The sequence below is a fragment of the Mastigoproctus giganteus genome, chromosome 8 (genome assembly GCF_048544385.1).
Source record: "Mastigoproctus giganteus isolate SK-2022 chromosome 8, ASM4854438v1, whole genome shotgun sequence".
Classification (NCBI taxonomy): Eukaryota; Metazoa; Arthropoda; class Arachnida; order Uropygi; family Thelyphonidae; genus Mastigoproctus; species Mastigoproctus giganteus.
Window position 1 is genome coordinate 119,676,231 of NC_143582.1, and position 288,358 is coordinate 119,964,588.

Sequence of the window (288,358 nt, forward strand, 5' to 3'; positions counted from 1 at the left end):
CGTTTGAAGCGAATGAATGGGTGAAATGGATAGGGAATTTTTTTTTTTTTTTTTTTTCGGCTGATGCTGTATAAGTTTGCTTTCTTGCATCATATGCCTCTACTAATGCTAATAGTTGCAGGAGATGTATGGAAGTTCGCTTTCATCGAGAGAAGAGTCGATTGTTCGAACAAACTTCTATCCGTTGTTTGGAAGTAGGTAGTTTGAGAAAATTTAAAGAACTGGATAAATTATTACTATGGTTGAACAGGTGAACCGGAAGTATGCTGTATAAGCTTGCTTTCTTGCATCATTTGTCACCACTACACTGCTCATTAAAAAAAAAAAAAAAAAAAAAAAAAAACAGAACACGTATAAAACCTGGTGTAACTCGGCCAGATTTCGAAGAAGCCTGACAAAATTTGGTATGGTGATGGTGGTTCTGTACCGCAGAATAATGATGAAATTAGGAGACAGCGAGAAACTCCGGAGAGGTATAAGGGACATACATAGAGGCTTTAAAAGAATTGGCAAACTAGGTCACATTACAGAAGTCGATGAAAGATGTTCGAAAATATGCTCACATTAGCATTAAGAGAGGCATATGATACAAGAAAGCAAGCTTATACAGCATTAGTAAAAAAAAACAATGTTTCCAAAAAAAATCCAAATGTTTGTTTTTCATTCATTCCAAATGTTTGTCTAGTTCTGCCTTGAATTTATTTATGTTGTCAACTTCCACAACGACAGATGGAAGTTTGTTCCAGCAATCAACCACTAGCTGGCTAAAGGCAAATTTACGCACATCTGTTCTACAATTGTCTTTTGTCAATTTGAATTTATATCCCATCAGGCGATTAATCTCCGCAAAAAGAATAATTCCATTAGCATTGAGCTTGCTCAAACCATTCAAAGCCTTATACACCTCAATCAGATGCCCTCGCAGGTGCCTTTGATACGTTACTCTGGGGTTACTACTGTCCATATGCAGTACTTTACATTTGTCAATGTTAAACTTATTGCAACTTCTCAGCCCATCTGCTCAACTTTTCTAGATCCTGTTGAAGTAGCTTAGTATCATTAACAACCGTGCCAACCTTAGTATATTCTGAAAATTTGGACATTATGCGACATTATGCCTTATATACCTTCACAATATCATTAATAAATACAGAAAACGACAATGGGCCCAACACCGAACCCTGGGCGACTCTACTAATAACATTAGTCCACGAAGAGCAGTGTCCATTGATTACCACTGTCTGTCGTCTCCCACCAACCATCCCTTTATCCATAGCAGCAATTTGCCCTTAATGCCATACTACTCCAATTTGCACAGTAGTCGTCCATGTACAACAGTAGCTAAAGCTTTCCTAAAATCCAAGTTTATGATATCAAAATTACTTTTTCCACCCAGTTTCTATATGACCAAATCATACTATCCGATAAAAGTTTTGAGGCAACACTTCCCCTTAACAAACCCATGCTGTGTCTGAACTATAACGGAAGTCTTCTCTAGATGATCCTGCAGTGCTTCTTTAGCAAGTCCCCTCCATTAATTTCCGAGGAACAAAAGCTAAACTAACAAGTCTGTAATTACTCCTATCATCCTTTGATCCCCTTTGTGAAGTGGGATCACATTTGCAAATCTCCAGTCCATGGGAACCTCCCCTGAGTCCAAAGAGGCTCTAATTATTGGCTAAGGATTTCCTTACTTCCTCTGCTGCCTCCTTTAATATAACTGGATAGATCACATCTATCCTACGTGCCTTTCTTAGGTATAACTTCAACAAATTCTCCTCCAGTTTGCTCTCAGTTATTACAAAATCATTCAGCTCCCTTCCAGAATTTGATAAACTCCAGGCATTCTCCTCTCTGAAGAACTCCTTATTTGTGAATATAGATGCAAAATACTCAATCAATTTGTAAGCTACCTGAGCAGGATCATCAACAGTCGAACCATCGATATCAAGTGGGCAAATCTAATTCATCTAAAGAAGGAGCGTTTGCTATTCCTCTTTGCATCTTTTGCCAAAGATTCTCGTAATCTACTTTGGCCGGCTTAACTTCCTTTGTGACTTGATTACAGAGCAGCTTATATCTAGCATACTTCTTGGTCACATGATAAACTATATGTAACCCGCGCATTTTTCTTTTCTACCATGAGTCTTATTAGTTTATCTGACATCTATTTTGGCCTAAACCTTGAAGAATATTTCTTAGTTGGTATGAAAAGGGTAGCAGCTTCCAAGATAAATTCTTTGAATGCTTCCCATTTTGAATTTGCTGATGGCAAGATCATCAGTTGGTCCACTGTATAGAATTTAAAAACTGTCTCAGACCACCGTAGTCACCTTTACAAAAACCTTTTCCTTTACCCATGATGTTAGTTACATCTTTGATGTAAATCCTACATCAGCACACTGTGATCACTGCCACCTAGTGGTTCCTTAATCTGCAGATTCTTAATGCATGAAGAATCACTGCTGATAATATGAGATTCAGAGTATTACTCCCTCTAGTTGCCTCTCTAACATGCTGCTGTAGTAAACGGTCATCCAATAAATCTACAAAAGCCTTGCTAGTGTGCGAGTAACAAACTCACAAGTTTCATTCAATATTTTGGGAAGTTAAAATCCTCTATTATGACACAATCTGATTTACTGACCCACTATTTCTCTGTACAGTTCTTCATTATACTCCTCAGAGTCAAATAACTATAACACACTCATACTTTAAATTTCGCTTTCCGAGTGCTTATGTCACACCAAACCGACTGAACCTTGCACTGTCTACCCATGTCAACGGGATATGCTTCCTTAGATTTTATGTGTTCCTTAACTAACAGCATAACCCTTCCCCCTTCCCATCCTGTCTGTTCTTCCTGTACACACTTTACTCTCTAAATTCAAATTCCTTATATCTGTGTGACACCACGTCACTGATATCCCAACAATATCTGCCTTTGATATCTCGACCTGCACCTCAAATTCGTTTTATTTACTATGCTCCTAGCATTGGTGTACATGCGAGTATACATGCACCTGTTCTTACCCTTAGTAACCCTAACACAGCCCTTATATTTAATTTGTTCCACGATGACTTTTAGGAGTTCTTAAAATCCCCAGCACCTTGTTACCATGCTGCTGCTCATTCCAATAGAAGCAGTGCAAGAATCACTTTCACCTCTGCCACGGGCTACCATTAATCGAGTAGTCCGTGTACCACCCTCCTCAAAGATAGCTGTTTTCAGGCCCACCTCACTGCCTTGATAGCATCAGACAAATATTCTTGCACTCCTTCTATTTAAGTGTATCCCTTCCCTGTAGAAGCAGTCTCTCTTATTAAAAAGCACAGACTACAATGAGAAAAATTCTAGCCCATGAGCCTTGCACAATCTCTCCAGGACCGAATTGATTGACAAGGCTCTTATTTTATACTCTATCCTATGGTATCTGTTTATAATTTAAGTGCAACCATAACTAGCAGCTTTTTTTTTTTTTTTTTTTTTTTTCAACATTGAACTGTAATTGTTAAGTAATTTAGCAGTTCTTCTACTCTTGATGTCATTAGTGCCAACGTGTACAACAATATTGCCTTTTGTGTCCTTAAAAGATGATATCTGCTCTACAACGTCATCAGCTTCTGTCCCTGGCACACATACTCTGGTCCTATTCCACCTATCCTTCTTGCACAATATATTCCCCATTTGACTGACAATATAATCGCCAATAACAACTATTTCCTGTGGGAACAGCGCATTTGCCTTGGGAAGTGCTGATGTGTTGCCTGGTGATTCAGTGCAAACTCTGACGTTGATGTGGGCAGCTGAGAGCTTGATGTGCCTCAAATTTAAGTCCTTCAAGGGTATCTACCCTGTTCTTCAAGCTCTCAGAAAGGACCATAACAACACTAAGTTGGCGCCTAACTTCCTCACCCTCCTTACATCAAGCACACACAAAGTCATCTCCCTTAACAATATCATGTCCCATTCCCGATTGCTCCACAAATATCAAACAAACAGTACCTCTTGTGATTCAGACTACAACAATCCGCCTCAGTTCTCTCTCCTGAGGCAAAGCACAGTGTCAAAAGGCTCAAGGTGACCCTGAGTCTTTTGACACCATGATATCAGTACGGCGTATAATCCTCTCCAATGGCTAAACCGGCCTGACAGTGGTGAACGGTGTGCGATATCAGGGTGTCTATAAGATTCTGTGGCAACAAATGGCATTATTCCACCAGTGCAGACCTTACTTCATTAAGTGACCGAATAGTTGGCTGTCAGCGTGCAATGCGAAGCCCAACAGCGTACCGCACATGTTCAATCGGAAATCGTACTGGCCACGGCAGTTGTGGGATACCTTCAGTTTGAAAATATTTCTCCACCACTTAAGGTCTATGTGCAGTGGCATTGCCATGCATGAAAAGAAATCTGTGCTAAATACACCCCTAAAATTAACAGTGTTCGAGGATCTGTTCTTGATATCTCTGCGCAGTTACGGCACTTCTATCAAAAACAAGAAGAGGGGTGCAGCCGCTGATCATCATTCTGCCCCACGCGAGCACACCTCTACAGTGTGTCCGTTTCTCTGATGTTGCAGGGATGGTTCCGCATTCTTCATTGTCTCCAGATGAAATAGCATCTAGAATCTGTTTATAGAATAAAATGAGACTCAAAAGAACAACTGTCACCCATTATTCAGGGCTCCAATGTACATATTCATGGCACCTGTTTCAACGAGCTCTGCAGTGCTTTGCAGTTAATGGCACACAAACCACTGGCTTTCTTGCATAGAGTTCACTTAAATTGAGCGTATTTAACACAGTCCGTTGGAAATGTTTTAACCTGTGGCCGTAGCAACCTCAAGAGAAAGTTGATAACAAGACATCGTAGGGTTCCGTTTTGCTTTTAGAGCCAGATCTGTTCTGGCTGACGTTGGGCGACTTTGGACAACTCTTCTTGTAACGGTTCCTGTCTCCAGAAACTGCTTCCATAGTTGTAGTAGAGTTTTAGGAGCATCAGCGACTAAGAGCATATTGCTCCGTATATATTGTCTTTAAATTGCGTATGTTCTGTGGTCGATTTTCTGTTTGCTGGACGAAAAACCGAGTTCCCGGGAGAAAAAAACCATGCTATCTTCGCATGAGACCGACTAACTGAGCTACGTTGTGAAACAGATCGATAAAATGTCTTCGCGTTATCGAAGAGACTCGAACTGAAGTCTTTTCCATCCCGTATGGGGAGCACGGCGATCCTACCAACTGTGCTACCCACAAGAGCAACTGCTACCGTTGTGCCGAGAAGACACTGCATGACACATTAAGCCAACATGCTACCTGCATCGGCCCGGCTTCAAGTCGTCCAACGGCCTGCCATCTCAAAGAATCATTCTAAACGATACGACTTGCCATCCTGAGCACTGAAGATGTGGTTATACCACTGAACAAGCCAAAAAATGGGAATGAAGTGATGTGATCGCAACCCTTGTTTTTATAGGCATGAAAAATTTGCATAATGTGCGTCTTTCTAAAGTGGTAAAGTAGATCGATTTCTATTAGATACTCGGAATGCCAAGAAGCCTAAAATATCAAATATTCGTCTTAGGCGACACTGTTCACAATAATCTATTCATGAAAAACATTTTGTTCTGCGAATTTTTTCGCATAGTGTAATACTAATATTAATACTAAAATGTATTATAAAAACTATTTGAGCTCCTCTCGCCAACTGACCCTCATTGTACCACCCCACCCCCGTGAGGCCTGGGATAAGACCATGTACAAACTTAAGACCTAAGTAATCTCTTATTTTAAAGGAACTGCGAAACTTAAAATTAGACTATTGGAAAGACCTAACTGGAAGAGTTATGTAGAAAAATTAAAGCGTAGATCAATTTATAGAGAACGCGCTGCATGCCTCTAAAATAAAACTGAGCTGGTGCAATCCCCCCACGAATAAAACTAATGATCTCACTCGAGGTTTGACAAGATATAAATTATCAGTTATTCAATTATTAAATTTTTAGCTATACAGTGAAACTTCTCCTAACGGACACCTCTCTTTAACGGACATCTCTCTACAACGGCCATTTTCAAATTCCCCAACTCACCTCCATTGGTTTTAACGTGTTTGCAGCTTCTGTCTAGCGGACATTCTCTGTAACGGACGCGGACAGGCAATCTGCACTGTTTCGTTTAGATTAGCACGTAATTTGATTTAGATTAGCACTTAATTTGATCTCCCCATAACGGACTGCGGGAGAGCTCACGGCCCGTTTTTCTAGGAACTTTTCTTCCACGTATTGCCTCAATCGTGTGTTTATTTTCTATTTCCGATTCTGAATTTTATCAAGGTTTACGTCGCGGTTCTAAACCCTTTTTCAAGAATTTTAAGGCACGTGTAAAACTTCTGATGAATTCGGTGTGTGCAGGGGGGGGGGGTAGAATATGGTCGGCCTTTCGTCTTTTCAGTTTCAGTTTTGTTCAGTGTCGTGTGAAGTGCACAATGTCTTCTCGTAAACATTTAACCTTAAAAGATAAAGTCGAACTCATTAATGCGTATGATCGGCAAAAAAATAGTGTTCGCAGTCTCGCCGCAAAATTCAAAATCGGGAAGACGCAGGTAAGCGACATCCTAAAAAAAAAAAAAAAAAAATGAACTGCTCAAACAATTTTGGCAACACGTAAATGATCAGGTTAAAAAATCATTCCCGAAAACTGTTGGACTTCAAATTGACAATGTTACGTATGAGTGGTTTTGTCGCGCACGCGCTAAAAAAATTCCCATTAATGGGCCTATTATTAGGGAAAAGGCTTTAGAGGTTGCGAAATCTATGGGAGTAAATGAGTTCAAAGCTTCTGTGGGATGGCTAGACAAGTTCAAAACTCGGCATAAAATTTCTTGGAAAACCGTAAGTGGTGAAGGTGGATCTGTTGATACTGGGGTTGTAACAGAGTGGACCGTTAAATTTGAAGATTTGTCATGATTTTGAAGCTAAGGATATTTACAACTGCGACGAAACAGGGTTATTTTTTAAAGCTCTTCCTGAAAAAACAATGAGTCTAAAAAACGAAAAGTGCCAGGGCGGAAAAATTTCTAAGGAACGCTTGACTGTACTATTGTGTACAAATATGCTGGGAGACTTTGAACAACCTCTTGTTATATGAAAACCACAATCCTCGTTGTTTCAAGGGCATAATGTTGACTGGAAGTCTAATAAAAAAGCGTGGAAGACACGAGATATCATGAGCGAATGGATAAGTCACTTTAACCGAAACATGATTCGTCAAAACAGAAAAATTATTCTTTTCATGGATAATGCTGCATCTCACCCGCACATTGAATTGCCCAAAATTCAAATCGTTTTCTGCCACCAAACACATCTGCAGAGTGTCAGCCCTTGGATCAAGGGATAATAAAAAATTTTAAACTTCACTACAGAAAACGTGTTTTAAGACATCTCATTGCAAACATGAACGATGTAACATGTGCGAGTGACCTTGCAAAGAAAATCAGCATCCTAGATGCGATTCAATGGATTTCTTCTTCAGTAAACGCAATTAGAAAACAAACTGTGGTGAACTGTTTTGTAAAGTCGGGCTTCTCAAACGCAAAAATTGAAGTTGTGAACAGCAATGTGGAGCACCAAGAAGAACAAGAACTTCAACATCTATTGATAGTGTACGATATTTCCGCTACAAGTGACCCTGGCTACAAAGATATAGACTCGAACCTCACTACAGAAGATGGTGCTCTAGATATCAACGACATTATCATCGATATTTTTCAAGAAGTTCCTCATGAGGATGAAGAAATAGGAGGTCATTCTGTCGAAGAACATATTAACGACGAACCACCGATGAAAATAGAAGAAGCGCTCATACGAATCAATCGTTTAAAAATGTTTTTTGCCGCTGAAGAAGATACTGAAGGACTTTCGATGGTTTCTTCACTCCAAACAAATGTTGAAAACAAAATTATCAACCGGAAGAAGGTGCAGAAGAAAATAAGTGATTACTGTATGCATTTTTCTTAAGATAAAGTCATAATATGCATAGCACAATTGTATGTATATTATTTACAAAAATATTGTGCAAAATCTGTATATAATTTAATTTAATTTTACATTAAACGTTTAACGATTTTTCTTTCTTTCTTTTTTTTTCTCCCTCAAACTTCTTGTTAGTGGACACTTCTCTCTAACGGACACATTTTCGTTCCCCATTGCTGTCCGTTAAAGGGAAGTTTCACTGTATATCAGATAACAATGTTAGCTTTACAAAATAACGCCATTTCAATGGGGGGGGGGGGGGGACACAGTCACAATTCACATCTGAAGCATAATTTTAAAATAATTTGTGACACAAAGTTGGAGAGCTCCTACCCCAACCCCTAGATTTTCAATCTGAGTTCCATGAAAGTTTAAGTTTCCGTAAGGTTTTTAGTGTGACAAAGGGAGAAGGACGTGGGGGAGAGAGAGAGATTATTTTAAAATTTGATTTTGTTTCATTAATGAAAGAGAAAGCAGATGGCATATAAAATAAGTCTTGGACGAGTTTCTGAGATATAGCAACATTATTAATATGAAGTAATATATCATGGTTTTTCAATTTTACTTTATAATTACCATTTTAAAAGATTCAGTTTTGCGAAAAGGTTTCCGGCTGAAAAAAAAAAAAAAAAAAAAAAAGTTTGAAAAGTCCTACCTTCGTTTCTTATCCGAGTTACTCTAGTTTAGGAAGGATGTCCTTTTCCTTAATGCCTTCCTCTGCACCGATGTGAACTACAGTAAAAAGAACCACTCTTAATTCATCGTATGTATCGATTAATTGAGTATTGTTTATCCTATTCAGCTTAGTTTAATCTTGCGAGTTTTAAATTTCGTACTGGATAGCTGCTGCTTGGTACAATATTTTACAAACTGCTGGTTAAAACAACTAATGCTGACTTAACAGGGTTAACAGAAACGTAGTGCCACCAGGAAATTAGGGATGACGAGTTCTACTATGATACGTATAATGGAAAGGAAAGACAGAAATAGTGGTGGGGTCATGCTTCTTATCAAAAGCAGCTTGAGAAGGAAAATAGCTTTTGCTGCGTCAGAAGTTAGGTTTGCCAGTATAGTATCCATGTGGTGTAAGTTAGTTGGAAGCAGGGCCACCCCCAAAATTTGCGGCGACCTGTTCAAGAATTATTTGCGGGTCTCTGAGGCCCTGTGCAAAAGTTATACGGGATGTTTTTGTAATAGTGATTTTTTATTTTTCAAATTTTACAGTAACTAAGGAATAATTAAATTTAAAAATAATTAATTTATAAGCTAATAAAGTGAAAATAAAATATTTTTATATATAAATTATGAAGTCTATGTTTACGTTATTATTAAAAGATATTTATATAATGAAAATTATTTTTTTTTAATCTTTATAAATATTAATTTCTTAAATTATCGGTGTACATACTAGCATAAGAACAGTCGATTGTGGTAAGGAATAAAAAAGTATTTTAAAAAAATTACACATTAGTATTTATAATATCACTTTAGTAAATGATACGATACAATAATAATTACTTGTTATTTTTCTGACGATTTTAATATTTTACAAAACCAAGGCTGCTGCGACCCGTGTGCTTGTCAATAAGGGAAATTAAATTTCGCCGCCCCAAAATATTTGGATTAAAAAAATAAAATAAGGCGTAAATAATTATTATTTATCGAAAAATAAGAATTACACAACACATCTCATATAATATAATGAAACATACAAAAATAACATCATTCTGAAAATAAAAAAAAATTTAAATTCTAAATCACAGTAAAGAGAGCAAAAGGGAAAAAGAAATTAAAACTGGAAAAAAAAAAAAAAAAAAAAAAAAAACTTTATTTCCATTTTAATTTCTTCATCATATTTTAACCATACGGAGGAGGTAGGTTTCGTGATATTTATAAACAATACTAAAAAATTTGAAAATCATATAGAGAATCTCAAGCTATAAACATATGTTAACAAATAAGTTTCACATATGATGTTCCTCCTAATGATATTTATTCAGCCAATGGGAAAAGAGGGATGCGGTTACGTGTAATGCGTAACAAATAAAAAAATACGTAGCAGATGCTTGTTTTACTGTGGTAAAACAAGCTTCTCTTTAAGCGTGGTCACGCGCCATGTTTATCTAACACGACCACGTGGTACCATTCTTGATTTCCATATGTAACGTATTTATTTAAATAAACTAAATGCAACAAGGCATAATATTTTAAGATTCTATATAATATCGGTACAGATACACCACAGACAACTCTTAAAAGAAAAACTACGATCGTAGTGTAAAAGGCACCCACCGATGAAAAGCCAACTAGCTTTGAAACGGTGCTGTCTGTGTGGTGGCGCCCACAGAGAATAAATAACAATGGTCTCTATTAGTGAAGCGTTACTTATTCGAGATAGTGCAATACATGGTAACTCGTTGTGAAGAGTGAGCACAATATGAGATACAGATGAAATGCCTTTCACATTACGATCGTAGTTTTTCTTTAAGAGTTGTCTATGGTGTATCTACACCGATATTATATAGATATCGTAACGTATTTATAGCTGAGGAAGAGACACACACAGTGTCGAAAGCTTCTGTAAGTATTTTATCAAAAACAATGAGCAGGGGGCGAAGCCCCCTAGTTTTTCATTATAAAAATTACTTTCCTTGAAAAAAAAAATTGAAATATATGGCATAAACAATATTTTGTAACTTCGAAATATAAATATGAAACACAGATCCAAATAATAAGAAAATTAAAGTAAGTCTGCAATTTCATGCAATTTCAAATGAATTATTTGCCTGCCGTGTTGAATACTAGTAAATGTTAACAAATCAGATGACCACCGGGACGGGCGTTTGGATAAATAAATAAATTTTCTGTTTATACTCCAGGACGACCAAACGGTCAGAAGAGTTCACGAGATAGACCGTATACAAGAAACAGCACAGTATTTAGCAGTCATGGGTATGAACTCCGGTCACTCAAGGCAACGTGTACTTATGCACCCACGCCCCTGACCACTCGGCTACGGCGGTCTCCAATACAGTACCCTAAGTTGCAGAATGGTAATCCCTTTGATTAGTAATTCATGCTTAGCAGCAGCAGCACTAATTGCCTCAAGGCAAAAGTAATTTTAAAGTCGACTCGCGCAAGGGCTCTTGGAGTGACGATAATGTGGGTAACTAGACATTTAGACGGCGGTAGGCTCGATGACAGAAATGCGGAAAAGACGCAGATGATATTATTATTTAGACCATTTGTGCGGGGCCCTGTTCGACAGAACCAGTTGAACATGCTTGTGGCCAGCGCTGGGTGAAAGCAAAAGAATAATGAGAATAGGAGTAATCTACAGACCAGAAGATTGTGAAGAGTATGAGGAAAGTCTCTACATGAAGGTGACATACCCAATCAAGCGTCTTATGGGCGACTTCAATCTTCCCCTAATTGATCGGAATAAGTGGGAGAGAAACTCACCAAACGGAACAAAATATTAAAATAAACTAGAGATTATTATTTGTATCAGCATGTTAGAGAAATTAAGGGGCTTAGAGGGGAACAGGTATACTGTGGGTTATCAGACACTCAGTCTAAAACAATGATGGATCCAATATCTTTCTATTATAGAAGATTTAGGAGAAGTCCTGTTGGCCTGCCTCCTTAAAATCCACTCATGCACACCTTCTCGATAGTAAGCCCTGTTACGTCACTTAGGTGGCAACGAACGTGAACAGTGCGTCCCTTCAAGACGCCCGGTCAGCGTGAAAAGACCAAACCCTCCAGCACCTGACAACACGACGAAACAAATGGCCCTCAGTCCCAGCGGCTTTCACTCCCCCTCTTACGGCAGCGAGAGGATCAGAGTGGACTGAGAATCTCTGGGTACGACCAGGCTGCCATGCACGGAAACTGAACTTGGCCTGTTACAACCTAAGATCGCTCATCGGTGAAAACAGGATATTAGAGCTGGGAAAGGAATTAGAAAATTTAAATTGGAATATCATCGGTTTAGCTGAAACAAGAAGAAGAAATGAATCACTTATAGGTTTATCAAGTGGAAATCTGCTGTACACCAATGGAAACAGTTAAAGGAGTGAAGGTGGAGCTGGCTTTATGGTCCATAAAGATATAAAAAACAACATTTTGGAATTTAAAAGTACATCACCAAGAGTGTCAAGACTAATACTCAAGATTTCTATAAGGTACAAGCTAAAGGTTATAATGATTTATGCACCAACATCGAGCCATGATAATGAAGAGGTTGAAGAAATGTACACCGAAATTGAGTCTTCTAGATGAGCAAGAAAACCCACTACACTATTATTATGGAGGACTTCAATGCTAAGGCTGGAAAAAGACAAAACAGCGCAGAAAGGGGAACTATAGGAAATTTTGGAATTGGTGAAGGACTTGTGGAATCTCAAGGATTGTCAGTAATAAATACTTTTTTCAAGAAAAGGATGAACAGAAAGTGGATATGGAAGAGTCGAAATGGATTAACAACTAATGAAATCGACTTCATCCTCACTAACAGAGAATATATGTCGTGAATGATGCTACCGTCCTGAACAAGTTAAATGTTGGAAGTGACCACAGAATGGTAAGATGCACACTTGATATAGATGTAGGAAAAGAAAGGAAAAAACTGACTCGAGTAAATAATACAAAAGGTCTTTGAGATAACAGAAGAGGAGAAAAAGCAGTATGTACTGAACTTAAGAACAAGTTTGAGCTTCTGCAGACTGTTCAGGACCAAGATATCGACGAGGAATATTACAACTTTCTGAAAGTGATAAAGCCCAAGAAACCTATAGGGAAAAAGAAATCCAAAGAAGAAAAAAATAGTCAAGAAACACTTGTTATGATGAACCGAAGGAGACAAATGAAGAGCAAGATAAACACTGACAAGGAGAAAATTGAATATACTGAGTTAGGCAAAGCCATTAGAAAGAGACTCAGAGAGGACATAAGAAGATTTAACAAAAGAAAAGTAGAACAAAAATTAAGGGAAAACAAAGGACTTAAATCAGCAGCCATGAGCAGTAACACAGAAAGACAAATGATACTGAAACTGAAGAATAGCGATGGTGAACTTATAAATAGCAGAGAAGACATAATTCAAATAGCAGAAGACTACTATAGAGAATTATACAAGGAGCGAGGGAATGATGCCAGCAATGGGGAAGATGGATCGCAAATTAGTAACACATACGACATACCTGATATTCTTCCTGATGAGGTAGAACATGCGTTGAAGAAAATGAAGAATCAGAAAGCGCCGGAGAAGATGAAGTTACTGTAGAGTTGTTAAAATTGGGAGGAAGAGACATAACACAAAAACTGGCAAAATTCTTCACAAAATGCATTAGAAAAGGTGTGGCGTCTAAGGAGTGGAATAATGCAATCATAGTTTTGCTGCATAAGAAAGGAGATAAATCAGAAATTGGAAATTATAGACCAATTAGCTTGTTATCTCACATCTACAAGTTGTTCACGAAGGTTATTACTAACAGAGTAGAAAGAATACTTGATGAGAATCAACCGAAAGAGCAAGCTGGCTTTAGGACAGGATTCTCAACTATGGATCACCTTCGCGTAATATCACAGCTAATGGAGAAAGCAAATGAATATAAAACACCATTATGTCTGGCATTTGTGGATTATGAAAAGGCATTTGACTCCATACAGCATAAGGCAATGTTCAGGCACTGGAAAGACAAGGCATAGATACCCCATATATTATGATTTTGAAGAAAATATATGAGAACGGTACCTCTTTATTAGACTAGACAAAGACCGTAGCAAATTTAAAATTGAGAAAGGAGTTAGACAAGGCAAGGAGACACAATATCTCCGAAGCTGCTTACTGCTGCCCTTGAAGAAGCTTTCAGAAGATTGGACTGGTCCAGAAAGGAGTCAATGTGAATGGAGAGTACCTAAACCATTTACGATTTGCAGATGACACTGTGGTCATAAGCCACGATCCCAAAGAATTAGAGGAAAATCTTAATCAGTTATGCACAGATAGTAAGGATTTTGGACTAAAGATGAATATGGCTAAAACAAAAGTAATGAAGAACAAGTATGCCACAGAAAGGGAAATAATGATTGAAGGAGCAGTAATTGAAAAGGTGGAGTCATATACTTATCTTGGACAAGTTATTAGCTGTAATAATGATAAATGGCTGGAAAGAAAGAGAAAAATAAATTTTGGATGGATAGCATTCAGGAAATATAGTCACATACTGAAGAGCAATATCCCAATTTGTCTGAAACGTAAAATAATGAACCAATGTATACTCCCCACCATGACTTATGGAAGTGAAACTTGGGCACTCACCAAAAGAATGGAAGAGAAGCTAAGAATTACACAGCGAAGAATGGAACGAATTATATTGGGAATCAGACTGTTAGATAAGAAGAAAAACACATGGATTAGGCAGCAAACTCAAGTAAAGGACATTCTTATCAAAACTAAAGAACTAAAATGGTCTTGGGCAGGACACATAGCTCGAAGACATGATGACCGATGGACTAAGAAAATAACAGAATGGTATTCAAGAGGAACTAGAAGAAAACCTGGAAAACAACGGCGGAGATGAACAGATGAAATTCATGAGATTGTGGGTAGTAAATGGATGGCCATTGCACAAAACAGAAGGAACTGGAAAGTTGCTGGAGAGGCCTTCATCCTGCAGTGGATTGAAAATGGCTAATGATGATGATGATGATGTTAGAGAAATTACTAGGAGTGAGAATGTTCTTGGCATCATTATTACTCACGAATCATATGATAACGGGGCTTAAAATACAGAAACCATTGGTATGTAGTGATCACGCAATCGTTAGTAGGAAGATGAAAAAAGATGTTGCAGTAGTTAAAAGTAAAGGCACCAGTCTCAATTTCAGAAGAGTGGACTATGACAGTATTAGTTGGGCGGATTGCAGAGAGAGGGCGAATAATGATGGAATACCTTTAAAGCAAAAAATTACAGAAGACACGAATGCATGCATACCATTAAGAAAAATACTGCACGAGGAGGATTCGGAAATGGATGAATACGGAGCTGGCCGGTCCAATGGAGCACAAAAAGATAGCATGGGAAGGATACAGAGCGATGAAGAATACTGAAGTCTAAATGCCTTATAATGGGCGACTTCAATCTGCCCCTAATTGATTGCTATATGTGGGAGGGAAACTCACTATATAAATAAAATAATGGCATTCTGAAAGGCACATGGCATGGTTCTTTTAAGTGAAAATCATGTTTAACTAATCTAGTAAGCTAATTTGACTCAGTTAGTGATTATCTGTACGTAGAGAATAATTTCAACATAGTTTATTTGAAATTAGCAAAGAATTTTACTCCGTCGCTCATGAGAGATTACTGTATAAGCCGGAACATGCTGGAATTACTGGAAACTTCTAAGATGGACTGCAGGACAAAAACAAGAGGGTTGTAATCTATAGGTATTCTTCAGATTGGTGTATTGTCAGAAGTGGTCTCCCGAGGATCGGTTCTTGGAACAATGTTGTTTCTGATTTTGATAAACGACATCGACGAAGGGATAAAGGACATGATGTCAAAATGCAGCCGACAAAGATTGGGAGAGTCGTTAGTGACCAGTGCCAAGCAGCGCTCCTTCAGGATGACTTGAATAGACTTCAGAAATGGTCAGTAAAGTGGCAGCTATGTTTTAATTAAGCAAAAGGTTACACTTGGTTATGCACTTGGTGGGGTTAAATTAAAAACAGTAGAGGAAGAAAAGGATCTGGAAGTTACAATAAAGACAGATATGAAGTTTTCTCAGCAGTGTAAACATGTGGCCAGGAAAAAATATGGTGTCCTATTGATGATTAATCGAACAATATTCTGTAGAGATGGAGAGATCATAATCCCACTGTTTAAGGCAATTTAGAGAAAGTGAAGAGCGCTACATAACACTTAATGATTTTTTTTTTAAACTCCGTCTTTTTATCTATCAGCGTGTCTAGGTATGGTCAGACTTCATCTGAAAAAAAATAAGGAGACACTGAGCTTCTTGAAAGAGTCCAAAGATTGGCAACCGTACGAGGAAAAAGCCTTCGATTATTGTGGGCTGCAGAGCTTGGCAACCAGCACCTATGAGGGGCCCTAACTGAGGTTTATAAGGCTCCGAGAAGGGCAAGTAAATTGAATGAAGGCGTGATTTTTACAGCTATAAAGAACACCAGATAAAGGGCAATAAATTCAAATTACAAAGGAAGAGGTTTAGCCTATATTGTAAGAAGTTTCAACCAGCGATTTATTGACTACCGGAACAAGTTACCTCCGCAGGTAGTTGAGGCTGCCAGTTTGAAGAAATGCAAAGGTCAATTGAATAGTTTCCTACATAAAGAGGGAAGTGCATAATTTATATATTTTTTATCTACTTTTTTTTTTTTTTTTGGCCCTTGCAGCAAAAGCCTGTGGCTTCCTTGCTCTATATGACTATACTAAATCTTTTTATTTTCACTCTTTGTGTTTAAGTTTAATTATATCTTTCCAGGTGCCGTCTGACACGAACATACCTCATATCTTTCCACCACCTACGGAACCTCAAACTGCGATTGCTTGGCCAGCGATGGATATTTAGGCCTAACACAGAGTGGTCAGAGCGAGACTGTAGTAGCACACTCACTCTCTTTGAGTGGACCGTGGTTCAAAGTTCGTATGACCGCTAAATACGATTATATTCACGACTTATTGTAAACTCCTTTGACCTGCTGGTCGTGTCTGAGTATAAACAAGCATAATATTGATTTTTTTTCTTTTTTCACCCCCTCTTCTTACCCTGTGTGGTCTCGCTATAAATAGAAAAATGCAGCAGAGATATAAGTGCGCTAATGCTAGTAACTCGTGTATTACATGCTATACCAGTGATTTAAACGACAATGAAAATAATAAAAAAAAGACACTTTAATTATATTGAAAAAAAATGGGATGTTAATGAAATGGATGAAAGAACGAATTGTTACACTACTGAACATAAAATATTGCCTAAAAGTGACGAGCAGCTTTATTCTACTGATAATTTCAATCATTGGTTATTCTTCCCACTTTCCCCCCCCGTAATTCTGAATAATAGCAATAATAATTTTTTTTTTTTTTTGTGTTGGGGGTGGAATTATTGAACTCCGTTGTTTGTGAAGATTATGCGACATGATCTAAAATAGAAAATGAAATATCCATTGGTAACGTGGATAAAAAGAAACCCTATCGATGAAATTTGCTCTCGTACGGACTTCTGTGAACTCTATTTGGTTACCAGTGTTTGGGTCGCATCACATGACCACACTAACAGACAACTAATGCTGTTAGAGACTGCGTCAGAGACAGCTAGAACTTGGTGAGGTTGCTATGGTAACAGACATGCGCCTGGGTGGTCCTCTGTGGAGCAGGTTGAGGTAGTAGGGTGCTTAACAGTGTGTCTATATAGTTCTCCCGAATTAGTTATTTTTGTTTCACCTGTTCAGTGCACAGTCAATACCTATGTGTATTCCCCCTCCATCAAACACCTATTCTATTTCCTGATTTTGGTGCTCTTCATATAAGCGTACATATTCGTTGGAGATGACAATCGCCACCCGCTCACAAACTACCATAAGTGACAAACATGACGGAGAAATCCGCATTTCTAGGATCTATCACCCTGCTGGTATTTGCACACTACTTGACCGAATCTGGTTGGCGAAGGACTAAACCATTATAGATGGAAGTCTTTCTCTTCCCGCCGTAAGTTTTCGGCGCAACTAAGCCGGGCTTACCTCGGAAACGGAATGAGAAGATGCCAGGCGGAAGACGGGGTCTCGTTGCTCCTCAAAATACTTTTTTAGAGAATATAATCCGACGTTACAACTCATTGCGTGAGTACTGAAACATTATGATTTGCTTTACTCTTTTATACATATGTGTAACATTTAAAAAAAATTATAGAACACTGACACAATTCTGTGAAACTATTTCTGTACAGGAAATAAAGTTTGCTGTACGTTACAAATGAAAAAGGGGTATGATGAAAGCAATTTGTGTGTGTGTGTGTGTGTGTGTCAGAGAGTGAGCAGCGCTACATAACACTAAAGAAATTATGGTTTTTTTAACCTCTATCTATCTGCGTGACTTGCCCTATATCATTATTATCATAACATAAAGAAAATTACCAAAATCCATTTTATGTGCTACTAACAGATCATAATAGAGGTGATTTCAACTAGCTATAAAAATATATATATATATATATACACAATCATTAATAATAAAATTCCTACAATTGAGCATTATATGGGAGATATAAACGTCATTACTTATACCTGTTGCTCTGTGTTTTTGTTGTTGTGATTGCTGTAAAACAGCAAAGATTTTGTTATAAAACTGCAATGAATGGATATTGTGCGAAAGACGCGTGAGAAAGAAATATATTATTAAACAGATAAATGAAATACACTAATTCAATTACTTTTTGAGCTAATTAGTTAGATTTATTCAACTTTATAGTGAAATAAATTACACCTGGTCAAAGCCCAAATACGCATAGTTACGCAAATACTCTTGCGTGTGTGCAAAATAACTTTTGGCGTCCCTTTCCTTGACTTTTTTAAACCTACTAATGAAACACATTCAAAACTCTAGTGTACTTGATATATACTTAAAGAAGCAAATATACATTATATTACAATTGTGATCAATAATTATTGAAACAGTTATTACACAAAAGTGTATTTTAATATACAGTGTGTACTATATGATGTATAACACGGTACAATATATTTTAATATTTAACGCACTTTAATATATAAAAAATAACAATAATGAATTAGGAAACAACGACGAATATTTATTAATTATAATAAACAAAATATTTTGATATAAAAATACAAGCAAGGCAAATTTATAAGGTAACAAGATTTTAACTAATTTTAAAAAAAGTAGTTTTTCTGACTTTGAATTGTTTGTTCTGAGACACTGTAGATCAAAAATGGTTGGTTTGTTTGTTTGTTTTTTTTTTTATATCTACAGTGATAATAAGGAAAGGGCAAAGTTAATTAAATGTGTAGTAAAAATATATGATATAAATTTAAAAACAAATTTTTTTGAACATCCGAGTTAATCATACAAAGTACAGGAATCAGCTAAAGCAGAGAGTGAATAGCATTATAAACTGAACTCAAATGCTGTTCCATGAAATGAAATATAATATAATTGAAAGTAAATTATATAATCAGAAAATTAAATTAAAAAAAAAATGAACAGGTACTTACAGAAGCTGGTAACACTAAGGCATACTGATAGATAAAGGCCACTAAGGAGTCCATACATACTACAGTACCACCGTCACGAGAATGAACTGAACACCGCCATACACACACTATTTAAGAAGCAGACGGGGTTAGTGAATACGGATATTAAATGTTTATTATCGACAAAGATTGAAATAGAAACACAATTGATTCTAGACATTATTCGTTTTACATTTATACCTTTGTCTAAAATTATAATTAATCTAAAAACCACAGTACCATAATCACCCCCTTTATTCCTAAAGTAGAAGAGTGGTGGTGACCCTTGAGGTAATTCTCGTGGCGGTATGATTATAGGGATAAATCGATCCTATTGGCAGAAAAACTGAGTCGAGATTAAGAAAGTCGAAAAGACAGAGTAATTGTAAGTAGTCAAGATTAAAAGGCTAGTCTGAGAAGACAGAGAGATACCTAAGGTACATAGAGGACGAAGGGTTAATCGCTAATCAATAAGAGGTGGTTAATTATTATTAATTTTGTGCTTAATCCATAGAGCTTTCAGAGGGTGAAATTCGAAAATTAAAATAATCTGTGATTATTAATCAGAAATTAATCGAGCCAAACCTGTTCCAGAAAGTACAAAAACTGTTATACTGGGGACTCCAAAGAACTAGCTTATATGGCCATGTCTATTATGTCCATAAATTGTTTTCTCTGGGCGATTTGTCTGTTTTCTGGATAAAAAAAAAAAAAAAAAAAAAAAAAAACACGTCAGCCTAACTCAGCCACGGATTAAAAAATCCCATAAGAGTTCCTCGCGTCACAGACATGATTCGAACCCAGGCCTTTTCCAGCCGCTCTGGGGATGATGGTGATTATAACCATTGTGCGAGTTTCTAAAAGAAACAGCTACCTATAAAGCACCGAGAAACCACAACGAAGTTAAGTTTAAGAAATTACCTTGAGAACCAAAACCAAGCAAATTAAATTACGCAAATATAATAAACAAATTAGGTAACACACGCGATGTGTTACATTTTAGGCGCATTCATTTAACAAATAACGTACCGCAGTGATTAAAACTTCTGTACACAGGACTAACCACATTCAATGCAGAACTCCTGACATTCGTTTGAAAGAGTGGAACCACATTGGGTTGGCTTGGCATTACCCCTTGGTGTAGGAATGGACAGGTCTATGACACTTGTGAAGGCTCAAAGTCAGGAGCATATGATCTCGAATTTCGGGATCTTGCGTACCCAATATAAGAACGTAGTTCGCACATGTGGCGATCAGTTTTTGAGTGTACGCGAGGAAGAATGGGTCAGCTTCGAGATCTTTCCGATTTCCTCGTGAATGAATGGGGGGGAGGGAGAGACAGGACATGCAGGTGCCAGCATCTCCACAACAGGCAACACGGTCAAATGCTCTGGTTCTGTAGTGTTACAAGTCTACTGTGTCTAGTTCGTGAGTAGTCAAACAACCAGTTAAAGGTCACACGTGGCTATCCCACGTGTGGTCAATGCCTGTGCTAAGTATCGTTAGTCTCGTCGCGTAACACAGCACAGTGGCCCGGCTAACCACCCAGTACAACGCAAGGATAGAGAGGCTAATATCCACGTGGACTATGCGTCGAAGTTTAATTCGTATAGACTATGGCAGTTGACGGCTGTCACGGGTATCCATGCTCACTTCGAAAAACAAGAAACCGCACCTTACAGGGGCACGTCAGCACCAATAATGGCCCATCGACTTCTGGAAATCTGTCGTCTTGTCTGATGAATCCCGTTTCAAACTCTATCATGTTGATGGGCGTATCCACATTTGGAGAAAGAAACGTGAGGCCATCGCACCTGAATGCACTGTTGGTGTTCGGCAGGCTGAAGGCAGTCGTGTAATGGCTTGGGAACTGTTTTCGTGGAATTCTGGGTCTTGTGATCACCATTAATCAACAAACTGATAGGAACGCCTACCTATGATGTGGTTACAAAGGAAGTGGATGCAAAAAATAGTTTTCATATAATATATTTGGATTTCAGGAAAGCTTTTGACATTGTTGCGCATGGAAGACTACTGTACAAATTGGAGCAGAATGGTATTAAGGGTAAGTTGCTACAATGGATAAAAGGATGGTTGAGTGGGAGAAGACAGAGAGTGGTAATTAATGGGTGCTGCTCTTCGTGGACTAATGTTATTAGTGGAGTCCCGCATGGTTCGCTGTTGGGTCCTCTGTTGTTTTGTATATTTATCAATGATATTGATGAAGGTATATCAGGCTTAGTGTCGAAGTTTGCAGATGATACAAAGGTTGGCAGGGTTGTTAATGACAGTAATGGCAGTGTGCTAGTGCAACAGGATCTAGATACTTTAGGCAGATGGGCTAAGAAGTGGCAACTGAAGTTTAACCTTGACAAATGCAAAGTACTGCATGTGGGTAGAAGTAACCCCAGAGAAACGTACCAACTCTTTGGTACTACACTTAAGGTGGTAGAAAATGAAAAAGACCTGGGATTAATTGTGCAGTCAGATATGAAGTTTTCTGAGCAATGCAGACAGACTGCCAGGGCAGGTCATGGGGTTTTGTCGATGATATATAGGAATTTTGCTAGCAGGGAAAAGGTGATTGTCCCTCTGTATAAAGGTCAGGCCACGCCTTGAGTACTGCGTACAGGTCTGGAGGCCTCATTTTTAGGAAGGATGTAGATTTTCTTGAGCGTGTACAGAGAAGGGCAACAAGATTGGTGAGGGGAATGAAGGGATCCTCTTACCAAGAGAGGCTTAAGTTCTGCAAATTGCAGTAGCTGGAGACTAGGTACCTGCGCGGTGATCTGATTGAGGTGCATAAGGCCTTGAATGGGTTGAGCACGCTGAATTCTGGTGGGATCCTTCCACTTGTTCAGATTACGAACCTAAGGGGGCATAAATTGAAATTAAGAAAAGACAGATGTAGAATAGATGTGCGGAAATTTGCCTTTAGCCAGCGGGTGGTTAATTGCTGGAACAAACTTCCACCTGTCGTTGTGGAAGTTGATAGGTTAAATAAATTTAAGGAGGAACTGGACAATCATTTGGAGGGAATGGTGTGATTTTTTTTTTTTTTTTTTTGGCTGATGCTGCATAATCTCATACACTTGCTTTCTTGCATCACATGCCACTACTACTACTTTCTATCGTCGCAGATCAAGCACACCCGTCCATGATGGCAGTGTATCCAGATAACTCCAGCATCTATCACCAGGACAGCGCGCCAAGCTACAAGGCAGCGAAAGTTGCTAACTGGTTTCAAGAACATGACAATGAATTATCCTTCCTCCAGTGTCCGATCAACTTGCCGGATGTCAACCCAACTGATCTTGTTTGGGACCTATTGGAAAAGGACATTCGATGCTATGGTAATCCACCAGACAATTTGCGAGTATTACTGGATATTTTGTGGAACGCATGGGCAGAACTACCACCGGATACCCTGCAACACCTTGTGGGGTCCATGCCAGGACGTGTACGAGTTGTATTAAGGATGAAAGGTGACCCTAGAAGGTATTAGATAGATCCCAGCCGTAAGACTTCCACATACGGTAAATACGTCACTTACGCACGTTGTTATATTACTACAGAATCCTTGTGCTGTTCTTTTTATTTGATTTGTCTCTATGAAGAAATTGGTAATGGCACGATCTAGAAGAGTGATGTCTTTTCACAGACAATCAAATAAAAGTTTGAAAATTGTGCTTCTTCACAATGGGAATATACACCCCTGAATTCCTGTTGCACAATCTCTTCATATTAAAGAAGACTATGAAAATGTGAAGCATACGCTTTAGAGAAGGTCAAGTATGACCAGTAATAAAAGGGATGACTGCATTGACTTCAAGATGCTAGGGTTCTTTCTTAGTTTGCAAGGTGGTTTCGCTAAGTTTCCTTGCTTTCTCTAGCTCTGGGATATCAGGGCAGTTAGATGAGCTGTTGTTGTTGTAATAGGTTTTTTTTAGGAGCATCAGCCACTAAGGCCATATTGCTCTGTGTATACTGGCTCTAAATTGTGTGTGTGTGTTCTGAGGTAGATGTTCTGTTTTCTGGACGAAAATCCCGAGCTCCCGGAAAAAAAAATCATGCTACCCTCGCCTAAGACCAACTAATTCAGCCACGTTGCGAAAAGGCCTATAAAAATTCCTCACGTCATCGATGGGGTACGGAGGATGGCAATTAGACCAACTGTATATTACCAACTCCGTCGAGGTACTTTGTGATATTTAGTCACAAGGAAGACGATCACCTGGAAAGCCTGCCCAGTCCGTCTACACCATGGGGAGATGAGATACAACAAAGTGCAACCAGGTAGGACAATTTTTTTTATAGTGTGATGTCCTATTGTAGGGCGGAATCCCGCACCCACTGGAAGGAGGCAATAAGAGAATAAGAGTGGGTGCCAGCAAATCTCCTATTCTTGGGGATATCCAATCCAATAGCACCACCAAAAAAATCACGCATCCACTAGAAGCGGTGCAATATCAGTGGATGCCAAGCAAAAATCTCCTATCCAGGCTATCCAAACCTGGGTATCGGGAGAGAAACCTAAGAGAAACTAATTCATATGCGGAAAGCACACTCTGAAGGGGACAGTTATGGAGAAAAAGTTGTTCCTGAAGTCACCATCGCAGGCATTCGGCTAATAACTTGAATAGGACAACAGTGGGAGTGGCAAATGTACCAAGTTAAGAAAATAGTTATTTGGTTATTGTCCTTCACCTCATACACCGACCTAGGTGGGACATAGACCTGCCTCACTGATCATCTGGGGTCGGTCGCCTTCCTTATCGTCCCCATACTTCTGTCTTTTCCCCCATCCCAGCTTTCAGTCTCCTCCCCACTCTACCTAGCATGTAACTGCACACTCTACAAATTGTAAATTCTAATGTCTAAATTTAATCAAGCTCACAATAACATCATTTGGCCTTTCAGCTTCAATGCGTAACCACACTGAATTTTTTTTTTTTTCAGACCCTGACCACTGAAATCTCAGGAAACTAGGTGGCAGGATCTGCCAAAGTAAATTTCAAACCACTGGGTACCTGGTCTGCTTCCACGGGGCTAAGTGCGGGCAACGTTAGGCCTCAGCAGGGGTTCTGCGGCTAAATAGTCATAAGAACAATGATACACAACATTACACATATACATTATCCACACGCTTTTAAATCTGTGGTCTTCCCAGTGAACTGGTACCCACAAAAAATGCTACTCGGAGATGGGGGAAATCCCTGGTGCCGTCTGACAACAATATAATTTACACTTTACACCGACTTAGGAGTGACACGAGACGACAGTTTCACCTTTCAAAGGCACTTTCAGCACACCAGACGAAAAACACTAGATGCCATATGGACTGTAATACAGGAGATAACTGGGATTTGAAACTAACAACTAGGCCTAATACATCCAAAGATTTATCGTGTTCCTGTTTCCCTATATGCTTCAATTATATGGTCCTCTGCCCCAAATACCTATATTAGGAAGTTTCTCAGCCTGGAATACTGGGTGCTCTGATGGTTGAATAGGATTGCCGGGAAGCCTTTTCCAATATCAAAAGCCATTCTATATGCAAACTTGAATGTAGCTCCGTGGATTCAGATGGTTACCATACGTAACATCTGCACTCCAGCACAACTTCTAACTGGGAGTCTAGATGCACCTCAAATTGAAAATCTTGTAGTCAGGTCCCACTCTGGAGCTCGGCTCCGCTACCGTCATTGTCTCCGACGTGCTTGATCTACATCACATGCACAGATTAAGGCGCCTGTTTCCTGCTAATACTCTGGAGCTGTTTAGGGTCTTCAAAATCGACCTAGACAGGTTATGCCATGACAAACGCTTACAGGAAGCTCACTGCAGCAGAAATGTAAACTAGACTACTACAAATTTGAGGAAGAATGTAATTCAGGAAAGAAGAGATTTCATAGAAAAAGACATTAAGCGCCTTTGAACTCTTAGAAATCCGAATGAATGCTTTTAGTGTCTTCAAAAGACTCTTATTGGACTGAGGAAACACCACTCAACAGAATTGCTGAGATTCACTTCATAGTGTAAATGACTGTATCTATGCTATGAGTCCTCTTTATTTATTTATTTTATGTATTTGCTGATATTTTTTTCTATGTTACTATATAATAAGTTTTATTGGATGTATGTATGAAACACCCTCCTAGAAAATTTCTGTACAGGAGTGTTTGTTGTATAAATTGATGATAATAATAACTAGGGGGCTCCGCCCCTGCTCGCTTTGCTCGCCAACTCACGCCACATGATCTGCATCCCTCTTCTTCCATTGTCTACCCCACCACGCGGCATTCTCAAGGTCGAATAAATCACTATGTTATTATTTACTTGCGTTTACATAGGTCAGGAAAAGGCCTTTTGCTTCGAGTTCCATAATGCATGAGAAATATTATTGCATCCTAAAGAGCAGGACTAAAATATTTACAAACTATACAAATATTTAAAATATTTACAAACTATACAAATATTTAAAATATTTGCAAAATACTAAACCATTTACAAATGCAAAAATCTATATTGGTTCCCTTCATTATGGAGTCAGTTGTCTTACAATGCGTCCCACGTATGCGCTCTACATTGTCAACAAGTGTCTGATTCTGCCCAGTAACCCATTTGTGTTCCCTCTATTTAACAGTCCCCAATCTCGTGCACGTGCTTCACTGTCTAATACATGACCACGCCCGACATCTTTTGATGTCCTATTCTAACGATTTTTTGTATATTAATTTCGGCTGATGAAGGTACCCATCGTCCCGATATAGTAGAGGTATGATTGTAAATAGTTTAGTTTTTTGTAAATATTTGTATAGTGGATTAGCCACTTGTCACTCGTTTTGAGAGGTCTGGATTCCAATCCCTTCTGGACTGGATAATATTTAAAAGCCTCCTCAGTTGGATAGATGTAGTTTGCCGATCTCAGCAGAAAGAAGTAAGAATTCTCTTACATGCATTATTTGAGGTTTTCAGCGAACACAACATGCTGGTCACTCTGTAAGCACACACTTTTATATATACTCATAATACACAGTAAACACCTCATGATGTGGCATAACAAAAGAACTGGCGCTCTAAGTCAATTGCATGCGATCCCAGTAATAGTGGCTTCTGGGACCACATTATACATACAGGGTTTTCTTGTAATCGACGTCGAGTTACTGACGATTTACATAACAATTCACATAACATTTTGTGAGACAATCATATTTGCATACCCCATTTTGCGATGTTCGCAAAACACTAGAAGCGAAATTGGCCACTAATGTGTTTAATGTTCTAACCCAAAACCCTTTGCTCCAACTTCGAACTCAGTGTAGACTTTTCTTCACAGTAGCACGATTCTGAATGTAAGATGCTGCGATCGACAGAGTTAACAGGGTACCACTAGGGCTTACAATACCGAAATTCCGGGATCCCGGTCATTTTTTTTTTTTTTCGGTATTCATACAAAAATACCGGTTTTTCAGTACTAATTTAGAAAATAATTATCCATGATTTATTCACATAACGGTTATAAAATCGACAACAATAAATCATTAATATTGCTGAATTTGCAAATGAGGGATTGTTATACACAGTACAAATGCAACGGAAACCTGAAAACGTCGTGAAACTAAGACAAAATCTTACAAATATATTTCTATTAGTAAGTATAGTGTGTGTGGAAGTAAAACACTTAAGGAATAACGAAAACATCATTACAGAAATATTTCCATCAGTGGCAGTAGGCCTGGAAGGGCAATTAAGGAATATGGTGAACAAAGATATGGCAGGTGCGGAAGGGTTAAAATTAAAATCTTCTGAACAATAGTTTAATCCCTCTATTACTGGAGGATGCGACACTTAGTGCATTTTGGGAAAGGGTGTCGGGGTATGGAGCAGTTCAAAGGTATTGTGAACAGGTGATCTTGAGGTAAAAGATGAAAGCGTTTCGTTGTTTGGGAAAAATATTCTGTTTTTCCGACCAAAGGAAGAAGGGCGAGTTTAAAGAATAACACCAATTGGGTCAGATTTAAATTAGATAGGGGGAGATATGTAAATGCGTGCAAACCCTTCTGGGGTTTGCACATAAGCTTGCGTATAAAAAAGTAGTACAAGGGGCGATTGTAACTTGCAATCAATTCAATAAATAAATAAATGAGAAGGAAATAAATAAGCTCGCACCGAAAAGGGGGCTTGTGGTTGTTAAGTCCTCTGAACTGTGTTGTTTGGGAAATGGTACTTAGATAAAGTGGGAGATTAATTTATAGTAAGTTTGAAGTCGAAGAAACACGAGAAATAAGGAAAGGTTTAGTATTCAGTTGGTTTATTGGTTGAAGTTGCAAAGAAAATTGATATTACTAAATTAAGAGAGATTACGTGGAATTGTTAGCATTGAGTTAGCGATTTATGGATTGCTGTTGTGAAGAGAGAATTGATATTGATGATTAAGAGAAATATGAGGAAGTGATTAAGATTGAATTAGTTTAGTGTTTCAAGCTGTAGAGATAGTCGAGATTGTTAATCGAGAGATATTTTATGGAAATGATAGCATGTATTAACAGATTAAATGAGAAAAATTAATAGATTACATGCAAATGAACACCAGTTATGTATTGTAAGTAGATTAGTATGATAAATAACTTTTGTTTTATATTTGTGTCATTGCTCTTGAGAAACTGACAGCTCACATAAAATATATATACGATATATAATATATATACTCGTGTGTGGGGGGGGGGGAAATATCCCTCAGCTCCTGGAAATTCTCATTTTTTAATGCAGTCAGGTAGCTTGTGGAGGCTTAGTGCTTGAGGGGAGTTGCTGTACGAAAATCATAACAATGGCCACTGACGGCAATACTAAGGTAGAGAGAGGGAAATGAAAATTAATAAATAAATAAATAACCCCCCCTACAACTTAGATTTGGTTTCCTCACCAAGCTTAGCCGTCAGTCCCTTTCTTTCGTGCAACGGCTTGAGTTTCTTAAGAACTCACTTTATTCGTACAGGTAGAAGAAGAAGAAAATCTTTATTGTACAGTAAAGATACAATAATGTGCCCGCCACAGCCAGGAGGCCAGGGGCTTGACAATGATATAGGGTAATATAAAAATATGTACAGTATAAAAATTTGTGCAGTATAAAAGATTACATAACAATTAAAAACGTAGCATTAACCATTCAATAGATATGAGTATGTACATAGATGTGAAGCAGACAGTACACCAAGGTATGTACACGTTCATATGTACAAAGCACATATTTAAGCATATTCACACAAGTCAGAATATTTCACAGTGCCAAATTATTGTTCGGTATTGCATTTTCTTGTGAAGACAGTTCGTCGATTTGCCTGCGACGTGCCGTTATGCGCCTCATAGGAGATAGCAGGTGGAGATATCAGTATGAGTCGACATCAGGGGCCAAACAAAAGGGGAACAAGTTCGGCCAACGAGCGCCTGTAATTGCGATCGGAAGCGAATTTCTGCAGGTCAACTCCGATCATTAGCAGGGCTTGTACTATCGGAAGTACTTGTCCAGGTAGGAATCTGTCACTGATCTTCAGCCTGTTCCGTTGTAGCTGAAGAAGAGGGGTGGCTCGTAAGGACGGAAGTGGAACATGCCACTGGCATATATCCCAGAAGTCAGGGGAATTGATTTTTCCAACCAGCATTTTGACTGTGGTCGCAGTTCTCCTCATGCTGATTATTTGAGGCAGCCGCGGGATTTGGAGTTGGTCGGCCATGCTGGTGGTCCTCTGCTGAGGGGGGAGTCGATGCTTGTGGGTTGCCCACTTCAATATCCAGTATTCACTGGCGAAGATGGGCTTCATGAGAGAAGGTACTGCAGATGCCCATATTTCAGAGGCATACAGAAAGGTAGGATACACAATGGTTTCCAGATATCTGATTGTGGTTCTAGCGTCTGTGTTATGAAGAAGATGTTGACGGGCAATCCAGCGCATTCGGTTGATCTTGCGTAGAACACATTCGATGTGACAGTTGAACCTAAGGTTTGGGTCGAAGGTTACACCGAGATCTTTGTGTTTAGTAACACTTGGAATAACTGCGCCCTGCAGTGAGGGTTGTATGGATGTGGGGCACTTCTTCAGAGAAAAAACCATAATAACGGATTTTTGGGGGTTCAGTTTGAGACCGAAATGGTTGAGATGGCTAGAGAAAGCTGTGATTTTATTACAGATTTCCGATGTGATCACTCCCCTGTCAGCTGATGGTGGTATTTGCGTTAGGAACTTTATATCGTCGGCGTAGGTAATGACATCATCTCTGTTACATACAAACGGAATAAGGAGGGCGGTAAAAAGTAACCCCGATAAAACGCCACCTTGCGGCACACCAGCATTGATGGATCGGGTATAGCAGAGGTTACGATGAGTGAGGTACACTGTTCTGTTCCGGAGGAGCGAGTGCAGAAAAGCGAAAACGTCACCTTTGATCCGAAAGAAATTGGTTAGGAGATTCAGAAGGGCTGAGATGTTGAGGCTATCAAAAGCAGCTTCAATATCGGCATAAACAACCGCCATTTCTGATTTGGCCTCAAATGCATTTAAAATCTCCGTTTGGACTGCCAGAAGGTTGGAGACAGTTGATCTATTAGGGAGAACATAATGGAGTTGTTTTGATGATTGTGGAAGAAGATGGCGTGTTATATGCGGAAGAAGGACTTTTTCCAGTAGCTTTAGGAGCGTGGATGCAGTGGAAATCGGTCTGTAGTGCTTCGGCTGGCTTGGTAGTTGAACTTTAGGTAGTGGGGCAAGACTGTATTTGCTCCAGGATGCAGGAAACACTCTATGAGAGAGGATGGAGTTGAACAAGTAGAGCAGAGGATCAAGGATGTATGGACTGAGGCACTTTACGATGAAATGTGGGACATTATCGATGCCAGCGGTGCATGACGGACGCAGCGAGTTGATGGCTTGACGAAGCTGCTGTCGATCGATTTGAATGGAAAACAGCTCATCATCTGGACTTGAAATGGGGTCTGGTTGGTAATCATATGGTTGTGTGATGTTGTCTTGGAATCTGGCTACATAGTTGATCCATTCAACTGGATTGAAATTGGAATCTGGTTCAGAGTTACGGGTATATGGCACTTTGCCTTTGGATAAGGTCTTGTCAGTGTATTCTTTAATGGCTTGCGATTTCAGTCTGTTAAACAGTGCTCTAGCTTTGGAGTACTGAGTTCGGTCATATGCTGTACCAGACTGTTTCCATTGTTTATGGAGGGACTGTTTGCACTTGAAACTGTAATTTAGCTCCGAAGACCACCAAGCATTAGTTCTAGCGGAGATACTGACCTGTTTAGCTGCTGAGAACATAGTAACAGTGTGCAACCATCTAGTTAATATGTCTAGAGCCAGTTCCGGATCTCCTGATTCGAGAACTTCCCAGGGAATTAATCTTGTTGCATAAAGGCATCTGTTCGGTTGTAGGAAGGTGGGAGAGGTGATGATCTTCCTTTTGACGTAGTGGGAGACATTAAAGTTGGGTGTTGGGAGCTGCAATAGGACTACGATGGGTTCATGATCTGATTCAAAGTGAGTTTCGGGTTTAATGTCGACGCTACATGAACCAGACGATAATATGAGATCCAGGCGATGAAGACCTCTAGTTGGGCCTTCGTTTATGATCCTGAGGCCACTAGGTGCAATCTTAGCCATAAGTGACTCATGAAGATGTTGGAGATTTGGTGGTAAGTTGAAATCTCCACAGATGAGGTGGATAGCAGATGTGTGAAGCGTATTTATTAGCCAGGATGCAATATCATTGATTGTCTGAGCATCGGGGGTTGGGGGTGTATATATTGCACCGAGATCTAATAAGCAAGAGTTGATCTTGACCGTTACTATCACTGCTTCGAATAGATTGGATTTGCTGGAGACTACATGTACGAACTCAAGTCTACTGGCATTTATGATAACAGCAACGCCCCCACCGCAGGTATGAGAGCGGGAGGTGAAGAAAGATTTGTAACCAGCAGCTTGGGCGGAGGCAATTGATTCTTGTTGTGGTTCCAGCCAGGTTTCAGACATGCAGATGACGTCAGCCATTTGGGACAGAAGCATCTGCTCAAGTGTCTCGAGCTTATTCCGAATACTACGAACATTTTGATAAAAAATCTTGAGTGTAAGGTGACACGAGACCTTCACGAGTGCTGATTCGAGGACATTATTTATTTTCTTTGTTGGCTTTTTAGCACGGTTGGTTATAATAGTTGGTATGAGCTGAGGGTGGATTTCATTGCAGCTGTGGTATTGCAGAGATTGATCAGAGGTTTTGTCATTGGGGTATGTATAGGGCTCATCATCATGTGACCCTGATTCCTGGTTTTGGGGCTTCTGAGAATAGGAATGCCTATCAAACCGTCACGCTTGGGAGCAGTCTTGGTGGGATAGCGCATTAGCCATGACTAGGCGTGGGGTGATATTGGATTTAGGTTCATAGTATGGCCTGAGTAGTGATCCAGACGGCCAGAGAGCAGTCGCTGATATGGAGCTGAAATTCTGTGCATCGCACTCAACTTTGAACGATGTATGCAGGGGTGTTTTCTTAAGAAGTGTGACGGACACAGTAAAGTGCAGCTCATGCATTATGTATGACTCGATATCATCGGGAGTTGTATTTGGGGCCAGTCGGGAAACGAATAGACTTCGTCGAAGACGGACAGTTGGTGGATTCATCGCCTGCAGCCTGGAGGTGGCCGAGGTGCCCATTTTAAATGATCGCCTTCTCTTTAGTACATTTGGGGTTCCCATTTGACCCTCTTCAGGGTGGCGAGGCTTACTGTAGTAACTCTGGGCCACAAGTGTACGAGGAGGTGCAGCTACAACTTCCGCCCGGGATGGTTGTAATGTTAGCAGTGGGGGGCCGCAATTGTGGATTTCGGGTTTCTTCGGCATTGTAGGTTGATACACTCGGCTTGAGTACGAGTAAGGCTCGACGATAGTTTCAGGATTGGGTTTCCATTGCAATGTAGTAGATGGCTTCTGTGATTTGTGGAGTGGGACACTAAGTGGTTTATCTGGATTAGCTGATTCTTCCGTAGGATTGGCAGGGTTTCTGGTCTGGTTTTCCTGGCAAGGAAGTTCTTTGGCTATCTGGATCTCGGGGCAATTTAGTGTTTGGCCTGAATTCAGTGCATTAGTGCTGTAGGATAAGTTATTGTGATCCTGATTAGTAGCGCAGGTCTGAGTCGTAGCGCATTTAATAGCTGGACCACCTTCATTACATGTACACAAACTTGGATCTTGAGAAAAGTTATCAGCTATGGCGGATACGTAGTTATTAGTAGTGCAGAGCATACGGTGTTTGATATCTTCAAGTATTGATGTTATAATAATTTCAAGTGATTTACGGTTCTTGAAGAGGCACGTGGAGTGGCTAGGAAACAAAGATTCAGCAAGCGAAAAATCAGTTTGTGTAGACACATTAGTAAACATGATAGAAGGTGGGGAGTTCCTTCTTTGGGGATCTGCATGCATTGTTGGCTGTGCATGCGGGATATTGGCGAAGTCTTCTGTTTGAGTTGCTACAGTGGCGACACTGCGATGGTGGGACTTATCCTTTGCATCTGTTATGTTAGAGAAGCTAGAGTCTTTATCATCAGGGTCAACCGAACAGGTTGCGGCGTTAGTGATATCACACTGGGAAATAAGCCGTTCCACGGATCCGGCCCTTATATCTGGGAAGCAGTCAGTTGGATGAGATGTATCAGCAGCTGAGGTGCTGGAAGTTGGTGATGTATCATTATCATCTGCTAATGGAACTGCGATCGCTTCACCAACTTGATTATCTGTGCAACTGGTAAACTGCTCGCAGGACCTAAATTTTTTCGGCTGGTTGTTCTTGCAAGGAACGCACGTGAAATTCTTGCGACGCGGGGCATTTAATTTATGTAGGGATTTTAGGCCCGAACATGATTCGCAAAGCAAGGCGAAACATAATTTACACGAGACCACTTCACTGACTTCTTTGTTGCAGCGGCTGCAAACGACAGTAGTCGTCTTTAGTTGATTTTTGGTGTTCCTGGTCGGCATTGCAGAATGACGGAAAGCAACAGTAATGATTTTAGTAGTTACCCTACCAGGGCGGAAAAACGAAGGCGAAGCAGAACACTTTTGACAATTGCTCTAAAGGGATTAGGCGGTGTTTGTGGTAGCACAACTCCCTAGTTTATTTCAGGCGAAGTCTTTAAAACAGCCGGAGGCAATGACCTAGATACCAAGAGGTGGGAGCACTCACAGTCGTCGAACACTGGTTGTCAATAGCCAACTGCTTTTGTTCTACAGTTGGACAATGGAAGTACTGTATCGTATTGATACAGTCAGTCAAGAAAATATATTAAAAAAACATTACCTGAGGAAGATGTAGGCGATTTGGCATCATTACCGGACAGATCATCACCAGAGGAATTCTTTAGAACATCTTTCTCGAAAATCAAAACAGTATAACCGCACAAATTACTAACTTTAATCGGAGCTTATTCGCATGCTGCCACACACTATACGCGCACGAGTGCCTGATGAGTGTGGATGCTTATTTTTTTGTTTTTAGAATAACTGTATGTTTCATAATTTTTGCTAGAATATTTATTATTGTAATAAAAGTTTGATTTAAAACGTGAATTCACGTAATTACTTGTGTTTTCCTTACTTTATTGCACCTAATTGTCATCAAAATTTATTGCGAAAAATGTTTTTTTTTTTTGGAATACCGGTATCATAAATTAAAAATACCGAAATACCGAAATACCGATATTAAGATTTTGATCGGTATTGTGAGCCCTAGGTACCACATAAACAATCGATCTGTGCGTGGCATTTCAGTTGCACCGAAGATGTGACTTGCAAACGATAGGGGACTGGTGCTGAAGCTGTCACGAAACGGCCAGGAAGCTGATGGAACGTGACAGGAGAACCCTTCAAAAGAATCGTCCGCTCAGAACGCAGGCCGACGTTGCTTACAAAACATACAAACCCCCAGTGAAACGATTGGAACAAATGGTCGCACAGCCATCCACAAGCCACTGATCACTCCGACTAATGCCAGACACCGTCTAGAATGGTGTAAGGATTGCCGTTCTGGGACCGCAGACTAATGGAAAGCTGTGATGTGAAGTGATGACTCGCGGTACATTGTCTGTCAGCCTGACGTGGTACCTCGGTGTGACAAATGATCTGAGAAAGCTATCTGCTGGGGCTGTATTGTCCTATTAATTAAGTTTGCGGAGGCAGCGTGATGATCTGAGGATGTTTTTCGTGGCTTAGCCCGGGGTCATTAGTTGTTTTGGAAAAATACTGTACATGAATGCTGAGCTCTATCTACACGTCTTGGACAATAATGCGTTACGTACGTTGCGGAAGGCGCATACCTGTATCAGCAGGAAAACGCTCCACGTCATACTGCTCGCGTTGTGACAAACTGGTTTGCGGACGTGAACTTCGAAAAAGTCGGACTGGTCAGCCGTCTGCGCGAGTAGCGCAGTTGGTATCGCCACCGTCCTCCCCACACCGGGTGGAAAAGGCCCGGGTTCGAATCCCATCGTTGACGGGAGGAACGTTAATGGGCTTTTTTCGCTCCGTGGCTGAGTTAGTCGGTCTCAGGCGTAGATAGCAAGGTTTCTTCCCCAGAAACTGGGGTGTTTCGTCCAGCAAAACAGACAAATAGACCATAAAACATACGCAATTAACAGACATAAGACACACAGCACAGCATATGATTTTAAATATTCGGGTGGCCTAATATAACAGTTTAGTTTTTTTTTTTTTTTTTGGACTGGCCAGCCCAGAGCACTGATTTCAATCCTATATGGAACCTCTGGGATGAACTGGATTATCGGGTACGTGTGGGGAGATAGTTGGTTTACTGGTTGTTGTAGGATTTTAGTCGCATCAGCAATTTAGGTCATATTGCGCCTAAAGTATATTCTGTAAATTTTCGTGTGATCTGTGTTCGATTTACCGTTTGCTGGACGAAAAACCATGCTACGCTCAACTGAGACCGACTAATTCAGCTACGTTGTAAAAAAGACCCATCAAAAGTGTGAGGAGAGATTGCTAAAAAAATTGAGCTCAACTGGTCGTAGCTTTGAAGCCCAAAGGATGAAAAATAGCGGAGATTTACAAAATAAAAACAAAATAAAAAAACTGGTGGAGGGTGTTTCACGGAGACTAAAGGCAGTCAGAAAAGCTAACGGTTTCAGCACACTATTAGTTTTTCTGTAAATATTTGTACATATGCAGCTGTCCGGATAGCAGGGCAGTGTGTGTGTGTGTGTGTGTGTGCGTGCGTGTAAGTGTGCGTGCGTGCGCGCGCACGCCCTCATGGGTAGCACATTCGGTAGAATACACCGGGTGGAAAGGACACGAGTTCGAGTCCCGTCGATGACGTGAACAACTTTTATGAACCTTTTTCACAACGTGGCTGAGTTAGTCGGTCTCGGAGAGCGTAGCATGGTTTTTCTCCTGGAAACATGGGTTTTCAAAATGTAAATCGACCACAGAAAACACAACAGACACTGAGCAATATGGCTTTAGTTGCTGATGCTTCTAAAACCCTACAACAACAACAACAACAGCAGCATACGTTGTGAAAAAAACTCATAGAAATTCTTCGAGTCATTGATTGAATTCGAACCGAATTTTCCTCCAGGTTTGGAGAGGATGGTGATTATATCCACTGGGCTATCTGTAAGGGCATTTGTATGCATATGTAGACATGTAATACAGAAACACACAATGTATATACACTGCTGGACAAAATTGACAGAACAGATAAAAAACGTGGTATAACTCGTGCAACTTGCGCTGAATCGGAACAAAGTTTAGTATGGTGGTGTACCATACAATAACGATGAAATGAGGAGACAGCAAGAAACTCCGGACAGGTATAAAGGACATTTATGGAGGTTGTATAAGAATTACTAAAAAGTTCACATTACAGAAATTGATGCTAGATGTTCGAAAATATAGTCACATGACATCAGTATGCCGTATGATCCTCTCCAACGCCTAAACAGACCTGACAGTGGTGGACCATGCTGATATAAATGTGTCTATAAGATTCTGTGGCAACAAATCGCGTTCTTCCACCAGCACAAACGTTAGCTAACCGACCGAGGAGTTGGTTGTCGACGTGCGATGCTACACTTAAGGGCGTCCCACACATGTTCCGTCGGATTTAAGTCGTCTGATCGTGCTGGCCACGGCAGTCTCTGGATATCTTCAGTTTCAAGATATTCATCCACCACTTGAGATCTATGGGCAGCGGCGTTGTCGTGCACGAAAAGAAAATCTGAGCCAACCGCATCCCTAAAAAGTCGCAAATTGGATTCAAGGATCTGTTCTCGGTACCTCTGCGCAGTTACGGCACCCCTATCAAAAACATAAAGAGGGGTGAGGCCGTTGATCATTATTCCATCCCACGGCAGAATACCACCTTCACCGTAAGTGTCCCTTTTTCTGATGTTGGACGGATGGTACCGCATTGCTCGTTGTCTCCAGATGAAATGATATCTAGAATTTGTGTGTAAGCTGTTTGGGACTTACAGAACAGAACTGTGCCCAATTTGCTAGCGCTCCAAGTCACATGTTCATGGTACCAGTTTCGACGAGCTCTGCGGTGGTTTAGGGTTAGTGAGATACAAACCACCGGCTTCCTTGCGTATAGTCCACTTAAATTGAATCTTCTTAACACAGCCCGATTGTTAAAGTTTTCACCTATGACCGTAACAACCTCAAGAGACATTTGATGACAGGACATCGTAGATAGCGGTCTGTTCTGGCTGACGTAGCCCTGTGAGACCTTGACCAGCTCTGTTTGTAATGGTTCCTGTCTCCTGAAACTGCTTCCATAGAGCGAGACGACACTGAGTGATATATTAAGCCAACGTGCCACCTTCGCCTACAAATGCCATCCAACAGCCCGCCATCTCAAAGAATCATCTAAACGACGACTTGCTATCCTGAACCCTAGAGATGTTGCTATCCCACTGAGCAAGCCAAAAAAAACGGGAATGAAATGATGTGGTCGCAACCCGTTTTTTTATAGGCATGAATAATTTCCATAATGTGCGGCTCTGTAATGTGGTAGATTAGATCGATTTCTATTAGATACTTGGAATTTGCATGCCAGGATGCCTATAATATAAAATATTCGCCTTCAGTGACGCCGGTATATTTTATTTTATGAATGTTTTTCATGAATATTTTATTGCGAACAGGGATACTGTTCACAATAAAATATTAATGAAAAACATTGTTCTGTTAATTTTGTTGAGCAGTGCAAAAATGCTCTGGTGGGCTGCCAGTAGATATAGTCACCATCCTCCCCACATCGGGTAGAAAGTGCCCTTTTGCGAATCTTTTCAATGATGTGAGGAATTTCTATACTTTTTTGAAACGTGTCTTAGTTTGTCAGTCTCAGGCGAGGGTTGCATGGTTTTTTTCTCTGAAAAATCGGGATTTTCGGAGAAAAAAAACCATGCTACTTAAACCAATCCAAAGAAATCTGAAGTACAAATATTGTCGAAAGTAACCGGAAACTTGCGTGTTTCAGAGTACATTCTGTAACAATAATTAATAACATGGAGGCCCACCTTTGACGTTAATTACATGCTATGATCTCATCGTTAGACCGAACTTTGGTGATAATAGAGGACGCTACGTTGGTCCATCACCACAGCAGTGATTTCAGCTGTTGATTGCAGGCCTGGCTAGTCACCTTATGTGAGAAATATTTACATTTTGGTAGATCAGGAATAATTTTATTATTTATTAATTTTAATCAAATGAAAATTTACAAACTCAAATTCGTTCCTGGTATAGCACAAAATGTTAGAAGTAAAGAAACTGCACTATTCAAGTCCTTGCTGGCATTGTAGTTATTTATACATTAACTGTCCTCCAGTTAAAATGCATTAACTACATTTTTCCACCTCCAAAACCTCGAGTTTTTGGGCTAGCAAACAGCAAACCAACCAAAGAAAATACACAGTTACAAGCACAATATATTGATGCTTCATAGCCTTGGTTGCTTTGACCATTAAAAACGCACACGCGCACGCACGCAACTTTAACCAAAATCAGTAGCCTAGTGGTCAGGCGCGCGGGTGCATAAGTACACGTGCCTTCAGTGACCGGGGTTCAAGCCCGTGACTGCTGAATACGGTGCTGTTTCTTATAATTGTGAACTCCTCTGACCGTTTGGTCGTACCGGAGTATAAACAGAAAATTTATTTTTATGTTTTTTTAATGATTATGAAAACTTAATAATTAAAATACCATAAGGTAGTAAAATCATGATAAATGATGAGCACGGAACATACTTTTAAGTCTATTTACAATTGCAGTAGAGTAAAAATTCTTTGAATATATTAATGGTGGAGCATTTGTCGTAATGATCACAACCCGTAGGCTCGAAAAGTGATAAAGCGCTAGTGTAGATCCAGTAGTCTGGGCTGATTAAATTTTTGAAGATATACTATAGTCTATACTATTATCACCAATTCAACATCTCTCATATTTTGGAGTTACACTCTATAACTGGGTTGTCACTTATTGTAATGCTAGTGTATCTACCGGCACACCGATGAACGGCCAATAAGCCTCGAAACGGTGCCTTCTGGGGAAGGGATGCTGCCCGAGTTACCGAGAATAGGTAACAACAATATTCCCTAATGGGGAAGCGTTGCCTTTTGAGGGATTTATGAGTGATCTAGTTGAGTGAGTGTGAGGAGTAACTGCCCCTTTCCTCTTTCGACGGCATTTCTTCTTCTTCCTCTCCTACTATCACTCTCCTCTACCTTTTTGCTTTCCTAAGTCTAATAGTGACGGATGTACATAACAGAGTTTTTATCCTCATACTCTTTTGCAAACGTTGCTATCTAGGTGGTGGTGTCCGCCGGGAATCAGACTGTTAGATAAGAAGAGAAACACATGGATTAGGCAGCAAACTCAAATAAATAACATTTTTGTCAAAACTAAAGGACTAAAATGGTCTTGGGCAGGACACTTAGCTCGAAGACATGACTACAGATGGACTAAGAAAATAACAGAATGGTACCCAAGAGGAGCTAAGAGAAAACCTGGAAGACAACAGCGGAGATGGACAGATGAAATTCATGAGTTTGTGGGTAGTAAATGGATGGCCATTGCACAAAACAGAAGGAACTGGAAAGTTGCTGGGGAGGCCTTCATTCTGCAGTGGATTGAAAATGGCTGATGATGATCCGTCGAGAATATGTAATATTAGTCTTCTCCATTGGGGAAGAGTTACTTATTCACGGTAGTTCAACATCATGGCTACTTGTTGTGAAGGTTTTCACAATATGTGATTAACTACTTCGGGGTCAATATGTGCAAAAATGATGCATTTGCACTAACTAACTCGTTCGTTCATTTTTGAAGATATGACCGTGGTGCTGATGCCCGGATAACTTAGGAGTATAGGCTAACTCGATAAACACAAAAGGTAGGTTTATCCAGTCTCAATCTCGTTCTTACTATTTTGGCACTTATCCGACTGTGTATTTTGTAGTCATGCCTCTATCATAAAATTAGAGGACATTCCCATTCAACTAAGTGTCGTTGTCATAATCGAAACAGTTCCATTATATGTTTCTTCGAAATTTCAAAGAGATAAAACGCAGATAGGGCAAGGTTGAATTGGCTTGATGGATGGACAAGTACCTCATTTGTAATAAAGCTGTAACCATAACAGAGGTTAGTTACAGCGTTGTACTGGTTTGACTTGTGACTTTGGATAACAATTTTTGTCTATGTTTCCCTGAAGATTTATATGGTACACAAAGCATGAAATGGATTAGGTTTATAAAGAAACAAAGTTTCGGAATGTTCTCAGTAAGCTTAAATAAAATGTATTGCTTTTATGAGTAACGTTATCTTGGTATCTGCAAGCATGAACAAAACCAAATACTCACAAACACGATAGAGACTCGCACTTCACGATGTTAGTTTCCACGACGTATATTCTAAACCAACCAGTAGTTTTTAAACTTTAGTGACATACAGATTCCCCTTTTAGCTTGAAAAGTTTTTCGGGTTCCCAAGCTTCAATAAAAAACTGTTTCTGTGCTGGAAATTCAGTTTTCAAAATTTAGTCAATTTCGACATTATCCGTGGCCCACAGTCTGAGAAACATTATTATGAACAGCTTACCCCAGTTGTCCTGAGTAATCCTGGACCAACCCTCTGTCGCAGCTTAGGCGGCACGATACAACCCTGTCTGCCAATCGTTCAGAAAGGTCTGGGTGCGATTCCTGTCGATGACTGGAGGAATTTCTAAAGGTCTCTTCAATCGAGGCTTTACTCCACCGATCTCGGGCGGAGGGTTCCCCATATGAATTATTTCGGCCTTTTCAGCCAACACAAAATACAAATCGGCCCGCGAACGCATACGTCTACAGATATAACACACTTATATCTGTAGTGGGAGCTCTTAATACCAATATACATTATAAGCAGAAGAGACAGTGTGCATGTGAAGACAACAACTAAGAATTAAATAAGACAGTCTGATAACGTTATACAAAAATTATTGTAGTTACAATATCAAGCATGAATAAGTGAATTACATAAAAAAATCACTGCCTCTTAAAACGTTTTTACATGAGGGAGGATGGTTGCTGGATAAATGTGTGGAAATTTGCCTTCGTACAGGGGATAGTTGAAACAAACTTCACGTGTTATAGAAGTAAATAGTGTGAATTATTTATTTATTTATTTTGCTGATGCTATATAAGCTTTCTTAAAACATTTGCCGTTGCTAATGCTACATATGGCGACTTCTTACTTTATTCTCCCCTTCCGGTTATAGGCTGCAGAGGATAGGATAGTCTAGCCGTGAATTCAACTGATAATTTCAATGGATGGTACAGGTAAATTAATTAAGTTGGGATAGATATTGATTTATACGTGCACACATATCACGGTTACAAATTGAAACCATGATAAACTGTGTACCATAACGAAAAAATGTGGTTTGAAACGCGTTAGACAAGAAATGATTCTGCATAGATATCTGTTTTCTACTTCCAAAAGAGTCTTTATTGACCATAGAAGATATGCTAACCAGGTTTATCTTTAAGCAACACCGCAAGAATCTCACTAATGAACATCTATGATGACTAAAATTTTATTCCTTTTAACTTGCTGCGTGTGCACGCTTTGCTACCTTAAGTTTCTCGAAAGTCTATTTTATATGCTGCTCTACTTCTTAGACAGGTTCTCACTTTGTTCATTAAAAGTTCAAGAATACTTCTAATAAATTTTCCACGCAACATTGCCTTATTCAGCGGGCTCTTTGTATTGATTACTTTGATCCTTATCCACTCTTTTGATTGGAATGCCGCAACCCTTCTGTACGATCCTTCCTTTCTACATGTACGTGAAATGTCAAACATTCAAGGTCGGAAATTTTCAAAATGCTGGATACATTTTGAAAATCGGGTAGTCAACCTTTCTCCAAGAATTAACATTTCCATTGTCCTTAATGTCAAACTGCATGCAAAAAATGTCATTTTGTCTTCAATTCAGGCACCAAGAAAGATAAACGTTCTAACTATAGTAGGAATTTAGTAATTCTGGCAATGAAAAAAGCAATAATGTATTTTTCAAAGCAAGAACACGAAGAAAAGTATTTTCACATTTCTGCTTTTTAATTTGTTTCAGATTAACAGTAAAGCTGTTGCGATCGGGATATTTTCCCTCACAACATAACGCTGTTTCCTCTTTCTCCAAATCAATTGAGAGGGAGAGTTTTAACGGTACAGTAAACTCTTTAAAATCCGGCACTGTCGGGTATTAAGAAGTACCAAATTTTAAAATTTGCCGTATTTTAGATGTATAATTAGTTGTTTTTTAGTTTCAGAGAAGCATATTTCAATAAATATTAAATACAAACTGAACTTATTTAATTCTGTAAACAATTATAATGACCATCTTGTCTTTTCATCTATTTTTGCGTGCAGTAGGATATAAACTACATGGTTAATGCAATGCCTTTGTAATGAGCTCCCTAATACCGAACTAGAGAGCGTTAGCTATATTACAACTTTGAAAATTTATTTCGCATATTGCATAGCAACTCAGATCGAATCACTTCCTTCTTTACAACTACCGTATTTTACAGACAGGAAAATGTTGCCTGAAATTCCCCCTGCGTCTTAATAGTCCTAAGGTATACTCAATGCCTGCAGTGATATCTGTCTTTAGCCATGACTAGAGACGGTGCAATGAAAATATCCAGGTGACCTTCTAAAAAAAAGCTAGCTCTTTTATTGTATAGCCATTTCAAATCACACATAACAGAGGCATTAAAAAGGACGATTACTGAAATGAATACGGAGTTACCTGTAATCCCAAGGAGGCCCTAGTCAATTGCAGCCACTTAACGTTTTAAAGTTATTGAGATTTAAAGTTAATTAAAATAGAGCACATTCATCCTGTTGACGTCAGCGAACCTAACATAAACACAACTTTTTCGTTGATGCGAATGAGTGCAAAATTAATCAGAGACAGTTATCACGTATTTCAAGAAATGTGGAATCAGCAATGCTCTTGTGGCCCTGAAGGTGACGCAATTTTTAAAAAAGGTGAACGTTCAGACATCAGTAATGACAAGTTTAACAGCGACACTGACATTTTCTTTAATATACAGTATACTTGTGAATTCCGTTTCAAGTATTCGTATGTGCAATAAAATATTTTTTTCCCAAAATGTTCCTTCAAAATTGTGGATTCGTCTTATGGTTCAGTGCGCCTTATCATCCAGAAAATAGGGTATTTTATCTGCATGTTGCCACTAATAGCCACAGGCTATCTGTAGGGACCAGTTAGTCCTGAAACAGCTATTACACCAATCTCATCTTTTAAACAAATGGCCAATTAACGTACTGGCGAGCTATCTGTTCAAAAGTAGTACAATACTAAGGCAGTCGTTGAAATGAAAGTTTGTTACGCTTTGAGGTTTAAGACCACTGCATTATCTATGCAGTTTAAATCTGGCTGGTCGCAAAAACAGATGATTAAAAGCAAAACAGTTCCGCAAACATCTTTAAAGAAGAATACAGTGGACGCCGCATATTGGTGATCATTTTGGGACTCAGCTAAACTGATACAAAAACCGATGGAACAAGAAAGCAGCTGTTTAGTGTGTTATTGGTACAGAGCGGAAATGTATACATAAAAATGAAGTGGACATGCCATGTAAATAAAACTCATCTTTTACTGGGGCCTCTTGGGCCGACGCCCATATGCCCCTAAAGCCTAAATCAGAAAAATTTTGAATACCTTTAAGATTAGTTCTTTTGTTATTGAAAAGAATTTTAACTCATAATATAACAACAAATTAGTTTCATAAACATGAAAATATAATTAGTATAAGGACATTTAAATTGGCTAAGCATTTAGCTTAGAGGCCCTGAGACAGCACGTTGTACTGTCCAGGGCGTCCAGTTACCGCCCATACCTCGGGGAGGTATGCCTCTACTATCTTAGTAGCCATGCCCTTCTCTTAAACACACAATTAACATAATGGCAAAAAGCCCTATAATAAACTCTGTTTGAAAAAAGTGACTGAAATGTATCAGGACCCAGCGGTATAGCTTCCGCCTCGAGCGAAGTTCCCAAATCGGGTAAGATTACACTCTAGAGTGACATAGTGGCCAGTCTCCGTGGCTCCACATGGACACAAGCTGCTCGCAGCAAGGCCGAGCTCACTCAATCTGGACTTCAAACCATGTCCAATCAGCAGGAAACAGGCTTCTGAACCAAACTGCAGCCATAGCTTCTTTTGTTGTCAATAATATTGACTTCTTGAGTAAATATAAAAACTCTCCCTGCCTTTGTCCCTGCCTATCTGCCTTGCCATATGGAAATAAACTCATTTATTCTGTGCTTTTCATAACTATACTGCAGCGGCTCTTCAGCCACCCTACCAACCGGGCAAGATTGGACACCCAAAATTTCTGTAGAAATGCCTCGCTTCAATCAATACATCAGTCCTGCTCGGACCACCAACAAATCTGCTGGTAACTTTCCAGAGGTCACCTGTAAAGCGTCTGTGGACACTGTGCGGCGCAACCCGGGTCACACCCAGCAGAGTGAACCTCTATGCCAACAGAAGGTGCTTCCTGACCAGTACATTGAATGCTGTGCCAAACCAAGCTCCGGAGGCATAGGTCAGAATAGGGACGAAGACAGGCCCATAAAGTAAATTAAAGGCATGTCCTCTAATCCCCCAACTAACTCAAACTACTCGACGAAGCTTTGCATATAGAAGTTTGACCTTCTGTTTCAAACGTTTCGCATGCTCTATTAGGTTCAGGCGCTCCGCCAGTTGCACCCCCCAGACACCTGACACACCTCTCATACCTTAGCGAGACATCTTCACAGCAAGCAACAGGCAATCTTGTTTTAAGCAGTATTGTTACAGTTTTCTGCCATGAAATTTGCAGTTTGTGGACGCCACTCCACATAATCAACTTCTGCAAGGCATAAGAAGCCTTTTCTTCTGTACTCTTCCTAGAGTCTCCCGATACTATCTATCAATACGAGATCGTCGGCATAGGCCACAACATGTTGCTCTCAAGAAACTCGTCGAGGACAAAGTTCCACATAAAAGGACCGAGTATTAACCCCTGGAGGCAACCATGCTCCACATTGAGACTCTCCTCCATCAAACTGGACTGCGCCATCACACTCCGGCCCGAGAAATAATCCCGCACTATGTCATGTTTCCAGGACAGAGAGACGCTTTAGCCCTGCAGAGGATGCTACCCCACTACAGAGTGTCGAACGCCCCTCTAAAGTCCACGAACAAGGCCAAGAACATACCGCCCACTGCTGTTTCTAGCATAATCCATAACCTCTTTAATTCCGTCTTCTGTTGAACGACCCTTTGTAAAGCCGAACTGCTTCATAAAATGAAGTTTCTGGTCTTGATAATGTTTTTGCAGTCGTAACAGAATAAGACGCTCAAGGACTTTGCCAAATATTGGTAAAAGGGCAATGGGGCGTACGAAGTCGGCTCGCTCAAGGATTTCTTTGGGCTTTTCAGAATCACCCTCAGGACCGTCTTTATCAAAACTCGAGGAAGTACTCCCTCAGTTACAGTCCCAGCAACACTCCGGAGAATCCCGAGTGGAAGCGCTTTATGACCTCCGGTTCCAGCAAGTCAACACCCGGTGCCTTGCCATTTTTCACATTTGCGATGGCCCAATTTAGGTCCTCTAGCTGAAAATCTTCCTTTAAAACAGAAAAAGTATACATTGCATTTTCAGCCGTGATACATTTCTGCATCTCGCTGTCTTGGTCGGCATTGTCCTTTATACAAAATTCAATTAAAAAATTGAGTAGATTAACCTGGTATCAAAGATTCATACCTCCTCTCGTCTACAGTGCTGTACATAATGTTATCAAATCTTATCTTCTCAGTCACTATTTTATATATCGAACCACAGGGATCGGCATTTCCACTTTGCCTCACATAGTTCTGCCAGGCCAACTCTTTTGCCCTACAGATTTCACTGGTATATCTTCTCTTTAATTGTTTGAACTGTTCCCTGAGAGGCACTTCCTGATCAGATTCTCTGAATCTCTGATAGCGCTTTCGAGCTCATCGAACCAAAGGAAATGGACAGAAGGAAAACATGAAAAGCAAGCAATATAAAATAGAGTGCAACCTCGATAAAACACGAGTGTCAGGCCACAACTTTAAAACCCGCGTTATAAGCGAAGCGCTTTATAGCCGGAAACATTTATCAATTTTTGCCCAGTTTTTTTAAACATAAATCTTCTTCTTCTTCAGGTTCCGTGTTCAATTTTAACGTTGGAGACCAACATTTTCCAGCCAACACTGTCTATTGCTTTGTAAAATAGTTCTTGTGTCGTAAGACCCCCTATCCATACTTTGATGTTACCAGATAGGTGGGAGGAAGACAGACAGGGTTGAACGGTTAACCCTCCCCAACAAGACTGCATCTATGAACACATGCAAACATTATTTGCAGGCAATACAAGAGATCAGTGTCAAATCTACTTCCCTAAATTGTAGTAAGGTATACGTATTAGGGGTAGCACAAACTTTGTATGTGTAGAAACTGTGGAGTGATGCGAAATTTTAGGAATTATTGTCGAAATGTACTTACAAAAATTGACTGCACCAAGAGTGCTCAACCTCAGGATACAAAACAAGATGAATCTTCCTTCTTTTTGCAGCATATTTAGATTTGGCAAGTTCAAGAAAAATTTGAGCTCTGTTTTTGATTATTGTTGATAAGGCATTGGTGAAAATCCATATTATTTTGCCAAGCTATGCTTCTTTCGCAATTATTACATTTTTCGCAATAATTGTATTTCTTCCAAACTTAAAACTTTGCAATACAGTTGGTATAATAGTGTCATTTATTATTATTATATACAGTATATAAAATTTACCGTATTAAAACTTTACGATTTAGAGACATGTTTAATACATTTGAAAGATTTTAAGAAATTTTAATGAAAAGTTCCTTTAAACTTCTCTACCCATAGATGCTATTCCGTGTAATTCGTTAAAGGTATTCAGTTAAACATGAATTACTCTAAATCAAGTTGAATTGAAACTTTCCAATATCACCTCGCAGGTACCTATATTTGGGAGAAAACAAGCCCGTGTGGACAATTTCTTGCACGTAATCATTGTAATTTTCTAAAGAAAATAAGTAATTTATCTTAATCATCAGAATGCCAATATTGTATTAAAATTCATTAATGTAACTTCATAATGCAATCGTGTTGTAAACTACAATTGACAATTTGATTTCTTCCATTTTTTTTTAATGAAAATCCCAAACACGAGAGATATTACAACGTATAGTACTTATTACCGTGCATAGGTTGGAAGTTGAAAAGACGAAAGAAGATTTGTTGACATTAGACTTGAACTTCTGTAGACTGTATTAACAGAAAACTCCTGTCATTCATTCAACAGTCTGTATTAGCAGGCAGTTGAATGAATAAACGAGGAAGTTGAAAAAGTTGGTGCTGTGAGTTTGAATTTGAAAAGTAAATGGATGTTGGCTGGTGGCGGCACGTGTCCGACTCTTCTGAAAGAGAGAGTGGGAATTATAGAAGCCAATCCAGAAGAACAGTGCCATGGAAGTATCTGTAGAAAAGGCATGCAACAGAAACAGAACTTCTATGAGACAGAGTGGAGAGACTCTGTTAGAGAGGAGTCATTAATTAACCTAACTGCCCTCTTCCAAATGGAATCTAGAAGCCTGAGAAAGGTTTTGGGGACACCGCCCCAGATCTGAGAACAATGTTCCATGGTAGCGCGGATTTGCGATTTATACAGAGTGAACAGCTGTTTGGAAGAAAAGTAACGCCCAAAGCGATAAAGAAAACTAAGTTTTTTAGATGCAGAGGAAGCAATATTTGTAATGTGTTTGTGCCAAGAGAGATTAGAAGTGAGGGTAATCCCCAAAAGAGATATGATATCATTTTGCCTAGAAATCAGAGTGTCACCAAAGATAAGCATAGGAGCAGAAGAATCCTTTTTTGCGAAGTATAAGATAAGACTGAGTTTTAGAAGAATTGAAATGAATTAAGTTGTCTTTGCCCCACTGGATAATTACCTGGAGATCGGCATTTAAGGAACTGGTAGCGGATCTTCGAGAAGTTGAAGCTGATTGAGCAGGGCAAGGTTTCTCAAACTGGAAAGTGGAATGCAATGTGCTATCAACAGCAAAACTATTGATATTATTATACAATGGAAGAAGGTCATTAATATACAAGAGGGAAATAGTAGGGGAAAGAACTGAACCTTGAGCGACACCAGCATTAGTGGAAAAGTTAGAAGACAGGGAGCCATCTACCATCACCGTCAGTGAGCGATCAGAGAGAAAACTGGATAACCAATTACAAAAACAGTTGGCAAACCATAAGATGGAAGCTTGTTTAGAAGACATTTATGCCAAACACGATCGAAAGCCTTTGAGATGTCAAGAGCAACTGCTTGTGTTTCATCGAACTTTTCCATTGAATTAGTTCATAAATGGGTAACATAAGCCAGAATATCACCAGTGGATCGACACTGACGGAATCCATACTGGCGACCGTTGATCAGACGGAAGGTTTCTAGATACCTGTTTAAGAGTTGGCGGTTAATTGATTTCTCCATAACTTCCATGGTAACTTCTCTTATAGCATAATGTCAGTTGAACCTTGAAAAGTCGGCAAAATATTAAGTGTAAATTGATGCGATTCACCTCAATAAATAAACATTTAAAAACTCTGTCACGTTGTGTAACAGTGTTTTTAATTTCTTTTAAATAATAGCTACTGGATTGAGTTTTCTACTATATATTTTTCATCTTATTATTGTTTTCAGGGTTTGATTTAAAACACTTCATTATAATTCTTTGGTTTTTGAAAAATACTTTTAATTTCAAAACAAATCAAAAAAAGCCCCCTTGTCAGTGATTACCAAATGACGGCGAATTCCATAATTTTCATTACTTGGGATTATTTTTCTTTCTCTTTTTCTGAATACTCTTCTGTTTTAGGATTTTTTGCTTTTTAAAAATTACCCAAATTCTTTTTACAAGTTACCCGCCTTGTTCCTTTTATGGACAACGCAGTTTGCTGCACGTTGAAACATGCGCTGGAAGAGACTTTTTCTGCGTCTGTTTCAGTCGCTTATATCAGTTGTATTTCATTGTGCATTTACCTTTTTCCTGTGTCTGAAATTTCTCTTATACCCTTAGATGAAAGCCTGTATGTGTGCTTATCGATTGCCTTCTGTCGCTCTATCTTTCTTTGAGTTTAACATCTATCGAAAACGTTTCCATTCAAATCGTTACTCGGCTGCCTGAGTCACTATGTGCCCTGTCTACTTTGGCTGCATCTATTGATCTGCCCTTGTAATCATTTGACCTAGACCTCTCATCTGCGATTATGTTTCAGCAACTCCTCTACGGCTCTTCATCCGCCTAGACGTCTCATTCTCGATTATATTTTAACGAATTTCTGCAGATTTTTTAATTGCATTACACAGTGCATCTGCTTCCTTACCTTTAGAGTAATGTATAGAGTTTATTTATTTTGATTACGAAATAATATCAAGAAAATTCATCATGGTGTAATCAATATTCGATTTAAGTAAGATAACGGACAATATTTTATTTAGTTTTATGAAGATAATTTAGCTTTGTATAAACCAGTCGGCTGAAATCACATTCCCGATGAATAGTATAACTTGGCAGTAACAAGAAAAAAAGATTATAGAAAAAAAAAAAAAAAAAAAATTCGAAATTATAATGGAGGGCGATTTAAAATTCGCGCATGCCAAAATAGAAGAGATAATTTCTCTCATTTTGGTAATGATACGCAATTATACTGGTATACCTGTGAATGTAGAACAGTGATTTAAAAGGGTACACTTATACAAACTCATTCATACCAGTGTGTTTGTGATGAAGCCCTCGTGACATATTTTACGATTCTGATCTTTTTTTTTTTTTTTTTTTTTCAAAATCGTATGTGAACGCCAAAATTAAATTTCACCAGTACCAAAAAATTCAATAATTATGATTAAAAATAGCAACTGGTTTTCGTGAAATGGACAACATTCCTGAAAAAAAAAAAAAAAAAAAAAAGAAAGAAAGAAAGAACAAGGCATTTCGTTAGTAAGCGAAAACTTATAGAACTTGACATATAAAGTTTAATTTTATACGTATAAGTTTATATTGCCGAAGCTCTTTATAGTGACCCTCTTAACGTCCCAGTACCTCATAACAACCATGTAGGCCCCAGCCGATTTCCTACAAATCTAAATGATATTTTACATCCATTATAACAACCATGAAAAACAAGCGTACTCTCTGTGGCGCCCCAAAAATATCCAGCACTCGATCTTGTTTTTCCTCCTTAGTGTTCAGTTGCGAGTGAGCAGTATCGTTCCTTTTTTATTATTATTACAATATTCGTATATCAAAATGGAAGAATACTAATTTATTGAAGCCAATGACTTGAAGGCTGACCGTGAGAATGCGCTCGTTGGGATGATAAAATTAACCTTCACTAGAAGTGCATAAAATGTGTTTAACGATATAACTCCTATGAAGTGGTAGCTCTGTCAATCGCAGAAAAAAAAATATTAATTTTTTATAAGCTTTAGACCTACGTGCGTTGTAATACTAACGTCGCTAAACAGTTCGGCATTTCTAAGGATACATCGCTCACCTTTTCTAAAAGATCGAAAAAAGATTGAAAGCTTAGAGAAATCGGATAGGAGCAGAGCACGAAAAGCGAAGTACCTGGATCTTGAAATTGTACTCTAGGAATGGCTAATGATGCAAAAACATTCCTGTACGCAGAAATAATTTAAAAACTATGGCTGAATCGTTTGCGCAATCGGATGAATACTGCAGACACGTATAATATTTATGTAGGGCGGCTCCAGAACTCCGCCGTGATATACTTACTGTGATGGTACAGAACTGCGAAAGGCCACACAATTGTGTAATATTGTGTTTGCGCGGTGTTTTTTAGTTGTTTTTGGCCACTTAGTCACCGGGAAGGCAATCACCTGGAAAGTCGGCCCAATGTCCGTCCGTCTTCACCGCAGGGAGATGCGCCACAACTGAGTATGTACCGTAAAAAAAAAAAAAAAAAAAGTACCCGTAGCCCACCTTAACCAACTCGTCAACTAGGCCGGTTCTGAAACGGACAATATAAATTCTTTATTCGTAGAAATGTAGGACACGATTCCCGCTACAGGCAACCAGAGGAATCTTACAATTAACTGTACACATTACATTCAGTACATAAAAAACTACGTGGGTATACAGCAAATACATAGAATACATACAGTGCAATATACATAGCTAATATTGCAATAAATAGATTTTATAGTTATTATAATAGATTGATTATACAGAGCTTATATAGCATTATAGTACAGAGATTTTATAGATAGATAGAGAGAGAGAGAGAGAGAGAGAGAGAAAATCTTTATTGTACACTAAAGATACAATAATGTGCCCGCCACAGCCAGGGGCTTGACAAAGATACAGGGTAATATAAAAATATGTACAGTATAACAAAAAGATAACATAACATTAAATTAACTTAAAAAACGTAGCATTAACCATTCAATAGTTATGAGTATAAAGCAGACATACACAAAGTATGTACACGTTCATATTTACAAAGCACGTATTTCAGAATATTCACACAAGTCAGAATATTTCACAGTGCCAAATTGATGTTCGGTATAGCATTTTCTTGTGAAACAGTTCGTCGATGTGCCTGCGACGTGCCGTTCTGCGCCTCATAGGAGATATCAATAACAGTCGACATCAGGGGCCAAACAAAACGGGAACAAGTTCGGCCAACGAGCGACTGTAATTGCGATCAGAAGCGAATTTCTGGAGGTCAACTCCGATCGTTAGCAGGGCTTGTATTGTAGGAAGTACTTGGCCAGGTAGGAATCTGTCACTGACCTTCAGCCTGTTCCGTTGTAGCTGAAGAAGAGGGGCGGCTCGTAAGGAAGGAAGTGGAACATGCCACTGACATATATCCCAGAAGTCAGGGGAGTTGATTTTGCCAACCAGCATTTTGACTGCGGTCAGTTCTCCTCATGCCGATTATTTGAGGCAGCCGCAGGATTTGAAGTTGGTCGGCCATGCTGGTGGTGCTCTGTTGGAGGGGAGTCGATGTTTGCGGGTTGCCCACTTGAGTATCCAGTATTCACTGGCGAGGATGGGCTTCATGAGAGAAGGTACTGCGGAGGCCCATATTTAGAGGCATACAGAAAGGTAGGATACACAACGGTTTGCAGATATCTGATAGTAGTTCTTGCGTCTGTGTTATGAAGAAGATGTTGACAGGCAATCCAGCGCACATTCGATGTGACAGTTGAACCTAAGGTTTGGGTCAAAGGTTACACCGTGATCTTTGTGTTTAGTTACACTTGGAATAACTGCACCCTCTAGTGAGGGTTGTATAAATGTGGGACACTTCTTGAGAGAAAAAACCATAATAACGGATTTTTGAGGGTTAAGTTTAAGACCGAAATGGTTGAGATGGCTACAGAAAGCTGTGATCTTATTACAGATTTCCGATGTGATCACTCCTCTGTCAGCTGATAGTGGTATTTCTGTTAGGAACTTTATATCGTCGGCGTAGATAATAACATCATCTCTGTTACACACAAACGGAATAAGGAGGGCGGTAAAAAGTAACCCCGATAAAACTCCACCTCGTGGCACACCTGCATTGATGGATCGGGTATAGGAGAGGTTGCGATGAGTGAGGTACACTGTTCTATTCCAGAGGAGCGAGTGCAGAAGAGCGAAAACGTCACCTGTGAACCAAAAGAAATTGGTTAGGAGATTCAGAAGGGCTGAGATGTTATAGTTATTACATCCAAGGTGCAACACATTGAGACAGTCCGAAAACTTTCACTGGGAGTTGACTAGTTGCACTGATAATTGCAGGAATGCTGAATACACTTGACTATGGATTTGCGCTTTTCTTCTCTGTAGGCAGAATCTCTGAACCACACATCCAAATCAATGTTTGCAGAGTTCAGCGCGCCGATGATGCTGTTCGGAAAGTGTCGCTTGAAGGTCGAGAGCTTCTGCAGGTTAGAACAGAGCACTGGACGGTTTCTGAGGGCTCTTCCAGCCTACGATTTCCCAGATATTAAAGAAGTCGAGAGCAGCGGAGCACAGATTAAGCGCCATTGTGAGCTTCCTCACATATGCCAGGTGCTGGGTCAGGGTGTATCTCAGATTTATGCAGAGCTGTGATTTTGATGTTGTATAGGGTAGATGAGCCCAATTGTTGGCCCACTTTAGGACCCATAATTCCAGACCCCCAGAGTATCTTCAGACTGGACATAGGAGCAGCCGACCAAACTTCAATACCATAACTGATGACAGAACTAAAGTAGTAGAGGAGAAATTTTCTGTTTCCTTGTTGTGCGCTCTACAAAGATCAAGTTTCATACCCAAGAAAGCGTGTAATAATGCTCTTGAACGCAATTGCTGGATTTATTCCTTATACGTTAGGTTTCGTATATTACCACTCCTAGAAATTTTACTGAATGAGTGGCGACGAGAACATGCCCTGCAATGGAGGGCTGCTAGATGGAGGTCTGCTTGTGCTCTAGGTGAGATGACACATTTGGACTTTTCAGGTTTATTTTAAGCCCAAAATAAGTAGCGTATTCATAGAAAGAGGACAGATATTTGTTTAGGATGATAGTATTCGATAATTCCTCTGCCTGGTCAGGTGAGGTGTTAGCCGGGCTTGAGTATATCCCAAGGTGGATCGTTGTTGGCGTAGGCCATAAACGCAGATATTTCATTCATTAATGGAATAAATATTGCTGAAAAAAGCAGTGCCACCTTGGGGTATACCGACTTCCACCCGTTTTGTGATGCAGTTATTCCCATGCTGGAAGGTAAGGCACCTCTTGGTCAGCAAATTTCTGAGTAGCTTCGAGCATTACCCGTGAAACCATAGTAGTTCTCCAGGAGGCACATAAGTGGCTTAACTTGCACTGAGTCGAAGCCCGCTTTCAGATCCAGAAAAACAGCATGCATAACATAGCCTTGCTCCCAGGCTTGAAGGGTTTTCAAATTCAGAGCCTGTATGCATGTTATCGGTGATCTTTGTGAGAGCGCATAATGTGTATGCTGAGGTCTCTGGGAAAGGATTTGATTGGCAACCACTTTAAACAAGCACTTCTCCAGGCATTTGAGAAAAAGGGAGGAGATTGAAATAGGCCTATAGTCAGCAGTAGAGGTCGGATTTTGCACCTTTGGAATTGGGATGACTCTATAATTTAGCCAAGCGTTTGGGACGACATCCTGTTGTAAAATTCTATTAAACAACTTTGTCAGCTCGTTGCTGATGAAGTAGGAGGCAACTTTAAGGCAAAAGGTTGGAATAGGGTCACTTCCCATTGATCTTTTATTTGACAGGGCGTTGATGGCTTTGATTAGCTCCTCTTCGCCAATCGTCATGTTAGTGAGATTGGTGATGTCGTAGTGTGCACTGTTCCAGGGGAGTCCGCAGCTGCACTGTCTGTTTTGACGAACCGGGTTACATGATCGCACCATTCGGCCAGGTCTAACGATCCTACTGACCGGATGTGATTGGCCGACCAGGATCGCTGGCCACCCGCTATCCCCCTCTCCATGAACGAGTTTATAGCCTGCTTCTTGGATTTCTGGAAACTATATCTGGCTATTGAGTATGCTGAGTATGATCTTTCTGTGGGTGATCTTGAATTGGGCATGTAGCCGTTGTTTTTCTTTAAACTGGTGTATAAGGGTACTGGACCACCACAGCTTCGAGTGTGGGCAGATGACGCAAATTCTTGACATTGCCACTCTAGCAATGAAAGACAACCATTTCTGAAATCAAAACGCAGCTTCCTCTGTATCTATTTCACTGAGAGTTCGCCAGGGGTAGAGCCTAAAGAGATTCATTGCTGTTTCAATTTGTAGGTATTTTGGATCATATACAGTTTTCCTGATCTTTTCTATCTAGGTCGATTGGTTTGGTTGGTTATAGCATTCTTTCAACAGGATGAGAGAAGCTTCAATTGGCCTGTGGTCGGAGGGAAATGCCGAATTAGAACTGATTGCAGCATCAACACTCCCATGGCTGGAAAAGATTCTTTGTAATGTGGCTTCTCCTCGAGAGGGGAGAACACAGATGCAATGGATGTTGAGACTCGACAGATCCGAAATTAACTGATCGAGGAGCTTTGATACAGCAGGCATGGGCAGGTTGAAGTCTCCGAGAATTATTACTTTCTGGTTGCACTTGATAGAGGTCAGGAGCCAAGCAGAAAAATTAGTAATGCATTGGTCTGCAATGGGTGGGGGTAAGTAAACTGCACATACTAGCAACTGTAGTCCATCGACTAGATAGCAGCCCAGTGCAGCCTCAAAATCGTTACCAGGATATGCACAAGCCTTGATCAGAGGGAACTGTTGCCTTTGGCAGATTAAGACTCCGCCTCCTTTCCTATTCGCCAGAACAGACTGATAACCGATGTTGATGGTTAAAGGTGATATGTCCACGTCATCACGAAGTCAGGCTTCAATAAGGATAACAAAGTCGTAACCCGCACTTAGAAGTATGTCAATCAGGGCATTGAGCTTTGTTCTTCAGGCTCCTGATGTTCTGCGTGAAGCATTTCACATGTTTATCGTTGACAGGCTTGATTTGGATTAAGTTTCTATGGTTCCTTTCCCTGAGGATGGTGGCTGATTGGAGGCAGATTCCTCTTAAGGAGGGCATGGCACTAGGACCCACCCTACTAGTAATGTGCACTTGTATCTGATTATCAGACTTCACAAGATGATTGCAGGATTTAGTCAGCACAGTGGACCTGCAGGCCAGATATCTGTGTTTAGATACCTTTCTATATTAGAATTTTTGATCCTGATCCAGCAAGAGGCATAGCTTGGATGCTTGGTGGGAACAATGATGGGGGTACCAGGTATGTCTAGCTGCTTCAGAAGGGGTTTCAATTTGTTCCACCATTGTTTCTGGGGATAGTCGACTTATAAATATGGTGGATGGTTTAGACCTCCTTCCTCTACGTTGCACGATTTTAATACCTAGTGGGTTAGGGTTAGAGTCAATAACAGCTTCACAATTCTGATCTGCTTGGCTTACAAAGGTTTCTCTACTAAGACTGGCCTTGCCTTGCTTGGGAGGCACATTACTTCTGCTTGTTGCTGATTTCTTCCCCCATGCTTTCGCAAATTCCGGGGCAGGGGATGAAGGTGAAAGGTTTACAGGTAGCAGCTCTGTTGGGGCCGCACGATGCGGGAGTCAGAAACCATTTGTTTTTCGAGTGTTGAACAATTTGCATAGGTAAGGAGTTTGTATCCTGGATGGGTTTACTGATGGATTCCAGCAGCAAGGACACAGAATGGTGCGTAGAATGTTGTAGGTCTTCCAGCCTATGTATTGACTCTCTTAGAGTTGTATTCTCTATGCAGAGCTTTCTCAGAATATTTTCAAGATAAACTTCTCTCTCATTTTACTACAATTCTGACACATGAGGTCCTCATGCTGCTCTAGGACATGATCAGTTTGCATCTGAGCATCTCGGCGTAGGAGAACTGTGGCAGAGTCGGACATTCTTGCATTAGGTGACCTGCAATCAACTTCGCCGGAGTAGCCCGCTGGCGACGGAGGTGGGGAGGGGGGAGACGCTGTCCCTTGCCTTTGATTCTGTGGCGTCACTTTGTGCCCACGGCATGTAGCACATTGCCATTGTGATCGCCTGTGGGCTGAGGCGCGAGCTAAGTTTTTTAAAAGACAACAGGTCTCACAAAAAAACAAGCCTACAGGAACCACTGCACTTGATCCAGCAATTTATAGATTGTGAGCATTTTCTGCACGTTTCAGATTGCTTCTGCGCCATGTCGCCACGGGTATAGCAAGGCTTAACTTCGTGGGAAGAATAAAAGTTTAGAAAACAGTACTTACTTTATGACGTATGCTGAAAGACACTTCACCCTACGGGGAGATTATCACCCCTTCCTGACCTTGACAGTGGTCGCAGACGGTAAAGACGGCAATGAGTAAGCAAATTTTTCCAAGCTGTAGGAATGGCGAGCTTCTGCAGCGATTTAACTAACAGGATTGTTGGAAGCGTTAGAAGGTACAGAATATGAAGATTTTGACCTCGGGACACTTGGCCGTTGCCCTAGTACATGTGTAAAACTCTACTCATTAACTTATATTTAAAATACACAACCGATTATTAGGAGCACTTAAAACAACGACTATGCCGAGTTCGCGCCCATTATATCAAGGCATTGCAGTAATCAGGTTTACACAAGTTATATTCAGAGAACTGAGATTTAAGGTCCGTGTCAGAGTAGTCAGGTCAAGTGATTATAAAGTATCAACTCAGTAGGCTACAATGACAGAATTACACAAATCTCAAAATTTTAGTTGGAATAGTTTAAAAGTGTATTTTACAAGTCACAAAAATCGTTCAAAACATTGCATAAGTCCTTTTAGTCAAAGCTACAATTGCACTTAAGTTTAAGAAGATTGTAGGTTATTTGTCAGTAGTAGTGTATTTCGTAATGAGAATACCTCAAGAGCAAAGTCTTGCAATACTTGAAAGTTACTTTTAGAAGTCACGAATATATTTTCTTAATCAGGTAAGACAGGACCAATGATAGTAAATAGTCCTTGTTTAGAGGATTCGTATGTTGGACAGTGGAATAATATATGGGGATCGTCCTCAGGAGTACCACAAAAGCAAAACTGTGTTGTGAAATTGTTGAAATTCCAAAAGCTGGTTGGTATTAAGCCATGGCCTGAAAGGAAATAACAAGTGAGTGAACCACTGAAATGTAGCCTTGCTGAAAACGGAGACAGATGGAAAAAAAACTTGAGCAGTTCGACATTTGGATGAGGAAGACCAACGCTCTTACCAACAAGAAATTAAAATTTGAAAACACCGAAATTTTTCTTATTTAGGAGATGCTTCAGGGTCAATTGAAATGTCATCAAATTCATAAGAACGACCTTGTCGGATATAATAAGCAAGCCCTCTGTATACTAAGAAGAAATCAAGGGGAAAGGTACCAGCAAGAATTTTAATGGAGACCGTGCCATAAGTATGAACAAGGACAGGAAGGAAAGTACACTGAACAGAATTAAGCGTTGATTGAACAGCAAGCAGCCTGGCATCGCATGAATATTCAAGATGAAGTCTTTCGGTGGATTGTTCCAGAAATTTAAGATTCGTCATGTGATGTCTTTCAAAAACGTTTGCAGAAAAAGTGCAGCTGTATACACTGAGTGGACAGTAATCATGGGATACCTACCTAGTAACCGGTAGGCCCATCTTTCGCCCGGAAAGGTGGGCCTACCCGTTACCCGAGTCCACTAGTTCATGAAAGCGTTCTACAGGTATTTCCATCCATGCTTGCTGCACCGCTGTCCATAATTCCGTCGCATTCCTGGATGAAGGATCCAAAGCTCGAACGGACCTTTCTACAGCATCACAAAGATGCTCCACAGGGTTCATACCCAGTGAATGGGGTGGCCATTCCATGGTGGTAAAATCTGAGGAATGCTCTTCGAACCATGTTCAAGACACCACTGCTCTGTGGGGAGGCGCATTGTCCTGCTGGAAGAGTCCATTGCCCTTTGTGGGTGCACGATGACCATGAAGGGATGCAGATGGTCTGCAAGGATGAACACGTAACCTGGACCGTCCAGAGATGCGTCAAGAGGTACCAGAGGTCCCAACGTGTGACTGTTGAATATGCTCCAGACCATTAAAGACCATCCACCTGCCTGAACAGTTCCTTACTGACATGACAGCTGCATAGCTTTGTCCGGTTTCTGTCAGATACGCACCCTCCCGTCCACTTTCTCCAACAGCTTTAAATGACTTTGTGAGCAGGTTATTGGTCGATATTGGCTGATTGTGTTGGCTGTTTGAGATTTCCCGAGGGACTTTACTGCATATAGTACAGAGGGGGTGGAAAGGAGTAAACTTCATTAAATAGTATGGTAAAGGTATCGGAAAAATAAGGGCCAACGTATTTTAACATAAACTGAAAATCTTGTCCTCTCCGTTTGTAGTAGTTGGGGTAGGGAATTAATTGCAGTGATTAATTATAGCTGATTAGGAGTCTCTGGCTGGTCGAAGCTATGTAGTATATCCACTGGTCAAGAACAAGCATAATGTATACTGTTCAAATTATAGATAGGTTTGTCTTTCTTGAAGATTATTCTTCTAAATATATTCCTTGATGTTACTAAATATTTCATTTCAGGTCGATGAGAGTATGTAATTAATGAGCCAGTTGATCAGCTTGTCTGTCACTACTTGATTTGAAACAGGTGGAACAGAGATGGAAGCGACGCTAATTACAGCAGTGTTTTCCATGCTGTGATCCGGAGGACTAGAAAATAAAACAGATTTTAGCAGTGCGCAACAGTTCCATTAAGGGTGATGGGACATAACGAGTGCCTATAAGGACTGAACATATACAGTATACATACGGGATGTGGCAATAAAGTTCCAGGATTGGTGATGTTGCGTCATGTTCGATGCATTTGAAAATAAATAGAAGTGGTATGTTGTAGTTCAAACTTCCTCCAACAGATGGTGGTACAAAGATTGTCCAGCAGGCTGACAGGTTGCAAGTAACATCGTTAGTAGCGTTAACGTACCGTGTCACTATTTTGCAATAGAGCAACTAACGAACATAAAATTTTACATTTAAACTCGGAAAATCTGCAACAGAAACATATGAAATGTTAAAACCCGTTTATGGTAATGAAACTAACTCTTACCAGTTTATTTGAATGGCATAAGCGGTTCAAAGCCAGATGTGAGGATTTTCTCGATGACCGAAGAAGTGGGCGTCCGTTAACCTCCCGAAATGAGGATAGTTACAACAGTTCGAGAAATTGTAACAACAGATCGTCGTTTGACCCTCAGAATGATGGCTGATGAGTTGAATATGAACAAGGAGACGATTCGTAAAGTTCTGTATGATTTAAAGAAAAAGGTCTGTGCAAAATTTGTGCCGCATAGTCTCACGGATGAGCAGAAGCAACGAAGACTGTCATCATGCGAAGCCTTCATCCGGACGATCCTAATTTCCTCGACTGTATCATCACTGGCAATGAGCATTGGATGTTTCAGTACGACCCACAGACAAAGGGTCTGAGCATGCAGTGGATTTCAAAATCATCATCACTAAGGCCCAAAAAGTCTCTTTCATATAAGTCCAGGATCAAGACTATGCTGATCATCTTTTTCGACAATCAAGGTGTGACTTTCAAGAAATTTGTACCTGAACTGGAGTTGTTGTTGTTTTTGGTTTTTAGGAGCATTAGCAACTAAGGCCATATTGCTCCAGGATATGCGGTGGTCATTCCTTAACCTTTCCGCATCCTACGTATTTGGTGGTGACGGGCTCGAACCCCGGTCTAATCAAGAAGCGTGTGCTACGCACTGCTGCTCCTTCCCACCTGGCTACGGAGGCGCCCCTGAACTGGAGAGAGTCAATGCTGAGTTCTATAGGTGCTTCAAAGACTACCGAAGCGCATTTTCCGCTGAGGCCGCAATTTCCAGAGAAAGGCAGTTGGTTCATTTTGCATGACAATGCCCCCACCCATTCTGCACTTGTTGTGAAGACATTTCTGACGAAACATGGTATTGTACAGATCAACCATTCATCTTGCTCTTCTGCTCTAGCACCAGAGGACCTCTACTCTAAGGCAAAAACTGTTATGAAAGGAAATATTTCAGGATGTTGAGGATATCAAAAAAAAAAAAACAACCGTCGAACTGAACCTAATCTCTTTGGACGCCTTCGTTGACTCTTTTCAGAAACTTTTAAAACGATATACGAAGTGCATTCAGTCAGGTAATGATTAAGTTGAAACAAAATCAAACCATTTTTGAGCCTCCTTCACTTTGTGTTCTCTTTATTGTACTAATACGGGAACTTCATTACCATACATCGTAAGTTAAGTAAAACATATCACTGCATTTCGAAATTAGTTAATATATCTGTCTGTGTATTTTAATATTTTTTGGTGGTGATCTCTACCTTAAATAAAAAAGTGGTCGGTATCTGAAACAGATTAGGTAAAGTACGCAGAGCGTTACACTTCAGGTGAATTAGACGAGGTTTTTTTTATAATTTTTTTCTGTGATTAATAGAAGTGAAAAGGAAATATAGTCATCTCCTTATCAATTAATTACTAAGATTAATAAGAACTTTATAGAACATTACTAAAACTCTATATTTTAACATTCTCTAAACTTAACCGTTCAGTTTAATTACAACTGTATAATATTTATTACTCTTCTCCCCACATAAAGTACTTTTTTTTTTATCTATAGACAGATCTCTTCACGATCGACACCATGTTCTTATTATAAAGTTCTTATTAATCTTAGTAATTAATTGATAAGGAGATGACTATATTTCCTTTTCACTTCTATTAATCACAGAAAAAAAAATTATAAAAAAAAAACCTCGTCTAATTCACCTGAAATGTAACGCTCTTACATAACAATACATGGGAAGCGTGCACGGATTGCTTAAAACTAACAAAATTGCATTAAAATTACATTTAATCTATGAATTACTTTTTTGCATACAAATGTATGAAAGAAAATAATAATTTCCGTACTTCAATTTGTACAACAATAATGAAATTTTGAATGGCTCGACAAATCTTTCTATAAGAAAGAAATGTTAAAATTTCACGAAAATCCGTCCACTGGGAGTCGAACAGTTACGTGCGGGATGACAGACCTACTGATGAACGTGGTGAAGACAAAAGGCGCTTATGCATATACATATGCGAACGCGCCTAAAACGGTTGGGAAATACTGTAGTAAGGAAACCATGATGGTTTGGTGTAACAAGTACTGCATCGAACTGTTGTGTGCCACTTTCAGCAGAGCAGACAAAGGAGCAATATTCAGGGTGAGGATGACGGCGTTACTTCATTTGCGATCGATTCTGGAGGAAGAGCACAGCTGTAAAGGAGGGCCTCTTAATCGTTCTCTATGTCTCCGTGTTTGCGCAGGTAGCATAGTAGTTATAACTCCGTACCGGGTGCAAAAGGCAGCAGTTCGAATCCCGTCAATGACGCGACGGACTTTATGGGCTTTTTTTCACTTCGTGGCTGAGTTAGTCGGGTTTCAGGCGTGGATAACAAGGTTTTTCTTGCCGGAAACTTGGCCAATCGACCATAAAACCCACGCAATTTATGGACATAAGTTCGGAGTTGGGTAACCCTAATAAGAAATTTAAAAAATATTTTTTTATTTAAATTTTTTTTTTTTGTCTCTGTAATGTATATCATCTCTAGGGTGTTCGAAAACACCAGCTGTTGAGTTGAGTGCAGTTTATTCTGGATCGACCTGGCATTCTGAAAGAACCTGTAAACTGGTTCGTTCTCACTGTTCCCGCCGTTGGCGCTTGGTTCAATCTGAATAGTTCGTCCACAATGAGACAAGAATGGTATTTTTTGATGTACGGTATATTCGTAGCGTGTATAATTTGATTGTACTGCCATGGGGCCATGTGAGGAGCTATGTAATTGAATGCAAATCAGTATTACTCAGATGGTTAAGGAATGGAGTGAGCATTCTAGTCGAATAAGATAAATTTCTATTATTGCCATAACGGGAAAGTAGTTCAGTTGTCATCGGCATTAACGGGTTACTTGTTGCAGTTGGTGGTGTGAAGATTTTTCAGAATGGTTACAGGATTGTAGAATGGGAGAATATTCATATCCACCACCGGTCTGCTGGGTGTACTAACGTCCCACGGTCTCAGGAATCCACTTCAGTTCTAAATACAAAGTAGGTTCCGTTACGAATGAGAATCTGTTCGATGGCAGCCAATTAGGTTTGCTTCTTTTGGCTTGTCTCTTTGCGAATTGCACGGTAATTATAATCATCGTCTTACCAACACCGGGGGGGGGGATTCGAATCCCGTCGATGATGTGAGAAATTTTTATAGGCTTTTTTCATTCTGTGGATGAGTTACTTCGCTTTAGGGGAGGATAACAAGGATTTTTCTCCTGGAAACTTGGGTTTTTCGTCCAGCAAAACAAAACCAGCTTGAGTTTGGATCCCACACGGGAAACGAAAATGCTAAAAGCCATATTTCTTAATAGTCCAATGGCATGATGATGTCTTGATGTTGAAGTATGTGTTACGGCTCTGCGCTGACTTCTAAGACTGGACTGAAAACTATAGCTCAGTGTGTGTATATATGTGTTAAACACCAAAGAAAATAAGGATATGAATATCACGTCTGTAAATTACGTGTAGTCTCTGCTAGATTTGTATGTTTACTGGAAGAAAAACCCGAGCTTCCGGAAGATAAAACTATGCAACCGATTAACTCAGTCAAATTGTGAGAAAAAGCCCATAAAAAAGGGTTTTATTCATGTCACCGATGCCATTCCAACTGAGGCTTTTCCCATCCAGTGTGGAGAGGACGGTTATTTTATCCACTGTGCTACCAGCGAGGGCCTCGGATTAGGTGGAATAGAGTTATCACCCTTTAGTAAACGGGGAATGGGGAGGAAGAGGGACAATATTTGTGCATTGGGTATTCCTAGAAGCCGCATATTGTTAGCTTGCTGGCAGGTAATGATATATAGGAATGCTAGCCGAATGGAATACAGTATACAGCTGCTGTTTTCCCATCTGCTGGTAGGCGCGCTGTCCTTTAAGCAATGCAATTGCCTGGCATCATCATTCCTAAGGTAGCGGTCACTATCAAGCGCTGCATTTGCGCTTAAAGAAGATACACGCCTTTCGTTGCTTGTCTCTAGTTATTGAAGTGGCCGTCGAATGTACAGTTGTGTGTTGCCTAAAGTATGTGGAACACGCGATACCAAATGATAGATATAATTGACTATGTTTTTTGTGTTGCAAAACTAAATCTGATTTAACAGTGTTCTGTAAGACTCCAAAGAAATAAGATGTAGTGTTTAAGAAGACATATTGATTCAATAGGTAGTAAAATTTATTTAAGAATAAATTGCATTTACATGTTATTGCCAATCCTTTATTGAATTCGCTGATTGATTCTATTTGTGATAGACATTATCAGATTGTTTTCCGTTAATTCTAATTACTTCTCATATTTTGCATGTGAACATGGGTCGCCTTTAAAATCCATTATTTCAAATATACGTAAATGATAACTAAATTAGATATTCCTAATGACATTAGATTATTATTAGCATTAGAATTAAAATAGCAAAATGAAGCAACCATGTGCATTATTCTACATCTGCAGGAAAAACAAAAACAGAAAAACTCTCACATTATTCCCATCGTCAAAAGTGCCTATCCAATTCTTACTGAAGTCTGTGCGGTAGCATAGTGGTTATAATCAGTATCCTCCTCCCAGTGGATGGAAAAGACCCGGCTGTTATGGGCTTTCTCCCCCCCCCCCCCATCACTCCGTGGCTGAGGCAGTCTGTTTCAGGTGTAGATAGCAAGGTTTCCTTTCACCAGAAACTCGAGTTTTCGGTCCGGCAAAACAAGGCAAATCGACCAGACAACACATGGAATTTATGAACATAAGCACATCGGAATATAAATTAGTTCTTTGGTGTGGCCCTAATATGATCGTTTTTATCCAATCCAATCTATTTGTTTCTTGAATTTTGCTCCTTGAGTTATAAGGGTGACCATCTCGATGATGGTCACCCTTATAACTCAATATTCCATTAAAACTGCCGAAGGTAAACTTTTATAGTTGTCCTCGCTGCTTCATGTACTCACCAATGCAAATATTCCTTCCTCATTAATTTTACTAATCCCCCAAGGGACTTATATACTTCATTCAATTTGCCTTCCAAAGTGTTTAATTGCTAGGCTCTGTAGACAATATCTTCAAAGTGATAATACCTGTAAGACAATATCTTCAAAGACAATATCTCACAGTGATAATACTTCAATCCAGCAATCCTTCTTTGCAACTTCTCCAAAAGTTCCGTATCTTTCTTTGGATGCAGCCCCTGGATACAATATTCCAAGTTTCGTCATAAAGCGAGGGATAATGATCTCTCTCTCTTCCTCTACTTGAAAAATTCCTATAAAACATAGACAGAACACCATCTGCTTACACTGCTGCGTGTTGAACTTCATGTCCTTCTCATCCATTCCCTGTAGTTCCTGTTCTCCTAACCTACCTTCTGTGTTTCAGTTCCCAAATGCAGTACCTTCCATTTGGTAGCATTAAACTGTCATTTTTCAGATCATATTTGCAGTTGGTCCAAATCATTTCGAAGCAGAATTGTCTGGTTAATATCGTTAACCACTCTCCCCACCTTTACGTCATCAGCAAACTTCGATAGCCTCCTTTATCTTCTGTAATTAGTATCATTTAGGAAGATAAGAAATAAGTGGTCAAGCACTGATCCCCGAGCGGACAGCGGATCCCAAATGCTACTTCAGCCTACTCTGAAGAACCTCCATTTATGACCACCTCTTTCTCCTATCATTCAACAAACTTCTAATTCACTGATAGATTACGGATTGATTGAAATTATCCCTGTAATGCAGACTTGTTTTAATTTATATGCTAACCTCTCGTGAGGAACTGTATCAAAAGTTTAAATAAATCCGATTATATAATACCAAAATTGTTTCTCGCATCCATCTGCTTCATACCGTTATAATAATTTAGAAATAAGCAGGGGAGGTCTCCCCTTCACAAAATCACATTGAAATACATTCTTATCGAGATGGTCCTGTACTGCTTCTTCAATCAAAGTTTCCATAATCTTATGAACTACAGAAGTCACACTTAATGGTCGATAACTGGTCATCACTCCTTTGTTTACCCTCTTATACACTGGACAAACATTAGCACTTCTCCAGTCCAAAGGAATGTTCCCTACATTTAAAGATGACCTCATTGACATTAGTAATGGGTTGGTTGAAATTACTAACGCCTTTTTCAGCATAAATAGATGGACCCATCATCCGCCCCTGTAGCTTTACACTATCCCACCCACAATAGCTTCTCTAATATTATGCCACTTATTACTTATTTTACAACAGCTGAACTCTGCTTCGCTGTTCCCGTTCGGCATTAAAGTCGCTAAATTCTATGTAACAGTGTTTCTATAATAAATGGAGTCGCAAAATACCTGTTCAACTCAGCCGGATTGTTGATTATACCAAAAACTGATCTTGCAAGAGGCCTATCAATTTTTTTTTCTGATTATTTGCATTCGTATGGGAATATAACTCCTTTTCCCCGTTCTTGGCTCTTTGCGAAGGAATTTTCATACTAATCCTTTGCAAGTCTTACAACGTCTGTGGTTTTATTACATATAAATTCCCAAATAAAGTTTGGAATCACAGCGTATGACAACAGATTTCATTAATTTTTTTTGAAATTATATGTGAAATTTAAGGTTTATATAAAAAACAACACACTAAAAAATACTTTAAGATTTTTTTTATTAAGCATTAAAAAATTTAGAGCGAAAAAAAAACCAAAAAAAAAAAAACCGAAATGATTAATATTAACAACTATATTGATTTTTCATCAAAATATTATCCTCCACGAAATTTTATCAAAGATATGGCATTCTGACGATTACAATTGTGTCCTCACTATCCTTATTCCAAGGTTTCCCATCAATTTTGTGAAGATGGGCAGACTTCACGGACTTGACGGTCTAGAATAGATGATCCCATAAAAGCTCTATTGTTTAAGTCAGGATATTGTGATGGCCAGACCATAATTTGCAATATCTCCTCCTGTTTCTAGTAACTAGAAAGTCCCTGCACAGCTTAGAGCTGCGTTAGGGTTATTGTCTTGTTGTAATATAAAATTACTATCACAAAGTCGAAGTTCCAGAGGATAACTGCCTTTTGTTCAAGAATGTTTTTATAACATTTTCTTAAAATTCCTTCTAATGGTATGATGTCACCCACTCAGAAAAAGAGAACCAACTCCCGATCATGATGGAACTACCACCATGCTTGACTGTAGGCACTAAACAACGTGACACCAATTTTCCTTCAGTTGATGAACTCATATACACTAAGCTTGGATCCAAAAATTTCAAATTCGATTTCATCCCTCCACAGTACCTTTTTCCACTATTCAATTGTCCAATGTTGATGGTTGTTAGCCCAAGTCAACTGTTTCTTTCGATTTTAATAACGCTTTTCGGACCGCTACACGACCATGAAGTTCTGCTTGTTTAGGACGAAGTTTTAAAGTGGATCTAGACATGAGTCTGAGTCTCTCTCTCTCTCATTTCAGGGACAGTAAGTCGTCGACGGCTTTTAGAAATCAGTGTTATGTCTTATCCTGTGCTTCCGTTGTTACGCTCGGTTTTCCTGATCGTGGTTTGTCCTTTAAATTGCCAGTCTTCTTGAATATTCGAATGGTAGTTGGCACTCTTTTAAATGAAACACATTGTTTTTTTTTTTTTACAACATTTCTCATGGAATAACTTTCTTTACACAGAGTTATAATAGCACTTATTTTTTCAATACTCAGTTTCTTATTTTTTGCCACGTTAATCACGAAACACACAAACGTTACACCAAACACTCTTTCTGAATGACGGGTGTTCGATTTTATGAGTTTTTACAGCTTTTACGCCTCAATTTATATTATTGCAAAACCCTTTACATTCATCTATAATCTTCTACTGAAACAATATTGAAATCTATTGAAACAATACCCCCACTTTCTAGAATCATCTACAAAGTTTGGAAGTCATCTGGAAGTCTTTTACACCCTTCTAGAATGTTTGAGAATATTCTAGAAATTTCTTAATTATTTCAGTTTTTTGATTTTTATACAAAATAGAAAATATTTTGATAAAAATTGGTAAACAAATTTGTCCAATTTTAATAAAAATTTTAAGGATTTAGAAAAATGAAACGTCATTTCAAACTTTTATGTGGGAGTTGTTGTTGTCATTGGGTTTTAGGATCATCGGCGACTAAGGCCATGTTGCTCCATGTATATATTGTCTGTAAATTGCGTGTGTTCCGAGGTCAATTTTCTGTTTACTGAACGAGAAATCTGAGGTTCCGGGAGAAAAAACCATGCTACCCTCTCCTGAGACCGACTAACTCAGCCGCATTGTGAAAAAGACCCATAAAAATTCCTCCCGTCATCGATGGAATTCAAACTCATGTCTTTTTTGCCCGGTGTGGAAGTGTATGTTTATAATATATCGTATGAACACTTCCATCCTATAGTTATTTTTATGCATAGCCTTCCTGGGTGTAGTTGGAGATGGTTATAGATCTTGATAGCGTTGGACGAAAAAAAATCGCTGCATACTTCCCAACTGAGTAAGCACGCTACTAAGTGGAGGCGATGACGTTCCATTCATCCACCTTTGCGTCATGGGGAGCCGAGCCAGGAAGTATTTAGCTTTCGGCGAGTCGAGTCGAGTCTACCGGTCAGCACTTTTGTGAGTGTGAGAATGTTCTGTGTGATAATTATGTGAGTCCACGGTGTGACATCCAAGTGCGTATAAAATAGCCCTTGAGATTATTAATGGCTGTGAAGTGACCCTGTTTAACCATCTCAGGACAGGGTACTCTAAAATAGGAAAGTTTTGGTCAGAGAGGCAGAGGACCAAATTTGAGATGCGTAGAGAGGGATAGGTATGACGCATCTTAAAATGTATTTCTTAATAAATTCGGGGTTCCTGATGCACATCAGCTCCTGTTTGGAGGTCCCTAGTGCTGCATACGTTTTCTTCTTTACATTCCCGAAATGTGGTGTGAAGTTCAGGTTTTCGTTCCATTTCAGACAAAGATCCACATGTGTCTGAACTTTTATGACTTCGTTTCCATTCACGCTTATTGATATGTGGTTCTTAATTACCTTGTTGGTGAAAACCATTTGTGCCATCTTGTATTAATTTAATCGGAGCCCAATGCAATTGAGGTATTCTTCTAACTCGGCGATTTTGGAATTTGCTTCGTTGCAAGGCGCTTAATTGAATATCGTTCGAGGTGATAAAAAATTTCAAGTCATCTGCATAAACGACAAAATTGTTTTTGATTCTGGGCCAGGAAAGGATGTAGTGTTGCCGCAAAGAGCGTAGTGTAGAAGACGGCACCTTGCAGGATTCTCCTGTTGACTTGGTAGGTCGCTTTGGAAGTTCCGTTTAATGGTAGTGATCTCTCTCTCTCTCTCTCCACCATAGTCCCCTCCCCTTCTGTTATTAAAGGTTTAATGAACGTATGCTACAGATTTTATAACATGATGATCACTCCTCTTTTTCGGTTTTTGAACCATATAATGAAGGAAAGAGGAGCTAAAAGTGGATCAAGGCGAAAAAGTGTTAGGTGTTGACGATTCAATCTGACATGAACTTTTTGTGTAGTGTAAACAAGTGGCTACAAAGCACATGGTGTGTGATCCATGATATGCTGATGATTAAGATCCTTTCTTCCTGTTACAATTCAGAAGAATTGTAAAATCTTCAAAAAGTTTTGCTCTATTTTAGTAGCTTTGCTGAGACAAACAGTTTTAAATTCAACACAAATAAACAGCATGTAATAATATTTACTGATCCTAGGAAATCAGTTTAATTATAAAATCAATCATACACAATTAAACAGATTAACATAAATATAAGATTTAGGTGTTACTTTCACATATAATAGTTCCTTTCATAAACATATTAGCAAACTTACTGGACAAGCTTACAGAAAATTGGAATATTCTTTTCCAGCCTGGCTAATTAAGGCTATTTCAAGATCATCAGCAGAAAACGCCTAAATGATACAATGTTATCAGAAATAAACTTTTCTGTCTGATGCTGCTGAACACGCAACATAAGCTTATTCAAATTTAGAACAGAGTGCGAAGTTGTCTCCATTAAACTATAGGACAGGCTTAAATAATCAACATAAGCTTGAAGCACTTGGCACTTTAACAAAAATTTTTTTTAATTTAAAGACAATTTTTTTAAAAAATTTATAAAACTTAATACTGCCACAAGTGTAATTGATATCATTTCTACTGTGTAATTTCTATTACACCGAAAGATTATATTGCATTAATCACTTTACTTTTTTAGTACGGCTAAACTAATATATAAGACCTTATTTCCATCGTTGTTAAAACGAATATATGAATCATTGTAATAAATGAACAAATGCATCTTTCTAAGTTAAAATAAATCTTTGTATGCAAAAAATAAATGTGTCTTTGTAATAATCGTCATATAAGCGCTAATTAGTTAACGATAGCAGATTGTTCATTAATTAATTTTATAACCAATTAGTAGTTGTCTTTATTGATATTCTAAACAATTAAAAAGGATTTTATTTCAAACTGCATTGTATTTTGTAATTAAAAACTAATATTAGCTGGGTATTTTTTCTGCAGTTTTTATAGACTTAATACACTGTAATGTGTGATTAGTATAAATAAATAGACATGCAAGATTTTCGATGTACTGTGAAACTTGAAAAAAATACCACCTTTGCATTGTACGTTGATGTAATTAAAAAAAAAGTTCTTGTTTATACTCTGCCACGACCACCAGGTCAGTAGAGTTCACAAAATATCATCAATACAAACATTTTAGTTTCAAGCGGCAGGGAATGCGATGTACAGACAAATTTAAAAACAAATAAGTATAAGAACAATGTGCAGTGCCTAAAAAGAAATATGCAAATAGATGTCACATTTCAAAAGAGAAGTTCATTGTGTCTAGTATGATACGTGCTGAATGCTTAGTTCTCTCTTGTTTAAGAAAGAAGTTAGTTAGCGTACGCAGTGCGTTACATTTCAGGGAAAGTAAAACGAGTTAGCAAATAGTAATAATTCATGATTTATAACAAAATCATTCAACCCATCGACGTGAAAATTTGTTAAAAGAATCCTAAAATATTCTAAATAAGCATTTATATTTTGAAATGGATCAGAGTTCGTGTACCAAATTTTTATTAATATTTAAGTAGGGAAACTCGGGAGGGGAGGAAATGCTATGTAATCTAAATTGAACTTTTCTAGGGCCAACAGAATAGATGTTGAATATTTGGTAGTATTCGGCATTTTGTAGGGGGAGGAGAAGGAACGAGAGCTGAGAAATCGTAACTGGACCAGAAATTTTTCCAGGGGATAGCAAAACATGGGTTGAAAATTTGGCCCTGCGTTCTAGAATAATACTTTCATTTATATGAAAGTATTATTGATTGAACGGATCTATGATTGAACGTATAAAGTTTTCAGGGACCAACGAAACATACGCTGAAAATGTAATATCAGTTGAACTTTTTCTTATTAAGTAATGTGAATATTAACATTAAATTAATGTTATCATCCGATAACATACTTTTAATACGAGTTAAGAAATGATATTATACGCAGTGCGTTACATTTCATACGCATTCTGATTTTTTCTTAAAATTATTGATTTTTTTTTTTTTTTTTTCATTTTCTGTGATTTTAAGTGAAAAGTAAATATAATTACGTTCTTATCAATCAGTTACTAAGATTACAAATTTATAGAACACATAAAAGTTCTGTAGTTTTACGTTCTCTAAAAACTTAACTGTTTAGTTTAATTACAATTGAATAATATTTATTTCTTTTTTCCCGTAAACTCTTTTAAGTTTCTTTTCTCTATAAATATCCCTTCCCACGCTATACCACATTCACGAGTCTTACATAACAATACACGTGAAGCGTGTACGGTTTTCTATAGTTAACAATCTAGGAATTTATTTTTTCCAAACATTGTATGAAAAAAAAAATAAACAAATAAATAAATAATATTTGTGGGACTTCTATTTTTCCGATTTTAATGAAATTTGGGATGGCTAGACATCTCATCTTTTCATAAAAGTTCGTCTAATGGAAGTCGAGTTGTTAAATGCGGCGGACGGACGGAGAGACGTGAAATGTGAGCATCCAACACCTAAGCAACTGCTGCCTGATGCTAGTCCCAAGGCACGTGGATCCGGACATATTCAACTATCTGCGTTAAAATCCCGCATCCACTGGAAGTAGTGCAATACCAGTGGATGCCAGCAATCCCGTACTCAGGATGCCCAGTCCTGAGTATCAGCAGGGGGGAAAAATAATAATAAATAAAATATATCAATTAATAATAATAAATAAATAAATATTAAAAAAAAACAAAAAACACACCAGTGGTTGACATCTCTGAACAACCTCAGAGATTAAAAGAATAAGTCCAGGATGACTGGTAGGTGACACAGGGAACAGCTCAGAAGGAGTTTGTTGAATTATCCAGTGTGGTGAAGCATCTGCATTCTTCTGCTGAAGACATCGCTGGTGAAGATTTGAATTGCTTGAAAGTTAGTCTCATTTTCAATTAAGGTTTTAAGATTTACTTCTGAGATGTTCTGGATCTTATTTTTAAGTGTTGTCCGTCTTTCTTCGTGGTTGGGACAGGACAATAGGATGTGGTTCCAGAATTCCTCTTCCCCACAGGAGCAATGAGGATTTGCCGCCATCCGAATTGGAACAGTTTCGCTTTAAGAGCGCCATGTCCTGTTAGGATGTAGGATGTGCTCATGGATGGGTAAAACCAATTACAATGTGGCTTATTCATGGCAAAGGTGATATCCGGGATAAAAAAAGTCTGGTGACCGCTCCGGTGGGACTTTCATCCCATCTAACCTGCCAAAGGGAGAGGAGTTTATTCTATAGGTTTATTTTTTCCTGTTTGATATTTGTAGCAGGATTGCAGTCTATTCCAAGGAGTGAGGTTGGTAGGTCTTTGTGTTTGTAGATGAAACCTCTATAAGCTATATACAGGTCCAGGGGAAGGGCCCCAGATAGAACTTGCAGTGCATTAGTTGATGTTGTTCTTGTTACTCGGTGTGTTGCAAGCAGCATAGTTCTTTGCATGGAAAGGAGTTTGGCCCGGATTTTACTGTTAGTGACCCTATGGAACCAGACCCCAGCCGCATAGAAGGCAATTGGCAAGAACACAGCTTTATAGTAGAGAGATAGGATTCTTTTGGCGAGTCCCCAGTCCGAACGGGAGATTCTGATGAAGGCTGCAGTGAAGGCTTTGGTTTTGTTTGCTAAACTGTTCACGTGTGGTTGGAAACTGAGCTTGTCGTCCAAAATTATGCCAAGGTGTTTTAGTTTGTGCAACATATGGAATTTGCTTCCCGTGAATAATCACTTTAGAAGGTCTGTGGTAATCCAACCTGTTTTTCAAGATCATTAGCTTTGTTTTTGCGTTTGATATTTTTAATTTATTTGTGAGTGTCCAGTTTATTAGGTCATCCAGGACAATCTTTGCACTGTCCTCAAAGGTTCTCCTGGATCTTCCTGCAATGCAAATAATCAAGTCATCTGCATAGGCGAAATTGACGCAGTTGTCAAAGCTTCTTGTGAAGCACTGGTCAAGTACGGAGTTCCAAAGGAGTGGTCCTAGCGCTGAACTTGCGGGCAACCTCTGTTTATAAATTTTGAATTTGAAAGGTGTTGGGCAGTGACCTGAATTGATCTGTTACTGAAGTAGGATCTTATGACTTTGTAAAGATATTGATTGCAGTTTGCCAGTCTAAGGGAACTCTCCTACCAAAGGATATCAGAGGCACCCTCAAATCCACAAAGATGGCCATCTCATAGACTGCTGTGGAATGTGTACAGTGTTTTACAAGGGCTGCTATAGCATCTTTCGCGGAGGATCCTTTCTTGAAACCAATCATTCTTTCAAACAGCTTTTCCAGGTTGGCTAACAGAGAGATTGGGCGGTATGCTCTTGGGTCGGTATTAGGTTTCCCGGCTTTTGAATAATTTTAAGCAGTGCCTGCTTCCATAAATTGGGAAATATGCCTTCCAAGAGGCACTTGTAGAGATTTAACAAAATATTAGGGTAGAACTCATGAAATCTGGTGATGATTGCATTTTCTACCAGATCAAGACCTGGACACTTTTTGGGATTCAATTTGGCCACCGCAGCACCAAGTTCAACAGCAGTGAAAAGATCACCATCCAGGGTACCTTCGTAAGTTGCATTGTCTGCTCGAATCTGAATTTGGTGCATATTGTCAAGATTGGGATCATCTTCGGGAAAGATGTGTTCAATGATTTTCTCAACTGTTGAGATCCAGTCATATGTTTCACTGGTTTGATATTGCACTGTGTTGTATACATTTAGGCAGATAATTTTGTTCCTACAGATCTTGTACATGAGCCCCCAAGGGTTTGTTTGTTTGTTTGTTATCTGGTTTTTAGGAGCATTAGCAACTAAGGCCATATTGCTCCGGGATACGCGGTGGTCATTCCCTGACCTTTCCGCATCCTGCGTATTTGGTGGTGACGGGCTCGAACCCCGGTCAATCAAGAAGCGTGTGCTACGCACTGCTGCTGCTCCTTCCCACCTGGCTACGGAGGCGCGCCCCCAAGGGTCAGTGTTCCCTATTTAGGAAACCAATTGTCTCCAAGACCTTAATTTGTTCTCTGCGATGGCTTTATGGTAGATTTTTCGCTTCTCCTTGTACTCTTGCTTGAGAGCATTAACTTCAGGATCAGGCCAGTGCCTGCGTCGTTGAAAGGCTCTCCGTGTCACTTGCGTTTGTTTTCTGAGATCGGTAAGTTCCTGTGTCCACCAAGGAGTATGCTCTTTCTTTCGCTTGGCAGCATATTCAGTGGCTCTGAAGAGGGATGACTGTAAATAAAAAGCATATTCAGCTGCAGAGAAGTTGTTAAGCTTTAGAGCTGTCGCTTTAAAGTCAAGGTTCAGAGATGCTCTAAATTTAGCCCAATTAATGTTTCGCATTGAGAATCTGCTAGAATCCGAGAGGTCGATGTTGGAATCCCCATGCACGTTGGAGAAAGTGTAGGGTTTACCACCTTCATTGTATATTGTCCAGTTGTGGGCCAGAATGAAGTCCTCAAGGAGGGCGCCACGAGAATGAGTTTGGTTACCGTGCCAAAGATGGGATTTGGCATTAGAATCTGTTGTTAAGACAAGGTTGGCATCTCCCATTCTGCTGTGAAAGTCCTCAAGTAGGCTTCTTGAATATCAACTATTGGTGGGCACTAGAGGGAAACAAGGTAGAAGGATAGTTCTTGGGTAGCAACATGAATACAGGAGAAGTTCTGGGTACACAGGTTGGATATCGATGTGGTAACAATCTGATTGTTCAGGACGATAATAGCGGCCTTTGGATAAACTGCCATAGTGTAGAACATCCTGGATGCAAAAGGATATCCCGTGATTTTGAAAGAGTTTCCACCAGCTTCGGAGGTGCAATATGGCTCCTGCAGACAGATAATATCGTATTTCCTCTCCAGGGCAGCAATCCTGATCTCATCCGCCACCATCCTTGAACGATGTCCATTCACCTGAAGGATTTTGATTCTGAGCCCTTGGTTGTAGTTTCTCTGGTTTGTGCTGCAATTTGTGTTATTCATGGAGGATTTGCGTACTGGCTAATTCAACTGCACGGAGATACTCGGGGGATTTGGAGTCTCGGACAGAGTGGTTGTGATCCTTATTTCTGCGCTTGCAATTTACACATTTGGGGGAGTCCGTTTGTTTGGACAGCTGCAAAAACGTGCTCGCCTTCTGCACAATGTCTGCAAGACAACCTTGTGTGTGCAGTATTGAAATGAGTGACCAAAGTTTATTGTGAAGTAAACCGTGAGCCTAGAATCATGTATTATCCACAAATCATTAGAAAAAAAAAAAAAAAAAAAAAAAAAAAAAATGGCGACTCCGCAACAAAAGTCGATCTACGTCCTGCAGTTTGCAAAGGCAAACTGTAAACTGACAGTCTTGCAACGAACGATCCGCACATGTTTCGGAATTGATCCGCCAACTACGAGCAACATTTATCGTTCATATCAGCAATTTGAAAACTATTGTATCTGCAAAAGGAAAAGCACTGGTCGTTTCGTATATCGAAGAGAAATATGGACCGAATTCGAAAAGCCTTCCGGCTAAGTACACGGAAATCGACGTACCAAGGTAGTTGAGAGTTACAGCTGCCCCAGATTACCATACGGCGTGTTCTACGCAAACGATTATCCACGAAAGGTTATATTTTGCAGTAGATACAATCCCGAAAACCTAATGACGAAGTTAAACGATACTATTTCTACGTACAGATGCAAGCTGCCATGGAAAACGATGAATTTGCAATGCACCCGCCTTTCAGTGATGAAGCGACATTTCATTTAAGAGATAAAGTAAACAGCCATAATATGTGCACCTGGGGCACAAAAATCCCCATCACATCGTAGTGCATGAACCGGATTCTCTGCAAGTGAACAATCTTTTGTGCCATTTTACAACTAAAGATATACAGCCCGTTTTTTTTTTTTTCCCCATGGAAAACACAATCACCGGAAGATTATATATTAAGAATATATAATCTTCCGAATACATAATTATGAATTGACTTTTACCCTCAGTTAAAGGAAAAAGCTCGGACGACTACATTTCCCAGCAGAATGGTGCTCTGCCTCATTTTCATTGCGAAGTCCACAGTTACCTCAATGAAACTTTTCCACAATGCCGGATTGGCCTGTTACCGATACTTCCGCAATTGGCCTCCCAGGTTTTCTCACCTAGTGTGATTTCTTTCTCTAAGGATATGTGAAGTACACCGTCTATAGACCAATCTTGCCACATGAACTTCAGGAATTAAAACCATTAAAACGGTAGCAGCCATACTCAAGGATATGATGGAGAAAGTATGGCAGAATTCGATTAACGACTTGATGTGTGCCGTGTGACACGGGATGTGTCCACATTAATGGATATATGGTAGCAAATGATGCAAGAAAGCCAGCTTATGTAGCATCAGCCAAAAAAAAAAAAAAAACACATTTCACACATCTATTCCCTCTAGACGTTTGTCCAGTTCCTTCTTGAATTTATTTAAGCTATCAACTGCCACAACGACAGATGGCAGTTTATTCCAATCAACTACCCACTGGCTAAAAGAAAATTTCCGCACATCTATTCTATAACTGTCTTTCCTCAGTTCGAATTTATGCCCCTCAGGTTTGTAATCTGAGCAAGAGGAAGAATCCCATCAGAATTCAAACTGCGCAACCCATTCGAGGCCTTATACACCTCAATCAGTTCACCTCGCAGGCGCTACAATTTGCAGAATATAAGCCTTTGTTGGTAAGACCATCCCTTCGTTCCACTCAACAATCTTGTTGCCCTTCTTTGTACTCGCTCAAGCAACTCTACATTCTTCTTAAAATGAGGCCTCCAGACCTGCACGGAGTACTCAAGGCGTAGCCTGACCATTGCCTTATACAAAGGAATAATCACCTCCATTTCCCTACTAGCAAAACTCCTGTATATCATTGGCAATACCCCATGACCTGCTGTAGCAGCCGGCCTGCACAGCTCAGAAAACTTCATATTTGACTACACAATTATTCTCAGGTCTTTTTCATTTTCTATCACCCTAAGTGTAGTACCAACCAGTTGATATGTTACTCTCGAGTTACTTCTACCCATATGCAATACATTACTTTGCATTTGTTAATATTAAACTTCAGTTGCCACTTCTCAGGCCATCTGCCCAGCTTATCTAGATCGTATTGCAGTAGCACATTGCTATTAACAACCCTGCCAGGCTTTGTATCATCTGCAAACTTCAACATTAAGCCTGATATACCCTCACTCATCAATATCATTGATAAATATACAAAACAACAGTGGGCCCAACATGAAACCCTGAGGGACTCCACTAATAACATTAGTCCACGAAGAACAGCGTCGATTGATTACCACTCTCTGTCTTCTCCCACTCAACCACCCTTTTATCCATTGTAGCAACTTGCAGTTAATATCATACTGCTCCAATTTGTACAGTAGTCTTCCATGGGCAACATTGTCAAAAGCTTTCCTGAAATCCAAGTAGATGATATCAAAATTATTTTTTTTATCCAGTTCGTTTGTAACCACATCATAGTATCCAATCAGATTTGTCAGAAAAGACTATTCCTTAACAAATCCATGCTGTGTCTGAATTATTGCTGCAGTCTTGTCTAGATGATCCTGCAATACATCTTTAACCAGTGACTCCATTATTTTTCTCGGAACAGAAGTTAAACTAACACGTCTGTAATTACTTGTGCCACCCTTAGATCCCCCTTTGGCGATACATTTGCACATCTTCAGTCCGTGGGGACATCCCCTGAGTCTAATGATGCTGTCATAATTAAGGGTAAGGGTTTGCTTACTACCTTTGCCGCCTCCTTTAATATAACTGGATAGCTCCCATCCACCTCGGGTGCCTTGCTTTTGTTTAACTTCAACAAATTTCTCCTCCACTTTACTATCAGTTATTAGTAAACCATTAAGCACTCTGTTACAGTTTGATAAACTTCTGACATTCTCTTCCCTTAATAACTCATGTCTGAATGTAGATGCAAAATACTCATTCCGAGTGTCAGCTATCTGAGCAGGATCATCAACACTCGAACCATCGAGAACAAGTGGACCAATCTGATTCATCCCCTTCCTTCTAGATTTTGTATAACTAAACAAGTTATTGCTGTTTTTCTTAGCATTGTTTGCCAAAGATTTCTCGTAATCTGCCCTCGATTGCCTAACCTCCTTTGTGACTTGATTACAGATTAGCTTATATGTACCATAGGCTTCTATTTCGCCTGATATATGCATCCCATCAATTTTTCTTCTCTGCTACAAGTCTCATTAGTTCATCTGACATCCATTTAGGCCTAAACCTTGACCAGTATTTCTTAATCGGTATGAAAAGCCTAGTAGCTTCCAAGATTAATTCTTTGAATGCTTCCCATTTAGAATTTGCTGTTGGTAACATCATCAGTTGGTCCTACTGTACAGAATTTAAAAACTATGAGACTACTTTAGTCACCTCTACGAAAGCAAAAACCCTTCCCTTTACTCCTAATGGTAGTTACATCTTTAAGTAAATCTAACGTCAGCACACTGTGATCACTACCACCTAGTGGTTCCTTTATCTGCAAATTCTTAATGTATGAATAATCACTGGTGATAACCAGATCAAGAGTATTACTCTCTCTGGTTGCCTCTCTAACGTGTTGCTGTAGAAAACAATCATCCAGTAAATCCACAAAAGTTTTGCTGGTGTCCGCGTGACCAACCCACAAATTCCAGTCAATATCTGGGAAGTTAACATTCGCCATTGTTAGACAATCTGATTTACTGGCCCACTATTTCTCTGTACAGTTTTCGTTGTGCTCAGAGTAATTAGGCTTATAACACATTCCTACTCTCATTTTTGCTTTCACAGTCCTTATATCACACCATACTGACTGAACATTACGTTGACCATCTATGTCAACTGGATGGACTTCCTTAGGTTTTATGTGTTTCTTAACAAACAGCATAATCCCTCCTTCCTGTACACATTGTACTCCCCAAATTCCAATTCTTCACTACTTATATCTTTGTGACAACACGTCTCTGATATCCCAACAACGTCTGCCTTTGATGTCTTCACCAGCACTTCAAATTTATTTACTCTTCTCCTAGCATTGGTGTAGATGCAATTATTCTCAATCTTAGTTACCCTAATACAGCCCATGTATTTAATTGTTCTGTGATGATCCCCACCATTCCCTGAAAACCCCAGCACCCCACCCTCCATTCTAATAGAAGAAGTGCAAGAATCAATTTCACCTCTGCCTGTTCACCTCTGCCTGCAGTAGTCTGTGAATCCCTCCAAGCTAGCAGTTTTCCCACGCACCCTCGATAGCATCAGCAAATAACAGTCCCTGTAGAAGCGGTTTCTGCTGTTAACAAGCACAGACCACGCTGAGAAAAATTCTACCCTATGAGCCTTGCCCAGTCTCTCCAGGGCCAAATTAAAAAAAAGAAAAACTTCTCACACCACTTGTCCATCCCCTTCAAAAATTTGAATTTATTCAAACTACCCACCTCCATAATGACAGATGAAAATTTGCTTCAACAAACAATCACAATCCCAAATGTGAACTATGCTCGCTCAATACATTCAAAGCCATAAACACATCAGTCATATCACCTCAGAGGTGCCTATTCTCAAGAAGCTGAAATTTGAAGAACTGAAGCCTTTCTTGGTAAGACCACTCTTCTGTTCCTTCACTAATCTTGTTGCCTTCTCAGACCAGCAGATCAAAAACCTTCGTGAAATGAGGAAGTTCTGTATATCATTGACAAATCACCATGAGATATCGTCGCAGCAGCCTGTTAGTACTGCTAAGAAAACTTCATACCTGATTGCACAATTACCCCAGGTCTTTTTCACAGAGTGTAGTACTATACAGCTGATACGCTAATCTGTGATTATTCCTACCCATATGCAGTACTTTCCATTTGTCAAACTTCAACTACCATTTCTCAGTCCATCTGCCTAATTTTTCTACCTTTTGTTACAGTAGCTTACCGTCATTACTGTCATTAACCACTCTGCCCATCCTGTATCATTTTCAAACTTCGACATTAAGCCTGATTTGCCTTCATCAGTATCATTAATAAAAATACAAAACAAAAATGGGCTCAGCAGTGAATCCTAGGGAACTCCACTAATAATATTAGTTCATGAACAGCAGTGTCCATTTATAGCCACGCTGCTTCTTCCATTCAACCATCCCTTTATCCAGAGTAGCAACTTGCCTGTAAGGACCCGTCCTTACATTAATTAATAAAAATGGTTAAATATTATGAGAATTTAACTGTAATACGAATAGTGGTTTTCTGGTAAAAACAACATGGATTAAGAAACACTGGAATTCAAAAATACCTTCCAGTCACTCTCTGTTTAGTAGTAGCTTGTTTGTATAGAAGTTCTTTGACGAGTCAGTGAAAGTAATATACCATGACAAATCCCCATTAAGACAGAGGCAGATGCACCATAGTAAGGGCCAAGGGTGCTTAAGCTGGCCCTTTTAAAAATTTCACGGTGAAACGCTATTAGAGGTGGGCGACGTCACCAGGTGTGCTCGCGTGAGGAGCTGTGACGCTTCTCAGTTGATCGGAACTTCCGCCTCTCTTTCTGGATTGTTCTCGTATGTTCGAGGTCCACGGAAGTTGGGACACAAAGAGTAAAGAAGACCCGCCCACGGAAGAGGAGAGGAGACAAATGAGAACACAGGAAAAAGGATGTGCAGATCTCCTATTGGCCAGGAAGAAAGTAGAGGGAATTTTGAGAGGGAGATTCTGGAGAAGTTTGGGGCATTCGGGAAAAGTTTTCGTGAGATTCAGAAGAAGTTTTCAGAGGAGTCTGAAGAAGTTCACGGAACGGTCTGGAGAATGAATTGAAGGAGTTGGAGAACGATACTAAGCAGAGCAGTAGTCTAATTTGGGTGATAGCTGCAGACCTGAGATAGATGGAAGCAGTGATAGAAATTCTGCATATCCCGACAGCCCGTAGGAATGTTCACCTGTAAACATGGAAGCCGTAGTGAGGAAGAAGGAAGAATCACACCCTGAGAATTATATAGGCAAAGCCAGTCGAATGAGTGGTCGAACCATTGACCTACTCGAAAACCCCTCTATCCACGGAAGAAGAAATGCTGACCTGTAAAGAGTAGGCTACACTGATTGATTCCAGCCGTGCAGTACCCGGTAGGGAAACACCATGATCACCGAGAGCCCCAAGTGAGCGCCCCCGCATTCCAGTACCTGAATGACCGATATGAAAGGAAGCCGAGCAGAGAGGAAAGTTCCAGGCCAAACACGTAAGTGCTAGAGAGTTTACCGACATAGGTGTACTTAATTTATTAAGGAGAGGACTTTAGGAGAAAAATGTGTATATTTAAGTAATGAATATATGTATAAAAGTGTAGTGTATTTAAGACGGACGTAGCCCATAATTTGAAGTGAAGCTCCTCATATAAATGCTTGCTGGAAGGAGAGGGTATAATAGATAACTGAGAATTGTTTAAAGTTGGGAAAGGTTTTTATAATATGTATGAAATTGAAGGTTGAAATTTCAATTTATTATGAGTTGATTTGTGGAGAGTATTTCTGATTTGAGTAGGGGCTAATTAATAAGTTATATATAAAGGTATAGAGGATTAACTGTTCTGAAGGGTAATGTTAAATTGAATTGATTAATATCTCCTGTTGACCTGATTGCAGAAAGGGTGTCTGATTGAATAAATGCAATTTTCTTACAAATTGAGACACGAACTCTGAAGGTTTTTGTGAGCCAGTTCATTGGCAGGTAGTTGTTGGTTTATTATACAGACTGTTCAGGAGAAGAGTGGGAAGAATCTATGTAAAGTGTATGACACGACCTATTGAAGTCCCTGTAAAGAACATGAAGAGACACCATGTCATAATGAATAATAATGTGTATTAGAATAGGATATCAGATGATGAAACAATTGAGTTTGAACAAGATATTTACACATATAAAGGTTAATGAATTAACAAGTCACCAGCCAAATATAGTTTGACCAAATACTATTGCTAATTTCTGTATGATATGTTAATAAACATTGTTTTATTTTACATTCATGTGTTAGAGTCTGTCATTCCGAAACTCACCTCAGCCAATCCGGTAGAAAAATACCTAAAATAATTGGGGTCCCCTTTGGGTCTGGTAATCTTCTGAGAACAAACAAGTCAGATGCTAAGTGGGAGGATTGGACTACGGGGATATACATATAAAAAAGGGGATAAATTACAATAATTAAAATATAAAGAAAATTAGGGCAATCAAGAAAAACAATAATACCCCCAGCCCCACAATTGGCGAGAACCGACCCCCACATGCCCTTTATGCTAGGCTGCTCCAATCTGTACAGCAGTATTTTATGTGCAACAGTATCAAAAGCTTTCTTGAAATCCAAGTATATGCATCCAGTTCCTGTGTTACTGCGTCGTAGTATCCAATGAGATTGGTCAGACAAGACCGCTCCTTTACATGCTGTGACTACAATATAATTGCCTTCCTATTTAGATGGTCCTCCATTGCTTCTTTAACCAGCGACTCCATTACTTTCCCTGAAACAGACATTAAGCTAACAGGTCTGTAATTACTCGTCGTCTGGGAATGAATCTCCAATGTGAATTGGAGATACATTCCCAGAACTCCAGTCGACAGAGACCGCCCCTTAAACCAAATATGCGCACATAATTATACTTAAGGGTTTGCTTACTTCCTTTGCTACCTCCTTTAATATAATTAAATATATTCCATCCATCCCATGCACCGTTTTCTATGTTAAGTTTTAACAATTTGTCTTGCAGTTTCCTCTCAGTTATCGGACTATTGGAGTTTGATGAACTGGCGTTCCTCTCCGTAAAAAACTCCTCATGCGTAAATGTAGTGCAAAATACCTATTCCATTTGTCAACAACCTGAACAGGATTATGAACTGTTAAATTAATGACAACAAGTGGATTAATATGATTCAAACCCTTCCTTCTACTGCTAATATAAGTAAATAAGTCTTTGCTGCTTTTGTTTTCATTATTTGCAGACTTCTCCTAATCCACCTTAGCTTGCCTAACCTCCTTTGCGAGTTGATTACATAGCAGTTCATATATCAGGCTTCTGTATCAGCTGATAATTTTTATGCATCCCATGTTTTATTCTCTATTACAGGTCTCCTTATTTCATATCTATTTAGTTCTAAGCCTGGAAAAGTATTTCTTAGTTGGTATGACACGTATAGTAACTTCTACGATTACAACCCTGAATGGTTCCCATTTAGAATTGTTATTGGGTTTTAGGAGCATCGGCAACTAAGGCCATGTTGCTCCGTGTATATTGTCTTCGTATACGTGTTCAGAGGTCGATTTTCTGTTTTCTGGATGAAAAACCCGAGTTTCCAGGAGAAAAACCCATTTAGAATATGCTGTTGGTAACATAATCAGATTGTCCCACTGTCTGAGACACCTATAGTCACCATTACGAAAGCAAAAGCGCTTACCTTTACTCTTGACAGTAGTTATGTCTAATAAATCCCACATCAGTACACTATGTTCTGTCACCCAGTGGGTCTTTTACCAGTAGATTCTAATGCAAAGAATCGCTACTGATAATCAGATCAAGAGTACTGCTTCCTGTTGTTGCAAATCTAACATGCTGCTTTAGAAAACAGTCATCCAATAAATCCACAAAAGCCAGCCAATATCTGGAAAGTTATAATACCCCACTATAAGACATTTTCATTTCTGGCCTGCTCTATATCTCAGTATAGTTGTTGGTTATACCCATCACATTCATTAAGACTGTAACGCACTCCTATTCTCATTTTCCTAGTGATTATGTCAACCAAACTGACTGAACACTGCATTGGCAACTCTGGATGCACTCATAAGGCAGTGCATCCGTGGCCAAGAATGTCAGTCGGTCTTGGGTGTGAAGGGTAGGGGTCACACGGCTTCTTTCTCCCAGTGTAAACTCGAGTTTTTCGCTGATAAAAGGCAAACCAACCAAACAATATGCAGTGCACTTTTGGAAGACTGCACGTTGGGCCAAATGTGACCCGAGTATCGGGTCTCATTCCTCGAAGATCGATCCAAAGTCTGTCGTTTGAATTGTTCTTAAATGCTTAAAACGTTGGCGTCATTCCGAGATATCTCATATTATACATTTTGATTTAGTTTCCTATTTTCTGTTTAGCGGTGTAAACCATTCCAGATGTCGTCTAAAACACCTCCATATGATTATTTTGTGTTATTTCAAAAGCAAGCGGAATTACTTGCATGCTTTTTCCCTCATCATGTCCTGTTCCTGTCTGCTTGAATATTTTTGTATGCACGTTTAGTTGTAGATAGATATTCTTGTGAATATGCAGTGAATAATGAAATTACCAGGACCTTCCTCCTAACAACGGGTTGACCTTCCTTTGCAGGAAATAGCTGCCTTCATTCGGCATCCTATGAACAAGGTGGTGATTATATCTGACTGAATTTTAATTCATTCTTAATCATCGTATCTTATGGCTGGAATAATTGGATAATGACTTTTCAAACCCGAAAATGTCACTCGAAACCATTTCCTAGATTTGACTGGACTGTGCTAGCCAGGTAAGGTGACGATGATCAATTTCATGGGCTTCACTCAGTCGCAGGCAAAACAAAGGTTGAGGGTAATCGGTTTAATGCTATCGAAAATAATTGCTATCTATATTGTTCGAAGGAATACAATTCGAGCGGAATTTCCCATCCTCGCTAGGAAAGCAGGCGTTAATAACGAATACCCATGTTAAACGTCAACATTAAAACAAGAGTAATAATAAAAATAAATTTTAAAAAAAAACTGAATTTTTAATATTAGAATAACTAATAAATGTCATGGGACACGTTACTTTATGTCATAACTTCAGTAGGTGATTCCCGAGGACATTTCAACTGATAAAACTGTCCTAAACACATCGGTCCGTTCCTCGATAGCTACGGAACCACAGGTATTATTGTATTTGAAATACACAATCCATGCACATGCGCACAGCAGGCATGGACTTTTATACAAGCCAACGCAACAGCAGCGTGTCAAGTAGCAAAAGTCCCGCTATATCGCGACCGAAGCAACTGCGAAAAATGTTGTTTACGTCTTACAACGAATAATAATGCAGATATGGGATGTTCTGATTTTAATGCCAATGCCATACTGCCTTTAAGGAATATCGGCAACGATTCCCACAAAGAAGAATCCAAAATTGACGAGTGTTCGCGAAGTGTCGCGAGCAAGTGGCTCATTACAGACTGTGTGTCACTGACTGCTGAACATCAGGTACGACTGGATGCGGGTAAGGAAGATTTTGGCATTTCCCAACACTAAACGACTTCGAGTCATACTACATTTTAAACGCCCATAGCTCTGTAAAAGTTGGGAACAATTAGTTGATAAACCCATGGTAAAGTAGCATTTTTCTCTCAGGATTACTTTAGGAATCGCCTCCTGAAGTTATGAAGTAGGAGGACGCCTTTAAAATTAAAAAACAGCAAAAAATAAAACAAGTGAACGAAAATCCTAACAAAAATGTGAGGAATTTTTATTCTCTCTCGACATGGCTGAGTTGATCTGTCTCAAGCAAGAGTCGCATTCTTTTTTTTTTTTTCGGGAAACTGAAGATTTTGTGCCTTCAGCAAACTGGAAACTGCCGCAGAATATACACACTGTCACAGAACAAATACAGTGGGCACCGCTTACTGCGATCACTTCCATACTCAGCTAAAACTGACACAACATTAACCGATTTATAATAATAATCTAAGAAACAAATGTAGCTGCTCGGCGTTGTTCATTGATGCAGTGAGAAATGTGTACATATAAAAGGGGAAGGACAGAAAGTGTCATTAAAACAAAGCAATATAAAATACAAATAAGTTCAATAATTCCTCGAGAAAGTCATTAATAAAAGTGTAAGTGCCATAATGTGTCTGGAAACCCATACAAAGCGTTGAAAACAAATAAAAAATATATTAAAAGAAAGTATAAAAGGGTTATGCTCTGCTGTAAAACAGTGACAACTGTAGGAATACACATACAGTGCTTTCTGTCACGAAGTAAAAGATACCGACAACCATACGAACTATACAAAGCAACAGCAGTAACTAGACACGCAACGTGTCTGAGTTCAAGAACGAATCGGGATGTAAAGTAATCACTTCTACTGCACATAAGTAAACCGTGATACGGCACAAAAGTAATAACAATACCGAATGCCAATCCTTCAAATCCTTTTGAAGCAACATAGCCTGGTTCTGATCGTTAACCAACCTCCCAAACTTTAAGTAGTCAGCAAACTTTCACAGCTTTCCCTGTGTTCCTTCAAGCAGATAAGAAACAAGAGAAACGTTAGCGCTGATTTCTTAGAAACCCCACTTTAATCCACTCTGAAGAATACCCATTTATGACCACCCTAGTCCACTGATGGATCATACCTGTTATCCCAACCTGCTCCAATTCGTATTATAAACTCATGAGGAACCGTATCAAAAGCTTTACTAAAATCCAGATAGAGTATATAATGTCAAAGTTTTTTTTTTTTTTTTTTTCATTATTTAATTCAGATAAAGTAAAAGTTAGATTCACCCCTAGACAGCAATCAAATGATAGGAGGGGTAAACAAAACTATAACACAACAAATACAAAATCTATATTGAGTAATATAAAATAGATAAAGATACAAGGCGAAGACAGATTTTTTGTTTCTTGCTGTTGTTATTTGGTTTTTAGGAGCATTAGCAACTAAGACCATATTGCTCCGGGATATGCGGTGGTCATTCCCTAACCTTTCCGCATCCTCCGTATTTGGTGGTGACGGGCTCGAACCCCGGTCTAATCATTTGTTTCTTGCATTCAACTACGTTATTACCTCGTGGTTCCCATATACCTGTATTTGTCACTCAAGATCTCCATTTCATGAAACCATGCTGAGACCCATTTAAAACTCCATTCTCATCGAGATGGTCCTGCAACCGCGCTTTAACCTTTCTATAATTTCAATCACAAAAGCCAAACTCACTAGCAAGCAGTGTACTACACTGTTCGTCAGTGAAACTGACCCATCTAAAAGAAGTGCACCCTTTCAGCTCACAATGAGTGGAATGAGTTGTACCCAGATGGACATGAGTTGTGTCTTATGTAAGGCGGCCCCTAAACGCTAGTTTAGGGGCCGCCTTACATAAGACACAACTCTCCGCCATGATTCTCTGTGATGATATACAAAACTGTACAATGGCCAGAAATGAGGTAGTGCTATGTTTGCGTAGTGTGTGAATTGTTGTGCTGTGTTGTTTCGGGACGCTTACCTATCAGGAAGACTGCTTCCCAGTACTCGTCCACGCCACGAGGAGGCGGGCCCAACTATACACGTACAAAACTAAATGTAATGTTTCCAGAATCCATAGGAAGAAGCGCAAGTCCTATGGGTACAGCAGTCTCCTATAATCACGTATGGTGGGGAATACAGCAAAGAATCCGGCATCCACTGGAGAAAGTGTAATAGCAGTGAATGCCAGCAGTTCCCGTACCCAGAAAGCCCAAATCTGAGTAAAAGCAGGTGAAAATACCGTCTGTAATAAACTGGAGACAAGCGAATCGTGCCCCTCTAAGGGGCTAGCATAGAAAAAAAAAAAAAAAAAAACTGTGCCCAAAGGGAGTAGCATAATTAACAATTTTAAAATTAAAAAAATATTTGTTTCAAAAAGAAAAAAAAAAGTAACGATAAATTTAATTCGATAAAATTCTAAAATAATAATTATTATTAAAGAAAAAGAAATAAAATAATTAAGGGGGGAAAAAGGAGAGAAAGAGAGAGAGATAGATAAAGGTTAACACTATTCTAGGGAAATAATGACGCTGAACTTCAACACAGGAGGGTCATAAAAGTAATTTTGTTCAGTACAGAAGTGAGCTCAGTAATCTGCGTCGTCTGTTAAAAACCTGTAGCGCTGAGAAACCATTCTGATTCGCAATAAGATATCTTTCATTTCCAGGAGAAAAGTTATGTACTGTACTAGATAATGTTTGTCTTAAATCTTGGTAAACTGGACAAAAGAATAAGACATGACTCCAGTCTTCAGACGCACCGCAGAAACAGGTATCTGACGTAGCTAGATTGAACTGAAGAAGACGAGTACCAAGAATCCTAGCCAGTTAAAATGTATGAACTAACAAGGCTTGGGCAGAACCAAAACTGATTACTTTTTGAGGTTGTGAATTTAATATCAGGTATAAAACATCTGGTCACTGCTCCTTTGGTCGAGGAATTCCATCTCACTTGCCATCTTTTATGTCGCTCAGCGCAACATTTCGCTTTTTCATTCTTTGGATCGGCAGTGGGATCATAGGTCAAATTGGAAAATGTTAGAGGATATCCTTTACGAGGATATCCTCTACGAACATAGTAAGCAAAGCCTTTGTACTTAAGATACAGATGTAATAAGCCTGCGATGGCTTGCAAAGTTGCAGTTGAAAATGTTCTACAAGTTCTCAGGATAACTAGCAAAAAGGTCCGTTGGACACCGTCTTAGTTTGGTTGGAACTGTAATAAGATTCGTTCTGTGAAACGGAATGCGGGCTGCATATGTAACGATTGGAATAAACACTGTAGTACAGAATTCCGAGGGCTCCCTTTTTTAACCCCACTCCTGCCGAGAGATTTTGAATAACATGGCCGTGGAATGACATATCATTTTTGGCAAGAAATGATATTTGTTCATTTCACAAGCAAAATCTGGTGAATCGGTTGACCAGTTTTTACTTATGAAAATGCGCTGCACATCAGTATGAAGTACATGCCCTCATGCACAGCGATACATGTAGCCAAATGTTGCTGTAGGGAGTCGAGAAGGCAGCGAAGGCAATCTTGGTGAAGACTGAGCCATTCTTGCAATTGTATTGACAGCTGGGCAACCGTGGTAGGGCTCAGAAGCAGCGATCAGGAAACGTCCCAACATATTCAAATGTGTTTGGATGGGCGACAGAGCTATTGAACATGCAAGCCAAGGAAGCATGTCAGTCTACATCATGTAGGGATATGAGAGCCATATGTGGGCAGACACTGTCCTGCTGTAAAATTGCGTTTAGGATGGAGCGTAAGTAAAGGCAGAAGCACTGGTCTCTTACACAGAATGGTTTCGACATGTATTGCTGTCAAATTGCCAACAGTAATGATCAAATGTAAACAGTAACTGTCTTCCCATACCACGACCCCAATACTGGTCCAATATACAGCTCCATGATGCAGGATAGATTACCGCTGCGCCCAGCATGTCTCCAGATGTGCATAAAGTTGTCAGTAGATACCAGACAGAAACGTGATTCATCATTAAAGATGAAACGATTTTATTCCTTTTTACAAACGGCACCATTGCAGACGTCGACAACGATGAAATGGTGTCAGAGGCAAATGATGTAGAGAATTATGCTCCCGACACAGGCATAGGCACGTATGGCGTTTCGATGTTGGAAATCTAACGGACTGTGACAGACTTTTCATATTGGTAGTAGGCGGATTCGTCGATCCTCCCGTACTGACATTATTTTGATGCTAGAAAAGTATATGACAACCACCGATTGGGCTGAACCAAGTGACTTCTCTGCACTACAAACTCAGTGATCTTACAAATTTCTCCACGTAGATGGGACAGGGTAAAAACTTATGGTTCTGATGTGAAATATCCACTCTGCATTATTTTAAAAGAGCTATTTCAGCAAATGACCAACTCGAAAACTAAACTCACCAATTTTCTAGTGGTTTGCGGATTCGCCCAGTTTCCCTCACAATAGCAGGAAATTACATACCATGAGAACATTCCCCTCTCGCAATTTGTATAGGGATGACACATGGCGAATCCAGGAAGCTGTCACTGTATTCTGACTGTCGTCTCAACAAAAGAGTGCAAATGGCATTTGCTATGTTTTCCACTTTTGGCTGAAACTAGTGACTTCAGCCAATAAGCTCACATAGTGGTCATACAGAACCATAGCTTTCGGAGTTTATGGCTAAATATCAGTTTATTTCGGGTAAGATTGAAAATAATATGAAATTTTTCGTGAAAGGTCGGCGATTCATAGTTCTGTGATCGCCTGTTAATATTCCCCTTTTTCTTCCAGTTTCTTTCCCCTCCCCTCCGTGGCCCTGATTAGAAAGAAGATTTGGACGTAATAATAGTAGGTGTTTTTTTTTTTTTTTTTTTAGGAAATTTAAAACGCCTTTTGGATTTTCATATCCTTGAAAGTTCCTACGAATTACTGAAAACAATGCCAGTATGAAATCCAGAGATCTGACTTAATTTTATGTTATAATATTCTGACGTATTGTGATAACGAATAAATCACCGTAATACTGAAAATTACACAAAACTCTAGTTGTGAACTATTTTATTTTATTTTATTTTTTTTTTGTCGAATTTTGATCTTTGATTTCCACAGAATGGAATATATATTTTTTTCATTATACGTGAATTAAAAATTTCGTGGAATGCTTACAGAATCCCAGACAAGACGCACTCTGACAACCGGAAACTACGTTTGAATTCAGAAAATGAAACCACACACATTATATGAACTTGTCTAGAGGAAATATATCGATATCGATTTTCTGATGACTAAAGACTAAATACACCTGTCTGACTGACAATGTTCTCATATGACCGTCGATTCGTCATACTCGCTGACATTCTCAACTAAGCGGAAAGGGAAAAAAAAAGTTTTTTGGTTACTTACAGGTGATTGCATTACTCGTACAATAATAATATACTTGGAAAAGTCTAAAAATGTCCTTGGTTCGTCCAACAGATGTCTTCTTGGTTTACAGAAAAATCAGCTCTTAGTTTTCAAGTAAAATCTGAAAATTTTTAGTTTCCAAGTGATTAAAGTATCTCGTAGAAAGCAATAATATTCCAAATTTCGTATATCAATACGAAGTAACGCATTAAATCCGCGGTATTACAATAATCTGATTATGATATTTAATAGTTCCATACTACATCGGGAACTATTAAACAGGGGCTGTTAATGATCTAATAATTTACTCAAGACGATAAATTATAATTGTCCTGGATATTCTCTCTAGTAATACAGGGTTCGCAAATCGGCGGACTTCAGTCCTCACTTGGATGTCCAACAACGATTTTTCATAGACCGTGAGTGATTTATACTTAAGTCAATAATTTGTACATAAAATAATTAATTTAATTAGGTAATTTTGTGGGCTTCCTTCGTTTTATGTGTGACATTTAAAAAAACCTTTAGTACAAAGACATAGATCGTTATATCTCAGAGACTACAACAGAAAAATAACAGTATTCATACTAGGAATTAATGGAAGAGGCAGGGTTATATTTCTTACTTGAATACCAGACTTTAACAATATAACTCTAACAAATTAAAAATAAAATGGCACTCACCTCCTAGCCTTACGAAAGCATGGTCCCCGCTCAAAGGCGATGTAACCTATCACCCTCAGAATCAAGTCTCAGATCTGCAATAAATGAAACGAAGATAGGAAACCTATAAATGTCACTTCTTGGGGAAACCTTAGCATTCCTCTCGTAAATTCGAAAAGGACAGTAATTCATTTGTTGACTGTTAACCAGTAAGACATCAAAGGATATCCATATACAACCCAGACACAAAATAGAAAGTATTAAACAACTAAACTCAAAAATAACGCATTCCATGGCTGTCATCTTGAATAGTTTAAATTAGCAAAACGAAATGTATATGTCGAATACCCCAAGCGACAGGTGTAACCAAATGCAAATATGCAAGTGGACCTTTAAAATCAAAACATAGTAAGAATTAATATAAATCAATAAATTATAATAAAGTTCATACGAAAATTTTAAGATATGATAAACTTACACCAATGGCAAAATAACTTAAAATACAATGAAAGAAAAGAGGGACCGAACTTAAAGAGAGAACAGAAGAAACGTACAAATCAAAGAAGTAGGGGAGGGAGGGCAGTTAGAACAAAAAATACAACGGAGCGTATTATGTCCGTATCAAAAGTAATTTTACCACAAATTCAATTGCAGTTATATCTGTCATTTGTAGAAAAAGAACATTAATTATACCACGAAATTAATGCAACAATTAGGGTTTTGCTTGGCAATGTGTTTCTTGATAATGAATATCAAGACACCCTAACAATCAAATTAAAATAAAATCATAAAAATGAAATATAATAATAATAAATTAAACATAAGAATAAATTATTATTATTAAATAATTCTTTATTAATATTAATTGTAATGCAATACAATACAGTATAATATTGATTTTCAATAATAAATTTTTGCACCTCCAAGAACTTAAGGAGCAGTTAGCTCTTTATCAACGAGTTATAATTAGTAGTAACAAATGATGCAAGAAAACAAACTTATACAGCATCAGCCAAAAAAAAAAAAAAAAAAAAAAAAATACAATCCATTCCCTCCAACAGTTTGTCTAGTTCTTCCTTGAATTTATTCAAGCTGTCAACTTCCACATCACATGGAAGGTTTTTCTAGCAATCAACGGCTGGCTAATGGCAAACTGCCGCACACCCATTCTGCAACCGTCTTTCCTCAATTTGAATTCGTGCCCCTCATATGAGTAGTCTGAACAAGAGGAAGAATCCCATCAGCATTGAGCTTTCTCAATCCATTTAAAGCCTTAAACACCTCAATGAGATTACCTTGCAGGTGCCTAGTCTCCAGACGCTACAATTTACAGAACAGAAGAGAACTCCTTTGTTCCACGCACCAATCTCGTTGCCCTTCTCTGTATTTGTTCTAACAGCTCTACATCCAAAAACGAGGCCTCCAGACTTGTACGAAGTACTCAAGATGCGGTCTGCCCATTGCCTTATACAATGGGACAATCCCTTCCTTATCCCTGATAGCAAAATTGCTGTATATCACTGAAAAATTCCCATGAGCTGTCTTGGCAGCCTGTCTGCAATATTCAGAGAACTTCTTATCTGACTGCACAATTACTCCCAGGTCTTTTTCACTCTACCCGGAGTTCAGTACTACCAGTCACAGTTGGTAGTTTAATTATTGTAGTGGATTAATTAATATAAACACCTTATACAATATAATTTTATCTTCCATAAAGGGGCGGGGGAGGGAATAACCATCTTGATTCTATCTTAAATACAGTAAAGTCTGTAAAATCCGACACTTTACAATTCAAAATACTTTAAAAGCGGGCACATTTTACAAAAGAAAGTCAAGATTTTACAATCCGGAAATATTAAGAAAACAATTGGACACTAGTATCACCGATCGTATTTGTTTTTAAGAATCTATGCGAAAACTGCTTACATTCTATTTCAATTGACAAACAGTTAAATGGCAGCCTCTTTCACAGATGATAACTTATTGATAGAAACATCAAGTGTAAATATAGCGGTAGGCGACCTTTCAAAACTTGTAGTGCTTCAGTAGACACAGTTCGACAGGCCATACACCTCTTCAATAAAATAGATCGTTGAATTGAAAGATCTTTCACACATTGAATTTCTGCAAAGTGGATCTCAACCAGACATGTGATGCATATCCCAAAATTGGCAGGAAATTGCAGTCATAAAATAAGGCCGATGCCCCATTCTTTCCTTGTAATTCGAGCAATCATGCCCATTAACTTTCGAATTTTGTCTGCAATGTGTGATGTGGGTTACGAAGCTCATCTGCTTGTCAATCATCACACCCAGATATTTTAGAGTTTTAACTGATTAAAGAGTGGCTTCCCACAGTACAACCTTTGGATTCCTTGTCACTGAAAGGGCCCTTGAGTAATAAGGTTTTACTCTTTGTTTTTGAAACTTGAAGTCTGTGCAAATCACACCAATTTTGCAGCTCTGATAAAACAAAATTAGAATGCTCTTCCAATTGTGATCGAGCGTCACCCTGTACTAGCATAACCATGTCGTTAGCTTGTGCTATCATATTTACATTGATGTAGTTGCGTATCAGCTAGTCATTTAAGACTAGGTTCCACATCATAGGCCCAAATACAGATCCTTGGTTCCACAAATTCCACAGACTAGGTTCCACATCATAAGCCCAAATATGGTTCATAGGAGATGCCCTTGCGGACATCTCCTATCAACAATTCTGGTAACTTACCCAGCAGAAGACTTAATAGTGACGTTGTTGAAGTAATCCTTGATTACAGAATAAATCTGAGGGGAACATTTAGCCTCATGAAACTCCATTGACACTTTGCCAGTTTATTTTATCAAACGCTTCCGCAAAATCAATGAAGATTCATAGACAGTATTGCGCCTGCGCTTGCTGCACTATAGTCACTAACTGCGTAAGCACATCATCCATCATCCTTGGGTGAAACCATAAAGTGTAAAGTGTTTTCGTGTCTAACGGCACCAGGGGTTCCCCCCTCTCCGCGTTTTATACATTGTTGTGTGTCACAGTTCACTATTAAGGACAGAGATTTAAAAGTGTATGAGCTATGTATATGTGTAGTGTTATGTACCATTGTTCTTCTGTCCATTTAGCCGTTGGGCCCCTATTGGGATCCATCATTGCCCACACTTGGCCTCGTGGAGATAGAGCAGGTACCCAGTAGCTCTATAATTTACTCTGGCAGGCCCTGCCACCTAGTTTCCTGAGATTTCAGTGACTAGGGCCTATTTAAAAAAATCGTCCGGGTGAGCGCTAGGTTTGGAAAAGCCAAAAGGATTATAAACGACGTAATTTGGACGTAATTAAACATTGGAACTTGTGTGGGACATATACTAGAGTATAGGTAGAGTAGGCGAGGGAAACCGAAGACGTTTGGGAGAGAGGTAGAAATATGGGGACGATAGAGAAGGCGACCCCAATATGGTCAGTGAGGCTGGCCCAGGCCTCACCAGGAGGAAAGAAGGGGCAGCAGGGGACAGAGAACCGTCTTCTCCCCTGCTAGGGAACAGGAATAAAGGCACCACGGAAGGGAGCGTGGAGCAGATCGCCCATGTGGCATGCCAGGGGTAAACTGCCTCATGTCATCGTCAGTTGGTTAACATTTGGTCCTGGTAGGTGTCCAGGTCTGTGATGAGGTCAATGTCACGTTAGTTCGAGTCCGTCAGCGTAAGGCATGGACAGCACAGGATAACAAACGATATCAAATCGTTTGTGACCTTGAGCACCCATTAGTGTCAGCCCAGGTGGATGTCAACTCCGGTAGTATTGTCATACCTAGGGCTTATGTCCATTATCAGTGACGTTCCACGACAGTAAGTGTCGTCCGCCTCGTGAAGAGCTCCTGGGCGAAGTCGGAGAATGCCAAATATTCCTCCCTTGTCTCTAGCAGATGGTAAGTAGGTCAGTTTTGTTATCAGGATGATGCGGAGGTCGTCATAGAGCTGGCAGTTATACATGAGTGAAACCATAATGCATAGTGTGTTCGTGTTTAACGGCACCAGGGGTGTCCCCCATCTCCGTGTTGCTTTCATTGTAGGTGTACCAGTTCACTGGGAAGGCCAGAGATTTAAAATTGTATGAATTTTATAAATGTAGTGTTGTGTATTGTTGTTCTTCTGGCCATTTAGCTGCTATACCCCTGCTGGGACACAACGTTGTCCACACTATGCCTCGTGGAGCAGACCAGGTACACCAGTATTTATATATTTACTCTGGCAGGTGCTGCCACCTAATTTCTTGAGATTTCAGTGGCTAGGACCTAATAAAAAAATAATAAATAATAATTCTCGCTCGGTGGCGGTTAAGAAAATTGAGTAGAAAAGCCAAATGAGGTTAGTGTGAATGCAATTAAATTTTGCAACTTATGTGGTGTATACGCTAGCGTATTACGCAGAGTGGGGAAGGAGACGGAAGGCTGGGAGGAAAAGACAGAAATATGGGGACGATAGAGAAGGCGACCCAAGATATTCAGTGGGGTAGGTCCATGCCCCAGCAGGCGAAGAGAGGAGATGAGAGGTGGGGAAGGGAGGGGACAGAAAATACCTTCCCCTCCCCCACCGTAAGAGAGGAGAAAAGATAGGACCAAGCGATTAATGGAGTGAGACGCTACAAGATTAGAGACCAAGAAGGGATGATGCACAATTTTGAACATTTAGATTTTGTTGTGTGGGGCATTTGCTGTGAGGTTCAGTCAGAGTGGGGGGGGTTGAAGGCTGGGGGAGTCAGAAATATGGGGCCAAAAGGGAAGGCAGCCCCAGGAGATCAATGGGGCATGCCCAAGCCCCACCAGGAGAAGAGAAGAGGAGGAGTGGCCGGGAGTGGATGGGACAGGGATCTGGCGCCTTCACCCCCACCGAGGACAAGGAGAAAGAGTGGGCCGGGAAAGGGTGCCCCGCCCAGATCGCCAAAGGGCAATAGGCAGTGAATTCTGCTAAGTCCAATCCGGTGTTCACTCATATGTGACTCTTATCCTGACTATGGTGATCAGAGTCATGCCCAGTGAGAATTCCAAGTTCCTTTTCTGTCGGAGTCATTTCTGTGTTTCGGTTCTGTTGTTACTCCAAGTTCTTGGCACATGTTATGTCTGTTTGGTGTCTGTTCCTTAGGCATTGTCTCCGTGGTACTGCTTTCCATCATTTCCTCTGTGCTGTCGCTTTATTTCTATTTTTTTATTTGCTGCACCTATTCAAGCATTGTGGATTGCAATTTCTGTTCGTCTTCTGTTAAAGGCGTCTAGTGCAAAGCGAGTGGCTGAGGGCTTTGTATTCATCTTCTGAATCCAGGAGATGGTGCTCTTGGTTTTTTGGCAGGTATTTGATCTCGGTTATAAGTCTGCATCTGTGATCATCATAGTTTTCGCAGTCATAGATGATATGCTGCCAAGTTTGCAGTTCCCCACAGGTGCAAGTGGACTCTTCTGTTATCCCAAGTGCATGGAGTTTTTCCTTAAATGGGCCATGGCTCGTCAGTAAGAAGGTTGTATTTAACCCTGGGTAGAACCATGATGGTGCTTTTGGGCACATCTTTGCAACTATCGGTATGAATCGTCGTATTACTTGTCCTTTGGTGGATGTGTCCCATCTGTGTTGCCACATCTGCAACAGGCGAGACACGATCGAGTGAAACCATAGGTATAGGTATGTTGAGGGTCAGATGGCTCCGGGGATTTCTCCCATCTCCGCGTATGTGCTATGTATCGAGTGACAGTAGCCTGTCTATGCAGAGGTTTAAAATAATGTATGGGTCATGTGGTATATAGTTTGTTGTGCCCATTGTTCATCCAGCCTGTTGGCCGCCGGGCCCCTAGTGGGACCCGGCGTTACCATACCTAGCGACGGAGACGCCGGCCGGGTGTAAGAGACTAATTATACTCTGGCAGGTCCTGCCACTTATTTTCCTGGGATTTCGGTGACTAGGACCTAAAATAAAGGTTTCAGCGATCCCGGTTGATTTCAATAAAACTGCATTTAGAAAGCGCTGCGTGGGGTTTTACACTTAAAGAACTATTTCTAGAGAGCCTAAAAGGTCAGGCAAAATTTGACGTGATTTAAATTTTGACATGTGGGGGCAGTCGCTGTACAAGAGAAAGTGTTGGGAGGGGGGGGTGAAGACTAGGGGGATGAAATAGGAAGAAGAGGGGTCGGATAGGAACCATATTGTCAATCTGAGAGAACCCATATTAAGTATGTTCAGGGTCTGACGGCACCTGGGATTTCTCCCATCTCCTCGTATGTTCTCTGTATCGGACAAGCCAGAGATTTAAAAGTGTGTGGGATATGTACTATGTAGTTTGTTGTGTCCGTTGTTCGTCCAGCCTGTTAGCCGCTGGTCCCCAAGTGAGACCGCCACGTTACAAATACCCGCCACGGGGAGGCCGGCCTGGTGTTACCAATATTTGTACTCTGGCAGGTCCTGCCACTTACTTTCCTGGGATTTCAGTGGCTAGGACCAAAAAAAAAAAAAAAAAAAAAAATCGCGGTTGAAATTAGTGCTACTTAACAAGTTAGTATTAATAGTATGCGACGTGGGGCTGTGCGGTGAAAGTGAGTTTTAAAAACCAAATAGGTTCGGGCAAGAATTTTGATGTTCTCTTTTGATTTTGACATGTAGGGCTAAACGCTGTGCAAGACAAAAGTTTGGGGGGAGGATGAAGACTGGGGGGAAGAAATTGGAAATAAGGGGCCGACAGAGTAGATGGCCCCTGCAGATAGTGAGGCATGCCCGTGCCCCACCAGAGTGAGAAAATTGGAAGGGAAGGAGGAGAGGACAGGCAAGCCTCTCCCCCCCCTCCCCCAGGAGTTTGGAAAGAAAGATCCGCTCAAGAGAGTGCGAATTTGGGTCGCCAATAGGCTATTCCGGCGGGAGAGTGCCACCGTATATCGTCGTCTCCGTCAGTTTCAGGCCCTAAAAAGCTGGCCATTGAGTCTCATCTAGGTGGGACACTAATAGGGGGTTAAATCTGGGATGTCATCCTTCCAGACTGCATGTGGTCTGGATCCTATTTTCTGGTCATTATCTTGGGGTCATAATCAAGTCAACTGGCTGTCATTATGGGGTTTATCCTTTCCGTGATGTTTACTAGTCCTTACGCTACCTTTTGTCATTATGTACTGGGGTCTGTGCTGCAAGGTCTTGGGGCAGTGTCCCTTTGTTCTGATGTCACGACTATTTAAAGGTGGTTTTCGCTTCTATTGGCGGTAATCATGCCTCTTGTGGTTAGACAATATATTGTCACTTGTCTTTTTCCAGTGCATTTTGCAGTCAGTCCAAGGTCTGTATAGTCGGCTCCTCTGTGTCGTCTCGATGCCATTTGCTGGTTTGTTTTATCTCATTCTGTTAAGGTTTTCTGTATATGGCGGTTAGTGTTTGGCGCCTGGTAAATAATCCCTGGGAAAAATCAGTTAAGGCTAAGTATTCCTCTTGTGTATCTAGTAGATATGACTCAAGTTCCCTTAGTAGATAGTGAACTCTAGTTAGTCTGCATCTCAGGTCTTCGTATTGGGCACACTCAATGCGAACACACACACACTCATTATGAGTGTGTGCCACATGAGTGGCACACACTCATAATGTGCACCCAGCTTTCTTGTTCCCCGCAAGTACAGCGCGGGTCCTCCACTATTTCCAATGCTGTAAGCTTTGCATTGAAAGCCCCGTGACCCGTAAGGAGGTAGGTCGTGTAAAGTCCGGGTTGTAGCCAGGTTGGGAGAATGGGGTATACTCTGTCTACGTCCGGGATGAACTTTTTGGTGATATTCCCTTTTGTTGTGTTTGTCCAGCGGTATTGCCAGGTTTGTTTTGGGTATTTCTGCAGCCTGTTCTTTTCAGCCTTGTGGGTTGCGCTGTTATCTACTGTGTAGTCTATGTGGGTGCAAGGCATTCCTTTGGTTATATAATAGGCTATTCCAGTGCATATGATGTCCAGGTCGAGGGGAAGGGTTCCGGCCAAGACCTGTAGGGCAACAGTGCTAGTGGTGCTGCAGGCTCTGGTAATGGTTAACAGGATAGTTCTATGGATTGAGTCGATTACACTTCTGTTTATGGCGGTTGATACCTTGTGATACCAAACTGCAGAGGCGTATGTTATAGTTGGTAGAAATGTCGTTTTTTAATATAAGGAGAGTACGCGACGTTTAAGTCCCCAGTCACGATGGACCACACGGGCTAACAGTGCAGAATACTTTTGTCCTTAGATGTGTGAGATGCTGCTTGAAGGAAAGATTACAATCTAATATCACCCACAGGTACTTAAGCTGGCTTTGGAGTTTAATTGTGGTGTTTTTCACCTTTATTTGAGGTGGCCTGCACAGGTCAAGGGAGCCTTTCAGTAAGATTGAAGACGTCTTAGTCGGTGAGATTTTTAAGCAGTGTAAGATGGTCCAGTCCTGTAGTATCTTGATGGCATGGTTTTACCTCCAACTGCGCTCTACTGTCGGCACAATTTTCAAGATCAAGTCGTCGGCAAAAGCTTGGGCTTGGACGTCACCAAGGTCCATGGCCTGGAACTTATCCAAGACAATGTTCCATATTGTGAATCTGAGAGAATGCTGTTGTTGCAGACATATCTCGTTATTCTGGAAGCCAACACGTTCACAGACTTTCCCCAATCCGCCAGCAATGCTATTGGACGGTATGAATCCCCCAATCCTGGAGACTACGATGGCGATTTCAAAATTAATTTCAACAATACCTCTTTCCAAATATATGGGAAAATCCCATCTCTCAAGCAGACATTATTTATTTTAAGCAGATGTGCTGTAATAACACGAAAGTTTCTTTTAATTACCTCACCCTCAACCAGATCCATACCAGAACATCTGTTATTTTTTATTTTATGAATTGCCATCTTCAACTCCTCTGTTTGCAACTGGGCTCATTTCCCATGTCAGTGTAGTTCTCATTTAGCAGCATCGTATCTTCGTATGCTGAAATATTAGTTTCGGTCTCATTGTGATGGTTGAAATCTCCCACCATTTGGAGGGAGATTTGAACCAAATGGTCCCAGTATTATACTTTCCTCCGAAGTATGAATCATCTTTCATGCAGCCTGAAATGAATACACAACATCTCCAGCAGTGTGCTAATTTGTTACTACACAGTTTAAATTGAGTGATCACTGCATTACGAACACCTACCTAATACTTCGTAGGTCCTCCTTTTGTGCTCAGTACTGCAGCTATCCGATGTGGCATTGATTCACCAAGATGTCAGAAGCGTTCGGGAGGTACGGCCAACCAAGCTGTGTGTAATGCGGTCACAATGCAGGTATGGAGATGATTGGTGTATCCAGACACCTGATATGCCTTTCCATAGTTTCCACAAGTGCTCTATGGGATTGATATCGGTGGAAGTTCGGAGGCCAATCGATATGCTGGAAGTCAGAACAGTGTTCCTCAAACCATTGCGGCACAACAAGTGCCCAATGGCTCGGCGCATTGTCATCTTAGAAGACACCATCACATTCTGGAAAAAGTGTAATATAGCGGGGTGTACACAGTCAGCAAGCAGTTGACGATAGCGGAGACCACTGATACGTTGTTCCGCACACCAGGGGCCCAAAGTTCCCGCAAGTGAAACATGCCGCACACTATACAACCGCCTCCACCGGCTTGCACTTTTGATACCATGCATGATGGATGAAGACCCTCATGTTGTTTATGCCAAATCCGTACACGACCATCCACGGTGTGGAGTAAATAACGTGACTCATCCGACAAGCACACCTTCTTCCAGTCTTCTAACGTCCAACTTACATGCTCTTTGCACCTGGCGAGTATTTTACGCCGATGAACCTTGGTTAGGACAGGATACCGTAGGGGTCGTTTGCTGGTATAGGCCATGTGTACGAGCGTGCGACGCATGGTCATGCCAGATATTGTTCGGGTTGGACCGTGTTGTATTGGGTAGTCAACTCTTCAACAGTGCTGCGCCTGTTCGCCTGTACGAGTCGTCGGTCCCAGCGCTCACCTCTAACATAAACCTTTTGCTGACCTTTGCAGTTTTGCCATCGGGTCATTGTTTGACTATTTAACGCCAGTCCCGGTACACTATAACTACGGCGTCTCTCGAACACCCCACCAGTTCAGCCGTTTGGGAAATCGAAGAACCAGCTCGTCGAGCACCCACAATCTGTCCTTTATCAAAGTCCGATAAATCCGTATCAAATCAATAAGAAAAACCAGGAACATCGGAGTAATAATTGAGACTGCAACGCGACACGAAGCCCAGACAATATTGGACAATCCAAAATTTTCCACCATGGGACTCACAGCTGTGACCCCCAAAAAGAAAGGTCCAGCAATTACTGTTTTCGGCATCAATCAAAACCTCACACCGGAACAAGTGGCTGAAGAAATCTATTGTAGAAACCTCCAAGGTGAAAGCGAATTTACTAACATCGAAGATGCGGTACAGCCAAAGTACCAGACCAGAGGAAAATCCTCCCAGAATGTAAACTGGGTCATTGACCTCTTGGCACAAGCTTGGCAAGTAATTAAGCAGCAGGATAGGGTGTACCTCGAGTGGACCAGCCATAGGTTCAAAGAACACATAGCAGTCCCCCAAAGCGCTTTCGCTGTTGCAGGTTCGGCCATACTACACACACATGTACATAGGTCGATTCCACGTGCGGGCACTGTGCCCAAAAAGGGCATAACTTTAACGCCTGCCCTAATAAAACTGAAGAACCAGTTTGCGCCAACTGTAATCTAGCAAAAATGGATTACAAGCATTCGATAAGGGAAAACAAATGCCGGTTTATCTGAAGGCAAGAAGTGCACAACAACAAGTCCGATAAATCCTTCCTTTTACCCATCACGATCGGAATTTTACTGCCTACTGAACCACTGACACCTTATCTATGCTACCTAGGTCGACTAACTCCGCACTGTCGTACCTCACATAGTCAAAGGGTTGCATTCAGTTTTCATAGGGGTGGTCATAATTCAGTGATCACTCAGTGTATATATTAATCCCCAGGGAATGTTGTTTCCACATGTTTTTACCAGGTTCTTCCATGCATTATACTCTTCTCTAATGATCATTCATGTGTGGTTACATCTTGCTCGCTTGTATTCATTTTCGATGGCTTATTTTTCATTGCTTGCCCTACATTTACACCTCTGATACAGTTTTCTTGCTTTAATTGTGTCCTTACAGAGAGAGAGAGAGAGAGAGAGAGAGAGAGAGAGAGAGAGAGAGATGTTAGTTCCAATGTCCACCAATTGACTGGAGCATATCTTATCTGGGTGCATCTAGGTTCCCAAAGGAATGTCAGTCTCAACTAGAACTTGATAACTCAGTGATCACTGGATCTGGTTCGACAGCCCAGTTAGTGATCAAATTAGAGGTCTGGATAGCTGACAGATTTACATCAATATTGGAATCCCTGTTTACTGTACAAAATGTGTTGTGTTCAGAACAAGTTTTCTCCGTTTTCTTAATGTAAATTTTGTATATATTTTTATTCTAGGTTTGTATTGATTATTACTATTTTGTATTTTCTGTAACTCCTAGCGTTCTCACCTTTGTTTAGGGTCTGTGTGCGCTGTGTGTGAGAAATATGTAGATATAAATAAATAAATAAAACATGTTGAGTAATTAACTCCTCCAACAATCGTTCCCGTTCATCAGCAGCTCTGGAGAACCATAACGTTTTTTCGGTTAGAGTCCATGCAGATAATAACCCTCTGACTTTGCAAGTGGTCCACCAAAACTTTCAGTGTAATGTATCATGATGAAAATAAATGCTCACCAAATAAAATTTAATCTCCTCAGTTTCTACACAAATGCAAACCGCATCAAGGGTACAATATCGATGGAGCAGGGAGACGGACAGGTTGTGATTTAAAACGAGAATTGCGGCATGTAAATTTCTCTAACTGCGTGACGCAATTTTGGTGCTCACTGAATATCCCATGATTCTGTCATTGCACTTGTACGGCTCCTGAATACAGGTAAGATCAACTCCTTCATCCACATCGTTTCTGGACCTTTGCTCATTCAGCTGTATTATGTCAACGGTACCGTAGTTCTTTGTCGCTCCATTTTGTGCCATATATTGCTGCGTACCAATAGAGGAGTGCATGTTCCTAAATTCACTCTTATGTTGATTCCACTGATACATTATTATGTAAGGAGTAATCCATCCGTTCAATCATAAGTTTCCGTGCCTTTTCATATGCCAGACACTTTTTATTTCTAACCAATTGGCTAAAACTATTCCCTCTCAATATACAATTCCCACATGATGGCAGTTTGCGGATTTTAGGATGGTTAGCATTAGAATTAGCATTAGCATTAGTAGAGGCATATGATGCAAGAAAGCAAGCTTATTCAGCATCAGCCAAAAAAAAAAAAAAATAAAAAACCCTCTCCCATTTCACCCCTCCGTTCGTTCGAAATACCTGTCCAGTTGAGCTTTAAATTTGTTTAGGCTATCAACTTCAACAACCAGTGAAGGAAGTCGGTTCCACCAACCAACCACCCGCTGGCCAAAGGCAAATTTCCGCACATCTATCCGACATCCGTCCTTCCTCAATTTGAATTTATGCCCTCTGAGGTGATTATTCTGAGAAAGATGAAGAATCCCATTGGCATTGATCATGCTCAAACCATTCAAAGCCTTATACACCTCTATCAGATCACCTCGCCGGTGCCTAGTCTCCAGACTCTGTAATTTGCAAAACTTAAGCCTTTCTTCGTAAGAGCAACCCTTTGTTCCATTTACTAATCTTGTTGCCCTGCTCTGTACCCGTTCCAGCAGCTCTACATCCTTCTTGAAATGAGGCCTCCAGACCTGTATACAGTACTCAAGATGTGGCCTAACCATTGCCTTATACAAGGGAATAATCACCTCCTTATCCCTGCTAGAAAAATTCCTGTATATCATTGACAAGACACCATGAGCTACTCTTGCAGCTCGTCTGCACTGCTCAGAGAACTTCATATCTGCCTGCACAATTACCCCCAGGTCCTTTTCATTCTCCACCACTGTCAGTGTAGTACCGCAGAGTTGATACATTGCTCTGGGGTTACTGTTACCCATATGTAGTACTTTACATTTGTCAATGTTAAACTTCATTTGCCACCTCTCAGCCCATCTGTTCAACCTTTCCAGATCCTGTTGCAGCAGCATAGCGTCAGTAGTGTCCTTAACGACCCTGCCAACCTTTGTATCATCTGCAAACTTAGACATTAAACTTGATATCCCATCATCAATATCATTCATAAACACCGAAAACAACAATGGACCCAACACTGAACCTTGAGGAACTCCACTAATAACATTAGTCCACGTTGAGCAGTGTCCATTGATTACCACTCTCTGTCTTCTGCCACTCAACCATCCCCTTATCCATAGCAGCAATTTGCCTCCAATGCCACACTGCTCCAATTTGTGCAGCAGTCTTCCATGTGCAACAGTATCAAAAGCCTTTCTAAGATCCAAATATATAATATCAAAGTTATTCCCTGCATCCAGTTCTTTTGTGACTACATCATAGTATCCAATCAAATTGGTCAGGCAAGACCTGCCCTTAACAAAACCATGCTGCGTCTGAGCTATAACTGAATTCTTGTCTAGATGATCCTGCAGTGCTTCTTTAACCAGTGCCTCCATTAATTTACCTGGAACAGAAGTTAAACTAACAGGTCTATAATTACTTGTGTCAGCCTTTGATCCTCCTTTGTGAATTGGGGTTACATTTGCACATCTCCAGTCTATGGGTACCTCCTCTGAGTCCAAAGAAGCTCTCATAATTATGGCTAGGGGTTTGCATACTTCCTTTGCTGCCTCCTTTAATATAACTGGATAGATCCCATCCACCCCAGGTGCCTTTTTTATGTTTATCCTCAACAATCTCTCCTCCACTTTCCTCTCAGTTATTACAAAATCATCCAGCTCACTGACAATGTTTACTTTACCTACATCATTCTCCTTCCTGAATAACTCCTCATGCGTGAATGTAGATGCAAAATACTCGTTTAGATTGTTAGCCACCTGAGCAGGATCCTCAACTGTTGAACCATCAATATCCGGTGGACCAATCTGATTCATCCCTTTCCTTCTCGAGTTCAAGTATGTAAAGAACTCCTTTCTGTTTTTCTTTGCATCCTTTGCCAAGGATTTTTCGTAGTCTGCCTTTGCCTGCCTAATCTCCTTTGTGACTTGGTTACAGACCAACTTATATCTATCATAGGCTTCCATGTCACCCATTAATTTGTATGTATCCCATGCATTTTTCTTCTCTGCCACATGTCTCATTAGTCCATCTGACATCCATTTAGGCCTAAACCTTGAACAATATTTCTTAGTTGGTATGTAAAGCCTGGTAGCCACCAAGATTAGTTCCTTGAATGCTTCCCATTTTGAGTTTGCTGTTGGTAACATCATCAGTTGGTCCCACTGTATAGAATTTAAATACTGTCTCAGACCATCATAGTCGCCTTTACGAAAACAAAAACCCTTCCCTTTACCTCTGATGGTAGTTACCATGGTGGTGGTTACGGTATGAATGTTTATTTTAGTACAATGAATGCAGACTGGTTCACGACGTCTACACGTTTTCGAAGTGTACCCGAATGATTGACCATTAAAACAGATGGATACGAGATGAAATGGATTTACTCTGGAATACAGCATTTCTACAATTCTCCGTCCTTGACGTAAAATTATTAGTATAGTACACTGAGTGGAGGGAAATCAAAAGACACCTACCTAGTAACGGGTAGGCCCACGTTTCGCCCGGATAAGGGCAGTCACAGCGAGAAATTGAGACCACCAGTTCACGAAAGTGTTCCACAGGTATTTCCATCCATGCTTGCTGCATCGCTGTCCGTAATTCTGTCGCATTCCTGGGTGGAGGATCCAAATCTAGAACAGATCTTTCCACAGCTTCCCAAAGACGGTCCACAGAGTTCATGTCTGGTGAACGAGGACACCATTCCATGGTGGTAAAATGTTCGCAATGCTCTTTGAACCATGTTCTAGTCACCACGGTCTGTGGGGAGGCGCATTATTCTCCTGGAAGAATCCATTTCCCTGCGGGTGCACGATGACCACGAAGGGATACAATGGTCTGCAATGATGGCCACGTAACCTGGACTGTTCAGAAATGCGTCTAGACGTATCAGAGGTCACAAGGTGTGCCAGTTGAACACGCCCCAGGCCATTACCGACCGTCCACCTGCCTGAACAGTTCCTTGTTCACATGACCGATGCGTAGAATTGTGCGGTTGACCAAATACGCACCCTCCCGTCCACTCGAAATGACTGGAAACGGGACTCATCGGATCAGGAGACCCATCTCCAATCATCCAAGGTCCAGTGCCGATGTTCTTTTGCCCAGTTGAAGCGTAGAGTCCTGTGTCATTGTGTTAGCAAAGGGACTCTGGTTGGTCAATGGCTCCCATAACCTATTGCGGCTAATGAACACCTGATGGTCTTGGTGGAGACATTTCTGGCACCTCCCTCATTGAAATCTGCATAGTTTGCATAATATTAGGATCAGGCGCAGCCTGTGTTTTCCCACATCTGCGCCATATGTACACCGTGAAGAAATACAGAACTACTGTAATTGCCAGAAAAGTGTTCTATGTTGAATACGTAGTATTGTGTTGGGTGTCCTCGCATTCAGCCGCAGGGCCCCTGGTGGGACCCCATGTTGCCTGCACACACACCACTAGGGGGTAGCTAAGCTGCCCATTGTTCTCTGACTAGTCTCTGCCAGGGTCGCCTAAGCTTCCTGACAGAGGCCAATGTAAAAAAAAAAGTTAGTGTGTGTGGTTTAGAGTCAAAAGGGGGGGGACAAGTAGAAGTATGGGGGATTAAGAAGAACGCATTCTCCAGGTACAATGGAATGCATCCATCAGGCGAAAATAGGGGATGGAAGTGGGAGAAAAGTTGCTGTGCAAGGGAGCACAAGCGCGATCGCCATTTGGCACAATCTTCTTACTCTTTTCATTCAGGTTCGGTCGTGATGTCAATTTCAGTGGTGATGTAGTTAAAGTCCTATCTGGTGATCTGTGTCTATGTCAGTAGCGAAATAAATAGGAATGCAGCTGTGGCTGTCCTATACCGGAACTTCTCAGAATAGAACCATCCAAATGTCCATAGGAAAGCAAAGGTATACTATACAAATAGAAGAAGGTGTGCCACAAGGAGGAATCCTGTCTGGATTTCTTTCCACAGCTATCATCTACCCACTAACACACAATAGAACAGATATGATATCACATGCGGATGATTTAAAGATATTAACAAAAATAAATTTAAAGTTCGGAATTCTTTCCGAACTCTAAATTTATTTTTGTTTAATTCGACCGATGACGCACAGTAACCATCAACAACAACCTCATGAAATTTGACCTGCAAATTAACCCTGAGAAATCTGTCATCATGGTAGTCTCACTGAAACCACACCAACCATAATTCAGCCTGCGATTGACGGAGTTCTGATCGAATAGCAAAGAGATCTGGGTGTGATCTTAGACAGAAAAATAAGATTCCATCATCATATAGAAGAGCCTTAGATGCTAATGCGCCATAAAACTCTAAAACAAACAAACAAACAAACAAATCATATAGAAGAACTCTGTGCTAAATTCAACAAGAAACGGTGGTTTGCCAAGCAGCACTTCTATACATTCAGAACACAAACCTGATAAAAATGTATAACCGGACGATAATTGCCGGAGGTGTACTGTATGGAGTAGAGTTGTGAGGCTCAGCTGCAAACATCACAATTGAACCATTAATATCCGCTGAATACTAGCTTCTGAAGTGGGAAACCGAGAAGGGTCATTTCCCACCACAGCAGTACACAACACCGATGGCCCAAGCGCTGAAATTAACCAGACTTTAATGCATGAAAGAAGAATTATGTTCACCATAAAAACGATAGCTGGGAGAGTCTCAGCACCCAACATTTGGGACATCGTGTGCTGGTGGATTCCCCAACCAGCTCTCCGCTCCACTCCCAAGCTTCTTGCTCTTCCTTCGAGACTACATTTTAAAGATCGGTTCCTCCTTTTTATCAGAAGCTCCATCTAGTTCAATCCTTGGATGCCGACTTGTTTAAAATCATAGATGACAAAAAGTATAGACGGTTCATCCCAGATCTGCACGCGGTCTCCACAACTACCAACTGATTTCAAATCGTTACGGCTGGGAAAGACTCTCACAGAAAACGGAACTCAAGGAAACTATCTTTCGTTATCACAATTTGTATTATTTTAGTTATTTATTATTGCATTAGTTTTCTTCCAAGTTAATATTATCTGCTATAAGATTTTTTTTATACATAATCTGCCTATAATGTAATCTTTACACTTCCCGCGAGATTATCTCTTCTGCTTGGTAACCCCTGGCATGGTGCTGTAAAGGGTATTGTAAAGGCGACAGTCTCCTTCTCTTTCGAGGATGTGCCGTTCTTGGTTTTTAGGAAGGTAATGTATCCTAGTCAGGAGGAGGCATCTCAAATCTTCATATATTTCGCACTCGTACATCAGGTGGTCCCAACTTTCGAGGGAACCACGGAGGCATTGTGGGTTTTCGGTGATCCCGAGTGCAGTGAGCTTTCCTCTTATAGATCCATGGCTAGTCAACAAAAAGGTGACGTATAGGCCAGGGGAGAACCATGTGGGAGATTTCGGGTATACTGTTGCTCTTGTAGGTATGAATATTCTGGTGATTTCTCCGTTTGTAGTGTGTGTTCACTTAGCCTGCCATACCTGCTGCAAGTATGCAGTGGGGCGTTTCTTCTCAGCTTTGATGTTGTTTGAGGGGTTAGTGGTAAAATCCAGATAGCAGATGGCTTTACCTTTGGGAAGCATAAAAAGTAAACCACATTTGACTATTTCTAGATCTAGAGGTAGCACACCAGCCAACATTTGAAAGGCTTGGGTGCTGACCGTGCAGCGGGCCCAGGTGATTGTGAGCAGGATGATGCGTTGAATCGAGTCAAGCTTCCTCTTGTTAACTGCTGTGGTGGCCTATGAAAACCAGAGGGCGGATGCATAGGTGATTATGGGGGTGAACATAGCCTTACAGAAGAGGGTGAGCGCGCGTCCCTTCAATCCCCAGTCTCGAAGGGCGATTCTTGCCACGAGTGCAGTATATTTTCGAATCGTGGTTTGTAGACATTTCATGCGTGAAAGATAGGTTCCTATCCAATGTCACTCCAAGATATCTCATCTCGGTTGTTAACCGGATAGTTGTCCCTTGGATTTTGATTTATGGTGGCCTCGCTATGTTCAGAGAGCCTTTCAGCAAGATGGAATTTGTCTTTACTGGTGAGATTTCCAGGTGATTGTGCCAGGTCCACGATGAGACGTTATTCCGGAAATGGCATATTCCCGATAAACTCTTGATACTATCAAACGGGGATAGCGCAATTTATGTACCACCTCCGCGATAGAGTGATCCATGGGTCGGGCACCCACTATCATCCCTCTTTCAAAGTCTGTTAACTCACGACTTTTATCCACACTGACATCGAATTACCATCAACGTGAATACAATGATACAGTGTACTTATAAGCGGTGTGTTCGTCCACTGGCGAGAGGGTGTGACAGCGTCGCGTTGCCCAGGAACCAGGTATTTTGTCTAGGTATGAATTCTGTCCTTTCAGCGCATATGTGTCTGATGAATGGCAGTGCCTTGATCATCAGTTCAACTCCGCTGTATTTCGCTGTGGTGATAGAGGACGTACCTGTAGGTAGAAAAGCAAAAGTTTTTGTAAACATGAAAGAAACCATTTCAGGTTAAATTATGAATTGAATTTGAAAGAAACTTTGTTTAGAGTTTAGAAATTTTGTTTTGTTTAAAGGTTTTCTTTAAAAATAGAACCATTTAGAGAGAGATTACCTGAAATAGTTAAGCAAAGGCACTACTCACCTGTTTGCAAGAAAAGAATTATACAACCTTAAACAAATAGTTATACAAACTGTTTGCAACAAATGAAATTATACAGGATCTGTACAATAATATTTATAATTATAATAATAATTTATTTATTCTTATAAATTTTAATTATTTATTTTTATTATCTCTCTGTACATTAAAAAATTTTCCTCCTAGTGATATTTATTCGAGCCAATGGGAAAAGAGGGCGGGGCAGTTACATCACTACAAATGCACAAATAAATAATTACATTGTTGTCGTCCCTTGAACGACAACTGCCTCAATAGCTTTCACTAACCTCGTGCACGTGATTCACTCTGTAATACATGACCACGCACGGCATCATTTGATGTTTCATTGTAATGTCACCTGAGGAACGAACCCGACGATATAGTTTGTAAATAGTTTAGTATTTTGGAAATATTTTAAATATTTGTATAGTTTGTAAATATTTTAGTCATGCTCTTTCGGATGTAACAGTATTCCTCATGCATTATGGAACCCGAAGCAAAAGGCCTCTTCCTGAGTGACCTATGTAAACGGAAGTAAATAATTACATAGTGATATTTATTCGACCTTGAGAATGCCGCGTTGTGGGGTAGCCAATAGGAGAAGAGGGATGCGGTATCGTGGTACAAGTGGACAGGGCAATTGCGTCATTACAAATGCACAGGTAAATAATTACATAGGTCATTTCCTGATTAAGGATCGATCATAGTGACAGTGTTTGGGTAAGGCTCTACCTGTAGTTTCCCACAACTACGCAATCAGTACTCTTGTGACGAATACAGAACCTCTGCAAAAGCCAGAAAAGTGCTCTGTGTTTGCATATAAAAAAAAATGTAGTTTAGTGTTGGTTCAGTTGTTTGTCCTGGCATCTTGGCCACAGGGCCCCTAGTAGGACATTGCCCAGCGTCACCACCACTGGGAAGTGAACCAGGCTGTCCACAGTACTCTGGCTGCTCTCCATCAGGGGTCATCTAAGCTTCCTGATGGAGAACAAAATAAAAAAAAAAAAACAGAAGTGAGGGAGATAGCTGAACAATGGGAGTAAAAAGGGAGGAAGAACATCAGTGGGTTTCCACAGGTGTGTCTTTTACGTAGTAAAGAATTGACTTACTCCGTCATATCTCTACATTTTATGTAGAGAAGTGTGCGAGGAGGTTGGCGAGCAGAGGGCGAAGCTCCCTAGTTATTTATTTTATTAATTATAATTAATAAATAATTTATTATAATTATTCATTAAATAATTTATTATAATTATTTATTAAATCATTTATTTTAATTTATTATAATTTTGTATATAAAATATGCAAAATTATACAGATTCAAAATGAGAAGACTATTTATCTTGAAGCTAATGAAGCTTAAGCTTCAGGGCGTCCTGGGAGGGTCCCTAGTAATGTGTTCACCTGGTTATACGTTTTTGTAAAATTTACAAATGCAAGATATTTTACCACAAGCGGTTAACACCGCTGTGTCTTTCCACTCCGTCACACTTCTATCGGTGACTTTATTCAACAAAGGGAAACAAGTTCTGGACGATGGTAATAGTATTAATATTTAGTATGAGCAATGGCCACCTGGTGCAAGGAAGCCTATGGCTTATGTAAGATATTTTGATGTAAGATGGCTTACGTAAGATTTTTTTCATGAATTTGCGGTTGCAATATATGTTCAATAGATAATTTACTTACGATGGGTTTGTGATAGCTAAAATATGATACATACACTCGAGGTGGTAAAGAGTGAAATGTCTTTGAAACACAGCATCAATTATAGTTCCATAATTAGTAGTCGATACATATCTAGAAGTATTTAACATTAGTCCAAATTTATTTTATAACAATTCGGTCAAAGGTTTCGATAGAATATCTGCAAAATTAACGTTGAAATCTCCACTAAGTATCATTGGTATTTATTTATTTATTTTATTTATTTTTTTTTTTTTTTGTGAGAGAATTGTTGCAGCAATGCAGGTCCTTCAATTGTGTAAGGAAGTAAAACGAAATGGATGAATTCAATGATGTGTTCGATCTTTTGGTTAAGTGAAATATAAACAACTACCGACAATATCGTTTGACCATCAGGAAGAAGAAGTTCAACTGCACGAATGTCTCCACCAGGTCTAACACTCACGGATTTGCCAACAGTTTGTCGATAAATCACTTCCATATGAGAAATAACAAGGTGAGTACGATTTTCTCTTATGCCACACCACCAGCTCGTTGATCTTCTCGTTTCAGTTGAACGACACAATCGAAGTTAGGTATGCTTACTTCTTCTTTGTTATTTAGCCATGTTTTAGAAAGTAGAAGTAAACTGGATTGTGTGTGATTGCATCAGTGTGATCGTCACTGCGAGCACGTAAACTTTGACAATTTAACGTTAGAATGGAAAGATCTTTTCGTTTATTGATGAACTCGTATAAAGTATCTTGCATGGTAAATAGAGAATTACTCGACAATCTGGTCATTTCAGCTTGAAGTGCAAGAGTGGATGAAGCATTTCTCAGTCCATGATAAAATTTATTTTCTCCATTTGCAGCAATAATGTAAAGATCATTTACATCGGTAACCTCGAGATAATGCAACATAAACTAGTTGTTCTTCGTGACATTTCTCGTATTCATAAACTACGGAATCGAAAGTACCTTCCTGGGATTTACGGATGGTAATAGCACAAGCCGGTATCAGTGGAAAATGATTTCGTTTAGCCGAGATCATTCTGTTATTATTCAACGAAACACACTTACTTCTTGCGATCACGGCTTCTAAATCGATTTCTCTAGTCATAGTCCACCGACTAGCCTTCTTTCTAGCAGATTTTTCAAAATCGAAGCTGGTTGTTGCGGTATAATCTGTCTAGCCGGTTCAGCAATCAATTGAAAATATTCAGGTAATTCATTTGAACTCAAATCTTCTGGATCGAAATCTTCAGGACGTTCTTGAATATACTGTAATTTCGTGATGTCAACGGTCCAGCTTCTTGATGAGAAGTCGATGTTGAAGGTTGACGTTGATCAAAATCTCGAGAAGGAGATTTTATTAAACTCTGCATTTTTTTCGTTTTCCTTGTTTTTGAACTCGCTCTTTCGACATGGGAAGCTTCTTCGGTGGCTTTGAAGCTGTTATTCTTGCATACTTCTCTCGATTTCTCTCAGCTGGAGTTCTAGCCATCTTCGAAATACTTTTATAGGTATTTTTACAATTCGATAGTTAGCGAAAACCATTTGTAGACTAGTATGACTTCATAACCAAAAACTGCTGCAAGAAGTTATTGTTTGTTGAAATGACTGTTTTATTGTTGCGTTCTTGAATCAAAGCCGTTTAAATTTTAAGCAATAAAATGGTCTTGTGCGAAAGAATATTCTTGGAAGAATATTATTTAATAAAATCTGCAGACTTTATTCGTTCTCCATGTTTTTGAAGTTGCTCCTTTTCGACACGAGAGTCTTCTTCGGTGACTTCGAAGATTTTATTCTTGCATAATATTACTACCCGCTGACTCTACCGAATCAACGTTAGTGACCGAGTTAGCATCGTAGCGTCATTTAGGAAGTGACGTCATTTAAAATCTAACAACCACCTAATAAGAAGTGACGTAATTTGCGTCATTTAAAATCTAAATGGTAAACTTTCTTCGTTACCAATCAATTGCGTCATTTCCGTTACAAGAAAATTTCGTTACCAATCGATTTTATTCTAGTGTCGCCATAGATGTTTTCAGATCAAAAGTTTTCCTCCTAGTGATATTTATTCGAGCCAATGGGAGAAGAGGGAAGGGCAATACATCACTATAAATGCGCAAGTAAATAATTCTTTTTGTTTTCTATTGAAAGGCAACTGCCTACATTCACCGACTTCTTGCACTTGCTGCACTGTCTAATACATGACCACTTCCGGCATCATTTGATGTTCCATTTTAATGTCATCTGATGAAGGAACCCGATATAGTTTGTATATTTGTAAATATTTAAAATATTTATATAGTTTGTAAATATTTTAGTCTTGCTCTTTCGGATGCAACAATATCCCTCATGAATTATGGAACTCGAAGCAAAAGGCCTTTTCCTATGTGACTTATGTAAACGAAGGTAAATAATTATGGTAAATAAAATACATTATTATACCCTCTCTTACTCCCTCTTAATGGTTCAATGGACGAATAAGAACTTCTCGCCAACTCTACAAAATTACTGGGTAAAAAAAAAAAAAAAAAAAGATAAACTGCAGCCATTATCAACCCACTGCAGCCTCCTCAACAATTCATGCTGAGGGAAATGCACCATAATCTGCCACGCTGGTCCAGTGCGGGTCGTTAGATAAATATTTAACAGTCAGGGACTTGAACGCCGGTCTACTCAAAGAGCGTGTGCTACTGCACTCCCGCTCCTTACCACTCGGCTACGGAGCATAAACTGCAGTAGTCTTACTCGCCTTTAGACTCAAATAGTTTTCTAATAAATAATTAATTTTAATTTCAGTAATGTACCATCATGCTGGAATTAACTGAAATTCTGACTTTTCACTAATTAAAAAGTATTCCTTCCCGCTATAAGTCCGAATTACTGAGGCTTTACTGTAAATCATCCATAAGTGTCCTGTAATAATTAATAAAATGAAATAAAGATATGTTACTGTTGTTTTTACATTTGTTTGACGTGTTTTAATTTTATGCTAATAAGGGATCCGAAATGCGATGAGTTACACGTTTTCTAATAAGGACCGTGAAGCAAACTAATTGGTGACCCCTGTCTGGTGTGTTTATTTTATACGAACATCTTTCACATTCATAGAATGAGTTTTGCACATTTTTTTTCTTTTTGATTTATTACAGCCGACTGCAGTTTCCTACTAGCAAATGCCCAAATTGTGGACTACCCCATAGTCTACTGTTCCGAATCTTTTTGTAAAATATCAGGATACAACAGGGCAGAGGTGATGCAAAAGAGCTGTTGTTGCAGTTTTATGTACGGGGAATTGACGGATAAAGCAACTATTGCAAAAGTAGAACAATGCCTAGAAAATCAAGTACAGGACCAGTTTGAAATTTTGCTATACAAGAAAACCAGTAAGTAATTAAAATATTTCATGATAATAATAGAGAAAAGCTATGACCTGTTTAGTATGTGAGTTTTATTTATTATTTTTGTTATAAATGATTAATTTGTATTTCTGGTTGCATGAATGTTGAAACATAATATTTTACTCTTTATCTGATCTATTATATTAATAATAAAAGAAGGGGAAAAAGTGATCAATGGCGTAGTTTAGTGCTTTCGACTAAAATCGGGTTGTTGTTTTGTAGAGCATTCATGCTTGTTTCTATATAGTATCTTATACTAAATATCCCGTATAGTATCGTATATATGAAAACATCTATTTCATCTATGGCCGACCGGGCTAGCCGGGTGTGTAAAGTGCCTGTCTAGGAACCCAAAGGTCGCGGGTTCAAATACCGCCTCGGGCTTGGATCAAAGTACTGCAAAAACCTTGGGAGGTGCATTATGGCCACAGAAGCCGATGCGCCAACAACTACAAAAAAAAAAAACTCTTAAGTAAGTTTGGTTTATGCTTTATTCTGGGTGACTTTAACTGTCAACTGGCCAATTTAGGATCTTCTTCTCCATCATTGCAGACTAGGGCTCTCTTCAATATGCTTCACAGCTATGGTCTTGAACCAATTTGCAATTTTCCAACCAGAGAAAATGCCTACCTTGACCTAATATTCTCCTCTACTCATATAGATGTTCACAATGACAACCCTATATTTCACTCGGATCATTCGCCAGTTACTTTTGACATCACAGTGACTTCTCATAACTTCAAATGCAGCTCCCGTTCTCCACGATTCAATTTCAGAATGGCTGACTGGCCTCTGCTCAACCTAGCTCTCAGCAACGTAGACAAGCAGCTCGCTGACGCTACGGATGACATCGATGTGCTCACCAGCAACCTGATCAACTGTGTCCACTCAGTTATATCTGACATTGTTCCTCAATCCCATCTGACCGCACGCTCTACCTACCCGCACTGGTATAACAGCGAACTAATACATAAAATTAAATCCAAAGAATTCTACAGAAACAAGTATAAGCAATCAGGTGACAGTCAATACTACGAAATATTCAGCCAACTCCGCAAAGAAGTGAAAACGCTCATATTAAACTCTTACAATATGTATACAGAGTCAGTTCAGGATAGTCTGCTTACTCACAGAGATATTAAACCATTCTGGAATTACATGAAGCACAAGAATATAACCAGTAGAAAGTTACAACTCCATAACGCAGATGGAATTCTCTTATCGGACGAATTCAGTATTGCTCACGAGGTTTGCCAAACATTTTTCCAGAATTCAAACAAATGATACATTGAGATCTGCTCATTTTCTGACTTCACACCTGTTAAAGATGATATCCTCATTAACCTCTTTATCACTGATGAAGATTTAAATTCGGCATTAAAAAGCATGAGAAATGACTACACTAGAGGCCCAGATGATATTCCAGGCTTATTTTGGAAAATGACTGTCACTACCTTAAAACCCCTCATACTGCGGATCTTCAACTTGTCTCTCAGGCTGGGGAAGTATCCTAAGCACTTTAAGCAGGTCAATATAGTTCCTATTTTCAAAAAAGGTGATAAAAATGATGTAACTGATTACAGACCTATAACCTTGCAAAACAGCCTGGCTAAACTCTTTGACACAGCCGTACACAAACATCTCTTCGAATGCTTCAGGCCTTTCAATGATCAGAATCAACATGGTTTCTGCAGTGGCAAGTCAATTGTCAGAAATCTGCTCCCTTTCTGGCAATACACCTCTGAAGCTCATGATAACCACCTTCAAGTTGATGCAGTCTACACAGACATATCTAAGACATTTGATAAAGTCCCGCACGAACAACTTCTGGAAAAACTTAAGCTATATAGTATCCGTGACCCTTCGCTCTCATGGCTACGCAGCTATATTACGCATCGTTCCTTGAGCGTTATCATCAATCAAGTGAACTCAGACTGTTTTATACCATTAACTGATTAATTATTACTTGTTTTACCGGTAACTTAACTTAATGCAATCCTCTTTTGTACATATGATTTTAATGTTTGAATCTATATCAATGTCTACCTTCCTGTTGGATCTCTTATTATTGTTATTATGTTTATTGTTCTGATCTCATATACACTGTTAATGGTTACCTGTTGTGTATCTTGTTATTAATAAAATAAAATAAAAAATATCAACCCTCCTTACCCGTGTGTAAGTACGGGTGTCAGCCGGTGAATCGCGGGCGACCTTCCACGGTTCCGAAATATGTTTCGGAAGTCGCGACTCATTATGGTAAATTAAACACACAAAACACTGAGCTTCAAATAGAAAAGGACTCAATCAGTGGGTACAATAGCAGGGGATGGTTTTATTTTGTTCTGTCTTTCTTTCAGAAAGATAGTTTGTTCTGGCTTTTAGTAGAAAATTGAGAAACCTGTGTGTTGGAGAAGAAAATAATTCAAACGATATACGAGTTTTCACGAACAAGATTGCGCAATATCCTACCACAACTCATGAGACACCATTATGACTACAGAAAATTATATATGGCCACGAAAAAAGGGATCAACAGTTAGCTTGGAATTCGTTTCAAACATACACTGAACGATGAGCACACAGACGCTGACAGAATTCCAGAGTAGAATGATAACAGGACGTTATGCAAGAAAATCGTCTCTGCGTGTTACCGAGATATTAAGCATTCGCGAGTCAATGACTGGAAGCGTGTTGAAGGAATTCAAAAAGTGACACTGAGCGAAGGAAACAGCCAAAGAACGAAGGTAGGCGTAAAAAAAGTAGTTCCGTAAGTTAAAAATAAAAAATCATATAATTAAAACAAAAAATATATTTATTTTAAAATAAAGCTTATTTATTATTACTAATGCCGTTGACGCGTTCTACGTCGGTGGAAAGTTAAGCTACAGCACAGCTTGGCTTCGTGACTAATCTATTGAAGCGTTCGCTGACTAATCACAACGCTTAAATAATAATTAAAATTCTTAAACCCCAATTCGAAAATTTGGCGCATTTCGCACCACGATTTTCCCGAGTGAAGGGAAGATCGTGATCCTCCCCTCTCCTAGGGAATTTCCTCAGCTTTCCAGAAGAGTTTATACTTTATAAAATATTAGTAGTCTATAAAAGCTAGATGCGTTTCCCCATTTTGTTCTTGGACCTTCAGTTAGGATTTTGATGTAGAAACAGCCATCCGCACATGAACGTCCTCGTCTAAATATTGTTAGATGTAAAAAAAAAAAAAAACCTCGTCTATCTTAGATTCAAAGAATTTAATCAGTTTATTTTGATTGATCATTGCACAGATTTTATACTGTGAGTTTAATAAGCTCTATAATCATTGTAGCTGTTAATTATTATTGTTATTATTATATATTTTTTTTCTTCTCGAACCTGCAGTACTCAAATACCATGTATGGGTTGAGATGACTGAGATACTTGTTGACATAAGAATATTTGTAAATTTCGTTAGTTTAGAGATCACAGATTTTTACATCCGTAAGAGGGAATTAGGAGACACACAGAGGAGATAGTTTTCTGGAATCACCCCTGCTTACAAAAATATATGCACCACCTCCTCTAATCAAATGACGTCCGACTAAACAACTCACTCTTTAATCTCTTCTCTATTCAAATTATGGTCTTGGCGCATTATAGCCTTAGAAGCTAATGCGCCAATAAAATTCAATCAACCAAACTATTCAAATTAAAACATGAAAACCATGGATATGAAATTAGTAGAACTATATCTTCCTTTCCATTTTTGGATAAAAATGGATAATAATTTTTTTTCATTGTTTATTTATTTATTTATTATTATTATTTTAATTTTAAGGATCTCCATTGTGGCTGCTTTTGCACGTGGCTTCCATAAAGAACGAAAAGGACATGGTTGTCTTATTCTTACTTACGTTCAGAGATATTACTGCGCTCAAGCAACCCTTGGAGGACGAAGCTTCCAAAGGTGAGTGAAAACTTCTTCGAGAAGCAAGACTTTTAAAAAAATGTCTTAAAAATTCTTAAGTACAGCATAATTTCTTGGACACTGTAATTATATCATGCCTGAAACCTATGCTACCCTGTTTCCGCTGAGCTTATAGCGTCATTAACCATGTAGTTCTTTTTAACTAATATGCATGCTTCACGAGAGCATGTGGAGGGTTATCAACAATTCGTTGCATTTTATTAGAAGTGTTATTATGTTACGTGAAGGACTGAATAATTACTGCCTATTCATTTTGTTTATCTTTCTTTAGGGCTGAGCAAGTTTGCCCGCTTGGCTCGTTCTGTGACAAGAAGCCGCTCCGTATTAGCACAACAATTTTCTATTCATCTTCCTGCTATAAAATCGGAAACTGCCAAACAGTCACAGATTGCCCATGTTAGTATTTTGTTTTCTCTGATTTTGTTAAATATAATGATGTTCTGCGAAACTATTACCAAATTTCAACAGGTTATTAATTAGGTCATTCTGAGTTTAAAAATATTAAAAATTTACGCCATTCTCAAGCGTTACACATTGAGCATTAAAAGTTATGCCCACAGTCGTTGCTAAAAAGTTGTTGGTAAATGAAAAGAAATCACAGGAATTCATCCAAATTCATATAAAACAAGAAAAGAACTTTTGTTAGAATCGTGGATGCTGGGGAACGATAAAAGTATTCGAAAAGCAACAAAGTCTATTTGGAAATGCGCCAGGTTGTGCACGGAGTACAAGCGGCCATTTTGAAGAGTGATACAATTAAAATGCCACGTCTTGGTTGTATTTATTAAAAATTACTCTAATTATGCTGCGTAACAAAACAACTGCTGTCACCTACTCACTGTAAACCACAGTATTGAACTAAATCAGAAATGTGTACGAATTCGAGAGATTTCCTTTTCATTTACCCATTTAAATGTTTATAATTCTATTTCTCATTGATGACAATGAGAAACATGTCCATATAACATTTTAAATCAAAATCACCTAACCGACAACCTCCTGAAGTTTGGCTGTAGTTTCACTGGATACACTGTATATTATTAAATAACTGAAAATGGCAAACCTTTTACTGTATTTAATATAAATGCATACCTACTAACAATTACCGTTTGCTTACTGCAGATGATGAGCCTAAATTCAGAGGTGCTACCCCAATATCAACAGGAAGCCCCGAAGACTCCTCCTCATATACTTCTCCATTACTGCGCCTTTAAAGCCATTTGGGACTGGATTATCTTGTGCCTGACTTTCTACACAGCCATCATGGTGCCGTATAACGTAGCATTCAAAAACAAAACGAGTGAAGATGTAAGCCTTTTAGTCCTAGATAGTATTGTCGATGTCATATTCTTCATAGATATTGTGCTCAACTTCCACACTACCTTCGTGGGTCCTGGCGGTGAGGTGGTATCCGATCCAAAAATTATACGCGTGAATTATCTGAAGAGCTGGTTTATCATTGATCTTCTCTCGTGCCTTCCATATGATGTATTTAATGCATTTGATCACGAGGAGGATGTAAGTTAATTTAAACATCGCTGTGAGTTTACATTCGTAATAATTAAAATAAGCTTAACTTTTTTCCTTAATATTGCACTCAACAAGGACATGGTTCAAATTAAAAATTGCTTTTGCATTTCATTCGTTGATATTTTGTAATTAGATTCCTCCATCAATTTGACAGCTCTTTCGGCAGTTATCATTCACAATCCTCAAAGAAGAAATGATTTTCTTACCTCTTTGATAGTCTTGTTGTCGAAGTTCCCATGAAGACAGATCAGTAGTAAAAATTCAGTGGGCATTCTAAACCTCTTAAATAAATTAAGTGAATTTGGGGATAATAAATCCGTGGGTATATCCCTAGAAATGAAATTAGTTACATCTTCTTGATTTAAATAAATTTTTTCTCAATTTCTTGTTCTCCATCATCCAGATTTTCTTTTACTATTTTGTTAGCCATGTGTGGTTTTTCATCCGTTCCAATTCTGTTGTCAAACAATGAAAACGCAGCACATTATGGATTCAGATACTACAAGTGGTTCAAAACCTTTTTCATTACCCTTTTGGCGACTTCTTCGTTTACTTTTTTTACTCGTGTAAATTCTTCAAACGAAAATTATCATTTACACACACAGACACACCTATTTATTAGGGTTACCCGAAAAGTTAATTCATCTACCCATGTGTATTGTGTCTGTAAATTGCGTGTGGTCTCTGGTCGATTTACCCGCTTTGCTGGACGAAAAACCCCGGCATTCGCGAAAAGAACCTTGCTATCTACGCCTGAGACTGACTAACTAGAACTAGGGGCCATAAATTCAAGTTACGGGGGTGAAATTCTTACTCTGAATTGCAGTAAGTTTTATTTTAGGCAGCGAGTTATAAATTACTGGAATAAGTTACCTACATGGGTGGCAGAGGCTGACAGTTTGGGGAAATTCAAAAGGTCAGCCTCCAGTTACCTACAGGAGGAAAGAAACGCATAGGTTGTCTATTTTCTTTTCTTTTCTTTTATTAATTATTTATTTTTTTAAAATTTTCTTCTTATTCTTTTTTGGCTGGTGCAGCATAAGTCATAGGCTTCCTTGCACCATGTGGCCACTGCTAATACTATCGGTGACGATACCGCTGTGCTATCCGCGCAGACAATCAATTAGAATCACACATATCTCCGCGATTGCTTTAATTTCATTTCTATTTCTTTCATTTTTTTAAATTTTTTTATTAAAAAATTCAAGCAGTTTATGCAGCTCGCCATCCACCTTGCCAAATGATAAGATCCCTGTGATCGAAATTTTACATTTGCTTTTTCTTCTAAAAGTACCAGAGCCAGCTGGAGAAACTCCCTGTAATCGTTGAGTGGCTGTTCTAACTTTTGTTTAGCGAATGATTTGACCTCTGCAGCGACATTTTTTAAAGTTTTGTAAACGGAAGCGTCTGTCTTGAAATCTAAATATTTTGTCTTGCCTATAGTTTCCCGTTTATTCTTGAACCTTTTGAACAAAGGGAAGTCCAGACCGGATGCTACAGTCACCTCTGTCGATGAAAAAAACCTCGGCTAGCACTATCTGAAACATACGGTGACGACGTGGTAGCCACAAGATGTCTCGTTCCAACTTTTGTTGTAGCAAAACCGTGGATCCATTGACACGTCCGGTATTTGATGCTGTGGTACCCAAACAAAACGCCTGAGCTGCTTTAGTCAAACCCCACTTTTTAAATTGTCCAATACGGTGGCGCATACTTCTGTTCCTTGATACGATGCGATAATAATTGTTCACCTTTTGGAAGGATGGGCAATTCGAACATCAGCTCTAGTTCACCACGTGTCACAAGCTACAGCTTCCTTGTTCTGCTAAAAAAAATACAGCAGAACTTCATAAATCTGGCATGGTCTAGCACAGAACATGCTCCAGGTTTTTTAAAATTCCGTTTTTTTGTTTTCTTTAAGGTTATGCATATATCCTATGTATTCAGTGGTAATTCGAGATCTTTATTGGATAATCAGAGCTCTGATTCCCTACAATCTTCACATAACGATAACTGCCAAGCATTAGGGTAATAATCTCAATCTGTATTGCCGGATTAATTCAGCGGGTAATGTAATTGTCTAAGAAATAGACTGCAGGTTCGAATGCCGCATCGGATGTATAAATTGGCACCCGCTATGCATTTTCAAAAAAAAAAAAAAAAAAATCCGACCAACCAACTTTTCCTCTGCCCTTGTATGGTCTCCACTTAACACGAGAAACAATCAAAACTGATGTTTTTTGAGGCAGTTTCTTACTAAGTTCTTACTAATTACTTCTATTTATTTCCTAAATTGTGAGTATCTTTTTGCTACACTCTGAATTTTGAATTTTGGCAATTGAGCTAATTACATTATTGTTCATCATCTACTATATAGACGTATTTATATAATTAATATCACTTTATTAAAAAAATACTATTTTATCTACTACAGCAAGGTATTGGAAGCCTCTTCAGCGCCCTCAAAGTTGTCCGACTTCTTCGACTAGGGAGAGTGGTGAGGAAACTAGATCGCTACTTGGAGTATGGAGCAGCTATGTTAATACTTCTACTCTGTTTCTACATGTTGGTAGCTCACTGGTTAGCCTGCATCTTTTATAGTATCGGCAGAAGTGACGCTGAAAACGGATATACCTACAGCTGGCTATGGAAACTGGCTAACGTAACGCAAAGCCAATTCAGCTTTCGGGTGTCCAACGACTCACTTAAAATGGAACTTACTGGAGGACCGCCAAGGGCCACGATGTACGTCACTGCTTTGTACTTTACTATGACCTGCATGACCAGCGTTGGCTTCGGAAATGTAGCAGCTGACACCGACAACGAAAAAGTATTTACCATTTTCATGATGATAATAGGAGGTAAGTGAAACTTGCTGTACTCCGTATAGTGATTATTTAGAAATAGCTCGTGTAATCTCCCAGACTATGTTACAAGCCTGATAAATGAGGCTTATTCTTTAGGTAACATATTTATTCAGAACCCCTAATATATATATATATATATATAGTAGATATGGCAAATAGTTAACAGTTGAAAGGTAAAATATTCAATTGTGAAGGTGATGCAAACAGTGGAATATATATATATATATATATATATATATATATATATATATATACAGGTTGTTTCAGTTAAACGTTTCAGAACTTCTAAGAGGGGTAGGGTACATCCTGACAACTCGAAATCATATAGCAATGTGGGGTCGGAAATGCTTTCCTGAAGCGGTGTTGTACACAGAAGCACCATAAAGAAAAGAGACCGTAAGTGAGAAATCGTTTTAATAATACATGAAAAGAAGCAAAAGGTACATGGATTAAAGTAAGTGTTCGAAGTTTCTTCCACGGGCTACAATGCACGCCTCACATCTCCGACGCATGGACATCCGAACATTCTGGAATACTCCAGGCGAATTTCGAATTTCTTCGGCAGCTACTGCGATTCTTGCAACCAGCTCCTCAGCATTGTCAACAGGGGAGTCATAAACTAGCGATTTCATATGACCCCAGAAATAAAAATCAAGACATGATAGGTCGGGTGACCGAGCAGGCCAACGAACGGGACCACCACGTCCCGTGCGTTGGCCTGCGAGATCACCTCATCGGACCTTACCTGTTACCGTGTCGTCTAACCGGACCTATCTACTTGATCTTTCTGCAGCAAGTATTGCCACAACTTTTGAGAGATGAACAGATTTCTGCATCGACGCAACAGACAATGTGGTTCCAACACGATGGAGCCCCTGCCCATTATAGCGGAGATGTTCGTAACTACCTGGATGTCACATTTGGTCAACAGTGGATCGGACGTGGTGGTCCCGTGCGTTGGCCTGCTCGGTCACCCGACCTATCATGTCTTGATTTTTATTTCTGGGGTCATATGAAATCGCTAGTTTATGACTCCCCTGTTGACAATGCTGAGGAGCTGGTTGCAAGAATCGCAGTAGCTGCCGAAGAAATTCGAAATTCGCCTGGAGTATTCCAGAATGTTCGGATGTCCATGCGTCGGAGATGTGAGGCGTGCATTGTAGCCAGTGGAAGAAACTTCGAACACTTACTTTAATCCATGTACCTTTTGCTTCTTTTCATGTATTATTAAAACGATTTCTCACTTACGGTCTCTTTTCTTTATGGTGCTTCTGTGTACAACACCGCTTCAGGAAAGCATTTCCGACCCCACATTGCTATATGATTTCGAGTTGTCAGGATGTACCCTACCCCTCTTAGAAGTTCTGAAACGTTTAACTGAAACACCCTGTATATATATATATACACACGCATATATATTTCATAACCAGCGAGTCGTTAAGCAAATCGAAGCAACTGCAGGTGAACTACGGTGCGTGCGCAGGTCGGGACATAGTATAAAGACACCTGATACTGAACTCCGTTAATCAGTGTTACTCTTGTTCTTCAGACGGTAAAGGCAGTGGACTTAAGCGACTTTGACAAAGGCCAAATTGTAATGGCCAGACGACTGGGTCAGAGTATATCCGAAACGGCACGGCTGGTGAGTTGCTCACCGTCAGCTGTGGAAAGTGGTCCGAGGAGGGTAACCCACGAACCGCCGGCGAGGTGCTGGACGACCACGGCTCATCGATGATCGAGGTGAGCGAAGGCTCTCCCGGATGGTACAGGGCAACAGAAGGGCAACTGTGGCGCAACCCGTCGGTAATTGGAAAGCTGGTGACGGGAGTAATGTGTCACAACACAGTACATCGAACCCTGCTGAAACTGGGGCTGCGCAGGCTGCTCCGAGTGCCCACGCTAACCACAGTTCACCGGCGACAGCGGCCACATTGGGCACACCAGCATCGACACTGGACCTTGAGTGATTGGAAGAAGGTCGTCTGGTCCTATGAATAACGTTTTCTGTTGCACCATGTGGACAGTCTGCGCGGTAGCACAGTGGTATCGTCACCGTTCTCCCCACACTGGGTGGAAAAGGCCCGGGTTCGAATCCCGTCGATGACGCGAGGAACTTTAATTGGCTTTTTTCACTCCGTGGCTGAGTTAGTCGGTCTCAGGCGTAGATACAAGGTTTTTTTCCCCAGTAACTCGGGCTTTTTTCGTCCAGAAAAACAGGCAAATCGACCTGAGAACACACACAATTTACAGACAGAAATACGGATTACTGTATTGAATTATGGGTAACCCTAATATAATAATTTGAATTTTGAATTTGCACCAAGAGGGCCGGGTACGTGTGCGTCGTGTACCTGGGGAAGTGATGGCGCCTGGATGCACCATGGGACAAAAACAAGCTGGTGGCTGCGGTGTCATGCTTTGGGCGATGTTCTGCTGGGATACCCTAGGTCCAGTCATCCATGTGCTGGGCACTCCAACTTCTACTACCTACCTAAACATCATTCGCGCGTATAACGAATATATATATATATTTTTTTTTAGGTCATAGCCACTGAAATCTCAGGAAATTAGGTGGCAGGACCGGCCAGAGTGAACTTACTTAGAGACTACTGGGTACCTGGTCTGCCTTCATGGGGCGAAAGTGGGGCAACGTCGGGCTTCAGCAGAGGTCTGGCGGCTAAATGGCCAGAGGAACAACGGTACAAAACACCACACTTATACAATGCCCATACAATTTTAAATCTCTAGCCTTTACAGCGTATTGTGTCACCTTACAATGTAAACTACACGGAGATGGGGGAAAACTCCTCAAGCTGTTTGACCCTAAATACACTTTACACCAGTGGTGGCCAACCTTTTACATGCCATGCGCCAATTTTTATCACAAGTACGTACGTCGTATCACACAGAATATCAATTGTAAACTGTCGAAAAATTTCGACGAACTGATGAGTAGGCGTGACCGGGGAGAGCTCCCCCCTACTATTTCTTGAGTTGGCAAAATGCGATTTGGAAATGCGATTGATGGAAATTTCTCGTAGATGAAAATACCTCAAATTTATCGTTTCATTGTTTCCTTTTAACTTGAAAGACTTCCGACAAAGGATCTATTTGTATATTCTCAGTCCCCTGAAAAAGTCACGTATTGCATTTATTTTCCCCACTTGTGCATAAAGTCGGGCGCCGAAGGCAACGGCCGTACAAAAGAATGGACGACTAGGTGCTCGATATATTTTCATAGCCATAGATCACTTACGGTCAAAATTCAGAAATGCATTTTTTTGGAGACTATTTAATTTATTTCTTTTGCTAAATTGAGGGAATTGACACGTTTATGTGCGTGTAAGTGGAAAGAAGGTGGTGAGTGTCTTAAGCCATATGCGGAAGGACTTGAAATGAAAGGAAATAGAACCAAAGAATCGGCAATATGGGCTTTGGGTACTTGAGAAATTTTATGATGAAATGCGCCACTTGTAATCTTCCAAAGCGCCACGTTTGGCGCATACGCCATAGGTTGGCCACCCCTGCTTTACACTTTACTTAAACATAATTTCTGACCAGGTACACCCTTTAATGGCAACGGTCTTCCCCTCTGGCGGTGCCGTCTTTCAGCAGGATAATGTGCCATGCACACCGCTCGGATTGTTCGAGACTGGTTCACGGAATATGAGGCAGACTTCCAGGTATTGCCCTGGCCTCCAAATTCCGCAGACAGCAATCCCATCGAGCATCTGTGATTTGTATTGAAACAGTAACTCCGATCTGCGGCGTCTCAACCATGGACCTTACAGGAGTTAAAGGATTTGCTGGTTACGTGTTGGTACCAGATACCACAAGACACATTTAGAAATCTTGTAGCGTCCATGCCTCTCCGGGTACGAGTTGTTTTGGCTGCACGTGGAGGACCAACATCATATTAGGTAGGTGGTCATAATATATCGGTGTATATTAATATAAAAATACAACTGAGAACATTGTTAATACATCATTCATCACAATCGTGATAGCTATGGAATCTCGCAGAATTTCGATCAGACATGATATCACATATTAGAGGCACATTTCAGTGCCATTCACGTCTACTAAAAAGAATTAACTTTTTGGAAGAAAGGACCGTCTCCATGTTGTTTACACTGAGTGACTGCTTTATCAGGTAAGACTACTTAATAGGATGCAGGTCCCTCTTGGGCCTTCAAAAGAGCCTAGATTCGTAGTGCATAAAATCGAAGTGACGAAAGAATATCACAGAGATATTCCAAAAGTTGTTGCAAACTGGATGGTTGTAGATCTCTACTCCAAAGCACTCGTTACACCTCAACTCACGGATTGAGATCTGATGACTGGGAAGGCCATCGCAACGGGCTCCTGGAACCAGTTCTATAGAATTCTGGACTTATTATGTGGCCCATAATGCTGTTTAAGAAGCCGTTCCAAGATCGATATGGTATAACCATGAAAAGAATGTGGCTTTTTTGGAAACAATTTTCAGGTAACCTGTTGCATTTAAATGACGCCCTGCTGGTATCAAAGGTCCCAATTTGTACTACGAAAACATTCCCTGCATTATTATACCGCCGACCGGGCTAGCCGGGTGGATCAAGCGCCTGCCTGGCAACCCAAAGGTCGCGGGTTCGAATCCCGCCTTGGGCTTGGATCAGAGTAGTGCAAAAACCTTGGGAGGTGCATTATGGCCACAGAAACCGATGCGCTAACAAAAAAAAAAAAAAAAACCTATTATACCTCCACCACCGTGGTTAGGTGCCATTATATCGCTTCCGTAAAGTGTAAAGTGTCTGTATTATGTGGTCAATTTGTCTGTTTGCTCGATGAAAAATCCCAACTTCGGGAAGATAATGCAATCCTCACCTATGACAGATTAAGTCAACAACTGGGGAAAAAGCCATACAAATTTCTCTGGTCATTGAGGGGATTCGAACAAGGCCTTTCCCACTCGATGCGGGAAGGACCGTTATTATATATCCTGTGCTACACACGAGGGGTACAGAAGATCACAGAGACACCGAACAAGAGTGCAATACAGAGTCATTTAGACATAAATGTAATTTTGAAGGAAAACGCAGCACGCTGTTGTAAAAGAAGAAATTTGTTTAACTGACACGGTTAACTATTTTGACAGGCATTCACTAAATGAAGGGAATAATTTCGTCATTTTAATTAGAATTTTAGCAAAACATGGACTTACTCCAGTACGACAGGTTACTCTACTGACTGTTGTAGGATTTTAGGCGCATCATAGACCATACTTCATCGTATATATTATGTCTGTAAATTGCGTGTGTTCTGCGGTCGATTTGCCTGTTTTCTGCAAGTAAAACTCGAGTTTCCGAGATATAAAAAAAAAAAAAAAAAAAAAATCCGTGAGACCAACTAACTCAACTGTCAGCCTCTGTCGGATTTTTCAATTTGTGAAAAATGCCAATAAAAATTCCATCATCGACGGGATTCAAACTCAGGTCCTCTGGACCCGGTGCGGGAAAGGAGATGATTATACTGTGCCCCCGTGAGGGCAGGTTGTTGTACAAGCAGAAAGAATATATAATCACATGCCACTGCGGGTGGCACAGTTGAGCAATTTTTGTGAGGTTTTCTTCACAAACTGTCGCTAAGTTAATCGTTATCAGGCGAGGATTGTCTGAATCTTCACCCGAAAATCTTGGATTTTTCTTCCATCAAACGGCAGATCGACTGAAGAACATACACAATTATAGACAATATACTGACGCCTTAACACGTAACTTAACCTGACGAGGAGCACAGTCAGTTGATTTGCCGTTTGCTGGACAATAAACCAAAATTAGTGTTAAGTTACACTTCCTGCACTTTCATCTCAACTAATTCCCAGAAAATATAGGTAACTGAAGTGAAAAGCAGAGGAAACGATTACATTTCGATATAAAAGAATGGAAAAACTACCAACTGGGATTGAATGTTATTTTTATACCAGGCAGAGGAACCGTTTCCGAAACTAGCTGCCCGAACAAGTAAAAAGAAACTGTATTCTTGACCTAAACCTGTGTATAAGGAATCCAGTTTGCGACTATCAATGCTTGACAGGAGGTTTGATATATTTGTTTTTACCAATTTATGCCGGTATTTTTAATATAAAAATAAGCTGTTTGCAAAATACAAAATAAACCAGAAGTACCTATTTTTATTTGTAAAAAATTCTGACATCACAGAACAAATTTCAAGTACACTTTGAAATTACCATTAAAAATGCAGTTCAGATTTTTCATCTGCAGTAAAACATAAAAGAACTTTTCTTAAAATACAGACTTAATGCATGTTTTTTTTTTTTAACATACAATACTTATGTTATTCGTTCTGTGTTATGAAGGTCGAAATTGAATTCAGCCCACAGGAGCCAAAAAATTGTTGATCCCTAAGATATATTGCATAAATTCATAAAGTGAAATATTTCACATGAAACTTTTGCTTGTTTTTCCTTTATAATTTTCTTTTTAGAATCAGATGCATTTTCGTTTATTCGGAATTGTTTTAGATGTTTTTTTTTTTTTTTTTTTTACACAGGTATGTTAAATAGATGTTTTTATATGAATGTTTTATATCGTGTTTTTCGACACGTATTTATTTAAATATGGCCTCACAGATTTCATGCAATTTCTGGAGTAGTTTTAAGTGTGTTTTGGACGCTATATAACCTTTAAAAAGTGTTTCATTTATTTCACAGCTCTGTTATATGCTACGATATTTGGACACGTGACGACCATAATCCAGCAAATGACGTCTGCAACTGCGAGGTATCACGAGATGCTGAACAACGTACGAGAATTCATGAAGCTGCACGAAGTACCTAAGGCGTTAAGCGAAAGAGTTATGGACTACGTGGTATCTACTTGGGCAATGAGCAAGGGCATTGATATAAAGAAGGTTAGCTATTTCTTGAGTTTTGAATACTGTTTAAAAATACAGTAATTCGAGTAGGAAAATAATGAAACAGTAGATTTCCACTATGCTATTATTTATGTGAAATATCTCAGATTTCATTTTTTCAGTAGTCTTATCCATCTTACTTATTGTTCGGCGTTTCTGTCTTTGGACAGAAACGCCGAACGATAAGTAAGATGGATAACATTTTTACATCTTACCTGTAGTTTCCAGAAGGAATGGCATCTGCTGCGAAATCCCTTGGCAGGTGATAAGTTCCAAACAGGCAGAGATCAAGAAGTAACTGTTTAAAAGATAGAAGTTACTCTCAGATTTTTATTTATTTATTATTATTAATTTATTTATTTTTGTAATAATAATGGCCGCTCCATTCTAAAACAGCATGGACCGTTTTAGCAGATATAATGAGATGAACTTCCCTCTCAAAATAAATAAATAAAATGAAATAAAAAGTAAAGAATTAAATTATTTTCAATCTGAACTGCAATGGAATTTAAATTATCATAATTGTGTTTTCAATTAATGTGACTTGTGGGAATTTAGTACTCTCAACAAGATGCTTTCTAGCTATACATTTACACTACATGTGGTTATGCAGTGACAGCCAATGTTTGGCATTCCTGCCATTATCGTACAGATCACTTACTAAGGCAGCAACAAAGAGCCACTTTCTACGTCAGTCATTAATGAATCACAATGAGCTACCATCCAGGATCAGTCACTAAAGCATCACAAGTGACCATTCAGGATCAGTCGCTAAGGCAGTGCTATGAGCTATCATCTAGATTCAACCACCAAGTTATGGATTTTCAAATCATTAGCAGCCACAAATTCTTCCAAAATGCGAACCCCAAGTAGTGCCATCTGCAATATGTCACTAGGTAGAGCAACGAGCCACCATCTGGAGTGTGTCATTAGGTAGGTAAAGATCACCATCTGATATGTCAACTAGGTAGCACTATAAGCCACCATTCACAATCAGTCGCGAAGATTACTCAGTAGCATAATGAACCACCATATAGATCAGCCACTAACTGACAAACAATCTCATCTGTGATTTGGTTAGCCTAGTTCACACAGCCAAAACCATGATGTAACAGAACCGGATCAAGGTTTGCTAGAGTAGGCCAATGACTGTGAGAGACCCCAAAATTTCTCCAAAGCTATCCAATTCTGTAATCCACAACACGAAATCCCTGACAAGCACTCTGTCCTCAACTTGTCGCTTCACTTCACCTGAGATTCAAGCAACTTTCTCGTCTTTTTTTAAAAAGTTTTTTCTAACTCCCAAAAAGCAATATCCTCACCTTGTCACTTCTGTGATTGTTACATCAATGACATTCATGGATTAAATTAGGAGTAAGCAGCCCATCAAATATTCCTAACACTTTACTTCTCGTCCATTATTATTCCTAATATATTTAACATAAAAAATTGCGTTCTTCTGAATTTATAAGCATATAGCTCCCCAGCGTAAATTCGTCGAGTCCGATCTGTAATCAGTTTTCAATAGATTCATATAGCAACGTTCTCTGCCTATTAAACACAACTCTTGCAAACTCCTGGAAAACAGGAAAGTTCTGTTTAAAACCAATTAGTAATTGTTCATCGCCCTCTGTCAAACTATTCAGGCATGGCACCCTGAAAGTCAGTTCTGACCTAAGATCTGCATATTCCTGAGAGTAATATACGTGATCCCAAGAGTCGTCAGAATCACAAAACAAATTAATTCCTTCAGATATCCCCAACTGATTTAACTTTACGAAAATGGATCAACGACATGCCATAAGAAAAGTATATTGCAAAGCTGGAGCAAACCATGAACATCCCACATAAGCAGCATATTTTTTATATCTGGAAAGAACTTCTGAGTAAGCCTACCGAAATCCTCGCCTTTTCCTTCTTGGGATGATTTGCAATTGCTACAGAATGGAAGTAAAATATAAAGAAGGGAAAACTTTGTATCTCTCACTTCGCTGTCCGCGCATTTAACCAAGAATGGCACGTCCATTAAGCAGACTAACAATTTTCAGTAACAAGTACAATAACAGCCATCATAGGCGGAGGATAAGATAAAAAGGCTTATTCCGATTGTTCAACTGTATTTTATTTATTGTATCATATCGCGTAGCACTGTAGGAACTACAATGGGATCGTGAGGGAAGTGTCACCAATTGAGGAATTTTGGAAAGAAATAAGAGCCAAAAATACTTTTATCATTTAGCGTGCATTGGAATTTCTACAATACATACTACTCTTATCATATCCGTATAGTTCCTAAAATATATCGCGATATGATAAAAGTATTATATTTGGGCATGATTTCTTTTTCAGTATTCCTTAAAGGCGAACTTCTTCAGCGACTCCAAAGGAGTAGGGTTCCTTGAGTTGCGCACCCATTTTTAGAATCATATACAACATTCAGGAATCATCTACATTGTTCTAATACATTCAGGAGACTTTTACCCTTTCTGGAATATTCTTGAATTCTAGAAATTTGTGTGTCCTATTTCTTCTCGTACTCACAAGGGAGAAGAGACCTTACCTCATTCATTTTACTCAATCCCTTCAGTGCCTTATACGTCTCTATCAGATCTCCCCTTAGATGTCTAATTTTCAAACTTTGCAGTCCGCACTTTCTAATCTGTTCTTCATATGTGCATCGCTTACCACCAATCTGGTCGCTCTTCTTTGAAACCTCTTCAAAAGTTCTACGTCTTTTTTAGTGACGTCTCCAGATGTGAATACAATATTCCAAATGCGGTCGAACTAGCACCTTGTAAAGAGGGCCAATGATCCTTCTCTCTACTAGCAAAAGGGCTATAATTCAATAGGACACCATGTACCTTTAGCCGCCTGTTTACATTCCATGGAAAATTTCGTGTCAGATTGAATCATAACACCTAAGTCGGTCTTTTCCGGCTTTTGCCACTTTTAGATCCTTTCTCTCTAGCTTATACGTGAAACCAGGATTTCTGTTCCCCAAATTCAAAACTTTTCAAATTCAAAAATTTAGAAGCATTAACTTCAGCTGATATTTTTCGAACCATATATGCAACAGACAAGTCTTTTTAAAACAATATGTCCTGGTTTGAATTGTGAACTACCCTTCCCACCGTCAAATCGTCAGCAAAATTTAACAGCTTACCTTGGATAACCAAATTAATATCATTTTAGGAAAATTATAAATATGAGGGGTCTCATCACCGATCCGTGTGGGACTCCATTTGTCTAGTTTGGAGGCTGGCCATTCATGACAACTCCTTTTAGCCAGCCTGCGTAGGATCTTACAAGTAAATCGAAATTATTCCAGTTTTCTTAACAGCTTTCTATGTGGGGCAGTATCAAATACTTTATCAAAGTCTAGATATATGATATAATATCTATATATTATATATATATTTATTAAAGTCTAGATATATAATATCAAAATTGTTATCTGTATCGAACTGCTTAATGACTACAACATAGTAATTTACCAGATCGGTCAGGCATGGCCTCCTGTTAACAAGCCCATGCTAGGATCTATTCAAGGTATCACTTTTTGCGGGATGGTCCGGATTTACAGAAGTTAAACTCACTGGCCTATTGTTACCTACGTCTTCTTTAGTACCACCTTTATGGAGTGGAGGAACATTACCATTTCTCCAATCCAAGAGAACCTTCCCTAAGTCTAATAGCTTTCATTAATATTTGGTTTGATAACACTCACTTCCAGCAGTTTTAATTACAACTAAATATGGGCGCTCTTCTTGATTAATATATCTGTAATCCAACCCCTTCCGAACCAGTTGAAATACATGCACCCGCTGGTCAGTTCTATTCGTAGTTTAGCTCCAAACCTACAGAACTAACTTCTTTTTCTTCATTTATCCCTTCCGTTTCTGTTATTTGAAGCAATTTTCCTTCTAGTACGTATTTCTTGAAATTTGCAATATCCGGAAATTTAAATCCAACTTCAATAAGTACCTTCTGTTTTCGCAAAACTCAACAAATGTATGGTAAAAGAACAGAATAGGTTTAATGAGTTACCTCTCCTGTTTTGGTCACCACAAAAAAGGAATAATTAAATTAATTAAATTTCAAAGTTTAATTATTTCAGTCAATTTATAATTTTTTTATATATTTTTTAAATTTAAAATGATAATGTATTTTAAAGACGAAATGCACAGGGCATAATAGCATATGGGATTAAATACCTATATAATATCGGTGTAGATATTCCATAATTTACCTATGAATTAAACTACGTACGTAGCGTAAAGGCATCGTTTTTTAATTGTATCTCACATATATATACCCAAATTTAAATTAAATATATGTTTAATTTAAAATATATCACTTAATCGAGACGATATAATATTTTCTAGTATCATTCTGATAACTTACAGGAAAATGAACAGAAAATAAACGCAGTATTTTGGAAACTTTTGAATCATGTCAGGAATTTCAAACTAAAGTGTGCTTTTAATAGGAAAATGTTGTAAACGTACAAAATAAAATACCAGAAACCAAAATATAAAACTTCGACTTGTCAGGTTGTGATATCTAATTCTATACGAAACTCTTGTCTTAAGAATTATTCTCTTTTTTAAATGATCACAACAAAGCACTGTTCATGTGGAATTCTGTTAACAGAATTTACACTGATTTATTCGATTACTTGATCACAGTTGAAAAACTAAACGATGGAAAAACATATCGATTTTTTTCCATTTATATTTAATGATAGGCAAGGTGATACTCACGTTACTAATAAAATAAAATAAAAACTTTCTCCTCCAGGTCCTTAGTTACTGCCCCAAAGATATGACCGCTGACATCTGCGTTCATCTGAACCGAAAGGTTTTTAATGAACATCCAGCATTCCGTCTGGCAAGCGACGGCTGTCTTAGGGCCTTAGCCATGTACTTCAGTATGGAACACAGTGCTCCAGGAGATCTTCTTTACCATACTGGTGAAAGCATTGACACCTTGTGCTTTGTGGTGACAGGGTCACTAGAGGTCATCCAGGACGAAGAAGTTGTGGCCATTTTAGGTAAGACTAGCGTTGTTTATAAGGATACTGTTTAAGCTAGCTCCAGATCGATTTATTTTATCATATGGTATTTGTTTTTTTCTTAAACGGGATGTCCACCTGTTGTCATTTTAAGAAGAAATTCTTGACGAACTGTTATTTTTCATTGTAATACTGTCATACAATTATTAAGTGAAAATTTCTTATTGGAACTAAGAAGTATAGAAGAATGTGGTTTCAAGAATTTTTTTGTTATATTTAATATTCCATGAATATTTAATATCACCGCTTTGATAGGAAAAAAGTTGTAGCTTTTCCTTCGGTTTATTTAATTCAAGCGGAAAGTTTTGAATTTCAGAGTGATGACAATGAAAGTCATAATTTTTGATGCGATAAATACCGTTACAGTTAAATACTGATTAAGCCAGAGAATGTTTTCTCTCAGAAAGTAGAAGACAAAGTGTGATTTTTGTCTTCAGGTCCCTTTCCCTAAAAATCGAAAACAAATAAGAAACATATCCATATTCTGTTCCTTATAAAATAAGGTTATTGTTCAAATCAAAGTAAAAGCTGCATAAGAACTCCAGAAAAAACAGAATAGGAACGGACCGATTACTAAGAGCCAGGACTAAAGACACTAAAAATTCGCAGGCTCTAACAACTGTATCCCTTTCTCTGGATCTAACAGAAAAGAGTATTTATTTAGGCAAGCGAAGGTAGATTAAGAGAAATCTTTGGCAAAGGATGCAAAGAAAAAAAAAACAAAGACTTCTTTACTTATGGAACATTTGAAGGAAGAGGATGAATAAAATTGGTTTACTTCTTATCAATGGTTCAAATTGTTGATGATGTTCCTCCGGTTTCTGACATAAAAGGAATGAGTATTTTGCATCTACATTCACGAATAAGGGAAATGAAGGCTAGAAGGTTATCAAACTGTAACATGGAGCTAAATGATTTTGTTAAACTGAGAGAAAAGTGGGAAAAAAATTGTTGAAGTTAAACATAAGAAAGGCACCTGAGGTGGATGGGATCTATCCAGTTATATTAAAGGAGGCAGCAAAGGAAGTAAGCAAAATCTTAGCCGTAATTATGTAAAAATCCTTGGATTCAGAGGAGGTCCCTACGGACTGGAGATGTGCGAATATATCCCCAATTCACAAAGTGGTATCAACTAGCGATACGAATAATTATAGACCTGTTGGTTTAACTTCTGTTCAGGGGAAAATAATGGAGTCATTGAAGAAGTAATGCAGGATCACCTAGATAAGCCTGCAGTAATAGTTCAGACATAGCATGTTAAGGGGAAGTCTTGTCTAACCAATTTGATTGGATACTACGATGTGGTCACAAAAGGACTGGATGCAAAAAATAATTTGATATCATATACTTGGATTTCAGAAAAAGCTTTTGATACTGTGGCACACAAAAGACTGCTGTATATATTGGAGAGGTATGACATTAAGGGCAAGTTGCTGCATCTACATGGATAAAGGGATGGTTAAGTGGAAGAAGACAGAGTCTTATTAGCTGGATATTGAAAATGATAAGAGAATGAACGGAAAGGAACTGACAGTATTAAAGTTTTGAAGAAAGAGTTTATCCATATTGTGGAAGATTAAGTTAGGTTTTGTGGGTGCGGGGGTTATTCGAGTAATCTCTGTATATAAATCTAGGTATGTTTCAGAGGTTTGGCGCGCTATTCTACAAGAAAGAATTAGACCGATACCAACTTTTCAAAATGTGCTTCTTTATCCTTCAGAAGGTTATAGGATCGATTACAATGCAGTATCTTCCACCAGTTCCCCACTCTTATTGAAATCTGTATTAATTCTAATGTGAAGAGGGAAAAGTCTGATCAATACCAAACTTTCAGCATACTCGTATATTTCTTCGGTGGTACCTTGGAAGCTTTGAGGACTAAGTATGATTCCACAGTTTTTCAATTCCGCCTGATGAAATATTATTCTGGACTCTTGAACAAATTACACGTCGACAGGTTAACCCACATCCCCTTGTACATCTCCTTTAAAAAAAAGAAATTATACAAATCCGACGACACGGCCACCCATCAAGTGGACATCATATAGTGATGCTCATGTGAGGAGTAGCCATAGTAAATACTTCTTGAGTAAATGCTTCTTCTTTACCTTCAATTTTGTCCACTTACAACCTATCTTTTACAAGAGAATTTTGGTAAGCTAAACCAGCCAAAGTTGCACTATCATTCGAATTTGATGATTTAAGCGCAGGGGTCCCCAAACTACGGCCTGTGGATATTTCAATTAGATCGTAAAAATTAATGTTTATATTAGATCACAATAAAATTTATGAACAACACATTTTACAGATTATTTTAACATTCGTCTGTTAATTAATAGTTTTGACGCCTCTGTGTCGTCAGGTTAGTCGTGGTAGATATTAATTATTAATTCTGTTATTTCAAAGCTATTCTTTGAAACATCGTTAAAATAATCCGTTAATCTTGACCCTATCATTAAATAGCAATAATAGGCGTTAGAGACAGTAATTAGGGATTTCCTAATCCCTTGCCAGCCTGCCCACCAATCCTAATGGAGAGAGTATCGGAGCAAAGGTCACCCTAGGCTTCCACTCTAAAACAATCCCGGATCCAGAATAATACATGGCACCAGCAGCATGGTCTGATGATTTGGTATCGGTAAGATCCTAAACCAGCGTGCACATGAACCCTGATTTTTCAGAGTATGGGAGCAAAGGTTTCTACACAAATCCCGGATCCAGGATAAAAACATGACACTATCCCATTGGTTAATGGGGTTAATCCCTCTGCTATAAATTAACTGTTGGCAGCCTGTATGCACATAAAGTTTCTGGTAGCACCAGCAGGTATGAATTTAATCGTTTTACATTACCTTAGATTTCCTGTTTTCTATTGTAACAGCAATTCAAAACTTAATACTTTAGAATCGTAATTTGCAAATTGTAATATTGGTAACTGTAACTGCAATATTCTAAAATATTCAAATTTGTAGCCCTTTCTGTTCTTTCCACAGTATGGTCTGATGATGGGTATCGATAAGATACCCGAAACGTCACCTTATTAAATTATATTATAATTAATAATATAGTTTTATATTATACCATAAAACTAAGTTTTATGTTATAATAATGTCGTTTATTAGGCAAACAGCCTAATAAACTATATTATTAATTTCAAGTGATATTGAATATAATAATAACTTTTATATTAAAATATTTCATAAAATTTTAAGACACGTGGGTGCTTACTTACTTCAATATTCACGAGTATATTTTTTTTTATTTCAGTGACCCCATAAAAATGATATCGAAAAAAAGGAACGTTGATGCTGTGTCGCCTTTTTAATGAGCTGTGGCCAATTAATTACTTTTTTGCACTGCTCAATGATACTTGCACGTGTCTTATTTTCAATGAAGCCTTGTAGATGTTCAAGGAATATAAAGTGAAACGCCATTACACCACAAAACATGCCTCAAATTACGATAAATTTCAAGGAGCTCTGAGGCAGAAAACCTCCAAGAACTAACCCAAATTTTTAAAGTCAACACAAAACAGAAGATTGGAACTTTTACTTATCAAAATTTACCTGCAGTTAGAGCTAGTTTTCGAGTCTCCGAAATCATTGCCGAAGAAGTAAGGGCCTTTACGGATGGAGAACTTGTAAAACGAATTTGTTTGGCAATTGCAGAAGAAGTATGTCCTGAGAAAGTAAAGAATTTTTCGTCTGTAAGTTTATCTTCATCAACTCTAAGCAGAATTGATGATTTAGGAGCTGATGTTCAAAATCAACTCGTAGAAAAAGTTCGTGAATTCACACATTATTTTTCAATAGCAACTGATGATAATGAAGATACAAGCCATACAGTTCAATAACTAATTTATATCAGAGGTGTAAATCAAAATTTTGCAGTAACTGAAGAGCTAGTTGCATTAAAAAGCTTGAAAGATACAACAGGTGAAAATATATTTTTGAGTGTGTCAGAAGCAATTGATACGAATATACTTAAGAAAGGCACCTGTGGTGGCCTTTCTTGTGTATATTCATATTCTCAAATTGAATTGGGATTTGTTTCATCGGTTACGCTGGATGGCGCTAAAAATATGGTCGGTACTAAAATTGGGTCCATTGGTCAGCTTCACAAATATCTTGAAAGTAAAAATATTAAAAAAAACCAATGCAATTTCATTGTATAATTCACCAGCAGTCTTTGTGCAAAAAATGTTTGGACGTAGTCATGTCAACTGTTAATATTAACAATAAACTTTATTCGCAAGACTGCTGTGAATTACCAGCAATTCAAAAATTTTCTTGAAACTATTGAGGCTGAATACGGTGATTTGTTGTACCACACTAAAGTACGATGGTTAAGTCGCGGTAACGTGTTGAAGCGATTTTTTTGAACTTAGGATCGAAATAGATCTATTTATGAACGAAAAATCGAAACCTGTTCGGCAACTGTCAGATCTCAATGGTTGTGGAACCTTGCCTTTTTAACAGATATATGTGAGTGAACACCTGAATTTTCTTAATATGAAACTACAATGGCAAGACAAACTTGTCAATTAATTGTATTATAATGTGAAAGCATTTGAAACAAAATTGGAGTTATTTAAAAGTCAACTACTTCGGAATAACTTTTTCACAATTTATCTAAAAAATTTTATCCCTAGTTGTAATTTTTCCACTGAAAATTTTGTTAAAAACGTTAGTTTGTTGCAGGAAAATTTTGTGGATAGATTTTTCTGATTTTAAAAATAATTCAAAGATGTTTGAACTTTTTCAAAATCCGTTTGACGTACCCATCAACGATATTGATGAGAATTAGGGTTGGTAGATCTTCAATCTAATGATGCACTGAAGACAATATTTAAAAATGAAAATCTAATTCAATTTTATTCGACATTATCTAAGTCAGATTAACCAAAAATTAAAAAAATTTCAAGAAAGGTTACATCAATTTTCGGAAGTACATGTATATGTTTTCAAAAATGAAATATATAAGATCAAAAATACGATCACGTCTAACTGACCCGCATTTACATGACTTTTTAAGAATTGGAACCAGTACTTTAAAACCCGATATTACGAAACTTAGTCGCACTCTACAGCCACATTAATAATCCCATTAATTATAATTTTGTTGTATTACTAACTGTATTTTTGTGATTAATACACTAAATAAGTAATAATTAAAATTTGATATAAACAAACTGGTATATTTTGTATTACATATCCATCGATTTATTTTTGAATCTGTAGATATAGTTAGGTATACAATTTGTTTCTCTGCACAACTTTAATGTTATGCAGAGAATGTAGTTTTCATTTCTTCGACACGCCAAATATTCCAAAAATTCATACGTGGCCCGCTTCTCTAAAAGTTTTGGGACCCCTGATTTAAGGAATGAATATTTCGATAATTTCCATTACTGAAACCTCTCTATTATTAATTCATTAGCTTGTCACTATCTTTTACTCTCACGAGTATGGCAGGACGACAAAACGATGAAGTAAAAAGGAAATTTGAAAAATGAAGTTCATTATTTGCCACCAGTATTTTAATCATGTGGCCTAGTTTTCCAGTTTATTTCTATTTTTAATTTTCACTCACGTTTTCCTTCCACGTTTTCAGTTGAGAATTCTATCAGGAATGCATTTCTGAATGGTTGATGCATTCCTAGTAAATTATAATTTTTTATTCCTTTCATTTTGATTCTTTCTCAAATGCAAAGTACAGAGATGATAGATGAATTATATTATAAGAAGCACTGCCATTAATTTAATAATATGAGCTTACCATTTCTAACGGCTTACCCAAATAAAAGCAGCTAGAATAAATGGAATTTACAAAAAAAAATCAAATAATCAGTTTTAATGTTTCTTTATAATAGATGCCACATTCCTTTCAAAATAGGTTCACTTTTCAATAAAAATAATGCATCGAAAAAATGTTTTCTTTTCCCTATTGAAAAATATCACCATTCCTGATTTTATAAGCCTTTGAAATGATTCATATGTTCATCAGTTTCTCTTAAATTTATCAAAGTTAACTGAGGTATACGAAAATTCTGGGACTCCGAACGCCCAACCAAAGTCTACCTAAAATCAAACTGGTTGGAATATAAAGGTTAAGTTATGTATAACATTACACAAGTTAATGTTTGTCCTAAAATTAAAAAAAAGAAACAGGCTAATCTCTTTCATTTAGAATTTATATTGAGACTTTTTCACTTCGTTTATTGATCAAGTTACCTATAAATAATAATTTATATATTGAAATATGTTTATAATGAAGTTAAAGGTATATAATCATATCATTAGGTAAAGGTGATGTCTTTGGAGATGCTTTTTGGAAAGAACCCACTATCGGTCAATCATGTGCCAATGTCAGAGCCTTAACTTACTGCGATCTTCATGCAATAAAAAGAGAAAAACTTCTGGAGGTGCTTAACTTTTATCATGCCTTTGCCAACTCCTTCTCCCGGAATCTCATCTTGACTTATAATCTTAGGCATCGGGTATGTATAAACTGAATGCCTGTTTACCATTATATCAACCTAATACTTGTTGTTATCATATTATTAAGATCTATTTATTACTTTTTATTCCATCATGAGGCCTAAATCTAGGTGCGTTGTAACTCTCGTCACCTGCGTTCCATTCGGGTAGACAGGAGTGCTGATCTTATTCTTTCTATTCATTATGGTGAATTGGGCTGATTTAATTCAATTCGTGGATAAATTGAAAGATCTGAAACAGGACTTGAATATTAGTATTAGCCATATAGTGCAAGGAAGCCACCGGCTTATGCTGCACAGGACAAAAAATGCAAAAAAGTAGATAATAAAATGGACAAATTATGAGCTTCCCGTCTCACGTAGGTTAACAGTTGATATTTCAGTTTCTTCACACTGTCAAACTTAACTACCTGCAGAGATAACTTGTCCCAGTAATCAACAACTCGGTGGCTAAAAGAAAACTTCCTGAAATATAGTCTAAACCACTTTCCCTCCAATTTGATTTATGGCACCTCGTTCCGGAATTCTTCATAACAATGAAAATGTCACCATTTATTTTACAAATCCCTCTCAGGGCGTTATAAACCTCAATCAGATCTCCTCTCAGATGTCCAGCTGCAAGATCTATAGCCCACATAATTCAAGCCTTTTCTCCTACGGTCGCCATTCTTCCGATCTCACCATGCGAATTGCCCATCTTTGAACCCTTTCAAGAAGCACAATGTCTGTTTTAGATTAAGTCTTCATACCTGGACACAATATTCTTAGTGCAGACTTACAATTTCCTGATGCAGTGGGATTATGACGTCCCTATCTCCATAGGCTATTGTTCGATAAATCATCAATCGGACACCATGGGATCTTTTGGCTATTTAGGATTATTATTTTTTTATTTTATTTTTCATGTAGTATTGAATCCAAAATTTTAGCGAATTTCCTTGACTTAATATATCATAAAATAGGTGGGAGAAATGGATCTACAATGAAAGCACTGCATATTTTTAGAACAAATAGGAGAATCTATTAGTCCCGTTGCAGCTTTATTTGGTAGTGCACTAATAGTTCCTATTAAAAATAGGAACTATTCGTGGATAAACTGAGAGATCTGAAACAGGACTTGAATATTAGTATTAGCCATATAGTGCAAGGAAGCCACCAGCTTTCGGTTGCTTATATCGTTCCTTTTTCTTCTATGGGGATTATTCAATTATTATTATTTTCTTTCTCTTTCCTCCTAATGGGGTCTGCGTGGGTAGCACAGTGGTATCGTCACCGTCCTCCCCACACCAGGTGGAAAAGGCCCGGGTTCGAATCCCGTCGATGACGCGAGGAATTTTAATGAGCTTTTTTCATTCCGTAGCTGAGTTAGTCGGTCTCGGACGTAGATAGCAAGGTTTTTTCCTCAGAAACTGGGGTTTTTCGTCCAACAAAACAGAAAAATCGACCATAGCACACATGCAATTAACAGACATAAGACACGCAGCATGGCAGATGAATTTAATTATTCGGATGGCCTAAAAATAGTTCTTTCCTCCTAATAGGATTTTTTTCTCATCCTGCGACGGGTACTGGTACCGGGTACTTAGGATGGTTGTTATGTCTGGTTACTATTATTGGTCGAGGAACTTTCTGACTATCCTATAGGCGTTCAGGATCGCGGCGTTTAAAAGTTCCAAGTAACTGTTTTTTGCGACGCCTATTGCCGCTATCTTATGAAGGCTCTTTGGCACCATTCCAGAGTTAAGACGGTGATCGGGATAGTCATTACCTGTTCCATATGCCACATTTCTTTGATTTCCTCTCTTAGGTCAGTGTACTTACTGTTCTTTTCATCGTAGGTTTTCTGGAGGTTGATGTGTTGGGCACCACTGTATCGATCAGGTAAGTAGCCATTTCTTGATGAAGGTTGTGTGAGATGTTGTATGGGATCGCCTTGTCCGTTATTATGGCGTGATCCCAGTATAGTTTGTGATTAGGGCTCTCTAGCAGGACCTGGGGTTCGTGCTTATAATGCGATACACTTTCTATGATCAACTACTATTTTTGCGCAAGCTTCTGATGTATTATCCTGGCGACCTGATCATGTCTCTGAGTGCACTTCGCCTGGTGATAACCCTGCATCCCGCGGTGATGTGTTGGATTGTTTTGTTTCTGGGACCAGGTGGCATGTGTCATCTGTCACTCCGGGGGCCTTGGCAATATATTTCCTGTAGTTCCTGCTGTTAATTACCTGGTCTTGGATGGCGAGCATAAATCCTGCAGTCTCGGGGACCTCGAGAGCCATGCATTGGAACCCAGCAAGGTAGTCTTGATGGAGGTCATTGTAGTGTCTACCACGGAGCGACTTTGTTTTCATATTTGTTTCTTCTGTCCGTGCGAATGGTGCGGCTGTTTGTCTGTTTTCCTTATGGCTTGTTATATTGGTATTGTGGTTTCCTGGAAGTAATCCCTCAGGTATTTAATCGCCTTTTCCGTTGTTAAATGAGATCTGTCAAACCCCTCCCTCCTTCTTTCCGGACTATGGTCAGTCACTCGATAGCTGACTTCGGGTGATGTTGGTAGCTCTTGGTCATCATTATCCTGATCGATCTCATAATCTCCTCCAGCTCAGTTTTGATCCAATCTATGATACCGAAGGAGGCTAAGTAGGTGTTTATGGCTCTAACCATGTACCCGCTATTCACCTTTAATTTAGCAGGCTTCTCAGTCTCCGATTGTATTTAACAACATAAGTTTGTTCCATTGGAAAGAATTTAAAAATTATTTGAGCTCACTGTAATCGTCAAGCAAAATCCCTACCGTTCACCACTGACAAGAGTTATTTCTTTGAATAAAGTGTTCCGTATAAAGTGTGAAGGGCTTGCGACTGTGGAAATGCAGTAAAAAGAAGGACACGACATTTGCCATTCCCATCATGTGCAGGGAACCTCAGGATCATATTGATGACTGCTACTTTTGTTCCGTAAATATAGCAGATTATGTTGTTGTTGTGTTAGGATCTCAGGAGCATCAGCGACTAAGGCCATATCCGTATATAATGTCTATAAATCGCGTGTATTCTGTGCTCGATTTTCTGTTTTCTAGACGAAAAACCATAGTTTACTGGAGAAAAAAACCATGCTAATCTCTACAGAGACCGACTAACTCAACCACGTTGTGCTACACGGTAAAGAACTGCCAGTACCTATGCCACCAAAATCTTGGGGGTATTGGAAGTAGTGATGAAGGTGCAGAAGAAATCGTTTTACCAGATATCGCGGAACCATGTACTTCGTATGATGTGGACTACGAGCCAGAAAAAGAAAAGGCCTACACTACATTTAACAAGAAGAATTAAGCGACTTGATAAGAGACTTGGGCATACCCAAAGAGAAGGCTGAATTACTCGGAACCAGGTTACAACAGTGGAACTTACTCGCCAAAGGTACAAACATTACAATTAAAGATATTTTGCAATGGAAAACATGTGTGTCTGCAAAGACGTCGTTGGTCTCATGCACGAACTGAACATTGATCACAATACCTCTGAATGGCGTTTGTTCATTGATGCATCAAAGCGAAGTTTGAAAGCAGTATTGTTTCATAAAGGAAATACTTTACCATCAATTCCTCTTGTTCATGCTGTTGGCCTGAAAGATGTCCCAGATTCTTGCTGCTATACGTTACAATGACTATGGTTGGAATATTTGTGGTGATCTCAAAATGATTGGACTGCTTGTTGGGTTGCAAGGTGGTTTCACTAAATACTGTTGTTTCCTGTGTTTGTGGGATAGTCGTGCAACAGCCAAACGCTATGTCGTACAACACTGGGATAAGAGAGATGAATATATTCCCGGCAAAAGCAATGTAAAGTATGTTTTACATTGGTTGATCCACAAAAGGTTTTTCTTCCCTCTTTACACATCAAGCTTGGACTGATTAAGAATTTCACTAAGGCACTGGATAAAGAAAGCAGAGGAGTCGCATATTTACTGAAAATGTTTCCAAATTTATATCATGCAAAACTGAAGGAAGGAATTTTCATAGGTCCTCAAATAAGAAAGCTCCTAAAAGATGAAGAATTTCTTCATACTTCTGGAACGAAAGTTCCAGAGGTATGACGAAAACAAATTTATCGGGTAGTGTTATTTCTTGGCAGAAATTCGCAAACGGGCTGCTTACAAAGTGTTAAGGTTTTGCCTGCAATGTACAGTATTCTGTATAAGAAAAATCTTACGAGTAAGTAGCATAATTGCTCCGAGATAATTGCTCTAGCAACAGAGTGAACAGGTGTTTCAGCGGATTGAAGTATGCGATGGGTTGTTTCCTCCTCTCTTCATATATCTTAATTCAAAAATCACACAACGTAATACATAGACTGTCGAAATAACGGCACATTGAGATGGGAGCGGAAAAAAAATAATAAAACGGCATGTCACGTGATTACTGTATTTTGTTTAAGTTCGCCAATTTGAAAGTAAATTATGGATTGATATCGCGGATTATACGCTGTTTTACATTTATTTTAAACTAAAAACCCCTCACTATGGCTCCTAATGTTGATAAACCTCATACAGAGGAGAAAAGAAGAATAATTAAGAACATTACAGCTTAGTGACAAACTTGATATAAACATAGAAAACAGAACGGGCGTAAGTAGGAGTGTATTAATGGCAGAGTATAATACTGAATCGTCAACATGTTTATGTTTTTTTTTTATGTGCAGTTAATAAAATTGCATTCTTAATCTCTCTTATTTCTTTTTTTAGCCTCATTATTTTTGCATTAAATATATTTATAATAAAACTTTCTAGATAACGGAAAAATCGAAATAACGGCATTTTGAATCTCCGAAGGTGCCGTTATTCTGAAAGTCTACTGTCTTTAATTATTTTTTAATGATAACATACCGCGTATCGTTCCCCTCCTAGCTTATTAACTCCACCTTAATAACTCAATATATGACGATGAACGAGATGGATAATGGTGTCGAACTAACTGTTAAAAACCCAATTTTACTAGGAATTTTGTACGCTTTCACTGACAGCATTAGAACTCGTTATGAGTGTTGCCTAGCAATAAAAGGTAATTGTCGCCTTGATAAAGTTCACGCCCTCCTCTTCCGGATACTTATTTTCAGGTACACGAGATGATTTGCATATTTCATAAATTACATAATTTACCTATAAGTTTAAATACAGTACTGTTCATTACTACAGAACCATGCAAATTTCGCTCACTTCTTTACTTTCTATGCCACACTATTACACTTTTGTTATTTATATTTCTAAATAAGTTTCCACCTTATGAGTTTAACTGTTTTTTTTCTATTTAGGTCTCTGACCACTCACTGCGTGTGATGGTAAATGCTGTCCTTTTTCTAACTTCTCCATTAATGCTGGTGTTCCCTAAGGTTCAGTTCTTTCTCCCACTCTTTTCACTTTTACATATTAATGACCTTCCATTGGCTAGAAATCCTATCCAAAGTTTTACTGATGTATTCTTATAATAGCGCATCGCATCCCACCTTCCAGTGTGAGAAACCTTGCCCTGCACAAACAGCTTCAACTTCTCGAATATCCACTACCAATTCCTTAAATGCTGATCTCCAAGTAATTTTCCAGTGAGACAAAGATGAAAAAAAAAAAAGAAAATTATTTATTAGAGCCACCGGGAAAGTTATCTGATGTACCCAATATGTAGTACTGTGTCTGTAAATTGCGTGCGTTCTCTGGCCGATTTTCCTGCCTTGCTGGACGAAAACCCCCTATATATGCCTAAAATCGACTAACTCAGCCACGAAGTGAAAAAAGCCCAAAAAAGTTCCTCGCATCATCGACGAATTCGAACCCGGGCCTTTTCCACCAGGTTTGGGGAGGACGGGGACGTTACCACTTTGATACCCGGGTAGACAATAGATAGGGCAAAGATAACTTTAAAAAAAACAAAAGAAGCGAATTGCTTCTTTTTTTTTTTATTATCAACCCACTGCAGGATGGAAGCCTTCTCAGCGATTCATGTTGAGGGAATGGGCATAATCTGCCACACTGGTTCAGTGCCGGTTGGCAGATCGACCGTATTTAGCACTCAGGGGCCTGAATCCCGGTATACTCAAAGAGCGTGTGCTATTGCACTCCCGCTCCTGACCACTCGGCTACGGAGGCAGGGGGATATTCAGGGATATTCATGTGTTGTTGTGGCGGATCCCAGGGTTTCCCCCATAAGCCGCTATTGTACTTCTTGTGTTGAAGCTTATGCCAAAACCGGCCAATTTGTATGTAGTGTGTTGGACGTGTAAGTATTATGATGTGTTCTGTTGTTATGTTATCGGCCGGTACCTGGCTCTTAGCAGGTAAGAAGCAGTAACACCTGGTCACTACGTCTCACCCCCCATCCCCGCCACGTGGAGGCGGCCAGGATCAATTATCTCCTGCTGGGCAAGCCCAGGGCATAACACCTGAGAGTGCCCGAAAAAGAGAATGAAGTGGAAAAAGAGGAATACAGAGGGAGAAGTTTGGGATCTGGGGAGGTAAATGGATAGAATAGAGGAGAATCAACAGAGGGACTCTCCAATAGTTAGAAGTGAGAAGAAGTAAAGCAAGAATAAAGTAGGAAGAAGTGGGGAAGTGGACTAACTTCTCCAACCATGGAGACCTATCTCATGGAAAATCCCATCCTAGGAACTAGGATCAGCAAAACATCTTAATTAACAGTTTGCCTAACCCCTTGTAGGCAGAACGTCTTCAGTTGTTGAAGAAATAATTGATCTTCTAACAAAAAACACAGTGAAAGCAAATTCCACGAATTCTGAAAAGCTCCACAGAAAGACACTATGTGCAAAATGTACAATATCCTCTTCTTCAGGAACACAGCAGAATATACAATATGTACAGATTCGTCCAATGTAATGCCAGGGTAATGCCATAACCTGGCCCAATAAATAAAATGTTTCAGGGTTAACGCAAAAGTAATATACATGTCCAAATCCTAGATGAGATCACATTAGGCAGGGTTCAAAATTATGTTTTAAAAAGTTCTTGCCTAAATACAAGCTCTAAGAGAGCCCAAAAAGTCTAAGATAATCATCCAAGATAGTTAATAACAGAGTTACTAGAAAAAGTCTGTAATATGAAAAGTCACAGTGGTCACATGTCACTCACAAAGAAATATTAATTCCAAAAACTATGAAACGCTAAAGGCCAAATAATATCTCGATGAGTAGAGCAAAATTCCTTATACAATAAATACCTATTCTGCTGAAAACAGTTCCACATCAAGAATAAGTCTATTATAAAATCCAGGAAAGTATAGTGTAGCACTTAATGATACTAATCAGTTGCAAATATAGAATCCAATCAAAAATGAGAGATATTTCTTTCCTAATCCAATAAAGGATCCAAGAAATCGCAGGAACAGTTAAACTAGGACCTAATTTCGGTTCTTCTTTTAAATGCACGAGAAGCAAACAAACACATTCATAGCATTAAAAGCTGTCTGAGACTCAACCAGAATTTTATTGTTGCTGGAGTCCAAGTTAGGAACTACACTAAGTAGGTCACGTCGAAGATCGTTATAATAATGGCATTGATGAAGAATATGGTTAACAGTTTCTTCCTGGCCACACAAACAAGATGTTGTTGGTGAAAGTCCCAGTTTGTGAAGTTTACTATTTATACTTCCGTGGCCAGTTAATATAAACATACCATATAAGCCCGGCGAAAACCACTTTAACTCCTCCTTTTTAATTTCCCTTGCTACAGGCAGAAAGTCCCTTGTGACTGCACCAATATCAGATGAAGACCACTCCTGCTGCCATTTTGCAATAAAAATTTGCCTTAATCTTGTCTTCTCAGTCTTAATGGGAACACTTAGATCTAATTGGATGTTATCATAGGTCAATGGTATTTTCTTCAAAAGGTGATACTTAAGGTAGCGGTACTGAACTTCAAAATGGACAGGTAGTTTCCCAAGCAAAACCTGAAGAGCCATCGTGGAGGTAGTTCGACAAGCTCTTGGCTACGGAGGCAGCTATTAATTTCAGTCTTTCTAAAACTCAACTCTGTCTTCTATCATCTCACAAAAAGGATTCTTCTGTTCCTATGCTGTTTTTCGCCTACACTCAGATTTCTATACATGGTCACATATCTATTACCCTGACTTCTAATATCTTTTTCTTGACATAAGCACATCACAAATATTGCTTCCTCTGCATATAAAGAGCTTGGTTTTTTCTTTCGGTCTCGGCATTACTTTTTCTTCTAAATAGCTACTCGCTGTGTACAAATCTAAAATCCGCTATACTACGGAATTGTTCCCACATTTGGACCGGCGCCCCCATAACCTCTCTAAATCTTACAGACTGCATTCAAAAGAGGGCGTTTGGGTTAATTAATGGCCCTTCTCTTACAAAGTCTCTCCACTCTCTGCCTCATGGACATTCTGTTTTTGCTGCATGCCTTTTCTATAGATACTTCCACGGGCACTGTCCAGAATTCTATAATCCCCACCCCCTTTCCAAACCAGTCTGAACACGTGCCGCAACCAGTCAGCATCCTTTTACTCTCAAACTTTAAACTCACAGAAACTCACAGATCCAACTTTTCATCTTCCTCATTTATTCCTTCAACTTCCTTTTTCTGGAACAACCTTCCTTCACACGTATTTTCTGAAAACTACAATCAACAGAAATTCAAGTGTAATGTTAACAAGCATCTTCTTTGATCTCAACGTTTAACCCATGAACAGTACTAAGTACTATAGGTTCTAATATCTTTCGTGTTTGTGGTTTTTATGAAAAAAAAATTATACATACTTTAGTTTTATCTATCTGTGTTTTTACTGGTTCATCAAACACGTGAATGAACAGTTCTGTTGCTTTATGTTTTAGTCACTTTTGCTTAACTCCGAGAGAGGTTATTATATGCTATATTCCTGATATAATTTAAATAAGTGAAATTACATGCATACATCGATTAATTTTTATTTTTATTTTCAGCTAATATTCCGCAAAGTAACAGATCTGAAACGAGAAAGGGAATTAGCAGAAAGGAGAAAAAATGAACCACTGCAGGAACTATCACAGGACCACTTAGTGCGCAAAATATTTTCCAAATTTAGAAGGAATGGCCATGATCGAACAGGAAGTGGAAGTCAAACGACCTCATCACCGACACCGGATGTTGAAAAAGGAGAACGACCATCGGGTGTAACAGACAATGAACCTGCTAAGAGTGGAAATAAGTTTCTGCAAGTATCTGAGACTAGCGAGACAAGAAATGGCCCTACCGGTAAGTTAATCAAGTGGGCATCAGCAGATGATCAGACGAGTGACAATAAAGAAAACCATGTTAATCTGGACAACCTTTTAGTAAAGAAAACAGACTCACTCATCAAAATGGAACCTAAATATCCAGGTATCGGCAATCGAGGAATGTCGAAATGGTCCAAGTTGCTAGGGAAACAAGATACTATAGAAGAAAATTCTGCAGTAGGAAACGTTATGTCATCCAGCAATGCAAAGACAGAACAAAAAATGATCAAAGAAAGTTGTACAGACAACTCAAATACAATAGATACGATATCAATCAAAACTGCTTCTAACAGTCAATACCAGAAAATTATTGCCAATTTAATGGATATGCGAATAGATTTAAAAGCAGAACTTCAGCGCATTAACAACAAAGTTAGTAAAATTGATGAACAAATATCTGAAATCTTATCGCGCCTTTTAAATTCTGTAAGCGACAGTGGACCGCCTCCGCTTGTACTACGTACTGATTCCATCACTAGCCATCCAGATTCAGTGAAAGCATCAAAGTTCGATCACACCAAGCATGTCAGGAGTAAAAGTGGTGGGAAGAAAGATACCCCTGCAAGCAACTGGACCAACGAGAAATCATCTCATTGCCCAGCTAGAAGAAGAAGCACACACAGTAAAAAAACAAGAAACAACCAAAATCAAACATCTCCAACAGAATGTGTTGTAAGGGCGATGCTTGAAAACGAAATTGAAGAACAAGAGAGAGATGCAGACGGTACTACCAGAGACTATTCAGACAATGAAAAAGAGCAATAAGTCAACTCTTTCGAAAGAGCCCAATTATAATTGTAGAAAATTTCTCCTGCTAATTCCACGCAGGGCACTTCGTGTACTGACTTAAACATAGCCCTTCGTGTCTTTTTTTTTTTTTTTAATTTTTACTGTGCCTCTCTTGAGCAGCGTATTTATGTAGCTCATGCTGTGCCTTAAAGCCATAAGAATTACCAATAGATAAAATTTAACTCTAATAATGAAATGAATTCTCTCTTAGAGGAACAAAGCTCTACTCACAGTAAAAGCTATTTCGTTATGAAACGAAATGTGACCAAAAAAAGATTGTTATTATGCTGAAATGGTTTTCCAGCTTTTCATATGATACAGGAATAACTGGACAATGTGAAATTGATTTCACTGTTATTAGATAGATAGAGTGGATGCATTTCATTTCGACTGCTTACGAATTATATCCGACAATATATATCCGTATGTAGGCTTTCATCCTATTCGAGATACTAATTCTAAAGAGCATGATAATAATATGAAAAGGTGTAGATGACATTACTTTTTTCTCATATTAACTCTAAGAAAAATAATTCCTCCCTTAATGCATCTATAGGAAAACTGCTAGGAGGAACTTTAGTTTTCACATGATAACGCAGAACTCCATTGATGTGAAGCAGACGAATCAAATCTCAACCATAACTTGCAAAGATATGGTAGGTTGGTTTTAAAAAATATATACATAAAGGTTTTATAGTTTGTAATGTAAAAATATAAAGGATGCGACCGCTGTGTCCTTTTGTATGTACAACATAAGGTTACAGCGTAGTGAAGGAATGGCAGAGAGAAGCAGCTAAAGGGAAAATAGTGAGCACACGATAAAAAATATTGCAGAAAGAAAAACCTTCAATGCTAAATCAAATTGGCAGATTCGAAATAAATATTTTCTTAGAAAAGATAAATTTAATAGAAACAAACCCTTTCTTTTAATTGCGATACAAAACAACACTTATTAATAAACTTGGGATTAAAGTAACTGTACCTTTTCTGAAATTTTGGAAACTTAATTCGTTATATTTCATAGAATTTATTACCAGTATATTACAATATGCTATAATATATTCATAATAATGACGAAACGCTCATTCGCTGGATATGAGCTTTTTTATGATTAATATACGACCTTGTTGTAATTATAGCTAGTACTGATAATGTTAAAATTGCAATGGAATTTGTGCTGGTAGCTGTTTGTGCGTACTAACTTATTCTAATAATAATTAATGCATATTTAAATTGTATTTCTATAATTATTTAAGGAGATATAGGGTAATATTTGATTGCCTTTCTTGAAAAGTTTTCTTCGTATGCGATAGATCATTTCACCCCCCTCACCTTCAGAAATAACGGGTTTACACTATTTGGGGAATTTTTTCTTTTTCCTTTTTTTTCCCCTCAATTTACAATGGGATTGATTGGTATTCCTTGTTTATGATTTTTAACTCTTGCCAATAGTTTATTTCTGCCGTGAATATTATTGAACTACTGAACATTTAAATCATTGTGATTTTTTTCATGCGAAACCAAATCATTCACAACATAGTTCACGAGTTCAGAATAAAAAAATTCAAGAAAATAATTGTGAGCTCTCCTTAACTGGAATTTCTCTCAAATTTGTATTCCTGCCCATTGGTATCAGCAATTCTCTTTCTTCAACTGGTCAGAAAACGGATGGATAAACTGGCAAATGTCAATTCAGAATCAAACCTCACCGATTAAAGAACTATATTCAGATTTTCAACGTTATCAAAACATTTAGGAAACAAGCAAGTTACTTTATTCAAGCAGAAGAGAGAAACATGAACAGACTTCTTGCACGAGTGAGAATAATATGCCTAGAATTAACAGCTTTTATGGTATGTTTAGGATTGCTTTCACGAAGAAGTTTGTAACGCAGAAGTTTTTTTCCTTGGGGAGTTCATTAAGTTGTCTTCTTTCAAAACTTATTTTGAAACGTGAATCCAGTTTGGATATGAGTCAGTGGCACTCAGTAGTGGTAGCTCATTGTACTTGTCAATTTGGTAACTCTGAAAAGTTCTCATCTGGCTTTTCTTAACACTTCTAACCTCTACTTTAAACAGACTTGACAAAAGGTTGGTACTGTTCTACCTGTATAGTTCAACATTTAATCAAAGATAGGCAACGTGTACACACAAGCTTCAATTTTTTTTCACTTCTGTGGAATGCTTCGTTAAAATTGTTTAAATCTAACTTTCCTTTTAGCACTACTTTCTAGGTATAGTAAACGACCAACAAATATTCATCCACTTCCACAGGAAGGCATGCAGCTCTTTTACAGCACACAAATTAATAAGATGTCAAGGACAGCCTATTGCCACCAAGTGCTGAATCTACTCTTTTAATACCCTTGTTACTCCAGTTTTCAGGACTACCCTGACAACACCATTATGAATGCTACGTCCCATAACTACAAAGTATTATTTTTTTCCCGAGACACTAAAGAGTGGTAGAGAGATGAGGATATTTATAAAGAAAAACTTACTCCAGCTGTCTGAAATTAATCCATACAACTAAAGTTATTAATGATAGTGTAAGTAAAACAGGTATTTTAAATATTATTTTATTATTATTATTTTTAAATATATAAAAAGCCAATAAGTTCCCTGTCCCTGTTTTCATGTACTTGCATATGCCCAAGGTCGTAATTTGTTTTGAGGTGTACATGCGTACTTTACAATGAAAAGTTGTCAAATCTTTTGAGTTAATTTATCAGCAATTCTTTAAAATCCCCTTTTGCTTTACAGCAAAAATATGCATTATACAAAACATGAAGCCTTCCATACAAAACATGAAGCCTTCCATTGTAAACTGCAATTTATTATACTGTATATATATACTGTATATATACTCACATATATACACTCACTGGCTAAAAATTAGACATCTTTTACAATTCGCGTAAGAAGATAATTAAACGTACGGTATGAAATGCAAGTCGTCACACGGTATGATCACAATTTCCTTGGTATCATATAAATACTGTACGCTTTCCTGGGGACTTCATAGTCGATCCGGTCATGGGGAAATGCGAATTTCAGAACGGTGTTATTGTTGGAGCACGTTTAAAAGCAAGAGCCACAATTGAGAAAACAAAGGATTAAATAACTGGTGTGTCGAAAACAATCTCCAAAGTATTCAGTGAGTAGAAAAAAGAAAGGAGGATGCGGCCTTGAAGGAATGATATGCGGCAGAAAGTTCGCACCCCAAAAAGGAGACCGCAGGAATTTAAAGTGAATATTGCGTAATGGACGATACGGTGTGCAGCAAATGATTGAAAAATTCAGTTTAGGCAAAGAAAGACCCTTTTTCAACCGAACTATGCGGTAGAAATTGAAGAATCTGAGATGTGATAATCGTATGCCGATACAAGATAATGAAAGATTCGACTGGAGTAGTATCAACGCCAAGACTGGAATGCGGAACAGTGGAAAAGATCTCGTAGTCTGATGAGTCTCCATTTACACTTTTCTGCACCACTGTTAAGGTGAAATGTGGCAGGAACCTCATGAAGCCATGCATTAAGACTGTCTCGTGTCCACTGCTCAAGAGAGAAAGAAGGGTATCATAGTATGAGGCATGTTCTGATGGAAAGGACTGGGTTCGTTTGTACCGTTAGAAGGTTGTTACTTCTAATGAATCATCTCTTTCTCTCGTATCGGACCAACTTCACAGTACACCGTTTCATTTTTATTTTTACCGGAATTGCGATGGATTCTTTCAAGATCCAACGCAACTATCCGTCGTGCAAAACTTGTATCTGGACGGTTCGAAGAACATTCCAAAGGATTCCAACCTCTATCCTAGTCGCCTAATTCTTTAGATATGAACCCAAATGAGAATGTCCAGTTCAGCTTCGCAGTTCTATGACCATAATACAGAAGCTGACAAATATCATGAACTAAAATTGTTTGATCAAATCTGGGGCTAGACTCCCTTAGCCACCTAGTGGAATCCACGCCACGATGTGTACGGACTGTAATTCGAAAAAAGTGACTACTAGATACTGAATAAAGGTTTCTAATGTTTTGGCGAGTGAGTGAAGCTTTCATAAGTTGATACTTTTGCCATAACTATGTAAACTGCATTCTTAATTCATATAATAAGAATGCTCCTCACCGCAACCGGTAACTGTGAACGTTTGGAATCTTTGTACATTACTTACATCAGCACCCCTTAAAACAATGTATTCCCTTGTTTAAGGCAATATTCTCTAACTGTAGTTCTCTGCGTACACCGTTATTCCGCAAAAATCCTACTCATATAATTATTATTGCCTTGATAAGAAAAATAGCAGTTGTATTCATATTTGAACAGATATAATAATTTCGTCCAATTTGCTTTCATACGGGCACTAGGAATTTCTTTACCTTGAAAACTGCATAAAGAAACTGCCCTGAATTTGCGAATAGTGTTTATTGAACGAAGTGTAGTTTATATCTTACACGATAAGTAGCCATTTTAATTTCCATGTATAATTCCGTGTAGGAAAAGTAAAAAGGGGAAGGGATAGAATGGAACTCTCACCTGGTCATGAATACAACCTCGCACTAGTTCCTGTAGTAGCATCGCCGTCCATTGCAAATCACTTGAAATCCTAATGCTTGATGTCGCGTGCCGACTTGCCTTAAAAATTATTTGTGATGCTAACTTCGGTAGAAATTATGCAGAAATCATGTCTAAGTTGCTTATTTGGTTTGGCATTTGTCTCTTAGTGCGGGTAGAATTAGATCATTTAATATATGTCTGATGCCACTGCTAGTGGATTGGCTGAGTTTAACATAACTATGCTTATTATTTGAAATCTAATCTAATTAACTGAATTTTATGCGATACCATTTACAGGCTAATGATCCTTGAAATGTAACTCATCATATTAGCAGTTTAGTTGTGCAAATTATGAGTCAATTATTATGAAAACTAAAAATATTCCAAGGAGAATACTATACTATTAATTTATTAGATCCTGCCTACTATTTAAACAGCAAAAAACAGTAAACATGGTGCTCGAAGGTTGAGTAATAAACTTGAAAACGAAGGTTATATGAGTTTATTACTCGTGAATTTAGACTATTGCAGGAGTAATTTCTTATACACCTCAGTGAAGGATGAAGATATTCATCCTTCACTGAGGTGTATAAGAAACAACTGTATTTCTGTCAAGGCTAAAATATTTAATGGAGAGGCTGATGTTGAAGAAATGCACATGAAATAGTGATTCATTGACTCGTTTCTTAATGTTCATTAGCGGATCCAAGTATAACAAACGTTCCCAGTTAAACTATGCACAATGAACAGCTGATTACGGTTAATGTTCCATTTGCGGTGTTTTAAATCTTAGTCTTAAATTTTTAAATCTTAATAATGCCAAAAATATATCGTTTGGGAAAAAAAATCGACCTTGAACCTTCCTGAAAACATTATTTTTACATAGCCTGGAACAATAGACTGCCAACCGAAATACTGAATATAATAAACTCCCGTTATAGCACTTTAAAAAGGGCCAGCGCGAAAAGGCACTATAAGCAGAGCCCCTTTTTTGGAGGCTATTTTATTTTCATGAATATATTGGTAATAACATTGGTTTTTTCGTGCTGCATTGAGGAAGTAATGATTTGTATGGACGTTGAAAAATGTACCTTAATGTATTACGCCTGATTTTTTGGCGCCTTCAACCGTTCTATACATGCTGATAAAAAGAGTAATATTTCAAAACGGATTTTATTAATTTAAAATAAACATTTCTTGAGTATTACAGTAGTAACGTCATAATACATGTCGGGCACAGTCTCTTTCTGTACATAACTTTGATCAAGCTGTGTTTACTACTTAGTGCATCGATCTCCTATTGTGGAAATACTTCGCCATGATATACCTCGCATACTTCGCGAGAGTATTGCATTACTCCAAATAAAAAGGCACTGCACTGATGGAGCGAAGAAGAAGAATATTGCTTTTTACTTAAAGTGTATGCATGGTAAGCATACACTTTAAATTTAATTTATTAATTTTCATTTTCAATTAAATTTTAAAATATCAGTTATTAATATAATTAATTGTTAATTTATTAAATATTTATTTGTTTGGTTTTTATTAATTTAGTAAATTAAATTTTATATGTAAATTTAAATAATAATGTATGCTGCTACCATTTGTAGTGGCATAAACTTCAAATAAAAAGAAGGTATTTTATTCAGTCCATCAGAGCAGTGTCTTTCATTTAAAGAAGCGCAACACCCAGGCAACACGTGACGAAGTGTCTTCACAACATGAGATCAATGCATGAAGTAGCAATCCAATTTATTCACAGGTATGTACAGAAATAGGCTATGTCTGACGTGTACTATACTACTACTACTAATAATAATATCATTAATGAGATTTATTGGTGTCATGTTGAACACACATAAAAGATGCTGGCTACTGAATCATCAAGGAAAGCAGAAAAATAATACTGAATTTTAAAAAGAGAGAAAGAGCTGAGTGTAGCGTGCGAATGTACCAATACATTCTAATTTGAAGGTAGAAAACGCTGCTTTCTACCTTCAAAGCTTAAAACCAAATATAAACAAACGTCACCTGCATTGAAAACGATTTCTATGAAGTAAATTAAAGAAACTTCACCATAAACGACTCCTATACTTTACAGTCTCATCATCCGTTACTCGAAACCAAAACTCAAGAGGATTACATCCGGATTTATCGCTTCTTGGAACCTTAAAAATGATATAAGCGGGAAAGAGTTTTAAATTGACTCACTATACACGTTTAAAAATGCATGGTACTTCACGAGATTGATCATGAGGACCAGGAGAACTAAAAACAGTACAGCGCTATAAGTGAGTGTTATTATAAGAATTTACTATAATTACTCAGAACATAATCAAATCATTCAGCTCAAAATTTAATTCAAATATATATTTCTTATTTAAGCCAAACACAGAGGCCATATGCAGCCAAGATGTAACCGAAATGTTATCAACCTTTATAAGTTCAAGGAAATAGTTGTACTTCTACTGAAATTTAATTTATAAAAAATTGTAAATTATAAGAATCGTCTTAAACCTTATCGGTCTGAAGATCCTACACACTTGGGCTATAGTCAATCAGCCAAAATATTTTGGTAATTTATTTCATAATACCACAGTGATTAAACTCCTCAGGAAGTGCCTTACTTCCTTAATAAAGTAATTAATATTCATATGTATTCTTTTTTCTAACCTCTTTAAAAATACTGCACCACTGAAAGACAACTAGTTTTTACAACTCTGAATATTTTTGTATTTTCTAATTCTTTCATTTTTTCTTTCAAATTTTCTTTTTCCTCCCCTTCTTTCCCTTTCTTGTTTTCTTCCTTCCAAACTGTAAACTCACATAAAACTTTAAACTTACAACTCAGCAATGCAAAACAGCTCTGATATAAATAGCTCAAATATAAATAAAAAAAGCTATGATGCTAAGCACTTTATATACATAAATAAAAAAAGGTAAACAAAAACGGCTTAAAATGTAAATAGAAACTCAGTGCGAATTAAACTCTTAAAAATCTATTTACATATGTACATATTTACTCTATAAAGAATCCATTAATTTCTCAATCTATATATACTTATTATTTCATTAACTCCCTTAGCATTGTAAATGCTTAAAATTAAAAAAAAAAGAAAGAAACAATTACTTTAATTATACTATTTTTATTTATACTATAAGAAACTTTAAAGGGGAAAAAAAAAAAACAAGGTTTTTATTTACAAAATAATAATGATGACAAAGTGCAAAAGAACATTTCAAATTTCTACGACAACCAGATATTGTATTTAGCATAGTAATAAATATTATACATTCTGTGGTTAAAAATGTCAATGTTTGACTTGCTGATTAAACAAGCCATTCAATCCACCCTGCCCCAGAGAGAAAATAGCATCGGGACGAAACTAAAAATTTTCCTGCTCACCCCATCTCAGGAAGAAAGATTAAATAAGAATTATCGGACAAAACTACACGCGCCTATTAAAAAAAGAACAAATAAAATATAACCGCAACTGTGATGTTACAAGTGTAGCATCAACTATGGCCGAAAACCACTCATCCCAAGAAAAAGTGTCCACACATGCTACAGCTCACTTGCACCTGAGTGTCCTAGACTAGCTTGCTCAATACTCTTTAAGTTAAGCATGTATGGCCGGCTAAACAAGGCCATCTGAAATCGACTACATCAGTTATTAATTTAAAAGAGAAAGATGGTGTCCAGAGCTCACCGCATGTATTTTAATCAATTAAATCAACGTATGCAGTGAAAGGAAAGATAAGAGAAAAAAGAAGCAAAGAAAGAAAGAAAATACTCTTATCGTGGCAAAATTTGCCGACACACTTATGGACGCCACGTGATATCCCAAAATTTACCGATATCCACTTTGGAAAGCTCTGCTTTTATAATATGGAATACATTAATCTCCAATACCAATGTCTTTTACTTTGTTACTTAGATCCTATGGCTTTATTAAGATTTTACACGGCGTAACGGAGTTTACAACTGTAATTTGTGCGTAAAATAAATACATAAATAAACATCCCACAGTAACTAAATGTGGAAAAATGTTAACGAGCTAGATCAGTGATTGAAAACTTGGAACATTATTTCCTTTTCCAAAACACCCTTAAAATAATTTGCCAATATGGCAATGAATATTATTTTGTTTGAAACGATAAAGGCACTGATCTGAGGAGGGTGTTCCTCCTATCTAAATGAAGGACTCACATATAGTTTCTTACACATCGCTGATTTTAATATTTTAAGTTCTGAGGCTAGAGCCCCTTATTTTCCGCTACGCCACTGAAAAGCTGCATTGTCCACAATGCTGATATCTTCAGAAAAATGACTTATGTCTTTTGGACAAGGAGTTGAAGAATGCCTTTAAAAAAAAAACGAGGTGATTCTTGCCATGCCAGAATTTGTATCCTCACAGCTGACAGATCAATCGCTCTTGCTTTGTCTTCACAACACGGTCAAATTGACAACGTTACGACAGCGACTGATGCTAAATCCATATTGATAGCGTTAACGCGACCAGCTATTAACAAAATTATAACCTCCCGTTATAACACTACTGCTAATAGCGCCCTCCGACTTTTAAAATGCTCTTTTCTTGTGGTCCTATGGCCAATCCCTGTTAAGTGTGATGCATATTTTAACCTGCATAGAGCTCCTGTTTATATCACCTTTTTCAAGGTTCCAAGAAGGAATACCCAGATATTTCACCTATAACTTATCCTTCAACGCTTGATTTTTGGTTTTGGAAAAATGATGATGGAGACTGAATTTTAGGAAGCATTTATGATGCAGTTTGTTTATTTCATAAAATTCATTTCTAGGTGACGTTTGTCATATTTATATCGAGGATTTAGAGAGAGATCAACGTAGCATCAATAAATTTCGTTAATGACATTATTATTACTACTACTACATTTATCATGTTTATTAGTAAAATAATAAGAGGAGTTTACCTCAATATAGTACGTAGAACACTTCCGTATGATACCCTCCAGAAATTAAAACGGAAAAAACGAAAAAAAACCGACAACTTACCGGTACATTAGAGTAAAATATAAATAATTAAATAATCGATTTAACACAATTCAAATCAATTTTAAACAATTAAAAATCAAATTAACGCAATTAAAAGAATCTAACGAAAATATTCAAAACGATTTTCCTTCCTGAAGCCGACAACGCTTTTCGACCGTATGTCGTGATCACAGGAATCAGCTTCAGCGTTGTCAGCTTCAGGAAGGAAAATCGTTTTGAATATTTTCGTTAGATTCTTTTAATTGCGTTAATTTGATTTTTAATTGTTTAAAATTGATTTGAATTGTGTTAAATCGATTATTTAATTATTTATATTTTACTCTAATGTACCGGTAAGTTGTCGATTTTTTTTCGTTTTTTCCGTTTTAATTTCTGGAGGGTATCATACGGAAGTGTTCTACGTACTATATTGAGGTAAACTCCTCTTATTATTTTACTTATATTATTATCAACGTAGAACATATTGAGTAGTACAGCTCTGATTCATGCTATTTATCATGTTTATAATACTGAATATACACATGAAAAATGTAGAGATGATTTAAATACATCCGTTAACGATTCCCACGCATGCATTGCTTTTCTTTTACAGAGTAGAGTGGCAGTTCTAAGTATAAGAAAATCAAAAAGCACAAAAACAATTTTATAGATAAAATAAACCATTTAAAACATTTTTACTAAAATATTAATAAATATTAAACTATTCCTCAGTTTACAAAAAAAATTATGAGAAAATATTAATTAGGAAATTACCGAATTATTTTGGTACACCAAGTGGAAAGATAAATCTGAAATATTTTTGGACAATTATTTTCCTAAGTAAGCGGAAATTTTCATAAAGTAAATCCAGAATATTTTAGTGGTAAAAAAAAAAGAAAATAAAAAGGAAAAAATCAAATATTTTCGTGAACTGATATGTAGAAAATTTTTATCAATGTTTTTCTAAAAAAGTATTTTTATAAGAGCTTAGACGCAAACTATTGTACATAAAATATCCACTTTGGAATACAGTTCAGTAAGAACTCTATACAAAAGGTTGCTAATAAACATGCGATGCAAATACAGTATATACCATATTGTAGTAACAATGCTGCTTGATAATTCAATTTTAAATTTCCTGTACATCTTAATATATCGTGGAGCATTAGCTCGTTTTTGCTGCTCATTGCGCTTATAATATTTGGACGCTACGGTTTCAAAGATCCCAGCTGTCGTGATCCTGAAAGGCTTGAGAATGCTTATCAAAGTATAAGTCAATGCACGTAAACTTTTATGTAGTTTTTTTATGGGGGAGGAGGGGAACTGTTTCATATCATATATCTGAATGATGTACAATGCTGTACTAGATGGAACAGAAACTATTTAAATAAACAAACGAGATGAAAACTAGCTTTAGGCAGTATGGTAATTGAACAAGACGGATTATAACGAGGTATGCATAGTATTTTCATTGCTGACAATGTTAAGATAAAAAAAAAGAGCTGTTGAAGTTCAGATATGCGCTAAGTATAAATCCATGTATATAGTTTTGTGCAAGTCCATGTAATTAACTGCCACGAGTCACTACGAAAAAAAGCGTGTGTCCTATTTGTCCTGTATATATACACACATATATATAGGACAAATAAGATACAGATCGGCGAAATTCCTGGCAATTTCGAAATAGGGTGTAATTTTAATAATAACTGATGTAAACTGTTTTTCTATAACCTCACCAAACAAGAATGCTGTTCCAGCAGGTTCAAGCTATTAGTATTTATAAAGTGTTATTTATATTGAAGGGAAGAGGAAACCATGGTATAGTTCTAATATGTTTGCTGAAATTCTTTCTAAAACAGCAAAGAAACGGTTTCCATTCCAAAACTGTTTCTGGGTCCACGTGAAGGGCCATCTTAACACGAAAGCCTGGAATAACCTCATCGTGGTGTCAGCTCTCACTGGCGACAAAATGAATGTTGAAACTTTTCCACATTTGAAAAGGAGTAACAGACATTTTCTTGATTGCACTCAGGTACTTAAAATCCTTGACACGGCCCTATCCTTATGAGTCTATTATATAAAATCCTAGCTAGCTGACTCATCCGATGTAGAAAAACATCCGTATATACACATATATATTCGATTTATTTTTTCTGCAGCACCTACATGGATACAATAGCTAAAATAATAACAGAGCACCTTATAATATTATACACGCATATAACGTAAATGAGACTTTACTGTGGCAGTGGCTTCTAATTGTTACAGTGGCATATATCTTCCATACTGTATTGAATATTTTTTAGTAAAGAAGCTGGGATAATTGCCACTTTCTGTATTGTATAATATTCAGAATAGAATTTATAGGTACAACCAGTGTTCTCACTCGCATTTGTATAAAGATTTTAACAATAGTTACAAGTGTTTAGATGTCGGCAAAGCTATGTAAATATACTGTAAACTACGTTTTTATGGAAAATAAAACACATTGCCTTTCGCTGTCTGCCTATCAGTTCTATGCACTTATTCTAGTTAACGTACACAAATTACACAAACATCCCCCCCCACATTGAAACTTGATAAATGGGGTTTGATATTGATAAATATACACTGAGTTGGCTTAACATTAGCAACGCCTACCTAATACCTCGTGGGTACATATTTTGCTAGTAATACAGCACGTACACACCTTGGCATGGACTCCACAAGGTGTTGATGGTGTCCTGTGGAAGTGCTATCCACGGGTTGCGCAATGTGTTCAGTAATACTCGCACATTGTCAGGTGGATGGTCGTAGCATCGAATATCCTCTTCCAGTAGGGCCCAAACATGTTTAACTGAGATCAGATCAGGTGAATTTGCGCCAATGGAGGACGGAGAACTCATTGTCATGTTCCTGAAAACAGTTAGCAACCTACCGGGCCTTGTGGCATGGCGCTTTATCTTGGTGATAGCCGGAATTGTCTGGATACATTGTCATCATGAAGGGGTGTACTTCATCGGTGACGATAGACAGGTAAGGAATCCCATCGAGCAGTTGATTAACGGTGATCAAAGGACCCAGGGCATGCCACGAAAACAGTTCCCAAATTAACTCCACTGCATCGAGCCTGCCGAACACCAACAGTGCATCCAAGTGCCATGGCTTCATGTTGCCTCCTCAAAATGCGGATACGCCGATCAGCATGATAATGTTGGAAACAGGATTCATCAGACTAGGCGAGAGATTTCCACAGGTCGGTAGTCCAGTGTTGGTACGGACATGCCCATGTAAGCCGCAGTTGCTTGTTTTTTGCAGTGAGCATGGGCACCTGAGAAGGCCGTCAACTACCAACAGCTTATACGAGCTAATGTCACCTTTGTACGTAACGCAGTTGGTAGAATCGCCGTCCTCTCCACACCGGATAGAAAAGACGAGTTAGAGTCCACTCGATGGCGTGAGGAATTTTTATGGTTTTTTTTTTTTACAACGTCGCTGAGTTAATCGGTCTCAGGCAAGGATAGTATGGTTTTTTTACGCCGGAAACTCGGGTTTTTCGTCCAGCAAGCAGAAAATCGACCACAGAATACACGCAATTTACAAACAGTATACACGGAGCAATATATCTTTAGTCTTCGATGATCCTAAAACCCTACAACAAAAACACGAAAACTTGATACATGACCAATTTATCAACGAATAATAAGACCAATATCCACATGGGCTATACGCCCATGTGGATACTGGCACCCGCACATCTTACCCCCACAATCATTCCAAATTCAAAGTCGGAAAGATCTCGATATCGACCGATCTTATATTAGCCGTTCCCAACTACAATCTTATATTAGCCGTTTTATTAAAATAGGACCAACAAATTGGTCCTATTTTAATAAAAACTTTGAAAATTAAGAAAACTGAAACGTGATTCCAAACTTTTAGGCGGGAGTGTAAATACAATAGAGATTATTGTTGGCCTTTTGAAAAGGGAGACATCTGTCGTAATGAATAAAAGAAAAACTACAAAACGTTCAATGACCAAAATTTGGTGCAAGAAATTTCGAAAACCTGCATAAACTTTTTTCTTTTGTTAATCTTCTGTTTTCTTAACCTTGATTTTTTTCAATTGTTATAAAACCGTACACAAATTGTAAAATTAAATAAAATTTACAAAATTAGGGAAACCGTACGTTTTTTTTCTAATTTGTCGAAAATCCTTAAATCATAAAATAAGATGTCAGTTTTGAAATCAGCGTGGCAAACTTAAAGAAGGCAACATTGAGCTGGCTTCGCATTAGCAGTGTCCCCGCTCCGTGTGTGGCGCCTCCGTAGCCAGGAGCAGCTGTGCGTAGCACACGCTTCTTGATTACACCGGGGTTCGAGGCCGTGACCACCAAATACAGAGGATGCGGAAAGGTCGGGGAATGACCACTGCATATCCCGGAGCAATATGGCCTTAGTTGCTAATGTTCCTAAAAACCAAATAACAAACAAACAACAGCTCCGTGTGTAGGAATGGAGTGGTCTCTGACGTTGATGAAGTCTCACAGTTAGTTTACGAGTTGTTATTAAAATATTTTCTATTATGTATAAAAATCAAAAACTTTAAATAATATTTAAGAAATTTCTAGAATATTCCAGAAAGGTGTAGAAGATTCCTGTATGTGGTGGAACATTTTAGAAGATTCCTGGACATTTTAGATGCTTCTAGAATACACTAGAAAGTGGAGTATTGTTTATATATTATAGAAAATTGTAAATGATTCTAGATTGTTTTGCAATAATACAAACTGAGGAGTACTGTAACTTAAATAATCGAACGCCCATCATTCAGAAAGAGTGTTTGGTGTAACTTTGTGTTTCGTAATAAGCAATGCAAGAAATATAAGGAACTGAGTGTTGAAAAAAGAAGTGCTATTATAACTCTGTTATTCCATGAGAAGTATTGGCAAAAAAAAAAAAGTGTTTCCTTTAAAGGAGTACAAACTACCATTCGACGATTCAAGGAGGCTGGCAATTTAAAGGACAAACCGCGATCAGGAATATCGCGCGTAACAACGGAAGCACAAGATAAGATAAGAACCAGCGCTGTTTTCGTAAAATTAGCAGAAGGTATATTCTATGAATGTTACGAAAAGCAGAGAGTATACTGTGCATATTAATCGAATTCGCTTCGGTCACACAGAATAAAAAACTAGAAATTATACGCTACTCACCTAAAAAAAATCCAGTGTACACGGCGTATATCCTCCACTACAGCCCTGGACATAACACTGATTTCTAAACGCAATCGACGACTTAGTCCACATCCACTGTAAAACTTCATCTTAAACAAGCAGGACTTTGTAGTGGCATAGCCGTCTGAAAACCCATATTAAAACTGGAAAATCATAAGAAACAGTTGTCTTGGACTAAAAGCCTTCAACATTGGGCAACTGACGAGTGGAAAAACTTACTGTGGACGATGAATCCAAATTTGAAATTTTTGGATCGAAGCGTAGAGTTTATGTGAGACGATCAACTGAAGCAAAAAATGTTGCCACGGTGTTTAGTGTCTATGTCAACAACGGTGGTGGTTCCATCATGATCTGGGGTTGGATCTGTTTTCTCGAGTGGTGACATCTCAGAATTGAAGGAATTTTAAGAAAAGAAGACTATAAAAACATTCTTAAACATAATGCAATATCCTTTGGACTTCGACTTTGTAGAAGAAATTTTATATTACAACAAGACAATGACCCGAAGCACAACAACTCTTAACTATAGGAACTTTCTAACAATTAAACAACAGGAGGGGGTATTGTAAATTATCGTGTGACCACCCAATCGCCTGACTTAAATCCACTAAAGCTTTTATGGGATCATCTAGACCAGTGGTTTTCAACTGGGGTGAAGCGGCACCTTAGGATGCCTCAACAACATTCCAGGGGTGCCACGTAATTTGGGTTTAAGTTACTTAAACTTATTATTTTTTAAATTTACATATGTATTTCATTATAAAAGGTGCACGGTATCTTAATTTTGTGGTGATCTACAATTGATGTTTATTTAGTGCCTCTATATAAAGAATAAAAGTATTATACAGGGTGTCTCAAAAATATTGGTACAAACGTTTAGGGGAGGTAGGTAACATCTGAAGGAATGTGAATCGCAAGGAATCCATAACTGGAAAGGTCACGGGAAAGTAGTAGCAGAGGAACAAGAAGCAGAAATTACACAAGACAGTAATTAGTGACTAACATTTATTTGACATAATATTAACAATGGGGTACGAGATGGATACATTTCATGATGTTACAACAGATGCTCGAAGGTTCCACCATGAGACGCGATGCATGCGTGACACCGACGCAGCATGGATTGGCAGACACGGTCGAACACACCTGGAGTTTCTTTGACAGTAGCAGCAACGCAGACGAGTCTCGCCACGAGATCTATTTCCGTCCCCACAGGCGATTCATACACGATAGATTTGAGGGGCCCCCTGCAGAAAATCAAGGCTCGATAAATCAGATGAGCGTGGGAGTCAGAAACGGATCCACCACTGCCAATCCATCGATGCTCAAAACGCCTGTTCAAATGGTGACGAAAACACTTTCCATAATGGGCAGGCGCCCCGTCATGTTGAAACCAAATGTTGCGTCTCACATTTGCTGGAACATCGTCAAGTAACCCTGGTAGAACTTGTTCAAGAAAGATCCGATATTTAGCGGAGTTCATGCGGGATGGTAACAGGTATGGGCCGACTAAGCAGTCACCGACCATACCTGCCCACACATTTATTGCGAAGCGATGTTGTGCCGCATGGGGGCGCACACACATGAGCACTGTGCTGATTGAATAAGCCTCATCCGTGACCAAAACATAGGCTGTAAAATTCAAGTCTTGAACACTTTCTTGGAGAAACCACTGCGCAAAAACCACATGCAGGGTGATCTTGGAGGAAGCAGTAACTGAACCCTTTGGAAATGAAAGGGGTGTAAGGAATCGTCGTGCCAGACACGCTGTACACTGCAACGAGACACTCCTAAGGCAGAGGCAACGGCACGTGTGCTGGTAGTAGGATTATTCTGGACGACATTCAACACACTTTCTTCCATGGCGGGAGTTCGCGTCGAACGTGGTCTGCCCGCACTACTCCTGTTACCTCTAAATGACCCATAATCGCACAAATTTTGATGCACAAGCGCAAACAAACGATGGTTGAGCGGCTCGTTCATTGCCCTCTGCTAATCCATACACTAGGTGCATGTCTGCCAGCTCACAGTTCGTATATCGATGCATGCTCTTCGTGCAGCGACTACTGCTTGAATGAGTAAACCAGAAATTTTCCCTCTCGCCAATTGATGAACAGCGCCGTATACCGAATTACGGTGACGTTTCCGGTTATGGGTTCCTATGCGATTCACATTCCTTTAGATGTTACCTACTTCCCCTAAACGTTTGTACCAATATTTTTGAGACACCCTGTATATCTATATAATTTGTATTATGAATTGTAATTTTGTTTATAGCTATATTATTGTAATAACTATCATATAACATATATTTTTTTAATTAGATATGTTGTTGTTGGTTTTATTTATTGGTGCAAGGGCTACTAAGATCACAATGCACCTTTTTATTATCATAACAGTATAGCGCGGGCCATAAGGCCAAAATAACTTATAAAGACTAAGATAGCCTGTGTAGGTCTACAGTGCCATACCCTGGAAATAAACATAATTAGTATTAATATATAATACAATAATGATTATGTAGCTAATTATTGATATATAGATACATTAAAATTAACTTTTTCAAGGGCTAACCCCTTTCAATATATTCCGCCAATAATTAGCAGAGCTACCTGTTTCTGATATATATTTTTATTTTCTTATTTATGTCATTATTCAAAAATATATATATATATATATACATATATATACACACGTATAACGAAAACTGAGTAGGGGTGCCACAAAATAAAATAAATTACTTAGGGGTGCCGTTATTAAAAAAAAGGTCAAAAACCACTGATCTAGACCAACAAGTCCTTCATACCTGCCCATCTTAACAAAATTAATGGGCAACCTTGCAGATCGCTTGGAATAATGTTAGTGAGACACTATTAGAAAATTAATCGCCAGAATGCCATGTATGTGTAATACAATCTCGTGGAGGATATTTTGATGAAAAGTCAGTACAGTTTTTAATATTAATCATGCCAATATTTTTTGCAGTAAATTTTTCAATGCTTAATAAAAAATCTTAAAAAGTACTTTTGGTGTGTTATTTTTTGTATTAAACCTTACAATGTCACAGATAATTTCAAAAAATTAACGAAAACTGTTGTAATACTGATTCCAAAATTTTGGTAGAAGAACGTACACGTTCGTTCACCTGTCCCCGTATCTTCTTCCATCAACATAGTGACCGTTTTTCGCCATACTTTGGCGAAATCGGTGACTGTGTTGCTCTTGCTGATGGAACCAAAATTTTGCTATAACAACAGTAAGTGGAAATTAAAGAAATCGAACTTAAAGTTCAATATATATCCTAACTTTGTAAGTCCTTGAGCATATTTTCAATGATACAGCGCCGACCGGGCTCGCCGGGTGGGTAAAGTGCCTGCCTGGCAATCCAAAGGTCGCGGGTTCGATTCCCGCCTCGGGCTTGGATCAAAGCACTGCAAAAACCTTGGGAGGTGCATTATGGCCACAGAACCCTATGCGCCAACAACTACCAAAAAAAAAAAAAAAAAATGATACAGCAGACTCAATTATCCGTGCTGGGGATTGACTGGGGACTCTACAGCCTGTGGAAGTCCCAGTCAAAGTCGGATTAAAAAAAAAAAAAAAAGAAAGAAATAAGCGGCATCCGTTACAATGATTGTTTATTTACACTTTTTAATATTGCAGTAGATAGTACAGTGAATTTCACAGAAACTACAGCCCAACTTGTTTTTTTGCCTAATAGTTCACTCTAGTCACGTCAGTTGGTATAATCATCATCTTCCCTACACCGAATGGATAATATCCGAGTTGGAATCCCATCAGTCACGCGAGGAATTTTACAGGTCTCTTTCACAGCCTGGTTGAGTTAGTCGATCTCAGGCGAGGGTACAATGACTTTTTTTTTTTCTCTCAGAAACTCCAGTTTTTCGTCCAGAAAAGGCAAATCGACTGCAGAATACACGAAATTTACAGACATACACTGGTGTGCAAAACTTAAGGACCAACACTATTTCTAAAGATTACAACAACAAAAACTTTACTTAAGGTACTCTTTACTGATGAGAGTAGATTCAGCCTCAGCAGCGATTCTGGATGTCAGCTAATCTGGCGAAAGGTTGGCACACGGTTTCACCCCGCAAACATCACTGAAAGGGATCGATATGGCAGTCGTGGTGTTCTCGTCTGGGGAGGCGTTATCTTTGAATGGACGTATACAACTCCTGATACTGGAAGGCGGTACTGTAACTGGTGCACGCTACTGTACTGAGGTAATCCTTCCCCATGTACGTCTGTTCCGAGGTGCCACTGGCACCGAGTCCGTGTTTATGGATGATAACGCCACATCCCATCGCACTGCAACTGTTAATAGCTTCTGGAAAGCGAGGACATTGTTCGTATGGATTTGCCTGCCCGTTGTTGTTGTTGTTATTTTGGTTTTTAGGAGCATTAGCAACTAAGGCCATATTGCTCCGGGATATGCGGTGATCATTCCCTGACCTTTCCGCATCCTCCGTATTTGGTGGTGACGGGATCGAACCCTGGTCTAATCAAGAAGCGTGTGCTACGCACTGCTGCTCCTTCCCACCTGGCTACGGAGGCGCCTGGCCTGCCCGTTCCATCGGTCTAAATCCCATCGAACACATATGGGACGCTTTGGGGAGACGACTAGCGGCACGTCCACACACACCAGAAAATATTAACCAGCGGAAGATGGCGCTGACAAAGGAATGGACGATGTTACTGCAAGAACTTATCAACAACATTGTTCTAAATATGGACCGGTGGCGCAAAGCTTGCTTCGACATTAGGGGTGGACATATCTCCTACTGACGACAACCTCTTCCCCTTGTTCCATCTTTGGAAGTGGTGCATCAGTATCATGGCAGCCAGTGCTATGTTGCCATTTTTGAATAAAGTCCCCCTGTACCGTTTTGTTTCCTTTGTTGTTTCCTTCATCATTTCTGTACCTCACGAGGTTCTTTTGGTATGCTTTTTCCATATCCAGGCCACTCCTATGAGAAGCTACAGGTCAAAACCTGACTGGTCCTTAAATTTTGCACACCAGTGTATTATATACACCGCAATATGCTCTAAATTGCTAATGCGACTGAAATCTAAAGGTCGATGATACAATTATTACGGATCCTAATTGTATCTGCAACGCTTTTGCTAATTATAACCGTGATTTAGACAATATGGGATCATCTCCAGCGAGGTATAATAAACATTTAGAAGTGGGACCTTTAGTAACCTTGCAGTCACAGAATCAGAAGAGTGGAAACTTTGGGTACTTTAAAAAGAAGGAGCACGGGTACTTTAAAAAGAAGGAGCACGTTCGGGGACCTGATGGCATTCCCCTGCTATTCTGGAAAAAATCAGCTTCAGTGTTACCTCCTCACTTAGTGCAAATATTTAATCACATTAGCATTAGTAGTGGCATACGATGCAAGAAAGCAAGTTTATGCAGTATCAGCCAGAAAAAAAAAAAAAAAAACTTCCCATTTCACCGCTCCATTTGTTCCAAATGCCTGTCCAGCTCAGCCTTAAATTGATTTAGGCTATTAGCTTCCACAACAAAAGATGGAAGCCTGTTCCACCAATCAACTACTCGCTGGCTAAATGCAAATTTCCGCACATCTATTCTACAACTATCTTTCCTCAATTTGAAACTGTGCCTCCTCAGGTTCTTAGTCTGAGGAAGATAAAGAATCCCATCAGCATTCAGCTTGCTCAATCCATTCAGGGCCGTGTACACCTCAATCAGATCACCTCGCAGGTGCCTACTCTCCAGGCGCTTCAATATGCAGAACTTAAACCTTTCTTGGTAAGAGCACCCCTTTGTTCCACTCACCAATCTTGATGCCCTTCTTTGTACTTGTTCTAGCAACTCTACATCCTTCCTAAAATGAGGCCTCCAGACCTGTACACAGCACTCTAGGTGTGGCATGACCACTGCATTGTATAACGGGGTAATCACCTCTCTGTCTCTGCTAGCAAACTTCCTATATATCATTGACAAGACTCCATGACCTGCCTTGGTAGCCCGTCTGCACTGATCAGCGAACTTCATATTTGACTGCACAATTACCCCAAGGTCTTTTTCACTTTCCACGTCCCCGAGTGTAGTACCACACAGTTGGTACGTTTCTCTTCGGTTATTGCATTCGGTGTTTGAATAAGCTGTACGCATCCCATATGGTTCAAGTCGGCATATAAAACAACCTCCTTACTTACGTAAAAAGTACGGCGGTTGTGCCGACAAACAATTAGTCTCAAATTACCATCCTATTGTACAGCTTAATTCTAACGCAAAAATATTTAATGTATTAGTAATTAAATCTCCTCCTATTTTAATAATTTATTTTTCCCATTATTATACAGCTTTCTTCGTGTGAGATCTGTTATCTGGTCTTAACACCTTTTAGGCACACAAGAAAGAATCTAGATGGTGGAGGCAGGTCGACGAGTAATTTACGTCGACTTGTCAAGAGTTTTCGACTGAGTTATAACCTAGCATTTTAATTCATAAACTTGAATCCTGTGGCATGCTCGAATTAATTTTTGTTGTAAGTTTTTATTAAGTTGGTTTAAGGAAACAGAAATATGCAAATTTGTATGAATGGAGTTAGTTCGGAGATATTCTCTCTGAAAAGGAAGTTTACTCAGGGTTTCGCGCTTGGCCCACTTCTTTTTATGTTTACTTGAACGATCCGCCTTTAACTTTTAAGGATTCCTCCTTCATGTTATTGTTATATGCCAACAACATAACTTGTTTCAACTATTCGTTCATCAGATGACTTTGTTAGTTTGAATTTTATCGATCAACTGCAGTTTAATTGATCGTCAGGCAACAGTTTGGAATTAAATATTGTAAAATGTAAAACTAAAACATTTGCTCATCATAACAGAAAAAAATATTTATTACAAAATCATAAATAACTTTACTTTACTACGAGTTTTTCTAAGCAAAAAGATTGAGATTTTATTCGCCTCTAACACTTATTTTAGAGCTTACGTTCACAATTTTCCAGATCTTGCTTACAAAATGCTAGGTTTTATTAGATTTTCAGTTCTGTTTAAGAATGTTAATATGTTACCCTGGTTCTTCCTATACTGGAATACGGAGTACCTAGTTTGGTCCCCAGGTGTCACTACCAACTTACAACTCCTGGAGAGGATACAACAAAAATTAATTCGAGTCTCGTTGAGGACTGACAGAGCCCCCGCCTTTCGTACAAGGTTTTATGTGAATTTATTTACAAAGCTTTTCTTTATACAATAGACGTCTTTTAATGAAATTAAAGACTTTTATATAAGTTCTTACATTACATGATAAACGTCAATTATACTTCAGACTTAATGTTTAATATTCTCACAAAAAAAAAAAAAAAAAAAAAAACAAACACCTTTCGTCATTATAATCTATTTTTAGTAAAATATAAAAGAGAATTTGGTAAAAATATCCCACTTTTAAATTCACTAACTATTGTATATAAACTAAATTTAGATTTGATTCAGTAGGTTTCGCCAGAGAAGTAAAACCTATGGCTGAAGAATTTTAACTAATTACATTGTTAAATGACGAACAAATCTGTCACTTAATTCCATCATTTCGTGATTGTTAGAATGATGCAAAAATTTTAATCTGTCTTTTAATTTCGATGACAATTATAGATCGTTTTGGAGTCATACTCTGTTATGTATACATTTAAACAAACAGAAAAAACTTCTCATCAATATACATGAAAAGGTCTAAAGTGTTAACTTTAATCAGTCTCTCTACTCGACTACGTGAAACAAGAAGACACTGTTCTCGATGATAAGATGTTGCTTTGAAATTTCGTAATACCATTCGCAAGGAAGCAAAGCAAGAGAGAAAGCAAACTTGTTTTCCTTTTGCAAAAATAATATGTACGTATTCAATTTTATGTCAAATCTCACGCTAGCACACTTTCAGAAATATGAATATAAATTTAGTTTATGTCATATACCAATTTTTTTCACTTTTCGGATTATCCAGTGGCATCTCCGTTTTAAAAAAGTTTCGGAAGCCGCTTCATACTTACTTCCGACTGTGGTCATTACTTCAAATTATTCGAATGAAGTTATCTTTCTTAGCTGTGATACAACAAACATGCCTTCTTTGAGTTTCGCATTAGATAACTTGGAAGCCGCAAAGATGCTTAGAAAAATTTTATTCCTTGTCTAAAACCTTTACAAATTTTCATCGGTTCCCCAAGACTTCAATGTTTTTCTCAACACACTACAATGCTATCTGTGCGTGTCCTGCTTCAACGTCCAATAATGTCTTCTTCCTCTACTATCCCTTTCACATATGACACTTGGTCATTGCATGGTAACTTCATTTTAATATAATCTGATTGCTGATCCAATAACATGTATAGAATTTTAGGAGTCACCACGACGTGGCCAATTGTATCCATCGTATTTCAATTTATCAGAAAGGTTAAGGTTTTCTTACGTCTCCTTTAAGTGCACCATGCATTTGCAACCGAGAATAAATGCGTACCCTTATGAAGGAGAAAGCTTTTCAGGATAGTTATAGAGGAATCCATGAATACTTTCTCACCAAATAACATTTACCTCGTGTTTGTGTGAACTTTTGGGATTCATGTACACTGCCCTACCATTGATATCCGGTCACGTCTTACTCAAGCACCACGTATCGGGCAACTGTAAATATGCTCGTAGGCCTTCAAGAGACAGTGGCATGATTGTGAATGCAAGAAGCCGCGATCGACGAGGCGTCTTGCATTCAAGTCAAAAGACTTCCAGCGCGGAATGTTAATAGGATGTCATATAAGCAATCGTTGTGTACGTGACATTTCAACAGCATTGAAGATCCACAAGGCAACGACTGGTGAGATAACTAGTGATGAAACGTCCAGGAAAGCCTAGGAAGCTGATGGAAAGTAACAAAGTGCCCAGAATGATCTGATATAAAAATGAGAGATATAAATAAAAAAGCATGTCGCCGAGAATAAAATTTAATAAACTAACCACTAAAGGTTAAATTGGATCTTATTTTTCATCTTTGTATTATTCATATCTTCAATCTGGTAATAAAATATTTTTGAAAGTCTGATCTTGAGAATGTGTGCTGCTATACGTTGGGAATTAGTACTATAAGCATAATTACAAGTTTAGCATTCTTAAAAAAACATCATACATTCTGGTGGAGAGTTCATAATTTCATCAAACACGATGTTTTCCCTATTTCTAGTAATCGATTATCGTTTCAATTAGTGACACTCCCAGAAAGTTTCCTTTGTGTATTTGTTAGTGGAGGAGAAGCCCTTCTATTTATCAAAAAAAAAAAAACCCAATTTATTCTTTTTTTTTTGTAAAGTCCAGTAAAATGCAAAATGGTCGTGGGGAACAGGTTTAGCACCTTTATCCCCACCGTGAATGCGCCACTGGTTTCGACAATTTAAGTGTCACACTGTATTTACATTTTTGAAACCGTTGAGTGAATCTGGGTTTAAGTGTAAAAATGTCTGACCTATGAGAACAAAGCAGTCGGTGACGAGGGTAAGTATATGCACATACCAGGGGAAAACATAACAAGTGACTAAGCAGCATCAACTGACGAAACGTGTTAGTGTGTTCTATTTATGGAGCATCACTGACCTGTGTCAGAGAATTGTTCTCCTACAGAAGCCTAGATAACGACTAGATCATAAGCGCAAATCAGTTGAACAATACCGAAGTCATTATATGCAACAAAAATATGTCTGCTGAACTTTCAGGGAGAATTTTAGTATTCCGGAAGCCTTAAATGCAACCTCACATTTTGATTTCTGTATTACCATTGCCATAATTATTCAAATAATTCATATAGAATCTTAAATTGGAGTATGACCTACGTATAATTATTCCCGTCACGGCATAGTGGTGTCAGGGGTTTACATACTTATTTACATTATACAGGCAACAGAGATACACGTGAAAAATACTTACATGTTACATAATATACATCGAAACTATTGTAGGCACAGTTCTAAATTTTCAGTTTAGCGAAGATTCCCTTCCTGTATTTTTTTTTTTTTTTTTTTTTTGTTGACCGCTTCTTGGAGATCACCATCAATTGCTTGTAGTGAGGGCAGCTTTGTTTTGGAAGGAATCAGTCGGTAAGCACTAGCCGGTTATAGTCTATTAGCAGCTGTGCTGAAGACCGAAGATAAGAGGGAGGATTGCGCCAAGAGCAGTGATCCCAGAAATTCGGCCCTGTAATTTTTCCGGTGGCCACCTTGATTCTCCTATGTGCGATCGAAGCCTGTGCAGTTGAAGGCCATCTGCTAACTGTGTTGCTCTGAGAGCTGGAGGAAGATGGAGATTGATGTTGGCCCGTTTTAACAGCCAGAATTCGGCAGCGACTACCCTTTTAAGGTTGGATTCGGCAGCTCAGGCCCATATCTCTGAGGCATATACAACAGTGTCTCGAAGAGATTTGATACTTTTTACCAGGTGTGGTTCATTGGTGTGGAGCAGCTGTTGCTTGACAACCCAGCGTAGTGAAGTTAGCCTCGAATGTATGAGGTTAACGTGCTCGGTGAAGGATAGCTTGGAGTCGAAAACGACCCCAGATCTTTGTGCGTTTTTACACTTGGAACTCAGGAGCTACTGAGCGCAGGCTCCAGCATTGTTGGGCTGACCTTTAGTGAAAAGATGATATGTGCAGATTTCAGAGGGTTGATTTAGAGGTTGAATGCATTGAGGTAGTTAGCTATGTCCTGTATAATCCTGTTGATTTTCTGCATAGCTTCGGCTGCCGAGTCGGAGGGCGATATCCTAGTAAGCAGTTTGACATCGTCAGCATATGTGATCCAACTGCACTTGTTGGCCACAAACGGCACCATGATTGCCGTGAAGAGAACGCCAGACAGGACCCCCGCCCCCTTGAGGCACACCAGCAGTTAAATGACGCATGAAGCATAATGATTAAAACGTCAAAACTAACATTTAAAAAAGTGGTTATTTTCATTATTATTATTTAAATACATTTTAACCGATTAGATGCTTCCGCCTAATTCATGTATAAAAAAACGTTCACATAAAAAGATAAATAAATATGTCATTTAGAGAAATAATTATTCACATATGAACGATTCAACGCAATGAGGACTCCAATTCAGAGTCTCCTGAACTCAAGGGGTCCCCTAAAATCTAAATGAGGTTACTCCTAAATGATTAAAAAAATTCAAGGAATCTCCCAAACTCATTTAGAGGTTAAGAAATCCCTTAAATCGGTGCGCTCAGCGCGCGCTTTTTGAAAATATACTCTATTCATGGAAAGGAGACAAAGCAAGTAAACAAAACCACAGGAAAACTCAAAAAAAAAAAAAAAAAAAAAATCATCACAAGTGCTGAGGGCCAGAGATTGGATGAGCCATCCTGCATAACCCCTTCTGCTCTGAGATGCCGCTAATCCCAAAGTTTAAATGGCTTGCTGCTACCTTCCGTGCATAGACTATAGTGACAAACTACCTCTGTTAACGTGTCTTTATTGAAGCAAGCAAGATGCTCAGCTGTTTCGTGTCTTACTGAAATCAATAGTAAATACAGAAGTCAGTAGTAAATTCTACCCTGTATCCCATTTCAGATCAGAAAACATTTTTAAGTATCTCAAAGGATCGCATTTCTCCCACAACAGGCATTGCTGAAAATATCTTTAGTGAAGGTAAAATTAAAAAAGGTATTATTAAATCATGTTCCATTAGCTTACCCTTCAGTAGTATCGTTAACCAATGCCGGACCAAGGTATTTTCGTGCCCCAAGGTATTTTCGGGAAAAAAAAATATATTTTTTTTTCATGATTTGTAAAATTTGCTTCCCCTTAGAGAATTGTGCCCCGAGAAAGTACCCTGCTATCCCGTGCCTTATTCCGGCACTGTTGTTAACAAATATTGAAAACAGTAAGGGAGACTAGCGCTGAACCCTGACGGACTACACTAATAGCATTAGTCAAAGAAATTAATAACCATTGTCTCCTGGCACCCAACCTTGCCTTTATCCATAGCATGAACTTGCCCTCAATGCCACACTGCTCAACTCAGTACACAGCACAGTTAAACAGTTCATGTTAAACCTCGAACATCTATTAGTATAAAACACTCAGCAGAGTCTATTATTACTTCCCTGAATGAATTCCCTTCCATTCAGAATTCGCAGTTTTTAAGAATAACAATTGATCCCACCGAAAATAATTTTTAAAAATATATATACATCTATCTAAGACCATTATAGTTGTCTCTGCGAAAGCAGTCCCTACCCTTTATACTCGACAGCAACTATATAATAAATAAATTTTTCTGTTTATACTCCGGGACGACCAAACAGTCAGAGGAGTTAACAAGATAGACAGAATACAAGAAACAGCACTGTATTCAGCAGTCACGGGCTTGAACCCCGGTCACTCAAGGCACGTGTACTTAGGCACCCGCGCGCCTGACCACTAGGCTACGGCGGCCTTTTCTTCCTTAAATAAATCCCACACAAATACAGTGTATTAATTACCACCTAGTGTTCTTTTACTATTCACTAGTAAAGGATTACTAGTGAACCTCACGCATTAGGAATACTGAATATTCCTAATGCATAAGGCGCACTACTGATAATCCAATCAAGGGTATTGCTTCCCCTTCTTGCTAGTGCTGAAGACAGTCATCCAGTGTAAATCCAGAAATTTCCTTTTACTGTGTGACCAACCTACAATTTCCAGTAAATATCTGGATGGATAAAAATCCCCCATTACAAAACCTACTGATTTAGCGATTCATTATTATTCATCACAGATGCCAAGATTTTTTATAGGCTATTTTCGCAAGGTAGGATGAGTTAGTTCGCCTCAGGCAATAGGTGCATAGTTTTTTCTCCCGGAAACTCCAGTCTTTCGTCCAACAAACAAATCAACCAACAAAGACAAATCAACCAGAGAACACACGCAATTTACAGACATAATACGTACAGCGAAATATGGTCTTAGTCGCCGATGTGCCTAAATACTCTACAACAACTCATCACAGTCATTTGACCTACAACATACTCCTCACCACTTTTTTTTTTTTTTTTTTTTTTGTTTTTCCAGTATTTATGCGACACTAAACTGAGTTTACATTACAGTGATAACCCACGTCAACTGGGTGCACTGCTCTCAGAGTCTCTTAACCAAGAAATATGACTCCTCCCCACCCTCCTAACCTGAGTGTCCTTTCTGTACATATTGTACTCACCCATATTCAAATTCTTCATCCCCTATGTCCGAATGGCACCATGAGTCTAATATACAGTGGCGGACAAAAAAACTGCATCACTTGTGAATTTTGCAAATAATGTGTTTTGCGCTGCATTGTGGGTTGCAGAAATGTATTTGTTAGATGGGATTATATCTCTGTGAATGAAATCCAATAAAAAGACTCCACCTGATATACCTAATTGCCATAAATATCTTCCCAAAGGGTAAAATGCGTAATTAATGGAAATGTGAGAAATCATCCAAATGGCAATCATGACAACCAAACGTACATTTTATTGCATTTACGTGTACAAACTGAAATGACAAGTTAACCTAATAGTATTGTGTACTGTAAATCAGCAAAATAAATCCTCAATGTTTTGTTTCTGGATATACGGTTGCACAATTTCGTGGTACCACATCTTACAATGCTCTCCTGGGTTCAAATCTGCACTGTTGCCGGGCCAGTCCAACATTGTAATGCCAGCATTTCTGAGATATGACTGCACCTTAAGTGAGAAAAACGAGGGAAAACATTGGTGTAAGTATGTTTTAAGCCATGTGAGACAAGAAGAAAAACTCATCATTAAATATAAATAGCATAAAACTTATCAATTTTGCTGTGTGGCAAGGTGCTGAGTCCTGTTGAAAAATGCCGTTTTGGATGGCTGTGTGGTGATCCCTAATAACGGGTTTCAGGCACTCCTCGAAGGTAGCAGTTTAGGTTTCTGCATACACCGTTCCGTTAATAATCTTAATTCGCCCCACCCCTTTGCTTGTTATACATTCCCCCATCTGACCTGAGGGAGAACTTTACAGTCGGTGTTATGCAGTCAAGATGGTATGCCTCCGATTTTCGTCTTCTGACATATCGCTTCCTATCCGAGCCATGCAGGACGGGTACTGGGAAGCAGGCTTCCTGGTGATCACTGCTTCTTGGTAGCAAAGCGGCCAGAAACAGCTAAAACAACTCACACACTACGCAAACATAACACTACATTCATTTCTGGCCATTGTACAGAGTCTTGTATATAATCACAGGTAAATTAATGGAGGCACTGGTTAAAGAAGCACTGCAGGATCATCTAGACAAGAATTCAGTTATAGCTCAGACGCAGCATGGTTTTGTTAAGGGCAGGTCTTGCCTGACCAATTTGATTGGATACTATGATGTAGTCACAAAAGAACTGGATGCAGGGAATAACTTTGATATCATATATTTGGATCTTAGAAAGGCTTTTGATACTGTTGCACATGGAAGACTGCTGCACAAATTGGAGCAGTGTGGCATTGGAGGCAAATTGCTGCTATGGATAAGGGGATGGTTGAGTGGCAGAAGACAGAGAGTGGTAATCGATGGACACTGCTCAACGTGGACTAATGTTATTAGTGGAGTTCCTCAGGGTTCAGTGTTGGGTCCGTTGTTGTTTTCGGTGTTTATGAATGATATTGATGATGGGATATCAAGTTTAATGTCCAAGTTTGCAGATGATACAAAGGTTGGCAGGGTTGTTAAGGACACCACTGACGCTATGCTGCTGCAACAGGATCTGGAAAGGTTGAACAGATGGGCTGAGAGGTGGCAAATGAAGTTTAACATTACATTTGTCAAAGTACTACATATGGGAAACAGTAACCCCAGAGCAACGTATCAACTCTGCGGTACTACACTGACAGTGGTGGAGAATGAAAAGGACCTGGGGGTAATTGTGCAGGCAGATATGAAGTTCTCTGAGCAGTGCAGACGAGCTGCAAGAGTAGCTCATGGTGTCTTGTCAATGATATACAGGAATTTTTCTAGCAGGGATAAGGAGGTGATTATTCCCTTGTATAAGGCAATGGTTAGGCCACATCTTGAGTACTGTATACAGGTCTGGAGGCCTCATTTCAAGAAGGATGTAGAGCTGCTGGAACGGGTACAGAGAAGGGCAACAAGATTAGTGAATGGAACAAAGGATTGCTCTTACGAAGAAAGGCTTAAGTTTTGCAAATTACAGAGTCTGGAGACTAGGCACCGGCGAGGTGATCTGATAGAGGTGTATAAGGCTTTGAATGGTTTGAGCATGCTCAATGCCAATGGGATTCTTCATCTTGCTCAGAATAATCAGCTCAGAGGGCATAAATTCAAATTGAGGAAGGACGGATGTCGGATAGATGTGCGGAAATTGCCTTTGGCCAGCGGGTAGTTGGTTGGTGGAACCGACTTCCATCACTTGTTGTTGAAGTTGATAGTCTAAACAAATTTAAGGCTCAACTGGACAGGTATTTCGAGCGAACGGAAGGGTGAAATGGGAGTGGTGTGTTTTTTTTTTTTTTTTTTTGGCTGATGCTGAATAAGCTTGCTTTCTTGCATCATATGCCTCTACTAATGCTAATCACAGAGAACCATGGCAGAAATGAACTAACGTTTAAAGGCCGCCTTGCGTAAGACAACACATGTCCACATTTAGTTTTAATTTCGATTCGTCAGAAAAGATGACGGTGTCCCATTACTCTTTTCTCCATGAAACATGCGTTTTAGCCCAAGGAAGTCGCTTCTTCCTCATTTGTTGGGTCAACAAAGGCTTCTTCTTGGGCCGATAGGCATACAGACCACATTCCGAAAACAGTCTTTAGATAGTTTGTGCACTTGTTTCAGCACCAGAGGCTATCTCAAAGTCCAGTTTTGGATCAGGAGCACTAGCATGGCGATTAAGAAGGCATAGCCGTTTCAAATATCGACCTTGGAAAGGCTACGTTTCACTACTCTCTGACTGCCTGATCCAGGTCTTCTCTTCACATCACCGGTAGCATGTTCTTTTCACCTGCCAATATTACTTGGATCTTCGTGAGCCTCTGTCTGCTCTGTATCAACCATTCTCCCCAGGCAATGAGTCTTCTCTCTTGGACTCCAAAGAAAAATTATCTTCTACAAGATTTTGCACATAAAGTCTTTGCCAGACGTGGACAACTCACCAGTAGTGCCCCAATTTCATGAACTACTCCTATTCTAGCTCTACGTCCAGATACTACCACCATCATTTAGATCAACTACCATCTTCACCTTGGACAGTTGGTTATCAACCTTTTACGACGCCGAATGATATCACTGTCTTCTATCTGCTGCTGGCCTCAGGTGGGATCATCTGCTGGCACCACCTTACACTGGTGCTGGATTCCCCCCCATTTTATTAACTTATTTTTATCTTTATTTTCTTTAAATTTTTTATTCCTTTTATTTTTACGATTTATATTAATTTAATATAAATCGTAATTTAATTTTTTTTTGTTCATATTTTGAATGATTTGAGCATCAGTACGTGACACTCGAGGTCTGCTGCGGTTCGCGTTCAGCTGTGGCCCGCCTCCTCGCGGCGTAGACGGGTATCAGGACGCGCCACCCTGGTGCTTGTTGCTTCCTGATAGCAAAGTAGCCAGAAACAACTAAACATAACAAACACATACGCAACACAAACATTTCTGGCCTTTCTGCAGAGTTTTTGTAACATCACAGTGTACCACGGCGGAGTTGAACTAGCGTTTGGGAGGCGCCTTACATAAGATACTATAGCACGCGTAGAAAGCCTTTCCTGGGACGGAGCAACAGCTACACTTTTTTTTCTTGATGTCAACTGAACATATAGAGCCATACATCTCCGCAAAACAGGATACTAATGAGTGTGTATACCCTTCCAACGGCGTATTTATAGAAACGGCTGATGCAATATCTTGCAATTACTTGTCTGATGCAATAGAAGCGTTATCTAACGCAATAACCTTGCTTTGCGACAAACAAAATGACTGAAATCAAACAATATCTTATAAGTTTCACTACAAGTGTTACTTTTTTTTTTTAAGGTGATGCAATTTTTTTGTCCGCCACTGTACCTATAATTTTCGCATTTCATGACTTGACCAATACTTTACATTCGTCAGTTTTATTTACTCTACGCCAAAAGTTACTGTACAAGCAAGGATGCGTGTGTTTTTTTTTTTTTTTTTTTTGCACTCTTGGAATCCCTAACACATCCGATATGTTTTATTGTCACCTGCTCGCCGACATTTTGCATTCATCTGCCGCATGTCCCAAAAAAAAAAAAAGCGTTGCAAGAATCAGTTTCGCCTCTGCTTGCGGCTGCTGTTAACCAATTATTCTGTACAACCCTCACACTCCATCAAATCAGCGGTTTTCCGACCCACCTAACAGTGCCTCAAAAACATCAATGAATATTTTGCACCCCTTCTATTTAAGTATATAAACTTAAATAAAATGGGTGCAAGAATATTAAAAGCAGTTTCTGCTGTTCGCTAGTACAGACCATGCTGATAAAAATTCTACGCCATCAGCCTTGCAAAATCTCTAAAGGCAGAACTGGCGGCCTTTACGCGGACAATCTTAACCACGCGCAAGAGTGTAATTGGAACAGTGAGGGTTTTCTCGCACGCAATACTGCAGTTTTGAATGCAGGTCTGTTAAAAAGTAGCCCACACCGTTGAGCGTATTCTTCCCTCCGGTTTTGAGTGCGAGTTAAAACTGTACCTTTCAAGAGTGTGGTAACCAAACTGCAGCAAACTCTTGCAGTGCGATTGGAGTAGAAACCTCAGTTTTCGTTCAAAAACGTGCGTCTAAATGCAAAAATTGTCGTTTGTACAATTTTGAGCCACTCAAGAGCGTAGCGCGTGGAGCGATCGAGTTTCCAAAAGTTCTGATGCACTCCAGAGTTTTGAAGTCGTCTTCAAGTCAGCAGCCTTGTGTGGGCGCGCGCTGAAACCATGTTAAGAAGATATCGTTGCCGAGAAATCGCATGTGTTGCTCTAAGTGTTATCGGACACAGAAAAAGAGATACCAAACTGTGTGGGTTAAGCAGTATGGAAAACGTTTTGTGCATGTGCCATTTATAGGACAAATTAAGATTTATTTCTTATTGCCGAGCTACAGAAGAATCATCCCGATGATTAGAAAAAAATTAACTAAGAATGGGCAGTGAAACATTTAAACGCTCATTAAATTTGGTTCGAAATGAAATCACCAAAAACAACACGGTGATGAGAAAAAGCATAACCGCTGAAGAACATCTCACAGCCACCTTAATGAGAGTTCTAACAATAGAGCAGGAATGTTCTATAGACAATCCTTCCCAGTACAGAAATGTCTACAGCACTCTTAGTACTCTAATTCCAGAAACATTCAAAGCAATCTTTGAAGTTCTAAAGGAGGAGTATTTAAAAGTAAAGGATTCATTTAATTTTCATCAGAAGCAAGATATTTTGTTGAGTTAGGAAACACGCTGATTATACTTTTCGTGTCCATAAGTTTATTATTTTTTCAGGTTTACAAAAGAAGAGGGGCAGATGTGGCGAATGGGATTCGACGGGAGGTGGCAATTTATAAACTGTGGAGGAGCCGGGGATGGAAGACACATAACGAATTGCACCACCGCCAAATTTAGGAACGACCTACTATAACTACAAGAACGTGCGAGCAAATCCTCACTGTTTCAGTCAAAAACTCTTGCGCGCGGTAAAGAACGTCCGAGTAAAGGTCACGTTACTGAGACGAGAGGCAAGCGTGTACGCATACTTGCGTGTGGTTCCCGTCGTCTTTACAAACACACCATTGCGCGCGCACACACGCTTTCCTCTAACTTGCATTCGCCTTTACACGGGGAATTACATTTAGTAAAAAGGATTCAAAAAGGTGAACTAAATAAGATCCCACTCATATTTACACAGATAATAACGGTAAATAAATAAATTATGTAAAGATTTATTCCTCAGCGTGCAATCCCTAATGATGAATACTAGCAGAGCACCACTTGTGACTACAAACGAGCCGCAAATATGCTGCGTGTAGCGCATACTGAAAAATCCCCGATTCGTAAGCGAACTTCTCTGAGCAGTTCACCTACAAGCCAAAGTACTCCAACTAGTAATCACGTGGCCTGAACCACGGTCACTCGCACTCTGTAGATTTATAACTTCGCGTTAGACCACAATTTTAATTTACAGACCTAATAAAAACACTTTAATATTAATTGTACGAAAATGCATAAAAGAATGTTAAATAATACTTATCACTCTTATACCAATAATAGAAAAATGTTGACAAAATTCTCTCCTTCGACCCTCGCTTTTCAGCAATTTTCTAAGCCAATTAAGAAACAATTTGACCTACCTTTTATCAGATTAATAAAAATAATAACTGCAATGCTAATTTGAATTAACGATGATCAATGATTATTCAATAAGGTAACCTAAACTTAAAATTTAGCAAATAATGCTTATTGCCTCTGTCCACATCTATTCAAAAGGTATACACGGTTTAAGAACAGTGGTTTATCCGAGCTTAAATTACACAAGTAATCACATGCTTGCGTAACTGGCTGATGGAAAATTGACGTCAAAAACGACTTTAGAGGGGTGAATTGAACTTTTGCCTTACGAAAAAGCGTTTAAAAAAAAATTGCGTTTATTATTTCAATGTTAGAGTTGTTTAATATTTTACAAGTCTAAAGTTTTCACAGACCTCTCCTTTTTACTCAATGTCGGGGGGGGGGGGGGGTCGCATTGCACGTATACGTCTTACGACGCTCACTATTAGTCTTCGGCATGTTGAATTATAATTTTTTTTTCGTCGAAATTTATGAAATACTGAAAAGAATGATGAAATAAATATTTTAGTTTTTAAATTCGGACTGCTAGAAGCTGAGATATATCGATTTAAAACGTAAACGCGACACGCATGCAAGTTACACCGTGGCCGCGCTGTAGGGTTACTGATTGCATCATGCGTCACTGTAAGTACGGTGCCTGGTGCCACTTTACATCCACCTAGCCTACCCCAACTTCGCCTGGTGGAGCATGTCTCCACTGAAACCTTGGGAGCGTCTTCTCTCTCTCTCTCTCTCTCTCTCTCTCTCTCTCTTGTCCCAATAATTGTCTGTCTCCCTTCCCCCATCCTTCCGTCGTACTCTCTACCTGGAGGTTTTTTTTTTTTTTTTTTTTAGTACCAGGAACCTTAGGAAATTAGGTGCCAAGCCGTGCCACTAATCACCTACAATGACAACTCTTACTGATCTGGACCTGACTGATCGACTCTTTAAACTGACCCTGATTTGGGCAAGCAGCCTAGCTGCCCACACGCCTTTTGCCGATCTGAACCGGGTGCCCTAACCCCGTTCACTCTAAACCCCATACTTAGGCAGGGAGGGGGAGGAGACACTTCTGTCTCCTCCTCTCCCCTGCCTCCCCTTTGCAATCGAAATAAAACTAATTAAATCTATTTTTTTTTTTTAGGTCCTAGCCACTGAAATCTCAGGAAATTAGGTGGCAGTACCTGCCAGAGTAAATAATGAAAACTGGTGTACCTGGTCTGCCTCCACGGGGAGAAAGTGGGGCAAAGTTGGGTCTCAGCAGGGGTTCAGCGGCTAAATGACCAGATGAACAACAGTACACGACACATGTACAATATCCACACACTTAATCTCTGGCATTTCCAGTAAACTGGCACACCCATCACAATGCAAGCAATGCGGAGATGGGGAGGAACCCCTAGTGCCGCTTGACACCTAACACACTTTACACTTCTCCCTGCCTCCTCTCTTTCTCCTGGTGGGGCTTGACACCACTGAACTTTCTGGGGTTGCCTTTCCCCCCTTCTTCAGTCTTCACCCCTACTCTGTCTCAATATACCCAGTTTTTTTTTTTTTTTTTTTTTTTTTGAGTCCCTTGCCACTGAAATCTCCTGAAACAAGGTGGCACAGTTTGCCAGTGTACCCAAACGATCCCTGCACTGCGTGACCTGCCTCCTCGGGGCTAAGTGTGGGCAACGCACCAGGGCTAAATGGTGAGAGTAACAAAAGATGACGCTACACTTTTTAAACCTCTGGCCTTCAGAGTTCTGTGATACACAAACAGAGTACACCACGCGGAGATGGGGCCACCTAACAACTAACACAAATGGAGATTACGTTGATCTTAACAATTTCATGATTACATCCCCTAAACACTAGAATAAATAACCTTACCAATGCATTTTACAGATTGCATCTCTCTCTTATAGAACTTAAGTTTTAAAGTGTACAAGGATTCTATGGACATCCTGTATATTATCATACATGTGTATTTATTTATTTAAACACAATTCAAGCGATGCACCCGGTTACAATATTATGATTAATGGAGGTTTTTTGTTTTTTTTAAATAAAATAGAAAGCCCATAATCCAAATGAGTGTTAAAAGAAAGTGTAATGTCTATATGCAAATGACCCCTTCAAATTTAATTCATTCCGTCGCCAACAAATGTACTATTACCTCTGTGGTGGGGGGGGGGGGAACTTTCTTAAACGGAGCCTTCAAGAATAGGCGAACAGCAAACGACGAAGTGAACAATAAGATATATTTTGGATTAGAAGGAAAAATATGCAAACAGACATTGTGGTAATGCACTGCTTAAACACATTGATTTTGGCAATTAATTACTAAATACGGAAGCCACGTAATATTGCGGATTCACTCTGATCTTACTGGCTGCGGAGGTCATTAAATTTATGATTGGCCCAAATGTAGGTGGCGTAACGTATCAATCCCATGAAGCAACAATTTAATATCAAGAAGAATCGACGAGATAGCACACGCATCCAAAGTACGCTACAAGAAAATCTGAAGGTGAACGAATGTGCCTCACGTCGTGATGCGCCTTGGTACTAGTTGACATATGATTTGTAAACACCAACGAAAAAGTTATTGAAGGGTTATTATTTGCTAAACAATTGAAAACAGACAAAGCGATTAACTATTTTTCAAATATAGCAGAGAGAATTCTATGGGGGGGGGTTAATCATTCACTACTATTTTCCACGACGCATTCACGCTACAATTCCACCCCTCCTTATGAACAAACTATTGATTTAAGAAATATTGATTTAAGAAATTTACTGCTCACGTAAGCACTCGCTTCCATGAAATTATCTCTGTGGAAGGTATACAGATTGAGAGGGCAAGAGAAGAGGGCAGCTAAAGAATGACCTCCAACCGCCTATGAAGCTTCTCTCTACTATAGTTAAAAATTACATTGATGAAAAAAAACATTGCTCTTACCAGTATTCTACCATGCGCAACTGGCGGTAGAATATTGGTACGTCTAGCTGACAGCATAGTTTCATAGAACGCTTAAAAAGGTCAGGGGTGTTTTTTGCACTCACTGTGTAGCAAAAACACCCGTCTATCGCCAACATTTGGCTGCTAAACATCTCAGTTAAATCTCTACAAGCTGTTATCGAGACTGCCAACATAATACAAGCTCAATCACCGAATGCCGATTATTTGGACAACAATACCACAAAATGAAACGTTTCTATAAACTGCATGATACTACTTTTGGGTTTCTTGATTCAATAATAAATAAATTTTCAGTGGGATGACCACATAAAATAAGAGAGGAGTACACCGAATCATTGTCTGGACATTCCATTGCGAGGAAATAAAATTAATTTCGTCAAAACTAACGGAACTTTTATGACCTTTATTCATAAGCTGACACTCTTAAAAAGTAATATTACCTAACAAGAATTCTACCAGTTTGCATGGCTACAGAAACTGGTAGGAAAAAAAAACGAAACAAATTTCTTTGGTTTTTTCCCTACAAATTTTCACTTGCTTATGATTTTCACGGCGCCCAAAAAAAAAAAAAAAAAAAAAATCAATAAACAGGAGATTAATATAAAATACAGCTATCAATAGAATTTAAGAAATTTTTTTAAACTTCGAACTTCTGAAAAACAGTTTTGAAAAATTTGAAGATGGTATGTGATAGTTTCACAAGTATGTTCATCTTAAATGAAGTAATTTTAGAGCGGCACAAACATTTTTTTTTTCGATTACGCATTCATGCAGAACAGCACATTTAAAAACGGTGGGAGGGATGAATGATTTTTCGAAATGATCAGTTAGGAGGAACAAGGTTTTTAGACACAGAGTGATCCAGTCGCGCAGTTATGTGTTCCACACAAAACAAGAACACCTTTGAAGCATTTAATGTCATCGACACCTGATAACCTTGTACACTAATATCGGTGTGGTCGATGAATAACCTAGTGCATTATTAATGGTACATTGACGTCATTTATGTGCCTTCGTGGTACGTCGCTATGGCTGACCGCAGTTTTAAACTTGTAGAAAATCTTCTTAAAGGTTGCATCGCATCACCCAGTAAGGTTGCTAAAAAAGGAAGCCACAGAAAACGTGGTGCGCGGTAATTATTGGATTTTTGTAACCTTTTTTTATTTAACGTTTCAGTTAAATAAAACAAATTTCTCAACTTTGAAGGCTCAATGGCTCCATGCCATCGATCTGGTTGCTTTATACAACAGTATGGCATAATTTTTGATAGAGTGGCAATTTTAATATGCATAAAGAAGTTGGCAATAAAATCTTAACTATTGAAAACAGAACGTTTACAAAATGGGTGAAGGTCAAATTCTGTAATTTTATTGCTCGCTTTCTGCAAAAAATAGATATCTTCAACGTAACTGCACAAATACAGTACACTAAATGTAGTTCTTTATAAGAAAAGAATTATAATAAAAGAAATTGTCTGCTTATAAGTCGGAACTGTCACATACGGACAGAGGAGTTTACAAGATGGAAAGAATGCACGAACATCGCCGCATTCAGAAGCCACGTAGCATAAAACGACGGTCAACTCAAACGCGTAATAATACTACGGCGGTTATAATCTTAACGGCTGACAGCATCCAGGTGATTCACAAAAAATAAACATAAAGTAACAATAATATTTATGAAGAATACTAGCACTACCGAGATTCACCATCTTCTTACAGCTTGTGAGTGTACTGGTAGATCGTGAGCTGCGTGAGGAATTTCCAGGCCTCTTCCACCAGGTGTGGGAGGACGTGTTTATATGGACTGTACTACGCTCGACGATCCAAGCTCTGAACTAACATATTCTGTCTCTCCGCATATGGGCACCCTACTGCTAACTTGATCAGACGCGTTGCCCATCTTTAGAATTTTTTTAGAAGCTCGATGCCTTTTTTTTTTTTTTTTTTTTGAGGGGGGGATGGTCCCCATACGCAGTGTTCCAAATACTGTGTTACAGTTGCTTATATAGTGAAATTATAAACACCATCTCTCTAAAAGCAGTCGTTCCCTAAAGCACTGACAGGTCACCATGAGTCCAACTTGTTGCCCATCTGCACTGCATGGAGAACTTCGTGGCTACCTGGTTCGCTAACCCCAAAATCTTTCTTCCTCCACTATTTCTATAATTCAACCTGCTCAAGCGCATAAATTATTTAGGATTATTTCTCAAGTGGAAAACCTTGCTTTTTCAGCATAAAACGTAGCTGCTACTTTCCTAAAGCACATCGAAATTTTGTATAAGAAGGAGCCGTACCAGCACTTATCCCTGAGGAACCCCACTTATAATTCTAGCCCATTCTGATACTATTACTCCCAGGTCTTTGCCTCCTGTCATGTAGCCATCCCGTAATTCATGCACAGAGCTGTCTTGATCCCAATATGTTTCAGCTTATATAATAAGCTCTCGTATGCATCTCTTAAGATGCTAAAAAAAAAAAAAAAAAAAAAAAAACTATGCTACTTTGATGGAATAAACCAAACTTCTATAAAACGAATTTTTTCTCTGCATTCTTAGGTGTCAGCTTCTGTTCTGGTTTCTGCAGCACGTGGTAACTAATATGCACGCTGCCAGATAGCGCTCTTGTACTGCCACAGAAAAATTGCTCAACTCATTGTTAGCTGTGGTAACAGAACATTATTGGCTGCCATAAACACACTACAATAAAATTATAAACTTCAGCCACATTGGGGAAGTACTGGAATATAAAAAGATTTTTTTTTATATATTTATACGACACGTAAACAAGTCCTACTTGTCTCATATTACACTTACTATTAAGACAGCTAAATCAGCAATCGTGGCTTTTCATCATTCCTAAGCTGACTGTCCATTCTTCTGTAAAACACACACACACACCCCACCAAACCTTAGGCATCAACTTTGATTGAAAAGTTCTCACTGTCATATGAATCATTTCATAAAACAATATGCCACCTATAGTGGTAAGTCAAACGTGTTTCTATGCGAAATCCAAAAATCGGTACCAGTCAGTGGTTTCATTTGTGTGTTTAGTTGTTTTTGACCCGTGTGCTACCAGAAAGCATTAATCACCAGGGTGGCTGCTTCCCAATAATCCTACAACTAAACTCGTGCTGTTGGATAAAGCGCATTACCAAAGAAACCAAGTCACCATCCCGTACTTCCAGGAGCCTACTCTGACAAATCCCGCTCCAGAAAAAATAAATAAATAAAATAAATGTTTATGACAAAGGCTTATTCTAACATAGAAGTAGAAGCAAAAATTACACGTAAAGTGATAACCAGATAATTAATTACATAGTACCACACTGCCGGGTAGGAAGCAGCAGAGCATTCCTTCTGGAAGACAGATTTTGCAACTCCTGCAAGTATCGGAAGTCAACTGGATTGTCTGAAAATCTGGCTCAGTTCCAGAGCAAGTTATGCTTGTGAGACAGGAAAGCTGAAGCCGGCAGTGTTTTGGTATAGGGGATGTTTTCCTGGGAATCTGTTGCAGATTCATACCTCATATTCCTAGACCGCACTCTGAATGCTCAAAACTACCTATCCATTGTGGGTGATCCCCTTCATTAATTGTGACTGTCTTCTTGGATGGCACAGGTGTGGTCCAGCATGATAATGCACCCTGCCATGTTGCTGCTATTGAAAGTGGTTCGCTGAACACTTCTTGAACAATACCTGCAACGTGGCAGAGCGCAATATCACTTGTGCTTCCGCCGAATATGAATCCCAAAGAAGATCTCTTGGATTACGTGGATCAACAGATCCGATTTTTGGATCCTCCATAGCAGATCTACGGGAGGCAATCCGGGAGACATGATACTACATATCTCCTGCAACTTTCAGAAGTCTTACAGAGTCCTAGCAGCAAAAAGAAGACATACCCACTATTAGGCAATGATAATATTTTCACTTGACTGTGTGCGTGGAAAAATACAAGTTTAGCATAAGTCGGACGATTACTTGATAATTCATATTAAGTAAAAGTAATTCTTATTCCCTCCACCAGTTTTTCTTCTAAACTTCTTTCTTATTCCCGTGTAGGGCCCAATAGATGGGCTCTAAACAGGAGTAATTCATCGTATAATAGTAGCTCATGATTCTCGATTGGGAATCACGTTGGGGTAGTACTTGAAAATGGGTTAGTGAACACACAGTTCTATAGTCTTGGTACACATGCTGCCCAATATGACCTGAACTAATGAACTACGTAAATAACAATGGCAATACTTATAAAGTCAATGTACTGTTATTTCTGTGCATACAGTATTTACTAATCAATGCTGCCTCCAATTTCTGAGTTATAAGGGCACTCTAAATTAAGTAAAATTTTCATTTAGTTCTAATGTACACTATATTTTGTCTTAGCTAAGGCATGTAATTAGTATTATCTCATTAATTCGCTTTCGTTTATATATAACCAAACTAATCCCAGCTTCCCACAACCAAATATCTCAGATGTACGAGCATCGTACTATCGCCATACCTAATGCACCACTCGGTTATATTTTAGCATTATACTAGTATGATCAATGTGAAGATAAACAAAGAGAATCCAGTTTCTAACAAATGTTCTAGTTTCAAGTTAACTAATGGAGTTCACGGGACATTTGTGCCTTAGTCATTATCTGTCATCAGCCAAGAAAATTGCTGTCGTCTGCCATATATTCCTTTTACGAATGGTTTGCCACAATAACAGCTGAGAAATGGAGGGAAGTAAGCGTCGCGTTTAGTTTCCTATCACTGTCCTGAAAATTAAAGAGTTCAAGGTACTAACAACCGGTTTCCGGTAGTTTTTGGCCAGAATGACGAAACCACTTTCTGTGACGACTGACCTTAAAGAGGCAGAAGACCGATCATGACGATAGTCGCAATGGGTAACGTGACCACAGTTTATCCCTACTCACCATCTAAGAAATAATGCTTGTCTTTCCAAATCACTGGGTCGAGTATTTCCGGTCGAGATAACAACAACACTGAGAAATAGGCTTCTTTCACTCGCCCTATTATTGCATTGCCCAGACGGAAATGGAAAATTGGCTTCCAGTAACGCACGAGATCCCCAAGTGGCTAGTCGTGCTTTCTAAGTTCTAACAACTACTGTTGGTGCAAGAGAGAGAGATGCCGTAGGATCCAGACATCATGGTAAGGAAAAAAGTTGTTTTTTTAATAAGCGATTAATCCAGTTAAAAAGAAAGGCCAATTCATATAAGAACAATCTCCAGTTAATAATGTGTTAATACATTTAATCGATCTGTCATTCAAGAGCAAACTTCTGATGCCAACAGAAAATCTGCATACAACAAAAGAAGCGACAATAAATTTTCACTGTAATCTGTACGCCCAGACCGAGGGGTTTCAACTTCATTGTAGCAGCATGCGGGCTCAATGCCGCAATCAAAAAGTATTGCCGATTGAAATGTATCTTAAATAACTATAGGAATTAATGCGCTAAGAAAACTGCACGTTGGTTTTAAACTTACAATAAACATTTTCACAAAGAAATCGTTAGTTGAGGACTCTTTTTAATGGAATTTTTTAAAACAGTGCAAACTATACTGTATATCAAATAAAACGTTTTAGAACTGCACTATTTAAAAAAAATCCATCGGACCTAAACAACAGAAAATTAGAATAGTCAGGTATTCGGATCATAAAACATGGACAACCCTGGGTTTATAAAGGAAGAGAATATGACATTGTATATTTCGAGCGAAAACTTGTAATTAAAAAATACACATTACCATTGTAATGTACGTAGTATTTTGTAACAGAGCATAATGGATTATTAATGTAGGACACTACTAACTGATGTTTCTAATAATGAACGTTCAGATAACTGGAGGTCTGCTGAAAAACCACGATTTAGCTAGATTCCTCCTGTTGACCACGAAGCTTTAAGAGTCGGCGAGTAGAAAAATAAATCCTTTTTCATATAAACATTCTCCGTATATTCCTGGAAGTTACATAATGCAGTAAAAAAAGGTTTAAGCCGCTTGAGAAGTAACAGTAAGCAATATCTGAATATCAACAGCACATTGGGGAGCTAACAAGGAAACCTTCAGCAACATAATGTTGAAACTCCTCTCCCTTGAAACTTAACACACGGGTAGATAATGTGAATAGAAGGATAATAAGCAAAAAAAAGCTGTAAATACGCGCTGTAAGACACAAAATTCCAAACTTTTCAATGAAAAAATATTGTGCTTCGTTTCCATTCGCTATTAGCCACCACGTATCAAGTACATTTATGCGATGCTCTTCTTTCGCAGTCTTTTGTAAAATATTTGTCTTTGCAGTTATATCGGCAGCTAAATCTTTTGCATAATATGTCCTATTAATAATATCTACCGGGTATAAAGAGGAAGGGGTTTCATCCATGATGCTGCTTAAGATTTCCTTGTAAGACGTGGATTCCATAAACCAGATTTAGCTTAGCGATCATTTCTGAGAATGTTATATTCTAAATTACCCAACAAAACTGTAAGAATAGTTTTCGATGGTCAAAAAATAAATAAAATAGTGTAGAAGCCCGCTTATCCAACTTGATCGTAGTTGGTAGATTAAAGCAGGGGAATCATAAAAAAGTATATACGAATATACCTTAAGAATTTTACATTCACTTACATGTACATTCATTTTGATAAAATCGGTAATTCTCGTCTATTTAGAATGACGAAACGAAGTTTTGCAGCATAGTCCAACCTTTTTTTATAAACATTGCATCGTTCACTGCTGAATCAGCCTGTTGTTCTATATAATGTAAATCTGTATCCACGGAGGTTCTGGAGGCTGCATGAGAAATTTTTGGCCCAGCATTTGATTCAATCTCTTCTTCTTCACATTTAGATCCACATGTACATGCGGTGTATGATTTCTCCACCGTCCATAATCTCATTTTCCAACAAAAGGTGACGATTTATTGGAAAACACTTGAGTCCATTGTATCTTACTTGTAAATTTTTGAGAACCTTCAATTTGCCAGAAATCAGTTAAACTGTGTTCTTCATTATATTCTCTTGTAGTTCAGGATTTCCAAATCTGAACTGAAAAACAATCGCCTCTGTCATATCTTTAGGCATTTTAGAACCCCTTGTTTCACAGCCTGGATCAAGGATGTTACATTCGCAGTTAAAAAAACATTGCCTTTCTGTCCCCTTTTTTAAATTCCTCACAACTGAGATGTGGAGTTGTGCTATCCAGAAAGAGAATAGGCTTTTCAGATTTTCTTCAACTTCTTTACAGAAAGTACGAATTTATGAGTTTGAATAATGCAGAGCCCATCCGTGCTAATTTTTGTAAATAGTAGTAAACTTGTAAAGATGAAAAATTTATATTTCGAAAAGTTCTATGATTAGTTGACTTACCAACAAACAAAAGCGACAATTGATGAGTCCCATTTGCACTGCTGCAGGTGAGCGGCAACCGTGGTTCACTAGCTGCGTTTTTTTTTTTTTTTAAATCCTAGTGCCGTAGGCTTTGTTTTGTTTGTCATTGTGTTTGTAGGTAATATCATTTACACCTGTTTCATCCATTTTGTAGAATTGTTCTCCAACAATCTTTGGATGATGCAGTTTTTACAGCGAGTGACGTTGCTTTCATGAGTACGCTGATTATAATTTCGTGTTGTCGTATGATGGCACTCAAATTTATACAATGTACATGATCCTGATCAGAACATGAAAAAGCTTCTCTAATAACAATTTGAGGACCTACAAACCGGTTTACAACAGCTGTCACTCATTGTGAGAGGCAGCGAATGAGGCATGTACTGCATGAAGTTTGGTTTAAATTACAGGCGTCCAATTAATAGAGGTAAACCTCCTGTAGACATCTAAAGTTTTTTTAAGGGTTCTTATTCTTAATCTTGCATATGGAAATTACTTGCAATTACAGCCTGCTGCCCCCTGCATATGATTTATCTCTCCTAATTGTATAAATTGAATGATTTCCACAATTAAATTGATTTCCGCCGATATCTATGCTATCCACCGAATTGAATATTTTTCACAATCAAATTGCTAATAATCAGTGCTATCGTACACACTCCAAACGAGTGATATAGTGGTTTCACCACTTTGTCACTCGTTTGGAGAGGTCTAGGTTCGATTCCTGTCCTAGGCTAGAATAATTTCTAAAGCACTCTTCAATCGAGGGTAGCTAACCGATCTCAGGCAGAAAGAATTTTCCCATCAGTTTCCGGGTTTTACAGCCCGCACAACATGCAAATCGGCCTGTGAATACAATACACAACATGGTCGAGTCGTTAATGGGACTAAAACTCAACAGCAGCTACATTGGTAATCGAGAATCTGCAAGCGAAATTTTCATTCGTTAAAAATCGAAAATTCAAACGAAAAATTCTAATGATAAAACTTCGGTTGGTTTCAGTTGTGAAAAAACACCATATTTATTTTTAAAAATACCTTGAAAAGGGAAATATTTTTATATATTTTCTTTGTTTTATACAATTTTTTTTTAATTTTTTTGTTCTCACCGGAGCTTTCCCGTTCTTAACAAGCATAATAGCTGAACACAATTCCGCTATTGAGAAGGGCACTTCACTCTCAGAAGATATGTATTCACCATTTAGTTTCAAAACTTCCTTTTGCCAAAAAGAATTCTTCTCATAAGAATCCGATACTATTAAATCAGCCAAGATCTGCTGGACAAATCATGCCCACGTCACGTATCTCGCCGGCCCTCTGCACGAACACTATATGTTATATTACTAAAATTAACTTTATCTGTAATAACCTTATATATGGAGCCCCAAGGATCCCTATTCCCAGCAATCTCCACAAAGGCCCGCCAGGCCAAACATTTGTTTCTTAATTGCGTTAGAGTACTATTTTCTGAGATCAATAACTCTGTTTCAGTTGTTCAATTAATCCGAGAGCGCTGGAAGGTCTTCCTTGAGGCCCTCGTCCTTCTCCTCAGTTCGGACAGAACTGGGTTCCACCATGAAACACTACAATCAGGGCGCCTTTTCTTTCTCATAGATCGATTGCTAGCCTCTTTTAATATAGCAGTCACAACTTCCACCATTCGTGTAGCAGAAGCCGACCGGGCTAGCCGAGTGGGTAAAGTACCTGCCCAGCAACCCAAAGGTCGCGGGTTCGATTCCCGCCTCGGGCTTGGATCAAAGTACTGCAAAAACCTTGGGAGGTGCAATATGGCCACAGAAGCCGATGCGCCAACAACTACCAAATCAAAAAAAAAAAAAAAAAAAAAAGTGTAGCAGAAAAGGATCCCCAATCGACAATCTCACTAATGAATTCTCTTACATATCTTTCAAACACCGCCGAGTTTATAGATTTAACAGCATACCTATCTGTTTCAATCGAAGTCCGGGATTGGCCAACCACACAGTAATCATACGTGATCACTAGAGACCAAAACTCCATGAACCTTCCAGTTAGTTACTTTATAAATGGCGGCATTTGAGCAGAACGTAACATCGATATACGATTCATCTCGAACAGAGGAGAATGACGGCAGCTGCTGCGGATCATTAGTCACGCCCCAGCCCGTGGAAGATAGGACCTCCTCGAGGTCTTGACCTCTCATCGGAGAACCCAGCCCTCAAAGCGTGGAGCGGGCATGTGTATCCGCAGCAACTATTATCGGTTTTCCTCGTAGAAGAATCTCCACTTTTTCCATGTACTCAATATAGGGGTTTACGATGTCACTATATTTAAAATATAGGGACACCAGGTACACCGACCTAGTGGGTGTCATTACCTCACAACACACTCCGTATTCTCCGCACAAGGAGGTGATCATTGTTATCACTAAATTTCTATTGACTACTACTATAGTCGCCATGGGGTTCTCTCCACACTGAACAACACGGTATGTACCCTGGTATCCCCGCACCTTGCCCAAAAATGAGTAAGGCTCCTGAATGAGCATCACATCGTAATGCTTCTCCTCTGCCAGTTTACGAAGTTGAATCGCAACATCTTTAGCCCGCCGTGCATTTATCTGTAAAATCTTAAGGATAAATCCTGACTTGAGCCTACTCATTGTTAGTTTTCTTTATCTCTAAAACACGTTGATAATCAAGGCAGGATTTATCGATAGCGGGATGCTCGGCAATAATGTTCTTCCTCCAACAGTTGATGCATCTGCTCGCCTCCATCCTCAAAGGACACGCCAAATAAGAATGGTCTTTCACAGAATAGTGTCCACAGAAGGTGGCCTTTCACAGAATAGTATCCACAGAAGGCATCATTTCTGCAATATTTAGCCACATGCCCAAATGCCATACATTTGTAACACTGTGACTAACACAATATCCCTGACTCGGTGGGTGTCACAGTCACATAAATCCGATCCCTTCCCTCAATTATCTTATGGCAACAGCCAGGCAACTCTATACTCCGATTAGATACATTTTTATTTTTCACCTTATTAATAGATAACACCATTACTTCACTACACACTTTCTTCTTACTAAAGCCACAGTCTTTAAGATTTCTTAATCATAACTGTTCGAAAGCGCATCCGTAGCCAGGTGGGCAGGAGCAGCAGTGCATAGCACACGCTTCTTGATTAGACCAGGGTTCGAGCCCGTCACCACCAAATACGGAAAGGTCAGGGAATGACCACCGCATATCCCCGGAGCAATATGGCCTTAGTTGCTAATGCTCCTAAAAACCAAACAAACAACTGTTCGATAAAAGGTTACCTTATTCATGTCCTGATTCACATCATATATTAATAACTTTGGATTTAACCTCTTAAGTTTCTCTAACTTTAGACCTAAATCTTGAAATTGCACACAGCTCTCTTTTTTGTTCAAGTCATGTTCAGAATCAGCTTCAATAATTGGCCTCTTATCTCTAACTGCACTCACTTTTTACATCACACAGTATTGGTCTCATAGACTTTAATAACTCCTTCATATCCTCACTATTTTTATATTGAGTACTGTTGGAGGTAACCACAGCCACCTTCGAATGCTTACCACTTCCTTGATCTCTTGAGACAATTGAGGCATATGAATCAACACTTTACCTTATTTAACTGTCATTTCCACTAAACTTTCTTTACCTTCCAATCTTGCCGTTAAAACTTTATATTCGATCTGCAATTCGAACAACGTTATCTCCAGAGTATCCCACAATTCTAAAATTTGCGCCACTGCAACCCCTGGAATGCTGTGCCTCCCCTTCAACAACATTTGTCTCAATTCCATTCTTGCTGATTTCACTTTCCTCATGCCATTAGATCTAGACATGATTCTTCAACATCCTCAGATTCCACATTTTCTCTCGGTCTATGTTGATTAGTCACATTTACACTGTTCTTTATTATTCAGAGGAAGGTCAGTTATAAATTGTTCAGTATCCATATATTCCAACTGAACACAACATTCATTTAAAATCAACTACTTTATTCACTACCCCCCCCCCCGATCTCTTATTTTTAGAGGCCGAATCTTTAACTGACATATCACCAGAAGTTTTCTGAGAAAGCTGATCCAAAGTATCTTGAGTAACAGCTTTAGTAAAAGTCATCTTTGCCGCAGCTGTTGAAACATTTTTATCTATAATTTTTACCTCTTTCTCAGATAATTCTGCTACTGTTGCTTTCAAGTTAGCATCTAAATTATGATCAGAACCCCTAACTCTCTGAGAAATATTGGGCAGAGAGCCAGTGAAACTAAAACTCCTTATTCGCGTAGCCATGTTAGTAAAATATAAATAAAATTATAATAATTATTTACAATTAAAAGAGTTGGAGAGAATCAACAAACTCAAATCTATTTACACTATGTACAGTAAGTTAGTTTAATAAATAAGGGATCTATCCAGCAGATCGATCCGAACTAAAATTAAAAACATTACACACAAGAATATAATATAAGAAAATAAAACTAAATCCCCAGAACTTATTCAAATCGATAAATTACCTATTAATTTGAAAATCCAATATCAAAATATTCCAGAATAATGCTGTACGCTGAAATTACACAAACTAACGATCGCCAACAACCATCAACCAAATGCATTGTCAGCGATTACATGGCAACCATTACACACTGAGATTTTCAAATTTAATTTTCTGAAAATCAAACTGGAATTTCCTCATAAAATTTTCCAAGAATGTATAAAAACACTTCTTAAACTTTCAGAAATACTCGACGGTAATTAAAACTTGAATTAACACAATTTCAAACACAAAATCGACAAGCTGAATACATTCATAACAGCCATACTCTCTTCTGACAGTGAAGACAAGTAGCGGGCATACTAGTACTTGTCAAAGGATAGTCCAGCCACAGAAGATGGAGTATCTGACTTTCCCCAGTTTTTAAGGGAAAAGTTGCATGTTGGAACGTGAGCATGCCAGGGTGGAATGGGCTGCTTTGGTGTTTGGCCAACCTTGTCTACCTTGATTAAGTTCTCGGAGTAACTCTTAGACGCGTAATGAATAGCTGAAACTTTTTTTTAGGGTCAGGGTGAAAGAATTCTACTGAATCGAATAATTTTATCGTAATGAATCACATTATTAGTACTAATCATTCGAATGATAAGAGTATAATCAAATAAACTGAATATTTGCTATAATCGAATGAATCGATTATCGCCTCTACATTATGCCCATCACTTCGTAATTGCACACAATTGCTTTTCAAACATGTGCAACTAGCAAAGATAAATTTAAGGTTTAACGGTAAAAGTGCAGGTTGATAAATTTCCGCAGTCAAAAGTACGAAAGGATTAACAGCACATTACTTGTATTATTATTACTACTGTTTCTTTATTATTATTCAATTTATTAAGCTTGATTTCACCCCTCTTTCGAAACACTCTTTGAGAGCATTTAACTAGAGGATGAGTTTTACATATTTAGGCTAGTAACTAGTTCAAAATCCTAAAGAGGTGCATTGAAACATAAGATTAAACTAAGCTACAAAGTTTATAAAATTCTGAGGTATACAGTACTGTTAAAAATACTGCATCTGTCTGAGCAGCGGTCGCCCATCGTTTGGCCTCCCGTGTGCGCCGCACAAATTGCACCTATTGATGGTGCGCCCCTGGTTGAACCCTTAACTTGTGTTGCCATGCCTCCTGGTGATCCTCTGAGTTTCAGAGCATTACGGCACTGGGACGTGACACAGTCCATGCGATAATATTCAATAGTAACGCTAATCGATCTGATGTTTTCCGGTTTATTTAATGGTTTCTCTTTAAGCTGTTCAAGGTCACTGATTATTTGGCACATTCTAGCTCATTACGCCCTACGTAGGTCTTAATTCGAAGTAGTTGTTTTAAAGAGTTCTTGGGAATATTGTGAGCCAGCCGGTTGTCAAAACTCCATTACGCATATAACTTGTGACATCTTTGCATTAGTTAGTTAATCACGGAATGCACTATACCGACTTCAAATCATTCTCTGTACAACCGGAAACATCCTTGCTTTTGCGATTATTCTCCAAGTATCCAGCAAGTTAACAAAAATAACATTTTTCGTTTCCTTCTGATTTGAAATGCAGCCTGGTGTAACCCGTAGTTTTATAAGATTTTTTTAATTTCACTGCCCCTAAGATTCTTTAAAAAGAAGGTATAAAGGAGGTCGTTTAGTTTCTTAAAGTAAGTAACAGTTCATTAATTGATCTATGTCTCCATATTAGAAACTCTTTAAAATGTTTAGTGTGAAGGTTTGTATTTCCATTTTTATATATAAATACTTTTATTTTGCATCAAGTTATTTGCGTATTTCAACTGGCCTTTTGGCTCATCTGCATGCATAAAACAAAAGAAACATGTTAGGAACTGTTGGACTCAAGAGTGATGGTGCTTTTCAGCAAAGAACGTGGGGGTCATTACGAAATCAATAATCTGTTTCTATTTCTGTACCAGAGGAAACGCCTAAGTGTGATGCGGCAAAAAGTACCTCCAATTTTATTAAACCTGTAACCTGTACTTGCCGAAAATGATTCGATCTAAAAATGAGCGAATCTGACGCAGTACGATATTGATATAAAATATTAGTAATTAAAATGAAATATAGATGAGGAATATGGTCAATCGGCGTATTTTGTCCTAAGCCGATTACAAAAATTTATGATTTCCCAATAACCTTGCAGAATGGCATCATAAAAGTATCAAATAAAATTTCAAAGTTAGTAGGCTGACTGTAGTTCTATAGTAATTCTTGCGATGTTTTAATATAATTGAGATTTTTATCACATTCTTCTAGGATAAGAATTCCATTATTTGTACTGTAATGCTACAGTAAAGATCGTGCGTTCTAGCACTTAAAAAAAAAAAAAAAAAAAATTTAAAAAGGAGCAACACGTTAAGAATTAAAACAGGGAGCCTGGAGGTACTTTTTTTTCACTGCCTTGATACAAAACTTATTTTATATCAGACAGGAAAATATTCTTCACGCTATCCACCAATTCCAAGAGATTTACAGAATTTTCGGCCAGTAAACAACGTTCAAATATTTTAAGGCATTGACAGCCAATGCCAACTGATTATCTTCGATTACTTTCTTGGCCAATTTTATTTATTTAATTTTTATTTTATTTTTTACAATAGTTATTCATGCTCTTGCTTTCTCCAAGAGAAAAATTCTGGGTATTTCGACTACACATAGAATAAGATGTAAATACAATTTGAGCATATTTAATCACAGTTTATTTAATGTTATTTTATTTCTTAGATCACACCTTGCGACAGTTAACGTGATACACCTACAACTCATTTAATACTCACAACTTTGATCCCAAGTAATGTCTTCCTTTGTACATTATTAAGTCACTATATATACACACACACAGGGTGTATTATAACTTGTGGGAACCACTTCAGGAATGGATTTGGGGCCTAAAAACAATAAAAAAGTTCATATAAAATAGGTTCGATTTCGCTTTGTTTAATAGTTACAGCCATTTTTGTGTTCCAGCAATTATCTGCTTATTTACAGGAAATGTTCAAAATAACCACCGTGCGCCTTCAAATTATTCATCATACACCTCCTCACCCGCTCAAAAGTTCCAGCTGTCTTGTCTGTCGGATTTGTTGTTCTGGTGATAATAGGTCTACGGCCATCTCAAATTCGTTTTCTAAATGAACCAGTTTCCGCAAGGCGTTCATGTATTCTCTGAAAGGTCTTCTTATTTAGCACATGACAATTAGGGACGTTTTCTGCATACAGGCGACTTGCCTCGGCTGCATTGCATATAGCAATACCATACATGAGATGCATGTCTGCCATCTCTCATTCTGAATAAGCCTCCATTATCACAGAAATGCCCACTATCAGGATGTTAATAACAAGCTCCAAACGTAGTGCTCTTGACAGGAAAACTACCTGAAATCACTCGAAGAACAGAGCAATATGGCCTTAGTTGCTGATGCTCCTAAAAACCAAATAACAACAACTCGAAGAACACTACAGTATCTAGTTTACACAACTATCAGCGAAGCCTCTATGAGATATCGAGCACTGTTTGTAAACAGTTGAATGGAACCAGCTATGTTAATCAGTTTGTGGAACGAATTCTAGTAACAGAAAAATGGCCGTAACTAGGAAATAAGGCGAAATCAGACCTATTTTTAAATGAACTTTTTTTTTATTGTTTTTAGGCCCTAAAGGTCATCCCTGAAGTGGGTCCCATAAGTTACGATACACCCTGTGTGTATGTGTGTGTGTGTGTGTGTGTATATATACATGTATATCATATAAAATCTCTACTTACGATAACAAAATACTAATAGGGTCTATTAGCAATTTTCAAGTTGGTTTCTATATGGCCACAGCCGGGCGCCGGTAGCATGATGCAAGTGCACCACCTTTGGATTTCGAAGTAATACACAATTTTTAATATTTTCATTAATTTATTGTAATGAAAATTTTGTGAACAAAAGATCTATTTCCACATGCACCATCTCAAAAAATACCCTGCCGGCGCCCATGGTCATAGCCCTACAATAAAAATCTAAATCACATTGACTGATTCATTAGTGACAATTACTATTAAGTGAACTTTAACATTTACTGTTGTTTTAACCAAGGATAATTATATGTTCAGCATACTGAAACATCCAATTCAGTTTAAAATCACCTTGAACCGTAATCATATTTACAAGAAAATGCAACCGAATTTCACCATCACTGTATGTCTGATAAGTGCAGCAGGATCAGTGGGTCAAAACTGACTTAATATAGCACGTTTGCTTTGATTTGACCTTCAACTTGTTAAAAAAAACTGTAGACCTTCTTTCCGAATATGAATATTCGTCAGATATCTATAGATAGTCTAAAATTTTACCAGTGAAATATTAGGAATATTTTGAATTACCCTCAATTAAAAAATCGTTTTTGTCTCTTTCATACAGGTGGAGCAACAATAACCGTCTTCTTCTCCGAATCACCCGGCAATGATCGCTCTTTTCCTGCTCCTTGAGCTTGTGATTACCAGCCTATTTCCTTTCATACAGAGTCAACCACCACAATTGGATCTCGTGAACCCAGTACGTGTTTTATCCTTTCAGTTTCGTGCCAAAAAAGCTAACAATTCAAATGTGTGGGCACCTAATACAGCTGTCGAAGGCGTCGAACAAAAATACAGAAATCCTCAGGGATCCGTACGTTATATTGTCCATTCATCAACCTCTTCACACCGACCAGGAACCATAAAGTTTAACCATACGTTATCTAACACTGTTTCTGGTTATAACAAAATTAAACCCCCGAAATCTAATGGTACTTCACTTCTTTGGTCAAATAAAATATCCTCCGCTCAAGCAAGCAATTCAATAGCACGTCCGGATGCCACAGGAAGTTTTAGCAACCACATGAGCGAGAGGATACCCCCTGCTCAAAAACCCTTTATGCAGAAAAATAAGTATAACCAAGCAGGAATGCCAGTTAAGAGTGGATCCACCACCATCAACAATCATAAGTATCATATCGGAACAGCTATAAACAAAAAGAAGAAACCCGAAAGCAACAAAAACGGAAAACCCGAGTTAAATAACCACAGAGGATCGTTTCGTCCGTGGATCAAAAAGCAGGTAACTGTTCAGTCCAAATTAGTCACTGTACTTGACAAACGTCACTCACTTAGTGGTCAGAAAATAAAGGCTCCTGAAACTGTAAGGTCTGAGTGGATAAAAGTGCTAGATCCCGATCCTAATATTGGTGTTACGGTTATGCATTCCAAATTGTTGGTCCGAAAGAAAAGCGATTCCTCGAACAATAGCAGTTCTGCCTTTATATCTCCATCTCCTACAGCAAATGACCAAGGAAACACTACTTCCGGAAATATTTCTATGCCCACTTTGAGTGTAGCCACCACTGTCTCACCTCCATCCACTTCGCCACCTCGTCCCATAGGCATTCAATCTTCAGGAAGCACGTCTATGTCAACAGGAACACAGTCGTCAGGCAGCGGTAGCTCATCTTCCTCATCGACTGGGACTCAGTCAGCACCTGGTGCAGGAGCTCCCCCTGTGTTGCCTGGAATTGTTCCGCCTCCGATATTACCTGCTCCCCTATTTCCAGGGTTACCAGTTTTTCCTATTGCAAATCCTTTACTGAGACCTTTGGGCCTACAAGCTCTTCATCAATTTCTGAAATCGTCGCTACTTGGAGCGGTTGCTTGTTTTATTCCAAGTGCTGTTGTGGCCCTTGGACTGTCCGCTTTGCCGGAACCAGGTAATTAACTATTTTTTTTTGTTAAAATTATCAAACGAAACTATTACAAATGATGGTGGTGGTGGTATAGGCGCGCGCGCGTGTGTGTTGTGCGTGCGCAAATGCATAGGGTAAAGTGGGCATAAATGTATGACCTGTTTATTTCAAAAATTTGCAATTCAATGTTAGTGAGTCTGTAAATATCTAAGTGTAGAAATTAAGACCTTCAATATCTAGAAATTCACAAAAAATTGGAAGGCAGCGAAGTAATCAAATACAAAAATTGCATTTGGTAAGGATTAAACATTTCTATGTAAAACTGGTAAATTCATAAAATAACAAATTCACCTGTTAAATTCATTATATTATACTGTACGTAAGTAACTGTACACCCTTCTAGCCGGTCGGCTGTGTATAAGGGGTGAAAGCAAACACTTGCTATTTTTAATAAACGGATTTAATAATAATAATAAAAACTGTCATATTAGGGCCACCCCAGGGCCAACGCATCTGCCCATGTCTAATATATTCATTAATTTCGTGTGTTCTCTGATCAATCTGCCTGCTGTGCTAGAACGAAAAACCTGTGTTTCGGGAGGGGCGCTTGCTATCTACGCTTCAGACAGCAAGGATCCGCAACCGAATAACTCAGCCACGCAGTGAAAAAAGCCTATAAAAGTTCCACGCGTCATTGACAGGATTCGAACACGAGCCTTTTATTATATTCACTGTCCTCCCCGGGTGAGCAGGACAGCGAATATACCCACTGTGATACATCGCAAACTTGTACGTAAGTAAATAACTGAAAACTAGAGGGAGGGGGTAATAAGTAAGCAGTAAAAACTGGGGAAATTATTGCTTCTTGGGCTACCACCATTTCCTGTATATCGGCCATACACAACCGTGAGGTGGTAAATCTCTGCTTAGCCAGACACACGTGAGACGTGTGCGTTTTGTGTGTTTATCGTGATAATATTCATGTTGTGTGACTGACCACTTAGCTACCAAGAAGCTGTGATCACTTGGAAGGCAGCTTCCTGGTACTCGTCCCTAGCACGTGAATCCAAGCAGTCTACCTTCTCTTGAGAGCAGTGATGAATCCAGGGGGGGGGGGGGTTCACCCACGGTAGAATAAAATCTCCCCCGGCGAACCCGCGAAAAATAGTAATTTTTATTTTAACATTCGTTCCAAGACCTCAGACGTTGAAATTTTCACCACATTTTTTGTTTAAAATTTTCTTCTTACTGAGCTCTTTAGAGGCTATATTATCAGTTTACACAATGTTGTAATTATAAAACACGAATTCAATAAATTTATGTCAAAAAAACACAATATAAAAAATCACATCAACTAAAGTAGTTTCCCAAAGTGTGCTACTCATACCACCAGTGGTACACGTTTTAGGTGGTACGCAGCGAAAATAAAATTCAAAAGACACGAAGTTTTCAAAATAATTAAATGGGCAATATTTCTAGCTGCACAAATTGTAACTAAAAGCCACTATTTCAAGTGTCAGAATTTTTTGCTTTTCAGGTTCCCTTTATTTTACATGAGCCATCTCTTGCTCGTGTTTCACACGGTCTACTTGCTCTAATTACTGTATTTGTTAGTACTGCATATCGCAAACAAGACAACGACTGGATCGCAGGCCGTGAATCGCCTGAATTGGTTCCTCGGTGACGCTACTTGTAATTAGAGCGTCCCCCAGCTTTCAGGGGAAAGGCTAAACATTGTCTGGGAAAAGAGAGGAGTCTGCTGCAGCCACTATTTCAATCGTCGGCAGTTTCGGTTTAAGGTTCCTGTTATTTATTTATTTTTTTTTTTTTGTCTACTTGTAGCAATTATTTTGTTTGTATACCGCAAAGAAGACATTGATTTGGTCGCATTCATAAAAAATGCATATTATAACCTTTTTATTATATACATCGATGCACTAAAACATTATGACCACCTACCTAATATGATGTTGGTTCTCCACATGCAGCCAAAACAGCTCGTACCCAGCAGATCCTTTAACTCCCATAAGGTCCGTGGTTGAGACGCTGCAGATCGCAGTTGCTGTTTCAACACAAACCACAGATGCTCAATGGGATTAATGTCTGGGGAATTTGGAGGCCAGGGCAATACCTGGAAGTCTTCCTCATGTTAAACAAACCAGTCTCGAACAATCTGCTCAGTGTGACATGGCGCATTATCCTGCTGAAAGACGGCAACGCCAGAGGGAAAGACCGTTGACATGAAAGGGTATACCTGGTCAGCGATGATGTTTAGGTAGTTGGTAGACGTCAGAGTGCATGGCACATGGAGGACTGGACCCAGGGTATCCCAGCACAACATCGCCCAAAACATGACACCACTACCACCACCGGCTTGTTTTCGTCCCACAGTGCATCCAGGCGCCATCATTTCCCCAGGTAAACGACGCACACGTATCCGGCCGTCCACATGGTGCAACAGGAAACGTGATTCATCAGACCAATCACTCAAGCTCCAGTTTCGATGCTCGCGTGCCCATTGTAGGCGCTGTCGTCCGTAAACCGTGGTTAGCACGGGCACTCGTAGCAGGCTGAGGCTACGCAGCCCTATTTTCAGCAAGGTTCGATGTACTGTGTGTTGTGACACATTACTCCCGTCACCATCATTCCAATTACTGGCGAGTTGCGCTACAGTCGCCTTTCTGTTGCCACGTACCATCCGGGAGAGCCTTCTCTCACCTCGAGCATCGATGAGCCGTGGTTGTCTAACACCTCGCCGGCAGTTCGTGGGTTTCCCCTCCTCGGACAACTTTCAGTAGGTACTAACCACGGCTGACCGTGAGCATCCCACCAGCCGTGCCGTTTCGGATATGCTCTGACCCAGTCGTCTGGCCGTTACAATTTGGCCTTTGTCAAGTTCGCTTAAGTCTACTGCCTTTCCCATCTGAAGAACAAGAGTAACACTGATGAACGGAGCTCGGTATCGGATGTTTTTTATAGCGTGTCCCGATCCGCGCACGCGCCGTATTTCACTTGCAGTTGCTTCGATTTGCATAACGACTCGCTGGTCACAATGTTTTGGCTCATCGGTGTATGTATTTGTACTAGATGTAGTTTGTGGTGGGATCATATGTTATCTTGATCAATGCCCTTCGAAGGACAAAGAAATAATAAAGTATAAAGCTGTAAACGTATGGAAAAACTGAAAGTGAAGAGAAGAAAACGTGCGGGAACTGAAACCCAGAAAATTTCAGCGGATCACGGGGATTTCCAATCTTTGATTCTTTTATCCTTGCCGCCTTTTACAAATAATATCACTTAAAGTCTTGCAGACAGTGCAGTTGGGATAGAATACTCTTTCGGTGAAGGATTGTTTTAATTACAAAGCAATGTCGACCATCACTGCTACTGCAAAGTTTGAATCATCGAAATCTTTCTGCGTACTAACAGAAGATGACATAAAGATAATCTCGTCTTGTCTAAACTTGAACTTTGATCCTTTGTGGAATGACATTCGCTCGTTTAAATATGTGACAAAAAACAGAAAACCAATTCAACAACGATCTTATAATTCAATTTTGGAAACAAATTTTGGATATGTTGAGCTAAAGACATTATGTATCAAGTTATGCTGTATTCCTGTTTCAACTGCTAGCGCTGAATTCTTTTAGCACAATGAATCGATTCATGACAAAATTAAGAAACCGAATGGAACAGGAAACGTTGCAAGACTGCATGAAGGTAAGCGTAGAAGACCCGAATGAGTTATCGGAAAAATTAATAAACGAAGTGATTGATACATATGCAAAGAAAAAGCAAAGAAGAATAAGATAATACTTCCATGTTTGATTATAATTTGTATGATTTTTTTATTTTTTATTTTAATCTGTGGTTTTCATATTAAACTGTGATTATTGTCATTAAGGTGGATTTTGTGAACTGACTATTAGTATTTAGGCGTCAAATAATAAATATTTCCTTTTGTTTCCTAATATTCTCTTATAATAACATTCATAAATATACAGATTTGTTTGTAATATATACATTTGTTGTAAATATTATATAATAATAAAAAATAAACATATACTACATGTCCTCCCACGAAGTTTACATTCTCCCCCGGTGTAAACACTCCGGATTCAACACTGCTTGACTAAACGAGACTGAGGCAAGCTCATAGGAGTTAAGCATGAAAAGGGATGACACAGAGTGGAAAGGATTAGTTGAAGGAAGGAGTGAAAGGCATCTCCGAAGTGTAAACGGAATAAAAGGGAGACGCAGCTGGAGAATGTGGGAGGATGGCAATTAAAATAGAATCGGGGATGGGAGGAGAGTCCTCTCCGAAAATGAAATCCCACGCTGAGGACTCCTGAGAGCCGTCAATATCAGCAATGTTCCGCCTCACGTTTAGATTAGGACTACGGAGTCTACGCAGAAGATGGAAAGTTCTGTTGAACGCCTAACAAGTGAGGGCAGGGGTGGGAACACTGGGTTCGAATCCCTTTGATGACGTGAGGAATTTTTTGGAACTTTTTCACAATGTGGCTGAGTTAGTCGGTCTCAGGCGAGGGTAGCATGGTTTTTGACTAAAAAAAAAAAAAAAACGTGTGTTTCGTCCAGCAAACGGAAAAATCAACTACACACAACACGCACAATTTACAAACATGCAATATGGCAATTGGCTATGTGACAAAAATATAATAAACAAAGAAAAAAACATGACAGAATCTAATCCACTACCAATAAAAAACATACTAACGCTACCAATTCTGAACAATATTCCAATTTCAATCCGGCTGATGGATCAACAATGTTTCCAGATTTCAATTGTGTGATCATCAACCAGACTCCACTACTGGTCCAAATGATGAGCTGTTTGCCATCTCTACTAACAAACAGCAACTATTTCGTGCAAGTAACACCCTCCGGCCATCATACACTACTGGAATGGAATGGATAAAGTCCCTCATTTTGTCGTAAAGGGCCTCAGTCCATATATTATTGATCCTCTTCTCTACCTGTTCAATTTTATTCTCCCTCAAAAGGTGTTCCCTGTTGGCTGGAGCAAATACTCTCTTTCTCTCTGCCTAAAGCCCAAACCAGCTGAAGTATCACAGACCGATATTCTCTACATCCGCTACGAAAGCTGCTGGAGTTCTCTAAGGTTCTGTGCTTTCACTCACTCTTTTCCTTGTGTATATTAATGATCTTCTGCCACCGACTGGAAATCCTATCCACAGATTTGATAATAATGGTACACTCCATCGACCTTTTAGTTTGACAATCCTTGTTCAACACAAATAGCCAAAACATCTCGAAATCCACCGCCAGTTTCTTAAATACTAATCTACAGGTAATTCTTCAGTCAAAAAGAAGTAATGTTCTTTACTTCTTCATTTTGATAATACATAGTGTACAGTAGATGGCACTTGGTGATGATAATAATTTTTGTTACACCATAAACTAAGTATGCCACCAAACTGTCACATTTTAGTTATGTTGGTCAGTTTCGGGGAAAAAAATGCTTTCGCCCTTCTCTATACACAACCTTGTGCTTTTGAAAACACACTCAGCTACTTTTCGAATACCCCATCGTTTTCCCATACGCAAGTATCCTCTTTGTTTCGATGCAAAAGTTCTGACCAGCGAAAGAATGAGGTGGCTACTTTCAGGAGCAAGAAAGGCGAGAGCCATTCCCATTTTTTACATCAGGATTAAACTAAAATGAAAACTGTAGCAGAAATATCAGCTCGTTTACCCAGCAATTACGATAATTAGCCACCGTCTAGCATTTCTCAATGATAATTGGAGCACTCAGTTGATTTCCAATAAAGCCGCACCGAGTGCTCAACGAAAATCGATGGTGAAATTTGAGTTCCATCGATATACCGTAAAAGAAAAGAAAGAAAAAAAATTCTATTTATAGTCCGGAAAACGACCGCATAAAGTTAAAGGAGATCATCAAGGATAGATAACGATACAAGAACATTACCGAATTTAGTAGTCACGCGAACATGAACCACAGTTACCCAAAGCGCATGTACCTCGCACTGACCACTCGACCTCTGCAGAGAGGCCGAAGGTAACTATGCCGACTGTCGATTCCATCACCTTTAAATTGCGCTTTGTCTGAAAAACAAAATGTATTTATGAAAACGGCGATATGCTGTAACAACAATCTAAGAGCAGTGTAATCCTGGGACTGAAGAACTTGAGCAAATTTAGAAGTGACAAAAGCTCTGTGTGATTACAGTTCGTCAGCTCGCGTTAATGGTGTACCAATTAGGTGTACAATTTTTCAATTGCTCGTCCTTGGATTTCGTTCTACCGCGCGCATTAGGTTTTCTTGCTCCCCTGAATTCTTGTAATGGACGTTCCTGGTAGATGTGTAGAAAGGCCATTTCTCTCAGCTGCTGGTGTACTTTTTGTTCTTCAATTCAGAAACGTCTGCCGATATTCTACGTGCGCTGATTTGGTTTTCCGTTGCAGAATCTATAAATGAAACGAACGCTTTCGTATTCCTCATTTGTGAATGTTGTTTGTTTATTTCATGATTACCGCATAGGTAAGCGGCAGCATGCACGGTTGGTCAGCCATAAAAATTCTTTCCTTGTCTGGCAATTCTGCTGATACATAATGCTCTTTATATTCCCCGAAAGGAAGAAATATACGGGTGCAATATCCCCCTAAACGCGTAGTTAATCATAAAAGAGACTGTTACGTGAGCACTTAATCGAACGACTAAACACAGCCGATGCGGCGAGCACGCTATTACCTATCGATTGAGACTGTCGTAACTGATCATACGAACCGATCCAATTTTAAGCGGAGGTGGAGGTAGTGAGAGGAGAACTCAGAACTTGAAATGGTTACAGATCTTAATTCTCGAGAATAGGACGCACGCATATTAAATTTTCGACTCAGAATCGCCAATTAGCAGCCTCCGGAAGGTTGGTTATCGTTACGCGCCATACTAGGTATTGCTATTCGAATGATGTCTTTCACTGAGCGAGATGGGCTTGGAAGCTTTAACATCTTATATCTCCTACCGCTGAAACAAAAATCGTAAGGCTGACTGGAATGGATCGAAGAATGTGCTAGTGGATCAGGTGATTCAGAGGACAGCGTTAATTTCTAAGATGAGCAGAAATTTTAACTTCTGTGGCATTAACATTCATTGGCAAATGATGCAAGAAAGTAAGCTTATACAACATCAGCCAAAAAATAAAAACAGACACCTCCCATTTCATCTGTTCATCCTTCCAATTTTCCAGTTCTTCCTTGAATTTATTTAAGCTATCAACTTCCACAACAACAGATGGAAGTTTGTTCCAGCAATCAACCACCCGCTGCCTAAAGGCAACCCTCCTCACATCTATTCTGCAACAAAACTCTTTGGTAGCACACGGTACGTGAAACACTGAAATGGTAAGCAGTTTCATCCTGATTATCTGCAAGGAATAGCAAAGCATCTTTAAAGCCAAGTGGTATGGGGATAATGCATTTCTAGTACGAGTGTGAAACAACTTCACTTGTCAAACATATGTGCGCCGATGTCTATATCCAGGTCTGCCATGCATTATTTGCTCTTATTATAAGAGATCTCTTCGGTTTTTTTTTTTTTTTTTATTCTCCACTAAAAACAGTTTTCGCCTTACATGTGGGGATTCACGTTTATAAAACCCTTTATTATATCATCGACAGGCTTAGGCTAGTTGTGCAGTGCAGGTAGCCGTTTTGAACATTTGCTCCCGAGGTGACATGACGAATGAGTGGCATGTTTGTCGCATCATGGTTTCAGCTTGTTAAATTATCACAATTCTTATCCTACACTTTGTTATTGGTTCATTTTAACTCTTATGTACTGGAAGTGACATCAAAAATATTGCCAGCCATTTATCTTCAGAATGAAGCTTGCAAAGTAGCTGCTAAATATCGACCACATGACTCGATATCAGGGAGGGATAACACATGGTCGACAAACTGTTTTCATGTTGCGCGTGAAGATCTTCCGAGAGAAATGGCGTTAATTCTTTATTTCACCCTCGAAACAATTAAAAAGAAAAATTTTTCATTAGTAGGTTTCTTTAAACTTCCCTTTGCATAGGAGCACACGCACCTACAAATGAGCGAATTTTTTGGTATTGTAAATAACACTGTTTCAATCGTTATACATTTATTTATTTGGACAGAAGCATACCAAAATTTATCTTTGAGAAAGGCTGAGGACCAGAACTGCTGTTTTGACCTAGAGAAATTACTCAATTTTGTTTTCTTTTTTCGTTTTAATCGTTGGAAGAGGATGAAGCATGGCGGCCAACCGTCCCGCCCCCACCTCCCCGGAGTGCATCCAGTACTTGGAGTTGATTCTTAAAGCTCATGAATGAGGCCCTAAAATGGACTACTGTATTTAAAATCTCAACGTCAATAATTTCGGGAGCAGCGAATTCAATTGTGCTTCAGCGTTAGCGTAACTAATGCTCAAGCACAACAACAGTTTTTCCTCTCTTATTTAGATGGCCAACCTCTAAATTACGTTTATTACCACACAGTTGTTTATATATTTCAGTTTTTGTTCATGAAGGGATTTCAGAAATTCTTATTTAATTTCTGTCAGCGTTAACTTATTTAAATTCAAACATAAATTATTCAACTTCTTTCTCTTTTCCACCATAAAATTTAGAAAGGATGTTTAACTTTATTATCACCCTACCGTTACAATTAAAGATAACTGCAAAATTAATAACGGTTAGATTTTAACTAATCCCATGAGAAATGGATACACCGGCTACTCATATTTTAACAAGATACCAGAACTACTGTACATGAGTCTCTTTTGCTGTCAACTAAGCAAGCAGCAAATTCTTATTGGCAGATAACCTTCTTATCCCTTCAAGAGTACTTATTGTACGATAAGGGAAAAATAAATTATTTGCTTGTTATTAACTTTTCGATCGTTCATAACAGCAAAAAATAATTTTACTGGCCTGTTAGTAAATATGCTGTTGTCACCATCGTCATCAGTCATTTTCAATCCACTGCAGGATGAAGGCCTCTCCAGCAACTTCCCAGTTCCTTCTGTTTTGTGCAATAGCCATCCATTTACTACCCACAAATTCATTAATTTCATCTATCCATCTCCGCCATTGTCTTCCAGGTTTTCTTCTAGCTCCTCATGGGTACCATTCTGTTATTTCTTAGTCCATCTGTCATCATGTCTTCGAGCTATGTGTCCTGCCCAAGACCATTTTAGTTCTTTAGTTTTGATAAGAATGTCCTTTACTTGAGTTTGTTGCCTAATCCATGTGTTTCTCTTCTTATCTAACAGTCTGATTCCCAATAAAATTCGTTCCATTCTTCGCTGTGCAGTTCTCAGCTTCTCTTCCATTCTTTTGGTGAGTGCCCAAGTTTCACTTCCATAAGTCATGGTGGGGAGTATACATTGATTCATTATTTTACGTTTCAGATAAACTGGGATATTGCTCCTCAGTATGTGACTATATTTCCTGAATGCTATCCATCCAAAATTTATTCTTCTCTTGACTTCCAGCCATTTATCATTATTATAGCTAATAACTTGTCCCAGATAAGTATATGACTCCACCTTTTCAATTACTGATCCTTCAATCATTATTTACCTTTCTGTGGCATACTTGTTCATCATTACTTTTGTTTTAGCCATATTCACCTTTAGTCCAAAATCCTTACTAACTGTGCATAACTGATTAAGATTTTCCTCTAATTCTTTGGGATCGTGGCTTATGACCACAATGTAAACTGCAAATCGTAAATGGTTTAGGTACTCTCCGTTCACATTGACTCCTTTCTGCGACCAGTCTAATCTTCTGAAAGCTTCCTCAAGGGCACCATTAACAGCTCAACTTCCGAGATATTGTGTCTCCTTGTCTAACTCCTTTTTCGATTTTAAATTTCCTACTGTCTTTGTCTAGTCTGATAAAGGAGGTAGCGTTCTCATATATTTTCTTCAAAATCATAATATATGGGGTATCTATGCCTTGTCTTTCCAGTGCCCGAAACATTGCCTTATGCTGTATGGAGTCAAATGCCCTTTCATAATCCACAAATGCCAGACATAATGGTGTGTTATATTCATTTGCTTTCTCCATTAGCTGTGATATTACGTGAAGGTGATCCATAGTTCAGAATCCTGTCCTAAAGCCAGCTTGCTCTTTCGGTTGATTCTCATCAAGTATTCTTTCTAATCTGTTAGTAATGACCCTTGTGAACAACTTGTAGATGTGGGATAACAAGCTAATTGGTCTATAATTTCCAATTTCTGATTTATCTCCTTTCCTATGCAGCAAAACTATGATTTCATTATTCCACTGCTTAGGCACCACACCTTTTCTAATGCATTTTGTGAAGAGTCTTGCCAGTTTTTGTGTCATGTCTCTTCCTCCCAATTTTAACAACTCTACAGTAACTTCATCTTCCCCCGGGGCTTTCTGATTCTTCATTTTCTTCAATGCATGTTCTACCTCATCAGGAAGAATATCGGGTATGTCGTATGTGTTGCTAATTTGCAATCCATCTTCCCCACTGCTGGTATCATTCCCTCGCTCCTTGTATAATTCTCTATAGTAGTCTGCTGCTATTTGAATTATGCCTTTCTCTGCTATGATTACGGCTGTAGTCACAGATGGTGCGAACCATGAACAGATTCCAGGAGAAGTCACATGTATTTATTTATGTGGAGATAGTTCGTTAGAGTTAAGCAGAGACTGCCACGAAGGCAATTTGCTTGTATGTTAACTCTTTCTCGACCATACGCAAATTTCTTTTAGATCGTAGCCAGCATATTATTATTATTATATATATTTTTTATTCTTATAGCGGAAAAATATGCCGGCTACGATCTTTAAAAAGCCTTTAAAAAACAGTTAACTGTTTCATAAACACATAACGTGTACACTGCAAATGAATTCGGCTTATTTCCTAACTCAAAACAGATATTTGAACAGGCTTAGCAACTAAGAAAAAATAAAGAATACATTGTATTACGAAGTTGGTTTTCCATCTTTCACTTAAACAGGATTAAAGGCAAAAGAGCAAAAGGAAGACAAAGAAAAAAGTGGCTTGATAACATAAAAGAATGAACGTGTGTGGGGGGGGGGTCTTATGACACAAGAACTATTTCACAAAGCAAGAGACAGAGTTGGCTGGAAAATGCTGGTCTCCATAAGTTCAAATTGAACACGGAACCTGAAGATGAAGAAGAAACAGCGTCCACGCGTAACTGCTAACAACAGCGTAAAATGGATTTACCAACCCATCTAAGGAGTCTATCGAGCATTTTAGATTTAGGCAATTTGTCGTCTGTACCTTCCTGTCATATTTGAGCTAAACTTTTTCGATTTCTTAATTGAACTAAAGTACAGTACAACCGTTTAGGTTTTATGACTTCTAAATTTTGTCTTATGACCTGCTTTTTCTCAGTGTGAAAGTTCTTCCCCGTCCTCGTCACACTTCTAAAACGAACGTTTTCGCCCTTCCCATCGAGAGAAAAAAAAAAGAAAGAAAGAAAGAAAAGCAGTTTATAAATAAATGTTAATTCATTGCAAATACTGTACAGCAAGCCCAACACAGCACATGGCTAGGAACAAAAAATTTAGGTACAAGGAAATAAGATAAAAATAATCAAATACATAGAGAATTTATAAAAACATTAACAATGAATAGGAATTATATTAATCATATAATTCCTATTCATTGCAATTACTGAGTTGCTGTTTTGATTACTTCTCATCTGATTGAAAATCTGACCCAAGATTTAAATTAAGACAGGTTAAGTCTAATCGGTAATACTTTTATTTTATTAAAAGAGAGAATGCACTACAGAGCATGTTCTGTGTATGCCTAACAGTATGAAATAATTATAATAACAAAAACAATGGTGAATAGAAATAATAACAAATTACGAACTTACCGCGATAAAAAAGGAGCTCTAATTACTCTGTGTCACTGGGAAGAAGCAAGTACATTAATGGTATTAAGGATATTAACTGAGTTCTCAAATAAATCTAAACTGGCACTATTCGCAGTTCAGAATAGTCTGGTCATTGGACTGTATTTCTTAATATCACTGTTGGATATCGAAAGACAGCTGATATCTGATTGGCCTAGGAGGAACATGAAAGTTGATCAGTTGCAATACTTCTGAACAATCGTAATTCCCACAGAGAATTTTATAAATAAACTTGGGATCGGCTAGAGTTTTTCCTGATAACAAGAGTTTTGAGACGAAAGTAAACACAAATAGCAACATGAATGGTAGAACAGAGGATTTCTAGAGGAGAGGTACCATATGAAGTTATACTGGACAGCCTCGAATTTTTCCCCAGTGAATCTTCCTATAGGCATTCCAGACAAAGCAGGCATATTCGATGATTATTAGAAAGGGTTGCGTTGTACAGAAGAACAGCATATCTGAATCTTTAAAGCAGAAATAATTCCTCTTAATAAATCCGATTATTTTAAAAGATTTACTAATAACATTGTTGATATGGTTGTAATAGCGGCAGGTGCTTGCGGAAATGACCTTGGTAACTCTTTTGGATATCAACTGAACCAATATGGTAGGAATAGTCGAGATTATTAGCTTACTTAGTCCAATTTGAACATCATCATATTCAAAAATTTAAGCCAAAAAAAAAAAAAAAGAAAGAAAAAAGCTCCAATAACCTGAATGTTAAAATAGTGGGATATAGCTCGGTACTTCGAAATATAAATACTCTTTATAATGTGAACGGATATTTACAAGTTAGTTGCATTTTGATTTCCCATTACTCCAACCGACTAAAAAATTTCTTCACTGCTTTTAACTCACTTTAAAAGATGTTTTCTGCACAATATTAATAACCTTTATTAAGGTTATTAGAAACCTACTAATAGTTTCATGAATTGAAGTGTTTTATAGCCGGTAATTTCTCTTATCAACACACTCCCAATTTAACTTTGAGACTTAAAAATGTATATTTCCCATCTGATTGTGATTACACGCCTCGATTTAATATTCATCTCCAAACACTGTCTCTAATTTAAAAACTATGAAATTACGGTTTGCAGTACACAATAAACGTCCGCTAATCAATTTTCAAAATTAAGGACGTCCGTTAATGATGTTACACTAGGGTCTCAAAGTAAGCAAGGGTTAACTTCCTAATATCCCCGCGTAAGTGAGAATTAGCGTAAATTGGGGTTCTCCCTATATTAAACTATTGTGATTAAGGTAAAACGAGGTGAATTCTCATAAACCATGTCCGCCTGTTCTATAAACTTTATTTGTGTATACTGCATAAATCTTAAATGAAGTACAATCGAGCGAATAGGACCTCATAAAGGGGGTACCTTTATGAGTGATCGTGTTTAAGATAAACAAAAAAAAGAAACATTATTATCGTCCTTAGTAATCAATAAGGTATCAATCTGGTTCAAGTATGGAATTTTCACTCGTCCAAAATAAAAGACAATACTGTGCATCAACTATGACGTTGACCTTCCCCCTCTCAGTGGTCGCCAGCTAATATCATAAAACGGACATTGAGTGGTCGCTGGCTACTTTAGGACCCAACTGTACTCTAGTTAAACAGACTTGACAGTAAGTTCATGTAATTGGAAAATGGAAAAATTGGGTCATCGGTTTTTGCTTCTCCATGGCAATGCACCCCTGCACAAAGCCAGGCTGCACAGACCGCAATCCATGAATATGGATTACAAAAATTAAACTATCCCCTTCGACCACCATGCAGTCCATATCTTGCTCCAAGTGACTATTATTTTTCGAGAAACCTCAAGTCTCATCTTTGTAGAATTCAATTTTAAAGATGATGGCCTGATAATTAACTATGGATGTGGAAGCCTGGTTCGATGCCCAACCTGAAGTATTTTTTTAAAGGTTGCGCTCTTTTCAGATTAAATACAATAAGTGTATTGAACTTCGGGCTGAAAAAAAAAAAAAAAGAGAAAATAAGAAACAGAATTTTGTACCTATTTCGTATATGTATGTACCTACATATATCGCCGTTTGTCTCGTTTGGAGAGGCGGGAGTTCGGTTCATGATTAGAGGAATTTTCAGGTTTTTTTTTTTTTTTCAATCGCAGTGGTTGTTAGCCAATCACAGGAGGAGGAAGTAGGCGCCTCCGTAGCCACGTGGGCAGGAGCGCCAGTGCGTAGCACACGCTTCTTGATTAGACCAGGGTTCGAGCCCGTCACCACAAAATACGGAGAATGCGGAAAGGTCAGGGAATGACCACCGCATATCGCCGGAGCAATATGGCCTTATATAAGGTATAAGGTATGTTAGTGTCTAACGGCTCCTGGGATTTCTCCCATCTCCGCGGGTGTACATTGTATCGGGGGCCAGAGATTTGAAGTGTGTTGGGGTCATGTGCTGTATATTGTGTTGTGCCCTTTGTTCCTCCGGTCTATTAGCCGCCGAGCCCCTAGTGGGACCCGACGTTACCACACCATGCCACGGGGAGGCTGACCGGGTGTACCACTGTAGCTAGAGTACTCTGGCGGGTCCTGCCACCTACTTTCCTGGGATTTCAGTGGCTAGGACGAGATTTGAGAATGAGATGATCGCTGTTTCTTGAGCAACGGTTGTAATTTTAACAGAGCGTAGGGTTGTTCGCTGATAACTTGTTCTAGGGCCAAATAGGTCGGGCAGTAATTTTGATGTTTTTAGATTTAGACCTGTGGGGAATGCGTGTGTGTGTGTATATAAAAATATATGTATACACACACACACGGACACACACATATATATATATATATATATATAAACTAAATAAAAAAAAAACGTGCAAGAGAAAAGTAAGGGAGGAAGGCAGAAGACTGGAGGGTAGGAAACAGAAGAAAGGGGCCAATAGGGAAGATGGCCCCTGATGACAGTGTGGCATGCCCAGTGCCTCACCAGAGAGAGGAGTGGGGTGGCGGGTGGACGAAAACCACCACCCCACAAAAAAAAAAAAAAAAAAAAAATAATAATAATTCTGTAAGAGAAAAATAAGGGGGGGGGGGGTAAAATAACGGATGGCAGGAAGCAGAAGAAAGAAGCCGAAAAAAAAAAAAAAAAAAAAAATTAGAGAGAGAGATATACTCCGCAAGTTCAGGGTAGGTACAGCTAGCACGGCCAGTCAGTTGGAGCTGACAACTTGCTGGAAATCCAGCAGTGTGAGTGCTGCTATGGTGGATGGGTCATGTTCAGTAAGGTCTAGTTCAGGTGCCGTCATTGGGACTCCATTTGATGAGTCTGTGTCGCATCCAGACTGAAGGCTGGTCCAGTAGTCCATCAGAACGAACAGTGGGGGTGGTCAAAACCGGGAGTCCAAGATTGATGGTCAAGTCCAGGGATCGATGCTAGGCCTCTTCTTGATGAGATGTGTCACATCTGGTCGAGAGAAGTTTGTCCAGAAATCAATGATGAGGAATTTGTCAAGGTATGTGCGGACCCTGTCTTTTATTGCACTGCTGGTCAAGTCTTGTGCAAGTTGGTCCAAGGCGTTAGCATCCATGGCTCAATGATGCGTAGCAACAATTGGCAGTCATGGTTGTTATGACCTATTGATTCGGATACTAAGGTGGTGGTAGCGCTTTCTGCCTGGTAAATAAGTCCATTGCAAATTGAGTCAGAGCTCGGTAAGTTTCTTCATTCTGTAGGGTGAGGTGTTCTTGATTTTGGTAGTTGAAGCGTTGTTTTGTTATTAGGATCCTCCTGAAATCCTCGTAGATTTCACAGCTGTGGGCAAGGTGCTCCCACGTCTGATCCTCTCCACAGTGGCAGCGGGGTGAGTCTAAAATTCTGAAGTCATGTAGTTTTTTCTGGAAGGAGCCATGTCCAGTGAGGAGGTAGGTAGCATAGAGTCCTGGTGAAAACCAGACAGGTGTGAGGGGGTAGGAGGCAATATGGCCTTAGGTGCTAATGCTCCAAATAACAACAACAAGGAGGAAATATGGTTTATCGCGTGAGTTATTTCAAGTTTTTCGGTCAGCGCATACCGCCATTCGAATAGCATCTCAATACAGACAAATTACAACGTAGAGATAAGAACGCAAAGTTCTGGAGCCGTTAAAATAATATTATTTTTGGTCATTATATGCATATCCTTTAGGGTAGCAAAGTGGTTATAATTCCCATTCTTTTACGCCATGTGGAAAAGATAAGGACTGGAACTCCGTCAATGATGTGGAGAATTTTTTTGATTTTTCCATCATTAAGTAAAAATTGAGCTTCCCCTCCAGCTAAAAACTCGAATTTCTTTCTTCCAGCAAGCAAATCATAACCAGAGAATATAGCCTTAACAACTAGAACCTTAATAACGAGAGCAGCATAGCCTTAGTCGCTGGTGCGACGAAGGCTATATTGCTCCTAAAAAATATATAACCCTACCCGAAGTGTCACCGTCTATGTTATACTAATTGGAAGTCTCTCACCGATCACTCGGGTTGGGGACCGACAGACACTCACGACTGGGACAAATGGGAACAGCAAATACTGTACTTAAAATAAAGGAGAGGAAGAGGAGAACGGTTACACTCCAAGGCGAAAAAACAATACAGAAATAGAAAAAATTAGTAATGTAAATTATACGTATAAAAATGAGTGAGTGTTTTAATTTTCCAGTAATTAAAAAAAGACCACATATGAGGCTTGATACAATGGGAGACGACACACGCACGGTACTAACGGTACTGCATGGGTTAGTGTTTAGTGGGAGACGACGGTAAATTTCTGATAGAAGAGCTAGACGCTGAGGAAGAGAAGAGAAAGAGGAGCTAAACGCAATGGAGTTTGACTAATAGAAGTAGGAATCGGCTTCAACAATTGTAATTGAAAACTGCTTGTCCATATTCAAAATTTCTTTACGGAGTTCTTCATAAGGTAGTACAGCAGGTTCTGAATTTTCTGACCCCGAAACTTGTAAATTGGCGTGAGAACCATCACACCACTATGACAAAAACAGTCGATGCCCTAAAAATCTTCGAAACAAAAGTAACTGTAAAAAAAATATTTTTAAATATATATTTCTTGCCAGCATTTTTTCATAAATTTCAGGAAACAACGTTTAAAATTTGTGTGATTATATTCAACAGAGGTTGCAACTTGGGACCCATGGGCAAGGGGAGAGGCACAAGAAGATATTGCCCGTCGTCTTGATAGGCCAATCCGCCTCTGATTCCAAGGCCATAGTGACAAACTAATTCCTCGGTGACAAAACTAACATACCGCGACCGAGGGGGACGAGGAGTCAAGGGGTCTGGGAAGTGGTTTGATATGGTTGTTAAAGATCACATTGCGGGCACTTCGGAAATCTCTCAGGGGAAGGCAGAATTTATAGTTAGCCTCTGATTCTCCACTTCAATTCTTGCCAAAAAGTTCTCTGAAACAGACAATTGAGATTCAAGATCACCTGCTTGAAAGGTGTGTAAATGAAGGATCTTGTAATGATAGGGATGAAGAACATTTTTTAGAAATTTATGCAACGTTGTCTTCAACGCCAAACGTCGTGCTACAGCCGACTGCTGCCGTGGGCGTTGAGCACATCAGTCTTTTCTTCAATATCTATGATGCCTTGGAGCATATTTATTTATAAATCTGAGAGTCCTAGGCAAAATATCCATATATAAACCGTTGGAGGGAGAGAGAGAAATAGTCCCACCGGGGGACTCGTATAATGACGCTTCAAACACTAATTTGATGCTATTTTTAATTAAAAAAAAAAAAAAGACCACACTAAATGCTGTGCTATTTAGTGTGGTCTAAACCATCACTGGTTCCCAGGCTCAGATCAAAACCACTCTCTAAAGGTCAGTGTCAATATCCAAGACATCATCTGCGTCGTAATTGGCAACCATGGGGTCCTTAAATTAGAAGCCCTTGGCATCTGTCTCGTTTGTCTAGTGATACCATAGAACATTTCTAGAAGGGATATATCGCCACCTACCTAAAAAACAGACGTCTGTCTGTAATGTAAAGGGAAAATTAGGAAACACCGCGATTGTTACAAAATAAAATAAATAAAAGAAACAACATCTATTCATGTCTGTTTATGTTATTGACAAAATTATTCCTTACAGAAATTCAGAAACCAGCTATGGAGCACATTTTTTTTTTTTTTTTTTTACAAGAAACACGGGATTATATCGAGTAATCTCAAGATGATACAATATAACCAGTAACGATGTGTGCGAACTGCAGAAAGCACCCTCCATTTATTTCCCAATAATGTGAAAAATGCAGTGATTGTGTATGTTATTTTTGCACGCACATAAGCCTCTTTGAATCCTTTGAAACACGTAATACGATTTAAATGCAATTCGTCCGTTCCTTAGAACTTCAGGGAGCTCAGAATATGGGAACTTTAATTATGATCGACCAGCATTTAAAATAACACACGCAAAAAAAAAAAAAAAAAAAAAAAAAAAGAATGTCGTTAAATGAGATCAGAACAAAAAATATAACCGCTCCTTTCTCTAATGACTATCGTTATTACTGAGAGAGAGAGAGAGAGAGAGAGAGAGAGAGAGATGCACGCGTAGTTGCCGAAAATCAGAGCACCACAACTGATAAAACAGAAGCTAGCAGCTTGTTAAAGGTGGCTGAGTCCATGTTTTGCAGTAACCTTTTTATTAAAGCTACTGTGTGTTCATAACGAAAAGCAGACTCGGTGCCTTTTTAACTGAACTCTTTCTAGCTACTGAAGAACAAGTTTAAGTAATATGCTCCGAATATTTTTAGCCCTCTTTTTTTTTCAGTGGATAAAAGGAATAGTTACCGATATGCGGGTTAATTAAATTCGCGTGCGTACGCACGAGTGTGTGTCTGAAAAAACAAATTCTTATCTTATCATACTTTTTTCTATATACTGTATATATATATATCGGTCCACTAGGGCGGATTTTCTTTTCCATAATCAACTAAGTTGCTTTCACGAAAGCAGCCAAGTAGTTGTCATCGTGATATTTCTAGTGTGTTTCTATAATTTGAAATCACCCTTACATCGCCAAATAGCGAGTGAGTTTAGGGTAGAGTAAAAACCAAAGACAGCGTTAAACTGGCAATAAAAACAAAAGTTTAATAAACCGCTTAACACAGAGATTTAAAATTTTAAACCTTCGAGATTTTAAATTTTCGCGAAGGCACTTTAAGTAGCACTTAATGAAACGTTGACAGTTATCAGTGCTGATAATTGTCTAACTGAAATTGTACTGTATTCATAAAAACTTGTTTAAAAACAAGGAAATATTGTTAAAACTTCTGGTTATTAAAAAAGTAAATACATTATATCGTTCACTCGTTTGGTTACTCACATTAAAACATTCATAACGTGATTTTTTAAATCGTCTTTTTGATCGTTCATCTTTCATTTACATACTAATTTCAATAGTGAGACTTTTTGACAGCTATGAAAATAGGCCAAAGTGGCACGCGATTCTATTTCAAATAACGAAAGTGTAAAAAGTGACACACTCTAAAAAGGGTTTTCCATCACTACTCTGGTAAAAGGAGAACGCAAAAAATTATCCTTCACACAATTTTAACTTGCATTTCTGTCCTTTTACGAACTGAAGATGTCCTCAGTGTGACTGAAAATATGTTCATATAATTCCTTAAAACTCTTAACACAGGATGAAAGTCTTCAACCCGTTTCTCGTTAAGTACCACTGTGTACTTTTAAAAGCCTGACAGTACTCTTCTGGCTTAAAAATCCAGATTGTGTCCGTGGTCAAGCCCTCTCTCCGAAATATGACTCGAAACCCCAGAGTTCATGGTTTAAAAATAAATCATGAACAGTGAAGTTTCTCGAAGAGAATAGGACTTGCGCTCCTATTCCCTACTAATAACAATGCAAACAAGAGGAATTATTATTATTATTATTATTATTAATATCAATTTATTTTCCGAAGAAATGTCCCTTTACAGCTATGCAGCTAGAGGACATGAGTTACATACAGAGATAAAACATAAAATACAGACAAATACATTGTATACAGAGCCAGATACAATACACGGCCTTAAACAGCCACTGGTGAAGATACAAAAACATAAAGTTACAACAAATACAAAAACATAAAGTTACAACGAATAAAAGTGCATACGGATACATCGGAGCGTGGATAGTGCGGCATCTCATAGAGTCCACCTAGAGCATGACTAAGGAATACATGTCTGCAAGAATGGAAGCTCTATATGTTCTGTCCTTGCTAAGTTTCTCAACGTCTATGGCTAATCTATTGAATATCTGGAAGGAGTTATGTGGAAACATGTTGTCCAGAGAGGACATGCTACGCAGCTTCGATCTGTATGGGGAGGTGTTGGACTGGCATCTTCTCCTGTCGGACGGTCTGGCGATGATATCCCAAATATCGGGTGACTTCAGTTTTCCGGATAAAAGCTGAGAGAGGGTAAGAAGGTTCCTAGAGATGATGAGATACCTCCAAGGAAGCGTATTAAGATATTGGTGACCAGAACAGATTTTGAGATTGTAGGTGTTAGCCCGGCAACCCTATTTAGCCATTTCAAGATCCAGAATTCCAGGGAGAGGAACCTGGCTTGGTATGATGAGGGTGCTGAGGACCATATAGTCGAGGCATATAATGGAATTGGGAAAATACAACGAAGAATGTATTTGATGATAAGGTCCGGGTTATGGAAGTTGGAGATCTCTTGTTTTACTGCCCATAAAGCCGAATATGTTTTCGTTCGAGTGGCATTAAAGTGAGGCAAGAAGGTGAGGTCTTTGTCCCAGATGATACCCAAATCTTTATGTTGGGTGACTTTATTAACTGGAGAGTTCGCTATAATGATGTTCACATCGTTGGTATTTTTCTTCTTGGTGATAGAGAGTTGTGCAGTTTTCTCTTTATTAATGGATAGTCCAATCGCATGAAGGTAGTTTTCCAGTTCATGTAGCTGTCGGTTGGAGCTCACGGTAATAGACTGGAGAGACTTGGGGCATTTTGTGATGATGAAGAACTTAATATCATCTGCGTAGGTGGTAAAATTAGTACGGTTTGATAGGAAGGGTTCTAAAGATGCGGCGAAGAGGACGGCAGAGAGAACGCCCCCTTGTGGGAGCCCTCTGGAGCAGAGAATGTGGTGATAATGGTTTTGATTTCTGATCCATAGGGCCCTGGACTGAAGGAGTTTCCTAAGGAGAACTAGGATGTTACCAGAGATTTTGAAGTAGTTGCACAGTATGGTACATAATGCATGGGTGGACAGATTGTCAAAGGCCGCCTTAATGTCGAGGAACACAATATCCAGTTGCTCTTTGTTGCTTAAGGTACTTTCAATTCTGAACAGTGTGTCCAAGAGGTTGGTGATCGTGGAACGTCCAGGTAGAACACTATGGAGGTATGGAGGTTTGTGGCTGAACATGTGATGGGTGAGAGCAGGAAGTATGGCTTTTTCCAAGATTTTGAGGAAAGTGCATCCTACGGAAATTGGTCTGTAGTCATTAGGAGATTTTGGATTAGACTTTTTTGGAACGGGAGAAACATTATGTGTTCCAGATAGCAGGGTACACTCCTGTTACGAGGACGGAATTGAATGCATCAAGCAAGAGGTCAATGATATATACACTACATATTTTAATCATGAAAATAGGGAATCCATCCGGGCCAGTGGTAGACTTGTTGGGAAAACTGTTGATGACCTCAGTAAGGCGTTCCTTTGTGATGGCAATTTTATACAGTGATGTCTGGTTAGCTGGTGGATTAACTCGAATAAAGGGGTTTGGAGCAGATAGAAGTTTAGTTGCGATTAATGACAGATATTAAAAATACACGCATGATGGTGCAAATCTCGTATATTTAATTATATACGAGGTACAGTCACTGCTGATTCAGAAATTATGTTCGTTTTTTTTTATAAACATTTCTATTTTTATTATGAGGGGAACAGTATCTGTTCCCCTCATAATAAAAAAATGTTTGCCCAAGACCTGGCAAAAAGGTCTTGGGCAAACTTGGAAAAGGCGCAGTAGTGTTGCTCGTGTTCTAGAAGATGGTTTTCTTGATCCTGCGGAAAGTAATGAATCTGTGTAATGAGAATGGGTCGGAGATCTTCGTAAAGCGGGCAGTGGTACATAAGGTATTTTAATCATGGGATCCACCATGGGTTCCCTGGGATCCACAGTTACACAGAGGGTTGTCTGTTATATGGAAATAAGTCAGTTTTGCACGAATGGAACCGTGCCCTGTGAGAAGGAATGTGGTTTGTAGGCCTGGGGAGAACCATGAAGGGAATTTGGGATAAACTGTTTGGACTTCTGGAAGAAATTTTCGGGCTATGGCCCCCTTTGTAGACTCCGTCCATCTAGTCTGCCAGACGTGCGTTAACCGGGTGATCTCTTTTCTTCTGTTGTTGAGTGGATCAGAAGTGAAATCTAATATTGTGTCTGATTTTCCATTGGAGAGTTGATAGTAGCCTGTGCGGACAATTTCTAGGTCTAAAGGTAGTACACTTGCTAGGACTTGCAGGACATGGGTTGAGACTGTGCGGCAAGCTCGTGTTATTGTTAGGAGGATAGAGCACTGGTTTCTAGCTTTCGGCGATTGACGACGGTCTGCGTCTTTTCGAACCACACCCCGGAGGCGTAAGTTACGGCAGGAATGAAAACTGCCTTATAGAAGAGTGCCAGAGTGCGCTTTTGAGGACCCAGTCTCACCGGGTTACCCTGGCCACTAGGGCAGTGTAGTTTGATCTTGCGTAGGTTGACAAGATGCGTAGGAAAGATAGATTTTTGTCGATGACTACTCCAATGTATTTTCATTTGGGCTTGCAGCTTTATGGTAGTGCCATGGATCTTTATCTGCGGTGGTCTGGTTTGTGCAAGCGTGCCCCTCAGTAAGACAGAGCAGGTCTTAGCAGGTGAGATTATAGTGAATTTTTGTTGCCTGAATGCAAAACCAGCGTCTCCGGGAGAGAAAAAACCATGCTAATCTCGCCTGAGACCGACTAACTCAGCTATGTTGTGAAAAAGGACCATAATAATTCCCAAAGTCGTTTACAAGATTTGAACTCAGGTCTTTTCCACCCGGTGTGTGGGGAGGACAGTGAGTATCTGTGCTACCCCACAAGGGCTTATATTATTGATATGTCGACCAACTATCAACGATTAAGCGACATGATGACGCACCTGGGAAATAAAATGAACGATGGGATATTTGAATTTTAGAAAGTAGAGGGTAATTTTGTAAAAGAACTCCATAAAAATGACTGAATAACTACAGACTTCTTCGTAACGAGTTTACTTTTCTGGGACAGTGATTATTCACAAAAATACCAGTAGCAAAACAAACCCAACAATTTATCCGTGTTTGTCATTATGACAACCATTACATCAATATTTGCTATAAAATTTAATACAGGTCTTAAAAAATTTATTCCTGCAGCTTTAAAAAGATACTCCATAATCTAGCCCAGTTACTGCACCTTTTTTTTTTTTTTACTTTTAGATACACTGACGAAGTCGTTTTATGTACTGTATGATCGATGTATTTAAAAATGAATAAACAATATGGAGCTTAGGAAACATTACTACATTCCCCCATTTAAAAATCACTTTCGAAAATTTAAACTGTACTTAAATTATGCAGCTTTCGAAAGAATATTCCAGTACTGTAGTTCCTAGGTTGGTTGATTGTTTGTTGTGGAGTTTTAGGCGCATCAGCAACTTGACCATATTGCACCGTCGTGGTTCCTAACCTATGGCACACATACCATGGTTAATATACGCAGTGCTACTCAAGTAGTACTGCGTGAAAATCATAAATAATATTAAAATAACGTTGGGAGCTCTAGTCTAGAAGAACACACAATAACCCAGAGGTATATTTCATAACGTAATGATGCTCAAAAAGGTTCACGTGTGCTGTGCTCCAGAGACAATTTCCTCTAAGTCCTCACTTTGTTTCACCCACCATTAAAACATCTATTTTTAATAGTTGAGGTTTGGAAATACTATTCACTACTTACAACGGACACTACAATCGATCTTGAATCGTTTTGCAACTACATTATAAAGTTTAATTATTTAAATCCAATCAGTTATAATGTTCTCTGAGATTACCTAAACATGTTCTAAATTTTGAAAATCTTTTGTTTTTCAGAATGGAGAAACTATCCATCGTCAGTAAGAGAGACACTAAAGAATGCATGTATAGAATGTTTACAACAATTAGGAATGTTCTGAAGATTTTCTTGGAAACCCGGCCTTTTTTTGCATGTTACAAATTTTGTATTTATTTTTCACTAAATAGCATAGCAAATGCTTATACCTTTCGAAACTCATCTCTTCATCCACATGGTTTGGTGAATTTTAAGAAGTGTTAAAATTAATTTTCATTTAATTTTAACACTTCTTGATACGATATGATCATATATAATACGATTCTCCTTGCACGAATTATATCATATATCGTATCGTATATCATATACGATACGATTCCCTTTACGAAGAGTACGCAGTCTTCGTAAAGGGGATTGAAACGTATAAGCATTTGCTGGAATTTTATTTATCACGAGAGTCGAAGCATTGACTATAAGTACAACTTTTTATTATATTTTAAATTTATGTTTTTTATTTATTTACGAATCGATGGTGGAACGTTTAATGTAATAAAGATTATATTTGTTTTTTGTGAAAAATCTACGCCAGTTAAGATCTGATAACTAGCAATTACTTTTCAAGGTCGTGATGTGAGAACCGATCAATCCCGTCTAAAACAAAAAGAGATTCATCACCTAATCGCAATAAAGTTCTAAGCCAGAGATGGACTTTGTATACAACCAGTACCTTCTCCATCGAAGTTCTCGATGGGACAAATTGATTCTTAGAATATCGCCTCTGGCTCATTTTTAGCTGAACGTATGGCTATTTCCTTTGATAATGCTTATTTGAAATTATTATTTATCATTATTTGAAAAAAAAAACTAAGAGATTCAGGTTCCCAATACTGATGCCTAGAGGAATCACACAAATACAAAAGATAATGCAATATACGGCTTACTGATTATACAGAGGATATGATATTAAACTAAAAACAAAATGAATGCTTTGCCAAGTGGATATTGAATATACAAAATAAAACATTAAAAAAAAACCTGAAGCTAAAATTTAACAGAAAATCTGCTATCATTTTAATAAAAGTGAATATTGATAAATTAATCATTTGGTATTCGGTCGGTTGTTACTGATTACACTGAACAGACGTTAGAGATTGTCACATTGAGCGCCTTTGCGATTATTGAATTTATCCAGGGTGTCAACATGGTAGTCGAGATCCACAGACCAGATATCGGAGATATTGATATGCTTCTACTATGGATAGAACTTGATTTGGAAAGTGCCTCTTGAATAAGAATAGTCTGTTAAGATGGAAGAAAAGCGACGGGCCTATCCCTAAGATCTCTTGCGGTTATTTTCCAACTATCAGTATCCACTTGTTCACATGATGCGAACAATGTTGTCGGCATATGCTATGCCGACAACATGATAAAGGCACAAAATTTCGTAAGAAGACCACTGTCGACAGGGATCGACAGTGGTCTTCTCAACAAAGCCGACCACTACTGATTTATAAATACTTTTGTTTACTTCAGACTGAAGCGTTGTCTTAATGAGCATTTCTAATAAGTTCATGTACGATCCAGATGTGCCAAAAGCTGTTTTGTAGTGAAAACTTCCATAAATACGTTTAGAGGATGATTCATCTCTCAGTCTTGTAATGGCGCCTCCGTAACCAGGTGGACAGGAGCAGCAGTGCATAGCACACGCTTCATGATTAGACCGGGGTTCGAGCCCGTGACCACCAAATACGGAGGATGCGGAAAGGTCTGGAAATGACCACCGCATATCCCCGGAGCAATATGGCCTTAGTTGCTAATGCTCCTAAAAACCAAATAACAAACAAACAAACATCAGCCTTGTATGCTTCAGAGATCTGAGCTTCGGCTTTCACACTCCACAGCATTCAGTCCGACGAATATTGGATGATCAGGTGGCTTGCACGCAAACATAACCTCACAAATGAAATCCACGCTACTCTCAATTAAACAACTATGAAATCAGAGGTTGAAGAAAGAAGACTGACTACCACCATAAAACTGATTACTGCCTACATCAACTCTCCTGTTTTCTGGAACATCTGCTACTGGAAGATCCCACATCAAACCCTCAGAGCCTTTCCCTCTCTACGCAGCAACTGTAACAGGCTCCACTAGCTAATGTCCTACAATAACATTGCAGGACAAAAGGAATATGCTACTGTGATAAAATCGGAAGTCCAGCTGGAACGTGTCATTGCGTCACCTTTTTCTAAATTTCCTATAATTTTATCTTACTTTTATTCTTTGCAGTAATCTAATTCATTCCTGTAATTTATATAATATTGGGACAAATTACACCAAAAGCCTAGAGTCTCAGGATCTTAATGTCAGCTCTCTGGCCTTATTTCAGTTTTTGATGTAAAACCTCTGGTTATTGACAGTGAAGGGTCGTATTATTACAACACAATAAAGATTGTAATTAATAAGAGGTTGCTGTATAAGCTGTAACATGTTGGAATCTCAACTAAGATTCTAAGATGGATTGTTGAGTGGATCTAGGATCCAGGAATATGGATGAATAGTTTAAGAATAACTCGAGGAGGAGTAGAAGCACAAGCATTAAAAGCGAGCAGAACATCATCAGAGTTGGGGTTCAGGGGTTAAATTTTATAATATGGAAGAATTCAAACGTTAATATGATCCTAAAGTTAAAATTTATAAAATTATGCTCAGTGTATAATAGTAGAAAGTATTGCACATTATTACACAAAAGTATTACAAAAAATAAGTATTGCATAAAAGTTGAAATTATTACCCAAAGAATTGCTTGCGATGCTGTTAAGTTAAATAGTCGCTATTCTCTTCAAATTATTCAAGCTTATGCTCCTACAAGTAGCCATAGTGATGGTGAGTGAAATTTAAGAATATTATGAAGATTTATTGCGCCTTTACAAGCAGAATGATTATGACTATCTATAAAATTCTAATGAGAAATTTCAATGCGAGAATTGGTAAGATCCAAAATGGGGAAAGATCTATTGGCATATATGGAACTGGAAAAGGAGATGATAGAGGCAGTCTAGTAATTGAATTTGCGGAGGAATAAAATTTGCTCATCATGAACTCATTCTTTAAGAAAAAAGTCCAAAGAAAATGGATGTAGAATAGCCCTCTTGGGTATACTAGTGAAATTGACTTCGTGCTGACAAACAATAAAACGATATTCACTGACTGCTTAGTCTTGGATCATTTTAAAGGTTGGACGGTACCATCGGTTACCGAAAGCAAAAATCAAAACTGATTGCAAGAAAGAAAGAAATAAAGAAATTGGTGAAGTCAACTAAAGCGAAGAAGACCGACACTAACCAATTATTGAAAAATTATCAAAACTTTGAACTACAACTGTCCAATCGTTTTCATGTGCTGCCTGACCTTCCTGACGCAAATATTTCAAACCGATAATGGCAAAGTCATTGAGACTATTATAGACACTGCCTATGCCCTTGCAAATGCTGTTTAAAAAAAAAAAAAACAGCCAGAATAACAAAAGAAACAATTGCTATGATGAAGAAGAGACGATAAATGAAGCAAAGTGGTAACATAAGAAACAAGGCACAGGTAGAAATGTTCAAGACCACAAGAAAGCGCATAAAATAAGAAGAAATGAGCAAGCTCAACGTCGATCTCGTCAAAAGGACAGTAGAAGAAAACCAACGAATAAAGAAAGCAAAACGAAATATGGTTGCACACAAGTGCCAAATGTTTGCTTTGAAGCTTGAGGGTGGCGCAAAAAATACTAAAACGAGTGGAAGAATTTTATTCAAATCTTCATAAGGATAAAGGACAACAACTGGATCCAACAGCAGATGCAGAACCTGTACCAGAAATAAATTTTGGTGGAAGAGAAGATGATGTAAATTCGATAATACATGGCAAAGCAGTAGAACCCAATAAAGTTAATGTTTAAATGGTGAAAGCTGGAGGCCAGCCAGTATGTAAAGCTCTAGCCATACTATTTTCAAAATACATTCTACTTAACAAAGTACCTGTAGCATGGAAAAATGCAGAAGCCATCCTACTGCACAAAAAAGGTGATAAGGCAGATTAAAAAAAAAAAAAACTACCAACCAATAAGCTAATTGCCAGTTGTCTACAATGTTTTCACAAAAATACTTTCAAGAAGAATAGGCACAATACTTGATGCGGCACACCCCAAAGAGCAAGCATGTTTCAGAAGCGGCTTCAGTACAATCGATCACATCCAAACAGTGTAGCAAGTTATAGAGCGGCATAATGAATACGAGGGCGCCTCCGTAGCCAGGTGGGAAGGAGCAGCAGTGCGTAGCACACGCTTCTTGATTAGACCGCGGTTCAAGCCCGTCACCACCAAATACGGAGGATGCGGAAAGGTCAGGGAATGACCACCGCATATCCCGGAGCAATATGGCCTTAGTTGCTAATGCTTCTAAAAACCAAATAACAAACAAAAATACAAATGGCCGGTTTTGGTGCAAGCTTCAACACAAGATGAACAATAGCGGCTAATGGGGAGAAACCCTGTGGTTAGCCACAACAATACACATGAATATCCACTAATCAATGTATCCAAATATGTCTTTGCCATCTATGTTACTCAACTTTACCGGCGCCTTTAATTATCTTTGGTGGCCTAATTAGTTTTCTCGGTTGCGTCAAGCATCTTGTCCAGTCTCTTTATATAATCCACTTTGAAGTCTCTTTAAAGCTACTTTGAAGGCCGATCTGTTAGTGTTCTCTCAGACTCCAACTCCATTATTAGGCCTGTCAGTCGTAGTTGTCTACACGGTTCAGTGTTAGCTTCACTCGTCTAGAACCTTTTCCTGGAAAACTGGCTCCTTAGGACTGCTCATAACATCTCTAAACTGGCTTACGCCGATCTCACACTGCTTGTAAAAGGATCTTCTTGTTCCTCAATTGAATCTGATGCAAATACTATTATGACCACTTTATCGCACCGGTGTACCATCAACAAGCTGTCTATTTCATCAACCAAGATAACAATGATAATGCTAAAGGGATCACTTAATCCTTCCCGGCCTCCAGTAGTAAACTTTCAAATAAGTCATTGTCTTTAGTGGCCTTTCACAAATTTCTCGTTATGATCAATGACTCCAAAAATCAAAAATTATACATCAATGCTGATCCGCATTTCCAAATAATCCTCATATTAAGCAACTAACTACCGCCACCTGCATCGATAGTGGGCACCATGCACGATGGGTACCTGGACTTTGTGTTGCTTGCATCACACACGAAGGCGTCTGTCCGTGTGTTGCACCACATATTTGAACTTATCCGACCAGCACACTTGTTTCCAGTCCTCCAGTGTTCAAACAGCGTGTTGACACCAAAACATTCGTCGTCGACGATAATCAGAGATGAGAAAAATGTGTCTCTTGGGTCGTCTGCTGTGGAACCCATACGTCTGAGTGTGCAGCGCTTTGTCATTTAGGATATTTTTCTTACATTCCCCATATTATATTATGATGTCAACTGTCGCACAGTGACCTGCCGTTGAGCCCCTACAATGCGCTGCAAAGCTTTCACCTTGCGTAACCATTTACAGTTCTGTCGGCGGGAGGTGGTTTGACGCGGTTCGACACCATTCTTTGTACATCTTAACCTCAGTGGTCCGGAGCAACCGACAAGACGTACCGCTTCCGATATGAAAGCACCCGACGCAAGAACTCCCACAATCAAGCGCTTTTAAAACTCCCTGTTAACCATAACTGCTACTTTATCACTTTGACTTGCACGACCAGATGCAAATTACCACTGCTATAACGTACGAAGCTGTTTGGCTTGTTATGATGCGAGATGAAAGCACAGTCCATTACGGATAAGCTAGTTATAATTCAGTGATCATAACGGATTGCAGTAAGAAAATAACGTATGCAGATGAGAGATATAACAGCAAAAGGTACAAAAACAAAAATAAATGAAAACATGAAATAACCAACAAAACATTAGGAGATAAAGTTAAAAGTGAGGAAATCAGGAAACAGTGTAAAATAAAATCTCTTATTTTAATGAGTGGGTATATAACAGGAAAAACATGCAGACAGGAGGGAGAAAGACAAGTGAAAAAAAAAAAAAACATTAAAAATTGGAGATCCACAAACAATTATAGTAAAAGAAGGCCAAGCCTAAACTGTACAAGCAGAATGCTTAATGGGGAAAAGAAGAAGACTAAGAACATTCTTCTTACATGGTAAAAATGTGTTAAATATTGATTTATATACAAAAAACATCATAAGAAATCAAAATATAAAAACATGCAGCATTAGTAAAACCGGATATTTTCAAAATGTCAGTACGAAACCGTTTCTAATACGTTAGTTTTAAGTTCGGGATGGGGAGGGTATCCCCATCCCGAACTTAAAACTAACGTACGGGATGGGGATGGGGAGGGTATCACTTAAGCTGTCTCCAGCGCCACGGGCAGCAGGTTGCACATCCCTGGTCTGAAAAACAGCGCCGAGATACTGTGTACAATATTTGTAAAACGAAAATGTAAACCAATTTTATTTGTCCCAAAAACAACCATTCTATGTACAAAACCTTGACATCCCGTTCGATACCAAGCCAGATTTCAGGAAAGATCGAGAAGCACAGTACTATTTGCTCGTTTCGATGGCTTGTGAAGCAACATCCTAACCTAACCAACCTCCCAATCTCCATACGAGAGATTCAGTATCGTCAGCAGGTATGTTATCTTAAACCATATATCCTGGACTACTCTACGTGTCAGAGATATGGAGCTTTCCATCCACTCCAGTGTTAAGTGGATTCTCACCAGCCAGTACCGGTTCACAAAATAGACCACATTCAAACCATTTCTCCCCGTCTTCCCATCATCACTGAAATGACTGAAGCTTTAAACATCAGAGGAATTCTGTCCTTAATTCATGAACACGGCATTCATAATAATAAAAATGTTCGCCGAGAAATCACCGAACCCAGTATCTGGAACAACTGCGCCCGGAAAATATCCCATCCCCGTCTCAGGTACATGCCCTAACTCACAGCAAACAAACGTAGATTCGCCTTGATGGACAGATTTCTCTCTTATCACACTGTCCTCCTTCAAGAAGTTAGACTGACTTTTAGAAATTTTACACGACAAGGCGTATCGACATGAATGCTGAGAACTGACAATTCATCCGCGTTTAAGATTTATTTTATTTCAAATAAAGTGATTTACATCAGTTTTAGGAGCAACAAAAACAATTTTCTTAGACTTTAACTAATGACAGCAAACAACTTTTCTAATTACTTACAAAATAGCGTTGATTAGGCAAAATTTAATTCTAAATCGTAAAATCTCAAGTAATATTTAATCCAAATTTAACAAGAAATTCAAAAGTTTCAGAACAAATATGACAAAGAAATTCTAGAACAAATATCCTAAACCCTGAAAAAAAAAAAAAAAATAAAAATAAGACCATACATTTAAATTGCAAACACCCTGTATCTGCATTCCTAGAATACGAATATACACTGTGCTGCCACTTTATTAGGTACACCTACCTAGTAGCTTGTTGAGCCTCCTTTAGCCTTCAAAACAGTCTGAGTTCGTCTAGGCATGGATTGAACAAGATGCTGAAAACGCTGTGCAGGAATGGAGTACCATGAAGACATAAGTGTCACGCAGTTCCTTGAGATTCCGCGGTGTAGGCCTGCAACGAACAGTCCTTTCCAGCTCATCCCAAAGATGTTCAATAGGATTGAGATTCGAGGATTGAACGGGCCATTACAGCAAAGAAAAGTCATTGTCATGTTCCTGGAACCATTCCATAGTGATTCAGGCTTTGTGCACCGGCGCATTATCCTGCTGGAAGTAACCATCTGACTGAGGATAAACTGTCAACATGCACTTGGTCAGCAACAATATTTGGTATGATGTGGCATTCTAACGTGAATCTATGGATATCAATGGACCCAACGTGTGCCAAGAAAACATTCCCCACACCATAACACTGTCCCAACCACCTATCACAGTAGTCGTCAGACATGACGGGTCCATGGATTCATGTTGTTTTCGCAAAATTCTAAGCCTTCCATCAACATGATGCACCAGGAACTTTGACTCGTCAGACAAAGCAACAGTTTTCCAATCCTAAATAGTCCAGTGTTGGTGTTGCTGTTCCCCCAGGAGGTATACTCTCTTGTTCTTCATTGATAACAAAGGTACGCGATGTGGTCGTGGCTGTTGTAGCCCATTCGCGACAAAGTGCACTAGGTTCGTTCAGATATTTTGTTCTGCGCATGAAGGTTGTATTCTGACATGATGTGCGACATTGTGGCCCGTCTGTTTGCTTGCACAATTCTACCATCCTCATCTGACCTCTCTCATCAACAAGCGATTTTCTTCCTCAGGAATGCCGTTGAGAGGACGCTTTCTGTTCGTTGCACCATTCTCGATACACCCTTGAAATTGTGGTGCGTGAAAAGTTCAGGACAACTGCTGTTTCAGACAGAGATGCTTTGTCCAGCACGTCTTGCACCTACTACCATGCCACGTTCGAAGTCCGTTAGATCATTCCTTTTCCCCATTCTTGCTACAGTTTGTATGCTTAACTGATACTAGAAAGGTTGTTCGGCTGCATTTATATCCACAACTGTGGTCATGTGACTTGCAAGGTTGTGGGACAAACCATATGTGTGCACAGCATGGGTGTACCTAATAAAGTGGCAGCACAGTGTAGGTAGCTCGTGGTCAACGTTTCATTTGACTATCCCGTTATACTATAAACATTCAGAAAACTTTTCGCATTAAGGAATACTGGAAGAACAAGCAACTGCATGTGGATATATGTGGACACATGTTATTGGAAGGGAGGCACCTAGAACGTTGGTTCAAATCCACCTCTTATATCTGAAGTACAAAACTACCGACAACTGTTCATACGATGCAGTTAAGTGTAATTTGCATGTATAATGTGTGATGCTGATGTGTTCTAGCCACTTGGATACCCAGAAGCGGGAAGGTGATCCAGTCCAGTAGAGAGTCATTCTGCCTTATTATTATAGAGACTGTCCCACCCATCACCACCAATCTCTGGGAGCCCATTCCAGAGAGTAAATAAAAAAATAAATAAATAAAAAGTTAAAATATATCATGTTCTGCAAACCTTGCAATACAAAGAAGAAAGAGTATCAACTCAAAAAAAAAAAAAAAATTAACTCGTTATATAAAAAAATCCCTACAATTCGAAAACGTACCATGTTCAGCAAACTTAGAACTTATTATATTAAAAACAAACTGGCAAGCTACCATAAGGCAACAAACCAACTTATCTTCAAACTTTCAACTGCTAGCAGCCATTTCACTGAACAGTTCACATACTTCTTCAGAATAGTCAATCTTCCAATTTTTATGGTGCAACCGCAGCCTATTCGTAATTCCATTCATATGATCAGAGTAAACTGAACAAAATAAATAATTTCTAGGTTCACAATAATTAATTATGTTTCCATATAATTTAACTCTTTATTAAGGTTAATATCATTACTCATGTGCCCAATACAGCATAAATTTTGAAAGATGTAACTGTTGTCAAATGAAGTGTCATGGCGAAACTATTACAGACAAGAGTTCACAACTGCACAAAGAAATAATTCTTCCACATACATCACATATTTCATTTAGATTTTCTAAGCATCAGGACTTCTAGTAGCTACTGAAGCAAGTAAAAGGCGTTTTCGTGTGTTACAAACTTCGTTTGCAGAAGTATGGAAAGCATTAAATTTCTAAGAAACTGCAATGCACACAAACTCCTGTCCAGGAATAAGTTCTCCAATAACAGGCTTCAAGGCTGATAGATCCAATACATGGTTCAATGCCGAAGTCCAAGTAGCATTCAAGAGGAAACAAAAAGCATTCAGAATATGGAAAAAGTACCATAACTCAGCTGACTACCAGATGTACAAGAAAGAGCGGGCAAACTTCCTCAAAAGTAAACGAAATGCAATCCGGCAGCTGGAACTCAAGAGAATAAACCGCTCGAAACGTATTACATCCAAATGCAACAAAGATTTCCATATCGATGAGAAGGTATTTCAGGAATGGGTGGGTATCTTTGACTTTCAACGAGTTGCCATTAGACCCAAAAACCCCAAAGCTAAGTGATTTCATCATGCACTCCAGACAGCCCCTTTCAACTATAACGCTAACAAAACAACACCTTTTAAATACCATCAATAGACTTCCTAATAAATCTACAATCGGTCCTGACGGCTTCCCTCTCTTCATGGTTAAAGTGTGTAGTGCCTTCATTGTGGAGCCCCTTCTTGTAATCTTTAATCGCATACTGAAGTCCGGATCAATCCCGACAATGTGGAATCACTACAGGGTACAACCCATACCCAAAGGAACCTAAGGACTTGAGACCGATCTCAGTGGGTTGCTCTCTATTAAAAGTGTTTGACAAAGCTATCTTATCAGCACTGATCGACCAATGCTTCTCTCACAGACCGAAACATGTCTGTAATTCCGAAACATGTTTGTGGTGATTCCCAAAAGATCTACATATACAAACCTACTGGATACCCTATTTAAAATTCAAACTGCTCTCAACAGTAAATCTCAGCTGGACGTCATCTTCTTGGATATTTCATCTGCTTATGATAAGCTCTCAATTCCCGCTCTCATCTACATTCTGGAAAAGTACTTTGGCATTACTGGAAGCCTGCTAAAAACCATCAACCGCATCCTTACACTAAGACAACTCATTATCAGCTATAAATCCTTCCAACAGGAGTGCATTATAACGAGAGGAGTACCACAGGGAGGTGTCCTATCCTGTGTACTGTTCGCCGCTGCCCTTGAACCCTTCCTCGCAAGGTATACTGATTTCTCATCGTATGCAAACGACCTCAAATTATACATAACGTCTAAAGATGCTGAACAAACTCATCTGACTAATCAGCGAGTCTCCGTCCTGATCGACAGCCTTGTAGCATATCTACTGCAAATAGGTCTGGAAATAAATGCATCAAAATCAGCTCAACTTACCTTTACAAAAAAGAGAATAAAAAATGACATCACAGCCTATCACAACGGAGTGCAGATAAGGAAAGTGAAGTCTCACACCGACCTCGGCTTGACTTGGGACGAGGGCCTCACTTTTCATAACCATTTCTCGACCATGGAAACTAAGACTTTTTCAGCGATGTGGGCAATTCGACAAGAGCTGACGGGGTTACTGCACGTCGATGTAGTCGGTGGATACATCCAGCGGTGCCTACAACCTATCGCACTGTATGCATCACCAATCTGGTCTTCTGCCCCGACGTCGTATATAAATAGATTCCTCGCAGTCGAGTACTGGGTAATGCGATGGATGAACAGGGTCACGGGCAATGCTTTCACCATCTTCAGGGCTGTTTTATATACCAACTTAAATATTACTACCTGGAGAGTTCACATTGCATCCAGGAATATTCTTCTTCTTTCTCAGATGCTTACCGGTGTGATTGACGCCCCCAGTCTTCGAGGACTTATCTCTACTCCACGTGCTGGACGCAGTAATGACAGTCCCTACCTACCGTTGCATTCTATACTGTGCAACCTGTGCTGTCTGAAGAATTTCTTCCCAAATAACACAGTGAACCTTTTCAATTCATTGACAATAGACCCTGTGAAATACTCCGAAAGTAAGCAGTACAGAGTGAAGAGCATCTCAGAAGCGCACAGCTTACTCCAACTATAATCTTGACAATGAGTGAATTTGTAAACAATATTGTAAATATACGCACTTGTGTAAATAATTGTATTCGTGCATTTTTGTACACTCTTCTTATACAGGGTGTTTCAGTTAAACGTTTCAGAACTTCTAAGAGGGGTAGGGTACATCCTGACAACTCGAAATCATATAGCAATGTGGGGTCGGAAATGCTTTCCTGAAGCGGTGTTGTACACAGAAGCACCATAAAGAAAAGAGACCGTAAGTGAGAAATCGTTTTAATAATACATGTAAAGAAGCAAAAGGTACATGGATTAAAGTAAGTGTTCGAAGTTTCTTCCACGGGCTACAATGCACGCCTCACATCTCCGACGCATGGACATCCGAACATTCTGGAATACTCCAGGCAGCGTGTCCAGACACAGCAACCGGAGGATTATGCACCTCGTTTTGCTTTCGCACAGTGGTACCTTGGAAAATGTGCTACAAATCCCCTTTTTCCTGCTGAAGTGTTGTTTTCCGATGAGGCATCCTTCACAAGGGAAGGAATTTTCAACACGCATAACGACCATATCTGGGCGGTCGAGAACCCGCATGCAATACGACGTCGTGCAGCACAGATTCGATTTTCGGTCAATGTATGGGCCGGTATTATGGGAGATCACCTCGTCGGACCTTACCTGTTACCGTGTCGTCTAACCGGACCTATCTACTTGATCTTTCTGCAGCAAGTATTGCCACAACTTTTGAGAGATGAACAGATTTCTGCATCGACGCAACACACAATGTGGTTCCAACACGATGGAGCCCCGGCCCATTATAGCGGAGATGTTCGTAACTACCTGGATGTCACATTTGGTCAACAGTGGATCGGACGTGGTGGTCCCGTGCGTTGGCCTGCTCGGTCACCCGACCTATCGTGTCTTGATTTTTATTTCTGGGGTCATATGAAATCGCTAGTTTATGACACCCCTGTTGACAATGCTGAGGAGCTGGTTGCAAGAATCCCAGTAGCTGCCGAAGAAATTCGAAATTCGCCTGGAGTATTCCAGAATGTTCGGATGTCCATGCGTCGGAGATGTGAGGCGTGCATTGTAGCCCGTGGAAGAAACTTCGAACACTTACTTTAATCCATGTACCTTTTGCTTCTTTTCATGTATTATTAAAACGATTTCTCACTTACGGTCTCTTTTCTTTATGGTGCTTCTGTGTACAACACCGCTTCAGGAAAGCATTTCCGACCCCACATTGCTATATGATTTCGAGTTGTCAGGATGTACCCTACCCCTCTTAGAAGTTCTGAAACGTTTAACTGAAACACCCTGTATTGTAAATACTGTAGATAATTGTAATTTTTGCTTTTGTACACCCTTCATATTGTATATAATTGCAATTCTTGCATTTTGTACACCCTTCTAGCCGGTCGGCTGTATATAAGGGGTGAAAGCAAACAATTTCTATTTTTAATAAACGGATTTAATAATAATAAAATAATAAAAGTTGGGACCTAACCCCCCCCTCGTAACATGGCTATTCATATAACGCGTGAGACCAACTTTACATTTCCACACATACACAAAAATCTCATTGAAAGAACCATGTCCAGTAAGTGAACATGCTTATAGAGATCTGATTACGTGTTTTTTTTTTTTTTTATCCACCACAAAAGAAACCATCGGAATAATTGTTTTTGCGATTGATCCAACTTCGGACGTAACCCATCAGATCTGCTAGGTATTAACTAATTCGTTCCAGCATCTAGGTTTTTTCTTTCTTTACATCCCATCTTAAATTGATCTCATTGCGCATAATATCTGTTGGAATTATCTAATGTATCGGACAGCAAATTCCGCGAAAAACCACGTAAAGATCAAGGGGCAATGTTCCTGCAAGGACTTGAAGCGCAGCTCTACAAACTTGTAGTATCACCAAAAGCATTGATCTTTGGATTGTCGAAGGTTTACGCTGAAATCTTATAAGTACCACTCGATAGAACCATGTCCGAACAGAATAGTTACCATAGGGCGGAACACAGCATGATAATGCAACCTTAGGGCATTATCTAGTAAACCTTAGGGTTTTCCTAGATAATGCCCACTCAAATATTATTTTAGCAGCATGGTGCACGGGTTTCTTTAAGTGTTCATTAATTCACCAATTTCCAAAACCTACTCAGGCGTTGAATTCGAAAATTGTCCTAGTATACTTCTTAATTTCTCAGATAAGTGAGATAGATTTGCATTAAAGTTAAGTTTACAGTCCACAATAACTCCGAGACGCACTGTTTCTTTAACCAAATGAAGTCGTTGACTATTTATTTCAACTTGTGGTGACCTAAACCTACACTGCTCAACAAAATTAACAGAACAAAATGTTCTTCATGATATTTTACTGTGAACAGTGTCGCCGAAGGCGAATATTTCATATAATAGGCATCCTGGTGTGCAAATTCCAAGTACCGAACAGAAATCAATCTACCACCTTACAAAGCCGCATATCATACAAATTATTCATATCTCGAAAACACGGGTTGTGACAGCATCACTTCATTCCCGTTTGTTTTGGCATGCTCAGTGGGATAGCTACATCTCGAGTACTCGCGACGGCAAGTCATCGTCGTTAAGATTATTCTTTGAGATAGCTGACCGTTAGACGACTTGAATCCCATCAGTCGCAGGCGGCACGTCGGCTCAATGTGTCACGCAGTGTCGTCTCGGCTCAATGTGTCACGCAGTGTCGTCTCGGCTCAATGTGTCACGCAGTGTCGTCTCGGCACTATGGAAATAGTTTCAGAAGACAGGACCCATTACAAGAAGAGCTGGCCAAGAAGGTCAAAACTGTTAAGAAGGCTCAATTGAAGTGGACTCTACGCAAGGAAGCTAGTGGTTTGTAACTAGAGTCCTCTGATCAGCAACAACGAATAGACTTTTCTCTACGATTTCTGTATCGTGTTAAACTTGACGATACATGGGCTCGAATGATCTTGTGGTCTGATGAGGAACATTTCGCTCTTCGTGGAGCTGTAAATGCACAAAACTGCCGAATATTCTCGTCTATCTGCTGCGCATGAAAGACCACTACAAAGTCCATACGTTACAGTATGGCGTGGATTCACAACAGAGTTTATAATCGGACCATTTTTCTTCGAAAAGTTTTCGCCTCATGCCCTCTCCCCCCCGTAAGGTGTACGGTACTGCGCTCTTCTAAAAGATCACATTATTCCCGCTTTGCAAGAAAGGCAATGCTTGGAGACCGCAGTGGTCATGCCAGATGGTGTCCCTCCCTACGTTAGTCGACAAGTGAAGGAACTGCTCCGTTTAATATTCGGAAATCATTTGTAGAGACTTTCCGCAGTTCTGACCAGCCCGATCAGCAGATCTCAATTCCTGTTATTTCTGGCTGTGGAGATACCTGAAAGACAGAGTTTACCGTGGCGGCATACAGACGCTTTTCGATTTGAAAGCAAGCATTAAACAGCATGCAGTCAACATCTCCATCTCAAGTGAAGGAAAGCACAATTGAACAATATCTGTAGATTTCTAAGTTCTGATATTAAAATCTAATCCTAAGTTAAGTATTCCATCTCATGTTTACAGTGCCAATTTCTTTCCCGGTGGCGGAAATTTGAACTAATTTTTATTCTTCTACAAATCGCTTCTTCATACCCTAAATGACATACCCACCGATTTTCACAGAGCTATCTCTAACCGTTTTGGCACTAGGGTCTCCTGAATAGGGAAAAGTATTTTATAACCACTCGGTACTTTTAAATAGTTGTATGTATTAAATGACTTTGTTTTACAATTTTGTCATTGCTCATGAGAAACTGACAGCTCACATTAATAAATACATATATATTATAGGGGGAAATCCCTCAACTCCTTGAAATTCTCTGATATTTTATCGCAGTCAGGTAACTTGTGGACCTCAGTGCTGGAGGAGAGCTGTTGTACTAATATAATAGCAACAATAAGACAGTAATGGCAGTACTAAAGTACAGAGAAAATAAATAATAATAAGATAAAGTAAAGCACTCCTCCCACACCGGTTGATTATTCCGATTCGGCTTATCTGAAGAACACGACAACTAATTTCTTTATATTACTAACTTCAATCAATACTAAACATAAACCTCTGTTTAGTTTTCAATTAATGAGTCATTGAACCATTTCCTTTTACATTACATTTCATTTATCTTTGGCAGTTTAAAAAAGTTGTTTTCCATATTAAAAACAATTAACTGCTGTTTTGTTACGATTCAGTTGCAATATATTATTTTGCTTCAAGAGTTTGTTTAATAAAACTTAAAAAAACTGCCTGACAGAACACTGTAACGCAGCTTTTCTAGCTTTTAGCATATCAATTGTCCTGACGATTAAACCAACAACACAAAAACGTCGGCAGTTACTTTATATGAATAACATCTCGCTGGCGAATAATTCATTATTCTTCAAAAAGAAAAAAAGAAAAGAAAAACACAAAAATTAGAAGAATGGAAAAAAATAGTGTATGAAAGTAAATCCGATACTAATAGAGTGCCAATCTACCCAACCCCCTTCCCCGGCCTATCAACATTATACGAGTATAATAATGGCAATCACAGGACATGCTTAACTGAGAAACCTGATAGTCTATCTTCAAGCTAGCTGAGCGCGGTTTTAGTGATAGATACCTCATCGTTTTGACGCAGCACTACTTTCTGACTCACAGGATAAACCTTTATCTTCTTACCCACTTATAAAACAAAGACGCAATAGCTCCACTTATTCCCTCCTGCCACACGGAAAGAATATGATTATATGATAAAATTTAATAGCAGAGAGGGAACAGTTCTTTAGGGAGTAAAATTTTACCGATAACATGCAAATATAGAAGTAGAATAAGTTCCAATTTCACGCTCTTACTGTAGCTTATTAGCATTCGCAATATAATGAAAACCTTATGGCAACAAGGCTATTTGTAAAATTATTGGTTACCCAAAGTAACCAATAATTTTCCTCCAAGTAACAGCTACAATTATTAAAATTATCTTACTTTGGAAACATTTCTGGCATTTAGCTACCAATGGACTTCGCCGATTGTAAATTTATACATAAAATGCTTTGCATTTTCAAAGCTGCGTGGAAAATGATCTGCGTCGCATTTGACGAAGCTAATTATGCGTAAACTACTGAAGTGCAAGTGAGCTTTCTGTAACGAGATTTGTAAACAGAGACGAGTCTGGTATTTAGAGCTTAACATTCAAGTTTTTAAGATTACAAAAACTATATTCTTCTTATTGAATTAGCGTGATTTTTGTTGGTTTGAAAACTCGCCTACTTTTCATTCCAGGATTTAACTTTTCTTCGTTTTGGCAAGTAACAACTCAACTGACCTTCTCTTTACGCAGACAGACACGATGATAAAACAAAACGAAGACAGTCGTGAACTGGCTGCGCACATCCTTGTCACTGTTGCTCACGTATTCAAGGAAAGTCTGTGCGTTCCCATAACCCAATTAACTACAAAAGCTGTCTTCTTGTTAACGCCACCTTAACCAGCGCATTTGGCCATGCTCTGAAGTGCAAGGTCGCCGGGACTACCGGAAACTTTACTCGAGTGAGAGAAAGAAAACATTACTGAGAAATCGCATAAATTAATTCTTGATTAAATATCAGGGATGTAATGTCACTAATGCGCAAGCAAAACATAGGCTCCGCTTTTCAGTTTAAAAATCAGTTTATTGAACCAATAAGTATGGTGCATCCCTCACACGGCCATTCAGCCAAGAGGTATTTAAACCTTTTGCGAATACATACTGTCATCAATCATTTACATTACAACAGACAGTCTACTGATAGATACGACAATCAGTTTTTACATACAGCAAGAAGCCTTTCTCACAGCTGCATCCGTGTGCAAGTTGCTTGCAGTTTTCGGATCTATAAGATTTTACCGCACAGGATTTGTCCAGGTCACGTGCTAGTCTGTTGATAAGCTGGAGTATGTTTGCCGGGAACATGCTAGTTAGACAAACTAGGTTGTCTAATCCGGCTTGAAGAGCTAGTCGTGAGCCAGCTTATTACGTCTTGCTATCCTTGGTGTCCTGACAATATCGGCCATTCTCCAGACATTTATATGTCCCGTTATATGAATATGAATGTTCTGAGCTTGGAGACCTGTTGTCTCCAAGCCATCACGTCTAGATAAGAGTAAAGCACACTTCTAGCATGGTGTTCTATTTGCCCGTTATTCTCTTTAGCCCATAGGTCATAGTTATTTTTTTTAGAAAATTGCTTCACAGGTTCTCCTGCTGAAATGCTGCGAAATGTGAATCCCTCAACCAGGTGTCAACCCCTATGCGTGAAAACTTTCCCTATTAGCTCGCCTGCGATAGATTTCAATGTTGTTGTTTGATCTTCGTTTCTAAAAGTCATTTCAGCAGACCTAGAGTGATTAAATTCTAGACTTTAAATAGTTGAGTTCAGTGAAATCCATATTTACTCTCCTGCAACCCCGTCTCTTTCACCATGCGCTATAAATGATGTCTTTTTCGGCTATGATAAGCATCACGGCAAGATCCAATAATTCTTACATTTCGAGGGTATGGCTCTAAAAAGGTGATCACAGGCCGCAGCTAGACAGTGAATCAAGGAGGTATCCGATTCAGCTAGTGTATAATCCCGCTGACTGTACTCTGCCAGCTAGTGACTGAAGGGAGTAACAGTTGCGTGCGTGCACGTGATTATTTCAGAGACCACGTTATGTCAAGGGGCTGGGTATATTCTTGCTGTGTGTACACCAATCCAAAAATTTCATAAACTCATGCAAGTGCTCTCGCTCCACTTTTACTTTATCAGTTGAATGCATCATGAATTAGTAGTAGCAGTAGTGGCATGTGATGCAAGAAAGCAAGTGTATGAGCTTATGCAGCATCAGCCAGAAAAAAAAAAAAAAAAAACACACCATTCCCTCCAAATGCCTGTCCAGTTCCTCCTTAAATTTATTTAACCTATCAACTTCCACAACTACAAATGGAAGTTTGTTCCAGCAATTAACCACCCGCTGGCTAGAGGCAAATTTCCGCACATCTATTCTACATCTGTCTTTTCTTAATTTGAATTTATGCCCACTTAGGTTCGTAATCTGAACAAGTGGAAGGATCCCATCAGAATTCAGCGTGCTCAATCCATTCAAGCCCTTATACACCTCAATCAGATCACCGAGCAGGTGCCTAGTCTCCAGCCACTGCAATTTGCAGAACTTAAGCCTCTCTTGGTAAGAGGATCCCTTCATTCCCCTCACCAATCTTGTTGCCCTTCTCTGTACATGCTCAAGCAAATCTACATCATTCCTAAAATGAAGCCTCAAGACCTGTACGCAGTATTCAAGGCGTTGCCTGACCATTGCCTTATACAGAGGGACAATTACCTTCTTTTCCCTGCTAGTAAAAATTCCTATATATATATATCATTCACAAAACCCCATGACCTGCCCTGGCAGCATTGCTCAGAAAACTTCATATCTGACTCCACAATTACTCCCAGGTCTTTTTCATTTTCTACCTCCTTAAGTGTAGTACCACACAGTTGGTACGTTTCTCTGGGGTTACTTCTACCCATATGCAGTACTTTGCATTTGTCAAGGTTAAACTTCAGTTGCCACTTCTTAGCCCATATGCCCAAATTATCTAGATCCTGTTGCAGTAGCACACTGCCATTACTGTCATTAACAACCCTGCCAACTTTTGTATCAACTGCAAACTTCGACACTAAGCCTGATATACCTTCATCAATATCATTGATAAATATACAAAACAACAGAGGACCCAACACCGAACCCTGTGGGACTCTACTAATAATATTAGTCCACGAAGAGCAGCACCCATTAATTACCACTCTCTGTCTTCTCCCACTCAACCATCCTTTTATCCATTGTAGCAACTTACCCTTAATACCATTCTGCTCCAATTTGTACAATAGTCTTCCATGCGCAACAGTGTCAAAAGCTTTCCTGAAATCCAAATATGTGACATCAAAATTATTTTTTGCATCCAGTTCCTTTGTAACCACATCATAATATCCTATCAAATTTGTCAGACAAGAGTTTCCCTTAACAAACCCATGCTGTGTCTGAATTATTGCTATAGTCTTCTCTAGATGATCCTGTAATGCATCTTTAACCAGTGACTCCATTATTTTACCCGGAACAGAAGTTAAACTAACTGGTCTGTAATTACTCGTGTCACCCTTCGATCTCCCTTTGTGAATTGGGGATACATTTGAACATCTCCAGTCCGTGGGGACCTCCCCTGAGTCCAAGGATGCTCTCATAATTATGGCTAAGGGTTTGCTTAGTTGCTTTTCCGCCTCCTTTAATACAACTGGATAGATCCCATCCACCACAGGTGCCTTTCTTATGTTTAACTTCAACAATTTCTCCTCCACTTTGCTCTCAGTTATTACAAAATCATTAAGCACCCTGCTACAATTTGAGGCGCCTCCGTAGCCAGGTGGGAAGGAGCAGCAGTGCGTAGCACACGCTTCTTGATTAGACCGGGGTTCGAGCCCGTCACCACCAAATACGGAGGATGCGGAAAGGTCAGGGAATGACCACCGCATATCCCGGAACAATATGGCCTTAGGTGCTACTGCTCCAAATAACAAGCAAACGTGCATAGCTACAATTTGATAACCTTCTGCCATTTTCAAACCTTAATAACTCCTAATGTGTGAATGTAGATGCAAAATACTCATTCAGTTTGTTTGCTATCTGAGCAGAATCATCAACAGTCGAACCATCGATATCAAGTGGTCCAATCAGATTCATCCCCTTCCTTTTAGAGTTTAAAGAAAAATGGATTTTTAAAGAAATCCTTGCTATTTTTCTTAGCATCCTTTGCCAAAGATTTCTCGTAATCTGCCTTCGCCTGCCTAACCTCCTTTGTGACCTGATTACAGACTAGCTTATATCTGCCATAGGCTTCTGAGTCGCTTGATAATTTATATGCATCCCATGCATTTTTCTTCTTTGTCACGAGTCTCATTAGTTCATTTGATAACCATTTAGGCTTGAACAATATTTCTTAATAGGTATGAATTGTCAAACTAATAGAAAAAATTAACTGCGAAAAGACCTAAACCTCTTCATTCATTTCACAAATATACGTAGTCTCAGTTCCAATCTAAATGTTGTCCATTTCCGCTTACAACCAACTAACCATTACGTACTTTTTCGGCGCCTCCGTAGCCAGGTGGCAGGAGCAGCAGTGCGTAGCACACGCTTCTTGATTAGACCGGGGTTCGAGCCCGTGACCACCAAATACGGAGGATGCGGAAAGGTTAGAGAATGACCACCGCATGTCCACGCAGCAATATGGCTTTAGTTGCTAATGCTTCTAAAAACCAAATAACAACAACAACAACAACGTACTTTTTCTGACAAAGTCTCAAATATCAGTTGCCTCAACGACTACTTGCTGAATATCAGTCGCCTAATTATTCGCTTTGTGATTCCTTTCTGTAAAAGGTAAGGTGTAAGGTATATTGGTGTCATGCGGCACCAGGGGTTTCCCCCATCTCCGTGGCGCCTCCGTAGCCAGGTGGGAAGGAGCACCAGTGTGTAGCACACGCTTCTTGATTAGACCGGGGTTCGAGCCCGTCACCACCAAATACGGAGGATGCGGAAAGGTCAGGGAATGACCACCGCACATCCCCGGAGCAATATGGCCTTAGTTGCTAATGCTCCTAAAAACCAAATAACAACAACAACAACAATCCCCCATCTCCGCGTTGCTTTCTTTGTGGGTGTACCAGTTTCCTGGTGATGCCAGAGGTTTAAAAGTGTGTGGATATTGTACCTGTGTAATGTCGTGTTCCGTTGTTCATCTGGTCATTTAGCCGCTGGACCCCTGCTGGAGCCCAGCGTTGCTCCACCTTCGCCCCGTGGAAGCAGACCAGGAAACACCAGTAGACTAAGTTTTACTCTAGCAGGTCCTGCCGCTTAATTTCCTGAGATTTCGACGGCTAGGACCTTAAAAAAAAACAAAAAAAACTTATGTACACATACACATATAAGCACATACATGCACATATACACAACAGTGATACATAATATATACGCATCCATGGAATCGTAATTACTTTGGATGTTTGCATACAGCACGTGTGCATGCATTCATATGACAGGAGTAGGGCAGTGCGTAGGATAATTAGGCCGAGACTGGGCGAAGATTATTTTTGGGCTAGATTAAATTTAGTGTGTAGGGCGCTCCCGTCGTGTATAGATAGAGTGGGGGAGGGGAGGAAGAAGCTTGGGGAGAAAGGCAGAAGTATGGGGGACACAGGAGAGATTCGCCCAGGTGGTCAGTGAGGAATGCCCATGCTTCACCAGAAGGAAAGGTGGGGTAGTAGGGGAGCGAGGCGACTGGTCGTCTCGTCCTCCTACCAGGAAGGGGTATTAAAGGAGAGCCAGGCTAGTGTTTGGCTCAGGCCGCCAGAACAGCTGCTATTCGTCCTTCATTCAGATTTTTTGTCTATCTTCATGGTTGCTTGGTAAGTCATCTTTGGTGTTATGCGCATTTTGGCTTCTAGCCATTATGTGGCTAGTGTGCCACATAATGTGGCTAGACTGAATTTTTTCAAAATTCAGCATCCGTGACTGACCTCTGATTTAAATTTCACATTTCACTCGAAGAAAGTTAATTTGAAGACATAAATCAAAAACTATTATCTATTGTCCTCTTTATGAACAAATTCATACCGTAAAGTGCTAACCTGAGTTTTCCTACAACTGAAACACCTTGAGCAACGTCTAAGAGAAACTTCTTCTTAATAATTCGCTTATCTCAATCATTCAGAGAAACGGTCTTCGGCCGAGCTTTCTCAGTTTCACTCGTAGGACACCAAGAGAGCCAGCCACTTTGATTTCTTGTTGAGAGATGTGCGGTTATGCAGGTTACGTCTGACGTGTCTGTTCAAGCTGTGAGTAATTTTGTTAGGGTGATTATATTTGTCTCTTCCATGATTAATCGGTTTCCCGTTGAGACTGAAGTACAAGATGAACCTAGCTATCTAGAGATAGTGAGGGGAATTTCCATGTGGAGGGGGAGGAGATCGCACTGAATGCAGTACCAAATGCACCCTGTTGTCATTTTTAGAACTTACGGTGCTTTTCCTTTCCGCATGGTCCAAACACTGTCAATTACAAATGTCATCTTTGAGTGATTCACAATTTTGCCACCCACAGGTGGCCAAAGTGACAGAAGTTAATTATAAACACCCTGTATATGATGAAAATGGTTAAAGTATTTTATTTTTCAAATTTTTATTTTATTTAATTTTCTTTTAATTCGATGTCCCCAAACAAACGGGGCGAGTTGTTCTGGCCATCAGTTTGATCGATATATACTTTTATAAAATATAATATCGATGTAGAAACACCACGGACAACTCTTAAAGAAAAAACATTTCATCTGTATCTCATATTGTACTCATCCTTCACAACGAGTTACCAAGTATTGCACTACCTACGAATAACTAACGCTTCACTAATGAAGAAGACTATTGTTACTCGGTTAGAATGAGTAACCGAGGTAGTGCAATACATGGTAACACGTTCTGAAGGATGAGCACAATATGAGATACAGATTAAATGATGCCCTTTACGCTACTATCATGGTGTTTTATTTTAGAGTTGTCTATGGTGTATCTAAACCGATATTATTTAGATAACCTTAAACTCTTAAAATATTATGCCTAGTAGCATTTAGTGTCGTTTTAGTATTATCACGTACACCTTCTGGCATCTCTCATATTGTGGGATTAACTTCACAACTGGGTTGTCATGTTTGTAATACCAGGGTACTTGCCCACCCACCTGATGAAAGGCCGACAGCCTTGAAGCGGTCAGCAGGGGGAGCCTGACAATCATGGAATTTCTGAGAATATTTGTTATAACATCAACAGTCTTCTCTACTAGAGAAGTGTTGCCTATTTGATGAATCATGTGAATTGAAGGAGTTACTGTCCCTTTCATTCTTCTACACCGTTTCTTTTATTCTTCCTCTCCTACTATTGCTTTTCTAAATCTAATAGGGACAAGTGGATAGTAGAGTTATTATCCCACACATATACAAAAAAAGCCTTCAAACGATGCTGTCTGGGTACTATTTTCCACCGAGAATACGTAACAATAGTCTTCTCTATTAGTAAAACGTTACTTATTCGAGGTAGTGCAATACATGATAACTCGTTGAAGAATGAGCACAATATGAGATACAGATGAAATGATGACCTTTACAATACTATCGCAGTTTTTTCTTTAAGAGGTGTCAATGTATCTGCTCTTTAAGAGTTTTGTGTCTACACGGATATTATATAGATAATCTTAAAATATAGTTAAAATAAAGTAGTTAAACTTAAAATAGTTAAAGTTAAAATAAAGCCTAGTAGCATTTAGTTTAATTTTAACACTTTTATAAAATGAAAGTGAACTGATTTTACTTGGAAAAAGGATTCTGAGTGCAGGGCACAGGAGCCGAGTAGTCAAATATGAGGATACAGTAGTACACGCGTTGGGGTTGACTGTGGTTCTAGCTCACATTACTGCTAAACATGGTGCTCTCCTTATATTGTATCTCTGTTACTAATTTCACTGCCCCTATATGCCTGTTCCGGAGTGTAAACAGGAAATTTATTTATGAAGGTTCAGCAGAGAAATGCAACAGCACACGCATTTAAGTTGACTCTGGTTCGAGCTCACGTGGCTGCTAAATACTATTGATTGTGCTTCTTGTCAAAACGACTAGTTGTAAACTCTTCCGAAAAGCAGATTCCCTTTGCGATTCACAGAAACGTTTATAGGATATTCATCATCAAGAAAACTAAAATAAAACTATTCGTAAACAATAATTCTTCGGTTTTGGATGTTAATCATGCAGAGCAGTGGCATCTCAGCACTGCGCTGTGCATATTATATTCGTACAAGTGAGTTCACGGTCCGATTTTCTTGTTTTAAGAGCTGAAAGACCCTAAATAATACACGGAGAAACCTTACTTCCCTTCACCTGAGATAGTCTAACTACAGATTCGATTGGGAGCCCTTTAAGAATTTATCTATTCTTCGAGGAGATTTGAACCAACACTTCTTCAAACTAGTGACAAAACCACCCTACCATAAGGAAGGAGTACCCACTGGCTTTTGTATCCGTAAAAGAAATAATGAAATTCACTGCGTTGGTTTTTTCCATCCATTTCAAGGGGAACGTGCCAAACCATGGGAGATTCCCCATGAAAACAACCAACTACAAGAAAATGAAAATATGTCCATATAAAATAGCTTTACTCCAATTTTGTGCGTACACTGGTTTCAATATTCCTTATAAGAGACTCGCACAAGTTTCCACGTTACTATCTATTCGAAGACAAAAAAATAAATAAATAGGTACTAAACTGTAAAACTTTAATTAGTAGGTACAAAACTGGAGACACAATTCAAGTATTTTAGGTCTTCACCCTAAGCGAAGCGTTCTGTGAGATATAAAAGTATTGTACGCACACAAAGATTTCAACTCTTCCCCTTGGCATATTTGACCATTGTCTTTATGTATAAGAATTATTTCGTGTATCCTCGACTGACGGACACTTAAAGACCAATTGTGCAGTCGAGCATAAAACTCCTCCTTTCTTCAGTAAAACTGCAAAGAGGTTCGTGACTATTCTGTCCTCGTGCTCAATTACGATATCCTTATACAAGGTGCTTTCATGCATGCCAAATATCGCACACAGGTTACCGGACTCATATAAATTCATGCCCTTGAAATATTCGTGGCACTTGACCCTCAGAAGAGAACCTGCCATGATGTTGTAAGTACCTCAAACATTCCTGGTTTCATTTATATTTAAGAATAATAACTTCTGTGCTATGCAGAATTACAATTAATATACAGTTTTTATTTCTAAGCGGTATATGTATTTATTCTATTTCTCTAAGCAGAATTATATTTAATTTTTATACTATTGTAATTTTCCATAAAACTATAGATTTATATAAAAACAACGGTAAATATAAATAAGTTCTTTCCTAGATCTTCCAATTATTGTGCACATATATTAAATCCCGTAAGTTTGAAGGCGGATGTCATTTTTCATTACAACGGGAAAGCAACATTCAAAAGGTAGAGGCGAATATATCTGTTGCGCCGTATTCTCGAAATACGCATATATTAAAGTCGATCGCCTGGTTGGATATGACTTAAATCCGAATTATACGTTATATATCCATGTTTAAAGTTACTTCTCAAATATCGTCACATATAAATGAAGTAGTAGTTACATAGGTAGAAGTATAATAAATAAATGTATATGTTCTACGGTGGCCCCTAGACTTACGTCCAAATCCATCTGGTATCAATGTGTACTATTATACAAATTAAATGAATTGTAAATAGTTCTACTATCTTTATGATCTACATTAACTCCGCTCTCACCTGAGGAAGTGCTGTACAGGTGGCAGCCTAGGTCGAAGTAGAAAGACCAAAGGCAAAATTTTACTGAGGGGCAAAGGTGAAACTATCCATTCCCCCCCCCTCAAGATTTCCAAACGGTACCTACGCATGTCATCCTTTATAAACGTACCATACTCCCTCTCACCTCGGCGGTGGCGGATCTGACAGTATGGTGGATTCGCCAATGCTACTGGGCTTCCTTCCCAAAAATAAAGTTGGACGAGAGGCTGGGGCAAAGCCATAGCAATTATTTACATCAGGCTGACAGGGTGGCACTGATCTTAGTGACATCACAAGAAGAGTCAGAGTTACAACAATGCGTGTTATGTTTGATTTCTGATTTAACAATTTTAGTTGAATTTAACAAAAAAAATTGCCGTTTGAGAATATAGGTCTGGAGTTACAACAGCAGTTGAAAACCTATAAAAAGTACTCTTAAGTATAGATTATTTGCACTTATATATCATTACGAATGGATAGGGTTACAGGCTACCCAAAGTTAAAAAGATGCGCATCGAAGGAAAAAATACCAGACAAAACGGACAAGTTCTGAGGTCACACACATTTTTAAATTCTTTGTTTTCCACTTGCACTTGACATATATTATAGAATTTTGCAATTATTATGGACTATTAACGCACGAATACCGCAATGGCTAACTGTAAACATTATTGTTACAATTACAGTAGTTTGCTCTACTATCTCTATCTGTAAATTGGTGTTAAATACGCTTTGACTTGCAGAATCTTGAGTCGTCAACGAATTTCTTCATTTTTGCAGGACAAGCAAAGGGAAGCGAAAAAAACTATTAATGATGTCGCAGAAAGAATGAAACGAAAAATTTAATTTACATTATTTTTTTAATTATTTATTATTTTTTTATTATTTATTTTTTCAATTATTTTTTTAATTTAAAAATTATTTTTTATTTAATTTTTTTATTTTTAAATTATTTATTATTTCAATTACATTTTAATTTTAAAATTATTTATTATTTCAATTATTTATTTTTATTTTTTAATTATTTTTTTTTAAATTTCGATTTAGTTTTATTATTTTTTTTTTAAATTTCTAATCTAGTTTTTATAATTTTCTAAATAGTTAGAAACCGTTTAAATAAATATAAAAAATAGAAGGTTTAGATTAAAAATATACTAATACAAATATTTTCTTGACGAAGCTATTTCATTCATCGTTATACTAATCTGCTTATTCTGTAAACACTTACGTACAGGACAATTATTTTCCATGATGCTCGTCAGTTGATAACAAGGGACAGCCCGGGGTGCTAATCGTAAGTTTAAAACAAAAAGAAAAACAACGAAGTGGACAGGCAACTGGCGTTGAGCCAGCTTCTTGCCACAGTATTAGGCACAGACTTTCAATTGCTGGTACGCCTTGTATAGAAATTTAGGAGCTAAAGAGCTCAGTTACATTTATACAGGCACGCTATAATTTCTGTCTAATCTCCAACTGGCATTTTAAAATTCTGAGATATATCCGGCAATTCCTTCCAGAAAGAAGTGCCGAACATACATTCAGTTATCGTGAATTGTGACTACCAAAAACTACGAATAATAAAAACAAGTAATCAACCTATTAAAATTATCCACTTTTTTGCACACAAATCACTCGAGTGTTCAATGATACGTAATTGCGCAGGTGGAACCCATGTTTAGTCTCTAGAGCTAAGTTCCGGTCAACCCTTCCCTATCTCTTCCATCATGCAGTATGATTGATGACTTTTGAGGTTATGATGAACGTCGTGGCGAGATCCAATATTCCTTACATTTCGAGGGTACAGCTCTAAAACGGTTTTCGCAGGCCGGCCGCTAGTTAGTACACCGGACCGAACCTATTGGTAACTCTCTAGGAGGCTTCCGGATCAGCTAGTGTATAATCTTGCTACCTCTACTCTGCCAGATAGTGACTGGAGGGAGTCCGAGTAGTGTGTATGCGGGGAGCATTGTCGAGGCCACGTTATGTCAAGGATCTGGGTATATTCTTACCACATGTACGCCATATCCAAAAATTTCATTACTTCATACAGCATGTCCCACCCACTTTTTCTTACTATTGAATACACCATGAATTGTCAAACTAATAGAACAAGCTTATCTGCGAAAAGATCTAAACCTCCCAAGGATTTCCTAATTCATTTCACAAATATACGTGGTCTCAATTCTAATCTCAACGATGTCCATTTCCACTTGCAGTCTGCCAAACCCCATGTACTTTTTCTGACAGAATCTCAGTTATCGGTTGATTCAACTACTGCTCATCTCAGATGCCCAAATTATTCGCTGTATGATTCCTTTCGCCTCAAAGGTGGTACTTGTGCATATGTCCGTTCTGATATTCCCTGTCAGAGACTTGGCAATTTGGAATCTCCTCTCTTTGATCTTCTCTGGCTTAAAATCTCTCTACCTCATTGTGTCAAATTCATCTGTTGTCTCTACCGTTCTCCCAACTCCACTAATCACTTGGAGCTCTTTGACTTCCTCTCGTTGCAACTTGACCTTCTCCAGTCCAACTTTCCTAACAGTGAGGTAATTTTCCTTGGTGATTTTAATGTTCACAACTCCAGCTGGCTTCCGTTTTCTAGTCACACCGACCCAGCAGGTCGAGATGCTGAGGCTTTTGCAATTACTAATGACCTAGCACAGATTGTTCATTTACCTACAAGAATACCGGACAATCCGAATCATACAGCCAATACGCTTGATCTTTTTCTCACAAACAACCCTTCTAAGTACACGGTCGAAGTGAGAGGTCCTTTAGGCACTTCAGATCACAACTTGGTGATTGTCTCTTCTCCAATGGAACCTTTATCTCATGGCTATTCCCAACCTCGTGTTGTTTGGCATCACAAGAATGCAAAATGGGATGACCTGCGAGACTTCTTTTCTTCTTTTCCTTGGTCGGATTACTGTTTCAAAACTCCTGATGTCAACGTTTGCTCAGATCGTGTCAGTGAAATTATTCTTGCAGGAATGGAATCCTTTATCCCACACTCCACTTTAAAATCTCGTCCTTTATCTAAACCTTGGTTTTCCAATAAATGTGCTAAGGCTGTTCAAGAGAAGAATGTTGCATATCGTAATTGGCTTGTTTCTAATTCTTCAGTTTCATTTTCTGCCTACACCAAAGCTCGCAACAATTGTAAAGCAGTTATTAATCAGTCCAAACTAGAGTTTGAACAGGCTAAGAGTAGAAAATTTGCTTCTTGCCCTAATGGTAGCCGAGCATTCTGGTCTCTTGCCAAAGCTATTGGCCGCAACTTTTGCCCATCTCTGCTTCCACCTCTGTCCAAACCAGATGGTTCTGTTGTCACTTCAGCCAAGGATAAAGCTGACCTGCTAGCATCCCATTTTTCTTCCAGCTCATGTATTAATGAACTTGGTAAAACACCTCCCACCATTACCAACACGGTCCATTCAATGCCTCCTGTGGTCTTCCGTCAAAAGGATACCAGAAGGATTTTGATGAATCTTGATGCTGAGAAAGCTCCAGGTCCCGATGGTATTTCTCCACTTGTTCTCAAAATCTGTGCTCCTGAACTTACTCCTATTCTTTGCCGCCTTTTTTTCACTTTCTTTTTCCAAAGGTGTTTTTCCTTCTGCTTGGAAATTTGCTCATATCCAGCCAGTTCCTAAAAAGGGTGACAAATCCCTCCCATCCAATTATCGTCCTATTGCAATTACTTCTACTCTTTCTAAAGTAATGGAGAAATCAATTAACCGCCAACTCTTAAACTACCTAGAAACCTTCCGTCTGATCAACGATCGCCAGTATGGATTCCGTCAGTGTCGATCCACTGGTGATATTCTGGCTTATGTTACCCATTTATGGACTACTTCAATGGAAAGGTTCGGTGAAACACAAGTAGTTGCTCTTGACATCTCAAAGGCTTTCGATCATGTTTGGCATAAAGGTCTTCTAAACAAGCTTCCATCTTATGGTTTGCCAACTGTTTTTAGTAATTGGTTATCCAGTTTTCTCTCTGATCGCTCACTGAGGGTGATGGTAGATGGCTCTCTGTCTTCTAACTTCTCCACTAATGCCGGTGTCCCCCAAGGTTCAGTTCTTTCCCCCACTCTTTTCCTCTTGTATATCAATGACCTTCTTCCATTGACTGGAAATCCTATCCATAGTTTTGCCGATGATAGCACATTGCATTCAACTTTCCATTTTGAGAAACCTTGCCCTGCTCAATCAGCTTCAACTTCTCGAAAATCTGCTACCAATTCCTTAAATGCCGATCTTCAGGTAATTCTCCAGTGGGTCAAAGACAACTTAGTTGATTTCAACCCTTCTAAAACTCAGTCTTGTCTTATATCTCGCAAAAAGGATTCTTCTGCTCCTATGCTTATCTTTAGTGACACTCCAATTTCTAGGCAAAAGGATATATCTCTTTTGGGGATTACCCTGACTTCCAGTCTCTCTTGGCACAAGCACACTACAAATATTGCTTCCTCTGCATCTAAAAAACTTGGTTTTCTAGCATTAGCATTAGTAGAGGCATATGATGCAAGAAAGCAAGCTTATTCAGCATCAGCCAAAAAAAAAAAAAAAAAAAAAAACCCTCTCCCATTTCACCCCTCCGTTCGTTCGAAATACCTGTCCAGTTGAGCTTTAAATTTGTTTAGGCTATCAACTTCAACAACAAGTGATGGAAGTCGGTTCCACCAACCAACCACCCGCTGGCCAAAGGCAAATTTCCGCACATCTATCCGACATCCGTCCTTCCTCAATTTGAATTTATGCCCTCTGAGGTGATTATTCTGAGAAAGATGAAGAATCCCATTGGCATTGAGCATGCTCAAACCATTCAAAGCCTTATACACCTCTATCAGATCACCTCGCCGGTGCCTAGTCTCCAGACTCTGTAATTTGCAAAACTTAAGCCTTTCTTCGTAAGAGCAACCCTTTGTTCCATTTACTAATCTTGTTGCCCTTCTCTGTACCCGTTCCAGCAGCTCTACATCCTTCTTGAAATGAGGCCTCGAGACCTGTATACAGTACTCAAGATGTGGCCTAACCATTGCCTTATACAAGGGAATAATCACCTCCTTATCCCTGCTAGAAACATTCCTGTATATCATTGACAAGACACCATGAGCTACTCTTGCAGCTCGTCTGCACTGCTCAGAGAACTTCATATCTGCCTGCACAATTACACCCAGGTCCTTTTCATTCTCCACTACTGTCAGTGTAGTACCGCAGAGTTGATACATTGCTCTGGGGTTACTGTTACCCATATGTAGTACTTTACATTTGTCAATGTTAAACTTCATTTGCCACCTCTCAGCCCATCTGTTCAACCTTTCCAGATCCTGTTGCAGCAGCATAGCGTCAGTAGTGTCCTTAACGACCCTGCCAACCTTTGTATCATCTGCAAACTTAGACATTAAACTTGATATCCCATCATCAATATCATTCATAAACACCGAAAACAACAATGGACCCAACACTGAACCTTGAGGAACTCCACTAATAACATTAGTCCACGTTGAGCAGTGTCCATTGATTACCACTCTCTGTCTTCTGCCACTCAACCATCCCCTTATCCATAGCAGCAATTTGCCTCCAATGCCACACTGCTCCAATTTGTGCAGCAGTCTTCCATGTGCAACAGTATCAAAAGCCTTTCTAAGATCCAAATATATAATATCAAAGTTATTCCCCGCATCCAGTTCTTTTGTGACTACATCATAGTATCCAATCAAATTGGTCAGGCAAGACCTGCCCTTAATAAAACCATGCTGCGTCTGAGCTATAACGGAATTCTTGTCTAGATGATCCTGCAGTGCTTCTTTAACCAGTGCCTCCATTAATTTACCTGGAACAGAAGTTAAACTAACAGGTCTATAATTACTTGTGTCAGCCTTTGATCCTCCTTTGTGAATTGGGGTTACATTTGCACATCTCCAGTCTATGGGTACCTCCCCTGAGTCCAAAGAAGCTCTCATAATTATGGCTAGGGGTTTGCATACTTCCTTTGCTGCCTCCTTTAATATAACTGGATAGATCCCATCCACCCCAGGTGCCTTTTTTATGTTTATCCTCAACAATCTCTCCTCCACTTTCCTCTCAGTTATTACAAAATCATCCAGCTCACTGCCAATGTTTACTTTACCTACATCATTCTCCTTCCTGAATAACTCCTCATGCGTGAATGTAGATGCAAAATACTCGTTTAGATTGTTAGCCACCTGAGCAGGATCCTCAACTGTTGAACCATCAATATCCAGTGGACCAATCTGATTCATCCCTTTCCTTCTCGAGTTCAAGTATGTAAAGAACTCCTTTCTGTTTTTCTTTGCATCCTTTGCCAAGGATTTTTCGTAGTCTGCCTTTGCCTGCCTAATCTCCTTTGTGACTTGGTTACAGACCAACTTATATCTATCATAGGCTTCCATGTCACCCATTAATTTGTATGTATCCCATGCATTTTTCTTCTCTGCCACATGTCTCATTAGCCCATCTGACAACCATTTAGGCCTAAACCTTGAACAATATTTCTTAGTTGGTATGTAAAGCCTGGTAGCCACCAAGATTAGTTCCTTGAATGCTTCCCATTTTGAGTTTGCTGTTGGTAACATCATCAGTTGGTCCCACTGTATAGAATTTAAATACTGTCTCAGACCATCATAGTCGCCTTTACGAAAACAAAAACCCTTCCCTTTACCTCTGATGGTAGTTACCTCCTTGAGTAAATCCCACTTCAACACACTGTGATCACTGCCACCTAGTGGTTCATTTATCTGCAGGTTCTTAATGCATGAAGAATCACTACTGATAATCAGATCAAGAGTATTGCTCCCTCTTGTTGCCTCACGAACATGCTGATGTAGAAAACAATCATCCAATAAATCCACAAAAGCCTTGCTAGTGTGCGAGTGACCAACCCACAAATTCCAGTCAATATCTGGGAAATTAAAATCCCCCATTATAAGACTCTCTGATTTACTGGCCCACTCTATTTCCCTGTACAATATATTATTATACTCATCAGAGTCATTAGGCCTATAGCACACTCCTACTCTCAATTTTGATTTCCCTATGCTTATGTCACACCAAACTGACTCGACACTGCCCTGTCCAGCGATGTCAACTGGCTTCACTTCCTTTGACTTTATGTGTTTCTTAATTAATAGCATAACCCCTCCTCCCCTCCTGTCCTGTCTATCCTTTCTATATACATTGTATTCCCCAAATTCCAGTTCCGCATTACTTATATCTGTGTGACACCACGTCTCTGATATCCCAACAATATCTGCCTTTGATGTTTTGAGCAATACCTCAAATTCATCAAATTTATTTACCAAACTCCTAGCATTGGTGTACACGCAGGTATACATGCACCTGTTTCTATTCTTAGCTACCCTAACACAACCCATGTGTTTACTTGTAACGCAATGACTACCAGCAGTCTCTGAAATATCCTGCATCTTGTTTTTCAGACTTCTGCTCATTTGAATAGAAGCAGTGCAAGAATCACTTCCACCTCTGCCAGTGGCTACTGTTAATCTATTAGTCCTTGAATCCCCCCCAACTAGCAGTTTTCCGACCCACCTAACACTGCCTCGACAGCATCAGCAAAAATTCTTGCACCCTTTCTATTTAAGTGTATCCCATCCCTGTAGAAGCAATCTCTCCTGTTAACAAGTACAGTCCAGGCTGAAAAAAATTCTACCCCTTGAGCCTTGCACAATCCCTCCAGGGCCGAATTGATCGACAAGGCTCTCATCATATACTCCCTCCTATCGTGTCTGGGCAGAATTGCAGACACTTTCAAGTTCAACCCTAATTCACGGCTTTTTTTCAACAGTGACCTGTACTTGCTAAGTAATTCCGCCGGTCTCCTACTCTTAATATCATTAGTGCCAACGTGTACAACTATATCACCTTTTGTGCCCTTAAAAGATGATATCCGCTCTACAACGTCATCAACCTTTGCCCCTGGCAGACATACCCTGGTCCTATTCCACCTATCCTTTTTACAAAGCATGTTCCCCGTTTCCCTGACAATAGAGTCACCAACAACTACTAGTTCCTGTGGGACCAGCGCATTCTGCCTAGGGGGCTGCCCCTGTGTTGCCTGATGACCAAGTGCAAGCTCTGGCGTTGATGTGGGCAGCTGAGAGCTTGATGGGCCCCTCAATTTATTTCCTTCGAGGGCATCCACCCTGTCCTTCAAGGTCTCATAAAGGCCCATAACAACGCTGAGTTGTCGCCTGATTTCCTTGCACTCCTTACATCGTGCACACACAAAGACATCCCCCTTAGCAGTATCATGTCCCGTACCCGACTGCTCCGCAAACATCAAGCAAACAGTGCATTTTAATAGACTGTGATTCAGAGGGCAACTGCCCCCCTCAGTTCTCCCCTGAACCACAGCACTCCCATTAGCTTGAGCCTTTTGCTTTGCTGCTCTGGTCAGAGTCATGATTCCAATTTAATTCAATAAAATTTAAAACAAAAATTAAATCCTTAAGTTATATCCCAAAACAGTTATGTTATATATATATATATATATATATATATATATATATATATATATATTATTTTTTTTTTTTTTTTTTTTTTTCGGTATCTAGTGTTCCCTTTATACAACTTCTGTATCACGTGTACCACTATAGTTATGTATTACTTATTTGTTACGATTAAGTCGTTATATATATATAGAGTTAAAAATACAATTTAACTGACAATAAAGTTTATCAAGATTAATAGATTTACTGATTAATTGACAATATTATATTATGCAGTATACTACACTAAGCTTATGCTATCGTGTAAAAATGGCGGGAATTCACGAACGGTATTTCTACGGACTCGTAAGTATTGATTAGCTTCGAAATCTCGCTATCTCAATTTAGAATAAACTAAGGATCCTGACTAGGTCTATAATCTACTTATAGAAGATAATTTGATATAACAATTGGTTAATAAATCGACTAAATTTGGTTAAAAGACCTCTCGTTCAATTTGTGACACGTGGATTTGATACCGTTACCGATACTAAGTAATATCTACGAAATCTCTGTCTAATTTAAACTTTAAACTAAGTATCGTAACTAGGAATATAAAGCTACTCTAGAAAATAAGTTAATATGACAATTTAAACTAATAAAGCAGAAAATAAATCAGGAAAAACTTCTCTGTTTGAAGAGCTTTAAGGAGCAATGTCTGCACAGGCTAACCTCGCAACCAGACTCCTCGCAACCAGACTTCTCTTTCGCTCTCGCCTTTACTTTTCTTCCAAACAGCTGCTCACTCTGTATAAATCACAAATCCGCCCTGCCATGGAATATTGTTCCCACATTTGGGGTGGTGCCCCCAAAACCTCTCTCAGGCTTCTTGATTCCACTCAGAAGAGGGCAGTTAATTAATGATTCATCTCTAACAGAGTCTCTCCACTCGCTTTTTCATAGACGTACTGTTTCTGCTGCATGCCTCTTCTACAGATATTTCCATGGGCACTGTTCTTCTGAATTGGCTTCTATAATTCCCGCTCTCTCTTTCAAAACAGTCCGAACACGTGCCGCCACCAGCCAACATCCATTTACTGTCCAACTTCAAACCCACAGAACCAACTTTTCATCTTCCTCCTTTATTCATTCAACTGCCGTTATCTGGAACAACCTTCCTTCATACGTATTTCCTGAAAATTACAATCTACAGAAGTTCAAGTCCAATGTCAACAAATATCTTCTTTCGTCTTCTCAACCTCCAACCCAAGCACGGTACTAAGTACTATAGGTTCTAATACCTCTCGTGTTTGGGGTTCACATAAAAAAAAAAAAAAAAAAAATACAAGGAGCAATGGAATTTTTCATCTTTCTGACTGTTTATATTTAAAAATTATTTAAAAATTATTCACAAAACAGTTCCTCATTATTCACTTTTTTTTTTGCAAATTTTTTAAATATCTTAACTAAAATGTATTATATATAATACAATTTTAGTATTATAAGTAGCAGCAAACATTTTTTTTGTATATGGCTAATCAAATAAAATATAGTTGCTTTTGAATGCCAGTTAATATATTATGCAAACAAATGATGCATGCACTATTTCTACATTAAATGAAGATGATTCCTCTCAGAGCTATAAATATTTAAAATATCTATAAACAATTTCAACAATTACAAACAAATTGAAGCAAATGTATTGATACATGAATAAATTATTATAGCTCAGCTTTAAATCTGGTTCCACAACTTTAGGTAGGTGATCATCAATGTATAATAAAAAGTTTATCATTAGTTTTTTTGATCCTTTAAAGTGTTACTGATTAGCGATTTGAAGTAGCAATTACTACCATTTTTTGGCCTAACTTTTCACAGGGTACTAATTATGTATTTCGCTGCAGAGGCCTAATCAGGCCAGGTGAGGTGGCCCTAGACGCAGAATGCAATTAATGATTTGAACAACTAAATTTATAATTATTTTTAAAAATTTAATTATAAAATTAATGGCGCCTCCGTAGCCAGGTGGGCAGTGCATAGTACGCTTCTTGATTAGACTGGGGTTCGAGCCCGTGACCACCAAATACGGAGGATACGGAAAGGTCAAGGAGTGACCACCGCATATCCCTGGAGCAATATCGCCCTAGTTGCTAATACTCCTAAAAAAAAAAAAAAAAAAACTTAATATTATAACAAATTCAAAATATTAATTAACATTATAATCTAAAACGATGCCACCTTAAAAATTTTCTGTTTATTCAGAAATGGCTGTGTATTATGATGCTAAGCACTTTATATACATAGTCTAAATTTGTTCGCAGCTTGAGGCTCTAGCCCTAAATGCGCCTTAGTTTAACATTATAATATAAATGTAATTAACGTATAAGTTAGTGCTAGAACATCATGTTTATACGTAGCAACTACTAAATAGTTGAAAAATGGCATCATTTAAGTATATCTCATATTGTGAATACCTTCGCAATGAGTTGCCATGATATTGCACGACCTCAAATAAGTAACGCTTCACCAATGGAGAAGACTACTGTTACTTATTCCGGGCGGATACCACCCAGACGGCACCGTTTCGGAGCTTTTTGCCTCCTCATCGGTGGGTGGGCACGTATGTACCCTGGTGTTGTAATGATGACAACCCAGTTGCGAATTATAGCTTAACAATATGAGAGATCCCTGATGGTGTACAAGTAATTAAGATTACGTAATACATTTTAGGACAATAACCTCAGGTTACATAGAAGTTAACCTGCCTTAAATATATTACGTTTAAAGACACATCTCCAGCATGTCGCTCACGATGTCTCACAGCCTGGGTTTTTATTGTCCCCCCCCAAAATGCATACATCATTTTTAAAGATTGTCCAAGCGTCTATTTCAATTTGGTTTTAGATTCTTCAAATACAGTCTATGAACAGCTTGCAGATTTAACATCTAACAAAAATTCCTGCTTTGATGATTTTTTCGTATGTAATCTTTTTCGCTTACGTACCAAAGCGAAAAGCTTTCTTAGCTTTACAAGCAGAGGAGAAAAGTACTTTGTTTCGATGTGCTAGATTCATATAGAAAGCATTGTCCAATCAGCAGAATAATAACTTTAAAATCTCTACACACTAGCCACTACACCCTTGCACTGAATTCTTTTCCAAAAGAAGCTTAACATTTTCGTAGTATTCTTTTAAGTGCGCTGTATGGGCTACAGGAATTGATGCATATTTGTTTCCATTATGGAGGAAAACTTTGAGGCTTTGCATCAAAGAGTCATTAAACAGTCTCCACTCTGTTGGTCATTAAAAAAATTCCAAAAAATTCATAACCTCAAAAATGTTGCTGCAATATGTCATTAAGTTCTTCAAAATTGTAACCAACTCTTTTTGACGATGTCTATACCAAGAAAAGGCTGTTCCTGTTGCCAGCATTTTCTTGGATTTTAGACTTGAGATGTAAATCTCTTAAGAGATCGTGGAGTTCACTTTGTTTAAACACTTTGGTCCAGAGTTGTGAATTTCTTCACCAATAGTTGATATCATCCTCTACGTCGCAAATGTGATATTTGGGATCTGATGGCATATATTCAAAAACAACTAGTGGAAGTGGTATAGGTAATTCAAGTTCATTGGGTGCTGGCCTTACAACTGAAATAATGTTGCTGGGATATACAGTGCTCTGCTTGTTATTCGCGTTATGACCTGCTATATTTACCCAAAAAAGTGGCAGTCATTAATAAGATCTTTCCACACCATGAAAATAGCAAGTGTCGTGCCTTTATTTTTACCACATTTCCACAATCGCAAGCCCTCCACACATGTTACACTTTAGGACCCAACTTTTATCCTGATCACCTAATTTAATTCCAAAATCTGCGGCTTATACATTTTTCGCATGTGGCATTATATCCTGCCTTTGTCTCGTCAAAACACAGTTACCACAGACGTAACAAAATATATTTTGATTGTTCACACAACCACGAGTTGCGATTGTCAATACTCAGCATAATTGCTATCTGCAAGTCCCATAACTTCGCTTGTGGTTTCCATGTCTGTACACTATCTCCAGTTAAGCTGGATGCACTTAATTTGAGGGATCAATTACATTGTCCTAATGGTCATGTTATGTTGGACTATGATATGCTGAATCATAAATTAACTGCATGAAAGGTATTATTATAAGACAGTAAATTGGCGTAGACTATCTTCGGTTAAATATTTTCACTCGTAGTTATTATAACGCATTTTAAATTTAATGATATCGAGAAAAGAAAGCAATTTCAAAATGCAAAGCTACGCTATGTCTTCCACGATACTATTCGTTTACAATTGTTGATATCATATCATGAACTCCATTTTACAAAGTATACAGCAGTTACACTTGAGAGCAGCACAACAGTGGTGGCGATCACTATCCTTCAACACCATGCGGAAAAATGACTGAATTCGAACCCGATCAAGACGGGAGGAATGCATGAGCTTCTTTATTGCGTAACCCAGTTATTCGGTTTCGGGAGAAGACTGCACGGTTTTCTTCCCCTTAAACTCTGAGTTTTCATGCAGCAAACCGAACAAAGAAAACATGCAATTTACCGTGCGAGAATGATCCAACTACCCAGTGACAAGAAATATCAGACCGCTCACTTATTATGAGTACATCTAACCTGTCCAACATGAGGCTTTATTGAATTTATCACTTCTGGGATAATTCAAGTAAGTTCAAGGTAAAATTTTTTGGAAACATCAAACCTTTTTCTTTAGGGTAAATTTAGGATAAAATTAATTCCCTGGGAATATGAAAAGAACAAATGAACATAAACGGGAAAATGGAGGGAATTCTCTTCATTTTTCTATTCCGGCATATTTTACAATTTTATTTCCTGTTACATACTGTGATTTTATTCCTTTTCTTATTTATCAATAGTGCATCCAGCAATTCTTAAAAGGAGAATGGAGCAGTTAAAAAATATACTTATTACTATTTTTTAATTAATGAAATTATGCAAATTAACTATTATTATCTCTCTATACATTAAAAAAGTTTTCCTCCTAGTGATATTTATTCGAGCCAATGGGAGAAGAGAGCAAGGCAATTACGTCACTACAAATGCAATTAATTATTGACAACTGCCTCCATAACGTTCACCAACCACGTGCATATGCTTCACTGTCTATCATTTGATGTTCCATTGTGACGTTTTTTGTATATTAATGAATATCGTATATTTGTAAATACAATAGTTTAGCATTTTGTAAATATTTTAAATATTTGTATAGTTTGTAAATATTTCAGTTAAATATTTTAGTCCTGCTCTTTGGGGATGCAACAATATTCCTCATGCATTAAGTGACCTATGTAAACGCACGTAAATAATTACATAGTGATATTTATTCGACCTTTAAAATGCCGCGCACTACAAATGTACAGGTAAATAATTACATATCTCATTTCCTGATTAGATATCGATCATAGTGACAGTGCTTTTTGTCTGGGGGCACCGGGGGGTCTTCCCCAACTCCGCGTTTTTACTCTTGTGTGCGATACAATACTCTGTATAAGGCCATGGTGTGTTTTAGTGTGTGTTTTGTGAAGTGTGGGTTGTGTGTTCCTCTGGCCACTTAGCCTGGGGGCCGGTGGAGAGCAACTTACCACAGTTTCCATCACCTCCCCGGGGAGGCGGGCCAGGACACATTAGGAGTGAAGAAAGCTCTGGCGGGGTGAACCTTGGGGTAGCCTAGCCTAAGCATCCAAAAGAAGAAAAAATTTTATTGGAAAGGAGATAATGGGGAGATAAGAATAGCGTGAGATAAAAGGGGCAGAATTGAGGTACTCGCCTGATTTGAAAGGGGAGACAGTAAAGGGAACCCTGTTACAGGACGCCCATACTGGTCCAGAGGGTGGGAGTTGAAAGTGGGTGGTGGGATGAGCCACCAGGCAAAAAGGGGTAGGGGCATCCCAGGGTGGAGAAAGGGATTGGGGAAGGAGACTCAACCACCCCAGGTGGTAGGAATAAAAGAACATAGGAAAAGAGATTCCTATGCTGGAGCGTGCTTTTTGCAACTCTGTCTGACACTGGCTCGAGGGTTATCCTAATAGCCAGTGTCGGCATCCCACACAATGCCAGCTAGGAAAAGCTACAGCATGGTGTCAGCTTCGACAACCATGAGGCCCTTGAGGGCCTATGTAGCCATCAGTCTGTTCAGTGAAGGAGCTAAGATAGAACATGCAATTAATAATAACTTTCATTCACTCAACATTTACACAATTTTACTTTTTTTATAGTTTTTTCTTACACTTTTTATTTTTATTAGATTAGATATCGATCAGTAGTGGAACAGTATTTTGGGTCAGGCGCCACCGTGGTTTCCCACATCTGCGCCGTATGTACTCTGTGATGGAATGCAGAACAACTGCAAAGGCCAGAAAAAGTGTAATATCTGGTTTATGAAGTATTGCGTTTTGTTCTGTTGTTATGCCTCTGGCTGCTTGGCCGCAGGGCCCATAGTGGCATCCTACGTTGCCCACCTCCACAACTGGGAGGTGAGCCAGGCTGCCCGTTAAATATCGATCAGTGCGTTTCGACAGGTGTGTCTTTTACGTAGAAAAGATCTGACTTACCGTCATACCTCTACATATTGCGTAGAAAAGCGTGCGCGGTGTTTGGCGAGAAAAGCTTGTTTGTTAGTTTGTTATTTGGTTTTTAGGAGCATTAGCAACTAAAGCCATATTGCTCCGGGGATATGCGGTAGTCATTCCCTGACCTTTCGCATCCTCCGTATTTGGTGGTGACGGGCTCGAACCCCGGTCTAATCAAGAAGCGTGTGCTACGCACTGCTGCTCCTTCCCACCTGGCTACGGAGGCGCCGCGAGCAAAGCGAGCAGGGGTCGGATCCCCTAGTTATTATCAAATGAATGTTGTTATTATTATTACTATTGTTGCTCTTATATCATTGCCCCCTGATTGGAGGGTTCCACCCCGCGACGGATACTGTATCATGTACACAGGGCGGCAGGGTGGTTATGACTGGTGTTACTGTTGGTCTAGAAACTCGCAGATCTCTCTCTCTCTCTCTCTCTCTCTCTCTCTCTCTCTCTCTCTCTCATGTGTTATTTTATAAAAAGATACTTTTATAAAAGTTACATTTATAAGTTATTGTTATTATTATTAATCACCATAAACTGTGGGTCACATCGGGATGGCAATTTGCCAGGAGGGTGCGAAATTTACAGACTAAGGTACGAGGAACCACACGTACAAGAGCACGTGCGGTTCGACCTGGGATATTTAACAGAATCACAACTTACATAGGATTGAAATCATATGCAAAGTTTGCATAATAATACAGATAGGCAAAATTCAAAGAGGAAAATTTTAGAAGGAAGTAATGCCCAGATGCAGGTGCCCATCACAGATTCATTACCTGGTAGCAGTTCTTAAGGATTTCCTTTCTAGAGCTTGTCCTCCCAGAATTTATCTGGGTGGATGCCTAATTTTTTAAAGATCTAAAGGCAATTGGCAAGGAAACATATTCTCAGAGGGTTAATATTAGTCAGCGTTAGCTGCATAGGGAGGCAGGAGTCGGGTAAGTAAGTCTCTTCTTGCTTTCTTATGACCAGACGTTAATGGGGTGTATCACCATTAACATCTGGGGCATCTATTCTCCCCGTTAAGAGCTGAGCTGAGCTGAGCTAACACGATGGCATTTCTTGCAATGATGAGATGTCTCCAGAAAGTGGTACCCAGATTTGTTTGAAGAATAGCTCTGGAGATAGTCAGGAGTTAGCTCGCCACAGTGTTCATCCATCTTAGCAACAAGTATTCCAAACTGAGGTTCTTGTTTAGGCAGGAGACAGGAGCAGATGACCAAATTTCAGAAACATATAGAGGAATAGAGGTAATACACTTCAGGATTTACTAACAAAGCAGCGCTGGCTTATGCACACCCGCGAACTCCTGACGCACAGTCCAAAGTGCCACGTACTTCTTCTGACTCATCCTGACAAAGTGAAGTTGAAAGATGGAGCTCTACATCCCAGTGAGGCCTAGGCCTGTGTGGGAAGTCACTCTTTGAACCCGTTTACCGATAACAAAGATTTGTAGATCATTTTCTTTCTTTTTTTTTTTTTTTTTTGTTATCGGTAATTGAGCAGATTTGAAAGGGTTCAGATGCAGCCCAGTTGTGGCTAGATATTTTTCTAGTATCATTATCTGCCTAGAAGCATGGCGGTTTATATTATGTTCCGATATGGATGATCTAAACTCACGTAGAATTTCAGGTCGTCGGCACAAGTAACAAAGTTTGAATTATCTGCAAGGAAAGGCTGCAAAACTGCTGCGAACAGCGTAGCTGAAAGTACACTCTCCTGAGGATTGCCTCTAGTGACGTCGACAGTAACCTAAGAATTGTTGTGGGATATAGAGAGATGTCTAGGAAGTAATATTGAGTTCAAAATTTGTAGTAAGGTATCTGACAGACCGAAGTAGAACTTCAGTATAGTAAAAAGAGTTGGAAGGTATATTCTGTCATAAGACGATTTAATGTCTAGGAAGATAATGCCAATCTGGGATTTGCTGTTGAGATCCTGTTGAATTCTGAAGAGGATATCAAAAAGACTGATAGTTGTTGATCTCTTGTGAATAAGGGCAACGAGATTGGTGAATGGAACAAAGGGTTGCTCTTAAGAAGAGTCTTAAGTTCTGCAAATTGCAGTGTCTACAGCCTGGGCACCTGCGAGGTGATCTGATTGATGTGTTTAAGGCCTTGAATGGTTTGCGCATGCTCAATGCTGATGGGATTCTTGCTCTTGCCCAGTTTAATTGCTTGAAGGGACAAATTCAAATTGAGGAAAGACAGTTATAGAATAGATGTGCAGAAATTTATCTTTAGCCAGCAGGTGGTTGATTGCTGGAACAAACTTCCATCTATTACTGTGCAAGTTCATAGTTTAAATAAATTCTAGAAGAACTAGACAAACATTTGGAGCAAATGTGTGGGTGAAATGGGAAGGTTTTTTTTTTGCTGGTGTTGTATAAGCTTGCTTTCTTGCATCATATGCCTCTACTAATGCTAATAACGGTATGTAAGTACTCGGGCCTGTGTTCAAAGCAGTGCTTGTCAATTGCTGAATGGATCACTTTTTCTGAAATTTTGAATAAGGAACACCTGATGGAGATTGGTCGTAGGTCTTTAGGAGATTTTAGCCGCTTAACTTTTGGAACAGGCTTCACATGATAAGATCTCCAAATTGATGGAACGATTCCAGATTGTAGAATTTGTTTGAATATGTGGAGAAGGTCAACAATGTATATGCTGCATATTTTTATAATGAAAAGTGAAAATCCATCCGGACCCACAATAGCTTTTTTTATTAATGACATCGATTAGAGTGTCTCTAGATATTTCAACATTATCCAACTGCGCCCTAGGCAACCAATCCTCCTGGGAGAGAGAAGAATCTGGATTAGATAAATCTGCCTGCCGAAAGCTGCACTGTGTCCAATCCTGGACAAGCTTTTGATCAAAGACAATATGCTGTGTATGGTGAGAAAGAATCCTTCCAGACATAAGATAGTTATGTCTGGTGTTACTGTTGGTCGAGGAAATCTGACCCTACAGGTGTTCAGCATTGCGACTTTCGAGAGTTCCTTGTATTGTGTTCTCTGGAACCTATTGCTGCTAGGCTGTTTGGGGCCTTTGGCACCATACCGGTGGTTGACACGATAACTGGGATGGTCGTTACTTGTTGCATATGTCACATCTCTTTGATCTCTTTATTATTATTATATCTAATAAAAGCAACTTAAGTCACTCAATGTATCACAGCTGTAATCTAAATAAAGATAGTTAAAACAATCTTAAAATAAAATGAAACAGGCATGAACATTTTAGACAGAAAAAAATTTGCTGGTACAAAATACATTCAAATAAAGAATTTTTAATCGTTGCGTTATCTAATATCCGATACCCTCCTGATCCCGTTCATATGTAGCCGAAATTCTGCTGCACAAAAATAATTATTAATCCATATTTTCTGTTTCTTTTCAGATTTCTGTGGGATCCTACTGCAAGAAATATGTCACTTTTAAACTTCCTTCTGTTCACTATTTCTACATCAGCGGCTATAATCATAGCAAGAAATGATAATCATGATCTCAAAAACTCAAACAGCTACAATGTATCACGTAATACTCCTGAAAATATACAGCCTTTGTTTAAAGCTGAAAAAAGAGCACTAGATAGAAATCATGACGTTTCGGCAAATACATTTGGATTTCCTTCCTCGAAACAATTCCTGCAGCCAATTACAAACCAGACATTTTCTGAGAATTTTGAACCTATTATTTTCAACCCAAATCTGCAAGCTAATAAGCCATCTATGTCACCTGAAGGAGGGCTTAATATGTCATCAAAAGTCGAATACTGGGGAGAGGTAACATTACCGCATAAGGCAGCTCCTGGTGGATCTTACCAAAAAACATTAAGTTCAGATCAATCCACTCGAAAACACCACACTTCAAAGAAAAATCTATCTAATAATATGGGTCATTCTACTTTTGAAATCAAAGACCTACATCCACAACATAATCATCTACATGACACATCATCTACGTCACCACCTTTTCCCGCGACAACTGACCCCATTTCTCCAAGTTTTACACCCAGGTTTCCTTCACACCATTATGGTCATTCTGCTGTCATAAACGATGTTTTATTCACTAGACCTTACATCAGCTATAGTAGTTATGATCCTACATTAAGTCACCCTTGGTCCACTTCGGAAAGCAAACACGCTCCCAAATATGGTAAGAAAAAGCCAAATAAAAATACACCTATACCGAGAGACCGTCCAGCTTCAAGCAATTCACCTATACCGAGAGAACCTCCAGCTTCAAGCAATTCACCTATGGCAGTTTCACCTGCAGGTCCGAATGGCAATGGAATGTGCCCACAAACCAGAACTAATCTCATCGAAAGAGGTTTATTTTTTGCCCCATTAATCTTGTTACTGGGACTCCTTCCTATAGGTAGTGTTCTGCTCCCACAGTTACTTGGAAACCGCTCGCCGAAACCCCCATCGAGTTCTAATAAAGACGAAAAGAAACAACGCGCATTACAAAATGCTACCCTTATCTTCGATTCTCTTATAAATGTGTTAAACGTGCTCGAAGACCAACTGCTGAGTGAAAAAAACAATGAGAAGAGCAAGTTTGGAAATTTCTTACAGCTTCTTATGAAAAAAAATCTGTAAGTATCTTCTGTTGTTTTTCATTAGAGATAATAATGCTAAAGAAAGAGAGGTTAACTTAGTTCTCTTCTTCATTATCATGCTTTTAATATCTTTTTTCATAGATACCAAAAGCATAATAATGAAGGAACGTTTTTTTTTTTTTCCTGCTCTTAAATTGAAACAAATATAAGGCATACTTTTTATCCAACACTGCATCCTGCTAAGCACCCTCTTTCATATTAGTACGTAATGTAAAGGCAGTCATCAATATATTAAATTTGCATCCCTAACAAATTTATTTTTAGTGATACAAATTGTTAGTAAAACATTAAGAGTCCAAGTAAATTTAAGGTGAAAGTTTTGTATTACTACAGTACAAAACATTTTATACAATCAGGGCACAATCTTGTACGGAGATATGAACAAACTAGGTTTGTTACTTAGTGCACCGATTTCATAGTGTTGAGGCATTCAACACAAGTTGCCTCAGTATTGCACTTAGAGTAGGTGTGTGTGTGTGTGTGTGTGTGTGTGTGTGTGTGTGTGTGTGTGTGTGTGTGTGTGTGTGTGTGTGTGTGTGTGTGTGTGTGTGTGTTGGTTGGTTGGATGATTCGGTTGTGTAGGGTTTTAGGAGCATCATCAACTTAGGCCATATTGCACCGTATATAAACTGATGTGTCAAACTTAAGGACCAGTCAGGTTTTCATCTGCAGCTTCTCATAGGAGTGGCCTGGATATAGGAAAAGCATACCAAAGGAACCTCGTGAGGTACAGAAATGATGAAGGAAACAACACCGACACAACAACATAAACAAACCGGTACAGAGGGACTTCATTCAAAAATGGCAACATAGCACTGTCTGCTATAATACAGATGCATCACTACCAAAGATGGAACAAAGAGAAGAGATGGTCCTCATTAAGAGATATGGCTACCCCTAAAGTCTATGCAGGCTTTTCACCGCCTGTCCATACTTAGAACAATGTTATTGAAAAGTTCTTGCAGTAATATCATCCATTCCTCTGTCAGCGCCATCTTCAGCTGGTGAACATTTTCTGGTGGGTGTGGACGTACCGCTAGACGCCTCCCCAGAGCGTCCCATATGTGTTCTACGGGATTTAGATCAGCCGAACGGGCAGGCCAATCCATAGGAACAATGTCTTCACTTTCCACAAGTATATCAACAGCTGCAGTGCAATGGGGTGTGGCGTTATCATCCATAAACACGAACTCGGGGCCAATGGCACCTAGGAATAGACGCACATGGGGAAGGATTGCCTCAGTACAGTAGCGTGTGCTGGTTACAGTACCGCCTTCCAGTATCTGAAGTTGTGTACGTCCATCCAAGATAACGCCTCCCCAGACGAAAACACCTCGACCGCCATATTGATCCCTTTTAGTGATGTTTGCGGAGTGATACCGTATGCCAACCTCTTGCCAGATTAGCTGACGTACAGAATCGCTGCTGAGACTGAATCTATTCTCATCACTAAAGAACACCTTAAGTAAAGATTTTGCGGTTGTAACCTTTAGAAATAGTGTTGGTCCTTAAGTTTTGAACACAAGTTTAGCATGGAGTCGACATGAGGAATATTAGAGCGTTTAGATTTCTTGCAGTGACGTAGTTAGACGACTAAGCTAATGAGCAGCCTTTCCAGTTCATCGTACAGATGTTCAATGGGACTGAAGATACAGTGTTAATGCTTAAAGACTTCCTAGTGTCTCCCTAAAACCACTCTTTCACACAACTGACGCAGTGATATTCAGACATGTTCCGGCGTTCGCAGTGGCGTCTAGTGATACCAAAAAAACAACAGCATGTCATGAAAACATCCGAACAGCATTACACCTTCCAGCACCCTGCAATGTTAGTACATAAGAGGATAGTTCCAGTGCTTCATGTGTTTTCCTCCATATGTACCATAAATTAACTTTTAATGAATTATCATAAGGCATTAGTTTCCACACTATGTGAAGAACTCTTAAAAAAGAATGCACGGAAGGAACAGGAGACCTTCCTAGAATTTACTGATTTTGGGCACCAATCTCTACTAATCTCGTGCGGTTCTTCCATCGGTGCTGAATAGCATAAAGCAGAACTCGCAGGACCGCACGAGATTAGTAGAGATTGGTGCCCGAGATCAGTAAATTCTAGGAAGGTCTCCTATTCCTTCCGTGCATTCTTTTTTAGAGTTCTTCACATAGTGTGGAAACTAATGCCTTATGATAATTCATTAAAAGTTAATTGTTCTCTTGTATGGAGACGATTACACTTGATAATCCTCGAAGTACACCTCATTCCCTCACCTTATTTTCTTCAGTGAAAACTTGGTGATGGAACGTTACATGAACGCTCGAGACGAAAACCGTTCAATCTGTAATAGCACTTGCTTAACGCGCACTGATCATCATATCTCTTTGGGAGTCCGTGAGTTTCTGCCTGATCTTCACTGCGGCTCGACTGATCGGGGCACTAGACGGGTAACGCAGCTTTACTGCACGCGGCACACACACACACACCATGGAAACTTCAGTTTACTTGTTTTAACATAGGTTGTTCCATACGTCCCTAACCTCTACAGTCCTAAGAAGTGTACTTTGATCATTGCTGCATACAATGAATAGGATATGAAAGAATAAGGGATATAAATAAATAGATTATAACAGAATAAACGAAAAGAGAAATCGTTACAATAAATGACATGCAATTAAAAGCTTTGCTTCTTATAGTACTTGAGTTGGTATGGGACCCTGCACAAACCTGGGTCCTAGAGTAACTGAGCCACTGGACTTCAGTAAATTTGGCCTTTGCTTTATTACTCTTGCTTAGGTTCAGCACTCTCTACTGGTATTTCTATGTAATGCATACTCTATTATCAAAAGCATTGGTACACAACGTAAGTAAGGCCTCGGCAAGAAAAGAATCAATAATGTCTGTAAATTTGGCCTATTCTACAGTCGGCTGGCCATTTTTTCGGGATTAATAACAGGCAATTTTTGGTCGCAGACTGACCAACTCGGCAATTAAAAAAAAAAAAAAAAAACACTAATTAAAGTTCCCTTCAGACAGGCGAAACTGGAATCAATGCCCCTTTTCTCCACGATTTGAAAGAGCGATAATAAACTAGGTAAAATAGCCACGATCTTAACCCTTAAACATTGAGTGTTACACTGGGACATGGTTATTAACTGCGAAATGCAGCTAGTTAGTTTCAGGAGAAATAATACCATGTGAAATAGAGGTTAGCGACATCAAACACAGCATACGTATGTAGTTGGTATACCATATTGCAGAAATACTGTTAAATGAATTTTGGCCGTTTGAAGTTCCCATGAACTAATGTATATAATATCATAAGGAGGTGCAAGATGAAAGGAGATGAGAAAGTTAAATTGTGAAAAGAACCCTCTAAGCTGTATTTTTAGAGAGCGAGTCCTCAGAAAGATCAAACATGTTATCACAAAAAACAATAACAGCAATTTAAAAATATAAAAGAAAAATCATTGAGGAGACTGAGCAGCGTTGGAAGATACTATCGCCACGATTACCGTAAGCACAGCATTGCATCGGAATGGTTTTCAAGAACTAGCTTTGGTGCAAAAGCCCATAATCACAATAGTTAATGCACAGAAACGGTTACAATTGTAATGTGCTCACAGAAAATGGGCTGGAAATGCATTTTCTGGAAAGATGTCAAAGGTGTGCGATGTCTCAATATGCTTGAAGACTCAGGATATGATGAGCCAGGAGAACGATTCCAGATGGATTGTGTATTCCCAACTGTGCAGTACAGTAGTGGAAATATGATGGAACGATGCTTTTCATGGTAATGCGTTTGACCCCTTCTTTTGATTAATAGTACAATGAAAGGCTTATCCAACGCCATAACATTCTAAACAGTGCTGCGCTTCCTGCCGTGATGGAAATTTTACTGGGAAGAACCACATTTCAACAGGACAGTGACAACTTCCTGTCATAAAGCATAAAAATTTGATGACCATTTCGCACAGACGTGTGCGAAATCTATCAGGGAGACTGATTTCACAAGCTGCGTTAAGAGATTTCCTGCGTAAGGAATGGCCCCTTCCCTCCAAAAGTCGTATTTTTCATCCACACAGCCCAATCACAGAATACGTGCAACTTATAGATACCATATATCGACGCAGCAGTATCGCCTTGGTTTCTTTAGCGAAAAGCTAAAACTAACAAATAAAATAAGCTTATGGAACTGTGAAATATTTCCATTGAAACCTGCCAAGCTGTTAGTTGAAAATTTGATCCTTTTGTTAATATAATGCCATATTTTTTTTCCTTACAGATAACAACGCAATAAATGAGTGATAGTATTTCATTTCTTACCAACACTTTTATTTTTTTATTTTATTTTTTTATTTTATTTTTTTTTACGTTCCAATGCAACTTAAAGCATCGTGGAGTTAGCTGTTGGACATCCAAGACATATAATGCTCTTCCAAAATATTACATAAACCAGTTAACAGTTGTCCTCATTTAATAAAGTGGACTAAGTTCATTATGCTTCGCATTCATTTTCAAGATATACACGAGTGTCATAGGTGTTGACACATTGTTCTAAATGGTGCCACCAGTTTTTGGTCAGAATAAAATCAGAAGACTGCAAAAGCAAAGGAAGTTCTGCATATATTCGAAGAGCTCTTCAATTCCTCCCGCGCGCTCAATCGTTTCATTATGCGTATTTGCATCTTAGAATAGTCCATTACTATTTCCACGCAACGCCAGTTTAACACTTAAATATATGTGAGAGTTGACAGAATTCTCCTTAATGATCAGAGGAAACGTACTATACTACAGAACTACTACCCAAATTACAGATCGCCACCAGGGATCCATGACAAACAGCACGATGCCTTCTTCGACATCTGTATGCATCTCTTGGTGATAAACAGACGGATCACAAGACACATTTCAAATGCAAATCAGCCATTGTCAAAGTTCAATATACCACTAAAAACGGAAGCCTGCTCCATAAAACAGGAGGACTTAAAGAGTTCCATACAGCAACATACATACTTTGTTCTTGACTTCTGCCATTGCAGGTAGCACATTGATTATAATAGCTGTCCTTCCACACCGTGTGAAAAAAGACAAGATTCCTTCCAGTCCCATGTAAACAAGAGGAACTTGAATTTTTTTTTTTTTTCCACAATAATTGAATGTCTCTGGCGAGGTTTATAGTTTTCCCGACAGAGACATCAGTTTATCATCTCACAAAACAGTAAATTGATCAAAGAATAAACACAATTTATATTGACGACATAATGATGGCTCGTGGACTCATATATGCCGTGCCTCAAATTCAAAACAATCAACCAACCCTCAGCGCCCGACATATGGCGCTGGTTAATATATATATATATATATACAGTACAGTATATATATTATTTTTTTTTTATGAAAACCCCAAACACGAGAGGTATTAGAACCTATAGTACTTAGTATCGTGCATGGGTTGGAGGTTGAGAAGACGAAAGAAGATATTTGTTGACATTGGACTTGAACTTCTGCAGACTGTAATTTTCAGGAAATACGTATGAAGGAAGGTTGTTCCAGAAAACGGCAGTTGGATGAATAAACGAGGAAGATGAAAAGATGGTTCTGTGAGTTTGAAGTTGGACAGTATATGGATGTTGGCAGATGGCGGCACGTGTTCGGACTGTTTTGAAAGAGAGAGCGGGAATTACAGAAGCCAATTCAGAAGAACAGTGCCCATGGAAGTATCTGTAGAAGAGGCATGCAGCAGAAACAGTACGTCTATGAGACAGCGAGTGGAAAGACTCTGTTAGAGATGAATCATTAATTAACCTAACTGCCCTCTTCTGAATGGAATCAAGAAGCCTGAGAGAGGTTTTTGGGGCACCACCCCAGATGTGGAAACAATATTCCATGGTAGGACGGATTTGCGATTTGTACAGAGTGAACAGCTGTTTGGAAGAAAAATAACGCCGAGAGCGAAAGAAAAAAAACAAGTTTTTTAGAAGCAGAGGAAGCAATATTTGTAATGTGCATGTGCCAAGAGAGATTAGAAGTCAGGGTAATCCCAAAAGAGATATATCATCTTGCCTAGAAATCGGAGTGTCACCAAAGATAAGCATAGGAGCAGAAGAATCTTTTTTGCGAGATATAACGCAAGACTCAGTTTTAGAAGGATTGAAATCAACTAAGTTGTCTTTGACCCACTGGAGAATTACCTGGAGATCGGCATTTAAGGAATTGGTAGCATATATTAGAGAAGTTGAAGTTGATTTGAAAGAGCGGTAATAAACTAGGTAAAATAGCCACGATCTTAACCCTTAAACATTGAGTGTTACACTGGGACATGGTTATTAACTGCGAAATGCAGCTAGTTAGTTTCAGGAGAAATAATACCATGTGAAATAGAGGTATCTCAAAATGGAAAGTGGAATGCAATGTGCTATCATCGGCAAAACCATGAATAGGATTTCCAGTCAATGGAAGAAGGTCATTAATATACAAGAGGAAAAGAGTGGGGGAAAGAACTGAACCTTGGGGACACCGGCATTAGTGCAGAAGTTAGAAGACAGAGAACCATCTACCATCACCTTCAGTGAGCGATCAGAGAGAAAACTGGATAACCAGTTACAAAAAACAGATGGCAAACCATAAGATGGAAGCTTGTTTAGAAGATCTTTATGCCAAACACGATCGAAAGCCTTTGAAATGTCAAGAGCTTGTGTTTCACCAAAAGTTTCTATTGAATTTGTCCATAAATGGGTAACATAAGCCAGAATATCACCAGTGGATCGACTCTGACGGAATCCATACTGGCGACCGTTGATCAGACGGAAGGTTTATAGGTAGTTTAAGAGTTGGCGGTTAATTGATTTCTCCATTACTTTAGAAAGAGAAGAAGTAATTGAAATGGGACGATAATTGGATTGGAGGGATTTGTTACCCTTTTCAGGAACTGACTGGATATGAGCAAATTTCCAAGCAGAAGGAAAAACACCTTTGGAATAAGAAAGTGAAAAAAGGTGGCAAAGAACAGGAGTAAGTTCGGGAGCATAGGTTTTGAGAACAAGTAGAGAAATACCATCAGGACCTGGAGCTTTCTTAGCATTAAGATTCTTCAAAATCCTTCTGACATTATTTTGACTGAAGAGCAAAGGAGGCATTGAATGGAGCGTGTTGTGAATAGTGGGAGGTGTAATATAGGTACATCACTGAAGGCGCCTTTGGTTGTATGGAGTTACTTTTCGAACTGATCGTGAAGTGATTTCTACGAACCTGCCATGAGCGAGTTACTACCCATTTATTCAATTAATAGCCACTGATTATTAGAGACACTTTGACAAGGTGTGAAACAATGTGTGTCGGCTTTGTGGCTACCCTTAAATATGGTTCCACTGCAGGACATCAAAAAATATGCCTTTCGTGGACTTGATGCAATGGTTGGCTTTTCCAAAATGAAGCATTAATGGCAATGAAAAGGCTATATGGCTGTAATTGCAGTATAGATAAGATCTTCTACAAACATTTTTAAATATTTTGGTAGTACGATATTCGAGGGAGGAGGGTCAAAAAAGATTTGTATTCATCCAGATGTAACTGCGATAGAAAGATGATTTTTTTATTTATTTATTTATTTTTTTTTGTTTGATACCTAGCAACCACACAATTTTTGGTTTCAATCTGACATTCATTTGTTTTCTTCGCAGTGCTGAATAAAGTGAAATGTGACAATGAACAAAGTAGAATAGAGATCAGTGATTTGGGTTTCCTCTTTCTGCAAGGGAAAACACCAAAAACAATCCACAACGAAGAAATGGATCGCTGTTTATGGAGAAGACTGTCCAGGTTACTGTGTTATTGCACACTGGTATAAAAAATTCAAATGTGGAAGTACCTCAGCGCATGATTAAGAAATCCTAGGATTTCTGGCAACTGCTATAACAGAGGAGAGTGTCGCAAAAATTGAGGCATTAATCATGAAGGATCACCATATTAGCGTAAAAAAACTAACTGAAGAGCTCCAAATTAGTGTAGAATCTGTAGAGAAAATCATTCATCAACAGTGGAATATGAGTAAAGTTATGATTATGAGTAGGTTCCCACACGTCTGACCCCTTACCAGAAGAACAAAAAGGCACAATGTGCACATGAAATGTTATGTGATGTGCTAGGAAAAGTAAGAGGAGTTTTTTTTTTCACGGCTGGTCACCATGGATGAAACTTGGACCCATTACTATGATCCCGAAACTAAACAATGTCAAAACAATGGAAGCATGCACAATCACCACTCCCCAAAATAAGGCAAGGTGCAAACCACGTGCTGGCAAGGTGATGCTGTCAGTTTTTTGGATCACATGATGTAATACTAACAGATTATCTTCAAAATGGATGTACTGTGACGTCGAAGTATTATCCAAACTCATCTGCAATAAAAGAAAAAAGGCAAGGACAGCTGCCAAACTCATCTGCAATAAAAGAAAAAAGGCAAGGACAGCTGTCAGCCTGCTCCACAATAATGCCCCTGCGCATTCCTCGCATGCTGCAGTTAGGTGTGCCCAAGAATGTTGGTTTGAAATATTGCCGCATCCTGGATTTCTTCCTCTTTCCTGCCCTATTTTCTTCGTGGAAAATACTTTGCTGCTAATGATGAGGTTATTTCTGCTGCCAAATCGTGGTCTGAAGGACAGTCAGAGGACTGCAACAAAACTAGCCTGCGGAAGTGTATTGAGAGGTGGCAAACCTGTGTCATTTTTTCTGGTGACTACATTGAAAAAGTGTAATACCTGGTATTTGTTTTAACTTTCTATATCAACTACTTCTGGGTGAATAGAAATCTTTTTGAATTCCCCCCCCCCATTCGTAGTTTAAAGAAGCCAATAGTTAAACTTCAATATGTCAGTCACAAAACTGCTTTCTGTTCGCAGAATCTCTTTATACTTTTAACTCTCTCTCTCTCGGCTGGTGCAGCATACGCCTCAGGCTTCCTTGCACCATGTAGCTAATAATAATAATAAACATGCACATGTATATTCATCAAGACAAATATAAATGACATTCTTTGAATAAATATTTAAAAAGCACAAGAAGAAATGCCTTTAAGATGTTTTACCATTTAGAAGCTAACATTCAATTTAATTGGCTGGCATGAAGCAAAGGCAATAACTCAGTGGTTCAGGTAAGAGCACATTATTATTTGCTTGTAAAGGCAAGTTTATACAGAAACAATAGGTTCCGCAAGTAATTTAACTAATTTTCAAAACATCATTTTAATTTACTGCATATGTAAGAGAGTGTGATATCAAATGCTGAAACTGTTCAATAATTTCGATTAAAAACTATTTGCAACAAGAAATCGGTAGTTTTCTGTTCAGAAGTTAAAGACACAAAGTCCTTTAATTTCTGGATAGAGGTCAGAGGTCACTGTGCTTTCACTGTTTTTTTTTTTTTAAGAACTCCGATGATAATTATTTTCATGAGAGGATTAGTGAAACAATAGTTTAGTTTCAAGCGGTGCCAGATAAAATTAATTTAATTTTTTAAATTAATCTCAGAGCACTCTAGGTGCTGAAATTCCCAAAAAACTTTTTAGGATGAAAAGGCTGTTTAAGCATGGGTAATGCATCTCATCATTTCTACTACCCAGGTAGTATGCATGCATCGTTTTATTATATCTCATATTGTGAATACCTTCACTATTGCTACAGGGTACCTGCCCACCCACCGATGATGAAGCCTATCAACTTTGAAACGGTGCCGTCTGGGTGGCGGTGCCCATCTGAGAATAAGTAACAATAGGTATTTCACTATTTAGAATAAGTAACGCTTCTCCATAGGTGAAGCGTTACTTATTCTAAATAGTGAAATACCTAGGCAACTCGTTGTGAAGGTATTCACAATATGAGATATAATAAAACGATTCATGCATACTACCTGGATAGTAGAAATGATCGAAATGCATTACCCATGCGTAAACAGCCTTTTCGTACGCTTTGACATTTAGTCAATAAATATATTTAAACTGATAACAATAACCGATGAAATAAAAATGCAGCTGTTCAGCGTTGTTTATAGATGCAGTGCGGAATGTGTATGTAAAAAAGGTGAAAGTGGACAGAAAGAAAACAAAATTTAATCAATAAAAAATGACTTTTGCTATTGTAACCAACAATAGCAAAAGTATTGGAATACACCATTCACCGGCAAAGCTGATGAAGACGCACTTCGTCTCGAAAGCTACTGTGTATTTTAACGCTTTTATCATATTATATTTTAAGGCTTTTATTTTATATTTTATCTCTGTTTTAGTATTTTATGTATATATTATTTATTTATTTCAATAATATTTTAACTCAATTAGTCGGTCGTCGCTAGAAAATTGTATGAGGAGTACAGATACAGTACTTTCTTTCACGAAGTAACGACACCGACATCCATAAGACTTGTTCGAAGTAAAATCAGTAACCAGCCACGCAGTGTGTCGGAGTTCAACAAATCGGAATGTTACGTAATGCGCAATCCGCGACAAGGCAAAAAAGTAATAAAAACAGAAGCGCTGATTACAATAAACAACGTTTTTCCTATATAAGTCGGATCGGGACTTCAGAAAAGTGATAACGGTACTCGACTGATAATATCAGTGATCACAATAAGCGGCGTACATGGTATTGATGTTCTGGCTGTTAATATTTTCCAAATTGCACTGATTTCTGTGCTTGTGAAAATAAAAACATAAAACGAAACATGTAGCTGCACTAGGAACTGCAATTAATCAAGTATGTAAGCTAAGGTGTAAGGTGTATTTAGTGTCAGACGGCACCAGGGGTTTCCCCCATCTCCGTGTTGCTTTCATTGTGGGTGTACCAGTTCACTGGGAAATGCCAGAGATTTAAAAGTGTGTGGGCATTGTATCTGT

The 288,358-nt window shown here is 38.9% G+C and overlaps 2 protein-coding genes across 2 annotated transcripts; both read left to right on the plus strand.

The window, feature by feature from the left end:
- The first annotated feature begins 17,825 nt into the window (after positions 1-17,825).
- On the plus strand, positions 17,826-152,644 carry LOC150081784 (potassium voltage-gated channel protein eag-like). Its single transcript, XM_090380319.1, has 10 exons — positions 17,826-17,904; positions 115,475-115,708; positions 119,541-119,669; positions 119,962-120,086; positions 120,813-121,208; positions 123,655-124,081; positions 130,800-130,999; positions 135,803-136,055; positions 142,379-142,575; positions 151,550-152,644. The coding sequence occupies exons 1-10, from the start codon at positions 17,826-17,828 to the stop codon at positions 152,627-152,629; spliced, it is 3,120 nt and encodes a 1,039-aa protein (XP_090236445.1). The 3' UTR covers positions 152,630-152,644.
- Positions 152,645-194,868: 42,224 nt separating this feature from the next.
- LOC150081785 (uncharacterized) lies at positions 194,869-207,494 on the plus strand. The gene is made up of 2 exons (XM_090380320.1): positions 194,869-194,949; positions 206,166-207,494. Exon 2 carries the CDS (start codon positions 206,208-206,210, stop codon positions 207,492-207,494), a length of 1,287 nt encoding a protein of 428 aa, XP_090236446.1. The 5' UTR covers positions 194,869-194,949; positions 206,166-206,207.
- Positions 207,495-288,358: the final 80,864 nt, after the last annotated feature.

Bases quoted from the DNA above. Each gene is read 5' to 3' on its own strand.
- LOC150081784 (XM_090380319.1), top strand. From the start codon at position 17,826: ATGCCAGGCGGAAGACGGGGTCTCGTTGCTCCTCAAAATACTTTTTTA. The intron at 119,670-119,961 runs GTGAGTGAAAAC...ATCTTTCTTTAG, and splicing joins GGAGGACGAAGCTTCCAAAG to GGCTGAGCAAGTTTGCCCGC. The intron at 131,000-135,802 runs GTTAGCTATTTC...TTTCTCCTCCAG, and splicing joins AGGGCATTGATATAAAGAAG to GTCCTTAGTTACTGCCCCAA.
- LOC150081785 (XM_090380320.1), top strand. From the start codon at position 206,208: ATGATCGCTCTTTTCCTGCTCCTTGAGCTTGTGATTACCAGCCTATTT.